Genomic DNA, 243,793 nt, shown 5'->3' on the forward strand with positions numbered 1-243,793 from the left:
GGGATCACTTATATGTTTGGGGAAGGAGGTAAATACATAGGAAGAGGGTGAGGAATGTGTCTTGAAACTTTGTGGGCGGTGGGGTGCAGTCTGTGGTCTTTGAAACAATCTGGAGGTATGCATTCTTCCAGATTGTTAAATATCGCCAGGACCTGGTAGGTTAGATCATTTTAAGACCAATGTTATCATCTGTTTCCCATCAGATTCTTATAATCAATGTGCAACCAAGGGGTAGAGTCAAAGGGCAACGTTAACAGGGCTTAATTAACATAAAAAACATAATTAAGTCGGGAACAAAACAGAACTTGGAACTAAGTTAATAATGTAACTAATACACTATAGTGCTGCTTATGCTTTCAAAAGAGGTCCCAGTGGTGGGGTTTGGGGATGCTGGTGGGGGTTCAGAACCCACAGGCGGGAAAGAATTCTTGAAGACATCTTTGGTGCAAAAAAGGTGGGATTTTATTAAAGCACAGGGACAGGACCCATGGGCAAAAAGAGCTGCACTGGGGTTGTGAAGAGTGACTGATTATATACCTTCAGGGTGGGAGGGTGGGAGGGACAGTGTAAGTCTCTAAGGAATTTTGGAAGCAAGGTTTCCAGGACCTTGAGGTGCTAGGTGTTGTTAGGAAAATGCCATTTATTACTATTCAATAAAACCTCAGTCTTGAGACCCTTCAGAGGTATATCAGAGGCCATATACTTGGAGTATATAATTGCCAACATATACTTGGGGGTTAAAGATGAAGGAGGTTTACAAAGGAATTTTTATGTGTTAAGGAGACTCACAGGATACTGGGGAGGGTCAGGATAATGTTAAGGCAAGATTCCCTTTTGCCCCTGGCAAGGTGTCATCACTGAGGCAGCTGAACTCCGAGAGGAAGGTCACTCTGACCGTTTCAAGGATTTGTCAATGGACTGTAGGCAGTATGGGAATTTAATTTTTCATTTGCCTTTGTTTCCCACATCACCATGGCAAGCACTTAAACTTCCTTACATCTATCTTGATGAGGGTGATATTAGGGCTCCAGGAAATGGAGTCTATAGATTTCTGTAGATTAGTCTATGGATAAGATTGCCTTTTTCTTGCAGTTTCCTAAGTTATCTGTAAACTGAAGGAGACTCCTGTCTTGGATGACTGTGATCTCCGTCAGTCAACAGTTTGTTTTCTTTCCTTTCCCCTGTTCTTGGGTAGCCAAGAGTGTCCGAGGAATATCACACATATCCCACCTTGAAGGGGGAGGGGGCGGTTGCTGTTAGCCTGTGCTTTGCTCTCAGCTTGACCCATGCTCCTTCATCACCAGGAACCAAGCATACAGCCTCAGTTTCTCAAAATAATCCTTATTCCAGAAAGTGTATTTTGGGGTGTCCTATTCTGCTCCCTTTCAGCTCAAAGGCCAGAATATTGAGACAGCTAAGGACGTCAACCAACACATTGAGGCACCCCGATTGGGTGGAAGGGTGGAGGCCAGCAGCTCGGGGTGGGGTGAAAGAATTCACCAAGGCAGAACAAAGGAGACACAAGTCTATGGAATACACTGGAAGGGAGCAGCAGGCAGTACAGCAAAAGACTGTCTGCCAGGAGGCAGTGGTGGAGAACTTTGGTTAAAGCCAGGAATCAGGAGGTATGGGAACATATGGAATTTTCCTGTTTTGGTACCTGTACCCAGTTTTGTTTTGTTTTGTTTTAAATGTCTATTTTTGAGAAAGAGAGACAGAGCACAAGTGAGGGATGGGCAGAGAGAGGGAGACACAGGCAGGCTGAAACAGGCTCCAGGTTCTAAGCTGTCAGCACAGAACCCAACATGGGGCTCGAACTCATAGACCTTGAGATCGTGACCTGAGCCAAAGTCAGACACTTAACCAACCGAGCCACCCAGGTATCCCAGTACCTGTGCCTAGTTGTAAGCAGCTCATTGATCAGCTAGGGCCTACGGATACTTTGAGGTGGGTCACTTGATGAGCCTGTTTGCATTCAGATCACTGTGGGCCCTTTTACTTTATTCAGGTTTCCATTGCTCAAGCCCGTTGCCTAAAACTGGCCTCTACAATATAGTTAAAGTGGCAATATTGGGAAAGACATAAGAACATAAATACAATAAATAAACTTAAATCAATAAACTTAAAGAGATAATAAATAAATTTAAAGAGATAAGGTGATAGATAATACCAAACAAGAACAACAAGTTATTTTTTAAAAAGAACTACATCAATACCTTAAAAGTGAACACTAGAGGGGCGCCTGGGTGGCGCAGTCGGTTAAGCGTCCGACTTCAGCCAGGTCACGATCTCGCGGTCTGTGAGTTCGAGCCCCGCGTCAGGCTCTGGGCTGATGGCTCGGAGCCTGGAGCCTGTTTCCGATTCTGTGTCTCCCTCTCTCTCTGACCCTCCCCCGTTCATGCTCTGTCTCTCTCTGTCCCAAAAATAAATAAAAAACGTTGAAAAAAAAAAAAAAAAAATTAAAAAAAAAAAAAAAAACAAGTTATTTTTTAAAAAGAACTACATCAATACCTTAAAAGTGAACACTAGAGGGGCGCCTGGGTGGCTCAGTCGGTTAAGCGTCCGACTTCAGCTCAGGTCACGATCTCGTGGTCCGTGGGTTCGAGCCCCGCGTCGGGCTCTGTGCTGACAGCTCAGAGCCTGGAGCCTGCTTCGGATTCTGTGTCTCCCTCTCTCTCTGATCCTCCCCATTCATGCTCTGTCTCTCTCTGTCTCAAAAATAAATAAAACGTTAAAAAAAAAAAAAAAAAAGTGAACACTTTTACCAAAAGTATGACCAACATTAGCTCCTTAACAGTCAATTCCATCAGAGGGGGAATAACAGATGTAAGCACATTATTTTATTCTCATCCAGTCACAGTGTGGTGTTAAGGATAATCGAGTTGGGAACTAAAATTTTGAAACAATTAGAATTGTGGGTCACAAACAGGATTGAGAGATTCTGTTTAGATCCTTTCTATTTCCCACTCCCTGTGTACCTTTAAAAAAAAAAGAAAAGAAAGGAAAAGGAAAGGAAAGGAAAGGAAAGAAAAGAAAAAGAAAGAAAGAAAACCCAAAAGCCTCACTGATGTGATGGGGAGGGGGCAGGGATTTTCTTCTAGTCTTCAAAGGTTGTTGCAGCTACTCTATAATTAAATTGGTATGAGACAGATTAACAGGAAAAAACTCAAATTTAATCTCATATGCATGGGAACCCCATAGTCAAGAGAGATTTAAAGACAAAAAAGTAGAACGAGATACATATGCCATCATGACCTAAGGAACGGGTTAAGGGTCTGGGGTTGCAAAGGGCAAGAGTGCAATACACAGGGCAAAAAGAAGAGTAGAAATTTGGTAATTGGATGTTTGCCCTGCCATACAGATAGGTCAGTCCGATTATCTCTGGTAATAACTCTTACTCTGGGTAACACCCCCAATTTAGATTCTTCAAGGTAGCTAAGAGAGGGGCAAAAGTTTCTCTTCAGGCTCCAGGGTCTCAAATGCTTTCTGCTCAAAATTGTCCACATGCTAAAGTGGAACATTTTGGGGAGACTTGTTCTAAACCTCTCAACTGACATCTATCTGGCGGGGTGGGGGGGGAAGACTCTAGAATAGAAACTTTTGTTTTCCATATTTTCTACATTGAAAGCATAACGCTTTTGTAAGAAAAGAAAATTTTAGAAAAACAATCAGGGTTTCTTCTCCTCTCTTGGAAATGAGAGAAACCATTTAGTTGTAACAGTCTATTGATCACAGATTTTATCTAAACCTGCTGTCGCTACAAATCAATGCCAAGTGAGCAATAAGTAATATTTCCCCATGCCCATATTTGATTTCTACAATTACATCCATCCAAACCAATATTCACACATTACAATGCACTAATGTTAAGAAAGCCTTTGCTTTTTTTGTATTATTTTTTTTTAATTTTTTTTAACGTTTATTTATTTTTGAGACAGAGAGAGACAGAGGATGAATGGGGGAGGGTCAGAGAGAGGGAGACACAGAATCTGAAACAGGCTCCAGGCTCTGAGCTGTCAGCACAGAGCCCGACGCGGGGCTCGAACTCACGGACCGCGAGATCATGACCTGAGCCGAAGTCGGCTGCTTAACGGACTGAGCCACCCAGGCGCCCATTTGTTTTATTTTTTGAATTGAACTCTCAGTATGTGCTCCACTCTACATAAATGATCCGTAACAAAACCACACAATGCCTCTATATATAACTTCCTTTAAGATATGGTTTGAAATGACTATGGTTGTTATTAGTGGAAAACACCAATAAGATTGCCCAAGGAAAATCTAGAGAGATATATAACAAATAAATCAAGAGTATTACATAGGAAAAACTGTAGGTCTAATGACTCTGAACCACAATATACATGATGTTCAGGATTCTTTCTTTCTTTTTTAATGTTTATTTATTTATTTTTGAGAGAGAGAGAGAGAGAGCAAGCTGGGGAGGAGCAGAGAGAAAGGGAGAAAGGATCCCAAGCAGGCTCTGCTCTGTCAGCACAGAGCCTGACACAGGGCCTGAACCCATGTATCATGAGATCATGACCCAGACCAAAATCAAGAGTCAGATGCTCACCTGACTGAGCCACCCAGGCGCTCTTCAGGATTCTTTCTTTAAAAAGCTTCTGATTCCCATGCAAATAATATGGATGTTGATAAACAGCTAAACAGCAATATTGAACTACACCTTCTCTTTTCACCCTCCAATCTGGACATCTTTCAGTGTTCCCTATCTTAGTGACTGACATCACCATCCCTTCAAGACTAGAAGTCATCTATGACCCTTCTTGCCACCCCCATATCTAACCCATCCCCAAGTCTTGCAGGTTTGTCTCCCGCATATTTCTCACATCTACCCATTACTGTCTCCACGGCCACCATTCTAGATCAGGCTGTTACTGCCTCTGACCTGGACTACTGCAACCGTCTAATTTGGCTCAAGGAATCCACTGATTCATTCTTCAACCCATCCTCCAAACTGCAACCAGAGAGGATTTTTTAAAACTTTTTTTAATGTTTATTTTTGAGAGAGAGACAGAGTGCTAGTGGGGGAGGGGCAGACAGAGAGAGACACAGAATCCAAAGCAGGCTCCAGGCTCCGAGCTGTCAGCACAGAGCCTGATGGAGGGCTCAAACTCATGAACCTTGAGATCATAACGTGAGCCGAAGTCAGACGCTGAACAGTCTGAGCCACCCAGGAGCCCCGAGGATTTTTTATCTGATTCAAATATGATATGGCCCATCTCCTCCACATCTTACTGTCAAAACAAACAAAAAACACTTAAGCTAAAAACTTAAAAACCAGGGGCGCCTGGGTGGCTCAGTCGGTTAAGCAGCCGACTTCAGCTCAGGTCATGATCTCACGGTCCGTGAGTTCGAGCCCCGCATTGGGCTCTGTGCTGACAGCTCAGAGCCTGGAGCCTGTTTCAGATTCTGTGTCTCCCTCTCTCTGACCCTCCCCCATTCATGCTCTGTTTCTCTCTGTCTCAAAAATAAATAAACGTTAAAAAAAAATTTTTTTTTTTTTTTTAAATAAAAACTTAAAAACCAAATATTTTCTTGCCGGGCAAGGAAACAAGAAATTCTGGCCGGGGCCAGGCACTCAAAAGTACCAGAAAGAACACACAGTGTTCCTACTAATTAGGCATCAAAAGCTAGCACTGTGGATTGGATAAAATGAGTCAATAGGTCTTTACATAATTGGTTAAAACAAGTAGACCCATTCTTTGTTCATCATTAATCAGAAAAGAGTCTTCAGTTAGATCCAGTAAGGGTCTTATGTCCTGGGGTGGTGGGGAGTGGGTGTCACTCAAATTCATGGTCCTTTATCAGCTTCACCTGCTTAGAATAGCTGTGACGAGGGGCGCCTGGGTGGCTGAGTCTGTTAAGCCGCCGACTTCGGCTCAGGTCATGACCTCGCGGTCCGTGAGTTCAAGCCCCGCGTCGGGCTCTATGCTGACAGCTCAGAGCCTGGAGCCTGTTTCAGATTCTGTGTCTCCCTCTCTCTCTGCCACTCCCCCGTTCATGCTCTGTCTCTCTCTGTCTCAAAAATAAATAAACGTTAAAAAAAAAAATTAAAAAAAAAGAATAGCTGTGACGAAACATAAAAGTCAATTTTAATATCTCCTATGCAAGTACTGCTATTTGAAGAAAATTTTCCTTTCACATTACTCCTTCATTCCCACTCCTAGTATTGCAGGCTTCTCATTATTCTATGATCTCATCATTTTACTTCCCCAGCCCCGTCATTGTGCTCTTTAAGCCCTGCCCACACTGGGCTTGTCTTCTCTCTCAGATGCCTTGTACTCTTCCCTCTTACTGTGCTGGTAAATACTGTTCTCATCACGCCACTACCCCTTTAGCTTAGTGAAGCTGGCATTCTTAAAATCTCAGCCCAACTGTCATTTCCTTCCAGTTTTCCCTGGCTCTCTACTGCAGGTAAGACTCTTCCATTATACACCTGCCAACAAAACTTGTTTTTTGTTCCTCAGGATACTTACCTCAGCTTATTTGATTCTTGGGTTTAGTTAATTAACATCTGTCTCCTCTCCTTGACTGACAACAGGGATTGGTTGCATTTTCTTTTGCTCACCATTGTGTCCACCAGTATCTTCTAAAATGCCAAACAGAATTGGTGTTTTAAAAAGTGATGCTCATTATTTCTTGAATGAGTGAATGAATGAATGAATGAATTGACAGAGGGATGAATGAATCTATACTAGCTGGAGTTTGGGACCACAAGCTAACAGAAGTAAGAAAAATTTTATGAAAGCCTTAGCTTGTTCTTATTGTCATAAGGTTTAATTATGAAGATATGAAGAAATTAAATCTGTAGTTTATTTTTTTATTTTTTTATTTTATTTTTATTTTTTTTTTTTTTTAACGTTTATTTATTTTTGAGGCAGAGAGAGACAGAGCATGAACGGGGGAGGGTCAGAGAGAGGGAGACACAGAATGTGAAACAGGCTCCAGGCTCTGAGTGGTCAGCACAGAGCCCGACGCGGGGCTCGAACTCACGGACCGCGAGATCATGACCTGAGCCGAAGTCAGCCGCTTAACCGACTGAGCCACCCAGGCACCCCTTTATTTTTTTATAAAATTTTTTAAAATGTTTTATTTATTTTTAAGACAGAGAGACAGAGCATGAGTGGGGAGGGGCAGAGAGAGAGGGAGACACAGAATCTGAAGCAGGCTCCAGGCTCTGAGCTGTCAGCACAGAGCCCAACATAGGGCTGAAACTCACGAACTGTGAGATCATGACCTGAGCCAAAGTTGGATGCTTAACCAACTGAACCACTCAGGCGCCCCTTAAATCTGTAGTTTAAATAAAGTATTTGGTAAGATAGGAAAGGAAATGAGGAGAAAAAAAAGAAAAGACACACAGTCTTCAATTATTTCCTTAAAGCAGCCATTAACTTAGACTCTTGATAAATCACTCTTGGACCATCCTACCACCTATATTACCTTATGCCATCATTCTAAGTCACACCCTCAGTCACACAATGATTATACTTCAGTCTATAGCACCAGCCTAAATTCCCAACTTAATTATTTGTTGTCAGTTGATGTCACAATTTAGTGTTAATTAAATGTAGCTCTTTTTGTCCTTGTGCCTTTTGTTTCTAATAGCTGTAGAACCAAAGCCTATTCTCTAAAAACAGTTTCATGTAAATATGCTTTCATGAATTTAGTGATTATCTGATGCAAATAGACTTAAGAGAGAAAAGGGATGCCTGAAGGCATGTGTAAGAACTAATGAGTGACGCTAAACCAACTGTAAAATAATTGAAGCTCAAAATGCTGTCCAAGTTTATAAAATATTTCCTTTGGAGAAGTATGTTATTATAGGAGGAAGTTAGAATATATACTTTATTAATCTATCATCTTCTAATACTATTGTTATACTTGGACACATTTTAGAAATTGCATTACTATTACACATGACAGATTAAACCCAAGTTTATTCCAACTCTCTTGTGAATGGCAGTGTTTTAGTCCTTTTGGGCTGCTGTAATAATGTATCACACTGAGTAGCTTCTAAGCAACACAACTTTATTTCTCACAGTTATGGAGAATGGAACTCCTGAGATCAGGGTGCCAGCCTGGTCAGGTGAAGGTCCTCATCCTCTTGCAGACCTCTCTTTGTGTCCTCGCATGGCTGAAGGGGCTAGGGAGCTCTGTGGGGTATCTTTTGTAAAATCACAAATCCCATTCATGAAGGCTCTACCCTCATGACCTAACCATCTCCCAAAAGCCCACCTCCAAATACCATCATATTGGGCATTATGATTTCAACATATAAATTTGGGGGAGAGGGGGACACAAACATTCAGACCACAGCAAACAGTGAAGGAAGACAGCACACAAAGGCAAAGAGAACAGAAGAGCTAGACAAAAGTCTGGAAGCTGGAAAGAGATTACCAGCTGGCAGAGATTACCGTTTAGGGAAGTTAAACCTAGAGAACTCTGGTCTTGGGTCATCCATCAGATGCTGCTAAGGGCAGAGGTGCCATAAATAAAACAGAGAAACTAACTAAAACTATATATGACATGATAATACCCAGAACTCCCTTCCCCCATTTGACTTCCAGAACACTGGCAGCCAACTTTATAACCTCCAAGGCAAAAAACTGAAAGAAAGCGATCCACCCAAAAGAGATAATCTATAGAAACTGTCACTTGAGGACCCTTCAAAGAAAGGATCTACATACTCCCTACCATTCTACACCAGGCAGTAAACTAACTCAAAATTTAGAACATCCTGTCAGCATTAAAGGGCATCATTCTCAAATGTGGACAACCAAGGTTTATTTGTCAAAATGCTGTCTCTCTTTCAAGGTCCTCTCAATGTCACTTTTTCCATAAAGATTCTCCCTGAGTCATCAGTTTATATGGCATTAACTATAACCTATCTTGGGTGCCTGGGTGGATCAGTCGGTTAAGTGTCCGACTCATCATTTTGGCTCAGGTCATGATCTCACAGTTCGTGAGTTTGAGCCCCATATCGGGTTGAGCCCCATCTCGGGTTCTGGGCTGACAGCTTGGATCCTGGACCCTGCTTTCAATTATATGTGTCTCTCTCTCTGTCCCTCTCCCACTTGTTCTCTGTGTCTCTCAAAAATAAACATTAAGAATAAAACCTCGTCATGCAGTTATCCTACATGCTTTAACACTTGTTAGATGTATGCTCTCCTTGACTGCAGGTACATATCCACATATCCAGTTATTTCCTAAACAGATACTTAGATACCCCTATTTTCCTCACACTTCACATTTCCAAAACTGAGCTCGTCATCCTGCCTTCCAAACCAGTGTTTCCTGTCTCACCAAATGGCACTTCAACTACCCAATTACCTCAGTCAGAAATCTAGCCTCTTATCTACTACTTCCTATACAATCTTTCAACAAATTCTGCTCTTTCAACTTTTCATATGTATCTCAAATCTCTATCTTTACTCCCTTACTGAAAACACTTCAGTGGTTTCCCAACTACCTTAGAATAGAATCCAAACTCCTTAGAAAAACTGTTGATACCCTGCACAGTCTGACTTCTGCTTTTCTTTCCAGTTTCAAACACCCTACACTCTCTAGAAAAAGAAACTTTGCAAGACTTTTCCCCTCCGCTTGCAGTGCCTTTCCTTCCAGTCCTCTGACTAACTCCTCATCCCTTAGGTCTCAGAGAGGACTTCCCTAACAAAGTAGGTCAGGTACCCCTGTTATCCTTTTGCATGATAACCCATACATTCCCTTCATAGCATTTATAGTTAGTAGATAATATGTATACTATAAGGTTATTTGTTTAATATATACTCTATCTATGACTCTGTAAACTCCATGAAAGCAAGACAATAGATGTTTTGCCTGCTATTGTATCCCTAGCACAAAGCCTGGTCTATAATGGGCACTTAAATATTTTTTCAATAAACAACTGAATATTTATTGGATGAAAAATATTGATTTTTAACTTACTTGAAAGCCCAATGCTGGTGGATACAGGAATGGAAAACATAATCACACAGGAGAGCCATTATCAAAATTGAATCTTTAACACATGGCAACAGAATGGCTGTGAAAGACACATTGCAAGAAAGAATGAAAGATGGATCTTAGGTCTGCTGATGATTCAGACCTAAGTGACTGGGGAAAGGAGAGGGCTACTCTAATAAGTAGGAAAGTTAGAAAGAGGGTTATTTGGATAAAGAGATGGTGAATTTGAGTTTAGAAATGTGGAGTTGGAAGAGCTAATTCCATTAAGGTTGAAATTGCAAGTGTGTAATTGGGAACGTAGGTCCATAACTCTGAAAAGAGGATGTGATTAGAGTTAAAACCATTTTGGAGTCTTTTTAGTGGAGACGATATTCCATCTACAGCTCTTTCAGGCAGGTGTATACTCTCAGTGCATCCTGCACTTAGCTTTTGTAAATCTTCTCACACTTGTAAAGCTTGTTCAATGCTGGTCTTTCTCTACTTGATTGTAAGTTTCATGAGGACAGTATTGCTCTATCCTTAGGAAGGGAAACACAAGATTCCCTACAGTGTAGGGATTCTGGGAACAGGTAGTCAGGAAAACCAACCTTCAGGTTGCTGAATGAAAAAATGTTCCTTTTTCCAATGGCAGTAATGGCAGCCACACTAGAGGAATTTCCATAACACAGTGGCCCAGCATTTTTCCACCAAAGAAATGAACAAATTCTTTTAAATCACACAGTTGGCTAGTAGCACAGTTGTAATTAAGATTTATGGTTCTCTCGGGGCGCCTGGGTGGCTCAGTCGATTAAGCATCTGACTTTGGCACAGGTCATGGTTTTTGAGTTCAAGCCCCGCATTGGGCTCTGTGCTAACAGCTCAGAGCCTGCAGCCTGCTTCAGATTCTGTGTCTCCCTCTCTCTCTCCCCCTCCCCTGCTCATGCTCTGTTTCTCTCTGTCTCTCAATAATAAATAAACGTTAGAAAAAGATTTATGGTTCTCAAGCCAATAGCCTATCTCTCGTGTACAATTGCAACATGCATTTCTACTAAATATCTACCTCAATCTACCATAATGTGAAACAGATTATCCCACTATCTCAGGTATATTATGGATATAAATTTGTCAATTTTAGTGTTGTTTTAAAGCTTTGAGATACAATTTGATATTTAGAATCCTAGACAGGCTTAAACTTTGAAAGTATCCACCCATCCAGTGATTTGCTGATTTCTTCTTTCTCTATACTTATTCACAAAGATTTATGTCTTGCCAACATCATTAAAATTAGTTCTGAATCCAAGTTGCAGACTATTTGATTATGTTATGTAAATACCACTCAAAGAACTTTCCCAGAAGTTTTAAACACCAGGGGCAATAGATAATCTTATGACTATTACAGCTGCTATTTACAGATAATATGGCAATGCTGTAAACTTATTTCTATATAATTTAATCTGATGAAACCGTATCAATAGTATCTCCTTTTATTAATGATTTTACTCCTTGATTTCAATTAAACTCACCTAAACATGCACTTGAAGCATACAGGCACGTAACAATTATTTCCTAAAATGAACTGATAAGTACTGTGTTACATGCTTCCCCGTTAATGAAAAATAAAACGATATGGAGCCCGCCTTTAAACAAAACTCTGAGATTCCTACCATTAACATTAATCCAAAGCTGAGCTACTTCTCATTCTGTTTTACTTTTTGTGAAGTGTGCTATATCGTGAAACCTAAAAATCAATGTTGAAAAAACTAAATTATACACCCACATGTATATAAATTATATAATTATTCACATGGTGGATTATTATAGAATATTACCAATTCATTAGCTACAATAAACTTTTTTTTCCAAAGAGTTATATAAAACACACATGGAATTACTTCATTTTTAGTGTTTCCCCCATAGTATAAATCATTTTTCTCTGCCTAAGATATCACTATCTCTCCAGCAGGCTAATCCCAGGAGGTTTAGCAACCACAATTACTACATTTAAATATTCCACATATCTGTCAAGACTTAAAAGAATTCTGTGGTGTCAGTTTAAATATAAATATATATAATTCTAGTTAATCATCACTTAAGGCGGTTTTGAAAACCACATTACTTGCTGCTGCAAATGTCAGTGTTAGATTGTCTATGTTGTGTAATGTGCTATAGTCCCACTCTCTTTATTGATTTATTGGTTAAGAAAATGTCCATACTGATTCTGCCAGACATAAGTGTTCTCTTTATCCAGAAAATACATAGTTTCTCACTGAGGTAAACTTGTCAAGATCATTTCATCTAATCGTCAAAGAGAAAAGAACACCAGAAAAATCACTCTTGTGCTTTACATAGAGCTCAAAGTGAGGTTGGAAATCTCACATAAATATAGTATTTCAAGAAAATGCTAGCAAAACATATTACAAGCTTTTCATTTGTTTCCTCTGCTTCTGAAGGAAACCTTTATATTTACCAGTGACCGTACTAACGGTCAATAGCTTTCATTCTTCTTTTGCCTTTTAATGTAAGTGCAGATTTTGTGCATTTTGTAATTTCATCTTATAAACAGCTTCAATGACCCAGCAATGAAAATCAAGCATTTTGATGGTATGGTAACTACAGCTACATAATTTTACACTGGGATGGGTCAGAGGGTTGCTATATTTACCTTCAAGTTAGGTCTGTTCCTGTGTCTGTATTTATTTATCCTACTTGAATAGCGCTTACAGTGAAGATAAAAGTGTAATTATTTTTACAACAATGAAAGATTCAGGGTGCCAGAACCTAATATCCTAGTGCCCAGCAACCATAACTAGCACCAGTGAATAGCACTTCAAGGCTTTTAATCTCCATGACAACCTACCTTGCGTTATTCAATAAAATACCACTTTGCATGCATACAAACATATTCTTTATGCACACAGTCTACTTGTTAATAAATATCACCTGCACTGAACACCAAAAAAAAAAAAAAAAAAAAAAAACCCACCTTCCTTTTAAATAACTCTGAGTTCTCCCTGTAAAACTAATTAACTGAACTGAGAAAGAACCTAATTTATATCTTTACATCTATAGCACACCTACGTAATAAGCCAACCAAAAGACTTTCTGTAATAGATGTTGAAACTGATCCCTTCTTCAGTGTGAAATGCTATGAAGGCACTACCCCCAAAACCCACTTGGGTGCTGTATCAGTAATACTTTCTTGTGGTGAGTAGGTCATTTCACTTGAGACCTAGCTGTTGCTAATGTTCTTCTATGGGAAAAATATTCTGCTACAGGCTCAGCATTTTCTGTTTATTCTCTTCATCGTTAAGGACAATTCTCTAATTTCTAGGGTAAGACTGACAGGTTTGTTGATTGTTCAGTTTCTTGACATCTCCTTTGAGCTTTTGTTTATTTTGCTCCTTATAATTTTTTTGCAATCAAGAATAGATCAGGAAGGGCACCTGGGTGGCTCGGCTGGTTGAGCATTGGACTCAATTTCAGCTCAGGTCACGATCCCAGGGTCATGGGATCTAGCCCTGTGTCAGTCTCCTCACAGAGCATGGAGCATGTTTAAGATTCTCTCTCTCTCGCCCTCTCCCCAACTCACACACACACACTCTCTCTTTCTCTCTCTCTCTCTTTCTAAAAAAAAAAAAAAAAAGAATAGATCAGGAAATATTGGAAGAGAAAACTTGAAACTTGCAGGGGGTGGTTTTCTCTGACCCCTTTACTTTCAGGTGAGGAGGTGGAAGATAAAAGTAGTATCTAAAATGAGATGTGAAAGTTTCTGTTGATTTAGTTTATCCATATTTCATTTTTTGAGAGGAACAGAATGGGTTTATTGCACAGAACCTTACTTTCTTTTTAACTTGTCAATCTAAGGTGACTTCTATGTAAATCTGAGGAGCATTAGAAGAGAAAGATCTTGGAAATCAGAGAACTTGATACATTGAATGTTCTGTCCAAGATAGATCACAATTTAATTTTTTTAAATTTTTTTAATGTTTATTTTTGAGAGAGAGAGAGCGCGCGCGCACAAATGGGGGAGGGACAGAGAGAGACACACACACACACAGAATCTGAAGCAGGCTCCAGGCTCTGAGATGTCAGCACAGAGCCTGACACGGGACTCGAACTCACAAACTGTGAGATCATGACTTGAGCCAAAGTCAGACACTTAACCGACTGAGCCACCCAGGCACCCCACAATTTACTTTTTAGATGCTGCTTTGTTTTCTTATGAAAATTACTTCTTCTTTCATCTCTCTGGTTCCTTTTCAAAATGGTTTCTTTACTCTCTTCCCTACTCACTTAGCAGATTAAGATATTGTTAACTGTTGTACAGAATACATAAAACTCTTCGCATATTTGGGGCACCTGACTGGCTCAGTCAGATGAGCATGCAACTCTTGATCTTGAGGTTGTGAGTTCAAGCCCCATGTGGGGTATAGAGATTACTTAAATAAATAAAACTTAAACTTTCATATTTGGAAAAAATATTTTGAATATAATAACCCCATCTAAGAAAACAACTTACAAAAAAAGACACTTTAGTCCCAGTTTTCCTAAACTAAACTAATGTGGAAGCAAAACTTGGTACTTCTGTCTAGATAACTTCAAATAGGTTGTGCTCATAACATCCACAAGCCACTCATTTTGCCTTTGCCAGCAGCGGATGGCAAGTATGTCTATTTTGCTGTCTTCTCTGTCACAATGGCACTATTTTCAGGATCCTGAAGTTCACTCCACTCCTTATGTCAAGCAGTCAGTACAGAATCAGAAAAGCAATTATGTGAATAATCTAACAAACATTTTATTAAAATAAATCAATTTATTTTCTTTGAATTTTATAAAACAACCAATTTCAGTAACATTTTTATTGTACGGTAAAACTGGATTGTTTTTCCTTAATGGACTGGTTACTTTGGCATATAAAAAGACTTTCAAGTGTCATAATTATTATATGACAATGGGAGACAACCAGGCAACCTGTTTTTCAGGGCTCTGAGGGCTGAGGCAAATAGACAGATTTTATCAAATGTCATGAATCTAGCATTATTGGGATTTGAGTAGGTCTGTAGCAATGGTGGCTTCTTTTTTGTTTTGTTTTGTTTTGTTTTTTACATGACAGCCCCTGCCATTAGTCTTTGAGCTCCTTGAGAGCCAGCACTGTGTGTCCCTCCAATGTTCTCTGATTTCCAAAAGAGTGGCCACCACATAAAAAATACTCCCAAATGTCTGTTTAATCTAACCAAATTAAATTCCAAGTAAAGTCATTTTCAAGCACAACATTCTAATCATTAGGTTCTAGCACATTTCTTTCTTGATATTGGGTTAGGAAGTCTTATGCATTTAGAAAATTTAAAATTGGTCCACTTAAGCAATTTCCAATCGCTTTGATTAGTGCATTAAAGCTGAATATCAACATTTCTATTTTTGTGTCTTTAAATATTGCTATGAGTAGTAATAATGCATCCTCAGCAGTAGCCCCTCTCCCTGACACTACCATGGTGAGAAAAGCACTATACTAAGATCCAGTAACTCTGACTGAGAAGAAAATAGCATTTCTTCCACTATTTTTAAGTGAATATAAATTTTACAAAATATGTCCAACAAAATAATTTTTATAAGCACAAAAGTCCAAAGGAAACGAAAATGTCATGTAATTTCCCTTGTCTTCAGGACCCCCCCCCAAATAACAGCATTCTATTATCTGAAAAGTCACCAAAAAAGAGACTTTAGGTGATTAATTTTGTCACTTGTTTTAGTGGTTCACAACACTTGTGTATAATCCAAACCGCACATATGGTTAAATGTCAACTTACCTTTTCTGACTTAACCCTCAATAAGGCTAATAGATTTTTTATGTAAAGAATAAAATAATTCTCAGGCCTTTTGTGGCTTTGTTTACAGTGAGTCAAAGAATTGTGAGCTGCACTTGCTTTTCTGATTCCAGAATTCACTACCCAACTAGCCAGCAGTTTAATGTTTTAATTTCTAGTGAGCCCTTCACCAAGGTTGCCTGGGTCGGGTTTTACCAAACTTAGTGATGTATAAGGGCAGGACTGCTCCAACTCTTGTGTGTCTGTGGACTTTCTAGTTGTTTAGAGAGCCAACTAACTACTCCTGCAGTTCATATAAAGATCCTAGTCATATAAAGATATGGTGTACCGGTAAGCAGATTTTCTAAAATTAAAGCCCCATGTTTAATGTTGCCAATTTTCATGGTGTAAATTAAATGCTCCCACCATGTCTGATTTCAAGCTGCCAACATGAGATCACTGAGCAGGAAGTTGGGAAGAGATCTACGTACCTGCCTGCCTGACCCAGTAAGAGTCCATTCCAGCACTCCACAACTAGTTGCTGACTCTGTCTTAGGGATTTTTTTTTTCTGATTATAAAAGTAATTGGCACACAAAATTGGAGATCATTAATACTAAAAAGAAGAGAAGAAAGTACCCTACACTTCTAAAAGCCAAAGATAGTCATTGTTAATATGGTATATGGTACTAGTGTCTATAGTGACATGATAGTGATAGTTACATAAGTAACTATCATAACAAACTATCATAACTAAATTACGAGGAATTTTGAAATATCTATGTTCATTCCAGTGTACCTTTCTGGAAGCCATAGAAGTTTCAATATATGTCCAAACTGGAGTCACTCCTAATGGGAATATCAAGAAAAAAAGACCTGGAACTCAAAAGGAAAAGGAACAAAACTGGCTAAGAATTAGTGGAAAACTTAGCAATGAACTCTAAGATAGCTAAAGCTGGAAGAAAAGAAGACTCAGAAATTACAACTGTATTTGTGCATTTGTTAGCTCAAGGGAACTAAAGATGAAGGAGGAGCTGAAATCATGTGCTTTGGCAAGATACCAGTAAGCAAAATATCAGATAACCTCATATATTGAGAAGTAGGCTTGAAAAACATGAGTCCAGCTAGGCTGAGTTAATTAAATAATGATAATTCAAAGATTTTTCTGTCTCAACCATCCAAGTAACTACAGATCTCTGACACCAAAAACATGACCCTAGGAGTGAGAATTGGCAGTTCTGAGTCATAATACCACAAAGAAAAATATGCTCTTAATATTGTCTGCAACATTGCAAAACAAATTTACAAGTATTTTGTAAAAGAATGCAGAAGGAAAGAAATCTTGAAGAGCAAAATGGTAATAAAAAGATGATAGATTTAAGGTATGCAAAATAGCATCGATATTCTCCTTCTTAGTGGTGGTTTTTTTTGTTTTTGTTTTTTAGTGAACCTCAAAAACATTTACAAAGGATTCTATAGAGTCACCCATAATTAAGTTTCACTACCCATAGCTGTGAAGTATGGAAATTTTTTAAAATTTAATTTTTATACTTGAACACTGCTTTTACTCATTTCACTTAAAATATACTCTTCCTTGAGGCACCTGGGTGGCTCAGTCACTTGAGCACCTGACTCTTGATTTCAGCTCAGATCATGATCCCAGGATTGTGGGATCAAGCCCCATATAGGTCTCCACACTGAGCATGTGGAACCTACTTAAGTTTCTCTCTCTCTGCCCCTCTCCCCTGCTCATACTTGTGTTCTCTTTCATATATATATATATATATATATATATATATATATACATATATATATATAATATATATATATATTATATATGTATATATATATATACACATAATATATATATTATGTATATATGTATATATATTATGTATATATGTATATATATATATACATTCTTTTTTCACTAATATGCTTTTATTAGTGAAATTATTAATTAATTGTATAATATCTTTCTAAATTTTCACAGCCTGATACTAGCCCATTTTTGTAAATAAACATTTAAGTATAATGCACATAGAAAAGAGTACACAAAAAGTTAAGTGTTTAGTTCCATGAATTATCACAAAGCATATGTATCCTTATAAACAGCACCCAGATCAAGAAATGAAGATTTTAGGGGCACCTGGGTGGCTCAGTCAGTTAAACATCAGACTATTGGTTTTGGCTCAGATCATGATCTCACAGTTCATGGGTTTGAGCCTCGCATTGGGCCCTGCATTGGGCTCAATGGCAGTGCAGAGCCTACTAGAGATTCTCTCTCTTCCTCTCTGTTTTCCCTTCCCCTGCTCATGTGCGTGCTCTCTCTCTCTCTAAAAGTTAACTAATTAATTTAATTTAATTTAATTTAAAAAAAGAAATAAGAATTTTATTCAGTGATTAAATGGTACTGGAAAAACTGAATAGCTACATGCAAAAGAATGAATCTGGACCACTTTATTACACCATACACAAACATAAGCTAAAAATGAATTGAAAACCTAAGTGTAACACCTACAACCATAAAACCTATATGTAAAACCTACAACTTCTAAAAGTACACAAACAATTGGGACTACATCAAACTAAAAAGTTTTGCATAGCAAAGGAAACCATCAACACAATGAAAAAGCAACCTACTGAATGGGAGAAGATATTTGCAAATGACATATCCAATAAGGGGTTAGTATCCAAAATAGATAGAATCCCAATTGTTTATTTTTGCTTTTGTTTCTCTTTCCTAGGGAGATATATCCAGAAAAATATCGCTAAGGCCAATGTCCAGAGTTCACTGCCTATGTTTTCTTTTAGGAATTTTATGGTTTCAAGTCTTACATTTAGGTTTTTTATCCATTTTTAGTTTATTTTTGTGTATGGTGTAAGAAAGTGGTCCAGTTCCATTCTTTTGCATGTAGCTGTCCAGTTTTCCAATGCCATTTATTGAACAGGCTATTTTTTCTCCATTATATACTCTTGCCTTCTTTGTTATAGATTAATTGACCATATGAGCATAGTATTATTCATGGGTTCTCTATTTTGGTTTCATTGATCTATGTTTCTATTTTGTGCCAGAATCATATTGTTTTGATTATTGCAGCTTTGTAATATAGTTTGAAATCTTAGATTGTGATAACTCCAGCTATGTGCTTTTTTCTCAAAATTGCTATTGGCTTTATGGGACTGGATTTTACTAACTGCTTTTTCTCCTGACTATGGATCACATTTTCCTGTATTTTTGTATATCTGGTGTCCTTTTATCATATCCTGGACATTATGAAATTCTGGATTCAGTTATGTTTCTTTGAAGAGTATTGATTTTTGTTCCTGCAGGTAGTTAACTTGGCTACACTTAGAATCTCTCCCCAAATCTTTCCTCTTCCAGGGGCTACTTTTTCACCAGGCATACTAGAGTATCTCTGGGACGTGTACAGTTTAGTGGTCAATCAAGGATTTGAGTGGAATTTATATACAGATCCTGAGTTTCACTCCTTTTGCAGCTCACTCTCTTCCAGGATTTCCCCCCTGATCTTTTGAGCTTCTCTGCCAGCCGAGAACTCTGTCTTCTTTTACCTTACGCCAGTAAGGTTGCAATTTACTGTTACCCACAGCCTGATACAGATTGGGATGTACCCTCAGTCAAAAGTACACATTCCCAAATCTCACTAGTTACAGTTCTGTCTTTCAAGGGTATGCTCCCTCCAGTATCTGAGTTCTTTCGTGTTCTTCAATATTTTTAAATGGTTGGGGGGTGGGAAGGAGTGTTAAATATATTTTGTTCATGTATATTATAATTGTTATCTGCAAGATTATTCTGGCTAAGTTACTCTGCTGTTTCTAAAAGCCTAAATCTAATATATATTTTCATATTCTTTTTCTTCCAATTATTATTATATCATCTGGCTTTTTACATGGATATTTACTATGTGATGTGTTTTATGTGCTCTGATAGGTGTATTCATTATATCTGTTGGTTATCTGGATTCAGAGCCTTTAGTTTGATCTTCACACAAGAAATGTAAATGCTTTCAAGTCGTAACATTAGTCTATACAATCAGCTCAGTCTATAAAACCTGGCAAAGCATTATTAGAAGGTAAAAAATCATTTGTGTTATGAATCCAAATGGAATCTCTTAATGAATTCAACTTAGAACAACATAATTTAATTTAAATAATAGTTTATAGTCACAATCAATAACAAAAACATTTTCTTGTTTTTCTCATTAACATTTTTTTATTCCTCTGATTTTATTTATTTTTATTTTTTTAATGCTTATTTATTTTTGAGAGAGAGAGACAGAGCACAAGCGGGGACAGGCAGAGAGAGAAGAAGACACAGAATCCAAAGCAGGCTCCAAGGCTCCAACGTATCAGAACAGATTTTGATGCAGGGCTTGAACTCACAAGTTGCGAGATCATGACCTGAGCCAAAATTGGATGCTTAACCGACTATGCCACCCAAGCGCCCCTCATTCCTCTGATTGTAAAACATTGATTTTTGTTCTACTTCATAAATTTATGGAGAAGTGTTGTTTCTCTGTTTTACTTTTACAATCCTCAGTAAATTTTGGTATAAAAGCATTCAGTAGTGTTTCATAGTCTTTGAGGCAAAGAGTTCACTTTCCCACAGATCACATTAAGGTTTATGCAAGAAAGATTCAGCTAAAGTTCCTTCATTCATTTATTCAGCAAATGTTTCATAAGTGTTTATTACATATAAAGCACTTTGTTAGGCACAAGGGATACTAGAAATAATAAGACACCATCCGGATCCTCCAAAGGCTCATAATCTATTAGGAAGGTCAGAGAAGTAATTAAAAATGACAACAAGTTAAAATGAGTACTACTGGTGATAAGTATTTTAAATATGATAAATTCACAGGAAGAATTTAATTCTGCATGGAGAAAACTAGAAAGTCTAGTTAAGGGTCAACAGTGTGCATGAACTTAAAGAAATGACTGTGTTTGCCAGAAGGAAGAACTTGAGGAAAAAGCATTGCAAATCCAGGGCACTGCAAATATTTTTCACAATTGAATACAGTAACCAAGTGGAGAAATAGTAGAAGGTGAGACTAGAAAGGTAGGCAGGAGTCTAATAATAATAATAATAATAATAATCATGGGTTTGAATTTTCTTCTATGGATTATGGGAAGTTGTGTGAGATTTCAAGCGGGAGTAATGATCAGATTTGAGTTTTTGAAATACCACTCTGGCTGCAGACTGGAGAATGGATTGTATCAGAAGTTAGCAAACTATCTATAAAGGGCCAGATAGTAAATATTTGGGGTTTTGTGGGCCATGAGGTCTCTGTCACAACTAGTCTCCTGTTGTAGCATGAAAACACCCATAGACAATACGTAAATGAATAGATATGGCTGTGTTCCAACAAAAACTTTATTTCCAAAAAACAAAACAAAACAAGAAACAGGCTGGATTTGACCCATGAGCTATATAGTTTGCCAACCCCTGGATTAGATGATGGGTCCCAAAGCAACAAGATCAATTAGGAAACAACTACAATAATCCAAGTGAGTTATAATGAGAGTTTGAACTACAGCAGTGGACATGAAATTACAGAGGAGACAATTCCAGAAACATTAAGAAGATAGAAATGGCAGGACTTGGTGACCAATTGGATATTGTAACTGAGGGGGGAGAAATTTGGGAGGACTCCAAAGTTTATGATTTAAATGACTGGAGAGATCATGTTTCCACCAATAAAAATGGGGGAAAAAAATAGAGAATCAGGAGTCAGTGATGCAAATATTTCACCAGTTCCTGAATTACAGTTTTTTAATTATTGCAATACATTAAGTATTTTTAATCACAAAGTATATAATAAACATTTTAATAGAAAATTGTATCTTTCAAAAAAAAGAAAATTGTATTTTTCCACTTATTCTGTAGAATCGTTATGAGAAATTAAATCTGTCCATTTAAACTATGCATGTACTAACTCAGCAGTCCTGTATTACTTAGGTTCCCTTGATAAACAGAATACTTTAAACTCTCTTGGTCTAACTTTTCCTTACAGTCTGCTTGAAATAGAGAATACTTATAGCAGTTTCAAATTTACATGAACTCAGTTTGAAAACACTTTCTCCCACGTCTTGGAGGCCCCATTTAAACAAAATGCTGAGTTGATGGACCATAAATCTCACCCAAATGTAGCAATTCTTATATAAGTGCTTGATCTCTAGCACTTTATTTTTTTTTTTAATTTCTTTAATGTTTATTTCATTTTTGAGAGACAGTGTGAGTGGGGGAGGGGCAGGGAGAGAGAGGGAGACACAGAATCTGAAACAGGCTCCAGGCTCTGAGCTGTCAGCACAGAGCCTGACTCGGTGCTCAAACTCATGAACCAGGAGATCATGATCTAAGCTGAAGTCAGATGCTTAACCAACTGAGCCACCCAGGTGCTCTGTCTCTAGCACTTTAGTATGAATGAGCATCAGACCATGTGGGAGGGGAGTGTGTATGGTGTAAAACACAGAGAATGATACTCAGGAAGAAATAAAGCCCTAGAAAAGTAATCATTACACTATGTGTCCCACTCACAGAGATCGTAGTTTATGGAAGTCAGCTATAATTTATGGAACTATTTTATAAAGCCAGTTAGTATTTTATCCAACCTCTCTTCTTCTTTTGCCTTTTTTTCCCCCTGTTCTCTAATTCTTTTATTTCTCTTCTGCCTTACCTATCTTCTCCTTATCAAATTTCACTGTCCCTCTTTTCATCTTTCCCTCATCTTCTTTATTCCTAGTCTTATTTTGAGCTCCTCTTCTTCGCCCACTCAAAACATATGTCTTTTTGAGGAGCTACCCCAGTTTTTTTTTTTAATTAACTTCCATAAACTAAGCATTTCCTTCTTAATTGGAAAGAGACAGAGACAAAGGAGGAGAGAGAAATTGTTTTCATATTTTTTTGACCTAGAGCATGCTAGCTCAATAGAATAGTAACATTTAGGGGCGCCTGGGTGGCTCAGCTGGTTAAGCGCTGACTTTGGCTCAGTTAATGATCTCACAGTTCCTGGGTTTGAGCGCCACATCCAGCTCTGTGCTAGCAGCTTGGACCTTGGAGCCTGCTTTGGATTCTGTGTCTCCCTCTCTCTCTGCCCCTCCCCTACTCATGCTCTGTCTCTCTCTCTCTCAAAAATAAATAAATGTTAAATAAAATTTAATAAGAACATATAAAAGAATACTACTTGAATTCATTTTATGATCAGTATATGAGGGAGAGATCCAGATTTTCTTGTGCCTAAAGCTAAACAGTACAAAATTAAATATGAAAGCAAATATTTGTTTTTAAGGAGAGTAATCAAAACAATTTAAAAATATTAAAAGTTTACAAATGCCATGTGTATCTCAAATGACAGAAAAATAATATATTTTTGTGACTCAAAATTACCTGACAGACATCTATGACACTTTTCACCCACATCTTTTGGCTTCATGTTCTTTGAATCTTCTTCATAAGCAATGATTTTACAATATTCTCTGTAGAAAGAATAATAGTATTGCTACAAGTTTGTTCCCCACAAATAGGAACAGGAAATAAGTTCCATCTTATGCAATTCCTATTAACAAAGAAAAATGAGTGGCACATTTGTAATTGTAATTCTCTCTGCTCCATTATCAAACATATGTCTGACAGGAGAAAAATTGATTGGAGTCAGTGAGAATAAAATCCTGTAATTTCCCACATATGATGATTGAAAGAATTTTCCACAGATAGTCCTACTCAACACAATTTCTCATTACAATTTCTCCTCTACTACCCGTATGTTACTGGTGGTAGCCTGCCATGCCAATCCCAAGCAGAGGAGGACTGTAGGCTTAACAAGAAAGGGCACTGAAGGACTCTGAACAGTACTTTCCTCATCTAACATTTCGAAGAAAATTGATAACAAGAAATTGAACTGTCCTGATGATTTACTGAGAATAGTTTACCTGTAGCAACACACTGCTGAGAATCTACTAAACTTCTCAGAGAGAAAACCATTTTCATTCCGAGGAAGGTTTTTATTTATTTATTTTTTAACAATGTTTTGATGCCAGCAGAATTGTGGAAAAACGGGTAGTCCCCCAGTAATTCCAGGTAATACATTTTGCCTGTTTCTCCCCTTTCCTTTGAAAATTCTGCTGTCAGGTATCAATTATCAGTTGTGCACACCAAACTCTAAATGAGTGAGAAGAGCATCTGTCAATCTGTGGTCCTTGGAACACAAGTTTCCAGCAATGTTAATAGGTGTTATATGTTTTAATTATGGAGTTCTTAATCTCTGATTGGTTCATTTTTATGTTTTTTTAATGTTTGTTTATTTATTTTGTGGGAGAGAGTGAGAGAGCAAGAAAGCATGTTGAGTGGGGGAGGGGCAGAGAAGGGGAAAGGAATCCCAGCCAAGCTCCACAATCAGTGTGGAGCTTAAGGTGGGGCGCGAACTCATGACTGTGAGATCATGACCTGAACTGAAATCAAGAGTCAGGTGCTTAACTGACTGAGCCACACAGGTGCCCCTCCTTTTTTATGTTGCTGGGGTTTTTTTGTTGTTGTTGTTTTGTTTTGTTTTGTTTTTTCGAGAGAGAGAGAGAGAGAGAGCGAGCATTGGAGAAGAAGACAATCCTAAGCAGGCTCCACACTGTCAGCACAAAGCCCAGATGTGGAGCTCCATCTCAGGAACCATAAGATCATGACTGAAATCAAGAGTCAGACGCTTAGCTGACTAAGCCACCCAGATGCCCTTTTTTTTTTTAATATATTTTTTTTTCTAATGTTCTCTATCTCTTTGTTGAGGGTCTCATTTAGGTCCTCCTCTTTTTCAAGTCCAGTGAGTATCTTTTTGACCATTACTTTAAATTCTCTACCAGGCATATACTTATCTCTGTATGTTTAGCTCTCTTGCTTTGATTTTGTCCTATTCTTTCATTTGAGATACATTCCTCTGTCTCCTCATTTTATCTAATTCTCTATGTCTGTTTCTATGTGTTAAGAAAGTGAGCTACATCTCTTGCTCTTGAAAGCAGTGGCCTTTTGAAGAGGAGTTCCTCTAGTGTCCTACAGTGCGATGTCCCCTGTTCACCAGAACCTTGTGCTTCAGAGGTGTCTCCTATGTGGGTTGCATGCTCCCTGCCATTGTGGCTAAGCTGAATTTGCCTTCAGTCCAGTCGTCTGCAATGGTTCTCTCTGCCTGTTGTGGGCAGGGCTTGGTCCCTGTGTTATTAATGGGGCCCCATCAGGGGCCGCCTTGGGCTTGAGTTGAATGAGATATATTATATGAAATGCTGCATACTCTCTCTTCTTTGAGCGTCAAAAGATGTATTTGTATGTTAAAGTCTTTGTAAACTTTGCATAAATAAACCTATTTAACTAAGTTTTTCCTGAATTTAAATGACCACAGAATCACATATGCACACACATACATGCACACCCCATTTCTAGTGAGTGTGCACATCTGTGATGGGGAGGGAGGGAGGAAGTTAGTGGAAAAGCTATAGAACTAGTAGTGTTCGTTCTGTGGACTGTGGAAAATGACCTCTCCCCAAGACATCAAAACCGAAGCTAAAAGAATGACACTTCAGGTCTGGAATTTTAGGCATATGGAAACAGTAGGCATTCTCATAACTGCTAAAATCATATCAACAGGCAGTCATTTGTCATTTTTCAGTATGAAGGCCCTGATCAAGCCTACTGCTATGTCATTAATTCTAAAAGGATATGGCCAGTAATTCAGTCCATCTGATTTTCCAGGCCTTGGGAATATCTGCTTCAATGTAGCACACAGAAAAGCTATAGCAGATTGGGCATATTTTGAGCCACAGGCAAAATATTCTAAGTTCAAGTACTTACTGGATTTTACTTGCCAGTTTTCATGGCATGTGTGATATTTTTAGCTGACTACTGATAGTCACTAAACCCAACAATAGTGCACATTTTGCATGAGAAACACACTAGTATTTTGACAAAGACTCTCTCCTTGACCAAACTTTAGTCAGGCTTCTTTGAACTGTCTTTTCAACTAGGCCTCAACCTTCAGACTTCCCTGTCTAACTTTATATACTCATTTTTAGCAAAAACACTTTTAAGTCAGTTTAGCAAGAATCCCACCCTCCCCCCCCCACAATGTTTGATCACCCTTGATATCTGATCAAATTCCTCATCCCCCATGTGATATCTGATCACCCACACCAGCTTTCCACAAGAATCCTATCAAGTTGGTTTAGCCAGAATCCTTCCTAACTGCTAATGTTTCCTCTTAGCAATTTTCTATCCACTGACCCCTATCCTGCTCCTTGGCTATAGATCCTCACTTGCCCATGCTGTATATAGAATCGAGTCCAGTTCTATAGTGAGGTCCTCTTGCCATATTGCAACAGTTCCTGAATAAAAATCTGTTTCTGCTGCTTTAAATACTGTCCAACTCTGGCTTTTCTTTAACAACATGCAAGCTTGCAATATTACTTTGCAGCAGAAAGTAATGAACACTTGCTTCAACTTGGGGGACACTTATTAAAAGTATTTGAGCTTATTGAAAAATTTGACAGCTTTGAAACATGAAGTTGTCTGTTCAGCCGTAAAACATATATCTGATTGCCACCAGCATTTCTAAGTTTCCTTTATGAATGAAACTCTGCCCCTCTAGAGAGTGAGAAAAGGGTTCAGATTCCAGGCCTGTCTGTGTTCAATTCTTGGCTCCTCCACTAAGACTGCCAATTAGAGCATTTTGTGATATGGACATCTGTCCACTGGACTGAGACCAGCTCATTTCACAAAATAGTTGTCAAATGGTATCAACTTTCTGTGACAACCTTCATTGGATTCAAAGGCATGCCCTTGGAAATTACATGGCTTCCTCTCCTATCATGAAATCCTTTCATTGCTCAGAACTTAGGCACCCTAATTTTCAAAGCTAACTCATTATAAATCAGAAAGCCATCCTTATTTCCTTTAATTCATGGAAATTTTATTAATGCTTGCATTTATTATAGAAAAATGATCCCCTAACTACATTTTTATTCTTGGAAATCTTGGCATGTTTCAAGTCACTTTGAAAGAAATCTATGTATTTAACATTGTTTTGTTGATTGCTTTTTGAGCACCTACTACCTGTTAGGCAGTGTGAAAATGCTACCAGTTTCCGTTATTTTTTTTCTGACTCTATCTGCTGAATAGCTGAAAAATTCATTTTATCTATTCACCATAACTAGTTTTTTTTTTTTTAATTCAGTATAGTGCAAGATAAGAAGAGCAAGAAGTTTTATAAGGGGAAAGGTAATGTTTGAAGTTACATTAGTTTGAAGGCAGTTTAGTTTTTCAACTATATATAATTACTTTGAAGGGGAAAAATCATAAGAATAGCTTTATTGTTATATTTTTGCCAGTGGGTGTGTGAAGTGATTTAACTTACAGGTAATGATTATGTAATTGTATTGATACAGGGCATGCAGCCTACCAAGCTTAGTGAATCATCCAGACTGACAAGAGGAGGTCTAAAAATTCTACCTGCTTCTTTTCTGTTTCATATCCCTGCCTTTACAAAGGAAAGAAGTCTTTCTCACAAGTTGGAGAGGGCTGTGGTAAAGTGAGGCGTCAAAGCTTCAAGATCACAGATATCAAGACAATGTGTCAATTCCTTGGTATAACTTAAAAATGAATTGGGTGGTGGTGCAACTACCCAGCCCAAATGATGACTATGCCATAAAGGATACAATGCAAATGGCTGTCAGGTAGAAGCTACCTACCATTCAGAAATTAAGTTTGAAACTTGACAAAGCTGAACTAAGATACAAACTAATCTCACTGAACTGTTCCACGTTGTCTGTCCCTATTTTACCTCTTTAGGACACATTTGTTGCATAAACCTAACCATTTATTTGGACAGGAAGAAGCAACCCAAAATATAAAGGTCTAGTGGAAGCTCTGTATCCTGAGGTAATGAAAATTTCTATTTTTGCAGCCAATGGCCCCTGCAACCATAGATGATTAAAAGAACAAAAATTTAGATCTGAAGATTAATTGTGCCAAGGACAATGCTTGACCAAATGTAATTAGCTGAATTTAGATAAATTCGCAATCTGGCTTTCTTTAACTTGAATAGAAAAATCACACACTTCATCGAGCATGAATGGATTTGAAAATGAACATTTGGATTATATGTGAGGATATTTTCCCAGAATAATAGGCTCAAGATTTTTCAATGTGCTAGGTAGAAGCTCTTTGTTGGCCCAAAGACTATATCAGCCTTCTGTTTTTACTCTCTAGTTCTATTTGCTGATTTTTGTTAATATTTATAATAACAGAAATAGTAGGTGAGGGAAAGCAAGAGAATAACAGATCCATTTAAATCTTTACTCTTTGTTTTTTCAGTGCTTCTTGTTCTTTTTCTTAGGGATAATTAGAGATAAATGGTATGGTATTATATTTGCTCAGATAGCAATACAAAAATGCCTATTTCCATCATTTTCAGTAATAGACTTTCAAGCTATATTTTCCTCAAACTTGATCCTCATTATTCCAGTAATATTTAAGCTATTAATTTCTCCAGAGAGTGCTTTTTGAAAATGGTAAATTATAAGACAAATCCCAAAATTACATTTTCTTTAATTTAGAGTATTGTTCAAGCTCTACTGTTAGCATAAATGAATAGTCTGAGCTTCAATCTGAAATAAAGCCTTGAGCATTAAACAGTTGGCTTGGAAACAGAAACATTAAGAATATGATTGAAATTTTTTACAGAAGATGAAATAACAGCATGCGCAAAAGCTCATTTATGATAATTCTAACATTTCTGCTAGAGTTATAGAAAAGTAACAACATTTACAAAAAAAAAAAGGAAAAGAGAAAGAAAGGTGAAGGGTTTCACTTTCTAACCAATTGCAATGATACCAATTTTGCTCTTAGTGAAAAGTGATTTTCACAGTTATATAGATTTCATTTTTTTCTAAGTTGCAAGTTTACCTTTTTGAAGGAACACAAAGGGCTTTTCAAAACAGAAGTAAATTGAAGCAAAAGTTGGCGTGTTTGATGTCTAAAATGCAACACTAGCAATAAATACAGTCAAACAGCATGTTACCCTGAAAGACACCGAAGTCTGGAAATGTCTATACACATCAGCACGTTTATTTTATCTTATTACAAAGAGACATTAATTATGTTAACACATGATGAGATCATAACGAAATTTTTCCCAGAGTGTAAAGGTATATTTTAAATCACTTACTGAGTCGGTTTCATTTCACACAAATTATATCTGTTTGCCTTTTTTTGTTTGGCCTTTGTTACCAGTGGGCATTTGAGAAAGAAAGATAGAAAATACTCTTTATAAAACTATGAAGAAAACTAGTTTTCTGAAAGATATTGATAACCTGACAAATTCCTATCCATTACCTTCTGAGGCCTAAGCATGTGTTTTCAATTCTTCATACGAAAAACTTCTAATTTGGACTAAGAAAATCACTTCCTCCATCTAGTGGTAAATTATTGTAATTCTCCCAAATTCTAAAATACATTTCAGCTTTTTAAAAATGCCATTTCGTCTTCATATTCCTGCTTGTATCAGATAAATTGTATTTATGTGAAGAATTAGGCTAAATTTTGTTAGTTTTGTGAAAGATTTTATTACAGTCTGAAGAAACATGGCATTGCTATCTCTAGTATTTCACCCTGAATCCAAATGAATGAAACAGTCCCTGGGGTCAAGTCACAGAGACTTGAGACATTTGTATAAAAAGGAAGATAAAAGAGAATATTAATTATCAAATGCTAAAGGCAGATACTATAAGAACTCTGAGAAAGGTATGGTTTTCAATAGTCACCTTTGCTTAAAAATGGCTTCAAGGAATTAAAATGGAATTCAAAGAATTACATGGAATTAAAATGGTCTTTAAAGAGAGAGTGAGAATTACGTAACCAGAGAAGACTGAGAACAGTATTTCAGGCTAGAGGGATGGTTACAAACACGATTGGGAGACAAGAATTTTCTGGCTCTGGCATTTTTGAAAGACAGCAGCTAAATCCTTTCGCTGCGAAAATGAGTCTCTGTATGTGTGGTCAACAGAGGTGGGGAAGGATAGAAAATAAAGTAATTATAGATTTGTTGTACAGGATCTTCATGTAAAGATTAAAATGCTAGACCACATCTCATTAGATTCAATCCCAGAAATTATGATTGTGGCATCCATGGTTCATAGTGGGCTTCAGGCGTGTCCAAGAATTTCTTAGAATAGGGTAGTTATTCTGTGTGTGAACATATATTCATTTCTCTAGGGAGACTTTCCATAATTATCACTAGATTCTTAGTGGGGTTCATTGTTCTGTTAATAGGCAAATATTAAAGGTTTTGAGCAGCAACCTGATATACTGAGATTTGAGGATTCCTCTGGCATTGGTGTGTAGGATGGTTTGATATGAGAAAAGAACTTATTATTCACATTTGGGGGCATATATTTCCCTAGCATAAGCAATGATGAGACGTCAGCTGCCCTGGTTACATGGTGCATTGTTCCCCCCCACCCCGAATCTGGGAACTTAATACCTCCTCATGATATGTTATAAGTCTAGATTTAGCTCTATGATAACTTAGACCCATATATGAGCCCTTCAAAAAATATCCATAAGTATGTCTAAAATTAGGTTTAGTAAACATACCTTTTTCAACACTGATGTCCATTCTGACTGCATGTATATTTGAGATTCAGACCTCATAATGATAGTAGTAATTATAAAAATTTCTATTTGTTGAGGATTATATGCCAGAAACTAAACCAGGCACACTTGTTGAATAAATACTTATTGAATTCTTACTACATGCCAGGTAGGTTCTTAGTAATTCCTACACCAATTCAATGAGTGAGTTATATTCCCCCAACTTTATAGACAAGGAAACTGAAGTTTAAAAGGTTAAGTAACATTCCCTTAGTTGCCTTGTTGATAGCTAGTATAGCTTTGATTTCAACCCAGATCTCTCTGATTCAGTAAGACATATCAAAGGTGGAAGTGAAACAATATCTGGCTAGTATGCAAGATTTCTGAATGCCTATAGTTTGTCCAGCCATAACCATACCTCTTTTCTCCCCTCCCTTCCCTCTGTCCAAACTACCCATACCTTCCCAGCCCCCTAGCCCAGGCACAGAGCCCATCAAGTAAATGTGCCCTCTTTATTACTACGGAGCTTTTGTCCAAAGCCCCAGAGTATGAACTAAGCAGATACCAGTAGCCAAGTCCCTTTCCACAGCTTGATGGTTCTCAAACTCTTTTCCTAAGAACTATTTAAGAGATATTAATTGGTATGCCATATTAAAGTATTCTATGACAAAAAAAATCATGGAAATACTGCATTTTATATTTCCCTCTTGGCATTTAAAAATGCACGTTAACAGGGGTGCCTGTTAAGCTCAATCAGTTAAGCATGAGACTCTTGATTTTGGCTCAGGTCACGATCTCACATTTTGTGAATTTGAGCCCTACATCAACTCTGCTGTCAGTGTGTAGTCTACTTGGGATCCTCTGTCTCCCTATCTCTGCCTCTCCCCACCTCTCTCTCTCAAAATTAAATAAACAGAGGCACCTGGGTGGCTCGGTCACTGGAGCATCCAACTTTGGCTCAGGTCATGATCTCACAGTTGGTGAGTTTGAGCCCCACATTGGGCTCTCTGCTGTCAGCGCAGAGCCCACTTGGGATCTTCTGTCCCGCTCTTTCTATCCCTCCCCAGCTTGCACTCTCTCAAAAATAAATAAACATTTTAAATAATAAATAAACATCAAAAATAACAAAAAATAGAAATGTATATTAAAAACTGAGAAGTTCTGTAGGAAAAGAAAAATGGGGTAAGTCAGCTCAAGAGAATTTTTCTCAAACTTGTTTGACCAAGAATTCCCTTACTGTAACACTCCTGCTAAAGGCACCACAGAACAGTGTCCTGTGTTGGGGAAAAACTGGTTATCACAATGGTAGGCTTAAGCAAGCTACAATGCTAAAAATAAACTCCCTCCAATCTGCCATTGGAATTAATTAATGTAGCTCCTTCAGTACCTACAAAATTGAGTTTCTCTGACCACAAACATTTCATGTCTATTTTTTTTAATGCCGGAGGTACAGCATGGTGCAATAAAGAACATGATTGCAAACCTCTCACTAACAAAAAAATCGCAAAACACAATTAACTTCCAGAACAAATGTGACCACTGCTTCAGCAATTTATAGCACAAGTATCAATTACCTGTTAAATATAATTTCCCAAACTAAAGAGGAAATACTGAAATCAGGGTCCACATAATTCTTACCAGCCATAAACTATAGCAAAAAGAAAAAGAGAGAGAGAAGAAAGGGAAAAAAAAAAAAACTTTCAGTTTCACTAGGATGCTAGTCAATCCATGCCAGTTGTCACAAGTCCCCCATCTGTGAACTTAAATTTCACCCAGGAGAAAGAGCCCATGAGGAGGTAGGACGCTAGAACTCCTCATCCAGAAGGGAAGGAGGAAGCCAATGGGAAATCCATCATTTATGCATATTGGCACACTGCCTCTCTCAGAGAATACATCCTTGAAACACTCCTGGTTTCTTTCACATTTTAGAAATTGCATTTGGGATACCTCTATTCAAAAAGTGTTTTTCTGAAGCCCCATTCTCCACCTACCATCTATCCCGTATGTTTAAAACCTCAAATTTTCTCTTTCCATCTCTCTTTGGTCCCTACATTCCTGGCGCCCAAGTCTGAATTGACAGTGGTCTCTCCTGAAAACAGTTTCCATGCCTCCTTATGAACAAAGAACACCACATTTCTATCAGGCGATTCACACACTCCTAATCTCCTGCACTTCCTTCTGTGTTTCCTCCATCCGCAACTAGATCCCCAGATGTTGAGGGCATAGGGCTATAAGAGGCTGCTGCTCCTGCCTTCTCTGAAATTCCTCAAGCCATTCCTTCCAACTTCATAGCAGAAGAAGTCCCTGGTCCCACATATGCCACAGCTGAAAGGAATGAACAGTTTTATGAACTGGACCTGCTAGTGGTGATTTAGCTTAAGTGTCTAAAGATGTATGATATCCATGTGCTCATAATACAATCTAGGCCTGCATTACTGTTTTCAGCAGAAGTCCATAACAGAAGTCATCTGGAGAAAGAAGATAGATCCAACAGACGGAAGAGAGAAACATAAGCAAATACTCATACTTTCAAGCTTACCAAAGTATTTGTCAAATGAGCCTGGAAAAATAAGCATCTTTGTGGTGAGAAACTCTAGAAGGAATTTATCATGAGAGTATTTTTATCTACCATTATTCAGTAACATAATGGACAGTGCTTTAATTCTTGTTTTGTAGAAAATACAAAAAGAGCTGATGAGGCTTTTAGCTTTAAAGACATATTCTCCCACCTTCCATAATTTGTTTTGATACTTATATGTGTTCCACAGTATTTGCTGCTAACACTACATAGTGAGTGGCAAGCTCAAAGTTACAATAAATTATGCATAATTTAGTCTCTTGGAATGTCTATAAATACAGTGTGAAGTGTTCAGCTTGTTATTTGATGCAACATCTGAAATCAAATTGCTTTGATGCAAATGTTTATCTCAATGTTATAATTGTGGTATGAATTTTTCTGAATTTATTTTGTTTGCAAAGAGCATTTTATTAATTAGGTACACCAGTCTCAAGGGTATTGGATTTTTTTAAGACATCAGTGTCAAAACTTCTGCAAATGTAAGATGATAACTCATTTTTTAAAAGAAGAGAAGTTTTATTAAGCAATTGTAAAAATACCATTTGGAGAGCAAAAGTACTCCTAGGGGGTATATTTTCCAAACATTTCTAGGCATTGAAGAATTTACTAATTTTATTATTTATTGCTTCCTGTTATCCCATGTTCTTTCTTTTGACAAAATCAGAGTTCAAGAATCCTATCTTTGTGTTCAGTTGTTATGAACTAAAATATCTAGTTTACTTTATGATAAAATTGTCTAATTCTTGCTTTTATTACATTTATATGTATTATTAAACTATCAATTGTGATAAATCTTTGCATATGACAATATTACTCCATTTGTTCCCATTTACAGGTATGAGTTTTATTCTTGAAAGGTATATATTTCATGTGTTTTGTGATTTTTTTTTTATTGCGAACTCACAGTTATTGGGACTTCAATATGAAATTTATTTGAGGACTGAATTTAAAGTGAGTTTCTTCATGGGGAAAAACTGAGAGCTTTCCCCCTAACATCAGGAACAAGACAGGGATGTCCACTCTCGCCACTATTATTCAACATAGTATTGGAAGTCTTAGCCTCAGCAATCAGACAGCACAAACAAATAAAAGCATCCAAATCAGCCAGGAGGAAGTCAAACTTTCACTCTTTGCAGATGACATGATACTCTATATGCAAAACCCAAAAGATTCCACCAAAAAACTGCTAGAACTGATTCATGAATTCAGCAAAGTTGCAGGATATAAAATCAATGCACAGAAATGAGTTGTGTTCTATACACCAACAATGAAGCAACAGAAAGAGAAATCAAGGAATGGATCCCATTTACAATTGCACTAGAAACCATAAAATACCTAGGAATAAATCTAACCAAAGAGGTGAAATATCTATACACTGAAAACTATAGAAAGCTTATGAAAGAAATTGAAGAAGACACCAAAAAATGGAAAAAGATTCCATGCTCCTGGATAGGAAGAACAAATATTGTTAAAATATCACTACTACCCAAAGCAATCTACATACTCAATGCAATCCCTATCAAAGTAACACCAGCATTCTTCACAGAGCTAGAACAAATAATCCTAAAATTTGTATGGAACCAGAAAAGATCCCGAATAGCCAAAGCACTCTTGAAAAAGAAAACCAAAGCAGGAGGCATCACATTCCCAGGCTTCAAGTTATACTACAAAGCTGTAATCGTCCAGACAGTATGGTACTGGCACAAGAGCAGACACTCAGATCAATGGAACAGAGGAGAGAACTCAGAAATGGACCCACAAATGTATGGCCAACTTATCTTTGACAAAGCAGGAAAGAATATCCAATGGCATAAAGACAGTCTCTTCAGCAAGTGGTGCTGGGAAAACTGGACAGTGACATGTCACTGGACCACTTTCTTGCACCATACACAAAAATAAACTCAAAATGAATGCAAGACCTAAATGTAAGATAGGAAGCCACCAAAATCCTCAAGGAGAAGGCAGGCAAAAACCTCTTAGAGCTTGGCTGCAGCAACTTCTTACTCAACACGTCTCCAGAGGCAAGGGAAATGAAAGCAAAAATGAACTATTGGGATCTCATCAAAATAAAAGAGCTTCTGCACAGCAAAGGAAACAATCAGCAAAACAAAAAGGCAATCGACGGAATGGGGAAAGATATTTGCAAATGACATATCAGATAAAGGATTAGTATCCAAAATCTATAAAGAACTTACCAAACTCAACACCCAGAAAACAAATAATCCAGTGAAGAAATGGGCAAAAGACATAGACACTTCTTCAAAGAAATCCAGATGGCCAACTAACACATGAAAAAATGTTCAACATCACTCCTCATCAAGGAAATACAAATCAAAACCACAATGAGATACCACCTCACACCTGTCAGAATGGCTAATATTAACAACTCAGGCAACAACAGATGTTGGCAAGGATGTGGAGAGAGAGGATCTCTTTTGCACTGCTGGTGGGAATGCAAACTGGTGCAGCCACTCTGGAAAACAGTAGGGAGTTTCCTCAAAAAGTTAAAAAGAGAACTACCCTATGATCCAGCAATTGCACTATTAGGTATTTATCCAAGGGACACAGGTATGCTGTTTCAAAGGGGCACATGCACCCCAACGTTTATAGCAGCACTATCAACAATAACCAAAGTATGGAAAGAGCCCAGATGTCCATTGATGGATGAATGGATGAAGAATATGTGGTATGTATACACACACACACACACACACACACACACAATGGAGTATTACTTGGCAATCAAAAAGAATGAAATCTTGCCATTTGCAACTATGTGGATGGAACTGGAGGGTATTATGCTAAGCGAAATTAGAGAAAGAGAAATATCATATGACTTCACTCATATGAGGATTTTAAGACACGGAACAGATGAACATAAGGGAAGGGAAGCAAAAATAATATAAACACAGGGAGGGGGACTCTTAAATATGGAGAACAGAGGGTTACTGGAGGACTTGTTGGAGGGGGGATGGGCTAAATGGGTAAAGGGTGTTAAGGAATCTACTCCTGAACTCATGGTTGCACTATATGCTAACTAACTTGGATATAAATTTAAAAAATAAAATAATAAAAAAAAATAAGTGAGTTTCTTCAGAAAGATTTGGGTTTACATCTTAAAAGTGCCTATTGGAATTACTTACTTAACCCCTTTTAAAAAAAACTCACCTTTGCAATACCTGGGTGGCTCAGTCAGTTAGGCAGCCAACTTCAGCTCCTGTCATGATCTCACAGTTTGTGAGTTCAAGCCCTGCATCGGGCCTTTGCTGACAGCACAGAGCCTGCTTCAGATATTCTGTCTCCCTTGCTCTCTGCCCTGCCCAGGCTCTCTCTCACGCTCAAAAATAAACATTAAAAAAAAATTTTTTTTTTTAATCTCACCTTTGATTTGAGGGTACATAGGCAGTAGTAATTCCTGCCCCACAACCCCACTCTCAGGACCACTCATGTCAGTTCAGATCCTCCAAAAATCAAATGCCCAAACAGAACTAGATGTATAAGAAATTCCTGGGAGGGGCACCTGGGTGGCTCAGTCGTTAAGCCTCTGATATCAGCCCAGGTCATGATCTCACAGTGGCTCGTGAGTTTGAGCCCTGCATTGGGCTCTGTGCTGACAGCTCAGATCCCGGAGCCTGCCTCGGATTCTGTGTCTCCGTCTTTCTCTGCCCCTCTCCTACTCATGCTCTATCTCTCAGTTTCTCAAAAATAAATAAACATTAATTTTTTTTTTTTTAAAGAAACTTCCTGGGAAAAAATGCCTGTGAACAATAAAGGGGGAGAGAACAGGAATAGATGGGAAGAGACTTCAGAACACAAGGCAGGAAGATTTTCAAACTGTAGTGTCTTTCTGAGAAAGCCTTGGCCAAACCAGTGGGGTGTCGCAGAACAAAGGATGCTATTAGAGGAGTCCCATATTGGGCCGAGATAGGTCAGCTCTAGTACCTCAGCCATGCTCAGTCACTGAGTGGGAGCAGCCCTTAGGAAGCATCACCTCAGCATCAATGCCACAGCAGATCCAAAGGTGAGGCAGCTGGAGGCTGTCGGTCAGAAAGCACACAACAGCAGATTCTCTTGAGGGGAGATGTAAGAGACACGCCTCCATGGCCACCACACAAGTGCTGGGGAGAGCATTTTTTCTTATTTCATCATGATGGTGTCTCCAGAATTGGAATGGAAGACAGCTTCGGGTTCTGTGTCACCTCCCTCTCTCTCTGCCCCACTCACTGCTTGCACTGTCTCTCTGTCTGTCAAAAATAAATAAGCATTAAAAATTTTTTTAAAGGGGTGGGCGCCTGGTTGGGTGAGTAAGTTGAGGCTCCAACTTCAGCTCATGTCATGATCTCATGGTCCATGAGTTCGAGCCCCATGTCAGGCTCTGTGCTGACAGCTCAGAGCCTGGAGCCAGTTTCAGATTCTGTGTCTCCCTCTCTCTGTGTCCCCCTCCCTGCTTGCTCTCTGTCTCTGTCTCCATCTCAAGAATAAATAAACATTAAAAAATTTTTTTTTTAAGTATGGGAAAACAGACACACCACCTTCAGAAATTTTAGAGGTGTCATGTTAGCACTATTATGGGAGCTCCATGAGTTCCCATGATGCATGTGAAAAATCAAGAAATGAAACAGAAACAAGAACTGTCTTCAAGAATCAGTGATGGGATGCCTAGATGGCTCAGTCAGTGGAGCGTGCGACACTTGATCTCAGGTTCATGAGTGAGTTTGAGCCCCACATTGGGTGTAGAGATTGCTTAAAAATAAAATACTTAAAAAAAAAAAAAAAAGAGTCAATGCTTAACCAGGGGACCAGTTCCCAATATTGATGGCAACAGCAGGGGAAGACCGAAAAAATACTTCAGAGCAGTAAGACGTAGGTTATTACCACTGCCTGCTAGGACACATTAAACAGATCAAAAGTATCGTTGAACCAGGAAGAAAAAATACGGGGCTAGATTTCTGGCTAGTTAGATGAGATCCAATTTTAAGTCTCTTGTTTGAATATTATTTTATGTCCCAGCCTGTGGACCCTAGAAAAACCAAGGTTACATATATCACTCTAAATGTAAAACAGTCATTTTCTTTGTATGTCCCACTTGAGGATCTAGTAAAAAAATACATAGAACTGAACAGATTATATCACACAGCCACACAAAACAAAATATGCAAAGCGTATCCTGACCCCTGTATTTTGTACCTCATGTGATGGCATAATCATCCTGTAGTCACCCAGCTAGAAAACCAAGAAGTATCCTCGCCTTCACTTTGCTCCCCATGATTCGTTCAATCAAGTTATCAAATCCTATCAATTCCACCACCCAAACTACCTCTTTTATCTGTTCTCTCCTCCTCTTACTTTACTATCTTACTTTACTCTTACAGTAGCTTCCAAACTAGTCTTGCCTACCAGGGTTTAATCTCTCCCCATCTCAGCCCATTCTTGTTGTTACAAGAGTTCTCACTCTTAAACACATCTCTAATTACAGCACTTTTCCTGTGTAAAAACATTGTATCGCTCCATATTGCATGTAGGATACATTCCAGCATTCTTTACATGGCATAAAGATTCACAACCCAGCCAAAACCTCACTTTTCTAGGCTGACCATCCAATACTCTTCATCCATGTATTTATTCAGCAAATATTTTCTGACTACTCTATGTCAAGAATATATTTTAGCAACACCGTCATCTGAACTTGCTCTTCTCTTAGGCTCTTTCATGCTTCTACATCTTTGCACATATTTCTGATGTCCCTGACTTCACAGTTATCATTCAGGACCTAATTTAGATGCCACATACTCTGAAAAATCTTCCATGTTCCTCTTCTGGGAAGTTTCCCCCTCCTCTGTACTCCCTTAAATATTTGTATGTAACACTTATTACAATAGAATGTTCAACTATGCAACATTTAAGTGTCTATTATGTTGCACGAACAATACTAGGCACTAAGGATACATGAGTGAGAAATGGGCCCTTCTACTGAAGACTTCACAATCTGTGTGTTTTTTCTTCATTAGATCATGAGCTCTTCAAGGACTTGCATTTTAGGGCTCCTAAACTGTGACAAGGATTCAGCTGTTTGTTGGGGAAATAAACTAGCAAGGGTGGTTTTGATGCTTTCCCTCTTTTTTTTTTTAACCTTATATTTCACATGTTTTTCTCCCAAAATCCTGTGTCCTCTTAGAGCTAGGCAAAGAAAGTTTGTTTTATCAAGGCCTAGAGATATTACTAAGGCCATCCAGTCTATCAACTCAACTTGCCTCAGAGTGGGACTTGATGTTCTTTATATCAATAGGTGGCAACTAATTTCCTGCCTCCTGAATATGGGCTGGCCTTACAAACTTGCTTCTAATGAATCAAAGTCAGTGGAAGGGTTGTTGCCTGACTTTCAAGACTATGTTAGAAAAGGTGGTATCACTTCATGTGGCTCACGTTTGGACCCCAGCCACCATTGGGATACTGGCTCTTAGGACTAAGCTACCATGCTGTGAGGACGCCATGGGAGCTACATGGAAAAATTGTATGTAAGTGTTCTGAACACAACCACAGCCAAGGACCCAGCTGATAGCATCAAATGCCAGATGTGAGTGACCCAGCCTTCAGATGATTCCAGCTCTCTCAGCTGTTGCCAAGTGGAGCAGAGATCTGGATTGACAAGCCCTGCCAAAATGACAGATTTGTGAGCAAAACAAATGTCATTATATTAAGCCACTAAGTTTTAAGGATATTTATTAGGTAGCAGTAGATAACTGGAACAACACCAAAATGAATTCCAACCCAAATGCTAAGAACAGTTCCTTAGAGAAGCTGCCAAACAGACACAAAGGTCATTTTGCAGAGCCCTAAAGCCAGAAAGCTCCAAAGTAGCAACAGGCTCAGTTGCTCCTTAAATTTACACTTGGATGATATTGTTAGCAGAGCACAAAGAACTTAGAGTTGACCTAAAGTTTTGCTATGTCATGTTATTTATCTTTGTAACATGTCTCCCTTCCTCTTCTCTTGACACTCATGCTCTCCATTCTCAACAACATGGCTAAAGTTAGACATTTAAAACATTAGATAGTGTCCCTTTCCTCCCCCAAACCCTTTGGTAGCTTTCCATCTCACGCAGAATAAAATGTGAGTCATTACTATGGCCCACAGGCATGCATAACCTGGCCCCTGGCTACCTCATCTCCTCCAACTCTGTCTCATTCACTCTATTGCAGGCAGTTGACACCCTTCCTATTCCTAGAACATTTCAAGCACATTTCTGTGTCAGTGTCTCATTCCCTGACTTTACTCATAGTTATTCAAATGTTGCTTTATCAGAAAGGACTTCCATGACCTCTCACTTTAAAACCTCCCTCCCCACTATTACTTTGCTCTGTTGTATTTTTCTTCACAGCCCTTACCATCATCTGCCATATTATATATGTATTGTTTACTTGTTTTATGTTTCTTTCCACTAGAATAGGAGCTGCATGAGAATAAGGGTTTTGTTTACTGTTCTGTCTTCAGGGCTTAGAATAGTACATGGCCCTCAATAATCACTGTTGATAGTATGAATAAATAGATTAATTTTTTTTAATGTGTATTTATTTTTGACAGAGAGAGAGACAGACAGAGCATGAGTGGGGGAGGGGCAGAAAGAGAGGGAGACACAGAATCTAAAACAGGCACCAAGCTCCAAGCCGTCAGCACAGAGCCCAATGCGAGGCTCGAACTCACAGACTGCGAGATCATGACCTGAGCTGAAGTCAGACGCTCAACCGACTGAGCCACCCAGGCGCCCCTAGATTTTTTAAACAAATGAATATTTTAAAAGAGGAGAGCCAAGACATAAATGGTTTTAAACCATGTGTTTCTGGGTTTTACTCAGCCAAGATGTCATGTATACTCATTCTGATTTTCATTCAAAGTGTTAGTAAATTATATTAGCTCTATGACTTACATTTCTGTTTACAGAAACACAAGGCTTGTAAAGTGATTTTAATATGAAACATTGGCCATGAATTGCATATATGAGATGAAAAATATTACATACTTGAAAGATACAGCCTGAAAATCCTGAGATGTAGGAAAACAAATTGGTAATATTTCAGAGGGTAAGAAATGTTTTTCCCTTTATTTCATCTATCATAAATTTGCTCAAATATATTTAAATTTTTATGCTATGATCAAGGCTGGTGAGGCATGAGTAATGGACAATTCCTGGAAACAAGTTATAATGCTCTACTCATTCTTGACACTGTTTTATGCATTTCCAGAACACTTCATCTCTTTGCATAGATCCAAATTCTCATCTGGTATCATGTATATATTCTCTCTGTCTGAAGAAATTCCTTTAACATTTCTTATAATGCAGGTCTTCTGGCAATAAAAGTGTGAAAAAGTTTGGAAATACTTTTATTTCTCTTTCATTTTTGAAAGAGATTTTCATGAGGCATGGAACTCTGGTTTGACAGTGGTTCTTCTTGTTTTTCAATATACAATAAAAGCTTGGATTGCGAGTAACTTGTCCTGCAAGACGGGCAAACATTCCTGATCAATTTTAACTTGATAAACGAGTGATATCTTGCAATACGAGTAGTATATGACACCAAGTGTCACATGATCACAACTGAGCCAATATGAAGATGTATACTGTGTTCTGTATTCAAGTCAGAAGACCCAATGTTGTTAATATCTATTCTCCCCAATTTGATTGATAGAGGCAACGCGATCTCAACCAAAATTCCAAGAGTTTTGTAGATATTAACAAGCTTATTCTAAAATTCAGATGGAAATGAAAAAAATCAAGAATAGCCAAAACAAATTTGTGAAAGAAGAATGTTCCTGTTTAGGTGTGTTTTCTTGTTAGGTGCTGTCTGAGGGGCAGGGAGGGGACTGAGCTACAGGCCAGGGGCAGCTCATGAGAGCCTGGCACTACCCAAGGACAGCCAGAGGCTGGAGGCCCAGTGCTGCCACTTTAGCCCCTAGTCTGGCTGTGGAGTTGGCATGCCTGGAATAGACCAAGTGGGGGCTCCCAGCAACTACAGATGTCCAAGGCAGGAAAACAAGGCTGCCAGCCCCCAGCAGCCCTCACAACGATCCTCAAGGACTGATGTTGGCCTCCAGCCCTGGTTGAGGAGAAAAGGGACCCCTCACAGCCCCATGGGAGAGAGGCCCTTATAATAACTAATATTAAAAAAGCCTAATCAAACCAAATATTGTCAAGGGTACAGAAGAGCTTTAACCGTCATGCACTGCTGCTGATGGAATGTATAAGGATACAACATTTTGAAAAACCTAAAAAGTTTATATACACCTGCAATGTCCTAGGGGTTTATCCTAGAGAAATGCAATCTTATATCCATACTTGTGACTTACATATAAATGTTGTAGCAGCTTTATATGTAATAGCCTGAAAATGGAAACAACCAAAAGTCTATCAGTAGGGTAAACAGATTGTATATCCATACAGGAAATATATAAACACACACACACACACACACACACACACACACTAGATGCATCTCCAAATAATTATGCTGAGTGAAAGAAACTTTATAAAAAAGAGTACATACTCTATGATTCCATTCTTATAAAATTCTGGAAAATGTAAACAAACCTATAGTGACAGAAAGCAAATCAGTGGTTGCCTTAAGACAGGATAGGGCAGGGGTGCCTGGGTGGCTTAGTCAGTTATGCAGCAGACTTTGGCTCATGAGTTCAAGCCCTGCGTGGAGCTCTGTGCTGACAGCTTGGAGCTTGGAGCCGGCTTCAGATGAGAGCCCTCTCTCTCTGCCCCTTCCCCTGCTTGTACTCTCTCTCTCTCTCTCTCTCTCTCTCTCTCTCTCTCAAATATAAATATAAACATTTTAAAAATTAAAAAAAAAAAAGACAGAATAGGGCAGTGGGAAAGGAAAGAATGGAGGGAGGGACTACAAAAGGGTCCAAGAGGAAACTTTTGGGGAAGATGGATATGTTAATGCTAAGTTAATATCTTGATTGTGGTGATGGTCTCACAGGTGTATACATAAAATGTATACAGTTTATTGTATGTCAATGATACCTCAGTGAGGCTGTTAAAAATGGATTTAACAAGACTAATAGCTTGGATTTTTTTTCCAGTTTTATTAAAATACAATTGAGATATAATGCTTGGATATTAAAGAAATATTCTTAAAAAAAAAAAAAAAGTCTTAAATAAGCTCTATGTGGGACTTAGACTCATGACCCCAGGATCAAGAGTCCCATGCTCTACTGACTGAACCAGCTAGGTGCCCCAAGAAATAGTCTTTTAAAGGATTTTGAAGTGATTGGAGAAGGGAATTTCTGAAAGTAAGGTAAGAAAATGCACTTTATAAAATAGATAGATATAAATGTTTATTGTTATTTATTCTTTATTATAGAATTTATGATTTTTGTACTTTTTATTACCTTGCTAGCCCATCAAGAAAAAACTCAGTTGTGAACATTAATAATTATCTTTATAATAATTTTATCTTTGATATTTTCCTTTTAGTCATATCAAAATCACAGCTTTACACATTTAAACGTTTTTGTTGTAGGGCTCCTGGGTAGCTCAGTCATTTGAGCAACCGACTCTTGATTTCAGCTCAGGTCATGTTCCCAGGGTCATGGGATCAAGGCCTGCATTGGGCTCTGCACTGAACATGGAGCCTATTTAAGATTCTCTCTCTCAGGGCTCCTGGGTGGCTCAGTGGGTTGGGTGTCTGACTTTGGCTCAGGTCATGATCATACGTGCGGCTCTCTGCTGTCAGCACAGAGCCCACTTCAGATCCTCTGTTCTCCTCTCTCTCTGCCCCTCCCACACACACTGTCTCTCTTACTTAGTCAAAAATAATTAAACATTAAAAAAAAGTTAAAAGAAAAGATTCTCTCTCTCCCTCTGCCCCTTTCCCCCTGCTCACATGGTCTCTCTCTCTCCCTCCCTCTCTCTCTCTCTCTCTCTTTCTCTGTTGAAAAAGATAATATATGAAGTACACTAAGGTAAAAAATAAATGACTTTTTCTGGCATATATTTGGCTATAAATTCTTATGGACAATCTAATGTATTAGCTATCTAGAAAAATCTGCCTTAAAAATTCATTTAAAATTAGGAGCTGGGGTAAAGCACCATGTATTTGGCCTCTAATCAGAATTTTTATTGTAATAAGCCTATTATTTCTTCTTCAATGAAAATTTTTATTTATATCTTCTCTCTACAAACAAAATGTTAGCAAGTGTTGATTGGAAGCAAGAGAGGGATAGCAGGAGGGAACCTGAATAAACTCCTCTCCTGCTGACTTTACTATTCTCAAAAGGCAAATGAGGAAGTGTGGAATTTAGTTAGTGGATAGTTAATCGTTTTTTAAAAGCTTAGTTTCATTGTAAAAACATTGACAAGGGCTATTGACATTAATTTACTTGAATAGATGGAAACATAGTGAAACTTTTATTCCAGAATGTTATAAACAATAAATTTCATGAATATTTATTGCAAAATGTACCAAATTATAATTCTTTACAGTGCATTGTTCACCTACAATTTCACTGTCAGAAAGTCAGAGCACAGTCAGAGTCTGAAACGCCTAGTATAAATATTTACTAAATGAATTAGAATCAGGAAGCTTTCCCCACTATTCTGACTCCCTCTGGTCCCACCAGGGCATTCCCTTCTATGCCACCGCCACCCATGGGGACGTGTAGAAGATTAAGGACCTCATTCTCCAATAGGGGAAGAAGCTTACTAGTACTCTGTTAAGAAAAAGAAAATGTTCATGCAGTGCATTCAATTGTATCCTCAACAAAGTCTCATGGCAGAACTAGGTGTCTGGAGGAAGTGGCAAGGGGCCTTGGAGGAGATTAGGTATACATGCATGTATTTTAGTCTTTCATCTTTGTTTTGGCACTGATTTTATATTTCCATCCTTTCAGAACCCTAATATTTTATTCTTAAGAGACTTAGCTGAAGTCTTAATAACAGTAAAACTTGCATTGATTTCTGCTATAAAATTTTAATTTTCCCAGAGGTAATGAAGATAATGCCATTGGTGGGAGCAAGAATTCCTGTCCCCATCAAGGATTCTTCTAGCTGAAGTAAGAATCAAATTGACATGGCTTAGATTTAATAGCATATATATGGGGAATCCACACAGACATGGAAATTCCAAAGACAGTCAGGCAAAATGAGGTATATATGTCATCCTGAACTAAAGAGAAGAGGGGAGGGGGTGGGACTTCAGAGAAAAGAAATGCACTTCACACAGCAATAAGAAGAGTAAATGTTTGGTGATTAGATATTTGCCCTGCCATACAGAGGGGTCACTCAGGTAGAATTTATCTTTGCTAATAATCCTTTTTCTGGAAAAGACCCCTAATTTAGATCCTTCTATATAGTTAAGGACGGAGCAAAAGTTTCTCTTAAGGATATTAGGTTTCTTTTTTTTTTTTTTTTTTTTTTTTTTATAATACATTTTTTTTTTTTAATATATGAAATTTACTGTCAAATTGGTTTCCATACAACACCGAGTGCTCATCCCAAAAGGTGCCCTCCTCAATACCCATCACCCACCCTGTCCTCCCTCCCACCCTGCCCTCCCTCCCACCCCCCATCAACTGATGAATGGATAAAGAAACTGTGGTTTATATACACAAAGGATATTAGGTTTCAATTGCTTTCAGCTCAGAATGATCTTCTTGCCAAAGTGCCCATCTTGGGGCAAGCCTACCCTTGGCGCCTACTCTGTCAACTAGAAAATAAGTTAGGAAGTTCAGGAAAGAAAGAAAAGCACAATGAAAGAATGGGTAAGTTAGAGAATCACAAAGTTTTAGTGTTGGAAAATGCTGTAAAATAGTGGTTCCTAACAACTGGTCAGTGGGCCAATGCAGAAGAGTGAAAAAGTTTTCAACAACCTTTGGTTGATGAGAGATGGAAAGGAAAAAAAGGAGAGAAGTATGAGGAGGAGTCACATTATTTACAAGATTTCTTTTTGAGCTCATCAAAATTGGATTGTGGTGATTTTTGAGCAAATCTGTAAATACACTATCATTACATCGTATACCTAACATGGGTGAGTTTTATGGTGTTCATATTATAATTCAATAAAGATGTTTTTTAAAAGTTAAAGGAAGATCAATACATTCAAGAGTTTGCTGAGCACTGACAGGAACTAGAGAAATGCACTGTTTGGGTGTCTGGAGAGATGGATATTAAAGAGTTAATGTAGGGCCTTAGAGAAATATTAACTAAGAAATAGCCCCAGTTGCACTAGCTATTTCCTTTTCTGAAATGCTCTTCCCAAACTTCTACCCACACCCACCGCCATATTCACAAAACTGGCTCCTCTTTATCATTCATATCTCTCATTTAGCAAATAAAATAAAATAAATAGAAGTTGTTTTCATAAAAGTCCTCTCTGAATGCTTCATCTAGAACGCATTCATTCTATCACACACTATATTTTAATTCTTGCCTTACATTTTTAAGTATCTGATGTGTTTATGATTTAAAAAGGTATGTATTGCTTTTAAATCTGAAACCATAAATGCCATAAGTTACTGTCTATATAAATATGACTTTACTATTCTGTCTTCATTAAAAAAACTTTATTATTCCTTTGTCTTTATTGACATGACTTGTTTTTTCAGAAAACACTTATCCAAAACCACAAAAGTTATAATTATTTTTAAGTAGCTTTACTGAGATGTAATTTACATACCATAAAAGTTGCTCATGATAGGTCTACAATGCAATGGCAGTTATTATACTTATAGACTTGTACAAAAATCAGTACAATCTAATTTTAGGATATTTTGATTCAGTTGATCACTGAAACAAAGAAAACTTGTGCCCATTAGAGGTCAATCCCCAACAACTCTTGATAGCTCTAGGCAATCACTGATCCCTTTCTGTCTCTATAGATTGGCCTATTCTGAACATTTCACATAAATGGAATCATAAAATATATGATCTTCTATATCTTATTTTTTCACTGAATATAATCCTTTTGAGACTCATCCATATTATAGCATGTATCAACACTTCATTCCTTTTAATTCCTAAGTAGCATTATTTGTGTAGATACACTAAATTTTGTTTATCCATTCAACAGTTGATGTGTCTACTTTTTGGCGATTATAATACTGCTATGAACATTTGTGTACAAGTCTCTTTGTGAGCATTCATACTTCATTTTTTTTATGTTTATTTTTTTCTGAGACAGAGAGAGACAGAGCATGAGAGGGGGAGGGGCAGAGAGAGAGGGAGACCCAGAATCGGAAGCAAGCTCCAGGCCCCGAGCTGTCAGCACAGAGCCTGACGTGGGGCTCGAACTCACAAACTGTGAGATCATGACCTGAGCTGAAGTCGGTCACTCAACCGACTGAGCCACCCAGACTCCCCTATACTTCATTTTTTAATGTTTATTTATTTATTTTGAGAGAAGGAGAGAGAGAGAGAGGGAGAGAGAGCAGGGGAAGGGCATAGAGAGAGAGGGAGAGAGACAATCCCAAGCAGACTCTGCAGTGTCAGCACAGAGCCCGATGTGGGACTCAAACTCACAAACTGTGAGATCATTACCTGAGCTGAAACCAAGAGTTGGACCCTTAACCCAGAGCCACCCAGGTGCCCCCATACTTCATTTTTATTATGGAGATTCCCAGGAGTAATATTGTTGGGTCATATGATAACTCTGTTTAACCCTATAGGAAACTGCCAAACTGTTTTCTGAAGAGGCTGCACCATTTTGCATTCTCACAAGCAACGCATAAGGGTTCTTATTACCGAAACTGAAGTTCAGCAGCTTGTGCCTGAACAGCCAATACTCCAGAGACAAGTGTTGGTTGGAAAGGAAAGGTTGCTCCTTTTTTCAGGAGGCCAGAAACCTGGGGAGGTGGCACACTAATGTCCAAAGACCATCTCCAAAGTTCCAGATCAAGCAGGGAAGTTGTTTTTTTTTGGGGGGTGGAGGGGGACACAGAGAAGTAGTGACGTTCCACAAGCAGGGGAAGTGGTGGTATAGCGGTTAATCATTCTCAGTATGGTCTCAAGCAGACTTGCTGGCACGAAGGAAGGCTATTTTTTAGCATGGTCAACCTTAATCTCCAAGGAACCTCTGCTTTCTTGTTTCCCAGAGTCAGTGTTCTATTGAAATCTCAAAGAATTTATCATAGTCAAGCTATAAGATAGAGGCCACAGGTCAGTGAGTTAGAGATATGTAATCTTTAGGCTGCCTGGGACACAGTTACAAATCCCGATTGTCATTCCTTCATTCCATTTCTATGGAATATGGGGAATATGGGTCTGTCTTCCATAGCTACTTCAAGCTGAATCAGGGTGTAGAAGGGATTTTGGAATGGAAGGTCTTGACATGGTGTAGGATGGAAGTCTTGGTCCCTTGTTTTAAGTGAGGGGGGCTGGATATCAGAAGCGGTTCTTTATCTACAACTTTGGACACCATTTTGCATAATCTAGTGACACATAACATTATTGTTTTTCCCCTAACTACATTCCAGTAAGTATCAGTTATTTCTTCTAAAATAGATCTGATACTAGAGGGATCAAAAAAAAAAAAAAAAAAAAAAAAAAAAAAAAAAAGGCTGGTAAACCAATCAACCCTTTTGAAGCAGAGGGGTGTAATGTAAGGTCTCCTTCAACCAAATGGCCTGCTGTCTAATTTTGTCTATACTGGTTTCAACCTGCTTATAGCTGTTATTTTAAGTACAGCAAGAAGAGTTGACTACTATACATACACCTCCTTCTTCTGCTAAAAATAGTCTAGAGCTATTCTGTTGTCTAATACCACTTTAGCCAAGGAGTCCAAAGATTTTTGCAGAATGGCAAGAGAGTTACTGTTTTGTTAGCAATAAGAATTAACATTTTAGACACATTTTCTAACACATGTTTATGAATTGCAACTCCCTACCAGAGAGCAGAGTATATCCAAAGAAATATTCATCTCCACCTGGTATTTCTCCAGGGAGATACCCAGTAGCCCAGGTAAATAATTTGAGCTAGTCCAGGGGGCCACTTTCGACTTATTGTGTACTAAGAAGGGAGTGATAAATGCTAACAAGCACATGCCTCCCATTGTCCCACTGTTCAAACAATCATAAACCCATGAGGTCCTCTTATTATCCTCACAGCCAAAAACACATCCAGGGAGTGTGCAGACAGTACCTGCCCAAAGATTTATAGAGGTATTTTTAGGCATAATAGGTGTTAAATTTCTGAACCGGGAGTTTGTCTGAGGGAGCTGACTTCTTCCTCCTGACTTGGCAGACAGTTAATTTTCCCAAACCCCAAGAAACATTTTTTATATTGACATACTGTGTTACAAATGGGGGTCTGATAATCTCCATCTGAGGAGTTGAAGCATTTCTCAATAAAATAGCTTAGAGGTGGTGATTCTGCAAAGGCCATAATAGAACTTTTACAGTAAGTAGTTAATTTAGGGATTCCATTTGGCCAATAGAAAGTACATTTGTAAGCTTGTGGGTCTTTACTACTATTCTGAATATAATGTTTGATGAGGGATTGAGTAAGAAAGAAACATGGGACTTCTGAATAGGGGATTACTAGACGGACCTGATAAGTGACAGGGGAAACAGGTTTCTGTAAATCTGTTGTGCGAGGGGGTACATGAGTGAAATTATACACAAGAGTAACTCTAGGATTAGAATGACCGTACTGATAGAAGCTTTGGATGATGGATCCAACAATTGGTCACATTGGCAACAGTGGTTAGTGTTCCTTGTCTCTCCAGAGTCAGTGTTTTGTTGAAATCTCAAAGAATTTATAGTTAATCAAGCTATGAGCTGAAGGCCACAGGTCAGTGAGTTAGAAATATGTAGTCTTCAGGTTGCATGGGACACAGTAACACTCTGTTTTCTCCACATCTTTGCCAGCACTAGTTATTTTCTGTTTTGTTTGTTTGTTTGTTTGTTTTATCACTATTCTAGTGGCTATATTTCTTGTAATTATCTTTTGTTGTTTTTGATTGGCACTTCCCTACTGTTTAATGACAGCATTCTCTCGTGTGCTTAGTGATTTGTGAATTTTTCTTTGAGAACTGTTCTTTTAAATCTTTTGTCCATCTTTTAATTGGGTTATCTTCTTATTATTGAGTTGTAAGTTCTTACTATATTATGAATATAAGTTCCTTGTCAAATTATATGATTTGCAAATGTTTTCTTCAAGCCTATGGGTTTGTCTTTTACCTTTGTTAGTGGTATTCTTTGAAGTGCAAATGTTTTTAAAAATGGTGACGTTCAGGGGCCCCTGGGTGGCTCAGTCAGTTAAGCTCTGACTTAGGCTCAGGTCATGTTCTCACAGTTCATAACTTCGTAAATTCAGTAAATTCGAGCCCCGCATGGGGCTCTGGGCTGATAGCTCAGAACCTGAAGCCTACTTCAGATTTCATCTCCCTCCCTCTCTCTCTGCCTCTCCCCTGCTCACCCTCTTTCTCTTTCTCTCAAAAATAAATAAATGTTAAAAAGATTTTTTTTTAATAATGAAGTTCAGTTTATCAAATTTTTCTTTTATCACTTGTGCTTTGGTATTGAGTCTCGGAAATTATTACCTAATCCAGATAATTTTATAAATTTTCAATTTCCAATTATTCATTGCTAGTATATAAAAATACAGCTCATTTTTGTGTATTGATTGTATATCCGAAAACCTGTTAAACTCATGTAAAACTCTAGTTGCTTATTTGTAAATTCTTTCAGAATTTTACATAGACAATCTTGTTGTCTGCAAATAAAGAATGCGATTTATTTATTTATTTATTTATTTATTTATTTATTTTTAAAGCCCTTGTTCTTAATATTAGTTTTTGTGTTTTTAGTCACTTGCTGGTATGAATCTAACACCTGGCTGTAATTTACTTGTGATTGACTAAATCATACAATCTTACTGACTCATGGGTTTGTATACATTTTCCTTTGAGAGACACTCAGCATTCCTTGGCAACAGTTTCTTGTAATGAATCAAGGAAACCCAAGGTTTCCTGGGTAACTGAACTCAATCATTAGGTGAATATTTAGATGGTAAACAACATAACAGGCCAGACAGCCATAAATCTAAACTCCCCTATCAAATCATCTCTATGATAGAAATGGAGTTTTCCATCTTTGCTGAAATAATAATTAAGGTGCTTTCATAGGAACTAGCTTTTGAAACCAATTATTTACAGGAATACAACTTTAAAGAGCTCTAAGGAGCAGATAATGTACATTTGGAGATTGTCTCGCTGCCACAGATTTTACAAATGAGTTACACTACCTCTCTCTTTGGCTTTAAATCTATCTAAGCATCTCAATACTACAGATAGCCTTTCCTTGTGCCAGTGATGGCAAAATGTTACCACGCTATTTGACAACTCCTGGGAGTATGTTAGTAGAGAATATATCATCAAGTGGTCTTCAACGAACATGTGGTATGGGATTTGCACTACAAAAGCATACTGGCCACTACCTGAAATGCGGCAGGGATTGCACCTTGGTAAAATGAGGCCAGACATCAATCAGGGCTCAATTTAGACATGAATGCCCCTCTTAGAAAAAGAAATCTTTAGATAACTTCATTAAATGGGCAGAAAACTTGAGCTTGATTTGAGATCCGAACTTTTTCTACTCAAGGGGAATTCTGGACTGCTTTCTTTTCTCCTCAGTTCTCTTGAATACATGTTTTACAAAAGGCCTAGAAAGTTGGGAGGATTTTACATGCTATGGGTTAGAGAATAGATGATATCTAAGGTCTTTTACCAAATTAACATCCACAATTTTGCAGATAAGAAAACAACTTTCCCATAAAAGGCAAACTATAATATTCACTGATTGTTTTAGGTTAATGTCAGGCTTTTTTATAGCTGCTCATATCTCTCATGGGGTGTGTGAATTAAAATGCTGTGATGGATAAAGAACAGCCTGTGTATGCAAATGAGCTGTGTTTAAATACCAGTGTTTACTGTGTCTGTAAACAGTTCTGTCTACTGTGACCTTCGGCAAATTACTTAATTGCATTAAGTTTCATTACCTATTTTATTAGTCAGGATTAGGTAAATCAACTTTTGAATAGTTTTAGCCCAGTGTTTGGAATGTGGAAAGTACTGAATAAATGTTAGTGTCCTTTCTCCTTTCCTATCATATATCCCCTTCATTAATCTCGTTTCTGAGAAATCTGATTGAGCATTATAATCACTGCCCACGTGCTGAGGTTTAAATCTATTACCGTACAAACACCAGAAAAGAGGTGAACTGCTTCTTGAGATACCAGACTTGTAAACCCAAATTATTGAAAAAAGGAGGAGGGAGAGTTACATACCAAAAACATCATATTTGACTACCCACAAATTCTCACTATCCTTTTGAGCAACAGATAGAGTTTATTAAAACTAATGCATTCACTCTTTATATTAACCAGGATAAACTTTTCCTGTTAGCTGCCAAGGTGGAAAGTAGAGAGCAAGTCACTGAGGAATTTATCACAGGCTCTAAGGGAAGAGGTAAGGAGTATGGTGAAGATCCACTTGGGAGGCAAGTCTGGGTGATTCTAAGTGGACCGCCAGACTCAAGAAACTGGACGTGGAATGCTTCATGCTACTGAGAGAAGGAAGATTATGTTGGCTATATGTTGTGCCCATTTTGCCTAATTGTAATTACCTTTAAAATAGCCTCTCATTTAAAGTTTACAACATACCTGTGCAGTAGTTACTATGATTTACATTTTATAAACCAACAGTAATGCTCAGAGGATTGGGTCCTTCATATGCAGCTTGTAAGTAATGGTGCTGGTATTTAAATCCCAGCCTGTCTAGATGTAAAGGCCACTTAGTTATCGTGTTAGTTAGTGTTAGTTCTTACCACTATACCATTGGTCTCCTTGAAGAATTTTCCCTAAAGAGCAGTCATAAAGTCTAAGCTAGGCTTTAAGCAAGTGTCTGCCTCCTAAATGGCAATTCTGTGCTCCGGACTTTTGAAATTTTCTTCCATCCCCATCAAAACATGCAGGTGAGGACCAGGCTGATTATAACTGACTCACTTTATCAACTCACTTGAGAAGTCATTTCCCTCAACTATTCTGGGAGGGATTAAAAAATCAAAGTACACAATATAAACTGAAAACAGTTTTGATTGCCCGCAATTGTATCCAAGAATTTTTAAGATTCAGTTCAAACATGTTGTTCATTACTTGATTTATTCTGGGTGGCATTACCAGTGCGTGGAGTTACTCTTAACTGGAAAAAGGCTCTGATTTCTATGTAAACACTTCAGGCCAAAGGACAGCAATTAAAAAAAAAGCAATCCAGACAACCATTTGAATCACCAACATGGAGAGGAGGAATGCTAACATAAACACATCATAACTTTAACCCATATAAAAAACCATGTCTCATAATGGCTGCAAGCAAACTTTGAGCCCTTCTTGCTGAAATCATGCAGTTACCCAGCGGGAATGGTATCATTCCAAATCACTGTTGTTAATAAACCTACTTATTATCCAAACAACCCTGAAACAAGAAACCTGAAATTGCTGTTTTGGGTGGTACTTCCTGCTGCCAGGAGGTGGTGTGTTTGACTTAAAAGACAGCAAACCACAGTTAGATTAAAAATTTAGATCAAAACATTTATGTGAGTGAGACATTGAGGGAAAGAATTCTGTTTGGTAGCAAACAGCCTACTTGTCCTAAAATGCATTCTGATTCAAGTTCAAAAATTGATGTAAAAAGACTGGCCAGGCAACCTAATATAAGGAGTATTTTGGTTACATAGTGAAAACTCCACACAGAAATTTATTAGTACTGCTGACATATGTATATATGTCATATACTTATTGTCATATACTTATTTGTTACAGTGTTCTCATTATGACTTGCACACAAGAGGTGATCAATTAAATGAACTAATTTGTTTTGCAAATAAGTATATTCTAAAGTATTTGAAAATTACTGAGAATCATAGAAGAAAGCCTATGGAACAGACAAGCCTATGGAAAGCCTCTTACACAGAGGGTAAGAACAAAAACGTCCATTAAAAAAGAAAGTGGAAACAACAAATCTGAGGTAAATACAGAAGAGCAGGAATAGTTAAGATACGGAGTTAGTTGGGGAGATAATTATTTCTATTTCATACTTTCAAATGCTTGTCAGATGTTAGAGAAATAGAATTTTGGGAATAGTCTCATGATAGCCTGTATTCTTCAGAAGGACTAATTGTGACGTATTTTAAACTGTGCTGGCTGATAGCCACTAGTCACATGTGACTAATGAACACTTGAAATATGGTTAGTACAGTTGAGATGTGATGTAAGTATAAAATGTAGAGTTGACCCTTGAATATCGCGGGGGTTAAGGGCAGTGACCTCTCCCCTCTCCCCACCACAGTCAAAAGTCTATGTACAACTTTTTTTTCTTTTAAGTAGGCTTCATGCCCAGCACAGAACCCAAATAGGGCTTGAACTCGTGACCCTGAGATCAAGACCTGAGCTTCAATCAAGAGTCAGACGCTTCACTGACCAAGCCACCCAGGCACCCCAAAAATCCACATGTAACTTTTGATTCACCAAAACTTAACTACTAATAACCTCCTATTGACCAGAAGCCCTGCTGAGAACATAAACAGTCAATTAACACATTTTTTATATTTTATGTATTATACACTATATTCTTACAATAAAGTAAACTAGAAAAAAGAAAATGTTAAGAAAATCTTCAGGAAGAGAAAAGACATTTAGAGTATTATACTGTATTTATTGAAAAAAAATCCACATACAAATGGACCTGCACAGTTCAAACCCATGTTGTTCAAAGGTCAAGTGTCTACCAATTTTGAAGACTTAGCACAAAAAAAGAAAGAAAAAAAGAAAGAAAATTATTAGTTTTCTAATTAAATAATACCAGTCTTCATTTTCGTGTGTGTGTCTTTGAGACTTCAATAGCCCTAACTTTGGAGGCAATGGTTTGGGGGCAAAGCAATATACACCTTTGTGAAGATTCTTGATAACATAGATGTATCCTAACTTATATAATCACCTCCCTCTTGATGAACAGTTCTTTCCAATTAGCAGTGCATGTTTACTTCTATAGGAGAATCCCAAAGTTGAGAAAATTTGGTCAAAGAGTTACTTTTCAAAAGAGTTGTAGTAGTGCATGCAACCAGTAGATGGGAATACATATTTTACCACCACATCTTCCAGGTGTTGGATGTTATGATTTGTTTTAACTTTTGCCAGTCCAAGAAAATTTTGGTTGGGTGGTAGTAAGGTTGAGTATTGTTTTGTTTATTGTCCTTTTTCATTTCTTCTTCAGTGAATTACTTGGTCACTTCTTTTGCCCATTGTGATTACTTTTTTGAAAAAAATCAAATTATAAAAATTGTTTAAATTAGAGTTGTTAACCTGTATCGTATATATTATAAATATTATCACAGTCTTTCATTTATCTCTTGAGGTTTTATGGTGAATCTTGCCAACTAAATACGTTAAACTGTAACATAGTCATTTGTATTTGCAGGAGAGGAAAGATTTTTTCCCAACCCTCTTATATTCAGAACTTGGAGTCCTGCAGATTAAACTGGCAAAGACAGACTAACAGGAGGAAAGGTATTTACTTTTTCTTTTTAATTTTACATGCACAGGGGGTCCACAAGAAAAAAAAAAAAAAAGTAAAAACCCAAAGAAGTGGTTAGGCTTGAGAGCTTATATACTGTTTTAACGAAGGGCAGTAGGTTGTGAAATGACTAGGCAAAGGAAGAGGAGTGTGGGCTTCTAGGAGTGGTATATTGTAGGGAGGTAAATATATAAGGGAAACTAATGGTAGATAAAAGTTATTTAGTAAGTCTTTTAATGTAATTTATTTATTTTTAATTTTTAAAAATGCTTATTTTTTTATTTTTTAAAAATTTATTTATTTTTGAGAGACAGAGAGAGACAGAACATGAGTTGGGGAGGGGCAGAGAGAGAAGGAGACACAGAATCCAAAGCAGGCTCCAGGCTCTGAACTGTCAGCACAGAGCCAGCACAGATCCTGATGCAGGGCTTGAATCCACCCACCGTGAGATCATGACTTGAGCTGAAGTCAGATGCCCAACCGACTGAGCCACCCAGGCACCCCATAAAAATGTTTACTTTTGAGAGAGAGACAGAACGCAAGCAGAGGAGGGGCAGAAAGAGGAAACACAGAATCAAAAGCAAGATGCAGGCTCAGAGCCTGATGTAGGCTTGAACCCACAAATCATGAGATCATGATCTGAGCCAAAGTCGGCCACTTAACCGACTGAGCCATCCAGGCACCCCTAATGAGGCTTTTTTTTTTTTAATTTTTTTTAATGTTTATTTATTTTTGAGACAGAGAGAGACAGAGCATGAATCGGGGAGGGTCAGAGAAAGAGGGAGACACAGAATCTGAAGCAGGCTCCAGGCTCTGAGCCATCAGCCCAGGGCCTGACGTGGGGCTCGAACTCACGAACCGTGAGATCGTGACCTGAGCTGAAGTCGGACGCTCAACCGACTGAGCCACCCAGGCGCCCCCCTAATGAGGCTTTTTAATGCGGACTCATCAATGCCATCTCCACCTCCACTGCTAAGGGATGTTCTTCTTTTGGTACAGGGAAGAGGGGAACATCTTCACAAAGGGAAATTTATGCCCTGCTTTTGTTAGATGACAGAAGACAGAGAATTCTTCCCATGTCTGCTTCTCAGTTACCTTCAGTTCAAAATAATCTTTATGCCAAAGTGGCACATTTTGGCATGGCACATTCATCTTTTATTTTATGGCTTCTAAGTTTCCTTCTTTCTTTAGGAAATCTCTTTAACCTAAAGTAACAGTTTCTTCTAACTTTTCTCCCAACACATTTTTGTTATATTTTTTATATTTCAATCTATAATTCTTGTAGAATTTTTCTACCGAGGTTGAGATCTAACTTTTTATCTTCCAGATAGCCAGTTACTGCCATTTCTTGTTAATTTGTGAGTGAAAATATTCCTTGCCCACTAAACTGAAATGCCACCTTTATATTCATATTCTATGTACAGTTGAATTTTTCTGGATTCTCTATGTATTTATCTTTTTTATACTAATAATTTTTTTCCCTACTACTCCTTGATCAAAGTAACTTTGTGTTAGGTTTTACTACCTGGTAACACACATTGACTACTCTCGGCCTCTGCTACTCTTCTTTTTCTAAACTATTCTTAAACATTCATCTTCCATTTGCAAATATTGAAATCACTTATGGTCTCCAACTTTTTACATATCCTATACTTAAAAAAAATATTTCTAGGCATTTTATTGTTCTTGTCAGTAACATTGCTTATGATAAGAATCTTTCAAAGGAAGCTCTAGGAGCTCTTCTGCCACACTTTGTATTGGCTCTTGTGTGTGAGCTGATGACTATTGGTCCCAGAAGTGTTTTTGTCCTGTTTTCTGTGGCATATGGAGTGAATACGAGGAGGAAAGCAGGGAAGAGAGAAGGTTATATTAGCTGTGGTTCACAATTTCTAAGGATTCCGTTCTTAGCTAGTTCAGATTACTGAGCAGTTACCAGAAACTAAGTAAGACTCTCTTGCGTGTGTGTTTTTTTTCTCTCCAGTTTTTGCAGCTTTTAGTAAGTGGAATACTCATATCAATGTATTTTACTTAATTTAAGAATTTTATTAGCTATCTGAATGCCCAGTTTGATGGCCAGATTTATTAGTTTAAATATATCCTGCAGTGAATATATTCTTTAAAATGTTTTTAAGTCTGAGGTTACTCAGACTCCTCGATTTAGTCAGTGAGTATTTATTGTAGATCTTCTGCGATAATGAAATGCTGTAGCAGTACTTGAATACTGATTTTATTCAAATTCACCTATAGTTATTCTGAAGTGGGGAGGGGAAGGAGTAACAGTTTAAAAAGTGCAAACAAGCCTGATATTCCACTTAATAGACACCAGCCCTAGAAAATTTATACAATTAAGCCTAAAAAAATGTCAGTGACTTTAAGGGACCCTCCACTGCAAATGAGAAATTAATATCATTGGTCTGACTGATGACAGGGCTGCTGGTGATATTTTGTCAACATCTTGACAAGAAATTAAAGAATTTATTGAGAGTCCAAGAAGAACTGAGTAAGGAAAACTCAGATGACAAACATTTAAATAAAACATTAAAACAAAGCAAAACTTGCCTATATAGTTGTATTAAGAAATAATGTTTTTTATTGTATTTTATAATTGTCTTGGGAGCTTCCCCTCCCCCATTTGAGTATTTAACTTTTGCTTGTGAATAAGTTGAGGATGTAATTCATGTGAGGAATAAAACTTAATGGTGGGAAGGTGCCAAGACATATGAAAGAAATAGGAAAATATATGACATAGTTTCTGCTTTCAAAGAACTTGAAGGAGCAATATATTTATTCAGTGGGGCCACGTTAGAAATGTGGTGGCATTAAATAATACAACAAATTATAAATGACAAAATGTGTGGTCAAACCATTACCATATAATTTGTTGAATAAATCTATGAATGAATGGACACAGACTATTCAAACATTTTACTTTTATACATTTATTAACTTGATTCTATATCTAGAATATATTAAATTTCTAATATATTCAATTTCTAACAATCTTCACTTAAAAAAAGAATTCAAATTACAAGAGTAAAACATGCTATTAGTTTAAAAATTCAACTGGTTATAAAGCAAAAGGTAAAAAGTCTCTTTACATCCTCATTCATCATCTGACTCACAGAGATAACTTTTTTGTTTACTATCCATCCAGAAACTTTGTGTGCGAGGCACGTTCACATACTTTAAAAGAAGGATACTATGTACATAGTCCTTTTACAGCTGATTTTTTTTTCATTATTTCATTTGAGTATCTACCGATCTACTTCATTATTTTTAGTGCCTGCACAATATCAGATCCTAAAGTATCATAGCTTATTTAATCATTCCCTTACTGATAGACATTTAGGTTATTTCCTATTTCCCACTATTAAAAACAGTACACCAGTTAATAGGTTTACACTCCCTTCTGTCAGATTATCTGTAAAATAAATTTGTAGAACTCTAATCTTTCAAATTGTAGTTTTGACAGAGGCTGGGGGTGTTCTGTCATGGATGGATTGGTTTGAAATGATCTGTTTACGTAAATCAATAATATTAGGTGTGAGGATGATCTGGTGGCAACGCCAAAATCAGAGTTTAGTTCCCTTTTTTTTGAGGAGGATTGGGGCTAAGATATGTTCGGTCCTTCTTTTCCTTATAGCTCCTACATATATCCCTTCAGAAGCGGTCCTTGGTAAACACTATTGTCCCAAGAATTTCACAGGACAACTGCGTAATAATCATGTAAAATAGTCTCGTTATAGGCGAAGAAAAAAGATTTGTCGCCTTCTAACATGTATCCTCAAGTATTTTATTTGGAACCAGCAACTAGTCCGATCACTAATTTTTAATTTGTGGCTTGAATAAGTGTGATTGGTGCACTTGGCTTTTTGTCTTCCTTAAACAGGGGAGGGAAAGAGGTTAAATGTCCTACTGTGCCGGGATTGAGGAGGGCCAGGGAAAGCAGGTTTGTGTAGGGTTTGTTTTTTCCTCTGGGCTGCAGCTGTTGCTTACGGGAGGGCGATGGGAGGGGTAAAAACGTCAGGGCTCCATTAGTGCTTTTATTCTCTCCAGTCCTTGAAGGACGCGTCTCTGTCCATTTTAGAAACGAGAGCATCCCCTCAAGAATCACCGGGCAGAACACCAACGCTGCGTCCGGACTTTTCTGTGAACATATGTAACGAGTCAGACAAAAGACTCTGAAGCGAAGGTAGCACACCAGACCCAACATGCCACCAGAAAAGAGCCGGGGTCTCCTCGTCCCTCCCCGCAACGTCCCACGTTGCCGGGGGCCCCGCCCCTTGTGGGGGTGGAGCTTAACTCTATTTCCGGATTGCAGGCGGAAGTGGACGAATTTGAATCCTGTGAGCCGTTGGATGGGGCTGCTCGAGGTCAGCTTTGCGGCTCTGCGAAAGAAGGGAAAACTGATACGACCGCTCTGGAACTTCTGCCCAGCGTGCCTTGGTGAGTGAATGGGGAAAGGGAAGAAACTGAGTATTCCAGGGAGAGAATGCGGACCGTCGGATGGCACAGGGGTCGAGAGGCGGGACAGTGTAGCGGAAATCGGAGGGCCTTGGGGAGTGTCGGGTGGTAGGGCCGGGCGTGGAGACTTTGGGAAGTCGAGGTGCTGGGAAGCGTCTCGCGGGCCAGCGCTCACAAGCCAACTCTAAGTATTGAGGATTCGGAGGCCCCCCCGTCCCTGAGATTAAGCCTTGTTCAATCTCTGACTTTCTGGTAAATACAGTTTAGTATTTCCGCCAATTGGACTCGAATGCTGAAGCTGTAACAGTAGTTAAATCTAATTGCGAAAGCGTTACCACAGGTAAAAGAATCTTCCTTTATTAAAGATGGAAGGTTAGGGGCAGGTTTAGAATGAGATGCTCTACGTGGCTCTGCGTTTCTCCTAAGAGGGATATTCGGAGTAGTCTTTATGACTTTGGACTGCATGGAAGTGACAGCCTTTGAAATGCCCGGTGGGGATTTAAACTGAAATCTGAGTATCCTTTGTATTTAAAACCCGGATATTTTTCTTTCACGAGTGACATTTTTCGTGAACCGCAAAAATTCGAGACTCTTGCTGATTTAAACTGACGACGGTAACAGTGATAATTTACAAAGGTCTTAGTTTGCTAACAATAGGGTTAAGGTTTAGTTAGCTCCCCAGATCTGCCTTTTCACCTCCTTCATTCATTGGCCAACTGGGTTATTGTGGAGTCATAATGGAAACGCTCTACTAATGTTTCCAGCATTGGTCTTTGTTTGGTTTTGTTTTGTTTTTGCTGTTTTATTATTAGTGATGAACTACCTCAGATATCAAACTATTTAACCCCATAGCAAAGCCATGCCTTCTGGAATAGTTTGAATGCGTACCCTACGTCTAAAATATAAATGAGTTTAAATGTAGAGAAATTTTATGTTATTGAAGACTGTCACACTAATTTTGTGTTGCTTTATAGGAACTGATATTTTGTGTTTCTTTTAAACATAAAGGTGATATTTTGTGTTTCTTTTATGGTATCATACCATAAAAATGTATAAATATCTTTTTTGAAGTATTCTTTCATCTATTACTGGCTAATCCTGCTTTCCCATCCTACTAGTAAACTTTTGTTTCACTGTTAACCAGGTAAAATAGATTCAAATGTTGAGTAGTTACGAATGTTGAAATTTAAACATTTGGGTGAGACTTCAGCAGACTTGAGCTTTACTTTTAAGAATTGCAGACAGCTGTTCTCATTTTATAGAAGCTAGGGGCAAATAGTAATTTGAAAAAAAATTAGTCTCTCCATTTTATTCATTTTTTAAAGTTTTTTTTTTAATGTTTATTTATTTATTTATTTATTTTTGAGAGAGAGAGAGAGAGAGAGAGAGAGAGAACAAAGAGGGGAGAGACAGAGAGGGGGAGACACAGAATCCGAAGTAGCTCCAGGCTCGGAGCTGTCAGCACAGAGCGCGACGCAAGGCTCAAACCCTGAATTGTGTGATCTTGACTTGAGCTGGAGTCAGAGGCTTAACTGACTGAGCCACCCAGGCGCCCCATCTCTACATTTTAATCTGTTACTTGTCCTTACCTAGACTTTTTTTTTTTTTTTTTTTTACTGAGTTTTTGCTCTCTCTACCTAAACCATTGTGAATTTCAAATTTTATTGTGTACACATTACCTTGAAGGGCTTACATTCTGATTCCTACACTTCAAATCTCATAGATTGGTGATCCAGTAAGTCTGGAGGATGGTGTTGAGGAATCTGTAAATTTAATTGGAAGGTTAGAACATTTGACAAGGGTTTTAAGAGCACTGACTTGATCTCTTCTAGCGAGGCATTATACTGGTTAAGGGCATGGAACTGGAGTCAGATTGCCTCAGTTTGAATTTTATCTGTACCGTTTTGTACTTGTATGACCCAAACAAGCTGTATTACCTCTCTGTGCTTCAAATCCCTGAACTGTATAATGGGGATAATAACAATACCTTCCTTGCAGGATTATTGTGAGAGTCAAATGACTCAACACATACAAAAATCTTAGAATAGTGTGTGGCACATAGTACATGATATATGTATCTCCTCTTGAATTACTAAGCATGTACAGACCACATTACACACATTATCTCAATCTTCACAGATAACACTGCAGTATGTACTATTTTCAGAGTCCAGAGTGCTAACCATTACACGATGGAACCCCACAGTATGTACTATTTTCAGATAAAACTAGAGGCTGAGAGGAGTTCATTTCTCACACAACTACCAAAATATTTGACCAGGTTCAGAATCTAGATTTGATTAGATTATGCCTCTTTAAAAATATTATCCTTATTATTACTTAAAATTTTTTAATGTTTTATTTATTTTTGAGAGAGAGAGAGATAGAGTGTGAGCAGGGGAGGGGCAGAGGAAGAGAGGCTGACATAGAATCTGAAGCAGACTCCAGTTTCTGAGCTGTCAGCACAGATCCCGGTGTAGGGTTCAAACCCAAGGACCATGAGATCATGAGATCCTGACCTGAGCCGAAGTCGGACACTTAACCGACTGAGCCATCCAGGTGCTCCATTATTATTAATTATTATTATTATAATTATTATTATTATTATCATTTTAAATAATGCTTCCTGCCTTTCTCTGCAGTCTATCCTTCCAAATATTGCTTCTTAAAAATCTCTGATAATGCTTTGTCTACCAAATATAATTCTCAGCTTGCTTGCTTGCTTTCTTTCTTTCTTTCTTTCTTTCTTTCTTTCTTTCCAAAGCCCTTGTCAATCTGGTTCCAATCTCTGTTTACAAGCATCAACTTCGTAATATTCTACCACTCTTTTCCAACCTGTGATGTTCTAGTCATACTACTACCATTGCCCAGATCCGTTCTTTATTGTTTTTATGTGTACTTAACATCAACTTTTTTATGTTCCTCTAAGATTTTACCCAATGGGTTTCAAATAATTTGGCGGACTTCCCCAGGCAGAGTGCTTCTTCCTCAGTGCAATTTAGTTGTAAACATAGCACTAGACTGAGAGATCTTATCCTCTTTGTCTTTATATCTGCAGTTTCTTGGTTCGGAACAGTGAGTGTCCTTGTACTCTGAAACTGTGTTATGTTCAATGAGTGCTTATTATTTTAACAATTTAATACATTGTGTCACATCATTGCTGAAGAAGTTTTTAAATGTATTCTGAGGTGATAGTATGTAATTCTGGGTAGTTTAGTAGAGATTTTAGTGATACCATATGGTTTGTATATTTCACAAGTATGGAAAAGTAAGTATAGAAATTGTAGGCTCAGAAGACATTTCAAGTGGGAAAAAATTAAAAGCAGTATTTGCTAACATTCATGGAACTCCACATGCTTTGTATATATTTTCTCACTTAATCCTTCTAGTCATTTTATTCTTATCCCCCAGGCACCAAAAGATGTAGTTACTTAAAAAAAACCTTTTTGCATTTAACTTCCTCCTGGTGGAATTTTTTTATTAGTATAAGAATAATATATGTTAAGTGTAATTACATAATTATAATAGAGATGTAGTACCACTTGTACATACATGAATATTCATTTCTACGTTAATTCAATTCTAAATTAAGAAAATATTGGGGAGTTAAAAAACAGCAAAATTTGCCTTTCCTTTTGAGTGTGAATAGCTGTTATTTTACCTCTTTGCCCATTACCTTTTCTTTTAAAAGCTGCCCCATAATATAAGGACATTATTCTAAAGACCATTGGGTAGGGTTTGGTGTAAGAAGCTTGTGATCCTAATATAGACTCCCATTCTACACACCTTCTCCAGCCAAAGTAGTACCAGGTATTTGAATCAGAGCTGAATATCCGATGCAGGCTAGACCATTCATATTTCTTCTTGAATTTTGGAGTTGAGATGGCAAAAACTATTAGAGCCAAGCCAAAAAGGTCTTTATATTGCTGAGATCACAGTGGAATTGTGACTATGAAAAATGTTGCATATGGAACCAATGAACAGTGGGGGAGAGGAACGTGTCTTCCAGAGACTAGTTGTAAAAGTCAGTATAAATGTATAACTTTATTCCTTTTCCTTTTTTTGTTAAGACTGTATTTTTTTAGAGCAGCTTTAGGTTCATAGTAAAACTGAGGGAAAGATAATATTGATTTCCTGTGTATCCCTTCTCTCCCACCCCATGTATAGCCTTTCCCATTATCTACGTATCCCACTACAATGGTACATTTGTGAAAATTGTTGAACCTACACTGACACATGATAAGCACTCAAAATTCATAGTTGAAGTTACAGTTCATTCTTGATTTTGTGCATTGTTTGGATTTGGGCAAATGTATAATGACAGGTATCCATCATTATGGTATCATATAGAGTATTTTCACTGTTCTAAAGATATGCTCCTCTGCGTTTTCCCAACCACTGATCTTTTTACTGTCTTCAGAGTTCTGCCTTTTCCAGAATATCATATAATTAGAATCATACAGTATGTAGCCTTTTCAGATTGGTTTCTTTCACTTTGTAATATGCATTTAAGTTTTCTCCATGTCTTTTCATGGCTTGATAGATAGTTCATTTCTTTTTATCACTGAATAATATTCCATTGTCTGGATGATCCATAATATACCTATCCATTCACTTACTGAAGGACATTTTAGTTGCTTCCAAGGTTTGGCAATGGTAAATAAAGATGCTGTAAACATACATATGAACATTTTGGTGTGGACACAAGTTTTGACCTCTTTTGGGTAAATATCAGGGAGCATCCTTTCATAACTGAGGTAAATCTTACTTAGTTGTGGTATATAATTTTTTAAATACATTGTTAGATTTGGGGCCCCTGAGTGGCTCAGTCAATTGAGCAACCAATTCATTTGGCTCAGGTCATGATCCCAGAGTTATGGGAGCCTAGCATCAGGCTCCGTTGCTGAGCATGGAACCTGCTTAAGATTCTCTCCTTCCCTCTGCCCCTCTCCCCAGGTTGCACTCTCTCCATCTTTCTCTAAAATAAATACATAAACAAACAAACAGATTTGATTTGCTAATATTTGGTTGAAGATTTTGGTATCTGTGAGAGATACTGGTCTGTAGTTCTCTGGTCATGTCCTTGGTGTTGGTATGATGAGGGTAATGATGGCATAACACAGTAAGCTAGGAAGCATTCCTTCTGCTTTAATCTTCTGAAGGAAGTTGTAGAGAATTGGTATAGTTTCTTCCTTAAATGTATGGTAGGATTCACCAGGAAACCCATCTGGGCTTGGTGCTTTCTGTTTTGGATGGTTATTAATTACTGAGTCAGCTTTTCTGATGCAGTTGAGTTTATTTTTCCTTGTGTGAATTTTGGCAAAATGTGTCTTTGAAGGAATTGGCCCTTTTCATCTAGATTATCAAATTTGTGGACATGAGTTCATGGTATTCCTTTATTATATTTTTAATGTCCATAGAATCTGTAATGGTATCTCTTCTTTAATTTCTGATATTAGTAATTTGTGTCCTTTCTCTTTTTTTTTTTTTTTTTTTGTTGTCCTGGCTGGAAGCTTACTGACTTTATTGATCTTTCCAAAGAACCAGCTTTGGTTTTATTGATTTTTCTCTATTGATTTCTTATTTTCAATTTTGATTTCTGCTCTAATTCTTACTACTTTTTTTCTTGTTTAATTTGGATTTAATTTACTGTTTTTATAGTTTCCTAGGGTAGAAACTTAGATGATTGATTTTAGATCTTTTCTTAAAAAAAAATTTTTTTTTAAGTTTATTTATCTTTGAGAGAGAGAGAGAGAGACAGAACATGAGCAGGGGATGGGCAGAGAGAGAGGGAGACAGAATTCCGAAGCAGGCTCCAGGCTTTGAGCTGTCAGCACAAAGCCTGGCTTGGGGCCTGAACTCAGAGACCGTGAGAGATCATGACCTGAGCTGAAGTCGGATGCCCAAACGACTGAGCCACCCAGTCGCCCCAGATCTTTTCTAATATATTCATTTAGTGCTACAAATTTCCCTCTAAGCCTGCTTTCACAGTACCTGTCAAATTTTGATGAATTATGTTTTCATTTTCATTTAGTTCATAATATTTTGTATTTTCTCATGAGATTTCTTCTTTGACCCTTAGGTAATTTAAAAATGTTGTGTAGGGGTGCCTGGGTGGTGCAGTCGGCTGAACGTCCAACTTCAGCTCAGGTCATGATCTCACGGTCTGTGGGTTGCAGCTGCGCGTCGGGCTCTTTGCTGACAGCTCAGAGCCTGGAGCCTGCTTTGGATTCTGTGTCTCCTTCTCTCTCTGCTCCTCCCCTGCTCGTGCTCTGTCTCTCTCTCTCTTTCAAAAATAAATAAAATAAGGGGCGCCTGGGTGGCTCAGTCGGTTAAGCGTCCGACTTCGGCCCAGGTCATGATCTTGCGGTCCGTGAGTTCGAGCCCCGCGTCGGGCTCTGTGCTGACAGCTCAGAGCTTGGAGCCTGTTTTGGATTCTGTGTCTCTCTCTCTCTGACCCTCCCCCATTCATGCTCTGTCTCTCTCTGTCTCAAAAATAAATAAACGTTAAAAATTTTTTTAAAAATAAATAAACATTAAAAAAATTTAAAAATGTGTTGTGTAATCTCCACATATTTTGGGATTTCCCACTATCTTTTTGTTAGTGATTTCTAGTTTAATTCCATTGTGGCCTGAGAACAGACCTTGTATCATTTTGATTTTAAGTTTGTTAAGGACTGTTTTATGCCCTAGTATGTGTATATGGTCTTGGTGACTATGTAAGCTTGAGAACAATCTGCTTTCTGCAGTTCTTGGATAAAGTATTTCATTATATCTAGTTGTTTGATGATGATGTTGAGTTCAATTATCAAATCAAGTTCCTTACTGATTTTCTGCCTGCTGGATCTGTCCATTTCTAATAGAGAGGTTTTAATTATTATTATTTAACTAGCCATTAGGCAGTTAGTTAGTATATAGTGCAATAATGATTTCAAGAGTAGATTCCAGTGATTCATCTCCAACACATAACACCCAGTGCTCATCTCAACAAGTGTCTTCCTTAATGCCCCTTGCCCATTTAGCCCATCTCCCCCCAACCCCTCCAACAATCTGTTCATTCTCTGTATTTAAGAGTCTCTTATGTTTTGTCCCCCTCTCTGTTTTTATATTATTTTTGCTCCCCTTCCCTATGTTCATCTGTTTTGTATCTTAAATTCCACAGGTGAGTGAAGTCATATGATACTTGTCTTTCTCTAATTTCACTTAGCCTAATACCCTCTAGTCCCACCCACATTGTTGCGAATGGCAAGATTTCATTCTTTCTGATTGCCAAGTAATACTCCATTGTGTATATATATACTACATCTTCTTTATCCATTCATCTGTCAATGGACATTTGGGCTCTTTCCATACTTTGGCTATTGTCAGTAGCGCTGCTATAAACATTGGGGTGTGTGTGCCCCTTGAAAACAGCACATCTGTATCCCTTGGATAAATACCTAGCAGTGCAGTTGCTGGATCATAGGGTAGTTCTATTTTTAACTTTGGAGGAACCTCCATGCTGTTTTCCAGAGTGGTTGCACCAGTTTGCATTCCCACCAGCAGTGCAAAAGGTTTCTTCTTTCTTCACATTCTCACCAACATCTGTTGTTGCCTGAGTTGTTGATTTTAGTCATTCTGACTAGTTTGAGGTGGTATGCAGTTTCGTTTTAATAAATGTACTTCATTATATGAATGTACCACAATTTATCTCATCCATTATCTGTTGGTGGACAATTAGGTTACAGGTTTTGACTATAAAACTAGGAAAAATTTTTAGCCACTGTGGATATTTGTGTATAATGCAGCAAATGATAGGTTGCACATTTAGCTTTTTATTGAAGTAAAATTCAGTTTTATAAAATTAGCCGTTTTAACCATTCAGTGACATTTAGTACATTCACAGTGTTGTACAACCATCACCATTACCTCCATCTAGTTTCAAAACATTTTTATCGCCCCTAAGGGGAAACTGATAGCCATTAGGCAGTAATTCTGTATATTCTATTCCCCCAGTTCATGGAAACAACAAATTTGCTTTCTGTCTCTATGGATGTACCTATTCTGGATATTTCATATAAATGGGATTATATATTATGTGACCTTTTGTGTCTAGCCTCTTTCACTTAGCTTGGTTCTAAGGTTCATCCAGGTTGTAGCATATATCAATGCTTCTTTCTTTTTTATAGCTAAATAATATTCTATTCTATGGATGGACCACATTTTGTATAACATCATTTTAATGGACAAATGAGTCATTTCTATTTTTTAGCTATTGTGAATAGTACTGCTATGAACATATTCAAGTACACGAACCAGTACAAGTTTTTGTTTGAAAATGTTATCAATTCTTTTGGATAAGTCCTTAGTGTAATTGCTGGGTGATATGGTAGTTCTACATGTGATTTGTCGAGCAACCGCCAAACTTCTTTCCACAGTAGCTGTTCCAGTTTGCATTCCCATTAGCCCCATATGAAGTATCCAATTTCTCTGTATTCTTGTTTTTTTAATTATAATCATTTGAGTGGACATTAAGTGGTATCTCATTGTTGTTTTAATTTGAATATTCTAATGACTAATGATGAGCATCTGTTCATGTGCTTGTTGACCATTTAAATATTTTCTTTGGAGAAATGTCCGTTCAGACCGCTTGGCCTGTTTTTAAATTTTGTTGCTTTTGTTGTTGAGTCCTAAGAGTTTCTTATATATTCTGGATACTTGCTCTTTATCAGGTATATGATTTCCAAATATTTTCCCCCATTTTGAAGATTGTCTTTTTCTCTTGATTGTGTAGTCCAAATTAATTTTTGTTTTTTTGTTTCTTTTTCATTTTTTTATTGGCTTGTGGTTTTGGTGCCCTGTCTAAGAAACCATTGCCAAATCCAAGGTCATGAATTATCCTTCAAGATTTTTATAGTTTTTGCTCTTTCGTATTAAGTCTTTTATCCACTTTGAGTTTTGTTTTTTGTTTTTAATTTTTTTTTAATGTTTATTTCTTTTTGAGAGAGAGACACACACAGAGAATGAGCAGAGAAGGGGCAGAGACAAAGGGAGACACAGAATCCGAAGCAGGCTCCAGGCTCTGAGCCATCAGCACAGAGCCCGACGCAGGGCTCAAACTCAGGAGCCGTGAGACCATGACCCGAGCTGAGGTTGGATGCTTAATTGACTGAGCCACCCAGGCACCCCTGAATTAATTTTTGTATATAGTGCAAGTTAGGGAGCCAACTTCATTGCTTTGCATGTGGCTACCAAGTTGTCCCAGAATTATTTGTTGAACAGATTGTTCTTTCCCTATTGAATAGTCATGGCACACTTGTTAAAAATTAATTGATCATAGATGTGTGACTTTATTTCTGGACTCTTCGATTTAATCTATATGTTTATCCTTATGCCAGTATTACCCTATTTCAATTACTACAGCTTTATGGTAAGTTTCCAAATTGGAAAGTATGAATCGTTCACCTTTTCTTTTTTGGTTTTGACTATTCAGGGTCCTTTGCAATTCATATGATTAGGATCAGGTTTTCCATTTCTACAAACAAGAATATTGGATTTTAATAGGGGTCGCATCAGAACTATAGATAGATTGCTTTGGAGAGCATTGCCATGTTAATATTAAATCTTACAAACATGAACACAGTGTCTTGTCCTCTATTTGGACTCTTTAATTTCTTTTAGCAATGCTTAGTGACTTCTAGTGCACAGAGCTTGCACTCATTGGTAGTAGTTGGTTCTTTTTGATGCTATTATAAAGGGAATTCATTTCTTATTTCCTTTATGAATTGTTCTTTGCTATTGTATAGAAATACAACTGATTTTTACATGTTCATTTGCATCCTGCAACATTGCAGAATTTATTAGATAACGTTTTTTTTGTGAATTCATTGTGATATCTGCATGTAAGATTATGTCTTCTGCAAATAGAGCTACCTCTTGCTTTAATGTGGATGCCTTTTATTTTTTTTCTTACCAAATTATTCTGGTTGGAATGTCCAGTACAGTTTTGAATAGAAGTGGTGAGAGTGGCATCGTTCTGCTCCAGATCCTTTGTGAAAAGCTTTCAGTCTTTCACCATTGAATATGATATTGGCTGTAGGTTTTCCACAGATGCCTTTTCATGCTGAGGAAGTTTTCTATTCCTAGATTGATGAGAGTTTTTATCATGAAAAATGAATGAGTTTTGTTAAATGCTTTTCCTACATCAGTCAAGATGATCATGTGACCTTTTTCTCTTATTTTGTTAATGTGGTGTATTACATTAATTTTCCCTATGTTGAATTACCCTTGCATTACTGGGATAAATCCCACTTTGTTGTGGTATATAATTCTCTTAACAAGGATTCAGTGTGCTAGCTTTTTGTTGAGTAGTAATGTGTTTAGCATTGGTATCAAGGTAATCCTGGCTTCATAGATTGAATTAGAGAGTGTTCCCTCTTGTTTTTTTTTGGATGGTTTTGAGAAACTTTGCCAGATTTTCTTTAAATATTTGATAGAATTCACCAGTGAAGTTATAGGCTTGGACTTTGTTGGAAGAGTCTCAGTTACTGATTTCAATCTCTTGATATAGGTCTGTGAAATATTCTATTTCTGCTTGAGTCTGATTTGTAAGATTATATAATTTGTTTAGCCTAGTTAATTATCTAAATGGTTGGCATACAGTTCACATAATCCTTTTTATTTCTGTAAGATCTGTGGCATGTCTCCTTTTTGTTTCTAATTTTAGTAATTTGAGTCTTTCCCCCCACACCTTGGTAAGTCTGACTAAAGGTTTGTTATGAAGAAGCAACTTGTAATTTTATTCTGTTTTTCTATTTTTTATATTTACTCTAATCTTTTTGAATTACTTCCTTTTATCTTCCATTTCAGTTTGCTGTTCTTTTTTTAGTCCCTTCAGGTATAAAGTTATGATACTATTTTGAGGTCTTTAAATTTTTAATGTCTGTATTTATAGTTGTAAATTTTCCACTGATTACTTTTTGCTATATGCTTTAGGTTTTAGCGTATTTTGTTTTCGTTTATATCTTTTCTAATTCCCTTGTGATTTCCTGTCTTTTGTTTGTTTAAGATGTGTTGCTTAATCTCCACATTTTTGTGTTTTTTTCCAGCTTTTCTTCTTTGATGTGTTTGTTGGCCTTATATTTCTTCTAAAGTATGTGTTCAACTCCCAAGCTTGTTTTATAAGGCCAACATTACCCTGACACCAAAGCCAGATCAGGACACTACAAGAAAAGAACTACAGGTCAATATTCCTGGTGAGTGTAGATGAAAAAATTCTCCAAAAGATACTATCAAACCAAAGTCAGTAGCACATTAAAAGGATCATAATACCACATGATTTAGTAATTCCACATCCGGATACTTATCTGAAGAAAATGAAAACACGTGATTCAAAAAGATACCTGCATCTCTGTTTATTGCATTATTTAAAAGATGTGAAAGCAACCTAACTTTCTCTCTATAAATCAATAGGTAGAGAAGATATTGTGTGTTTATATACACATTGGAATGCTTAACCATAAAAAATAATGAAATCTTGCTATTTATGACAACATGGATGGATATAGAGGGTATCATGCTAAGTGAACTAAGTTAGACTGAGAAAGACAAATACCATATGATTTCACTTATGTGTAGAATTCCAAAAAACAAAACAAATAAATAAAACTAAAAAACCAGAAACAGACTCATAAATACAAAGAACAAGCTGATGGTAGCTAGAGCAGAAGGGGTGTGGGAGGGAATGGGCAAAATAGGTGAAGAGGATTGAGATACAAACTTAGAACTGTCAAATAAATAAGTCAAGGGATGAGAAGTACAGCATAGGGAATATACTTAATATTGTAACAACTTTGTATGGTGAGAGATGCTAACTAGACTTATTGTGATGAGCATTTTGTAATGTGAATGTTGAATCACTATGCTGTACATGTGAAACTAATGTAATACTGTATGTCAACTGTACATTAATTTAAAAAAATGATTATACATCACGATCAAGTGGAATACATTCCCAGATACAAAGATGGTTCTATCTATGAAAATCAATCAGTGTGACACATCAAATTAATAGAATGAGAAGTAAACATCAAATGGTCATACCAATAGATGTAGAAAAAGCATTTAAGAAAATTCAGCATCCTTTTACGATAAAAATTCCCAACAAATTGGGTACAGAAGGAACATACCTCAACATAAAAGGTCAAACATAACAAGCCCACAGCTAACACCATACTCTGTGGTGAAAAGTTGAGAGCTTTTCCTCCGGGATCAGGAATAAAACAAAGGTGCCCATTATCACCATTCGTATGTAACATAGCCGGAATTCCTAGCCCAAGCAGTTAGGCAAGGGAAAGAAATAAAAGACATCCAAATTGGAAAGGAAAAAGTAAAATTGCCTATTTGCAAGATGACACGATCTTCTATTTTGAAAATCCTAAAAATCTTACCAAAAAACTTTTAGAATAGCTATCCACCTGGAATTAAGAGGGGATTTGGCTTACTTTATTCTATTAATTACCTATTACTATACAATAAATCACCCCAAAACATGGTGACTTAGGACAGCAAACCTTATCTGACAGTTTCTGTGGGTCAGAAATTTGAGAGCAGCTTAGCTGTGTGGTTCTAACTTAGGGTTTCCTGTGACGTTGCTCTCAGATTGTTAGCTAGTCTTCAGTCATATGAAGACTTAATTGAGGCTGGAGAATTTGCTTCTTTTTTTTTTTTTTTTTTTTAATTTTTTTTTTAAGCCTTTATTTATTATTGAGAGACAGAGACAGACTGTGAGCAGGAGAGGGGCAGAGAGAGAGGTAGTCACAGAATCTGAAGCAGGCTCCAGGCTCTGAGCCTTCAGCACAGAGCCTGACACGGGGCTCGAACTCACGAACCACAGGCGAGATCATGACCTGAGCCAAAGTCGGATGCTTAACCAACTGAGCCACCCAGGCGACCCTGGGGAATTTGCTTCTAAAATGGCTCACTCAGCATGGCTGTGGATAAATGCCTTATTTCCTTGCCAAGTGGGCCTTTTGTAAGGAGCATCTTCAAGTCCTTATGACTTGGCAGCTAGCTTCCTCCAGCACAGGTGATCCATGATAGAGAGTAAGGGGTGAGTCACAATGCCTTTTATGACGTAGTAGTCATAATATGACCTAATATGACCTAATAGTCATACATTGCCATTTCTTCCAGGCGTCTTGGTAGAAGCAAGTTACTAAGTATGGCCACAGTAAAGGAAAGGGAGGGAAGTCAGGCTGTAACTTTTGAAGGGAGGAGTATCAAAATGTGAATATCCCTGACTGACCAAGTAGAGGTAAGCAGTGGAAGAGACTCAGAATACCTCTTGACAGTGGTTTCTTGGAACTCTTCATTAAATTGTTGATGTCTCAAGGAAGGAGAGAATTGTTTGATATTATTTTGAAGACTAAGTTTGTTAAGACTTGGGCTGTTATTGAGACATATTTACATATCATTGTTTTCCTCCTCCCATTTAGGAAGTCTCAAAGTTCATGCACTGGAAGGAAAACAAATGATAAAATCAATCAAAAATATGTGAATAGTCCTCCCCACCCCCGAAGTTTTGTTTTGGAGACTGTTTGAAATAAAGCAGTCATTAATCAGGAATCAGCAAAAATTTTAATTTCAGGTACTGGGGATTAGAAAGAAGGCTAATGTCAACTGGTCAAAAGTATGAAATAAGTGCTGTCTTTAGAACATCCAATTCGGGGGTAGCTTTTAATTTTGATATAATTTTAAACTTATAGAAAAGTTACAGGAATATATACAGAATTCCTGAAGAACAGCCTTTTTTCAGATTCAGCAGTTGTTTGTTTTGTGACATTTGCCTTGTTAATTTTTCTCCTAAAACCTAAAAATCATCCTAAAACCTCCAGGCATAAAACTGTAGTGTGATACAGTTAGGTTTATTAACTCATTGTAGTGAGAGAGATTGAAGATCAGAGGAACCATTGACTTCTCACTGTAGGGTAAAACAGATTTATTAAAGGATTTTGGAGAAGAGTGGCATCTAGGTGACATTTAAATGAAGTAGTGTTCCGATAGTGTTAAAGCAAAGCCACAGCTAAGCTGTATGTAAAGGAGTCAGCATCAGATCTGGACTGCACAGTGGACCTATGGTGTTGTTTCCTTGAAAACTACAAAATTAAGAGAAAGGAGGAAAGTTGTGTTTGGTACCTTGTTGGCAATTGAGATTTTTTTCTCTGTTATCAGTTATTTACTTAGATCCTCTTTGCGAAAGTTTCCTTATGTCCTTTTCTAGTCATTTCCCTGTCTGAGAGACAAGCACTGTTCTGATATTTTTCATGGTGGATTAATTTTGTCAGCCTCAGAGCTTCATATAAATGGAATAATGTAGGTATGAATGGTATGTAGTTTCTTTCACTCAGCATAATATCTGTAAGGTTCATCTGTTTTGTTGCATCTTGCAACACTTCTTACCTTTTTATTGCTATGTAGTATTGCATTTCATCAACAAACTGCAATTTGTTTATCCATTTTCTTAGTAATGGACAGGTGGGTTTCCAGCTTTGGAGCAGGAAGAAGGCTGGGATGAACATTCATGCATAAGGTTTCTGTCTATATATGTTTTTATTTCTCTTGGATAGATAAATAGATGTGAAATTCCTGCATCAAAGGCTAGTGTCTGGGTATATGTTTAAGAAAGTGCAAAAACTTTTCAGAATGAAAAGTTCCTTTGTACATTTCCACCAACAATTTGTGTGAATTTCTGAGTTGATTTATATCCTTTCCAGTGTTTGGTGTTGATAGTCTTTCTAATCTTAGCCATTACTATGGGTATGAAGTGGTCTGTCATAGTGGTTTTAAATTTTTTTTTAAGATTTTGTTTTTAGGTAATATCTACACCCAATGTGGGGCTCTAACTTACAACCCTGAGATCAAGAGTTGCATGCTCTACAGACTGAGCCAGCCAGGCACCCTGTTTTTAATCTTTATTAACCTAATTACAAATGATGTTGAACATCTTTTCATGTTTATTGACCATTCATATATCTTCCTTCAGGAAGTGTCCATTTATGTCTTTTGCCCATTTTTTCAAATTGGATTATTTTCTTTATATTTGTTGAGTTGTAGTTCTTTATGTATTCTAGGTGTTAAGTCTTTGTCAGACACAACTTTTACAAATACTTCCTCCTCGGGGCGCCTGGGTGGCTCAGTCGGTTAAGCGTCCGACTTCGGCTCAGGTCATGATCTTGCGGTCCGTGAGTTCGAGCCCCGCGTCAGGCTCTGGTCACAAGCATGGCAGAAACAACAGGATAAAGTTTGACCATAAACTAAATCCAAGTCCACAAAATCATAATATAAAAAAAGGTCAGCAGTACGGGCTAGGTTTAAAAATAAGAATCCTATCACCATTCTCTTTATAAGTCACAGGAAGCACAACATGGTGCAAAGAGAACACTTTGGAGTCATTCACTCTCAAGAAATATCTCTATTGAGTACCTACTCTGTTCTAAGAACTGTGATAGGCACCAGATATACCTAGTTGTGAACAAAACAGACCTGGTCCGAGCCCCCATGGAACTTATAGGGGAGAGAGACATTTAAAACACAAACAAATGAATATATAAATAGGAACTGGGGTGCCTGGGCAGTACAGTCGGTTAAGTGTCCAACTCTGGCTCAGGTCATGATCTCGCCATCTGTGAGTTCAAGCCCCATGTCAGGCTCTGTGCTGACAGCTCAGAGCCTGGAGCCTGTTTCAGATTCTGTGTCTCCCTCTCTCTGACCCTCCCCCATTCATGCTCTGTCTCTCTCTGTCTCAAAAATAAATAAACGTTAAAAAAAAAATAAAAAAAAAACCAAACAAATACTTCCTCCTCGTCTGTGGCATGCATATTTACTTTCTTAATTGTATCTTTTGATGAGTGAAAGCTTTTAATTTTGATGAAGCATAATTTCTTTTTTTAAACGTTTACTTATTTATTTTAAGAGACAGGGAAAGAGAGCAGGGGGGTGCAGAGAGAGAGAGGGGGTGGAGAGAATCCCAAGCAGGCTTTGCACTGTCAGCACAGAGCCTGATGTGGGGCTTGAACTTATGAACCATGAGATCATGACCTGAGCCAAGATCAAGAGTCAGATGCTTAACCAACTGAGCCACCAAGCACTCCATAATTACTACTGTTCTTGTTAAATTTTTTTGGTTGTAGCTTGTAAAGTTAGTTCTATGATCTACTTGAAATTAATATTTCTGTGGTACAAAGTATGGATCCACTTTCATTTGTTCATTTATTTTCCATATGGATATTTAGTTTTTCCAGCACCATTTTTTGAAAAGACTTTTTGCCATTGATTGCTTTGTTACCTTTGTTGAAAATTGAATGACTGGAAAAATATCTATTTCTGGGCTTTTTAGTTTTGTTCCATAGGTCTATATGGAATAGTGTGTGTGTATTAAATTTTTTTTATCTTCTTACTCATTTTTGAGACAGAAAGCACAAGCTGGGGAAGGTAAGAAAAAGAGGGAGACAGGAACCGAAGCAGGCTCCACGCTGACAGCAGAGAGCCTGATGCCAGGCTGAAACCCATGAGTTACGAAATCATGACCTGAGCTGAAGTTGGATGCCCAGCCGACTGAGCCACCCTGGCACCCATGGAATAGTATATATTACTACACTTTGAAAAACTACATAAAGTGCTTATTAGATATTGGCATATGTAGGGAAAAGTCTTTACCATACATGTTTTGGTAGCATTGAAAAAAAATTTTAATGTTTATTTTTGAGAAAGAGAGAGTGTGAGCAGGGGAGGGGCAGAGAGAGAGGGAGAGACAGAATCTGAACCAGGCCCCAGGCTCTGAGCTGTTAGCACAGAGCCCAGCAATGGAGCTCAAACCCATGAACTGTGAGATCATGATCTGAGCTGAAGTCAGATGCTTAACCGACTAAGCCACCCAAGTGGTCTGGGTGGCTACCCAGCCACCCTGATAGCATTTTAAAAAATGTTTATTTATTTTGGGAGATTGAGGAGAGTGCGTACCACATGTGTGAGCAGGGGAGGGGCAAAGGAAGAGAGGGAGATAGAATCTTAACCAAGGTCCACGCCCAGCACAGAGCCCAACACAGATCATGACCTGAGCCAAAATCAGAGCTGGATGCTTAACAGACTGAGCTACCCAGGAATTCCAGGAGATCTTTCTTAAGATCAGTTTATAGCCAATGACTGTTGGAGGCTTTTCAGCATGGTTTTGTACATACTTCTATGATACTTTTTTATGTCTTGTGATACTGATGTTCACTTTTAATTCTTATATTTATTTGTAAGTGTGAGAAAGTTCTTGTTTAGTGCAGAGTTCTGAGACTAGTAATTAACCAAAAAGTTCAGATACCTTTTTTTTTTTTTAAGGTAACATAGTTATCTTTAAGTGTGTTATAAAGATCTAGGTAGAACTTCCATCACACTGTCCATCAAGAGATGCTCTGGGTCTTTGTAGTGGGAAAGGGAAAAGGAGGAGAAGATGTAGCCACTTAGAAAGCTTAGTCTAGAACCTTGCCCATCATGTCAGTATCAAATATGTATCAGTTGCGTTCAAATATTTATTAGCACTGTGCTGAATGATGTGGGAATTTTACCCTCAGGGCATTTGCCAGTATAGCTGAAGAATTAAAAAAAAAATTGAAATAAACATAATACAGAGTAATATGTGATTAATATTTGCATTAAGGTCATTGAGAGAATTTAAAATATCTTTATTATAGGTGTCTGTATTGTGGACCTCAGTCATTATTCTGAATTACAATAAATCTAAAAGTAAAAAATAGATTCAGTTTACCCACAGAGGGTAGAGGGTAAGGAATTATAAACTGTAGAGAGTGACTCTCAAATGTAAACCTGTGGTGCTGGATACTGACTAAATATCATTTATAAATTAAAATTTTTATGTTTATTCTAACTGAACTGTTATGTGTTTATGGACTTTTCTGCAATAGATTCTTATGTATGAATGGATTTATGATAAGTAGAATTCATCATCAGAGGTTGAATTATAAAGAAGTCCTAATAAAAGAGGCATTTTATCTTCCTATTGTATTTCATTAGTTTTAAGATGAACCCCTACCCCCATGCACTTTTTAACATGTTTCAAAATTAGGTTATGGTCCTCTTTCAGTTTTGGCCACTGGGGCAGTCTGCAGTCATTGCATGAACATGTATAAACATCAAAAGCATTGGGACACCTGGGTGGCTCAGTCAGTTAAGCGTCTGGCTCTTGGTTTCTGCTCAGGTCATGATCTCACAGTTCATGGGATTGAGACCTGCATCGGGCTCTATGCTGCCAGTTCGGAGCCTTCTTGGGATTCTCTCTCCCCCTCTCTTTCTACCCCTACCCCATGTTCCTCTCTCACAAAATAAATAAACAATAAAAAGAAGTGTTGGGGTGCCTGGGTGGTTCAGTCAGTTAAGCGTCCGACTTTGGCTTAGGTCATGATCTCATGGCTTATGACTTCAAGCCCCGTATCTGGCTAGGTGCTGACAGCTCAGAATCTGGAGCCTGCTTTGGATCCTGTGTCTCCCTCTCTTTCTGCCCCTCCCTTGCTCATGCTCTGTCTTTCTCTTTGTGAAAAATAAATAAACATTAAAAAAATAATTTAAAAAAAAGTATTGTCATATGCATATAGAGTATGATCTGTGCCTCTAAAAAAGAAAAAGCCTAAAAAACACTAAAATACTCCTTTAACATTGCATTAATGGTGTGGAGAGGAGATGGGAAAGGTAGGCTGGACCTACTTAATTGGCAAAGCTTGCTCAATGTGGGGCTCTTTTGTTTTATAGATTCTTTTAAGAAATACCAATATTGATAGCACAGATGGTTTTGTAAGGAAGAACCAGGAAATAATGAAGGCTTGAAGACAAAATAATGTAAAAGATTTGGCCTATGACTTTTTATAAAAACACAAAAGTGACTTTTTATATAAGAAATCAGTTCTTACAATCAGTATGAAATCTAAGTTCTAAATTGTAAAAAAGCATTGATGGAATTTGATAGCCATCTTTGTGGGTATTTTTGTCCTTCCTTTGATATTTAATATTCTGTTATTTATTGTGTCCTTTTATTATTTTCATGTGAAGTGGCATAGTCACTCAGTTATGGGTTAGTCTATTCCCACTTACGAGCTCTGTGACCTTGGACAACTATTTAACCTCTGTGAGCATTGGTTTGAAAATTGTAAAATGAGATTACATTTACTGAGTAGCATTTTAAGTTAATTCTTTTCTACTTAAATTCCAAGAGCTTACACATACATTATCTACTTGAATCTCATAACATTTCAAGTAGGCTATTTATATATTTTTGGTAAAGTGAAATTTTGATGTTAAGATAATGTCCTTCCTCAGGGGCGCCTGGGTGGCTCAGTCGGTTAAGCATCCAACTTCAACTCAGGTCATGATCTCAGTTTATGGGTTCATGCCCTGTGTCAGGCTCTGTGCTGACAGCTCGGAGCCTGGAGCCTGCTTCAGATTCTGTGTCTCCCTCTCTCTCTGTCTGCCCCTCCCCACTCATGCTCTGTCTCTCTCCATTTCTCAAAAAAAAAATGAATAAACGTTAAAAAAAAAAAAAAAGATAATGTCCTTCCTCTATTTGATCTTTTGGAACTAGAGAAAAGTTAGAGAAGGTATATTTCAGTAATGAATATAAGTAACTTTGTTAATTAGTAAGGAGTGAGGAGACAGAGGCAGAACAGTGTCTTTCAGTATGTACGTGGTTGAATGTTGTACTAGAAGAAGTGATATGGCAGTCAGATGCTTAAAGCTCTGTATAGAATCCCTGCAAATGCAAGTCACAAATGTAGTCTGATAAAGGTTTGTAGGCTACTTAAATGTGAATGGCATTGCTATTGATGCTGTGACTTTTTTTCCCCTACACAATGAACAAATTCTTGGTAAAGTTATAAACAAAAGTAAAATACAAATTTTCTTGATTTAATAGGAGTTCTAGTTTGGAAATAATTCATTTTATTCTAAAATAGCAAGGAAAAAAAGACTGTATTTATGTGTCAAATAGGCTTCAGTTCTAGGTTAATGTAATTATAGTTTTGGGGTTTTTTTTGTTTTTTGCTTTTTGTTTTTTCTTTTTTGTTTTTTACCTGTTCAGAGCTCCAGCTGGAAATTTGAAAGTCTGTACTGTTATGTAGGTCTTTTTGGTACATTACAGGATATCCTGCAATCCTCACCTCTTTCCACCAAAAGCCAGTAGTCATCTTAATGTTTTTGACAACTAAAAAAACATTTCCTCCAACTTTAATAATGTTCCCAAACTTTGCCATACTTGTTAAAACTATTGGGTTTAGATGTATGAAAGGTAAGGAAATCAAATTCTAGAGAAAGAAATGATTATGCAACTTATTTGTAATCGTGGAGTGACTAAATTTTATTAAAGTGGGTAATTTGAAACTTTAAAAATTAAGATGGCTTATAGTATGTACTTATTTTTCCTAGTAAAATGAATGAAAATAAACCCGGTGCTTCACAGAATCTTGGTAAGTAAAATATTTAAAACATTTTCAGATATAATTATTTGAAATATATTGTTTATATATAATATAAACAAATATAATATTAAGATATTCTACTCTTGCCTTTTTATTATATTAAAACTTTGTAGAGTGCTGACTCAAAATAGGAATGAGTTCCTTGGTCCATGCTTTGTTCATACACCCATATACTAAAATAATAATATCGTGTGTATTCATTTCAAGAAAAATCCACTGTAAGATAACAGTTTGTCAAATTTTATTCATATTCTCTATATGTATTTATCAGGTATGCGTTTCATCTGAATAAAACAGCATTATTTAATAAACACAATTTTTTTCATCTTTTTTGTATGACTTTTTCTTAGAAAAGGAAAAATGCAGGTAAGACCATTTTAAACAATACACAAAACCTAACATGAAAAGGAAGACTTATCTGTAGGTGCTCGTAACAGTCTCAAATAGATGCATACCTTTGCTTTTACTTGTTCTTCATTTGTTAGTTTAAACAATAATATATTGATTTGCTACCATGGAAAATGAGAAATTTAAGTTATGCTCTTCTGCCATTACTCCACTCATTTACCCTTTGTAAGATTTAATTTTTGATGTTCTCTCAAATTAAAAGTATTGTACTTAAAACTCTGTCTTGACCATCACTAATAAAGAGTGTCTGTTAACTCCACCTTCATGGTTGATAAAGAAATTTGTGCTCTTACTCCTCCCTGTACTTTGCTTTTCTGCTTTTACCTACAGACTTCTACCAACTATGTTAATTGTTCAGAAACTTCGTAATTCATAGACTACCTTCATGTATTTGTTAACTGCAAATACTGCCTTTACTGTTATTACTTAATATTTTCCCTAAGATTGACTCAGTTTTTTACTTATCTGAATGTGTTTATTTCATTATTTTAATACAGCTAATATCATTTGCTATAGTTATAAGGTGATCTTAATATAGTGAAGTCAGAAAGAACACTGTTACTGCATTTTAAATATTAAAAGTAAAAGACAACAAAGTACAAATACAAACGAAAGCAATCTACATATAAAAATGGATGCCTGAAAACTAGTGTGTTCTACATCCAGTGTTTCCATCTACTGGGTGAAGGTAGGAAGGGGACAAATGGAAAGCTGCAGGTTCATGGCATCATAGCATATGCAGCTCCATCCGGTGCTCATCATGAGGACTCCCATTCTTTAGTCTTAGCTAATTCCTTGTATTTTTCTTCCTCTTGATAGCTGCATGCACAGTTGCAGCTAAAATTACAGGCACTGGGGATGAAAGAATTTAAGATGAGAGCAGATGAGAGCTGCTGGTGTAAGATGTCCTGTAAACAAATGGCAATTTGCTGGAGTTGATGTGGTCAGTTACTCTGTATGGGGACAGAAGGGGAGTTGACATATTTTGAAAGATTGCGGAAAGGGCTTTCAGTTATGGCTAACCTTTAGTGACAGAGGGCAGATATAGGGGGGGATATTTCATAATATTAAATAATAGCTCATGATGTTTTTTTTCCAGTCCTGGAATCTATTTTGTGAGTACACTGTTAAATGCAGTACCATTTCTTTTTCTTTTCTTTTTTTTTTAATGTTTATTTTTGAGGGAGAGAGAGACAGTGTTAGTAGGGGAGGGGCAGAGAGAGAGGGAGTCACAGAATCTGAAGCAGGCTCTAGGCTCTGTGCTATTAGTATAGAGCCCGACACGGGGCTTAAACTCACAAACCGTGAGATCATGACTTTATCTGAAGATACTTAACCGACTGAGCCACCCAGGCGCCCCAGATGTTGTACCGTTTCAATGCATAACATCCATTCTTGATTACATGTATTAACTAAAGGTAAATAAGACTGGCTGCTGTAATAGGTAAATGCTGAAGTCTTAGTGGTTTAACACAACGAAAGTTTATTATTTGGTTAAGTTACAGTCCAGTGTGAATTGGTTAGGGGAATTGGAGCAGATAGGGGGTTTCTGCTCCATGCAATCACTTAAGAGATTCAAGCTCCTTTCATCTTGTATTGGTCAGCTACCTTGAGATTCTCAGAGTCTTTTTTCTTCAGCTGGTAAGATTTTCTCATAGTTTTATTAGTATGTTATTAGAAATTTTCTTTACAAGTAAATATAAGGTAGAAAAGTTTGATAATTATAATACTAATGTTTATTCAGCTCTATCTAGCTGCCACACCCTTTTAATTATATTACGGTATACCATCTCATTTAATCCTTATTAAGGCATAGTTTGAGGTAAGTACTCTTGTCCTCATTTTTAAGATGAAGAAACAGAGCCATAAAGTGTTTATGTGACTTGTCCAAGATTACACAGCAGGAGTGTGGTGCTGAAATTTAACTCAGATCTCCTTGACTCTACAGTTTGCCTTTATGAAATTATTATTGTTATGGTAAAATACATATAACACAAAGTACACGTAACTATTTTAAAGTATACAGTTTGGTGGCATTTAGTACATTCACAGTGTTGTACAACCATCACCACTATCTAGTTCCAGAACATTTTCATCATCCCCAAAGGAGACTGTACCCGTTAGGCAGTTACTTTTCATTTCCCTCTCCTTAGCCCCTGGAAACCACCAATCTGCTTTTTGGGCTGTCTGTGGATTTACCTATTCTAGATAATGTAATCTATTGTATTAATGGGGTCATATAGTATGTGACCTCTTGTGCTTGGCTTCTTTTATTTAGCATGATGTTTCTAGGCTCATCCAGGTTGTAGTATGTATTAGAGCATCATTCCTTTTTATAGCTGAATAATATTCCGTGGTACAGATATAATGTATTAATTTATTCATTCATCCATTCATTGATGCACATTTGGTTTGTTTTCCTTTTTTAGCTCTTGAGAATAGTGCTGCCATAAATCTTAGTATTCAAGTATTTAGTTTGAACATCCATTTTCAGTTCTTTGGCGTATATACCCAGGAGTGGAATTGTTGTGTCATATAGTAACTATGTTTAAAATTTTAAGCAACAAAAAATATTTTTCCTAAGTCGCTGTACCATTTTACATTTCCACCAGCAGCGTATGAGGGTTCCTATTTTTCCAGATCCTTGCCAACATTTGTTATTTTTGGACATTTTGGTTGTAGCCATCCTAGTAGACGTGAAGTGGTATCTCATTGTGGCTTTGATTTGCATTTCCCTGATGACAGATGATATTAAACATCTTTTAATGTGCTTACTGGCTATATATCTTCTTTGGAAAATGTTTATTCAAATCATTTGCTCCATTTTTAAATTGGTTGTATTTTTGTTGTTGAGTTATAAGAATTTCTTATGATGCATTGTGGACACTAGACCCTTAACAGATATATGTTTCCAAATATATTCTCCTATTCTGTAGATGGTCTTTCCACTCTCTTGAGTGTTCTTTGATGCACAGAAGTTTAAAACTTAGGTGAAGTCCAATTTATCTATTTTTTCTTTTTTACTTTTGCTTTTGGTATCATGTGATTCCTAAGAAACCACTGCCAATCCAAGGTTATAAAGATTTACCCTATATTTTTTTCTCAGAGTTTAGTTTTGGTGCTTACATTTAGGTCTTTGATCTGTTTTGATTTAATTTTTGTATGTGGTGTCAGTTAGGGGTTCAGTTGTATTACCTTGCATGTGGCTATCATGTTGTGCTAGTAACATCTGTTGAAGAGACTGTTCTTTCCTTCAGTGAATGATCTTGGCATCCTTGTTCAAAATTAATTGACCATAGATAACATGTATAGGTTTATTTCTAGACTCTTTTTCCCCACTTGATCTATATCATTGTCCTTAGGCCACTACAACACTGTTTTGATTTCTGTGGCTTTTCCTAAGTTTTGAGTTTCCTTTCTTTTTTTTTCCGGATCCGTCTAACTAAAGTTTTGTCAGTTTTGTTGACCTTTTCAAAGAATAAACTGTAGTTTTTATTCTCTATAGTTTTTCTGTTTTCTATTTTATCTATCTGTGCTGTAATCTTTATTTTTTTCTTCCTTCTGCCAGCTTTTGGTTTAATATGTTTTTATTTTTCTAGTTCTTTAAGGTTAAAATTGTTATTGATTTGGGGTCTTTGTTTTTTCATATTGGCTTACATAGAGATCAGCCAGAGGTGAAAGCTTAGGGTTTCTGGGGTCTTTTTCTGAGCATGTATCTAGTCCTGAGCATGTGTGTGTCTTTCTAGATTCCCAGGTATCTGTGGGAGCTTTTCAAAGCCTTTATTTATCCTTGTGTCCCCTTTTCCCAGCCTCTTCTTTCCTGGGTGTTTTGGTCTGTTACCTGCTTGTCCTGTCTGTTACCCTTTGGTGCAAGCTGCTTCAGCTAGTATATTTGTCTAAGCGCTTTTGACAAACGGTGAGACTCCAGCCCTGGGAAAGTTCTGAGGCAAGCAAAACAAGGGCATGCATCTGAGCTAATCCCTCAGGGATCCACCACACAGATCAAAACACATAATCACATTTCTTTAAGAACAAGGTTCATTTCACCTCCTCTTGGACAAGCCAAACCTGGAACATGGGCCATCGTACCTAAGGCCATTGCTCAGCTGGAGAGTGGGGGATGGTAGGCAGGTAAGTTAAAATGCCACAAAGTGCTCATCAGAATTTACCAGCTTGTTTCTTTATTGAGCATTCTCCTAAGTGTTGTAAGTTTTAAAACTAGATTTCAGAGTTTCTAAAAAATTGATTCTGACAGTTTTTGGCAGCTTAAATGTTGTCTTAGTGGGGAGATAGTGTTTTGGGGTTTCCTAATCTATTTTCAGTGATTACCCTACTAGTTGCCATTTTGACGACACACTGGAATTCATCATTAAAGATAAATTAAAAAAAGTGCAAAGTCTAAAACACTGTTTATTGTTTAGAAATAGGTGTTAGAAATTTTAAGTTACTGATAATAGTATAATGTGATTTGCTCTCTCAGAAAGAATTGAACACCTCACTTGAGAGAAGCTCCAGTTCCATAGGTTTTATTTTAAAAATTTAAAAATATTTTTTATATCTATTTACTTTTTTCACTGTTAGCTTGTGTTTTTTGTCGAAAAAATGATGACTGTCCTAATAAATATGGAGAAAAGAAAACTAATGAGAAATGGAATCTCACTGTACATTACTATTGTTTGGTGAGTATAATTTATAATTAAATCCTGGAAATTTGATATTCTTCTAAAGAAGACAATTAGATCTTGATGGCTGGTTTCTGAGAATTGGATAAGTCATTTAACTTCTTTTTGGATCTCATTTTGCCTATATCTAAAATAAGGTTTTTCATTTATCAAATTCTAAGATCCTGAAATTAGTTGGTATGTATGAAGGAAGACCTGTCATCATTATCTGTATTTTTGTCTAACCCTTTAGGGCCTAAGTGAATAAAGGAGAAAATGGTTAGGGCTTTAAGGTGGTATCTTTTTTTTCACTTTTTTGTTTCCGTTGTTGCAAGTGGTAAATCTCAGAAAAGAGTTGTTGAAGGTTCAGGGAATAGAAGGAAAGTATTTTACTTCACAGAGAACCTGCAAAAAAAAGTTTTGAATGAAGGTAATAAATTCTTGTGGAAGAGGAAATAGGTGAGTTTATGGGTCACTTGGAAGAAAGAAAAACTGATTTCATACTGAGAATTGGTCTCTCATTTGTTTCCCCTTTCCTTTACCAACTTCTCACCTCACTCAGTCTGTGCCTTATATTAATAGCACCTTCACTACCTTAGCATGCCAAGGTTGCATCAGTAGACACAATATTTCTTGATAGTATGTAAGTTATATATTGCTTCTTAACAAATTATCCTGAAATTTAGCAGTTTAAACAGTTATTATCTCAAACACTTTTTGAGGGTCAGGAATCTGGTATTGGCTGAGTTTGGTAGTTCTGTCTCAGGGGCTCTAATGAGGTTGCAATTCATTTTGCATATAAATTGCAATATGGGTTCAGTCATATAAAGGTGAGAGAGGGCACAGGATCCATCTCTGATGGCTCACTTTACATGGCTTTTGGCCTTAGTACTTTCTACGTATTGGCAGGAAGCCTCAGTTCCTTACTTCCTGGGTACCTCTGTAGGGTACTCACAGCATGGCATCTGGCTTCTTTTAGAAGAAGTGGTAAAAGAGAGAGAAAGAGAAAAAAATGGAGAGATAGATAGACACCAAGATAGAACCATATGACCTAGTCTTCACTGTCCCATACCACTGTCACTTTTAATTTATTCTCTTTGTTAGAAGTGAGTCATTAAGTTGAGCCCACATTCAAGGCAAAGGGAAATAGGCCCCATCTCTTAAAGGATGAAGTATCAATAAATATGTACATCTATTTTCATACCCACCCCAGCATCCCTGTTAAAACTCTAGATACTTCTTGAGAAACCATTTAACATATTTCTTGGTGATTCTCTAAGACTATAGTGTTGTGTCTCAGGTACCCTATGGATTAAATAGACTTCTGGACTGGCCTAGGAACCTAATTACTTTGTACCAAGATTTAAGGGAACTTGAATTTGGCATTCCAAGCTTATTTGTAAGTTGGAAGTCTTAAATTTTGTATCACCAAAGAAAACCTTTTCATTTTTCTAAGAGTTTATTTTACTTTTTATGCAGAAGAATCAGGGGAGCTATTTTATTAGTAATTGGGTTATGTTTTCATAGCCAATTCTTTTTTTTTTTTCCTTCAAGTTTATTTTGAGAGAGAGAGAGCACGTGAGTGGGGTAGGGGCAAAGAGAGAGGGAGAGAGAGAATCCCAGGCAAGCTCCATGCTTGCCCAAGCACAGAGCCCAGTGCGGGGCTCAATCTCACAACCATGAGATCATGACCTGAGATGAAACCAAGAGTCCAAAGGTTAACCTACTGAGCCACCCAGGCGCCCCCATAACCAATTCTTAAGTAATGTGTATTTTTTAGGTTTAGGATGTATTATATTGATTAAAATAATCCTCTAATCACAAATTTAAAGTATTTTTAAATTATTAAATATATTTAATTTTATGAAAATGTCCTTTATATTGTTTGTCTTTAATGAGTATGATAATTCAAAACATACCCAAGGCTCAACACGTCAAAGATTCCATTTCATTGTGAACAGGAAAGTACAGTAATGTTATAAATGGTAATGGAATGTTAGAGTTGAAAGAGACTTATAGGGGCGCCTGTGTGGCTCAGTTGGTTGGGCCTCTGACTTCGGCTCAGGTCGTGATCTTGCAGTTCACGGTTTGAGCCCCGCATTGGGCTCTGTGCTGACAGCTCAGAGCCTGGAGCCTGCTTCGGATTCTGTTGTCTCCTTCTCTCTCTCTCTGTTCCTTCCCTGCATGTGTTCTATCTCTCTCTCTCAAAAATAAATATTTAAAAAATTAAAAAAAAAGAGAGACTTAGAGACAATCTAGTCCAGTGTTTTTATTTTTGTGTGTAAGGTCAGAGATACTAAATTACTTGCCTAGAGTTCCAGAAAGTTCCAGGACACAGAGCCTGGTTTGCAAGCCAGGATTTATTCATAGTCCCATGTGTTTTCTTGATTCATGTTTCCTTAACGTATTTAAACTGAAGTTAAAAGATTTTTAAAAATTCAAACATTTATGTTAACCATGATTCAGTAGGTTTCCCTGTAAATACTCCTTTTATGATTCAGAATCCAGCTAGATTTCAAGTTGGCCTGAAATATCACTGATAAACTGAATTACCTCCATAACATTTACTGATACTACATTTACACCTTACAGTATTTACCACTATTTTTTCTAAAACAGGTGTTTTCTGCCTTCCTTTCTTTCTCTCTTTTTCTATTATTTTCTGGAATGCTTTTAGAAACCAGTTTGGTTATAAGAACTGTTAATATACAGTGTCTTCCAAATCAAAGAATTTGAGTAGCCTCTTACTTTGACCATGAAAAATAACTGTTATAGATAAGAGGCGCTTGAAATTGGAGTTATGTCCATTTTTCATTGGAACATTATTGATCTTCTCTATATATACAGACATACACATGTTTTATATATATGTATATATATTTATACATTTTATATACATGTATATATACATATATGTATATGTGTACACACATATATTTCATATATATACACACACACACACACACACATACATATATTTCTAAACTAGTTTGTTAGAGTCTGTTTTCTAATTGAGAATATATTTATAGTTGATGTCAAGTGGAATTTGGCAGAGAGGTAAAGAAGAAGAAGGAGTTTACGGTTTTCTAATAGAAGACATCAGGAAAGAAGTGAACAGAGCTTCTAAACTGGTAAGTAAATTGTTTTACTCTTTACACTAAATACTATAAGTATGTCATATTAGGGAGGTTTTTTCCCATCAGTTTCCCAACTGGAAATTTACAAGACTTTGATTTTATGTTCAAATGCTTATTTTTGTCAAATACAGTAAATTTAAAAGAACACTTTGTATATTTGCAATGAGAGTGAGGTTAACCAACCCTCAATAATACATGTGACAATGCTGGTTTCATATCCTTATTTTATTCCAACCTATCCATCATTTCACCTACTCTTACCATCAGAATTGTGAACATACTTTTACTCTGCTCTTCTTCAAATCTTTAATCCTGAGTCAACCCAGTCATTCACTTTTCATTCCTATACCTCAGTTACTGAGTTGGCATGATGGGTTGAGGTGGAAATTATGCAGCTGGGCAGACCAGTAATTTATGATCTCTATACCTCTTGTGGCCATTCTGTGACATTGTGTACCTTTGTTCACTTCCTTCTCATGTTCTCCAAGATAAGTACAGTAAAACCTTGGATTGTAAGTAACTTGTTTTGCGAGTGTTCTCCAAGACGAGCAAACATTTCTAATAAATTTTAATTTGATAAATGAGCGATGTCTTGCTATACAAGTAGTATGTGACACTGAATGTCACATGATCACAACTGAACCAGTGGTTCTTCTCTTGCTCTCACTGTGAGATTGTAGGTGATCATCTCCCATGCTCAGATGCTCTGTCTCAGCTCGTGGTGTTTGGCAGAAATCAGTGATTTTTCAGAACGTTGAAAGGTGCCCACAACTGGCACTCATGGTTTTTTTTTGTCACTTCAGAACACTATTTACAGTCCTTTGCCTTTCCATACGAGAGTTAGGTTAGGAATGCTTTGTTTCATTCTAGGTCAGGGTGCCTGCAGATAACAGACCCTTTCCTCCTCTGCCTTATTGCCAGTTATATTAAATACGGTATATGACAAGTGTTTATTAATACTGTACTATAGTCAACATCTGTGCGAGTGTATACAGTGGCCCCCGTGCAGAAAAAGTTTCCATTGAGCCAAGAGCAGTGATTCTGTTAGAGATAGTGGAAGTTGTCCTACACATAAACCTCCTCTCTCTTGTCTCCCTCACTTCAGCCATGAAGGTCTTCAAAGGTTAATTTGTTTATTTTTCTTCATATTTTGTGTTTTCTTTATTATTTTGTATTATATTACAATCCTGTAATCATTTTTATATGAATTTTTTTGGGTCATGGAATGAATAATCTGAGTTTCCATTATTATGGGGAAATTCGCTTTGATATACAAGTGCTTTGGATTACAAGCATGTTTCTGGAATGAATTATGCTCGCAAATCAAGGTTTTACTGTATTCTAAACTTTAACCCCTTGTTCATCTAATTAGTTTGTGAGTCTTCTGTGTGATATCTACTGTATTAAACACAAGGAAAGAATTACAGGTTTCCATGTGGTGTGAGTAGAAATAAGGAGAATTAGAAAATGAGAAGGTTAAAAAAAATGAGAAAAAAAAAATGAGAAGGTTGGAAGTATAGGGAATTCTGTCCAGAGGAAATGATAACTGGAACTGATGATTTTTATGGAGTAGAGATGAAGAGCATTGACACATCATAGTTGAAGAAGTCGAAGAAAGGTTGTCTCATCAATGTAGGAGTTGTTTACAATGATAGCAAGAATTAGATACAGAGAAAGGCACCAAAGTCTCAAGGTGGGAGAAGTTAGTAGGTAACAGAGGATAGATGTCATTAGGCTCAAAGGACCAGAGTTTTTAAAGTATGAAGGTAGAGTTGTGGACTATAGTCTGTAATAGAGAACTAAAATAATATTTTGATATCCCCCTTGCTTTTTTCCATACCCTCCTCCCAACCCTTGCCAAGTCTGAATGAAAATGAAAGACGATGGGAAAATAAGAAATTTCATCCAAGAAATTCTGAAAGGGAAGCAAGACCTTTATTTTAGTTGAGGCAAAAAAAAAAGGGGGGGGGGAAACAGTTATTTTTAAATATGTTGAGGAGGCATGGGACTAGATGGTGGGATATAACTGTAGGGCATAAAAGGAAACCTTGGGCGAAAGGTTAGCAGTGGCATTTATCTAAGGACTATGTGAGAATATTAGTATCAGAATTCCTCAACCTTCTGATGATTAGTGAACTTGTGGTGAAATATGACCTGAAAGGGTCTCCTTGCAGTTTGGAAATACCTGTTTTCTAAAAACATCTTAATCCTCTGTGAACATATTGTGAACCTTTAAAAATATCCTCATCCTTGAGTTGTCTCCATTTGTGACCTGAAGCTAGAGTTCCATATGTCAGTTTATGGGAGGAGCCTCAGGTTGGCAAGGTATTCTCCAGTGACCTAATGGTACTTCAGGGTCAGCAATAAGAGTACATACTCCCTTCATCAGTGACCATTTTATAACGGCTGTCTCAAGGGTTCCAAAATGTTTTAGATACTGCTCTGTATTTTAGTAATGATTGAATTATCTAATATTAGTCTTTGTGTTCATATACCAGTGTTATATTTTAGTTAGTGTCATTGGTATTGTGTTTGTTCCTTAGGGCTACCATAATAAATTACCACAGACTAGGTCGCTTAAAACAGAAATTTGTCCTCACAGTTCTGGAGACCAGAAATTCCTAATGAAACTGTCAGAAGGATTGATTGTTTCTGGGAGCTCTGAGGGAGAATCCCTTCCATGCTTCTCTCCCACCTATTGGTGCCTACTGGCAACCTTTGGCATTCCTTGGTTTGTGGCACCATAACTTCTGTCTCTGCTTCCAGCTTCACATGTTCACATGGCTTTCCCCTCTGTGTGTCTGTGTCTTAAATGTCCCTCTCCTTTCACTTATAAGAACGCTAGTCATTTGATTTAGGGACCACCCTAAATCTAGGATGGTTTCATTTTAAGATCTTTAACTAACTTACATCTACAAAGACCCTATATCCAAATAAGATCACATTCATAGTACCAGGAATTAGGACTTGAACATACCTTGTTGGGGGGAGGTCACTATGTAACCTATTTTGAGTATCTAACACTTTTTTCATTTAGTTAGGATAGAGTGATTGATCCTAGCAGATTTTTTTTTTTTTTTTTTTTTTTTTTTACAGATTGGTTTCTAGTATTGTTCGACTGTTCTCCTTGATGAGTATTTCCTAGTTATGTGTTTTTTTATTAGATTTGAGACCTTTTTTTTAATGTTTATATATATTTATTTTGACAGAGTGGGGGAGGGGCAGAGGTGAGGGCAGAGAGAGAGAATCCCAAGCAGACTCTATGCTGTCAGCACAGAGCCCGACATGGGGCATGACTCCATGTACTGTGAGGTCATGACCTGAGCCAAAACAAGAGTTGGATCCTTAACCAACTAAGCTACCCAGGCGCCCTGAGATTTGAGATTTTAATGTATAGCCGTTATGTTTACAAATCCTTTAGTTGAAAGTATTTTAGCCAGGTAGAAAGGAAAAGAAGCATCTCTGTCTCATCCACATGTTAGATGGGAGATGAATCCTTTATGAAAAATTGTTACAGTAGTGAATCTTTAGTGTCTTTAGATGTTTCTGGGTTGGACAGTTTTTTTCAGAAAATTGCTTTAATATACCATCATCATAGCTGTTGTAAGATGAAAATAATTTCAGACTCCCCACAAAGAATATTCATTTATACCTGGGTCATATTATAGTACTCAGCTTTTGTATGTTATGATCTCTGTTTTCATATTTTCTTCTAGAAATGCTGTATTTGCAAGAAAACTGGTGCTTCAATTGGATGTGTTGCACCCCGATGTAAACGAAGTTATCATTTTCCATGTGGACTTCAGAGAGAATGCATTTTCCAATTTACTGGCAATTTTGCGTAAGTTAATTAACTATTGAATATGAACGATGAATGTTAGGGAAAAGTAGAAAATGGATATGGATATCCCAATGATAATTCCTTTGTAAAATTTCTTTTCAGAGCTACACTGAGTTTACACATATATGTACATTTATGTTTTAAATACTCCCCTCTTTTATGGAGTCATCACTGTCTTCAAAGTCTTTGAAATTGCCAGTGTAGAATGGGCTTAACAATTAATATTCACTTTCAGCTTTCAACTCTAGACTATGATACGGAACCCTTAAATTATTCATATTTAATAAAAATTTCCACCTTTCATAAGTCTAGATTTTTATGTCATGTTTTTAGATTTATGATCCACTTTTCTTCCACAGGGCCAGATATATTTCTCATTGAGTAAATTGAAGGCATTTAAATTTGGTGGAGTCCAAAAATAAATATTATGCCCTGGAGTGCCCCAGACAATGTTTACTTCCTGAATCAAGCTTTAAACATCAAAATTTATGAATTTTTGTATTTGATATTATTAGTGTCCTATTTCTTGTGGTCTTTGTGTTCTTGAACTATTTAATGGATTGTTACCATGTATAAAACTGCAGTTTAGAAAATACAAGAGGAAATAAATTTAGTGACTTAAAATAAGTTTTTACTTACATTTTATGTGTTACTTGATTAAAATATTTTTTAAGTTTAAATTCCTTCTTTTGTGCATTGTTGAGTATAATGGTGTTGCTAACAATATTATTACATAGGATTCTCAACATAATACTAGTTACTGAAATTCTGTGAGTTAAGTCTTAACCAACAAAAGGTACACATTCTGAATGTCCAGCTCTCCTTGCTCATAGATTGTGAAATGGATTTTTTTAAATATCAAATTTATTGTCAAATTGGTTTCCATACAACACCCAGTGCTCATCCCAAAAGGTGCCCTCCTCAATACCCATCATCCACCCTCCCCTCCCTCCCACCCCCCATCTACCCTCACTTTGTTCTCAGTTTTTAAGAGTCTCTTATGCTTTGGCTCTCTCCCTCTCTTACCTCTTTTTTTTTTTTTTTCTTCCCCTCCCCCATGGACTTCTGTTAAGTTTCTCAGGATCCACATAAGAGTGAAAACATATGGTATCTGTCTTTTTCTGTATGACTTATTTCACTTAGCATAACACTCTCCAGTTTTTTTTTAAAAGTTAGTAATAGTCAAGCTTTATTAGGTAAAGAGGTAGAGACAGAACAACTTCAAATTCTCATTATCTTACAATAGTATTTCTCAACTTTTTATTCATTATCACTCCTTTAGAGAGAAATATGAAGTTAAATTTAAATGATACCCATTCATATGAATGTCTTACAACCACGAATTTATTTTTCCTTTACTTTTTCTTTTTTTTTTTTTTAATTTACATCCAAATTAGTTAGCACATAGTGCAACAGTCATTTCAGGAGTAGATTCCTTAGTGCCCCTTACCCATTTAGCCCATCCCCCCTCCCTGTGAGATGGATTTATAGTGCCAAGGTTCCTGTCTATTGTAGGTTAATTATGATACAAATGAGTTTTCTTTTATTAAATGCAAATTACAATGCTAGCCTGATTGTGCTTTGCAATTAATTAGATGTTATTTTTAAATAATTTATATTTTTAGGTCATTTTGTTGGAACCATCGACCTGTTCAAATAATTACATCTAATAATTATAGAGACTCCTTACCATGTACCATTTGCTTGGAATTTATTGAGCCTATTCCAACTTACAGCATATTACGAAGTCCTTGTTGTAAGAATGCTTGGTTTCATAGAGACTGTTTACAGGTAAGATATCTTGTAAACTTTTTCTGATATAAAATTTGTTGCTTGCTGATTTGAATTTCATTTATTTTATTTTTTTTAAGTTTATGTACTTACTTATTTAAGTAATCTCTACACCCAACATGAGGCTTGAACTCACAACCCTGGGATCAAGAGTCATATGCTCCTCCAACTGAAGATGGCAAGGTGCCCTGATTTGAATTTTAAATTGGAAGGAGTTGACATGTGTATTTTACCTGTACTTGTAACTTAAAAACAGCTTAATTAAAGCATATTTTACATATGAAATATACTGTACTGAAGAATTACTCTATTGAAATTTACTCTTTTGAAGTGAATATCAAACTAATATTTTAATAAATAGTTTAGAATACTACCTTTTAGTTTTTATTATGCTTGAACATTTTTGTTGTTTTTACCTAAGGCTTTTGTTTGTATTTCACAGTGAATAAAACACAGATTTAATTCCCAAGTTCATTTACATATTTAAGCTTAGAAGACCAAGATATGTGAAATGATAATTTAACTGTAAGCTAAGATACTTAAATGTTAAGAGGCCTTTAAAACAAAAAAACAGAAACAACTGTGGTCAACACTATATGACAGCTTCTTGATAGGGACTGATTACTATTTAATGAATTAAAAGCATTAGTTCTTTTTGAAAGCCACCTTGTATGTTAAACTTGATGACAAGTTATTAAGTAAATACCATACAACACATAACATTAAGTAATTGAACAGTTATTTGATTCAGATGATTCTTGAAGATTTTAAAAAGATCTCACTTATTGATAACATCATATACAATAATGTACATGTGTGAACCGGCCAACTGATAGCTATAGTTAATAGAATGCCAAATAATAAAGGATTTAAGTTTAATGCTTTTATTAAAGTTTGGCTTTTATTATTGTTTAGTAAAATATAATGTTATTGTTGATTATAGGTTATCCACAAAAGTACTTTTTAAAGTTAAAAGATGTTATAAATTCTCATATTTCAAGACAGTCTTAAAAGTATTAATAATAGTAAAGTACTTGAATGAATCAAACAATAGGCAATAACTTCAGTTTCTTCTCAAGTAGTGGTCACTCAGCCCAGTAAAAAATATACTTTCAAAATTACAGTTTCTCGTAATAAACCCTCTGCAGTTTCACCAGGGTTTGTGTCCCCTACCTTTGAACTTACAAATCTTTTAAGCCATCCTGATCATTATGTAGAAATAGAGAATATTCAAATGCACCTATTGGACCCTATTTTGTAGCACATGTGAATAGAATGAGTGAAGCACAGAAGTTGAGTGTGGGATCTGATGATGGTGTCTACACTCAAGCTCTTTTGGTACACCAGAAGGCCAGAATAGAACAACTTAAAAAGAACTCGAAATTCAAAAGAAAAAGCTGGTTAAACTAAAATCTGAGGTCATTGAAATGGAAAATATTCTAACTCAGGGGCACCCGAAAAGATTAAATTCCACATCCCCAAATATCTTCTCTCAAAGAAATGTAGCAGTTTAGAATTGTAGTAGACCATTCCAGATTGACCTTGACATTAACCAAAGAAATTGATCTTTTTTAAACCTGAAGACCACATTTTAATCTCAGCACTATTCATAACTTCTATGACAATATGGGATTTGTAGATCCTGTGCCACCAATACCCAAAGATCAAAGGTCCACTATCAAAACACCAAGGACTCAAGACACAGAAGATGGTGAGGGGTCTCAGTGGAATTGTACTGCCTGTATTTTTTTGAACTATCCAGCCTTAATCTGCTGCAAACAATGTGAGATGCCAAGGCATCTGAGCCAAAAAGCCCTATGTCTCTAAAGTCACATTCAAGAAACTGGTCTGTCATCCAAGTTTCATTGCTACATAGGATTTTGTCGGAGTGACGGTGTGACAAGATGCTGTTACTCTAATGTTAAATGTCAGCCCACAGAGCTAATAATACCTCAATCTAATGTCATGGGCAGTTGAAATTCATCTTGGTTGCCCACTGTCTAACCATATACAGTGTTACCAGTAGCCCATTATGGATATTTCTTGTTATATTAATGCCTAGGTGTTCCCAGTTACCTTTTTACCCTCATGTCACTACTGAGTTTTGATGGGAGGAAAGAGTAGAATGATGGCTTCTTTCTTTCTTTCTTTCTTTCTTTCTTTCTTTCTTTCTTTCTTTCTTTCTTTCTTTCTTTCTTTAAAGCTTTCAGTGAGGGGGTGCCTGGGTGGCTCAGTTGGTTAAGTGTCGGACTCTTAATTTTGGCTCAGGTCATGATCTCCTGGTTTGTGAGACTGAGTCCCACGCTGGGCTCTGTGCTGACACAGAACCTGCTTGGGATTTTCTCTCTTCTCTCTTCTCTCTTTCTCCCTCCCTCCCTCCTTCCCTCCCTCTTCTGCTCCTCTTCAATTCACATGTGCTCTCTCTCTCTCAAAATAAAATAAAATAAAATTTAAAAAGTTTTCAGTGAAACACTACAAACATGAAGAAAAAGAACAAGGTTTAATTATTTAAAAACTGTTGCTGCCTCATAGTGCCAGTGGATAGGGGAAGAACTTCATGAATTCGTGGAACTCTTGGCCTTGTCTTTGTTGTCCCGAAAACATCTCCACTAGGTAAAGCCAGCTTCTGGGATCTAAGGATGAAAAGGAAAGCAGCGTGTGTTGTTTGTACAAACATGCAGTGAAATATCCCAAAGCTTTTCCAACTGTACCAATCTTGAGTCTGCTTTAAAGGATTTCTTTATTATTTTCTTTATTTCTATGTGTATAGTGTGGTAATCTTTTGTTAACTTATTTTCTTGTTTTGTCTTAGTGATTAAGCATATTGATGTCCCTTTTTAGCTTTACCTGAGAAAAGCAGTGCCTTAAAATTAAAAAGCATTAATAAAATGAAACCGTGCACAACTTTTCTGTACTTTGTCCTCATGAGTGCCAGTGTTCTGTGAAGACATACAGACAGATGCTGGCCAGTGTATTGCAGGAAATACTACAGAACTTATGTCTTTAAGTCACACTGTATACTGAGTTTAGCAGTGGGTGGCACAACACAGCGGTTAGTCTTCCACAGGGAAGCTTAAAACAAAAGGTTTTTAACCCACTGAAAGAACAACAACCTTAAGCAGAACTTTCATAAGAGATTACTGTTGGGAAAGTACAGTTTTCAAAACCTGCAAGAGCAGCAGTACCTACAGCTCTTTTTGGGGAGAAGCTTAAATGCTTTACTGTCGGGACAATCAGTATCAAACCTGACTTGGTAGCAATATCATGTATATTTGTAAAATAAAGCTAGTCATGTTTAGGACAATTAAAAGCTGAGAAAAAGAAAAGCACACGCAAACTTGAACACTGAAGCAACCTCAAACATATCTTTATTTTGATGATATATTTTGATAAAGTAAATCAGATGATCAGGAATGTATATAACTAAATGAAATAAAGAAACAACAGTATGCATTTTAAAAAACAGAATTATGAAATTATATATTCATATTCACTTAACAGTGGGGTAAAGGGATGTGACAAAAATGTAACAAAAGGTAGGAGATAATGTTAACTGTCACCCACTGTAAATGTCTGCAAAAGAGATTTTTTATGTGAGTTAGGATTATTACAGGTAATCTTAGATGAATGTCAAAACCTTGACTTCTAGGTTGTATCTGGGAAGAAATATGACAGTCCTAGTTATACCATAGACCCAAAAGCCCTTAATATGGTACATTATGTTTTAAAATGAGGCCTTGTTTTTTAGCTTCATCTGATAAATCAGTTTTTATTTGTATTATTAATAAAATGCAATTTAGATAAAGAAAAATACTTGAGTGTTTTTTTGGGTTTTTTTTGTTTTTTGTTTTTTGTTTTTTGCATGAGCCTTGAACTTTTTTATATTTAGGATTATTCAGTTAAAAATGGCAGGGCGGAGCCTAATTTTGTTGGGTAAATTTCATAAATTCTGTCAATTCTTACAAAGAAGTGTTTGTAAAAAAGGATCCAGAGAGTGCAATTCATAAATATCAGGAAGAGTTATCTTTGCCTAATGAGGAACAATTCACATTTTATGACAATTTTACAAAAACAGTTTTTTCTTCATTAAGAATTTGTATTTGAAAGAATGTAATTATTACCAAATGTATCCTCTTGTTGATTTGTAAGAGTATATTATTTTTCAAAACAATTAAGATTTGTTTCAATTATTTGTTGATAATGAAACAGGTTCTCAGACTTGACCCTAGTATTCATATGGCTTTGTGTGAACACTGAAAATACCAAATTTCTAATCCCGTCATTAAAAAGTTAAAATAATATTCTTACAACAGTGTAGGCCTACTTTATGCAATATAATATAAAATCACAGCCACACGGACACCTATGACAAATACTAACATGCCGTTATTACTTGATTAGAGCCCAGTAAAAGCTAATTCTTGAGTCATGTTCAATAAAGGAGCTGACAGTGCCTTTGCCATTCTGTCACAAGTCTTAACTGAAATAGTAAATGGAGTTTTTCCCATTATATATCAATACCCAAAGAAAAAAATTTCTTTTAATTAAAAAAAAATTTTTTTTAATGTTTTTATTTATTTTTGAGACAGAGAGCATGAGCAGGGGAAGGGCAGAGAGAGAGGGAGACACAGAATCCGAAGCAGGCTCCAGGCTCTGAGCTGTCAGCACAGAGGCTGATGCTGGGCTCAAACTCATGGACTGTGAGATTATGACCTGAGCTGAAGTCGGACACTTAACCGACTGAGCCACCCAGGCGCCCCTCAAAGAAAAAAATTTTTTAATTCCTGAACTTCATTAACATAAAAAAGTCGAAGGAAAAACAGACTGAAGAAATAGAATGAGAATTGTATTTGGTTAAGCATATTTCATCATTTGTGACCACTACATTGGGATTTTGTGAGGAGAGCATGCAGATTAATATTTTAAAAATTGGGGGTGCCTGGGTGACTCAGTTATGTGTCCAATTTGATTTCGGCTCAGGTCATGATCTCACCATTCGTGAGTTTGGACCCCACATTGGGCTGTGTGCTGACAGCACAGGCCCTGTTTGGGATTCTGTCTCTGCCCCTCCCCTGCTTGTGTGCACACATGCTGTCTCTCTCTCTCAAAATAAGCATTTAAAAATTGATGGAAACTTTTCACTCTGTGTATGTAGAGAATTGCCACTATTCTTGTTCAGTTTGGATTCCTCCATCATTGCATTGGTCTTGTTGGTATCTTCCATATGCCCCATGTTGTTTTTTCCTCCATACTAGACACTTTCATGTATTATATACTCTATTTACTAAGATCTTGGTATCTGTGTATAGTTGCTTAAAAACCCTTTAGTTCACAGATTTTAGTAACTTGTTGCTTCCCTCGCACATTTTTAAAGTTTATTTATTTATTTTGAGAGAAAGGGAGGGGTAGAGAGAGAGGGGGAAAATCCCAAGCAGGCTCCAGCTGTCATCACGGAACCTGACCATTGGGGCTCCATGTGTCTATCTCTAGAACCTTGAGATCATGACCTGAGCTTTTGTTTATATTTTATTTATTTAAGTAATTTCTACACCAAATGTGGGACTTGAACCCATGAGCCTGAGACCAACAGTTGCTCACTCTTCTGACATAGCAGTTAGGTGCCTCACTACTAATGTTTTTTGAACCTCAAGTATAATTTGTTTTCATTATCATTCATAAATTCCCCATCTGTCAGCTCAACCTGGTAGATATTTTTGTGTATCTTTATTTGTTGCTAGCCTCTGCCTTAACCCTCTGTGATATAACTTTAGACACTTTTTTTTTAAGCTAGACTTTCAAAGGAGCCTACTAACTGTCCTTTTCTCCTGCATGCTTTATTCCTTACCAGTTTTTCACATACATTACTGGCTTTGATTTACCTGTCTAACCTCATTACTGAGTTCAGTATTGCCAGCATGTAATCCCGAAGTATATTATTAATTAGTTCCCTGATCACATTGTGCTCTCTCTTGCCATGGAAACTTGATATGTGCAATTCCATTTCCTTATAATGTCTTTTGTCCTATTTTCCTGGTAAACCTTTGTTTCCTCTTCCAAATTTTGCTTTGACCTCGCAATTCCTGTGACATTTTTGTCAGGCTCTTACATAGACTTAGGTATTTCTTCCTCTCTCTTCCATGTATATACTTAAAGACACACTCTTTAACAGATTATAATTGTACCTCACAAAAATTCCTTGATATAGGATCTAAGTTATTTTATGTTTCTATTTTTGGTACATAGCATAGTGTTCAGCACCTACACAATGGGGGGTAGATAGTTATTAAATGAATATGTGCTGCTAGTTTTTTTTAATAGAGATTGGCTACTCTTTCTAATAGGTTTATAGTTTTCTGTTTCCTTGTACTCTCTGCCTGAGGGCTCTATTTCTATGTGCTGAAAGTGAGAATAGGTTTTATAATTCTCCCCTCTTAGGAAAAAAGTAACTTCGAGATTGAGCTAAAAACAGAACCAAGAATGATTTATAGTAATACTTATTTAAACACCCTTCCAGATGAAGTAAGTCAATATTTTTACTGTTTTATTCACAGAGAGTGATGGATAACACAATATTTGAGGACAATAATGACATTAGGGGCACCTGGGTGGCTCAGTCAGTTGAGTGTCTCTTGATTTCGGTTCAGGTCTTGGCCTCATGATAGTGGGTTTGGGTCCCATGTTGAGTTTTGTGCTGACAGCATGGAGCCTGCTTGGGATTCATTCTCTCCCTCTCCCTCTCCCTCTCCCTCTCCCTCTCCCTCTCCCTCTCCCTCTCCCTCTCCCTCTCCCCCCTCCCTCTCCTCTCTCTCTTTCTCTCTCCCTCCCTCCCTCTCTCCCCCTCTCCTTGCTCTCTCATATAAGTAAACAGTAAAAAAAGAAAATGACCTAAGAAAGAAAAAATAACAAAGGTTGAGAAAAATATGTGAGTGATAGATGTAAAGCTAAGAATAGCCGATTCATTAACAATTATTTTTGATCATTGGGGGAAAATTTTCAAAATTTTAGCAATAGAATAACTTCATTTATCAAAGCTTGAGAACTAGCATAGAAAATTTGTTTTCATAGTATATTAAGTAAAAAATAGCACATGTTCTGTTAGCTGTTATAATTTATAACCTGATACCTTATTAAATTGTTAACAATGGATTTCTATTTTCTATTACAGGTTCAAGCAATAAATGCAGGAGTGTTTTTCTTTAGATGCACAATATGCAATAATAGTGATATATTTCAGAAAGAGATGTTGAGAATGGGAATTCATATTCCTGAAAAGTGAGTACCATTTAGCCTTTGACAAAAAAGATAATTTAAATGTAGTATTTAATAACAGTGGAAATAATCAAAATAATCATTTATGAATGATTAAAATTATAAATAAGCAGCCATCTTAAATGGGGAAATGTAAAGCTGCCCCCCCCCCCCCCCAAAAAAAAAACTGCCTCCTTCCCAGATTGCTAGTTCTTGAGGGCAGGGGCTGTGACTTAAATGTCTCATTAATTGACTTACAGTCTCTTAATAAATACCTCAGTGTGTACAATATTAATTGGTTGACTTATACCCAAGTAACAGACTTCACAATGGTATGTATAAATTATCTAAGAGAATCAGGATGTGGTTTAAAGTGTATAAGAAGGATTTTCTTAATACTTAAAGAGGAGGAATCCAGAAATAATGGCACTAAACTTGACGTTTAAAAATTAGAAGTGAAATATTAGGAAAAATGTAAATTTTAGAAAATTTCTAATTTTTCATTTAACATTTGAAAATTCACTGTAAGAATAATTAACTGTAGGATAAAATGACACTGATAGATATATATCTTGAAGAGAATGATTAATCCTAAAAAACAAAAGTTTTATCCTTATTCCCAAGTATGTGAAAAGTTTTTTTTATATTCATTACCAATCCTTTTATGTAAAATTTTAGTTCAAAGTGTATTTTATATCTTTCTTCATTTACAGAGATGCATCTTGGGAATTAGAGGAAAATGCTTATCAAGAACTTCTGCAGCACTATGAGCATTGTGATGTCCGGAGATGTCGTTGCAAAGAAGGGCGAGACTATAATGCACCTGATAGGTATGTTGGGAAGTCCCATGTATTTAGTGTCCTTATTTAAACCGTCGGTTGAGGAAGTAGTTTTCTAGTTTGTGAAATGTAGTTTGGCTCTTAGAATGTTTGAAGTTTTAACTTGCAGGTATATTTATTAAATGCACTTTTACAGAGAAATTATTGTTGTCCGCATAGTTGTAACTTATTTCTGTGGTGTATTTACTGAGCCTTCATTTTCTAAAGCTACACTGTCCTATATGGTAGCTACTAGCCACATTGACTGTTGAACACTTGAAATGTGCCTACTCCAAATTGAGATGTGTTTTAAGTGTCTTCATTTGCTAAGCCTGCCTTAACAACAGAAATTTATTTTCTTACCATCCTAGAGATTAGAAGTTCCAGATAGAGGTACCGGCAGGTTTTATTTCTGCTGAAGCCTCTCTGCTTGTCATGCACATGGTTCCCTTCTAACTTTGTCTTCGCATGATTGTCCCTCTGCCTGTTTCCTAATGTTCTTTTCCTGTAAGAACACCAGTCATATTAAATTGGGGCCCATCTATATGACCTCATTTTATCTTAATTATGTCTTTAAAGGCCCTATCTTCAAATACAGATACATAGTGAGGTGTACTAGGTTTGGGGACTCCAACTTATGAATTTGGAGGGGACACAATTCAGCCCATAACAGTAAGACAAAAATAACTTAAAGTATCTTGTTAATAAGTTTTATCTTGTTAATAAGTTTTAAAGTATCTTGTTAATATAATTTTTTATATTTGTTTTTATATTGATTACATGTCAAGCAAAATCATATTTTGGAAATGTTGAAATTCGTTTCGTCTGTTTCTTTTACCTTTTTCAATCATGTACTAGGAAAGTTTAAATTAAATGACTCGCATTGTGTTTCTTTTGGATGGCACTATTCCATAGCTTAATTTAACTAAAATAATCTAGCAGTATTCTTTTGGATCACTATAAAAAGGGTTTGGCATTTGAAATTTATTGATTATTCTTAAGTACTGTCAGTGGATATTGGCTCTAATCTGAATCAATAATCATTATGTGCCCTCTGTGTACACTATACTGTGTTGGATACTAGAAATCAAGAGTATCTTCATTTTTTAAGATGTAGAATAAACAGTAACCAATCTAGTTTTGTTGAAATTTATGGAGGATATTTCAATAAATTTTTAATCCCTGTTATGCAATCTTAACATGGCAAGCTGAAACTTAAAGTGCAAAGCAGAATATTAGGAGCCTTGTTTCTCATGGAAAGTGATTTGGCTGGGTAAGATACCTCTTATTTGCAAAGACTCAGCTGATGTCTTGCCAGCTTTGAAAAATTTCCCTAAGCAGCTCTTACCACTCCTGATTTCCCATTCTGGGCTGGGTTTTTTTCTTTTGTGTGCATGTTACAATATGATTGACATTATTCAAGTTTGTTTTTTTCATTAGACTAAAAATTCTTTAAGGGCAGAGATCTTATCAAAGATGGCAAGTGTTGTATATTCTTATGTGACTGGTGATCCTGATTATTCATTTGTAAACACCAATAATCCCCCTCTAAAGAGTTGTGCTGACACACAGATAAGATGATGTATATAGATGTGCTTTGTAAACAATAAGGTATTTTAGATTTCTTTTTTTTTTAAGCTTATTTATTTATTTATTCTTTGAGGGCAGGTTCGGGGGCAAGCACGAGTGGAATCCCAAGTAGGCCCCACACTGTTAGTGTAGAGCCTGATGTAAGGCTCAAACCCATGAATGGTGAGATCATGACCTGAGCTGAAATCAAGAGTCAGACGCTTAACCAGTCAAGCCACCCAGACGCCCCAGCACTTTAGATTTCTAAGAAGCAAATACATTCATTAATGCTGATATTTTCTAAATTTATTCACCCAGTCAGTAGTTACCAAGCTCCGTTTTCTTTCTAGCAGTTATTCGAGATTGCTATCCCTTCTCATTTCTCCTGGGGCACAATACCTGCCATTTGAATGCTTTTTCTGGTAATCTCACTCCCTCATCCTAGTGATAGAAAAGCAGTTTTGCTGAAAGGCACCATGGTGTAGTGGTTAGGAGCATGGGCCTGAATGAAGCCGGGTAAACTAGGTTGGAAGCCTCACTGAGACTTACTAGCAGTGTAAATTTAATTGGGCAAGTTATTTACCCGTCTATGCTATGGTTTCCGCTTCTTTAAAATGAAGGGTAACAGTGGTTTTCCCTACGTTTTAAAATTACAAGGATTAAACTTTTCGTATAAGAGTGAGAACTGGTCCTAGTGTATATTAAGCGCTGTGCTCCTCTTTCTCTTCATCATCATTTGGCAGAACTATCGGGGGAAGCTGGGGAGACACACAGCTGTAGACCCATATCCCATATCCACACAGAGAGAGATTCACCTATACCTACTGGACAGGAGGGTTTCCAGTTGCCTCTCTCATCACCTACACATCCATGCACTCGGAATGTATATCCATTTTGATTCATTGAGGGTCTACTCATAATCAAACGAAAAGTAGGCACCACACCACAACCCATACCCACACCTATACAGAAAACACACATACCACACAGCCTAGTGGGAAACATGGGGGTGGGGGTGGGGGTGGAGGGGAACAAATAAGAGAATATGAATATGGGCAAGATAGTAAGATCTGGATCCTGTTGAGCTGCCCAGTATCGGTGTCTGAACAATCTTTTGTAGGAAGTAATTCCTCACATTGAATTGGAAAGATATTTTAGGTAAATAATATATTTACTGAATGCTTCTTCCATGTTGGACACATTCACATAGCAATCTCCCTTTGGCTGTAGTAATTTCCAAATGTAAAAGAAATTTTTCTTTCTTAATCATATTCTTTCTAGTGTTTATATTTTTGTGTATGTGCATGTACATGTTGATATTTAGTTTAGGTCTTTTAAATTAGCGAATATTTAGAGGAGGAGGTTATAAACATAATAAATGAAATAGGAAAAAATACTTGAAGAAAAAGTAATATAGTATCAAAGCAGATAATCTATTTTTCCTCCTTTTGTAGAAGAGCTGGTTATATGTGGTTATATGTGCTGGCCTATGGTAGTGCTAGTGGTTGGAATTAGACCAAGTTAATACCAAAATGTAAACATCTGCTTCTCTTTATATCCTCAGCAAATGGGAAATAAAGCGCTGTCAGTGTTGTGGTTCTAGCGGAACACATTTAGCTTGTTCCTCATTACGATCATGGGAGCAAAATTGGGAGTGTTTGGAATGTAGAGGTATTCTCTACAATTCAGGTAATATTTTGCAATTTTGAATAAAGATGTTTTTTTTCAAATGTATATTATTGAAAAGTTTCTTCCTATATTTCTATAATGCTAACATAGGGTTTTAAATCTGCAGAGGATTTCCAAAAAGCCAAAAAGCATACATTACCCAACACTAATAATGTGGGAATAACTGATTGTTTGTTGGAAGAATCATCACCTAAATTACCCAGACAGTCACCTGGAGCCCAGCATAAAGATCTTCTGAGGTATGTATTTTGAATTGGAGAAAAATATAAACTTTTTTTTTTTTTTTTTTTAAAGTAAGCTCTATACCCAATGTGCAGCTTGAACTCATGACCCCAAGATCAAGAGTCACTTGCACTAACAACTGAGCCAGCCAGGCAATCCCTATAAAACTCTATTTTGAAAAAAATTACAATAGGAAGTAGCTTTATACACTTAGCATATTAGCTGATCTTAGTATTCTGGAAGAGTGTGTTTTTTCTTTTTCTTTTCCTTTCCTTTTTTTTTAATGTTTATTTTTGAGTGAGAGACTGTGAGCAGGTGAGGGGCAGAGAGGAAGGGGGACAAAGTATCCAAAGCGGGCTCCGTGCTGACAGCAGAGAGAGATCATGACCTGAGCCACAGTCGGACACTTGACCAGCTTAGCCACCAAGCATCCCTGAAAGGCTTTTTTTGTTTTGTTTTTATTTTTGTTGTAATGTTTATTTATTTTGAGAGAGAGAGAGCAGGGGAGTGGCAGAGAGCAAGGGAGAGAGAGAATCCCAAGCAGGCTCCAGGCTGTCAGTGCACAGCCTGATGTGGGGCTTGAACTCACAAAACATGAGATCATGACCTCAGCCAAAATCAGGAGCTTAACCAACTAAGCTACCCAGGTGCCCCTGGAAGAGTGTTTTTTAAACTATAGGACCAACATATCATCATGAAGTCAGTGTAACCGACATGAAAAAAAGAAAAACAGGCTAAAATAGAATGTAAAATACCAGATTGCACTGCACATAGAAAGAATGTGTATGAAATTTATTGTGTACTAAATCATGATGTAAAATACATATTATAGATCATTTTAAAGGTAGTTTAAAATATCAAGTATACCGTGTTACTTTATTAAAAGGAAGGAATCATTTAATATAGATACTATTTTTTTACTTTATAATCATTTGCTTAATATATTTGCTGTCAATGTCAGAGGTCTAAATGTCACCTCTTTAGAAAGTTTAAGACATACTTAAAAGTATTATTGTATTGTATTAATGCCTAAATATTTTCCTACCTGGTCCGGTTCACCCCTTCCTTTAGGCAACCTGGTGGTCCCCGGCTCCCAGGAGGTCACCATATTGATGCCGAACTTAGCACAGACACCCGATTGGCATAACGCACTGCAGCCCAGAACTCCTGTGCTCAAGCTATCCTCCTGGCTCAGCCTCCCTAATGGCTGGGACTACAGGCGCGCACCACCGCGCTCAGCGATGCTTAAATATTTTCATAAAAGCAAAATAAGTAACTTTAAAATCATTCATAAACATTTAAATAAGACTAGAATTACAACCTTATTCTGTGTCAGGTATTTATTCAGCCGAAGTTAAGATTTTTAAGTATATATAACTTTACAAAGGAGCTTATGAAAAAAAACAGACAAGTAACATTATAGTAGCTAAACATGTTGAAATATTTTTTGTTAACAATAGTATCGAGTTTAAACTGAGAAAGTAAAGAATTTCTGTGAAAATATTTGATAACTAGATTTATGGATAGAAATGGAATATGGAATATTCCAAAAGTGTTTGAATATGAAGTTATTTCAAAAAGTAAAGAATTGCTGTTGTAAGATACCACTTGTGTTAACTGAAAATCTGTTAAAAATGTTTTTATATTACTTTTAGTATCAAAAAAGATGTTCACCTTAGTTTTAAAAATTTTAATATGTAGGTTTCCAAAGATGTTATACCAGGGAAGTTTGATTCCTTGTTCCATGCTTTAACATCATATTCTAAAAGAATAGCATTGGCATTTCCATTCCAGGCAGGAGCAAGAAATCAACCTGCTACATGAAGGCATACTTCTGAAGGATAGTCTTAATTTCCAAAAGACTGGTTTTCCTGCAACTTGGGTTAATGAATAGTGAGAGGGTTGTGTGAAGAAAAAAAGCAAAGGCTGACCCACATTGGCGCATTATAATGTTTTAGGATGAGAAAAAATTATACTTGATGTAGAAAGATGATCCATGGGCATTGCTCCAAACAGAATTATTTTGAGTACATTAATTCCACGTACAGATGGAGAAATTGAGGCGGGGACAATTGAGTCAGTCCATACAATTGCCTGGAGGTCTTATCAAGACACAGATTGCTAGGCCTCACGCTCAGAGGTTCTGGTTCTGTTTACCTGTTGTGTGGCTCAAGAATTTGCATCTCTGGGGCACCTGGCTGGCTCAGTCAGTGGAGTATGCAACTTTTGATTTCAGGATTGTGGGTTTGAGCCCCACATTGGGTGTCAAGATAACTTAAAATAAAATCTTGAAAGAAAAAAAAAAGAATTTGCATTTCTAATAAGTTTCCAGATGATGTTGCTGCCGTTGGTTTGGAACCACACTCTGAGAACTACTGGTCTATACTAAAAAGTACAATTTAAAGGGTTGTGAATTGTGTTTCTAATATTAGCTCTGCTGTTAACTAACTCTATGATTAAAAATACATTGTGTAATCTCTTACAACTGTGGTTTTCTCATAGAGTAAGCAAAGATTATATTTGTTCTATTTTTAAAGGATCTCGTGAACTTGAAATACACTTAAGCAACTGCTTATTATAGCCATTGGCCAAGATGGTGAGATTCTGAGCTTCTGACTCTTATATCTGAATCTACTAAAATGATCAAATTTGATATAAAGATCTATCAACGTTCTCATAAATCATTTATGACATTACATTTTAATTTGGTAGGAAATTGGGAAGAAGTCAAGAATTTAGAATCAAATCAAATAATAGGGGACCTATTGTGTGCTTTTGGGTGGGAGTTGGTGAAGAACTTCCTTTTAATGTAATTTTCTATTTTTTTATTGGCTATATAACTGCTGTGTCACATGAAGTACTTTAGAGTACTTAACTTTTATGTTTAAATTCATGTTTTATAGGCAAGGCAGCAAATTTAGAAGAGATATATCAACAATAATAATGGAATTAGGATTTCAAATTAAAAAAAAAGCTAAAAGATTATGGATTAATAAAGCCAATATCTGGAATAGTGCCTTAGATGGATTCAGAAATCAAAACTTTAATCCTTCATACACAATTGAAGTAGCATATGTTAATGAAAATGATAATTTTGGAAGAGAACATCCTGGATCAAAGCAAGAATTCCTAAGTCTCTTAATGCAGCATCTTGAGAATTCACCAATATTTGAAGGGTCCTTGTCTAAGAACTTGTCTCTAAATTCTCAAGGTAATTGTTTTATTTATTATTGTACCTACTGAAGATACCATGTATAAAGAAGGAGATAGTTGGTTAGAATTACTATTCAGTCCTGTGGTCAAAATGTATAGTTCACTTTGTTCATAAAATACCGATTGAATCACAGAAAAGAGAAGGGGGAGTGATACTTTTACAAGTAAATTTTATAGTGAAACGTTTTTTAAGAATATGCTTAATTTCTTTATAACAAATATCCTCCTTGGAGTGAATTCATAATTAAGTGTAGCTTCTTAAAAATGTACTTTATATTCATTGTAATTTCATTTGAATAATGTAGCCAAATGGAATGGATGATTATTTGAGCCCTTCTTGTTCACATATTTGGAGTTTGCTGATAGGATGTTTCTTTACAACCTAGGATTTTTATCAGATACTATTCTGGTCCATATGTAATGGATTTTTTTTTAATTTTTTTAATCTTCATTTTTGAGAGAGACAGAGACAGAGCAGGGGAGGAACAGAGAGAGAAGGATACACAGAATCTGAAGCAGGCTCCAGGCTCTGAGCTGTCAGCACAGAGCTCGATGCGGGGCTCAAACTCACGAACTGTGAGATCATGACCTGAGCCGAAGTCGGACACTTAACCGACTGAGCCACCCAGGCGCCCCTGTAATGGATTTTTTAATGTACTTTTGCTTTCAAGAATTTTTTGTGTGAAATTATGTATATGATACTTCTCTGGTAAGGAATTAAAACATGCATCTCAGAAGATGGTTAAAAAAACTTTTTTAATTAAAAAAAAAAGCATGGTTAATTCTAGCACTCTTTAGGAGCTTTTATACCACTTTTGCTGTAATAGGAAATTTGAAAGAAGTCTCATTTTATTCCATTTGAATTTCCTTCTATGTATGTCATAGAACTTCCTCACTTTTGCCTGAATCATTAAAATAATTGAGAACTATCAAGATTTATTTGTATTATATGCACTACACTGAGTTTAATTCTAAACTCCTTTTAAAAAACAAAAAACAGGGGCGCCTGGGTGGCTCAGTCGGTTGGGTGTCCGACTTCGGCTCGGGTCATGATCTTGCAGTCCATGAGTTCGAGCCCCGCGTTGGGCTTTGTGCTGACAACTCAGAGCCTGGAGCCTGTTTCGGATTCTGTGTCTCCGTCTCTCTCTGACCCTCCCCCATTCATGCTCTGTCTCTCTCTGTCTCAAAAATAAATAAACGTTAAAAAAAAAAAAATTTAAAGAAAACAAAACAAAACAAAAAACAACAACAAAACACACTCCAAATAATCAGCAGTGTTAACTCAAGATAGTTTTGGTGCAGTGAATGAGTGCATGAATTCACAAAATCTGAATTCAGTTTCGTACACATCTGCTTCAGTAGTTTTACATCCTTAGGTTAATTATGTAGCCCTCTCTGGAACTCAGGGTGTTCAACTGTAAAATGTGACTGCTAATACATTGCATATAAAGTTATTATTGTTGAGGAGATTTCATTTAGTTCATGTATTGATAATGTTACTTATTAATAATTTGCTCAGAACAATTTTAAGGAAAATTTACATGATATCTTTTTGATTTATCAAAGTACCTAAAACATTTTATTTATTTTTAAGTTTTTATTTTAATTTAAGGTAGCTAACATACAGTGTTATATTACTTTCAGGTGTACAATATAGTAACTTGACACTTCATATATCACCCTCTGCTCATCATGACAAGTGCACTCCTTAGTTCCCATTACCTATTTAACACATCCCCCCACCTCTGTCCCCTCTGGTAATCATCTGTTTGTTCTCTATTCTTAAGAGTCTGTTTCTTGATTTGTGTGTGTATCTCTCTCTGTCATATTTTTCCCTTCGCTGGTTTGTTTTGTTTCTTAAATTCCACATATGAGTGAAATCATAGGATATTAGTCTTTTTCTGACTTACTTCACTTAGCTAAAACATTTTAAATGATAATTTTAAAAATATTGAAATCTGTGATTACATGGTAAGATAGCATATACTGTTGGGAGTAAATTTGTGCCATTTGGAAGATAATTTAGCGCTATGTATCAACAACCTTAAAAATGTTTATGTCTTTTGAACTACTAGCATATGTAGGAATTTATAGTAATCAAGTAACCAAAGATATATAAACAAGAATATGGAAATAGGTGTTAATATTGTGTCTCATATAATTGAAAATGTAACTTAGCTAACATAGCCATTATAAGATGGTTTACATTGTAGCACATTTGTAAATTAGTCTTAATACATTTATTAACTGTAAATTTGAATAATTTTGAATAACAGAAAAAGTTTACAATATAATAAGTGAAAAAATGCAGAAGTCAAACTATTTGTGTATATAGTAATATACATATGAGAAATTTACATCAAAATGTGCACACTGGTTATTCTGGTGATAGGATTATAGGTGATTTTTGTATTAAAAGATTTTCTGTATTTACATTTTTCTATTATGGGTCATTTTCTATTCAGAAAAATATATTTAGGTGAGATCTATATTTTATACATGATTCTAATTTCTGTGAATTAAGTTATTTTACATTTATTTAAGTCTAAGTTTTGGGGTATTTAATTTTACTGTATATGTATTCATCACATATGATGGTTATCTTATAATAATAAAATAATTATATTTGATGTATTTTTATCTGTATTTACAGCTCTGAAAGAGAATCTTTACTATGAAGCTGGCAAAATCCTTGCCATTTCCTTGGTTCATGGTGGTCCTTCACCTGGTTTCTTTTCTAAAACCTTGTTTAACTGCCTTGTTTATGGACCAGAAAATACCCAACCAATTTTAGACGATGTTTCAGACTTTGACGTGGCACAAATGATAATCAGGGTAAGAAATGTACTTGTTTATTAAAATAAAGACTATATTCTAGTTATATTTGAATATAAATGATGGACCTATGATAGAATAATACTTCTCTTTTTGTGGTAGTTAAGGTGTAACATCAGTAGTTCTGTTTACCAGCAGAGTTCACAACCAATTAAGAGATAGATGTTAAGTAAGGTCAGACAACTAGAGATCAAAGGGCCAGGCTTAATGTTGATACAACCAATTGGATAATGTGACTTTGGTCTTTGGTCAAAATGGCTTGTTAACACTCCTCAGAATTAGATGGATTTATCTACCCTGCTAGAAACAACATAAGGCAGGCTCCTTGTTGCCTGCTAGAGAGCAGATGAAAGTGTACTTTCCTATAGGCACATGGATATGAAGAGAGCAAGGACTTGGCTTATCAGTCAAAAAACTTACTCTAACTCCTACAGGGAGGTAAGAGTGCTAGGTGGAGAGAAGGACAAGGCTGAATTTCTTCTTTATGGAAACAGTGGGGAGACTCAGTGTTTCCACCTAAAAATAGTTACGATTTTTTGAGCCCTGTACTACATATGACCTTACAAACAAAATTTAACTATCATAATGCCCTATAAGTATCCCTGTCTACATACGTGTTACTGATTTGGAAACTAATGGAGACACTGAAATCCATTCAACTTTTTTTCCTTTAACCTCCTTCCTGTTTAAGCCTACTCTGTTGTCTCAATTGATAGGTAGTATAGTTTAATGTTTAAAAGCACATGCTCAGAAGTCAGATTTTAATTTAAAATAAGTGCTATAAACTGTGTAACCTTGGGCATATCAATTAATCTTGTTAAGCCTCAGTTTTAAAACTACAAAGTAAGAAAGATGGAAGTCTGTCTTTTTTATTTGGCCCAAAACACTTCATCCTAAAATGGTAGTTTAAATTAACCCTTTAACTCTTCAACTCATTTTTCCTTTTTTCCTCTTTACTAAAACATGTACTTTATTATAACTTCATTGTTTCAGCTTTCTCTTTCATATTCATTTCTTCTTATAGTCAGGCTTCTGTTCCCACCACCATTATCCCAAGTTCCCTAGTTTGTAGCTGATCTCCAGGGATCTAAATCACCATATGCAAAGGCCTTTCTTTCCTCATCTCCTTTTGTAATCACTACTGTCTTGGAATTCATCTCTACAGTTTTTTGTTTTTTTGTTTTTGTGGGTTTTTTGGTTTTTTTTGTTTTTTTTTTAATATTTACTTCTTCCTACTCCTGAAACTTGGCATAGTTTTTAGGTTTGTCTTAACAGTCCTCACTCTGTACTATTTGGAAACCTTCTCCTCGCCCATAACCTTCTAAATGATTCCCAGACTTGTGTTGTTGAGCCCCTAGACTTTTATATCAAATAGGATCTGAATCTTGCTGACACACTAAGCCAAATATATTTAAGACAGAACTATTTTTTCCCCAGAATTTGTGGGGGTTTTTTGCCTGATTTTTGTTTTCAAGAGATTTCTTATTTCCATGCCTTTCTGGAGAATGGGTCATTTTCATTCCTCCGTATTCTATTTATCAGTGTGTGTCAAGTCATCTGTCTCTAAAAGTGGCTTATCTTCAGCCCTTCCTTCTTATTTCAAATGCACTTACTGTACCAAACTCAAATTATGTCTAGGCTTAAATAATTAGGATATTATTCTAATATTCTTATTCAGGATGATTCTTTGAAAGGTAGTTATGACCACATTGCTTTCTTCCTCAGGAATCTTCAGTGACTTCTCAGTACCTATTGAACAAAGTTAGGCTCTTCATTAGGGCATTTAAGACTTCCAGCCCTCCTCATGGCTTTATCTACTCCTATTTCTGTGCTTCTATCCATGTTTGTTCATTCATTTAGTTAACAAGTAACTAGGTACCCTGTACTGGTTCATCACTGAAGATAGGGTAGTGAACCAAAGTCCCTGCTTCCTTGAAATTTACATTTTAGAGGGAGGACAGAAGATAAATAAATATACTGTCATGTAGTAAAATGTATTATAAAAATAAGTAAAACAGGGGGCACCTGGGTGTCTCGGTCAGTTAAGCATCTGACTTCGGCTCAGGTCACAATCTCACAGTTTGTGAGTTCAAGCCCCACATTGGGCTCTGTGCTGACAGCTCAGAGCCAGGAACCTGCTTCAGATTCTGTGTCTCTTCCTCTCTCTGCCCCTCTCCCACTCATATTCTGTTTCTTTCTCTCTCTCTCTCTCTCTCTGTCTCAAAAATAAACAAACATTTAAAAAAATAAGTAAAACAGAATAAGAGAGGAGATAATGTTTGGGGTATAATAAGTTGGAGCTTAGTCTTAGCTTCCCTAACAGAGACCCCAACAGATACTCATATCTCCAAAACTTGTTATCTAGATTTTAGTGTAGAGTCTGACAAATTATGGCTGTAGGCCAAGTCTGGCCTGCTGCCTCTTTTGTTATAAATAAAAGTTTTATTGGAACACAACCCTACCCATTTCCCATTTGTTTTGTGTCTGTGACAACTTTCACACTATAGTGGCAGAATTGAGTAGTTGCAATAGACGCCCTATGGTTCACAAAGTGTAAAATGGTCTCTGACCTTTCAGAGGGCTTCTATTTTAGCAGTATAGTTATGATACACCAAGTCATCTAGGGAATTGGATTCCCTCATCTCTTGTGTAATCATGACATCGTCTTCATCTACATGAAGGTTGTTCTTAAAGGAGGAAATAGAAGTAGAGTTCAGAGAAGTTTGACACTCACATTCCATTAGACAGCTCTTAATCACATATAGCCACATTGAGCTGTAAGGAAAGTTTGGCTGTGTGCCTAACTAAAACTCAGGTTGGGTTTGGGGGCATAAGGTAATATTACCCAACTGTTAGTCTCTGAGTGTGAAGGTAGTATTTTGATGAGGGTAGTCAGGAAAAACTTCTGGGATTTCAGCAGAGATCTGAAATGAATGAGGAAAATCATGTAAATCTCTGAAAAAAAGTCTTTTGGAAGGAAGAAATAAAAAGGAAGTTTTCTATTCAAATAGACTATTGACTGCTTTCTATTTTTTTTTTTTTTTTAAGTTTGTTTATAGCGAGGGAGGGGCAGAGAGAGAGAATACCAAGCCCCTGTACCATCAGTGTGGAGCCTGATGCGGGGCTCCATCTCAAACCATGAGACCATGACCTGAGCCAAAGGCCAGAGCCAGACGATTAACTGACTGAGCCACTCAGGCACCCTGAATGCTTCCTATATTTAATCTTTCTTTCCCTGTGTAATTTTGTTAAAGAGCTAACCTATATGGAAGTGTCTGGCATATAAATGGTCAAGAATTTCTTTGTTTTATGTTTTTCCCTCAACTATTCTTTTGATTCTATCCCTCTTTTAAGTCTTAGCTGATACTCTCATGAAATCTCAGGTTATCTCATTTGCCTCTCTCATGCTATGTAACTGTTCTGTGTCAATTGTTGCCTCAGATGTAAATAAATTTCTATATTAAAGTGGCATTATACTCTTATGTTTCTTGAAGGCAGAAATTTACACTTTATTAAACTGGATTGCCATACATTTATTATAGAAAAATAATTCTTGATATACTTTCACTCCACTCTGGTGTTCTCTAGAATTAAAGTTAAAGTAGTAAGTGTCATTTGAATGTAAATATCATTCACACGTAAATGGGTAAACTGGGTATATTTTCTTCATTATAGGTAAATACTGCAACAACTGTGGCTGACTTAAACTCAATAGTAAATGAATGCTATAACTATCTTGAGCTTATTGGATGTCTAAGACTTATAACATCAATAAGTGACAAATACATGTTGGCAAAAGATATACTAGTTTACCATGTAATTAAGAGAGTCCAAGCACCCTTTGAAAGGTAAGTTGTTTATATGATTCTCTCAAATTAGATGTTTAAAGTGATTGTCTTATAATGGTAGATACATTTGATAAAAATTTAAGCTATTTTAAATAGTGCTTTAAAACTAATGTCTTAAGGATAGTTACTGTTCTAACCCTTTTATATGGACTTGTGTAAATGTCTCATACTTGGGTAGGAAAAGTAATCATTGTCTCAACTTATAATTATTTTTCTAAATAAAAAATATTTTAAATTTCTTAGCATATAAGCCAACTATTCGACTTCTGCTCATTCACTTAATAACTATTTATTGAGCACCTGTTGTCTGCTGGGTAATAAGTACTAAGCATTCTTTGATTAAGAAGGTAGGTGTGAGCTTTGCTCTTTGTTAGCTTAGAACACCGGTCTTCAAACTTTTTGTTCTAGTCACCCTTAAAAGAAGTTTGGAAATTTATGGTTCTCACATTTTTTCTATTCTCATAATATAAAATACATATGAAAGTAAGCATACTGGGACACCGTGTAATCACCACACAAATCTAATAATTACTAGTCAGCCTGTGGCCAGTCTTGTTCATTTACCTTTGTTAATCCATAGATTTAAATACATTTGATGCGTTCGAAACCATTACACTTAAGTTCTAATTGTCTCCATATTTTGCCATTGTAAATCTTCTTTTGTTTCTTTTGAGTTTTTTTTTTTTTTTAATGTCTCTTTATTTTTGAGAGAGAGAGTGCAAGCATGAGCGGGAAAGGGGCAGAAAGAGGGACAGAGGATCTAAAGTGGGCTTGGAGCTGACAGCAGTGACACGATGTGGGGCTTGAACTCATGAAACCATGAGATCATGACCTGAGTTGAAGTCGGACACTCAACTGACTACACCATCCAGGCGCCTCTTTTTTGAGTTCTTCTGATGTTAACCTTAATGATCTATGATAGCTTTCTTGCTGTATGGTATGATGAGGTCTTTCAGGTTCTGTTTTGCATTTTGAACTAAGGAACCTTTGTTTCTTTGAAAGGGGAATAGTATTTGAAAAACACAATCTGGATGCTAGGAATGCTTATTTTTGCCAGATCAGTCACTGTTTTTAGGCCTTTTCAGTGGAGCCAAACTAGGAAATACAGGGCTGTTTTGGTTTGGTTTCAGGTTTTTAAGGTAAAAAATATATTGGCTTTTAGTGATAACTTCAAATTCACTACTACAAGATTTTTAACTTTTTCTTTGCTCCATGTTGAGAATCTTAGTTGTCAACAACACAGGAGAATTAAAGTATGAAATAATTACTCACTTGATTTATTCCACATTTCATTAATAACAGTCTCAAATAACATTACCAACATTATCACCAATACCATATTAGTATTGAAAACAGATTAACATTTTTCTAGCGCTGTGTAAATTATTGTATTTTAAAAACATTTGGAATATTCTGTTTTTATACTACTAACTGAATATACATTTTATTTTCATTTTTTATTTTTAATAACTTTTACTTATTTTTCTTCTTTTTTCTTTCTTTCTTTTTTTTTTTTTTTAACATTTATTTATTATTGAGAGAGAGAGACAGAGCATGAGCATGGGAGGGGCAGAGAGAGGAGGAGACACAGAATCCGAAGTAGGCTCCAAGCTCTGAGCTGTCAGCACAGAGCCCTATGTGAGGCTCGAAGTCACAAACCATGAAATCATGACCTGAGCCAAAGTCAGACGCTCAACCTACTGAGCCACCCAGGAGCCCCTACTTATTATTTTTATTAATGTTTATTTCCTTTGAGAAAGAGAGGGTGAGAATGGACGTAAGTTGGGGGGGGGGGGGCAGAGAGAGAAAAGTGGGGAAGGAGAGAATCCCAAGCAGGCTCCATTCCATACTCAGTGCAGAGCCCAACGTGATGCTGATCTCACCACTGTGAGATCGTGACCTCACATCAAGAGTCAGATGCTTAATGGATTGAGCCACCCAGGCACCTCTATTTTTTGTTATTTTTAAAAATTTTGTTTTATTTTTAAATAATGTCAAATATTTGCATGGTTCCAAAGTCTAATCTATAATGAAAGTATATTGGAAGAACTCAGGGGCACCTGGGTGGCTTAGTTGGTTAAGTGTCCGATTTTTGATTTTGGCTCAGGTCACCATCTCACAGTTTGTGAATTCAAGCCCTGCATCGGGCTCTGCACTGACAGCACAGACTCTGCTTGGGATTCTCTCTTTCCCCACTTTTCTCTGTCTGCCCCTCCCCAACTTGTGTCCATTCTCACCCTCTCTTTCTCAAAAAAAAAAAAACAAAAAAACCTCAGCTCTATGATACCAGTTGTATTCAGGGGGGTATAGCTTTCATCTTTATCACATTCACCTTTCATTCCCTGATGAAGTAATCATTTTAGTGATTTTCATTGTTTATCTTTCTATTATTTATGGGTTTAAAAAATTTTTTTTAATGTTTATTTATTTTTGAGAAACAGAAAGAGACTGAGTGGGGAGGGGCAGAGAGAGAGAGGGAGAGAGTATCCGAAGCAGACTTCAGGCTCTGAGCTGTCAGCACAGAGCCTGATGCGAGGCTCAAACTCATGAGTCATGAGATACGACCTGAGGGAAATTAGGCACTTAACCGACTGAGCCACCCAGGCACCTCTACTTGGGGTTTTTTTTAATGATAGCAGATAAATATTGGTGTGAATGTGTACTAATTTCTTTTATTAGATAAATAGTAACATACCATCCACTCTTTTTTCTGGTCTTTTTTTTTTTTTTAATTGGCAATATATTCTGGAGATCACTCCGCAGTAGAAAATACTTGTAGTTTAGAATCTCTATCACATGGCCTTTTCCTCTCTGTGTCTCTTATAAAGAGACACTTTATAATCCACTTGTCATTGTATTTAGACAGCCCAAGTAATCTAGATTGGATGATCTCAAGATCTTTAATTATATTTATTTAGACCTTTTTTCCAAAGGAAAAAGTCTACGTCTTTTCAGTCTACGTCAGGATGACTGACAGTATTAGGGTTTGTTTCTGGCACATCTCTAGAGCTAGAGCATGGAAACAAACTTGGGAATTTGCATGCCTGATACAATTCCTCTGCAAGTGGTTTGTAATAGGGTGGTAGAGGGGTATACAGAGAAATGAGTAGATAAAAGGGATTTCAGAAAAGGAAATTCATAGGACTAGGTAATAAGGGATGGAAGAGGAAATAGTTAAGGATGACTTTTAGATTTAGCTATCCTAATTTGAGGGATAATGGAGTCATATACTGTCAATTATGGTTCAGATTCTGGTAGCAAGCTAATTAACTTTCTTTTGGACTTGATAATTGTTTGGTTGCTTGGAATATATGGTAACAATTAGCCTGTTGGGTATATTTCTGGGCTGGAGGTAATAGATTTTATAGTGATGAGTGAGTGTATACCTGCTAAATACAGCCATGGGAGAGGGTAAGGGAGAAGAGAAATTGGCCTTGTTACAGATCAGTGAGGGAGAAACAGCAACATTTAAGGCAAAATAAAGAAAGACGATGCTTTGTAAGAGCCTGAAATGATCTGGCCAGAGAAATAAGAGAAACCAGAAGACTGATGCTGTAGAAGGAGATCATTCATGAACTTAGGGCAGTTTTTCCTCAGATACAGACAGGAATGGAATAAAAGTGAATAGGAAATAAGCAAATGAAGATAGTGAATGTACATGAATCTTTCAAGTGGGTGGTCTCCTACTTGACCATCTACTTAGAAAGGAAAACAGATGGGATTGAAAGAATTTTTTTTTTCTATTTAAAGATGGGAAAGATAAGCACATTTCTGTGCTCTGGAGGAAAAGCCAATAGAAAAGGAGATGAATCTGTAGCAGGTACCTAAGAAGGTGGGTAGGGGATCTAGAGCCACAGGTAGGGCTCAGTCAGTCTAATAGGCAAAAATAAACCTCCATTCTTCCTTACTAGTAAGAATGTGCATTTTTAAAAGTTTACTTGTATTTTGTTAATTATCCATTCATATTTAGCTCATTTCCTATTAGATTGTTCTCTCAGAAAAATGACTTCAATTTTTTGTATATTAGAGAAATTAGTTTTCTGTCATGTATATAACAAACATATTCCCACTTTTTTTTGTCTTCTTAATTTCTTTTTAGCAGTACATATTTTAATTTTTTTATGTGGCTAAGATTTATTACTACTATTTTTCTTTGCATTCTCCAGGCATCTTCATTCTTCTACCAACTAACTTTGTAGTGTAAAATACTTCACATGTCTGCTTTTTTCCTCTTAAAAAGTTGTTAGCTTAATTTATAACTAGTTTATAAACTCAAATAATGTGAGCAGATAAAATATTAATTTTATATTAGTATACCTGTTTGTTATTGATTTAAAAGTATCATATCATGTATATCTATATTATTATATATTTTTCCTCATATGTAAGTATATGTGGTAGTAAATTAGCTAGAAATGTTAATTTGTAATTGTAATACCAAACACATGTATAAATGTTGGCTTATTGTTTATTTCTCTTAAGTTTTAAGCAGGGTCTGAAAACTCTTGGTGTTTTGGAGAAAATTCAGACTTACCCAGAAGCATTTTATAGCATCTTCTGTCATAAACCCGAGAATCTTTCTGCAGAAATCCTTAGTGATCTTTTTACAGTCCGCACATTATCCAATGTACAGTCTTTGGGGTTTTGGAACAGTTATTTACAGGCTGTTGAGGGTATGTGGATGTTTTATTTTTTTTTTTTAATTGTCTTAGAAAATTTGTTATAGTATATTAGTTTATTTCTTTGAGTTTTGCTTTTTGGTAATAAGACTTTTCATCTAACTCCATATTTACAGAATGTATTTCAAGACAAGTTTATATGACTGAGTTAAAAGTGATCAGGAAAGATTACAGAGTAAAGTTAAATTTTGCAATATATTGTCCTCTTGATAATTTGAGGTGAAAGGCATTCTTATGTGTAATTTTAAGAAACAGAACAGATGAACATAGGCAAAGGAGAAAAAATAAGAGAGGGAGGCAAACCATAAGACTCAATTATAGAGAACAAACTGAGAGTTGCTGGAAGGGAGGTGGGCAGCAGGATGGTTTAAATGAGTGATGGGCATTAAGGAGGGCACTTGCTGTGATGAGCATTGGGTGCTGTATGTAAGTGGTGAATCACTAAATTCTACTCCTGAAACTGATATTACACCGTATGTTAATTAACTGTTATTTAAATAAAAACTTGAAAAATAAATAAATAGGGGATTGCCACAGCATAGAGTAATCCTAAAACTAGTCATCGATTTCATCTTTTGCAATGTTAAGTTAAATTAAATTATTCTTCATCCATTGCTTAGGGCTATGGAAATGGTAAATATCATTGAGCATTAGCTATGTAAAATCATTCCATTTAAATTGAGCAGGAAGGATTTAAATTTTAGTTAAAATTCTTTTTAGGTGGGCTGTTTAGTTGTTTTACACCATTTATTTTTCCTCTCTGCATTTGATGAACTAGTTTCTTAAATAGGGATGATCCGGAAATGGTTTAAAATTATTTTTATTATCATGCCCACTGAACCTCTTTAATTATATGATAATTTTATATTAGAGAAGGCATTCGAATGTATAATGAGTAGTTCTACTAAATGATTTTCTGAGTTCTACTTTGAGGTTCAAATAAACATTTATTGGATGTACAGTTTTCCTCTTATTATATTTGATCTGGTGATTTAGTTTGTCTAAGATAGATGTTAGATTCTCTGCCTTTAAATATTCATTCACTGTCTAGTTGGGAAAGAGTCTATGATGATAGCAATATATATAACATGGATTTATTTTTTGGTAAACTTTTCAGATGGTAAATCTGCAGTAACAATGGAAGACATTCTTACTTTTGCAACTGGTTGCAATTCCATTCCACCTGCTGGATTTAAACCCACTCCTTCAATTGAGTGTCTTCATATGGATTTTCCTGTTGGAAACAAGTGTAATAACTGTTTAGCTCTTCCAATCACCAATACATATCAAGAATTTCAAGAAAATATGGATTTTGCCATAAAAAACACTCTAAGACTAGAAAAGGAAGAAAGTACTCACTACATTGGACATTAAATGTTTTGAACAAAGACATGCTTCTTTAAAAGCTGCTATTGATACTTTTTTGTTTCAGAAATCTGTCCATCATCATTTTTGAACAAACTTGCCAGCTTCTTGGCCCAATAAAATTTATGATATGAACATAAAGGGATGTTTTGGCCATTTAAGCTAAAAACTTTTTGTGTTAAAGTATACCAGTCAAAGTTGATATTTTTCTATTTTCTTAAAATACATGCTTCATAAACTTTAATATAAATAGTTTTAAAATAGCTGTACAGACTTTTTTCAAGTATAATAGCATGATATATATATATATATATATATATATATATATATATATATATATATGGGGGAAAAAACTTGTATTCACTATTTCTGCAAATTAGTATTAGCTATAGGATGCCACAATGTTTTTTCTAGTTTTACAAAATTTTCAAATTATTTCTTATTTTATTTTAAAGCATTAAATAGAAAAGCTAATTGATAAATCCTGTTATATAAATCAAAGGCATATATTCCAGGGAACGTGTTATAAGTGTTTTTTTTGTTTTGTTTTGTTTTTTTTCTAGGATGGCACTAAATTGATTAAAAATGCTTTTAGATTACTGATTTATATTAAAACAGACCTTCACTGCAATTAGATTATGCCTAATGGGAAGTATTATATGAAAAGCAGAATTGCACAAATATTCTAAAATCTATGGACATTCCGTATGGTCTTAAAAACACTTCTGAGGTGGATAAAATATAGTTGAAAATACCTAAGAAAGTGTCTTCTTTAAAGCCTTGTCTTTAATCATAGGATTTTTTTACCCTCTCTGTATCCCGTGTTGTATTAAATCACATTATGTCTGATCCGGAATCATTTTTGGTGTCTCAGTTATCTCTGCATCGCCATGTGGTAGGTTTGACTATTTGACAGTTATTTATTACCAAGATGGTTGTATGATAGGTAAACTGGTACCACTGTGTTATACAGTTATCTTCTTTGCTCTTGAAAGATATTGTTATTATAAAAGCAACCTAGAAACATGAGAAAGAAATGCAAATAGAATGAAAAACCCACTCTGATGTCACCATGCAGAATTAACTATAGTGTTTCATTGTATCTTACTATAAACTCTTTACCTTTCCTTGCCTTTTAAACTTTATTAATGTTACTAAAAATTAAAGAACACCTAAAAGTAACAAAAAAATCATATAATAACAATTTGAAGATACATAGTCCCATGGTCACGTCCCCATGTGTATGTTCTTACAAAAGAAGAAAGTGGAAAAGTCTTATGTCCCTAATCTGTTATCAAATATTAAATGGGTTTTCCACCAAGGTAAATTGGATAAGAGGTAAATCTTTATGAGAGGTTGGTTTTAATCACATTTTTTAAATATACATAGCAGATAATCAACTATTATCATATTCTCCCCAAGACATCCTTTAATTATTGATACTTTTTTAAAGGAAAACAACATATCTCTTAATACCAAAGGAAAACTAAAACATAATCCTAATACAATTTCCTTTGTTACACTTACTGACAGATCCAGCAAATTACAGTTTCATTTTAACTTGAAGTTTTTAAGAACTTGACACAAGGCATGTCTTTGTCTTGAATTGTTAAATTATCAAAAGTAATTAAAGGATTAATAAAAGTTTGAATACCTAATATAAACTTCAAATTTTCCATATAGCTTTTATTCTAAATGTGATGATAAATTGGATATTTCTCAACCCTAACTAGATTTTATGAAATTAAAAACCAGTATAAACCAAAAAACCTAATTAAAGCTATTTTCTGGTCATTTGTAGTTTTAATTTCTCCTGAAGTGGTAATTAAAACTGATGAAATTTCACACAGTTTTTGGGTAGGGTAGGGTTTGTATGGAAGCAATATGCTTGGTTGGCGATAACTAGAAACAGTATTTCAGTTCCTCATTTCACTATGTTATGTGTAGACAGGGACTTAGGGATAAGGTATGATGTAAATAATAATTTAGGATATTCACATTTTAAAGTGAAGCATACTTATTGCAAAGCATCTTCTGGGTTTAAGGATGTTCCATTAATTTGATATTTAGGTTAATCTGTATAGTTAAGGCATAGTAGAGAATCCTATATTTATTTTCTGCAGTGTTACTATGTCAAATGGTTAATATTGTGATTGTTCTTTTTCTTTTTTCTATTCATTGTTATAGCCAGTGCACAACTCTTACTGACATTGAATTTCTAAAGTCATTATGCTATGAAACCTTATCAATGTGTATTTGTATTTCCTAACTGTTTGAGTTGTTAAAATGCCATATATTTCAAGTTTGTTTTCCATTGGTCTCAATATTGAAGAAAACCATAAAGTCACCTATTACACATCTGCTAATGGTCTTTGGTTAGTTTTAAATTCTTTGTTTTTAGACATCTTTTAAGCCTTTTGTTATGGGAACTTCGTCTGAAGACCTTTTATACAATTCTTTGTATTCTTGTACTTAGTCACTTTAGTGTTTTAGTATTTAAGGTTAAAGTTTCTTTAAAATACTTCATCAAACTGGGTTATGATTTTATACTTTGTAATATTTAATTTCCATATTATGAATAAGCCATTGTTTGGGTCAAGTAAAAAGCTTTCATTTGATTACTAACCAGAGAATTCACTTTGGCTTCTACTTTATGCTAAAACTTTCAGTAATTTTTTCCCTAAATTTATGTAATCTATTGTTACTTTTATACTCAATACTGAATGCTAAGTAAAGGAGATTATAATAGGTAAGTTTTCTCCATGACTTTGCCTTTAGTATTTAGTCATTATAAGAAAATGATTAGAACAAGATTCTATTTATGATAATGTAATTCTTTTTTATATAGGGATTATCACATGCTTCATTGTTAGTTTTAGAATAAGCTATTAAACTGTTCATGCTGTAAGTAATGCAATACAAAGTTTTATGCTTTAAGTAATGCAATACAGAGTATAAGAACACATTGAATAATGGATTACTTGAATGTGTATGTAGTTTAGAAAATTTTGGATTGTTTTGAAAAGACCCAATTTTCAAGTTCTCATTTTGACTCTTATCTTTTCCAGTTGCCCAACATATGCCAGGTATTATACTAGGTGATAGTTGATGTGTCAGCCTATTTTTCCATTTTTTTTTTTTTTAAGACTTCAGATGTAACCAGAAAACATGATAATTACAATGAAGTTTGTTAAATAAATATGTTCATGCTACTAAATGTGAAGTGCTTATATGAGCTAAATTAAATAACTTGTTAGGATTTATTGAGGTTAAGATTCTGACAATACTAGATCCAAGATCCTTTTCACATTTGAGAGATCCTGAATCCTCTGACTGACACCTGAGAACCTCTTCAGTAAGCCATTCTGTGACATTCTGTGTTAAACTTAAAACTATTCCCTAATGTAAAATAATAGTTTTTTTGTCAGGATAAATTATTTAAGCCAAAAATCTGGATAGGTAGAGCCAGGCTACAGTAAATAAGGGGTTAACACTCTGAAGCCATAGTTTGATTCTTTCTGATTTTAAAAATGGGTAACAAATTCCTTTCTCAATCTCAGCCTCACAGGGTCTATTTTATATTTGTCTACTGTAATCATTCTTCTGTGGAGTATAATATTTTATACGTTTTTGCCACCCTAAGTGCATTCCTTAGTCAGGACACTATATTATTCCATATGTATATATTGTATAGAACTGTTAAACATTGTTTTAATGTTTTATATTACTGTGACTCAGAGTCCTGGGAAGAAGTCTGTGATAGAACTGAAATGGTTAACAGGTTTGCGTTTGAAAGTAAAAGTACACAAATCAAGATTGTGCTTTCAGGTACTGGAAGATGGGAAAGTCTATATATTCTACATTTCATGAAGACAAACAATGAAGTACAACTTTCCCCTAGGGTAGGGATTGTTATTTCTGTTTAATTACAGTACATCTAGATCACTGGCAATTCCTTCAAAATAACACTGAATAAAATAGTAAATGTTCCAGTTAAGTTTTTAGTGAATATGCCAGTTAGCTGTGAAAACTAGAGGATGCAGTTCTTAAAGGTAAAGAATGTAGGTTCATAACCTTTGATCAACCTCTTCCTATTTTCCCCAGTCACTTGTCCCTGGTAACCACTCTTTGTTTCCCATGAATTTGACTTTTTTTTTTTTTTTTTTAAGATTATACATGTAGGTCATTTGATGCAGTAACAACTTTTCAGCTAGAAGATGAATAAGGTCTGAGACCTAATATATAACATGGTGACTACAGTTGATTATTGTATAATTGAAATTTACTGAGTAGATTTTAAATCTCACCAAAACAAAGATAAATATGTGAAGCAATGGAGGTGATAACTAGATGGGGGGAACCCTTCACAATATATAACTATATCAGATCATCACAGTGTAAACTTTATCTTTTGAATTTGTCAATTACACCTTGATAAAGACAAAAAATTACACAATAACCAAAATTAGTTATCAATATCGGATATGTTTTGTCATCACGCAGTTTCAAGTGTATATTAAAAACCAGCTGTCCATTAACCAAGCAACCCTCCCCCACATGTGATTTTTGCAGTTACTAAAATCAAAGGAGGAGGATATTCAGTTTGCTATTTTGAATCTTCCTAGCTCCTGTGTTCATGTACGCAAAACACCATAAAACTAGACCATTTTGCCTAAAAGATAAGATTGAGAAATCTGCCAAATTAGAGCAATGCTCCAAAGCTGCCTGTTTCCTTGGGAAAGGGGCAAAGGGGAGACCTCTCCTGCTGCACTGGGAAGGAGAATGGAGGCAGCTTTTAAAAGCCTACTTTGTTCCTGGAGCTTCACTTACTTTAGTCCAGTGATCGTTAGATCCCCTAGAGCCTTCTCACCACTTAAGAGATCTGTAAACGACCAATTTAGTATTTAATTAGGTTCTTAGCATTACACCACGCTCCTACCCTAACAACTCTATTCAACGCAGCTACCATCTGAGAAGCTGTGGCTTGATTAGATAGGATAAAAATTTCTACTATTACGCAGCTGGAAAGTAAGCACTACCAGGTGTTCAGGTACTAACTAAGCTCACTGCGTCTCCAAGCTCTGAAGAGAGCTGAAGGAGGCGGGATCCGGCCACCAGGAACCTCCCTTGACCCCGCCCCTCTGGGCTTTGCTTCCGGGGCAGTCCGGGCAGCCACGTAATCCTCGGGTTCTTCACTAACCGGGCAGTGGATGGTGGGAGTCAAGATGGCGACGGCTGCAGCAGCCAGTATTCGAGAGAGACAAACAGGTACGTCTTACTCCCTTCTCCCTGCGGTTTTGTGCCTGTGGTGGCGATTTCTTCTTCTCCTGCTTGTCGCCCTCCCTCGGTCGTGGTGTGTGCAGCTCTGAGATGGACCTCCTGAAGCTCAATCCAGTTCCCAGAGCATCGAGAGCCCCTCCCCTTTTGAGTTTTTAGGCAAGAGATGTAATAGCTCGAGAACGCGGCCTCATTTGTGGTTCAGGAAAAGGGGCTTAAGGGTTGCTATGGCCCTGCTCTTGTCCCTTTTCTGCTGGGCCTCAAAAGGCCATCACAAGAATATCTGGCAGCTGGCAGATAACAACATAGATATTCCCCTGTGTTGCCACCTATGAAGTCTCCGGGTTTGTTTCTGTGCCTGGTCCAGGTCTTCCCTAGATTTTAATGTTGAAAGAGTTTAGTTTGGGGGCATTTCCTCCACAATTACAAAATTTAAGTATTCTTTCAGAGCAGCTTACCTTCTGCCATTTCTCTTCTTTGGACCAGTCTTTTGGGGGTACCTGAAGAGAAATGCCCAGTGATAAAGATTTCCTTCTTTAGCTTACTGGAATGGAATTCAAGAATGGCAAAAAACAAATGAATTAGTAGCTTTGTCATTTTAACCGTTTGACAAATTAGTATTATAAAACTATTAGTTTCATCCTCGATAGAGCAGTCATACAGCTTCTGTTTGTACCGTTAAATGTGTTTTTTTTAAAGTACATACTTCTTCCCTTTAGCTTTCATATTTTTACATGTTAGATATTTTGTATTTACTTATTTTTTGTAAACTTCTGATGACAACAGAGTTTATACCTGTTAGCTACAGACTAATGGTTTGTTCCTGTTAGCGAATTGTCCTGAAAGTTGGCAGGCTGTGAATTCTGAGGAGCTGATAGAAACAAACCATCAAGAGTATGCACAATTGGAAATTCTTTCCCTTGTAATTAAGTTCTTTTGCATGTTAATTCGAACTGGAAAATAAATGGTTAAAATTAATATGGCTTACCAGAAGGGATTTCAGCTGTGCTTGATTCCTTAGGAATTCAAAGAAAAAATGATTAGACTATCTTGTGATAACACAGTGCATATGGAATTGTGTTCTGCTTTTTCCATTAGATAAATTTAGTATAAGCTATCAGGTGAAGTTAGGCATAATTTAAGTAAGTAAGGTTTGGGGAATACCTGCCATACGTTTTACCAGTAAGCAAATAGAAGCCCCAGTTGTCTTGCAGTATGGTTCTGACAGCTTAATGAAGCTCAATGAATTAGGTCATGTTACATATTAAAGTAAAATAACATATCAAGGAAGACTTAGAAAGCAGCGTTTTGCTTAGAAACCAATAGAAAGCAGCGTTTTGAAAAATAAAATTTTTATGGTAGTAATTTTTATATGCAGAAACTTTGTAGAATGTCGAATCCTAATATAATTTCAATTTCTGTGGAAATACACTTCATTGTAGTAAGATTTCACATTACAACTAGATAGGTTATGCCATAATAATCATTTATCAGATTAGTACTCTAGTTGAGTTCTGTCTTATTTTCGGACAAAGGTAAACCCCTATATGTGTGCTAGAGTACCAGAAGTAAACCTTTCCCTCATGACTATTGAGAATGTTTTTGGAAGTAACTCAGAATCACTTCTCAAATATTCTAGATGAAGACACCATGGTACACAGGAATTTGCGATCTATTTGGGTAGATAATAGCTGATACTGAATAGTATTCCTAAGCATTGTTTTAAGTGATTTTATGTGTATTGTCTCCATTTTATAGATGAGAAAACTAAGGTATAGAGAGGATAACTGACTAGCATGGTTATTTTTTGTTTTCCTGCTTGAAGAATATTTATCTTTTAAAGGTCATCTTAAAAGTCATCTGATTTGTGAAAGTTTCTTGGATCACTCACCCTCTTTATTCTTACCTTTAGTGCAACAGACAACATCCTGTGTTACCTATCGTTGCCCTTCATGCATGCCTCTCTGTTGAAGGTTCTTGCTCAACACTCCCGCTTCTCAACCTTGGCAAGCCGCAGATCCACTGCTTTCTTTCTTGCAGTGACCTAATGTAGCCTCTTGGCTTTAGATATCATCTATATGTTAATGATCCCCAAGTTTATATCTCAGGCCTGGACCTTTTCCTCTGAATTCCATTTACCCCATTTCAATTAATAGCAACTCCACCCTTGTAGTTAGTTGCACAGGTCAGAAACCTTTAAGGTTTCTTGACTTCTGTTTTTCATATCCCACATCAGATCTGTGAGTAAATGTTACTAGCTCTACTCTGAAAATACATTCACAATTTGACTGTTGGCATTGCTTTCACGCAGGTCCAGAACGCCAAGAATTTCTGCAGTAACCTCTTATTTAGTTGTTTTGCTGTTATATTCCTGTTCCCCTTCATTTTTTTTCCCCACAAAGTAACAAAGTGATCTTGTCACATATTTGCGCAGAACTCTCCAACAGCTTTCCATTTCAATCCTGGTAAAAACCAAAATAATAATATAGTGGTCTACAAGGCCTTATGTGATATATTTCCTGCTTAACTTTCTGACCTGACTCCCTATTGCTCTCCCCATTGCTCTCCCCTTTGCTTGAACACGTTGGAATGCTCCCACTTGAAAGCCGTTTTATTTGTTACCCCTTTCTGGATATTCTTTCAGAGACATCTGCATGGCTCACTCTCTCATCTTTACTCATATGTTACCCTCTCAGGAGGCCTTTCTTGTCTACTGTATTTAAAATTACACTGCAAGGGGACACCTGGGTGGCTCAGTCAGTTAAGCATCTGACTTCGGCTCAGGTCATGATCTCGCAGTTTGTGAGTTCAAGCCCCACGTCAGGCTCTGTGCTGATAGCTCAGGGCCTGGAGCCTGCTTTGGATTCTGTGTCTCCTCCTTTCTCTGCCCCTCCCATGCTCATGCTCTGTCTCTCAATAATAAATAAACGTTAAAAAATTTTTTTTAATTACACTGCAGGGGCTCCTGGATGGGTCAGTTGGTTAAGCATCTGACTCTTGATCTTGGCTCAGGTCATGATCTCACGGTTATAAGTTTGAGCCCCACATCAGGCTCTGCGCTGACAGCATGGAGCCTCCTTGGGATTCTCGCTCTGTCCCCCTCTCTCTCTCTCTCTCTCTCTCTCTCTCTCACTCTCTCAAAATTAATAAACACTAAAAAAATTTTTTTAATAAAAATAAGTAAAACTAAAATTACACTGCAGCTCTCCCCCCTTCCCTTTGTTTTACTCCATAGCACTTAATATAATCTTATATGCCATATGTTTAACTTAATCTGTTGTGTTTTTACCCCAACTAAAATGAAAGTTCCTTGAGGATAGGTAATTTTTATTCAGTCTGTTGTGTTTAGTGCCATCGGCTGGAGCAGTGCCCAGCATATGGTAAACAATAACTAAACATTTGTTGAATGAATAGTAAATGTGGTTGAATATATAGCAGATGAGTAAAGAAAATATTTCAGGTTAGGGTGAAACTATATTAACCAAGTCTAGAAATGATATGTTTAGGGCCAATTAAGAAAACTAGTTTGCCATTTCATTTAAAAGCAATGATTTAAGCCTATAGGAGAGTTACTCTGATGAAACTAAAAATACATTCTTACATATTCTTTGAACACAGGCCCTGTACTTTATTAACGAATCCACTGTGTCAAAATCTGTTAACAAGTTAGCCAAGGATCACAGTTGAAGAAACTCACCTAGATGGGACTAGGAAGGCAGATGTGGGAATATCTGCTGATACTGGCCTTTTTCAGTAAAGTAAGGCCTAGCTCTAGAGAAACTATACACCTGGGACTCTGATGCAGCCTGGGCTGTGGTTTTTCCTAGTTGTCCCAAGAATGTGAACAGTTCCTAGAAACAAGATTTTCTTTTTGTTGGGCCATGGGTGCCAGGGTGATGATGGCTATATTGCCTGGAAGTGGAAGAACTTGCTAAAAGCTCAGTGGGAGAGTTCATTCTGCAGCACCTTGTATGCCTCCTATGTTACTTCAGTTTTAAGTACCAAAGTGTTTTTTTGCTTGTTTATGTATTTTTTTGTATAATATCATAGTATCTGTAAGCTTAGCATTTAATAGAGGTTTTTCTAGTGTGTGAATCAATATACCAAAAATTAATACACTGGTGATTTGAATATTATATGGTCAATTATATATACTATATATATAATATATAGTATAACGTATTAAGTAGGGAAGAGTATGACCTGTAGATTATTTTGTATTAATAAAGTCTAATCCAAATGCTTTTATTTTTTATTTTTTAATTTTTTTAAATGTTTGTTTATTTTTGTGAGAGAGACAGAGCATGAGCAGGGGAGTAGCAGAGAAAGAGGGAGATACAGAATTCGAAGCAGGTTCCAGGCCCTGAGCCATCAGCACAGAACCCGATGTGGACCTTGAACACAGGAACCATGAGATCATGACCTGAGCCAAAGTTGGAAGCTTACCCAGGAACCCCCAAATGCTTTTAAAGATCAACCAAATAGATTTCAGGGTTGCCAGTCTTAAAAATTAAATTACCCAACTAATACCCTTCCTTGAATATTTGGCCTTTCCTTTTTTTTTTTTTTAATTATTATTTTTTTATGTTTATTTATTTTTGAGACAGAGAGAGACAGAGCATGAATGGGGGAGGGTCAGAGAAAGAGGGAGACACAGAATCTGAAGCAGGCTTCAGGCTCTAGGCTCTGAGCTGTTGGCACAGAGCCCGATGCGGGGCTGGAACTCATGAACCGTGAGATCATGACCTGTGCAGAAGTCGACGCTTAACCGACTGAGCCATCCAGGCACCCCAAGGACTTTTCAACTTCACACAGAAGTATAGAGAGATTTTAATTTTCCTTAGAAAATATTTCTGAATCTGCAATACACATGAACAGATGAGCACTAAAAATCTCAAAATTCAATAACACATAGAGCATAACTGCTTTGATTTTAGAAATTGTATATTTTCTTATCATGAGTTATCTACCATATCTGTGGGAAAGTCTCACTTTTTCCATGGAGCATATAATATTGAACAGTATAACTTTTCATTGAATCTGATGAGACAAATTGGTCATAAAATGTATTACAAGATAACTAAAACATAGACCTACTCTATGAAGGTTTTGTATATGAACCCCTTAAATATATCCTATGTAGTTTTTGTTTTTCAAAAGAGTGATGCTGATCTGTGCTTTCAGGCAGACAGTAGTAAATAGACAACAACACCAGTTATCTATTGAGACCACTGCAAATTTGTAGTTGATAAAATTTCTTTTTGCATCTGTATAAAACGTATGAGGAAATGTCTATTGATGTCTTCTGCCCATTTTTAATTGGATTATTTGTTTTTTGGTTGTTAAGTTGTATAAGTTCTTTATATATTTTAGGTGCTACCCCTTTATCATTTGCAACAACGTGGATGGAGCTAGACAGTATAATGCTAAGTGAAATAAATCGGAGAAAGACAAATAACATATGATTTTACTCATGTGGAATTTAAGAAATAAGCAAAGGAGAAAGAAAAAGAATAAACCAAGAACAGACTCCTAACTATAGAGAACAAATTGATGGTTATCAGAGGGGAGGTGGGTGGGGAGATGAGTAAAATAGGTGATGGGGATTAAAGAGTACACATCATGATGAGCACTGAGTAATGTACAGAATTATTGAATTACTCTATCATATATCTACAACTAGTATAACACTGTATGTTAACTATACTGGAATTAAAATATTTTTAAACTAAAAAAGAGTAGTGTGGGGCTTGTCAGGAGGAATGGAAAAGGCTTCTTTCAGAACATTTTCCACATTGTCATCTGGGGACAGAAAATCTCCCCAAACACTTGCCCAATTAGCTGTTGATGGAATGGTCTTACACAGTCTGACCTGCTTTTACATATCCATTCATTTGATTTATCAGTTTTACTAGAGTGATTTGTGCATTTTGTTTTGAGGTGGTAAGTAATAGATGAGGGGGGTGGGGAATGAAATCATGAAAAACAATAATTTTTTTTAAATTCTTTTAATGTTTTTTATTTATTTTTGAGAGAGACACAGAGTGTGAGCAGGGAGCAGGTAGAGAGAGAGAGAGAGGGAGACACAGAATCTGAAGCAGGCTTCAGGCTCTGAGTTGTCAGCACAGAGCCTGACATGGGGCTCGAACTCACAAATCGTGAGAATGTGACCTGAGCTGAAGTCGGTTGCTTAACTGACTGAGCCACCCAGGCGTTCCACAATGATAATATTTAAAAAAATTTTTTATAATGTTTTTTATTTATTTTTGAGACAGACAGAGACAGAGCATGAGCAGGGGAGGGGCAGAGAGAGAGGGAGACACAGAACCTGAAGCAGGCCCCAGGCTCTGAGCTGTCGCACAGAGCCCTACACGGGGCTCGAACTCACGGACTGTGAGATCGTGACCTGAGCTGAAGTTGGATGCTTAACCAACTGAGCCACCCACGCGCCCCCCACAATGATAATATTTAATAAGACTGTTTTCATTTCCAGTGGCTTTGAAGCGTATGCTGAATTTCAATGTGCCTCATGTTAAAAACAGCACTGGAGAACCAGTATGGAAGGTAAGAGACTTTATTTTAATTTTATTTTAACTTTATTTAACTAATATTTTAACTTTAATTTATTTTAATTATTTTTGCTTGGTCTTTATTGGTGGTGATTGGAGGGAATTTCTCGTTAATGCTGAACAGTAGCACATTTTAGTTATGCATGGAGAGTTTATTTTTATTTAACGTGGTTTCTTAATGTGAATCTTTTTAATAAACATTTTATGGTGGGAGACAGGCAAGGATAATAATATGCATCTAGGGAATCCAGCTGATCTCTTGAATGGCCCCTCACTAGTAGGTCTTTCATCTGGTTGATGTTTTGTTCCTTAGCTTTGCAGGTCCAGAATTTGGATCTCGCAGGCTTGTTCAAGGTTAGTCAGACTTGGGTAGAGAGTGATCTGTAAACCAGAATGCCAGTTTTAACCGACTCATGAGACAGTGATTTGTAAACCATAATTCTGGTTAATTTATGATATATAAAACTGTCAGTAAAATTGTTAATTGGACCAGAAAGCAATCTATAATATTTCTCCCTTGAGAAATGATGAAGTACCTTTAAAAATTCCTGTTCTTTAAGCTTGTTCATTTTAAACTTTATACTTTCTTTCTTCAGACAAACTAGAATTCAGCTGCTTAGGTTTACACTTGTTAGTTTATAGTCACTTTATATTTCTTTTTTGCTAATGATTGAGAACAACTCAACCTGGTAACTATTGGGGTGTTTTGAAAACTTTGATGATCCTTATAAGTCCTTTGGTTAACTCTAAAGATGGTTAAGGTCATCTATATGAATTCCTAGGTTAAGCTTCAAAATATCCCCTAATTTTTGCCTTCTTTCATGTTTATTTGTGGGCATCCTGTTATTGCTCCTTGAATAAACAATGCTCGATTATTGTTTCTAAAGCCTTTATTAAGCTTTTGAATTAAATAGCTCGAGAATTTCTTGGGTACAATCTGATTTGTGTCAAATTCTTTCCCTATCCATTACTTATGTATCACAAGATTAATAATACCCAGCCTCTTAGAACTAGAGCAGAAGAGTTTTAGCTTTTATTTTTTAATTTTTTTTATGTTTTTATTTTATTTTTGAGAGAGACAGAGCGTGAGTGGGGAAGGGGCAGAAAGAGAGGGAGACACAGAATCAGAAACAGGCTTGAGGCTCTGAGCCATCGGCACAGAGCCCGACGCAGGGTTCATGGATGGTAAGATCATGACCTGAGCCGAAGCCGGACACTTAACTGACTGAGCTACCCAGGCACCCAAGAGTTTTAGCTTTTCTAAAGGAAATGCTGTCATATAGGAAACACATTTTTTTATGACAGCACGTTTCATCCCTCATTAGCAATTTCTTACTCTGTAAAGAATTACTGATGTAGTTGTAAAGAAACACTAGTTGAAATTTCTCTTTTATTAGCCTTAACTCTAAAACTAATTTTAAGTTAGAAGATTCAGAGTTCTTTCTACCCCTCAAAGATGTCAGTTATAATATTTTAGAATGTGAAGAAATGTATGTGACAGAATAAGGCTAGCATGTACTCTTTAGGGACTTAATTTTTTAAAATTGTTTATTTATGTTTATTCATTTCCTGAGAGAGAGAGTCACACGGGGGAGGAGCAGAGAGAGAGGAAGACACAGAATCTGAAGCCTGCTTCAGAGCTCTGAGCTGTCAGCACAGAGCCCAATTCAGGGCTTGAACCCAAGAACCACAAGATCATGACATGAACCGAAGTCAGATGCTTAACTGGCTGAGTCACCCAGCCAACCCAGTCACTCACTCATTTTTTAAGTGAGCATCTTATTAACCTGAGATGCTTAAATTACCAAATTTTCTTTACAGTCTTAGAACTTGTTACCCATTAGTTTTGAGAGGGACTATTTTTACTTCTCTCTTTTTAGAAAGGATTGATGTAAACTTGGTGGGGGAAGTGTATGTGAGTTTGCTGAATATTAAAGATCCTTTATTATAGCTTAAGATAAGTATTTTGTAGTATGTTGCTAGTATGTTTATCCTAGCAAAAATATTCTATGAGAATAAATTTATGTAATGAATTCAGCATACATGATTTATTAAAATAGAATATACTTCAACATTGTCTTAATATGAGCTCTCTATCAACTGTTTACTGATAGTTTCAAAAACACGTTTTTTTTTAAACCAGGTGCTCATTTATGACAGATTTGGCCAAGATATCATCTCTCCACTGCTATCAGTAAAAGAGCTGAGAGACATGGGAATCACTCTGCATCTGTGAGTTTTAACATGTTTCTAATAATGACATTTGTTTTCAGGTATATTGCTAAAGGATATCTTTGGCCACCTTGAAATCCAGTTATTAAAGGACATCATTAATACATAAAATGTTAGGTTACAGTACTTGTATAAAACAACATTTAACTATTTACTTTGAAGTTAGAAATAATTCTCAGTCTGAAGTTTCATAATTTCAGAATTTAAATTTTCTCTCTCATGTCTTTTCGTAAAGACTAATTTACCCTCTTATATGAAAGAACAGACTGGTTGTCTTAAGTTCTCTTCCATCTCTGAAAATTTTTTATTCCTTCAGTTTGAATATGCTTTTTATTTATTTTTTTTAATTTTTTTTTTTTTTTACATTTATTTATTTTTGATAGAGACAGCACAAGTCAGGGAGGGGCAGAGAGAGAGGGAGACACAGAATCTGAAGCAGGCTCCAGGCTCCGAGCTGTCAGCACAGAGCCCAACGTGGGGCCCGAACTCACCAACTGTGAGATCATGACCTGAGCTGAAATTGGACGCTCAACTGACTGAGCCACCCAGGCACCCCTGAATATACTTTTTAAAGAATGTCTAAATTAGTTTATCGTTAATATGAAAAATTTAAGTATCTATGGGATAATGATTGTTAACCACTATAGGAGCTATCTATGTTGTCTTCTTAACTACTGAATGTATTTTATTATATTATTTCTGGTATGTTTGATAAATATAACAAATCTGTCTCCCTCTGTCTCTGCCCCTCCCCTGCTCTCTTTCTCTCTCAAAAATAAACATTAAAGTGTGTGTGTGTGTGTGTGTGTGTGTGTGTATACACATAGATACATATATATGTGTATATATATATATTTGATTTTACTTATGGTTAAATTTTTTTATTGTTTTTAAAGACTCCTCCAGCTTCCTGTTTTCCCTCTCTTGGAGAACTGAATTTTTCCTCTGCTCACCCTCCCCCAAACATATTTCTATGAAAAATGGGAATAAAATTGCTATTGAATGTGCTTTAGTTCTTATTCAGGAGGAATATTGGTATTAGAAATAAAGGTGATTGTAATAGAAGAGATGAAGACTGACATTAGGATCTTACTAACAAATAACGTTAGCACTGATAAAAGGAGAAGCCTGGGTTAAACGATTAATTGCAGCAAGAGCTTTTAGTGTACTGGTCATTGTCTGTAAAATGATTCATCCTTGGTTTGAGAAGTACTGTTTTAAACGATCTTTTTAGATAAATGACTAAGAAAAAGATGAATTTTATGTTTTTTAGGCTTTTACACTCTGATCGAGATCCTATTCCAGATGTTCCTGCAGTGTACTTTGTAATGCCAACTGAAGAAAATATTGACAGAATGTGCCAGGTAATATGAGTTCTTATATGTAGGGACAGGTTTTTTTATTTTTTATTTATATTGTTAATCAAAAAATTTTTTTTCAGGAATAGAATTTAGTGATTCATCACTTACATTTAATAGCCAGTGCTCATCCCAACCATTATCCTCCTTAATGCCCCTCTCCCCTTTAGCCCTTGCCCCCATCCGACACCCCTCCAGCAACCCTCCATTTGTTCTCTAGTTTTAAGAGTGTCTTATGGGTTGTCTCCCTTCCTATTTTTATATTATTTTTGCTTCCCTTCCCTTATATTCTCCTGTTTGGTATCTTAAATCCCACGTATGAGTGAAGTCATGTATTTGTCTCTGACTGAACTAATTTCACTTAGCATAATACATTCTAGTTCGATCCATAGAGTTGTAAATGGCAAGATTTCATTCTTTTTGGTTGCCAAGTAACATTTCATTGAATATATATACCACATCTTCTTTATCCATTCAGCAGTTGGTGGACATTTGGGCCCTTTCCAAACGTTGGCTATTGTCAGTAGCCAAACGTTGGGGTACATGTGTCTCTTAGAATCAGCATTGTTATATCTGTATTTAACTCTAGCAATTTTCTTCCTTATCTCTGTAGACATATATAATATCCAAAACAGTTTCATTTCAGAAATACAAGATTTATCCTAGCTCTTTTTCCCTTTACAAATTTGTAACTCCTTTTTCTGACAGTCACAAACATGACCCCCAATATCCTCAACATACTTATTTTCTCAGTCCTCATAATTATTAGTCCTTTATCCTTTAACCAATGTCCCAACCTTTGTTAAACCACTGCCCTGCTTGCTACCTTCTTCACACAGCCTCCAAATCCTCCGTTTTTCACACTTAAACATCTCCAATACCAGATGCATCTTAAAATTGATGGTGTGTTATAGAATTTTATTGGCAGCATTAATTCTTTCTTGGTGTTACATAACATAATGGTGCCTCTTTCAATTGACATTTTCTTAGATTAAAAGAAATGCAGGCATACCTTGTTTTATTAGGTTTCACAAATAATTCACTTTTTTAGAAAGAGAAGGTTTGTCACAACCCTGCATCAAGCAGGTCTGTTGATGCCATTTTTGCAATAACATTAACTCACTTTCTGCCTGTCACGTTTCGGTAATAATCAGACTATTTCAAACTTTTTTATTATTATATTTGCTATAGTGATCTGTGATCAGTGATAATTCGCTGAAAGCTTAAATTTTTTAGCAATGAAGTATTTTTTTTTTTTAACGTTTATTTTTGAGACAGAGAGAGACAAAGCATGAACGGGGGAGGGTCAGAGAGAGGGAGACACAGAATCTGAAACAGGCTTCAGGCTCTGAGCAGTCAGCACAGAGCCCGACGCGGGGCTCGAACTCACGGACTGCGAGATCATGACCTGAGCCGAAGTCGGACGCCTAACTGACTGAGCCACCCAGTCGCCCCTGAAGTATTTTTTAATCAAGGTATATACTCTTTTTTTAGACATAAGACTCTTGCACACATAATAGACCACAGTATAGTGTGAACATAATTTTCATAGACACTGGGAAACCAGAAAATTATTTTGACTCATTTTATTACAATGTTCACTTTATTGTGGTGGTCTGGAACTGAACCTGCAATATATCCAAGGTATGCCTGTATGGTTATTTAGATATCTATTTTTCCTAGAGTTTAAGAAGATAAGTAAATTTGATTTAAGAATTTGCCTGACTTAAATTATGGTACTTTTGGATGATTAAGAAGTAATACTTCTGGAATTGGTCATTGGAATTATGTCTGAACAGTGAAGGAAGTGTGTTGTTTTATTAAATGACCAGAGCAATAGAAGGTATTAGCTGCAAAATATAATAAGCATTTTACTTTACAAGAGAGCCATTTCTGGAGATTTTTAAGAAAAAGGCAAATAAACTATTTCAGAGCAGTTTTGTGTGATACTATAATTAGTAGAATTTTATTGATAATAGAATTATAACTTTAATTATTAATATATGGGTCCATTATATCTGGCAACCAAGTAACTAGTACTTCTACATAACTTTCTTCTCTTGGGTTTTTTTAATTGTCACTTAAATCTGTGTATTATCCTCCAAAATCTTACTCTTACAGTATCTAAATGATTTCTGTCTGTGGTCCTCTTTTATATGTGCGCATAGGAATGAAGTATTCATTGTATTTATAGGATCTGCGAAATCAACTCTATGAATCATATTACTTAAATTTTATTTCTGCTATTTCAAGAAGTAAACTGGAAGATATTGCAAATGCAGCATTAGCTGCTAGTGCAGTAACACAAGTAGCCAAGGTAAGAGATTTTGATTAGCTGATGACATTTTGTTAATGTAAAATTTAGTGTATTTTAAAACCTGTTAATTGACTTAAGTTTCTCATTTACAAAAGACGAGGTCAACCTAAGAAATATTTAGACTCAATACTTTTTTTGATAATGTAAATTACCTATAATTTGAACTAGGCAGAATACACCAACCTAATGGTACCTGTTATTTGATGAATTTGAAAGATAAAAATAAAATGCTTAATCAGTCTTTTAGTCTAGGATTTGTATCATCTTTTTAGCTCAACTTAGAAATGGTTTGACAGTTGGGTTGTTACAAATTATACTAAAAATATGTTGACATTATTTTATTTATAGTCACGGTATTATCTTCAGGTCTTACTTAGGAGAGAAGATCCAACGAAGTTACATTACATATTATAAGAGGGAAGGAATTTACAACAGGCCAGCAGTTCTACATCATAGTTACCATTTAGATAGGTTCAGCTTAGTTATAAATAAATCTGTCAAATCTTTTCTTGGTTACAGCAGTACTGTGCCTTGTGCTTTTTGACATTGGACAAGACATGAAATTCTAGGGAATCATATAGGGCAAATAAAAGACAAAACAACCATACATTTGCTTCCCATTTTTTCCCACTGAGTTTTCATTCTAAGATTTAGATAGTCTACTACTACTTCTGATTAGTTTTTGAGGCTTATGTTTTAATGTTCTTTCTTTTCAAAGTTTATTATTTTACATAAAATAATAGGAATGGTTTTCAATTTGCTTAACTAAATTCAGTGTACTTCTAAGAATTTTCTTAATTTTTCTCCTGATTTGCCCTTCTAAAGAACTAGTATAACTTTTTTCCCACTTATAAGTGTTCATGGTGGAAAAATTGTTACTATGACTTACTTAGGAAAGTGTGATTAAAGTGAACATAAAAATTAAATTGCAATTTTTTTCTTCAAAACTGATATACATTCCCATCCCAAGCACAGTTTTTGAAAAAATCTTTTTATCTTCATAAATGTTGTTATCTGAAGATAGTACTTTCCTCCTTGATAATTTATTGACCAAAGTCTTGTTTATATTCCTTTTTAATATCAACTCCTCATTCTTACCCAATGAGGCAATCTGCCACATGGTATAATTTTTGGTTATTAAATATAATGGTAATTTTTTCCATTATTTTCCATTGGTTGATTAAGTCAAGCTAAATGTGCTTTCAGTATTGCAAAATTGGGGTGCCTGGCTGGCTCAGTCAGGGTAGCATGCAACCCTTGGTCTCACAGTTAGTGAGTTTGAGGCCCACATTTGGCTCTCTCCTGTCAGCTGGAGCCTGCTTTGAATCCTCTGTCCCCACCCCGCTCATTCTTTCTCTTTCAAAATAAATAAAATTTTCAAAAATACTGTAAAATTGATATATAAACCTTTTCTTTTATTTCCAGGTTTTTGATCAGTATCTCAATTTTATTACTTTGGAAGATGATATGTTTGTATTATGTAATCAAAATAAGGAGCTTGTTTCATATCGTGGTATGTAAAAACAGGAATATTGTAATTCGTTAAAATGAGTGATGTACTGTAAAAAAAAATAGCACATTTAGTACTCTCAAAAACCAGCTTTGTTTACAGTAGTACAACTGTAAAAGATTTTTTAAAGCACACAAAGAAAACAAGTCTTAGACTGAATTTTGTCACATATAACAACATGTACTAGACGTGTTTTGCAAGCCCAATGAAGCACCAAACCTCTGACTTTTTAGGTACCTACCCCACAGCAGCTTACATGAATGGTTTATTCATGACAAGTAAGACAGTATTTTAGTAGTAGGATTCAATGAGTCTTCTACTGCTTTGACTCTTGGACAAGAACAAGTTACTCTGCTTCTCTGTGCTTTAGTTTTCCTCATCTGTAAAGTGGGAATAATAATACTATCTACCTCACAGAGTTTTTGTGGGAATTAAATGGATTAGTGTGTGTAAAATGCCTAGAAAAGTTTCTGGCACATAATAAGTATTCACAAAAGGTTGGCTAAGGCGTCAACAGCTACTATAGCACTATTAAGGAATGAAGTATAGGTGCCATTTTCAAATACAGGTTGTTAGACTCCCTTGATTTTTATACCTTGTTTATTCACCAGTAGATTGAATATTTGTATTTGATCAAATGCTATCTAACCATCTCTGGAGTTTGCATTCCCACTTTTGGTAAACAGACCATTCCTGGATGTAGATTAAAACTAACAGGCCACACATGCATAGAAACACACAACCACACAACACCCATACCACATTTTATTGTCTGTGTTGCTTTTTCTGTGTGTGGAACACTTAACATGAGTTCTACTTCTTTAACCTTTTTAAGTATACAATACAGTATTGTTTACTATAGATAGTGTTGTATAGCAGATCTCTAAAACTTACTCATCTTGCCTACCTAAAACTTATATTTCCATTGATTATTTACATGGAATATTTTAAAGGAAACTCAGACTATAGGAGATAATGATTAGCCAGTTTATTGAAATAACCAATAATTTTGCTCCTTTAGGATTGAGATGTTTGTGGCTAAAATTTCAGCGGTTCTTAAGTGGAGAGTATGTCCATCTAACAGGACATTTGGAAACATATAAGGGTGTTTTTGATTGTCACATTTAGCTGGACTCTACTAGCATTCATTGAGCAGGGACTAAGGATGCTAGATGTTCTGCAGTGTGTAAATGATGCTCATAACTGAAAACTATCTGCTCAAAATGTCAGTGGTACCCTATTATGAAATACTGGACCAGATGTTAAGTTCCCTGAGAGAAGAGAACATCAATTTTTTATTTTTACTGAGCTCTGTAGCATGCTTTCTTGGTGAAATTAAACAACATCCCTGAAAGGTATAAGTGTTTGGTGAATTACCCACGTCATAGATTTTTGACAGTAGTTGTTACTTATATAAATCTATTTACAATTAACTGAGTTGTAAATTAATTAGCTGTTTAAGAGGCACCAGGGTGGCTCAGTTGGTTAAGTGACCGACTTCATCTCAGGTCATGATCTCACGGTTGGTGAATTTGAGCCCTGCGTCGGGCTCTGTGCTGACAGCTCAGAGCCTGGAGCCTGCTTCAGATTCTGTGTCTCCCCTGTCTCTACCCCTCCCCTGCTCACACTCTGTGTCTCTCTGTCTTTCATGTTGAAAGCCCAGTTTTCCTTCAGCTAACTTTAAGCTAAACTTACCAATTTTTAGATTATTTGTAAATCTGGTTATATAAAAACAAAGCACCTTGTGCTTACTTCAGCAACACATAGACTAACATTAGAACCATACAGAGATTGATGTGGCCCCTGTGCAAGGATAATATGCACATTCATGAAGTGTTCCATTAAAACAAAGCAAAACAAACAAAAAAACTAACCAAGCACCTTAACTTTTTTGATCAGTTAACTCAGATTAAACAGACTAGATTCTAATCAGTCCCAATGAACAAGCTTAGTCCGCATACTTGGTTTGCTGAATTCCCTTAAACAGTTTAAATTGCATTTATAAATTTAGTATTTTCTTTAAATACTTTAAAAATGAGACCAGGCAAATTTATAAATCTAATATTTAAAGAATTTGTAAAAATAATTAAATTTATAGTGAGCCTAAATTCATTACACCTTCACATACTTATAAATGTAATTAATTTTTTTTATATCTTAAAGAATCATAAGTCTGAAATTATTAAGAATTAACTTAAGAATTAAATTTAAAGTACAAGTTTAATTTTAAAGCATAATTACATGGTTAATTGTCTAGATTCTCAATAGTATATTTATAATATTAATAGATAGTTCTATAAGCACTTTACAGTACAGGTTCATTTACTTCTCAGAGTAACTTTGTGAAGTAGGTATTATTCCCATTTTCTGAATGAAGTAACCAAGGCACTGATATTCAGTAACTTGATAAGAAAATGGCAGAACCAGGTTACTAAACCGAGGCACTCAATCCAGAGACAGTGCTCTTAACCATTTGGTAATTATGTGCCAAATCCTCTCAGACATTGCAAGTGCTTTAAGTGATCATGTTAAACAGATTATCCCAAACAAATATGTTGATATCATGGCTTTTATTAATATCATCTACTTTTCATGAATTGGGAATTTATCCAATAAAGGAAGCAGATTTATCTTCTCAAAGTCAGCTACTATCTCAAACCAGGTTGTTACCATGAATGAGTTGAGGTCATTGATGGGCATTTTTTTTTTGACTCTTCGAGTCAGTTCTCATTTAGAGGTGTGAGACCAGGTCATAGGACCTAAGGGCTGAAGGCTTCCATTTGGATTTTACCTGTACCAGTGATTGACAGAATGAGTTGAGTATTTCTCCGGATTGGTGTAGCTTGAATTTACATAATTTACATTGTATCTTTTGTCCATTTCTGTCATATGATTGAATGAATGAATGGCAGTCTGCAACATTAGCACATTCCCTCATCCAGATTCTGTATTGCCTGGTTGAATTCTTTATTATTTTTATGTTCTCTGCATGGTTCATATTTTCTTTAAATATTTCAGTATATCCAGTTGGATTCTGCTTTCCTCTCATGATAATCATAAGTTGTATTGAGTTTTATATTTGTTTTCACATTTGGGATGTTGGGAAATTAAAAATATTTTATAGATAATATTTTTAGTCCAGTCTCTCTCTTAAAAATATTTACTGAGCATCTACTTGTCAGATAATGGGCGAAGGTATTGTGTGAGATGGAAGATGAATAAGGTAAGGTCTTTGTCTAGCATAGTCTTCACAGCAGTGTGTTTTTTTTTTGTTTTGTTTTTTTAATGTAGCCCTAAGAATCTTCTGAGGTGCTTGTCAAAATTGGAGATTTCGGGTGCTTGGGTGGCTCAGTTGGTTAAGCATCTGACTTCAGCTCAGGTCATGATCTCACAGGGTTCATGAGTTTGATTCCATGTCAGGCTCTCTGCTCTCAGCACAGAGCCTGCTTCAGATCCTCTGTCCCCCTCTCTCTCTGTGCCTCCCCGTCCCTCCCACTGTCCCCACCCCCATCTCTCTCTCTCTCAAAAATAAGTAAACATTAAAAAAAAATGGCAGATTTCTTAGAATTATCAGAATCTATTGAATTGAATCCCTGAGGAAAAGGGCTGAGAAACTTGAATTTTTAATAGCTTCCAGAGAAACTTTCTCTTCTTTCATATTTCTAGAGTGATTCTTAAACCCACTGAAGTTAAGAAACCACTTAGGTACAGTGTAATGTGTCAGAAAAGAAATTCATGTAACTTAATATAATACAAAGAAAATTATATGTGACACTGGTCTTGCAATAATTGATTTGCATTGTCCTTTTCTGGCAGTAGTTGGGTAATGAGATCAATAGTTTCTGGAAGCCATCTAATGTTTGTGAATAAAATTATGGAATATGATTTTTTTTATTTTCTGGCAAAAATTTTGTATACTTTATGTGGTAGATTTTTTTCTTAATACTACTCTGATATTGAGGTATTGTGTTTTTTTTGAGATAGTATAATTTTTAATGGATACTCATTCACTTAAAAGTTTAATACATAAAAAGTTTTACTTGTTTAAGTATTACCAATGTTATCAAGGCATAAATTTTGGTACTTTTTTCCCCATTTGTTACTTTAGCCATTAATAGGCCAGATATCACAGATACAGAAATGGAAACTGTTATGGACACTATTGTTGACAGCCTCTTCTGCTTTTTTGTTACACTGGGTAAGTTTTCAAATCTTTCTGGTTATTTCTTCAAAATAAATTACTTGACAACTCATTTTCATCTGTTACAAGATCCTCTTGTCTGGATCTCTGTAGGCTCTCTCTCCAGAATTGGGATAAAACATACATACTGTACTATACAGAACCATAATTTTTCTAATAATTTGATGTACTTAATTCCTCTTGAGTTAGCATTTCATAGCTCTATTGGGTTGTTTCCTTAGATGTCTTTGGTAATTATAATTTTCTACATTTGAATGGTTTGATGGTGACTTAAACTATGTGCCTGCTAATTTTCTTTTAATATTCCATTAGGAAAAATTTCAGATATACTTTTAAGTAGAAAGATAAGTGTAACTATTAAGGTACACTCAGAAGGTTCCAGAAAACACTAAATTTACATATAATATTAATCTACTATACTCTCAGAATTTTAAACATTTCTTTGGTATGTCTAAATTTACTTAACAGCTATTTTGCATTCAGTACCTAATGTGTCATTTTATGCTTTAATATTACTAATAGATGTGTTTAGAAACCTTCAAATTGTGGGGCACCTGGCTCAGTCGGTTGAATGACCAACTCGGTTTCAGCTCAGGTCATGATCCCAGGGTTGTGGGATCCAGCCCCATGTTGGGCTCCATGCTGAGTGTGGAGCCTGCTTAAGATTCATTTCCTCTCTCTCTCTCTCTCTCTCTTCCCCCCCCCCTTCGCCTCCTTCCTTCCTCCTCTCCTCCTTCCTTCCTCCTCTCCCTCCCCCCCTGCTCCTCTCCCCTGCTCGAATTCTCTCCCTCTAAAAATAAAGTTTTTTTTAAAAATAAATAAGTATCTAAAAAAAGAAACCTTCTAATTGCAATTTTAATTTTGTAGATGCTGAAAACCTTAACAGTTAAAATGATCACACTGGAAAGTTTCTCCATTTCACAAATGAGAAAATTAAGCAAAAAACAGATACTGTGAATAGTTAAAGATATAGACAAGTTTGAGGAGAATTTGCATGCAAATTTTGGGGTCCCTCCTTTTAGGGATTTTCTCCTATAATTTCCAGCCCTGAACTCCAGTCTTTGATTCCTTAGCTCATTAAGTCTTCTGTTTTCTGCCGAGCTCTTTCTCTTCTGTGCCTTGCAAACTGGAAAGTAACTTCAGAAGGAAAGCTGGTTAACAGCGTATCTCATTTTTCAAATCTAGCTGTTCTTTCAAGAGTTTTACATTCCTCCACTTTCTGCCTGCTTTTGAGTACCTTCAGTACCTTCAAGTGGAGTTGTTACTGTTGTAAACAAAGCACATGTATATATAACTTTCAGTCATTAAACAGACATAATTAACCTTCCTATTTGCCATCCTACACATTGTCCATAATTGTGCTGAATGCTAAGGTTTTCGTGGATGTAAGATTGTTTTACCTTGATGATCGTTGTATTTTCATGATAAAGGTAGATTGAAAAAGAGCAGTATAAAGACCACTGAAGTATTAGAGCTACCTTTATTATATACAGTGTTAGAAAGTGATTTTTGCAAAAGAGAAATTGAAATTCCTGCCAGTCTGATATAGGAGGATGTCAATAAGAAGCTGTTAAATGAAAAAAAGCAAATTTAAGAACAGGATGTATAATACCTATTTTTGTTTTTTGTACTCTTCATAAATGCACTTAATAAGACTATATGGGGCACCTGGGTGACTTAGTCGGTTAAGCGTCCAACTTCAGCTCAGGTCACGATCTCGTTGTCCATGAGTTCGAGCCCCGCGTCGGGCTCTGGGCTGATGGCTTAGAGCCTGGAGCCTGCTTCGATTCTGTGTCTCCCTCTCTCTCTGCCCCTTCCCCGTTCATGCTCTGTCTCTCTCTGTCTCAAAAATAAATAAACGTTAAAAAAAAAAAAATTAAAAATAAAAGACTATATGTAGAAAATAACCTGAAGACATCCATGTCTAATTCTTAGTGGGGATTCTTTATGGTGCTGGAGTGAAGAGGGTTAACTTTATATATTTCTAATATTATTTGAATTTTTTATAACAGGCATATATAATTTGCCCTTAGAAGAAAAGAGCTTTAAAAATTTTGCTAATATTCTACATTTTTACTTTTCCAGTTGACTGAACGTGCTTTGTATAGAATCTAAAATGCAGCAATTTCAGCATATAAAGATTACGGTGTTATCAGTTTTCTGAGATTTTCAGTGCAATTGGATTATTTTTTTATTTTTTTTATAACTTTAGGATTTCAACCTTTGATAAAACTTGGAGTAATAAAGAGAGAAGTTAAGAGGTCTAATAGAGTTGATTCAATAATGAACTGAGGCCTTTGAGGAGCTTTTCATGTTACGTGAAGAATATGTTATCTTTAATTTTTTTTTTTTAGACTGTAATACTTCATTGTTAAATTGTAAAATAAAGAATAATAATAACAAACCACTAAATTAACTAAGCTCTTTTCACTCTTTTCCTTTAAGTCAAATTAAAGTGAATCCTGTGAACAAACTCTTTGAACCTGTCTGTAGGAAGTCATATATTGATTTAGTTAATTCATTGAAAAAAATCTCTGATTGCACCGATTGGCCAATGCTATATAAAAAAAATAGTCTTTTTTTTTGACTCCCTGATGTTTCTTTTTTTTTAAACCTTGCTTTTACTCTTGAGATAATAAATCTTCTTATTTTTGTAGCCTGAAATTGTATATACTTCTATTTTTGATGCTTAGGTGTTTTATAAGTATCCATTTTAATTATTAAGAGCTGAAATCATTGCTAACTGTTGTTACAATAGGTGCTGTTCCTATAATCAGATGTTCAAGAGGAACAGCAGCGGAAATGGTAGCAGTGGTGAGTTCATGCAGATATCCATTGGCAATAAATAATAATGTATCAGTTGTTTTCCATAAGTACCTCAAGTGTTTTTGTTAATATTATATGATTACTATGGGTTATATACTAAATACCAAAAGCAAGTATTTTTATTTTTTAACATTGGAATTCCACAAAAAATAAAAAGTAATCATTGTGTACTTGACATGGATAAAAATGATTTTCTCTGATGTGCTGTTCCAGCTTTTTCTTGTTTACTAAAACGTATATTCGTCTTTCCACTTTGTGTCTACAAGTAGTATTTTACACAAATTTGATCCCCCAAATCATTTTATATTTAACTTCATTTAGCAAATGTATATTGACATAACCATTTTTAAAATGAAGTTCATTTTGCTATTTTACTATATTGTAGTAAATTGAGCATTCAAAAATTTGCTTTAAAAATTAAAAAATAAGATTTAGAGAAGTTACAAAACGAATGAAAAGGAAACAAGGTAAGTGGTATTGAAAGATGGAAGATACACTAACCTTTTTTAGTTTTCTTAGCCAAAGTGAATCATTGATTGATGGAGGGCTGCTTTCTTTCACATATCCCGTCTCTATTCTGGAACCTCTTGTGGCATCACTCTGTGGACACATTCCTTATACAAAGAGTCATGACTGGGGAAAGACGGTGGCTCATTGCAAATTGTTGCTGTACCTAAAGTAAAAATAGTGAATGAATAGTGATTGGAAGTCAAATCAGGCCTGAGTCACAGTAGAAAAGGCATTGTTCTTTTTAAGTTCAAGTTATGATAATATTGAATAAAGAAGCTAAAATATTTAGATTTTAGAATTGCTGTTTTGTAAAGAAATTCCAAGTTTCTTAATTATGAAACTAAGAACATATTATGATTTTCCTGAACAAAATTCTGTGAAATTGTTTTTTAAAAGTTATTATCAAATTTGATTTTTCAGAAACTAGATAAGAAACTTCGAGAAAATCTCAGAGATGCAAGAAACAGTCTTTTTACAGGTGACACACTTGGAGCTGGCCAATTCAGGTATTATGTTAGTTAATATAGGACTTGAAAAGAAATTTATAGATTTATAGCATTTTTTGGGTTGTTTTCTTATGTTATAAAATACCCTTTTACTTGTAATTGAAATTTGTTTCTTTTTAATGAGGTAATCACTGTCACGGTTTTGACTCAGATTGTTCTTGTAATACAAGTGGAATATTTTATTCAGTTTATGTTCTATTGTTAGCATTTTGTCTTTTGCATTTTTGTCATCTGTAGGGGAAATTTTTCTGTTTATATGGCTTTGAAGGTCAGAAGCCATTTTATACCGATTATCATTAAGCCTGTTGGTAATAACATTAAAAATAAGTGAAAAACTTGTGATGCTTTTGTATGTTTTGAGCTATCAACTGGTTTCTGTTTTTACCTTGAAATATTTGTTTATTAAAATCAATGGGCAATATTGGTGTAAAGAAGTAGATAAACCCACACAGATGGCTGAGAATTATTTCAAGGGGAATAGACAATATTTTGGAAAATTAATTCCTACCCCCACTTTTAGGTGAATTAATAAATAAAGCCTGTGAAAATAAACTGATACTTAGTATAATACCTTCTAGGAATGATAATTCTATGGTAAATTTCCATAGACTTCAAGTTAATTTAGATGGATCCTACGGTCTTATGTACTATTTCTATAATTTGCAGTTTATACTAGCATTGTGTTTCAATTGTTTGTTCACCTGTCTTGGCTCCTACATTATTTTAAAATCTTCTGTGATTTCATTGTTGGGTTTAAATATTCTTCAAAATGTTTTTCATTAAAGAGAGCAGAAATGTGAAATTCTCAGCTAATTTTTTTTTTCAACAGAAGGAACTACTATAGCATATTTTACTTAACAGTTCCCTTCTTACAGTGCTCTCATAAAAGCCTTAGAAACCAATATAAAGGCACTTTTTTATTTGGATAATTTCTAAAAACTTATTTATAATAATATTAATAATAAATAATTTATAACATAGTGGTCATTTTTAATTTGTTGGATGCATTTCTAAATTATTTTAATTAGGAGTCAGTAGCCTTACTGACTGTTGTTAAATACATTTGAATCCAGTTGTAGGTTAATGATTCTCCATAAGAATTTGGCAATGTCTGGAGACCTGTTTGGCTTTGACACCTGGGTAAATGCTACTGGAATCTAGTGGGCTACATTATAGGATGCCGCTGAACATCCTACAGTGCACAGAATAAGCCCCAAATCTCACTAGTGCTGAATTAAGAAACTGCCACAGGCAGTCCTTCCTTGCCTTTCACCTAGCTCTGGAGTAATAAATGATAGTAGGTGGTAACTTTGCCACTCCTACTTATTTATTGCAGAGTTTTATGATCAGTGCAGTACATTTATAATCAGTACAGTGTAATGAGTTACTCAAATGGTCAAAGGTCTCTAGCAGAAAAAAACGTGCATAATTAATATAATCAGATAACAGTATCTTGTAAAATTGATGTATACTCTTGATACAGTAGTGCCAAATTGGCAACCAGATGACTTTGTGCCTCACTTTGCTTTAAGTCTGCTTCACATCAATAATATATGAAGTATCTGGTAGGTGAATATAATATAATTAGGTACCATTGTGGCTTAATGCTTTTAGTTTTATATCTTATAATGGGATAGGGTTTCATAAGGTTCTTCTCTAGAGTCTGCTGTTTTGAATTTGTGTTTACAGAAAAAAAGTTGTAATTTGTTATTTGAAACTGTCGAACATTAGTGTACATTTATAAGATCCTACTCTGTCTTCTAATTTTCCCAGAAACTGACAATAGCTTTTCCTTTTTTCCAGAAATGTGAAATATAAATCTGAGTAGAAGCAACTTATTCTTACTTTGATAACTATACAATTATTCTGTAAAAGTACTTGTATAGTTTTTATCCTTTAAGACAATTCCCTGAGACTTAATAATCTAGCATTATACACAGGTTCTAAGTAGTCCAAAGCATAGAGCAAACTATTATGGAATGCTAGTATTAGCATACTTATTGTTCATATCAGAATGGTATATACTGAAAGGTATTAGAAAAATGGAGATGTATATACTGTTACCAGGAGTTATATAATTTTTTAAATATATTTACAGCTTCCAAAGGCCTTTATTAGTCCTTGTTGACAGAAACATAGATTTGGCAACTCCTTTACACCATACTTGGACATATCAAGCCTTGGTGCATGATGTACTGGTAAGAGGCTAAATATACTACTTTTTACTAAAATGTAGTAACATTCATTGGTCCTTTTAATTTAAAATTAACGTCATGGCTACCAAAACACAGATGAGAAGGATGGAGGTGAGAAATATGAAAGAAAAAGTGATGGGATTTGGTATCACTGGATGTGGATGATGGAGAATAGTGAAGCATTGAATTTATGATCTTTAAAGTGTAAGATTAATCATTTATATTGTTGCCAGTGATGGAAAGAAAAGGAATGGAGAAAATGAGTGACTTTTAAAAAAGTTTTCATACAAGTTTTTTCATTTTTTTTTCCCATACTGAGAAAGTAAATAAATAATATGTTTCTCTCTGGGGAGGAAAGCCATAATTTCTCCCTTTTTCCTGGGAATCAGGTAGCCTCATTTTATGGTAAAAAGAAATAGTAATTTTTATATTACACCACATGTTTTCTGAAGTAATTCCATATATTTAAAATCATGTTTGAAACAAAAATCTGTATTTATATGCATACATATATTCATGTATTAAATAGTGTGTATGGCATGTAATATACACAGATAAATAAAAGAGCCCCAGCCTTCAAAGGCACTGGGCAGAAAATATGTACACAAATAATTTCTGTACAAGGCATAATGTAATAAAGCCAGAATAGTCCCCATTTGATAGAAAAATTTAGACCCAAAGTTAAAGAATTTGAACCTAAATCATTTGCTCTGCAAAGACTAGCACTCTAATTTACTAATTTCTGGCCCAGGCCTCTAGGGATTATAGTATATAATAATATCGTTATTGCAAAGAGTTCCTGAAATGTCATATAGAAAAGAAATGAAAAACATGACAATAGATGGTTTTTTGTTTGGTTTGTTTCTTTAAAACCCATATTCTAGCTATAAGGTTTATTTAAATAAAGTTTTTATTTATTTTGAGGGAGAGAAGGAGAGGGAATCCCAAGCAGGCTCCGCACTATCAGTGCAGAGCCCTACACAGAGCTTGATCTCTAGGACCATGAGATCATGACCTGAGCTGAGATCAAGAGTCAGACACTTAACCAACTGAGCAACCCAGGTGCCCCTCCTGGGGTCTTGTGTTGTTTTAGACTCTAGGATGAGTGTTGATGTAATAGTAGGCAACTCTGATTCAGTATAGAGGGCAAGAAGAATCAAAGGGACTACTGAATTAAACCCTGAGTAAGGGAACATGGAAGCTAGTTTTAGGAGGTCATGTAAGAGGCTGAAGAAGAATTCAACCACTACTGGAGGGCCTACTCTCTGACAAAATATTTGGGAAAAGATCTAAAGGAGGTAAGGTAGTGAATTAATATCTATATGGGAGAATAGCATTCTAGGCAGAATGATGCCTAGCATGTTTAAAAGATAACAAGGGGGGCGCCTGGGTGGCTCAGTCGGTTGGGCGTCCGACTTCGGCTCAGGTCACGATCTCGCAGTCTGTGAGTTCGAGCCCCGCGTTGGGCTCTGTGCTGACAGCTCAGAGCCTGGAGCCTGTTTCAGATTCTATGTCTCCCTCTTCCTATGACCCTCCCCTGTTCATGCTCTCTCTCTCTCTGTCTCAAAAATAAATAAATGTTAAAAAAAAAAAATTTTTAAAGATAACAAGGTAGCCAAGATGACCAGAGCAAAGTAAGGCAGGGGGAAAATAGCAAGAGATGAAGTTAAATAGGATATGGGAAACCATGTAGCATAGGACATTATAGGCTATTGTAGGGATACTGACTTTCAATTTGAGGGAAATGGGGAGCCACATGCAGTTTTGAGTAAAGGGTGACATCTGATAAACATTTTAAGAGTATCACTCTAGCTGCTGTGTTGAAAACACTTTCTTTGGGGGGCATACGAAGAGTCAAGAGACCAGTAGGAAGCTATTGCAGTTATCTTAGCAAGAGATAATGATGGCCTACAACAGGATGGAAATGGTAAGGGTTATGACAATCTTTGGAATGTAGAGCATAGGATTTGCTGATGAATTGGATGTGGGATCTAAGAGAAAGAGAGAAGTCAAAGATAAGTCCAGAGTATTGCTTTTGCAAATGGACAGATGTTATTTATTGAGATAGGAGAGACATGGCAGGAGAAATTTTGGGGCGAAGATCACATGTTGAGTTTTAGACATGTTAAATGTGAGATGCCTGTTAAAGTATTCAAGCATAGATATCAAATAAATGTATGAGTGTGGAGTTCAAGAAGAACATCTGGTCTAGAGAAATAAATTTTGGAATAGTCCATATATAGATTTAAAGCCAAGAGATAAAAGGAGATAACTAAGGGGGTGAATATAGATAGAAGAATCCAAGAACTGAACTCTGAGGTGTTTTTCAACATTTAGAGGTCAAGGTGAAGAATAGGAACTAACAGTATAATGTAGCAAGAACCAACCAGAAGTGAGAGATGAAAACTAGATTTGTGGTGTTTTGGAAGGCAGTGAATTCACTGTTTTCAGAGAGGAGGCAGGAATCAACTTAGACAAATGCTCAGGACTAAGAAGTCACCAATGTGTGTGGTAACATCAAGGTTATTACTAACTGTGGTAAAAGCAGCTTCCATAGTGTAGGGGCAGAACACTGAAGTAGGTTTAAGAGAGATTGAAAGAAGAGACAGAATGAATAGAGACAAACTGAAAGAGTTTTTGCTGTTTAGGAGAATTGAGAAAAGTGGTGGTTGCTGCAAGGGTGAGGTAAAAAACAATTTTTAAATGAGAAAAATTATAATTTTTTAAAATTATATTAAATATTATACATTAAAATTTATAAAATTATAAATTAAAATTTTTTAATGAGAAAAATGCCTCTGTAGGTGGCATTAATGGTCAGCATGAGTATAGACCAGGATTTTTCAACCTTGGCATTGACATTTTGGACCCAATAATTTTTTGTTGTGGAGGGCTGCCCTGTGCATTGTGGGATGTTGAGCAGCATCCTTGGCCTTTACTGTCTAGATGTCAGTAGCACTTTCTCAGTTGTGACAACCAAAATGTCTACACACAGTGCCATACCCAGACTATGAAGAGGTGCAAAACTGCCTCTGAGTGAGAACTGCTGTTATAGACTAATAGCAGGAATTTCAGAGGTGGAGTTGTTTTAGGGAAGAGAACAAGTGAAGAATCTGGGAGTAGCAAGGAAGACCACTGTCTCAGTCCTGGGTCCAACCAGTTGGAGTTCAGTGAGAGCAAGAAAGTACAGTGGAAGTTTCGAGTAGATGTTCAGAAAAGGAGATTTGGCTGTTGAATGAGTAGGAGTTCCAGAGGGTATGAGAGAATGGTTTCAGGAATTGGTTAAAAGTGAGAGATGGGATCTGAGGGAGGTAGTATAGGGAGCCATACAGAGATGGGCATGATGAGATAGTTTTGATTATCTTAGATTTGGTTGGTGGGTTCCTGGCTTTTGGGTGGGAGCTAAGGGTGGTATAGGTTAGGAGTCATGTCTTCATTCTTGCTGGTTGTATGTGGAGGCTGTATAGAACATTAAGATACTGCTATTTTTTCTAATGAAAGTAATTGATGCTTTGAGCACAGGAGTTAAGGTATATATACAAGTAATTGCACTGTGAAGAAATATGCTTTTATTCCCCTTTGTTGGAAGAGAAAGTTGGGAAACATAACTTAGAGCAGAGCTTTCCTCAAGCCAGATAATGCTTATACTGGTCTTTGAGGTTTTCAGTGTTGTTGAGTGAAATGAGAATAGAAAGGGCTGTGAATATTAATTTTTTTGTGTGTGCATTACCTTTTATTACCCTTGTATTTTTGTGAGGTATATAATGCAGTAATATTTATTTCCTGTTCTTTGGAGTTAAAATAATCCTTTTAAAAATACAAGGTGCTAAAAATAGATGGTAGAGGGTTTGTTTGGTTGGTTGGTTTTGCTCTCATCTTCAGTTCACACAATTAAAAGTTGGCAATCTTGTGTCCGTAAAAATTCAGTTCAAAAAAATATTTTTTAAAATGTTTATTTTTGAGAGAGAACACGAGCCTGAGGAGAGGAGGGGCAGAGAGAGGGGACAGAGGATCTGAAGTGGGCTCTCTGCTCACAGCAAAAAGCCTGATGTGGGACTTGAACTTATGAACGGTGAGATCATGAGCTGAGCCAAAGTCAGATGCTCAGTCGACCACGCGACCCAGGTGTCCCTCAAAAAAATATTTGTAAGTGCCTGTTCCATGCTAGTCACTGGGATATGTGGTAAACAAAGCAGATGTTACCCCCTGATTGCATGGAGGTTGGAGTAATGGATTCCTGTGGACATTTGGGTTATTGTTGGTTTTAGTTTTTGTTACAAATAATAGAACACATCTCTAGTTAACTTCCTTAGGCTAGGTTCTCAGATTCCATATTACCTTTAAACAGTCTTTTCTCAGCATTATTATCAGAACATTTAGGTCTTACGAAAATAGTTTCCTTAAAGAGATTGGTTAAGATAAACTATGCAAATTACACTGACTTAATCCTGTTCATTAATTTTATTTTTTAACTTAATATTTTTTTAATTAAAAAAAAATTTAATTCCAGTACAGTTAACATACAGTGTTAGGGTTTCAGGTGTATAAAGTGATTCAGCAATTCTGTATATAACTCACTGCTTGTTAAGATAAGTGTACCCTTAATCCCCTTCACTTATTTAACCCATCCCCCCTCACCTACCTCTGTTCTGGTTACCGTCTCTTTGTTCGCTATAGTCCAGAGTCTCTTTGGTTTGTCTCTTTTATTTCCTTAGTTCATTTGTTTTGTTTCTTAAATTCCACAGATGAGTGAAATCATATGAAATCATATGTGTTTGAATGCATTCTATCTCTGACATATTTCACTTAGCATTATGCTCCCTAGATCCATCCATATTGTTGGAGATGCAAGATTTCATTGTTTTTTTATGTTTGTATAATGCTCCATTGTGTGTATATACCATATCTTCTTTATCTGTTCATCTTTTGGCAGACAGCAGGTTCTTTCCATAACTTGACTATTGTAAATAATGCTGCAGTAAACATAGCATTGCATATATCCTTTCGAATTAGTGTTTTCATATTCTTTGGTTAAGTACCCATTTGTCCAATTACTGGATCATATGGTAGTTCCTGTTCATTAATTTTAATGCAGTTTCTAAATGTGAAAAAACTATAACTGTGATATCATAAATTATGTCATTTTTTTTTAGTTAAAACTACTGCTTTTGAGGTGTCCTTGAAATTTTTAACATTCTTAATAATTATTCCCTTTACCTCCACAAGATGGAGTAAAAGTTCTAGATAGGAAGGGTAACCTAAAATTGGAGCTTGCTTTTTATATTAAAAATCTTTGCCTGAAAATCTGGAACACTGATAGTATTTATATATCTAGACCTTGGAAACAACTGAAAAATTCACACAGCTTCCTTGTGTGCCAGAAAGAGTGTGGTCATTTACCATGGGAAATACACTCTTCTAGTGAAAACCTTACAGTGCCCCTTTCCTTTTACTGGGATATAAGAAGTACGATTAATAATTAGTCATGATTCCTTTTTATTATACCCTGGTTGTGGGAAGGGTAGATTTGATTATTCATCTGCAATGAATAGTTACCATTGGGCAAAGGGGGATGGGCATTATTTCATCTTAGTATCTTGTTCTTTACTTGGGCTTTGTTTTTTCATATCTCAGGTGCCCTTTTTGTGTCTTTGGCCCTCTGCTACTGACTTTTATTATTTGAAACATTAAACCACAATTTATGCTAATATGTAAAGGGTTTTTTTTTCCAATTGAAGAAAGGAAGTGGTTTCTAAATAAGTACTTTTAAAAGATTATTAGAAAAGCATTTTAGAAGCACTCCTTTTTTATTTTTATTTTTTTATTATTTTTTACTGTATTTTTATTTTTTATTTTTTTAATATGAAATTTATTGTCAAATTGGTTTCCACACAACACCCAGTGCTGATCCCAACAGGTGCCCTCCTTAATGCCCATCACCCACTTTCCCCTCCCTCCCACCCCCCATCAACCCTCAGTTGATTCTCAGTTTTTAAGAGTCTCTTATGGTTTGCCTCCTTCCCTTTCTGTAACTTTTTTTTTTTTTCCTTTCCCCTCCGCCATGGTCTTCTGTTAAGTTTCTCAGGATCCATATAAGAGTGAAAACATATGATATCTGTCTTTCTCTGTATGACTTATTTCACTTTGCATAACACTCTCCAGTTCCATCCATGTTGCTACAAAAGGCCATATTTCATTCTTTCTCATTGCCAAGTAGTATTCCATTGCATATATAAACCACATCTTCTTTGTATTCGTCAGTTGATGGACATTTAGGCTCTTTCCATAATTTGGCTCTTGTTGAAAGTGCTGCTATAAACATTGGGGTACAAGGGCCCCTATGCATCAGCACTCCTGTATCCCTTGGGTAAATTCCTAGCAGTGCTATTGCTGGGTCATCAGGTAGATCTATTTTTAATTTTTTGAGGAACCTCCACACTGTTTTCCAGAGCGGCTGCACCAGTGTGCATTCCCACCAACAGTGCAAGAGGGTTCCCATTTCTTGACACCCTCGCCAGCATCTGTAGTCTCCTGATTTGTTCATTTTAGCCACTCTGACTGGCATGAGGTGATATCTGAGTGTGGTTTTGATTTGTATTTCCCTGATGACGTTGAACATCTTTTCATGTGCCTGTTGGCCCTCTGAGTGCCTTCTTTAGAAAAGTGTCTATTCATGTCTTCTGCCCATTTCTTCACTGGATTATTTGTTTTTTGGGTGTGGAGTTTGGTGAGTTCTTTATAGATTTTGGATACTAGCCCTTTGTCCAGTATGTCATTTGCAAATATCTTTTCCCATTCCGTTGGTTGCCTTTAGTTCTGTTGATTGTTTCCTTTACAGTACAGAAGCTTTTTACCTTCCTGAGGTCCCAATAGTTCATTTTTGCTTTTAAGTCCCTTGCCTTTGGAGATGTGTCAAATTGCTGCGGCTGAGGTCAGAGAGGTTTTTTTCCTGCTTTCTTCTGTAGGTTTTGATGCTTTCCTGTGTCACATTCAGGTCCTTCATCCATTTTGAGTTTATTTTTGTGAATGGTGTAAGAAAGTGGTCTAGTTTAATTTTTCTGCATGTTGCTGCCCATTCTCCCAGCACCATTTGTTAAAGTGATTGTCTTTTTTTCCATTGGATACTCTTTCCTGCTTTGTCAAAGGTTAGTTGGCCCTACATTTGTGGCTCCAATTCTGGAGTCTCTATTCCATTGGTCTATGTGTCTGTTTCTGTGCCAATACCATGCTGTCTTGATGAATACAGCTTTGTAGTAGAGGCTAAAGTCTGGGATTGTGATGCCTCCCACTTCGGTCTTCTTCAATATTACTTTGGCTATTCTGAGTCTTCTATGATTCCATACAAATTTTAGGATTGCTTGTTCTAGCTTCGAGAAGAATGCTGGTGCAATTTTGATTGGGATTGCATTGAATGTGTAGATTGCTTTGGGTAGTACTGACATTTTAACAATATTTATTCTTCCAATCCACGAGCACGGAATGTTTTTTCATTTCTTTGTATCTTCTTCAATTTCCTTCATAAGCTTTCTATAGTTTTCAGCATACAGATCTTTTACATCTTTTGGTTAGGTTTATTCCTAGGTGTTTTATGCGTCTTGGTGCAGTTGTGAATGGGATCAGTTTCTTTATTTGTCTTTCTTTTGCTTCATTGTTAGCGTATAAGAATGCAACTGATTTCTGTACATTAATTTTGTATCCTGCGATTTTGCTGAATTCATGTATCAGTTCTAGCAGATTTTTGGTGGTCTATCGGGTTTTCCATGTGTAGTATCATGTCATCTCCAAAAAGTGAAAGCTTGACTTCATCTTTGCCAATTTTAATGCCTTTGATTTCCTTTTGTTGTCTGATTGCTGATGCTAGAACTTCCAATACTGTGTTAAACAACAGCGGTGAGAGTGGACATCCCTGTCGTGTTCCTGATCTCAGGGGGAAAGCTCTCAGGTTTTCCCCATTGAGGATGATATTAGCTGTGGGCTTTTCATAAATGGATTTATGGTGTTTAAGTATGTTCTTTCTGTCCCAACTTTCTTGAAGGTTTTTATTTCAGCTCTGGGAAATGAAAAAGTGGGGAACACATCCTTCTACCCAACATTCTAATTTAGCTGACATTAGTTTCAAAAAGGTAAAGCAAATATGTATGTGTATCTATGTAAATATTTTTGTGCCCACATACATATTTGCTCAGATTTTAGTCTCATCATTGTTTATATGTTTAGTCTATTTTTGGTTTTTTTTATAAACACCGCTAAAAATCATTAAATGCATCCCAGTACTTCCAATTCTGCCTCTTCGTCAGTCATTTAATATTGTTTGAATTGAATTCAGTTTGTGTTTTAATGACTTTTGTGATTAGTCAAACTGTACATTACATTAGAAGATGTAAGGGAAAAACTTGGTTTAGGTTATATTCTATGTATCACAGTTACCCTTTACATGATTTTTTCATCATTATTTTCAACTTCACACATCTTGTAGTTCTCTATGCAAACTATTTCAGCTTCTAGTACTGTACATATCTATGTCTTCTGGATGGGACTGCCCATGATCCATGAGCTTGGGGTCAGGCATAAACTGTGTAGCACCTGAGGTAGATTCTGATTTTGTCTTTGTTTCAAAGATGAGTTCTGTTGGCAAAGGCACTGAAAGTTTCAGGTTGTGAGTTTTTGCGGATATTTCTATTTCACCAGAGTTTTCTTAGTTTTTTCTTTAGGTTTAGGGAGTGATTCTTTTTTGTTGTTTTTTGTCCACAATGATTTAACTGCTTCATAAATTTGCTGGTTTGTAGTGTATGCCTTTTTCCCAGTTACCTTGGCAGTTATTACTGACTGAACTGGGTAGCAAACAGTTGCTACAGTGGCCAGTCCCAGAGGATAAGCAATTTTCTTAAACCTAGAACCTTTTCTTCCTGAAAACAAGCCTGCTAATCCTGAAACTGTAATCACTCCAGTTTTTGGAAGAAAATCTCTAGGTGGATTCTTCAAATAGACATAAGCATCTTTTCCAAATTGTACTGTATCCATTATCCCATTTTTCACAAAGACATAAACACCCTTGCACCAGCCAATATAATGACCAGTTGTTTTGCAGATGGATGCAAAGCCTATTTGTAAATGACAAGGCTGCTCTTTGACATATTTAGACTGCAGAGGTGGGGTGGCATATATGGAGAGCTGCTCTGGTTTTACTAGCTGCTTTTTCAATTCTTCTTCTTTGGCTGCATGTACACTTACAGATGCACATATCAGACCTGCAGGTATGGTTGTCAGTTTTCCCATCGTAACAGCCGCCATATCTGTGACCTTCTCCATGTAAGTTTTCATATGGTGGGCAGAGAGGGACCAAACAGTTCGACTGTCTCTCGAGGGTTTTTATTAAGAAAAGATGCTGAATTTTGTCAAATGCTTTTCTGCATGAGTTGACAGGATTATATGGTTCTTATCTTTTCTTTTATTAATGTGATGTATCACATTGATTGATTTACAAATATTGAACCAGCCCTGCAGCCCAGGAATGAATCCCACTTGATCATGGTGATTAATTCATTTTATATGCTGTTGAATTAGATTTGTTAGTATCTTGTTGAGAATTTTTGCATCCATATTCATCATGGATATTGGCCTGTAGTTCCCTTTTTTTGCTGGGTCTCTGTCTGGGTTGGGAATCAAAGGAATGCTGGCTTCATAGAATGAGTCTGGAAGTTTTCCTTCCCTTTCTATTTTTTGGAACAGCTTAAGAAGGAAAGATTTTATCTCTGCTTTAAATGTCTGGTAGAATTCCCCAGGGAAGCCATCTGGTCCTAGACTCTTATTTGTTGGGAGATTTTTGATAACTGATTGAATTTCTTCGCTGGTTATGGGTCTGTTCAAGTTTTCTATTTCTCCCGGTTTGAGTTTTGGAAGTGTGTGGGTGCTTCTTCCAGGTTGTCCAGTTTGTTGGCGTATAAGTTTTTATAGTATTCCCTGGTAATTGCTTGTATTTCTGAGGGATTGGTTGCAATAATTCCATTTTTATTCATGATTTTATCTATTTGGGTTCTCTCCCTTTTCTTTTTTGAGAAGCCTGGCTACAGGTTTATCCATTTTGTTTATTTTTTCAAAATTAACTCTTGGTTTCATTGATCTGCTGTACTATTTTTTTAGATTCTATATTATTTATTTCTGCTCTGATCTTTATTATTTCTCTTCTTCTCCTGGGTTTGGAGTGTCTTTGCTGTTCTGCTTCTGTTTCCTTTAGGTGTGCTATTAGATTTTGTATTTGGTATTTTTATTGTTTCTTGAGATAGGCCTGGATTGCAATGTATTTTCCTCTCAGGACTGCCTTTGCTGCATCCCAAAGCGTTTGGATTGTTGTATTTTCATTTTCATTTGTTTCCATGTATTTTTTAATTTCTTCTCTAATTGCCTGGTTGACCCATTCATTCTTTAGTAGGGTGTTCTTTAACCTCCATGCTTTTGGAGGTTTTCCAGACTTTTTCCTGTGGTTGATTTCAAGTTTCATAGCATTGTGGTCTGAAAGTGTGCATGGTATGATCTCAATTCTTTTATACTTATGAAGGGCTGTTTTGTGACCCAGTATGTGATCTATCTTGGAGAATGTTCCATGTGCACTCGAGAAGAACGTATATTCTGTTGCTTTGGGATGCAGAGTTCTAATATATCTGTCAAGTCCATCTGATCCAATATATCATTCAGGGTTCTTGTTTCTTTATTGATCCTGTGTCTAGATGATCTATGCATTGTTGTAAGTGGAGTATTAAAGTCCCCTGCAATTACCACATTCTTATCAGTAAGGTTGCTTATGTTTGTGATTGTTTTATATATTTGGTGGCTCCCATATTTGGTGCATAGACATTTATAATTGTTAGTTCTTCCTGATGGATAGACCCTGTAATTATTATATAATACCCTTCTTCATCTCTTGTTACAGCCTTTAATTTAAAGTCTAGTTTGTCTGATATAAGTATGGCTACTCCAGTTTTCTTTTGAGTTCCAGTAACATGATAGATAGTTCTCCATCCCCTCACGTTCAATCTGAAGGTGTCCTCAGGTCTAAAATGAGTCTCTTGTAGACAGCAAATAGATGGGTCTTGTTTTTTTATCCATTCTGATACCCTGTGTCTTTTGGTTGGAGCATTTAGTCCATTTACAAAAATAGGTTTTAGAGTCATTGGGATATCTGTAAGCTTTTATACTTGTAGTAGTGTCTCTGGTACTTTGTGGTCCTTGCAGCATTTCACTCACAAAGTCCCCCTTAGCATCTCTTATAGGGCTGATTTAGTGGTGATGAATTCCTTCAGTTTTTGCTTGTTTGGGAAGACCTTTATCTCTCCTTCTATTCTAAATGACAGACTTGCTGGATAAAGGATTCTCAGCTGCATATTTTTTCTGTTCATCACATTGAAGATTTCTGCCATTCCTTTCTGGCCTGCCAAGTTTCAGTAGATAGGTCTATGGCTACTGTTATGGGTCTACCTGCTATGGCTGCCTCCATTTTATTTTGCACCTTATAGCATTTTTTAATTCATCATGACTATTTTTTAGTCCCTTGATCTCTGTAGCAATAGATTCTATGCTGTCCTCTATGCTTTTTTCAAGCCCAGCAATTAATTTTATGACTATTATTCTAAATCCTTGTTCTGTTATATTGCTTAAATTGGTTTTGATCAATTCATTAGCTGTCACTACTTCCTGGAGTTTCTTTTGAGGAGAATTCTTCCGTTTCGTCATTTTGGCTAGTTTTCTGTCTCTTACGTGTTTTAAAAGCTTGTGTGCTCTGCTCCTGTGAGCACCGCTGTATTAAAGGAGGGTCATATGCTGTCCAGGGCCTGGCCCTTCAGGACGTGTTTTTTGGGGGATTGTTACTTGCTCTCTGTTTTTGTGACTTTGGTTATTTTATTATCCTACTCGTAGTAATATTTTGTACCCTCCACGAGGTGTGGTTTGATTTGTTCCTTGGAGTAGCCCTGTAAAGGAAAACAGGTAGACAAACAGGAGACAAAAACACACAAACACACAAATTACACAAACAAATAAACAAAAACCTAAAGACTAAAAACAAAAAACCCAAAAACAACAACTACAAGTTAAGAAGAGGGTGGAGGCGGTGCTGATGGAAGAGCATACACAAAGAAAGAAATGACAGTAGTGGGGGGAAGGGGGGGTAGGGGGCGGGGAGAAAAAATAAACATTGATTAGGCAGAGAGACTAAAAGGCTTAATCCAGAGAGAGAAAGGAAAATAAAGAAGGAGGTGGGGAAAACGAAATGAAAATCAAATTACCCAGAGAAACTATATGACTTGATTATTCCAGAGAGAGAGAGAGAGAGGAGTGTAAAGAAGGAGGTGTAGAACATGAATCAAGACAATGGATTAAATATGCCTGTTGAGACAGACCAATAACCAGAGTAACCAGCCTAGGGGAGGGAAGAGATAAGAAGGAGAAATGGGAGGTGGGGGGTGGAGAATATATTTATATATCCAGAACTGACCTAGAGTTAATCTGGGTCAGTGCTGCAGTGCTTGTAGGTAGTAGCTGTCCACAGGGTCTGTGCCACTCTGGTGGATGTAAAGTTACCCAGTACCAGGGGGCGTGGTTTGGCGTTTTCTGGACCCACCTCCATTATGGGCCAAGGGAGTGATCCCTGAGGCCCTGCCTTGGAGTAGTGGTGGGTGGGAATGGTGATCTCCCAGTGTCTTCTCCACGGAGCCAGACCTGGTGGACTCCGTTGGAGTCGTCCGCACTGTGCTGCGGGTGCAGACGGGGGCGGTCCTTCTGGCTCCACCAACTCCCATGACCCTGCACTTGGCTGGGATTCAGAGTCCTGCTCCATGAGCTCTGGCGTTGGGGAAGCGCATCTCAATGTGGCGTTACGTGGTCCGGCTGGCTTTGTCTGTGCTGCCACACTACAGGGAGGACCGACTTCTCCTATTGAGGATTGAGAGCCGATGCCCTTACTGTGAGCCCCTGGGTGGCGGACGCAGGCAGGCCTTGTCTTTTCCCACAGCACTCCAGGGAAACGGCCACCTTATTCTCCTGCAGACTGCACCCTCGGCCCTGCCACCATGCCTGGGGGTAGTGGACGCAGGCAGGTTCTGTGCTATCACGCAGCCTTCCAGGGAGGGAACCACTTTCGCCAGCTGTGGACTGAGCCTCTGACCTACAACCGCACCTAGGCCTGGCTCCCTCCTCCCCAGGGAGGAGCACAAACAGGGAGCCGGCCCCAGTCTGAAGAAAGCCCTGCAGTTAGAGATCAGATCCCTCTCAGTCTCAGTGCAAGGTCTTTCTCCTGTCCAGCTCTGGTCCTGCACTTCCAGAGCCACTCTTTCTCTTCCCTTTGTCTTTCCACAGAAGAGGGTTCCTCCCCTCCGTGTCCACGCGGCCTTTTTTTATCTCCCCCAGTTCGAAATTACCCACCTATCTTTTTTCCAGCTTTCCCATTTTCTTCCTAGTAGATTCAGTCTCTTTTCCTCCCAGGCTCTGGTGTTCAAGGTCCTTTGGCTTCTACACTTGTTTGTTTGAGAGACACAGGACGTATGGATCCCCCTACTTGGCCATGTTGGCCCCCTCAATTCAAAGCACTCCTGTTTTTTAAAGATGTGTGATTACAGTATATTGGATCCTAAGTGTAGTTCAAAGTTTTATGCTTTGAAGATTGATGCTCTGTTGATCCTGTAGTCTTTATTAACACAAAACCCCTTGGACAACACTGTATTGGACTAGTTTGAGGCGTTTGCCCAGAAGTCAAGTATGATGTAAACTTCTACTCCCTTAATCTAAGCTGTTCATAGGAAGCTCCTAATAAAAGTGTGTAGACTACATAAAAGCCAAGAAAACATCCTTGACTTCATTTTTTAAAATGGTATTGTTTCATTGTATTTCCATATTCATTGCTATTTCTGAGCTTGAATTAAAATTTTATTTAAGGGAGGGGCTCCTGGGTGGCTCAGTTGGTTAAGCGTCTCATTCTTTTTTTAGTGCTCTGACTTTATTTATTTATTTTGAAAGAGGGAAAGCGCATGTGCTAGCAGGGGAGGGGCAGAGACAGAGGGAGAGAGAGAATCCCAAGCAGCCTCCATGCTGTCAGTGCAGAACTCAACATGGGGCTTGATCTCACAAACAATGAGATCATGACCTGAGCCAAAGCCAAGAGTTAGATGCTTAACTGACTGAGTCACCCAGATGCACCCCAAACATCTAAGTCTTGATTTCAGCTCAGGTTATGATCTCACAGTTGGTGAATTCAGGTCCCACATTGAGCTCCGTGCCATCAGTGTGGAGCCTGCTTAGGATTCTTTCTCTAGCCCTCCCTCTCTGCCCCTTCCATGCTCTCTCTTCTCTCTCAAAATAAATAAATAAACTTAAAAAATGTTTATTTAAGGGAAAGAAGAGTATATGTTACTTGCCATATACTAATCTAGCATTAGGTTGCTACCATTTTTTCCCCCTTATATCCCACTTGCTTAGTATGTAGGATTTTGAGATTTTTATCTATGTTTATGATGCAGCATTGTATAGAGATTTTCTTTTTAAATTAAATGATTCTTAGAAGTATTCCAAGTTAGATTTTTCCTTCCTTTTTTCTTAATGTCTTCACATATTTTTCTTTTCTCTTCCTCCTTTTATCATTGACCAAAGTTCAGGGTTTCTAAAACAGTGCTTTCTCAAAGAAATAAAGTGTGCACTACAGATGTAATTTTAGATTTTCCCATAGCCACATTAAAAACATAAAAAGGAACAGATGAAATTTAATATATTTTATATAACTCTATAAATCAAATTATTAGCATTTTAACACATCACTTTAAAACTAATTCTTTTATATTCTCTTTATATATTAAGTCTTAAAAATTTGGTGTATGTTGTACTTACATCACATCTCAATTCTGACTAGTCACTTTCCAGATAATCAGTGGCCACATGTGACCAGTATCAACTGTATTGGACATCCTGTTTCTAAATCATTACGTCTCAAGTTCTTTGCTAGTTTAGAGAATGAATAAATTGGAAATGTTTGCATATAGTCAGCAGTGTATCTGTAGGGGCTTTTTTAGCCCATGATTCCTAGAGTAATAAGGAATTTTGCTTTAATAAGAATGAACTAGCTTATCAGAGTGTCACTGACATTGCTGAATCTGTACAGAATACCTTGGCATCTGAATTAGGATATGTTAGGTAGTGCTGTTCAATATAAAAGAACCCTTGAACCTCCATGTATTAAAATAACATATCTATATTCACAGTATTCTTTGTTTCTTGTCCAGTGTGGATGGGCAAGGAGGAACTCTTGTTTTTCATAATCACTCCCAAATTAAGGGTGATGAGGCCCCATCTCAACACGTATTTTCACAATCACTGTGGCAAGGGGCAAAAAATTGCAGGTTGTATTCATCGTTACAGATAAAATTTTAAGATTTTTTTTTTACGCAATATTTCATATAAAAAGACAAAGTTACAGAATGCTGTAATGAACCTCCATTTGCATCACTCAGTTTCCCAGGCAATATGCATCTTATCTCAGGCATTATATAATCTATGCATAAATACTACAGCATTTATCTTTAAAGAAGGACCATAATTTTATTATAATACCTAACAAAATTAACAATTATTCTTTGGTAGTATCTCATATTATCTCTGTATTCAGCATTTCCTAATTGTTTCAAAGACGCATCTTTACAATTGGTTTGTTCAAACAGGGATCCAAACAGTATCTGTACATTGCATTGGTTGATATATCTTTAAGTTTCTCAATTTATAGTAATTCCTCTGTTTCCATTCCTTTTTTATTGCTGTTTTTTGGTTGAAGGAATAGGAATTGTTTTCTAAAGAATTTCCTACATTTCTGTGTTTGGTTGATTGTATTCTTGTGGGACACAATTTGACATGGTTCTCTATCCCCAGTATTTTCTGTAAAATGATCTAGACACTTGATTAGATTTGTCTCAATTCTTTGACAAAATAAAAGTTACTTTTATTTTACTTTGCTGTTTTCTCATGTGAATATAAATCTTAGCTCTGCATAAATGGGTGTCACCTATTTCATCAAAATGTAATTTTGTTAACATTAGCTCTTTTTGGGTCTACTGGTCTACTTTAACTTGTAAAAGGAAACCAATACTGCTGAAGACTTACCCATGTTTTTAGCACTTCTCAATGTTATTTTTTTATAACCCGTGATTGGGGACACCATTGTCCAGTCTTCTAAGTCAAGAAAGTATGAATATTAGAGGGAACAGTTTCTACTCTGCCTGTTAAAACTAATTCTGTTGTCTTGTATTTGTGTATAAATATTCAGTTTCTTTAATATGACTAAGTACAGCACTGAATGTTCTAATTTCCCAATTTTCAAGACCAAAATTTTTCTTATTTGCCTGGCTGTTAATGCAAACAATGGAAGTGTTCTTGCCATTATTATGTTATTTCTCAAAACACAGTTGCAGGGTATGGTCTAATGTACTAGACTCTGTATTGTTGACCTACTTTTATCAAGAGGAAATTAAGTTAGAGTGACTAAAATTAACAACTCAGGAAGCAACAGATGTTGGTGAAGATGAGGAGAAAGGGGGACCCTTTTGTACTGCTGGTGGGAATGCTAACTGTTGCAGCCACTCTAGAAAACAGTATGGAGATTCCCCTAAAAATTAAAAATAGAACCACCCTATGACCTGGCAGTTGCACTACTAGGTATTTATCCAAAGGATGCAAAAATGCTAATTCAAAGGGGCACATGCATCACGATGTTTATAGCAGCACTATTGACAACACCCAAATTATACACACATACACACACACAATGGAATATTTCTCAGCAGTCAAAAAGAATGAAATCTTGCCATTTGCAGCAACATGGATGGAACTAGAGTGTATTATGCTCAGTGAAAGAAGTCAGTCACAGAGAGACAAACATGATTTCACTCATACGTGGAATTTAAGATGCAAAACAGACGAACATAAGGGAAGGGAAACAAAAATAATACAAAAACAGAGGGAGACAAACCAGAAGAGACTCTTAAATACAGAGAACAATCTGAAGGTTTCTAGAGGGGTGTTCAGTGGGGGGATGGGCCAAATGGGTGATGGGCGTTAAGGAACTCACTTGGGATGAACACTGGGTGCTGTATGTAAGTGATGAATCACTAAATTCTACTCTTAAAATCATTATTACACTGTTACCTAACTTGGATTTAAATTTAGAAAAATAATAAAAGAGGAGATTAAGTTACAATCAGTATTTAATCTGCTAAGACCTAGAAGTTTAATTATTAATTAAAAACTTCTAGGGGTGCCTGGGTGGTTCAGCAGTTAAGCATCTGACTTGGGCTCAGGTCACGATATCACAGTTCCCAGGTTCAAGCCCCATGTCAGGCTCTGTGCTAACAGCCCAGAGCCTGGATCCTGCTTTGGATTCTGTATCTCTCTCTCTCTCTCTCTCTCTCTCTCTCTCTCTCTGCCCCTCCCCTGCTGGGCAGGGGTGCTCTGTCTCTGGGGGGCTCTGGTGTGCGCACGCTCGCTCGCTCTCTCTCTCTCTCTCAAAAATAAATAAATATTAAAAAACCCTTCTATCTTAGAACTAAGATGATTAATGTAGTCATATTAGATAATTTCTCCATATAATTTCTTTTTTTGCTTGTCATTCATTTACTCATTTACTGATGGCCATATTTTGTCTTTGGCTCACTATTCAGAGTAGAGTTGAACCATAAAATACTGTTATTACACGAAGGAATTCCCTGGGTCTAAAGCAAGAAGGAAGAGAAAGGGTAGAAAAAATACTCACTTTCTAAAAGTTTAAAAATTATATTTAAGATTATGTTTGTTACTAGAAACAAGCATTAGGAGGCCTGTTTAAATAAATGGATTATGTCCAAATGTTGGACTCCTATACAACCATGATAAAGATGAGGTAGATGTAAATACAGAGGTAGAGAAAAAACTCTAAAATACATTATTGGGGTGCATGGGTGGCTCAGTTGGTTAAGCATCTGACACTTGATTTCGGCTCAGATTATTAACTCACAGCTCATGAGACTGAGTCCCATGTTGGGCTGTATATTGGCAGCACAAAGCCTGCTTGGGATTCTCTTTCTCCCCCTCTCTCTGCGCTTCCCCCATGTGTGCTCACACACGCTATCTCTTTCAAAGTAAATAAACTTAAAAAAAAGAATATGTTATTTAAAAAAAAAAAATAAAATACTTTGTTAAGTGAGAAAAGCAAGGTACAAAATATGCATAATGTAATCTAACTCTTTAAAATTAAAAGGATATGTCTGTGCTGCCATGTGCAAAAATATTTTTCTAGGAGGATACACAACCTTAACATGATTTTTATATATTTTTTAAGTTTTAATCATTTGCATCTACTATTTTAATTAAAATACATAAAGATTTGAAAGTACATCTTGTGTAACAAAACATTAGAAAGAGGTCTTTAAATTTCAGATGTGTATTTTGTCCTTATTAGAAATATTAGAAAAGACAGCAAGAATCTGTTGATTATGTTCCTCGTTGTAGGAAATGTTATGGTTCTTAAATTGTTACTTAAAAAAAGATCACTTTTTCCTAGGATTTCCATTTAAACAGAGTTAATTTGGAAGAATCTTCAGGAGTAGAAAATTCTCCAGCTGGTGCTCGACCAAAGAGAAAAAACAAGAAGTCTTATGATTTAACTCCAGTTGATAAATTTTGGCAGAAACATAAAGGAAGGTAAGTAAGAAAAGTATCAGTAAGTGAAAGATTCACCCCTTAAAAAGAAATGAAGATGTCATATGATAATGAATTTGATTAAAAAAATCAAAAAGATCATGGTGGTTCATCTACACAAGAGGTAGCCATAACTAAATAGTCTGTAGAGATGTCTTTATTGCTTGATTTCTTCCTGATTCCTAGGTTGTTTTTGGTTGTTTTTTAGGGGCCACTTGCCTGTTGATTAAAACCATACTATATGATTTGGTAGATTTTATAGATAGTTTTTTTAAATTTTGTTGCTATCCATTGACCCTCTACAAGACCATTTCTGTCTTTCATTAAAATAGGTTTTTGTGACAGGAAAACATTGAAGTGCAATTTTCCCTCTTTGTTCCATATCTGCCTTCATACAAACACAGTTTTAGATAAATGTGGAGAGAGAATAGCTAAGCCTGAAAATCAGATTTGTTTAAAGCACATTAGAAATAATAATTTGCTTTGTGATTTATTGTAGGCAGATATATAGATTCCATGTGTTGCTATGTCCCTTTAAAGTTTAGGGTATTTAATGGCCTCATTAATTGTTATAAAAGTTATCTAGTGGTCCTTATGGCTAGGGAAGTCATTCTAAACAAACAAACCAAAAATATCCTTTTTCTCTGAGAAAAAGAATGCTGCTCATCAACAATTACAGAATTATAATGTTATTTATTATTACTATTATTTTGAGTATTTCAAGCATTACTGTACCTATATATGTGTCCATGCTCGTGGTATGTCTATTCCTTTTGGCCTCATTTATGTTTAAAGAGAAGTAAAATAATAGGATTGATTCAATCAGCTGGATTTTTTGTGTGTTTTATCTGTTTATAACTTTTTTTTTTTTTTTTTTTTTAACACTGGGAAGTCACATTGCTTATAACAAGGAATTTTATTTTCTCTGCAAAGAAAAGTCACTGTTTTCCTCTTTCTGCTGTGGCAGTTTAGGTACTATTATGATTGATTTTATTTATTTTTATTTTTTATTTTTTAATATAATTTATTGTCAAATGGCCTTCCTTCCATACAACATCCAGTGCTCATCCCAACAAGTGCCTTCCTCATTGCCCATCACCCACTTTCCCCGCTCCCCCAACCCTCTCAACCCTCAGTTTGTTCTGTGTATTTATGAGTCTCTTATGGTTTGCCTCCCTCCCTCTCTATTTGTAACTTTTTTTCCCTCTTCACCTCCCCCAGGGTCTCCTGTTAAGTGTCTTAAGATCCACATATGAGTGAAAACATATGGTATCTGTCTTTCTCTGACTTATTTCACTTAGCATAATACTATTATAATTGATTTTAAATGATTTTCTTCTCTTTAGAATTCCGTAGTCTGTATTTTTTTCCATAGTGGCAAAGAACAAGAAATTACATTTACGTTATTTATAGAGTATGCAGAGTATTTTAAAGTTAACTTGAAGATTCACATTTTTGGGGGGCGACTGGGTGGCTCAGTCAGTTGAGCATCTGACTCCTGATTTCTGCTCAGGTCATGATCTCACAGTTTGTGAGATAGAGCCCCGTGTCAGCTCTTTGCTGACAGCTTGGAGCCTGCTTGGGATTCTTTCTCTCCCTCTCTCTGCCCTTTCCACGCTGTATCTCACTCTCTCTCTCTCTCTAAATAAATAAATAAACTTTAAAAAAAAGATTCACATTTTCTAATAGAAAAAAAGCTTAAGAAAAAAATGTCTTCCTTCAAATATGGAAGATTTGACTATTTTCTTTAGACTATATATTTAGGAACAATCTAAGAAGTCAGTTGAATAGTAAGGTATTTAATTCTTTGTAAGTAATTGTAGCCCTGAATAACTCTCACTCTAATGATTGTACTACAATATTAGAGAAATACAGTAATAGTAATGTATGTGCAAAGATACTGGGAGATTGTATAGAATAAAAGAAGTAACTTAAATCTTTCTGAGCTTCATTTTCCTCATCAGTAAAATGTAGGGATGATAATTCTACCTATTGCCCTATTTCAGAGGGTTGTTATGAAGACAAAGTGAAAAATACAAAGAAGTAACTTGCCCAGAGTCATCTAGTTATCATTGGTAAAAACAAGAATAAAGGCCAGTCCTGGCAGATCCCAAAGGTCCTGGTCTTAATTATTAATAGTATGTACCTCACCAAGACCGTGGTTAGATTAGATGAGAAATTGAGACAGATTTTTAGCATTGTGTTTGGCATACAGTGAGCACTCTGTAAATGTAAGCAGTTATTGTTTGTTAGTCCTAAGACTAGAAGATACTGGAGATTTCAGGATTATCTAATTCAGCCAGCACATTTAAACATGCTCAGTGCTATATTCTGCCAGCATAGTCTGCTGAAGCTGAGGTTTATGCCTACAGTTGTCATGTCAAACTGGACTGTTTTCCTCAAAACAGGGAGTTCTGCCATTTCTCTCAGTCTCCATTGGGTGAAATGTGCTGATTGTGAATGGAGTGTTACCAGGTGTCAGGGCAAAGTGCTTTTGTTTTATTGTCTTTTCTTTTTTGAAGGAAGCAAAGCTTCTGGCCTCTGCTAAAGCTGTAGATGAAAATTATTTACATTAGGGACTATTTCATGGTCAACCACACATTCGTTTAGAATTATTCAAGATTAGTGCCACGTGAAACTGTTCCAACCAAAGCTGCTCAATGATTGCAGATCACTTGTGTCCTAAGTCTACGGATATTACTGCTAAACCCCATTTGCCTGGAAGATGACATCACACATTAGAACAGCAAAACTGTGGCCTGTATTCTGTTTTTACTAATAGTGTTCTAAGATATTAAGCTTACAGAATTAAAAGACCTTTTTTCACAATTACCTGCATGTAATATTTTTTAAATGCCGTGTTTGTAGTTATATGAACCCTTTGATAATCTGTGTTAATTTGGTTAGTAATATTTAATTGATGTTTGGTATACCATGTCTCCTCTTCTTTTTCAGTCACTTAAATATTTTACTTTTTTTCCTAACAGCATATAGGTGAAGAAAAATATGATATGGCTAATGAAAATAATAGGAAAAAATTTAAATGTCCTTAAATGCAGAAGTATTATGATATGCATTTTAAAGAAATAATATTTATAATATAGATACTAGAAGGATATATAGTTGGATTTATGCTAAGTGTTTTCTGCCTATGTTATATATAAAAAATACTCAAATCCAAATAGGTACATTTAAAATAAAAATAAATCCTCATGGTATATATTTCAGAATTTATACAAAAAGGACTATTTTAATGTCATATTCATAGTTCATCTTGTTCATTACTGTTTCAGTCCATTCCCAGAAGTTGCAGAATCAGTTCAGCAAGAACTAGAATCTTACCGAGCACAGGAAGATGAGGTTAAACGACTTAAAAGCATTATGGTAAGATTCTGTTTGCTGTCTTAGAATTATACAAAAGTAGAAGGACATCTGGAGGGAGGAAGAGGTTAACTTTTTTGTTCCTTATGAAAATTTGAGCCATTCATTGTTTTAATAACAAAAAAAAAAGTATTGTCAATTTACATAAATTATCTCTTAAAAAAGAAATGTAAATACTGAGAAGAGCAAAATTTTTTCAAAGAATAATCTGAATTTATAATCTGAAAAAATATATAATGTGGCTTCATGTTAGAGGTCTGTGTTCCAGCGCTGCACACTCTAACTGTACTGTGATACACTCAGCATGTGGCCATACTGTTTATTACTGTGTGACCAGTGCCAAGCTTCTGCGCCTATTTCCTTATCTGAAAATACTAGGTGCTGCTCGGTGGTCATCCCACCATTTATATTAGACTGGTGGTACCTAGAACTCTAATGTAACTATTAGAGATGGGTGTTTGTTCCTTAAAGGAGAAGAATCGTCACTCTGGGTGACTCAGATCTTAGTGTTTATCCGTAATCTGAGGAATATATTGATTTTTATGTTTCTGGGATCTTTTTTTTTTCCTTCTCAGGGACTAGAGGGGGAAGATGAAGGAGCCATAAGTATGCTTTCTGACAATACTGCTAAGCTAACATCAGCTGTTAGGTAAGTAGGCAATATACGCCCTTTAAGTCTGTCTGTTGATAAGATTTATCTTGAAGGCTAAAAGTTTGGCTAATATTTTTAATAATAGGAAACAGTAGGTAATGGCATAGACCTTTAAATTTAAAAAACTAAATTGTCTCTTTAAGCTGATTTAAGTTCCTTTTATATAGCAGATCATTTGCTTCTTTCACTAGTTAGAATTGTATAATGGGGATAATTTTACTAGGAAGATAGTATTGGTGATAAAATAATACAGCTTACTATTTTATCATTGCTGCTGTTATTATGTTAACTAAAGGTTAAGCATGTTCTTTCTGGTACTTGAAATACCATCAAGGAGAGAAGAAATGTGTTTTAAATGTATATGTAAAATCATTTTTCCACTAATCTGATTTTACTCTAAACCTCCAGATTTTGGAATCAGAAAGTGAAATGGTGGAATAATGATGTTTGGGAGGGAGATTACTTTAAACTAAGAAGTATTTCACTTGTATTAAAGTAGTGAATATTGTTATGTGTTAAAGCCTAGAGATTAACTTTGGTTGATATCAGTTTAATTTGTCATTTTATCACTACTTGTTTCCTCAGAGGAAACACCCAGGTGTGTATTTTATTAAGATCTATGTCATTTTCTTAGAAAATTGAATGGTTAATTTTTAATTTTTTGGTACTTGTAGTTCTTTGCCAGAACTCCTTGAAAAAAAAAGACTTATTGATCTCCATACAAATGTTGCCACTGCTGTTTTAGAACATATAAAGGTAAATTTAACCTACTCCCCAATATTTATGTGTTCCATTTATGTAGAGTTTTATACTTTTTAAGATGGTTTCGTATTCATTATCTCATTGAGGCCTCACTGTAATAATATGAGATAAAATTATCAAAGGCAACATTAGTGCCTTCATTTTTTGCAAATGAGGAAGCTTAAGAATCCAGAAAGATTAGTGATTTGCCAAGGTCACACGTTTAGTAAATAAAAGTTACATCTGTGATATTTGTATTATGTTGTCTCAATATTGCTTCAGTACTACCTCTCCACTTACTCTGTTAACAGTAGATCTGTGTCTAACTGTCAGTAATAGAGATTTAGACACCCTTCTTACTATAGTACTATCTAAAATATCCATTAACTTTAGTCTTAGATGAGTATTTTAGTATTAAGGGTTCTTACTGTCTCCTGTTGTACTGTGATTTTGAGATAAATGGTTTGTATCTTCTATATGTTGTTATCATAGTTCTTTTATCTCATTACTTTGTTCATGATTACCCCATATCAGTCCTTCAGTATTCTGCTGTCCCTTATTCTCTGGACATGTAGCTGAATTTCAGTGACACATTGGCCATACACTAGGATGTGGTTATTACTGACCCTTGCTTTCCATCTGATATGATATATTTGAAAAAGCAGTGTAAAATAGCTAAATATGTTTATTGCTTTTCAAAGATAGTGATAACACCTTGAATTTATGGGAAAGGGACTTAAACATTTTTCTTTATTAATGATTTAAAAAGTCATAGAGATAGGAAGGAACTAATATAGATAGATAATGGACATTGTGCATCATGGAATTTAAGCCTGCATAATTTCTTTTGTTCCACATCTCAATATTGGTACTGGCGATTTTCATATACCTACAGGGATAGAAACATAATTGTTCAGTTTATAGATGACTCTACTGATATTTTCCCTTCCATATTTAGCATCTCTGTAAAATGGGTAAAGACTGCACAGATCTGTTTGCCTGAGGTCATTGTCTCCTGTGGAGATAATATATATCATCAGGTGAAATACAACAGAGAGCTATATTGAGAATATCCTTCAGTAGGAGAGAAAAGACTTTGCTTACAAGGTGAAGACTGAATCTAATGTAAAAAGTTTATTGCATCAAAACAAAATATAAGTTCTGGTTTATATCTGTTAACCTGTAATTTTATAGTAAGGATCTTATGATCCATTAAACTAATATTTTTTGAGTACTTGCTTTGTGCCAAGCAGTGTTGCTAGGTGCTAAGCGCAAGTAAGCGGACAAGTAAAAATAAATTCTAAGAAGTTACAACAGTTGTTAGTAGTCCTGTGTGGTCTTTAAGATTTAAACTCTTCTGTGGATTTACTTTGACTTTAGTTTTTGTTTGTTTATTTTTTCATTAGTAAAGTTTATTGATTCTTACATTTTACTTTGTGACCTCAGTTCTCATAGCTGTAAAACCAATAAAATTACCAAACGGAGTTGTGTAACCCAAAGTAACTAATTATTATACTATGGAAAGCGTAGTTTTATCCTATTCATAAAACTTGACAAACATTATCCTGCTACAAATTTATATGAATTACTCCAGGTCAGAGACTAGAGCTTATGGTTTAAGAAAATTCTAGCTAACGTAATTGATTTATTCAGTCATGTTTATGGAGTAACTGTGTGTTGTGCTAGGCCTTGGAAATTCTGTGGTAAATAAGACGAGTTATATATTCTCATGGAGCTTCTATTATAGTAACAATAAACAAAGTACCCAAATTAGAAAACAAGATAACTTCATTCATTTAGGTGATAAGAAAACAAAAACAGGGTGATATGAGGTGATAGAGAACATCAGAGAGGGCTACTGTAAGTGGTTAGGAGTAAGTGGTTAGGGAAATGACCTTTGATGAGGTGATGTTTGAGTTGAGACCTGAACCACAAGGAGCCGGTTAGTGAAAATTCCAGGGCCAGGCATTCCAGGCAGAAGGACTAAAAAAGTGCAAAGGCCTTAAGACAAGGAACGAAGTTAGTGTGTTTAAGGACACAAAGGAAGATTTCTATTATTTTTTTTAATCTTTATTTTTGAGAGAGAGAGAAACAGAGCACGAGCAGGGGAGGGGCAGGGAGAGAGAGAGAGAAACAGGTTCCAAAGCAGGCTCCAGGTTCTGAGCTATCAGCACAGAGCCCGACTTGGGGGCTTGAACTCAGGAAAACGAGTTTATGACCTGAGCCGAAGTTGGACTCTTAACCGACTGAGCCACCCAGGCGCCCCAGGACATAAAGGAAGAATGTGCTTATAGTAAGGAGTGAAAAAGTGATAGACTGTGGGATCAAGAGAAATTGGAATTTAAGTGTGACGGGAAGTCTTTGGAGATTAATGACATGATGTGATTTGTGTTTTAAATAGAAAAATGAGTCTGAGTGCTGGGTGAGTTCTGGAAATAAGTATGGAATTGGAAGACAGCTATTATAGCTGTCTAGGTGAAGAACTGTGTTTTTTTTAAGGCACAATTTACTATAAATTCTTTATGATGTTTATTTATAATTTTATACTCATGATTTTATATGAGTTTTTCAAAATCAATGTGTGCTAATAGAGGCCATCTGTCTCAGGTATTTTAACATGCCACTGTGCATAACCCACATAATTCTTCTTTAAGACCTGGCAATTTGGCTTTCTTTATAAAAGAAGTTGTTTTTTCCAGGGCTGCTGATTGGCAGAACATTTTATGCTAACTAATTTGTCATTCACTGTGTTGTTAAGTGATTTTATATAAAAGCTACACATTTTGGGATGATTGTTTTGCTGTAACTCAAGGAAGACACCCTTTTGACAGGATCTGATTTAAAGAAACGGTGCTATACAGGACATTTCATTTGCAGAAGGAAAATAATGTCCCCTATAGGACACGCTGTTCCTTCTTGGGTCATTCTAAGAAACCCAGTCACTCAGAACATTTTTAAATATCATTGATAAAGGAGTATATTTATCTTAAATATTTATATGTAAATTATAGTTGTATTTAATAAGCTGCATACTCTAAGAAATATTTTGATGTAAAAAATTCTTTTAGTATAAAAAAATTAGAATGTTTTCTGTGAAGAGTCTTTGTAATATTGACAGTCTCTTTTATTCTTCCCTGTCAAAATTAGGAAGGTATTCTTCCTTGTCAAAATTAGCACATAAATTCTAGTCCCATTATTTCTCATTACTCCTAGTTATAAAATTTCTTCTTAAGGTTTTCCATAATTATTAAATTTCCAACTTTGTAATGTTTACTTTTAAATGGCATGTTTATTTGTACTTTTACTGAGCTACACCATCTACCTCTAGCTATAATGTTGATATAAACTTAATAAGTATTGTTCTCCATGATCTCTTGCTCTCATAACTAGAATTTATTGACGATTTGAGCTTCACTTACTTGCCAACTTTTACTCACCTAAGCAGTAGATATTTTTTATTACTATTGGCAAGAATATTATGACTTTTTATGCAGAGATCTCAGAACATTTCTTTTGCGATTTGTCTTCATTGCAGTTTTGCATATCTTTGGGGATGTTTAGATAATAGCTGCTTCTTACATTTCCTTAGATCATTTTCTGAAGCAGAATACTAGAAGAAAATAATTTGTTTAGAAGCTGTGGCAGTTATCTGGCAATCAGTGTTTTGGTGGAAAGCAGAAACAGCATACCAGTTTGCAACAACGTTGGCAATTATTATTACCTATGCTTATTGATACTCTAAGGATTTTAGTGGGTTGGGTGGTTAGCTTTGGTCTAATAGATGAAAGAGTAAATTGTTGAATTCTCATTTGTTTTGAGTAATCCATACCTTTTAAATCTCTTTTTTTAGCATTTCTTTCATTTCTAATACAATTTCATTTCTAATACAAAACCACTTGCTGGTTGTTGGGGAATGGCTCCTGGGATTACTTAAATTTTTTAAGTAATTTATGGACAAATTTTAGTTTATTTCAATTTTTGTCCCACGTGCATAGTCAAACTTAATTAAGTACTCTTTAGCAAGTCCCTAATAAAAGGAAAAGACACCTATGTGTAAGTCATAGTAGATGAGAAATAGAAATGGCATTATGTGCTCTTTCCCCCAATGCCCCCACCTGAAGGAAGAGCTCTAACATCTGAACACTCCATCCCGATACAGTTGACAAAAAACAGCTGTTAAGAAGCTATTATGCATTGAGGCGTCATTGGTGCTGAATTCTCATTTTTGTTTTCCTGCTTCTTGTAGAGAAAGTTAAGAGGTACTGAATTAGATCTGCAGACTTAATCTGGTCAAGCAAACATGTACTACCTTAGGTTTATACTCTGAAAAGACTTAGCCCTTGCTAGCAATGCTAGCTTTTAACTACAGGGGGAAGGAGGCTCCTCCCTTTCTTGGGCTCAATTTCTTTATCTTTTCTAGGGGAAGATAAGCTTTAAAAATAAAGTAGGAGCTCCCTTAATTGATCTCTACTAGTCAACACACCAAATTAACTGATGGCCTTTATTCCTATAAAACATAGTGCCTGCCGGCCACATTATGACATGCTGACAACTGGCCACTAGTATGCTTCACAAGTTGCATTTTTTGCTTACCTAAGAGTTACTTGTATTTGATTCCAATCTACGTATGTCAGTTGTTTGAGTAAGAAGAGGTTGTTTCTTTAAAACTAAGTTGTATACCTTAGAAAAACTTACTGAAGGTAGTGATTTAACTGTTTAAGTTAGTAGTAAAAAGGGGTGCCTGGGTGGCTCAGTCACTTGAGCATCTGACTTCAGTTCAGGTTATGACATCATGACTCATGAGTTCGAGCCCGGCATCAGACTGTCTGCTGTCAACACAGAGACCACTTCATTTCCTCTGTCCCCCTCTGTCTTGGCCCCTCTCCCACTCTCTTGCTCACTCTGTCTCTCAAAAATAAAATAAACATTAAAATAAAATTAGTAAAAAAAAAAAAAAACATTAAAAGATTAGAAAATTTTGAAAAATACTAAACTCGCTTTGCAAGTATCTGTAAGGTTTTTGGTTCCACTTCAAAGAAACTGAAACTGGACATTATACGTGATCGTTATAGTTGTGCTTTATGCAAGAAAGAAAAAAATTCAGTGAAACCACTGTACTTAAAGAAACCACTGTACTAAAAGAAAACCACTGTACTAAGTACAGTCACAACAAGACTGACAGACAGTTGTGTGTTTTAGGTCTTAAGTTAAAAGGCGGTGTTTAAAATGTATATTTATACACAACACAGATTTTTTTGTTGTTGTTATTCTTTACATTAATGGACTTTGATTAACTCATCACTACTCCCCTGATCACAGTAGGAAAGAAATTTTACTATACTAGAAATCAGAACATTTCTTTAGCTATTTTAACTGATCGCTTTAGAGTGATGTCTTGCTCAGTATACATACCAAATGAATGTTCATGTGACCTTGGTGTCTTTTCAAGGCACAGGGGGCAATATATTCTGTAGGAGGAAGTCCCCAAATGACACTTCATTGTCTTCTACCTCTTCTTACCCAGATGAGATTAGTTACTTTCAGAACTTGACATTTTTTTCAATTACAACCAAAGGTAGCTCTCAAATGAGAGCTTCTCACTTCTCACTCACTGTAAATTTTGGGAGACTACTTCCACATCTCCAAAAAAAAAAAGTGAAAATACCTTTCTCTAGCTCTTTGCTCTCACTTCTCTGCCATCTGCTTTTGTGAAGCTGAAGCCTTGTCATTGAGACCCAATTATAAAGGTTAAGTGAGAAGAAATAAAGACTTCTCAGAAGTCTTTAATATGACTTCAATAATAAGAACATAAGAACATAAACACCCTAATTTAAAAATGGTCAAAAGATTTAAATTTTTTTTTTTTTAATGTTTATTTTTGACAGAGAGAGAGACAGAGCATGAGCAGGGGAGGGGCAGAGAGAGAGGGAGACACAGAATCGAAAGCAGGCTCCAGGCTCTGAGCTGCCAGCACAGAGCCCGATGCAGAGCTCGAACTCACAGACCGCGAGATCATGACCTGAGCTGAAGTCGGACGCTCAACCGACTGAGCCAACCAGGTGCCCTGGTCAAAAGATTTAAACAGAGATTTGGCCATAAAAGATACACAGATGACAAGTAAGTTCAACATAAATAATCACTAGAAAAATGGAAACAAAAACCACCATGAGACCTCACTACACATCTGTTTAAAACATCTAAAATTAAAAAAGATCATGCCAACCTTTAGCAAAGATACAGAGAAACTAAAACTTTCATACACTTCTGGTAGAAATGCAAAATGGTATATCCACTTTGGGAGATAGTTTATTAGTTTCTTAAAATGTTAAACAGAAACCTGTCACATGGTCCAGCCATTCCACTCATAGGTATTTACCCAAAACAAATGAAAGCCTGTGTTTAATGTACACAGCAGCTTCATTGTAATACCAAAAACCAGAAACACCCCAATGTCCACCAACAGCTGAATTGGATAAATAAATTATAGTATATCCATACAATGGAATACTATTCAGAAATAGAAAGGAAAGTACTATTGTCACATATAGCAATATGGATGAATCTCAAATACACTGAGTGAAGCCACATTAAAGAAGAGTACATAGGGGCGCCCGGGTGGCTCGGTTCCGACTTTGGCTCAGGTCATGATCTCACGGCTTGTGGGTTCAGGCCTGGTGTTGGGCTGTGTGCTGACAGCTCAGAGCCTGGAGCCTGCTTCGGATTCTGTGTCTTTCTCTCTCTCTGCCCCTCCTGCATTCACGCCCTGCCCCTCTCTCTCTCTCTCTCTCTCTCTCTCTCTCTCTCTCTCAAAAATAAATATAAAAAAAATTTTTTTTAAAAAAGAGTATATAATCTGTGATTGCATTTACATGAAATTTGTAAAAATGCAAGCTAATATGTAGTGATAAAATGCATATCACTGCTTGCCTAGGCACCTGGAAAGGAGTGGGAGGGCCAGAAGGGAGGCATTACAATAGGGAAACTTCTGGGCAATGAATGGTAGGTTGATTATGTGGATAGTGTTCATGATTTCATGGGCATATGCATATGTTAAAACTTAACAAATTTTGTATTATATGTCAGTTATATTTCAATAGAAGTGAAAAATTTGAACAAAGCTTAGTGATCATTTATTTCAAATCTTTTAAAAAAAAAAACAACTTTTTTGGTGTGTGTAGTCCTGTTAGTTTAATTTTGCTTTTGTTTCCCTTACCTGAAGAGACATATAAAAATAAAAATCTTTTGCGCCACAAAGGAAACCATCAACAAAACAACAAGGCAACCTATTGAATGGGAGAAGATACTTGCAAATGACGTATCTAGTAAAGGGTTAGTATCCAAAATATATAAAGACCTTACACAACTCAACACCAAAAAACCCAAATAATCTGATTTAAAAATGGGCAGGAGACCTGAACAGACATTTTTCCTAAGAAGATATACAAATGGCCAATAGACTCATGAAAAGATACTCAGCATCACTCATTATCAGGGAAATGCATTGAGAGAGCATCTGTCAGAATGACTAAAATCAAAACCACAAAAACAGCTAGTGTTGATGAAAATGTAGAGAAAAGGGAACTGTTTTGTGCACTGTTGGTGGGAATACAAATTTGTGTAGCCACTGAGGAAAACAGTATGGAGGTTCCTCAAAAAATTAAAAATAGAATTACACTATGATCCAGTAATTCCACTGCTGGGTATTTACCCAAAGAAAACAAAAACACTAATTTGGAAAGATAATTTCATCCCAACATCTATTGCAGCATTATTTACAATTGTGAAGATACAGAAACAACCCAACTGTCCATCAGTAGATGAATAGATAAGATACTAGGTACACACACACACACACACACACGCACACACACGCGCAATGGAATATTACTCTACCAAAAAAAAAAAAAAAAAAAGAATTAAATCTTGCCATTTGCAACAATACGGGTGAACCTAGAGGGTATAATGCTAGTTGAAACAAGTCCGTCAAAGAAAGACAAATACCATAATTTCCACTCATGTAGATTTTAAGAAACACAAAAAAGAGACAAAACAAACTGTTCAATACAGAGAATAAACTGGTCGTTGCCAGAGGAGAAGTTTGTGGGGGGATGGGTGAAATAAATAAAGGGTAGTAAATGTACACTTAACCAAGATGAGCACTGAGTAATGTGTAGAATTGTTGAATCATCATATTGTATACCTGAAAATAATATAACACTGTATGTTAATTATACTTTGATAAAATAAAAAATAGCAAAACAAAAACTTGTGTAAATCATAGAGAAAGCCAATGACTAATTTTGGTAATGCGAATTTTTTGGCTTTAGATTTAAAGTGACCTAGAAAAGCAAGAAATAGGATATGCTACATAATATGTGGCTAGAAAGCCTAGTAGATCTTTACAGATTTTTTTCCCCTTATGGAAGTATGCAGCAGAATAAATACAGAGAGAAGTGAATTGACATGAGGAGTAAAATGTTTAAAAGGACATGCATTCCTTATTTTTTCTCATAAATTTCTCATATTTATTTATACCTCAACTCGTTCCACAGAATTTGAGGTAGCTTACAATAAAAGCACATAGAATAGTCAAAGAGAGAATAATTAATCAAAGTCAAAATCAAACATAGCCCTTAAAATTTTTTTCTGGCCCCTGTCTTCCGTAGTCCTTCATGAGGCTTCTATGGAACATGAAATAAACTAGAAGGAACATTGGGACAGAGTTATACATAGATTCCACAAATTAATGGTGAGGTTTCTTCCTTGGTCACATTAAGTTAGAAATAAAATTTACTGTATCCTCTGGTCTTTTATTTCCATGAATGCTTAAATAGGAAATGGAAATTTAATGGTCAACTTTTAAGTTAGTTGTTTCTTAAAACAAATACACTTTTTAAAGCAATGGATTTTTTTAAAGGTCAGTTATGTTGAAGTACTGATAAGTACCTCAAGAATCAAATTCCATGCTCGAGTTACGTACTGACTGTGATAGTAAATGTTAATACACACGCGCAATTTTATTAGGTACTCTTTGTATTCACTACAAAAGTAAGTATATCTTTTTTTTATTTTATTTTAAATTTATATCCAAATTAGTTAGCATATAGTGCAACAATGATTTCATTAGATTCCTTAATGCCCCTTACCCATTTAGCCCATCCACCCTCCCACAACCCCTCCAGTAACCCTCTGTTTGTTCTCTGTTTGTATTTAAGAGTCTCTTATGTTTTGTCCCCCTCCCTGTTTTTATATTATTTTTGTTTCCCTTCCCTTATGTTCATCTGTGTTGTCTCTTAAAGTCTTCATATGAGTGAAGTGATACGATACTTCTTTCTCTGACTAATTTCACTTAGCATAATACCCTCCAGTTCCATTCACGTAGTTGCAAATGGCAAGATTTCATTCTTTTTGATTGCCGAGTAATACTCCATTGTATATATATACCACATCTTCTTTATCCATTCATCCATCAATGGACATTTGGGCTCTTTCCATACTTTGGCTATTGTTGATAGTGCTGCTATAAACAATGGGGTGCATGTGTCCCTTCGAAACAGCACACCTGTATCCCTTGGATAAATACCTAGTAGTGCAATTGCTGGGTCGTAGGGTAGTTTTATTTTTAGTTTTTTGAGGAACTTCCATACTGTTTTCCAGAGTGGCTACACCAGTTTGCATTCCCACAAGCAGTGCAAAAGAGATCCTCTTTCTCCACATCCTCACCAACATCTGTTGTTGCCTGAGTTGATAATGTTAGCCATCCTGACAGGTGTGAGGTGGTATCTCATTTGTGGTTTTGATTTGTATTTCCCTGATGATGAGTGATGTTTAGCATCTTTTCATGTGTCGGTTGGCCATCTGGATGTCTTCTTGCAGAAGTGTCCATTCATGTCTTTTGCCCATTTATTCACTGGATTATTTGTTTTTTGGGTGTTGAGTTTGATAAGTTCTTTATAGATTTTGGAAGTATATCTTTGTTTTAAGTACATGTAAAATCCTTTATATTCTTTTGAGTCATTTTATTTAACACCTATGAAAAAGTAAAAGTGAAAGGTGTTATTATTCAAAGCTACACAAATTTTCCCAAATTTTGTAACACTGTTAAATGTGACCCTTATGTTCATTTGTTTACCACTGTATGCATGTGTTTTGGATTTTATTTTTTAACTAATAGACTGTTTTTTGGAGTAGTTTTACATCTGTAGAAAAAAATGAGTGAAAAGTACAGAGAATTTCCATATTCCTCTTTATCACCTACCCCCCCAGTTTTCCCTATTATTAACATTTTGCATTAGTGTGTGGTACATTTGAAACAATTCATAAGTGAATATTAATACGTTGTTATTAACTAAAGCCCATAGTTTTCATTAGGGTTCACTCTTGTACATTCTCTGGGTTTTGACAGATGTATAATGACATGTATCCATATTACAGGATCATGCAGAAATAGTTTCACTGCCCTAAAAATCATCTGTGCTCTGCCTACTCATCCCTATTTCCCTTCCCCTGAGTTCCTGTCACCCATGTCTTTCTACTGTCTTCACAGTATTGTCTTTTTCAGAATGCCTCGTAGTTAGAATCATGAAGTATTTCAGTGTCTTAGTGATGTGAGTCTAAGACTTCTCCATGTCTTTTCATCACTAACACTTCATTGTCTGGATGTACCAGTTTGTTTATCCAATCAGTCATTGAAGGACATCTTGATTGCTTTCAACTTGTGGCATTTGTAAATAAAGTTGCTGTAAATGTCCCTGTGAAGATTTTTGGGTGGATGTGTTTAACCCACGAGGTTGGTTGCTGGATCATATGGTAAGAGTATGTTTAGATTGGTAACAAAACTACCCACTGCCAAACTGCCTTCCAAAGTGGCTCTCCTCTCCACCAGCAGTGAATGAGAGTTCATGTTGCTTCACATCCTTACCAGCATTTGGTGTTGTCCATGTTGGATTTCAGCCATTCAAATATATGTGTAGTGGTGTCGCATTGCTTTAATTTGCAATTCCCTAATAACATACAATGTGGATCATCTTTTCATATGCTTACTTGCCATCTGGGTCTTTGGTGTGGTGTCTGTTTGGGCTGTTTATTTTCTCATTGTTTAGTCTTAAGCATTCTTGGTATTATTTGAGGAAAAAGTCCTTTAAAAGATGTATCTTTTGCAAATATTTTCTCTGGTTGTGTGGCTTGTCTTCTCATTCTCTTGGCAGTGTCTTTCACAGAATAGAAGCTTTTAATTAAGTACAGCTTACTGGTTTTTTTCTTTCATGGATCATGCTTTTGTGTTGTACCTAAAGAGTCTTCACTATATCCAAGATCATCTAAATTTTCTTCTATGTTTCTCCTATCTTCTAGGAGTTTTATAGTTTTGCATATTACATTTAAGTCTATGATTCATTTTTATTTAATTTTTGTGAAAGGTAAGGTCTGTGTCTAGATTGTTTTCTTTTACATTAGATGTCTGATTGTTCCATCACCATTTGTTGAAAAGACTATCCTTTGTCCATTCAGTTACTTTTGTTTTTCTGTCAAAGATGGGTTGACTATATTTGTGTAGGTCTACTTCTGTACTCTCTTTTCTGTTCCATTGATATATTTGTCCTGCTTTTCGGCTAGTAGCACATGGCTAAGTATTGTAGCTTTATTTTAAGTCATAAAATCAGGTATTGTCAGTCCTCCATCTTTTTTCTTCTTCTTCAGTATTGTGTTGGCTATTCTGGATCTTTCTTGTCTCCATATAAACCTTAAAATCACTTTGTTGATATCTACAAAATAACTTGCTGGTAGTTTAATGGAGATTGTGTTGAATCTATAGGTCACATTGAGAAGAGCATGGAATATCTCTCCATTTATTTAGTTGTTCCTTGATTTCTTTAATCAGATTAAAGATTCCTCATACAGATCTTGTATGTAGTTTGTTAGATTTATAGATATTTCATTTCCTTATTTTTAGTACTAATGAAAATAGTATTTTTGCTTTAATTTCAGATTTCAATTGTTCATTGCTAGTTTATCAGAAAGCATTTAGCTTTTGTGTATTAACCTTGTATCCTGCAACCTTTGTATAATCACTTACTAGTTTCTAGAGTTTTTGTTGTTTTTTCTTTGGATTTTCTACATAGATAAGCATGTTATCTGTAAACAAAGATGGACTTATTTTTTTCCTTCCCAGTCTTTAAATTCCTTCTCTTTCTTTTCTTTTTTAATTGTATTAGCTAGACCTCCATTATGATGTTGAAAGAGTGCAAGAGGGGACATCCTTACCTTTTTCCTACTATAGCCATTGACTTTTGTGTACTAACCTTGTATCCTGCAACTGTGCTATAGTTGCTTATTAGTTCCAGAAATTTTTTATTGTTTTTTGAAATTTTCTACATTGACAATTGTATCATCTGCAAATGAAGAGGTTTTTTTTTTCTTTATTCCAATCTGTGTACCTTTGATTTCCTTCTCTTATTTATTACATTAGCTAGGGTTTCCAGTACAGTGTTAAAGGAAAGTTGAGAGGGAGTATCCTTGCCTTGTTCCTGATTTTAGCTGGAAAGCATCTAGTTTCTCATTATTTGCATTGTTTTTTTTTTTTTGAGAGAGAGAGAGAGAGAGAGGTAGACAGAGTGTGAGCCGGGGAGGGGCATAGAGAGAGGGAGAAAGAATCCGGACCAGGCTCCGGGCTCTGAGCTGTCAGCACAGAGCCTGATCCAGGGCTCGAACCCACAAACCACAAGATCATGACCTGAGCCGAAGTTGGACACTCAACAAACTGAGCCACCCAGGCACCCCAATTGCATTCTGTTTTCTGAAAGAGATTGTAGAAAATTGTTTTAATTTCTGACTTAAATAGTTGATGGAATTCATTAGTGAACCTACCTAGATATTATGCTTTCTGTTTGGGAAGATTACTCATTATTGATAAAATTCTGTAATCAATTCTATTGATCTTTTTGAAGAGCCAGCTTTTGGTTCCAGTGATTGTCTCTGTTGATTTCTTGTTTATAATTTCATTGATTTCTGCTCTAATTTTTATTATTTCTTTTCTTCTGTTTGCTTAAATTTGTTTTTTCTTTTTCTGGGTATATATTTTAAGAGTTCAACACACTGTTGGTATAAATTAAAACTAAATGCTTCTGAGAGTCATAGTAAAATAAGACTTAATATAGTTTACAAGTGCCCTGTAAATATTTTTTCTAGAAATATTAATCAATTTTTAGATTTCATTATATTGCTAATATTTTTGTTTTTAATACTTCTCATATAAACATGTAAACATCACTTCATGTACATTTAAAATTTTTTATTACATAGATCACTTTAGTCAGAATTTATTTTTAGGAGTCAGTATACAATATAATTTGTAGATTAAAGTTGCATGTATATTCTAAAACAGATTTAAAGTAGCTTTCACAAATAGCACATAGAACAAAAATAATGAAATAAAAACTCGGTAGTTATAATGATAATTCTCAAATTTGGCTTTGAATTTTCAGGCAGCCAAGATAAAAAAAAAAGAGAGAGAGGTGTAATTAAGTTAAAAAAACAACAACAACAAAAACCTTCTTACCAGAAAGGAGAATTTGTTTTTTATTCTTTTTTCCTTTTAATTTTTATTTATTTATTTATTTTAAGTACACTTGACTCCCAGTGTGGGGCTTAAACCCAGAAATCAAGAGACACATGCTCTACTGACTGAGCCAGCCAGGCACCCTTTTTTATTCTAAACGAAGTGTTGCTTAGCATCATATTACAAAATACATTGTTCATGTTGGGCATTATCTGGAAAAAATTGAGTGATACAATGATATTTTTACACTCACATTTTCTATAGCAACTTTAATGAAAGTCCAAGGTGTAATACTAATATATAATTCAGTGAGGGTGTTTTGTGAGTTTCCAATGTAGTAATGTCTAAGTTTATAGGGTCTAGAGTGGAAAGATTGCATACTCTTTAAATATTATGTTACTACTTTATTTAGTTGGTCTTTTGGTAGGAATTAGAGAAGTTGAAGTTACGTATTCCGATTTGGGCCTAAAATGCTAGAAATTCATCGTGCTTGGTTGAGAGAAAAATGCATCTATTTAGAAATAAGATAATCAAGTATTAAAACTGATAGGCTGTTGTAAAAAATTGAAGATCCTAACCAGATTCCTCACCCTGACAGTGCAGTGTCCATCACTGCATAGAAATGAGGTAGAGGTATAAGGATGAATTTTATTCAAGATTTCTAATTCACTCTATCATATGAACAAGTACTCTAGAGTAAATATATTCATCTACCTTTGTTGTAGAACACCTTCAAATACAATTTAATGTATCATCTGGTTTTTGCACCACATCATTTCTTAACATGGCAGACCCATTCAAACCCACCAGTATAAAATGCAACAGAATACACACCTAGATAATGGAAAATACATTAACTTGCTATTTTGTTGTATTATAAAAAGCACTTGAGATTTGGAGAATTCCAGTTATCTTGCAGGGAGGGCACAAGGCACACAATAATAAGTAAATAGTAACAAGGAGTTCGTATTCTAGTAACCTACACCAACTGCAGACTATTATAATACAGTGTTCAAGTGCTGCCACCTGGAGGATGGGATATGTAAATACAGCACTAAAAAAATGATGCGGATTAAACATGGGAAAAAAGAACAGGAAAGGAAAGGCTAGGGTATAGATGATCTTCAACTTAGGTATAGGTTATATCCTAAAAATATGGTTCTAAGTTTATTTTAGCTTAGGCTATGCTTTACTATAAGTAAAATGTGATGCACAGACCCCTGTCCTACAAACCATATTTAATTCATTATGTAAAATGTTGCTAATACTGTCTTTCAACAGAGAAGAGTTTATCATCCCATCTGTCTCCTGTGAGAAGTAGCAGAGGAATATTGAGATTCTTAATAGTAAAAGGAAGTATAACTCTAATCCCTTTTTGCCTTTACTTTCACTGCTGACTTGTGCTAGGTTATAGAATTAGGGCTTGGAAAAGAGGGAAGGTCAAGAAATACCACTCTATGTCATCAACCAGTCGTAGACTGAGGTGAGAAATGAGAATTGTAACTAGCAGTGAGTAGGGAGTACCAGAATGGTGGTGTTTGTAGCTGGAATGTAAAGAATGGTTAAGAGAAGGAAAAATCCCCTGCAGTTGTAGGAAAGAAAAAGAAATTCATTTCATGCCCTGTATAGGTCATCTGACAAATGTGCTTCGGTAATAGATTTTCAAAAGAGAAAGTAAGAATACCACTTGTTCATCCCAGATGACTCTTAAGAGTTCTCCATTATTGTGAGTGAAGGGACAAGCTAGTTTTTTAAAGGATTCCCTTCTGTCCTTTTCAAACCTGGTGGGCTTTTGCAGTCAAAAAAGTTGTGTGTGGGGGTTATGTTAATTTAATATAAATGTTGAGGTAGTGTACTGAAACATGAAAAACATCAGCCTGATTTTCCAATGGTAACTCTGAAATTGGGAGAAAAACACTAGAATTTTTTAAAAATCACATTCCTCCCTTAGCCCTTTTAAAGAGATTTTTAAGAAATTCATGGCTTTCAGAGTGTATATTCACTGGATATAAGTTGTATTCCATGCATAGTCCTCTGGGTCTCTATAATAATCCTTTTACTGTTTATTCTTGATATTTATTGAAGTTCCAAAAATCTGTTTATTATCTTGACCTTGTTATTTTGTTTTATATTTTTAATTTGTTTATTTTTTATGTGACTATTGTTATCCAAATTGTATTCTTCTTTGAACTCATATTGTATAAGAATAATTAATCTTTGGGATTACAGAAGTTGTTTCTCTTAGTATTTCCTTTACTTCAAGAAATTGAGAAAGAACTTCTATATATTATCTATCCGGCCAAAATAACCTTTTGCCACATATAAATTACGTGTATTACCAAAAAAAAAAACCCCAAATATGTACTAATTGACAAATATACTTTCTTTCATAAAGCATAAACAAAAGAAGCAATAAATTGTACTTGAGGAAAATATAATTTTCCCTACTCTTTATCTGTGGTGTACATTGGAGTCTGACCTGGATTTGAATCTCAACTCTCTACTACTTCTACTCTGGTAACCTTGAATAAATATATGTTTCTGTGTGTCTGTTTCTTCATCTTTAAAATGGGACTAATAATTCTTAGTTCATAGTGTTACTTGGAGAATTAAATGAGATTAAGTTAGTAGTTTTCAACCACTGTTCTCTGGTACCCTAGATCACTATAGAGACATTTAATGGGTCGCTTGTATCTATTTTATGTTTAGGGTTCTGCAGAAGATTTGATTTGAGAAAGAGGGTCCTGAGTTCTCTGTTTAAAAACATTTGAAAGCCATAGCTGTAAGTAAAGTGCCTTGCACAAATAGATCCTGAACATATACTAGTTCTCATATTCAGGCTAGAAAATCTCCACTCCACTCTTCTCTCCTTCATGGGAATCACTATATTGAAATGCTAAGTTAATTTTCTTTAATGCTTTATCGAGGTATAGTTCACATAGCATACAGTTAGTTAACTTATCTAAAGTGTACAGTTCAATGGTTTTTATAGTATTGTCACAGAGTTGTGCATTCACAACCAAAATGTACTTTTATAACATTTTCATCACCTCCAAAAGAAACTCCCTACCCACTAGCAATTAAACTAACTTACTTTTAGATTCTATTTGCATTGCTTGTTAGAAATTTCAGTGTAAGTTAATACATGAAGACTTAGCAAAATAAATCTAATGTCTGTAGCTACAAAAATCAGTGAACCATGTTTCTTTTCTTCATTCGTTTGCAGGTACAGACATTATACTCCATTATGGCATTGAACCTACTTAATTTTACATATTAAATCACTAAACACTTGGTTCTTTACATTTTTCACTCCTAGAAGTTCATCCGTCTACTTTTGTGTCTTCTAAAGATGACTACTTGATCTGTGTATGTCCTGCTTTTAGTTGAGGAATTCAACAAAGACCTTGTCAAGTACTTGTTATGAGCCAGGTGCTATGTTAAATTCCCAGGGTTAAACAATTAATTAAACACAGTCTAGGGAATTTACCGTTTTAGAAGGGTAGCATGTAAACAAAGGAGAGTAATATAGTATGAAGATTGTTATTATGGAGAGGTATGTAAAATGCTGATGGTACACACTTAAGGGGGTAATAAATTCCTCCAAGCAAAAAGGAGATTGATGGAGAGGCAACAAAGGGGAACGAATAGAGATTGAAGAGAGTTGCAAAGAAGCTGGTCCCTGAAGAATGAGTAGAATTCACTGCACAGGTAATAGAAGAGGAATGTATTCTTAAAAACTAAGAGAATAACCCAAGCCTATGCCTAGAGGACTACAGGTGTACACAATGTTTAATCAGAAGTCATTGAGGTATTTGATGTGACTAAGTGAAAAGTGGTGGGTGAAACAGAAAAGGTTGGCTAGAGCAGATCATGAGGGCCTGAAAGTCAGCTTAACACCTTATTTTATATGCTTCCCCCCACCCCCTTTCCAGTCTTCACTCTAGAGATAATTAGCCTTTACCAGTCTCATATTCAGTTCACATTAACATAGTTCCTACTACCATCATTTTAGTTCCCCCTGGAGTTATCTTTGACTTTTTTCACTACTTTGATTCCCATATCCATTCACATGTTAATTATTAAATGTGTCTCTTCCTTTCCGTTCCCACAGCCACTACCATGGTCTCTTTCCTAGGATCTCTTTTCCATTTCTTTTGTCCTTTTTCAAAATTAAAATTTTCCATTCCTAAGACTTCACCTCTTAATCTGTAGTATTCAAAGTAACATTATACAGTAGTGAAAATAGTTCCTATTTCAGGGAGTCTGAAGAATATGAAGGACCCAAGGGTTTATAAAAAGGAAGACCCTTATAGGGTTTATTATACTCTTCCAAGAGTTGACTGGCAAGAGAATTCTCTGTGTACTGATGTAGAATATATTGTTGAGTTAAAGCAAGGAACAGAAGAGTATAGTATATTCCTTTTGTGTCAGAAAGCTGACAGGTATTAGGATATAGACCCTGTTTGCTTACATTTTGCATAAAGGAACTGGACAACTGTAGAAGAAATAGTTGTAGTAAATATCCATAGGAGTAGGGGTAGAAGAGAACAAGGGTGAGGACTGGTCTCAAAATACCTTTTTATGTTGTATTGATTTTTAAACTGAGTATTTCAACTATTTAAAACTGGCCTTGTGTGCCACTGTGGGAGAGTGGGATTGAGGGACTCTGATTTTCTGTTGCTTTATATATGAAACTCCTTATAATGAAACTATCATTCAGACTTCTCCACTCTGACTATGCCATGGTGCAATTCGTTTCACTGAAATGAACTCTATTCCTGTCCCCAGTCACTTTGAAATCTCAAGTCAAAATTCATCACTTTCTTCTCTACAATGGGTTAACTGTTTATTTCGTTCTATCATCTTAGCTCAGTAGATTTATGTTCTGTGTTTATATTTTGGTTCTTCATTGGTATCTCTGAGTATTCTAATTTATTTCATGAATGGTTTCTACTCATTTAAATTGTTAACACTTTCAATAGAAATCATATTCTTTTCTCTTTTGTATTATTGAAGCATAATTTAGTAGATACTTGATAATGATAATCTGTATTTACTTTGGAGAATCCTAATATTTTAACTTCATTTGGATAGTTTTAATAAACAAATTTTAAATTGGAAAAGGGATCATATAGGAGAGCTAAGTTTGACTACTTTTCCATTACCTAAAACTTCAAAATATTAAGTAGGAAAATTAATGAGGAAGTTAGCTTTGTTTAAAAACCACTAAAAATAATTAGGGTAATTTTCTGTCCAGTTTAAGTTGAAAATGTGTGGATTTGTGCACTAAAAAAGTAAACATAACATGACCACCTGACATTAATTTGCATGGAATACAATTATTTATTTATATGCTAATTACTAATAAATACAGTAATTGAGATTGGTGTGATTTTTATCTTTGCTAATATATGACATGCAGAATTAATTCTGAGTTTATAAGTCAGATATGGTAAAATAGTCAATCTGTAATTTTTTAAACTAAGTGTATGATCAAAAGTAAGAAACTTGAAAGTAAATTCTATTAGTAAATGAACACTTATTTTTAAAAATTGATCATAGAAAATAGAAACTTGTAAGCTGAGAGGCCCTTAGTATGTCTTTATTACTTCATATAGTCTAATCTAATATTTATTTTGAAACAGGCAAGAAAACTAGATGTATATTTTGAATATGAAGAAAAAATAATGAGCAAAACTACTCTGGATAAATCTCTTCTAGATATAATATCAGACCCTGATGGTATGTACCATAAATTTGAGGTTAATGTTAAGTTTCAGAGCTTTTGAATCCAGCATGTTCAGTATAAGTAAAATCTGAATAGAATTATTATTTTTCCAATCCATGCCAATAATGAGATAATTAAATGAGCTAGTTTCTGTTGAGAAGTTCGTAGCATAGCAATTCCTGAAGTGGAAAAATGATTTGCATTTTATTTCACTGAACTTCTCTTTGATGGTATTGAAGAACTTGTTGCATTCATTTATTTAAAGTGATATATCTGGGGAAAAAAAATAAAGTGATATATCTGAAGTTCAAATTCTGCTGGTTTTAGGAAGACTTGGAAGTATAACATTCAAAGCAGGTGTCTCTAAATGATACACTTCTAATTACTTTAGTTTAACCCTAAAGCATTTCCCAAAAGGATATATCTAAAACTGAATTCTGTTTTAAATATTTAGGGACTTTACTTTTAAAGAAACTCCTTAATCAGTCCCTTTCATATTTACGTTTAACTAAATATTTGTATGTTAGATTTTCTTAAAACAAGATATGACTCTTTGTACTTAGAAAATGTTATAATTTTTACTTTCAGTTATAATGATCATGGGGATCCACATAGGTTTTAGCCTCCAAAACTATCCAAACTTTAGAGACTTGTTGATCATTTCAGAATAGTTTTCAATTCAAATCTCAGTAAACTGCTTTTCCAAAATGAATAAAAAGTATATAAGCTATTCAGCTTATATTTTGCATACAAGTCACTTAGCTGAATGATGATGGTTTTTGAGTTAGACTTTGGTATGACTTTTAGACTTTATTCCAAACTGAAAAGTAATAAATTCCAAATTGTTTGTAATTAAAGATTCTTTTCGCAGAAACTTCTCTAAGAAGCTTTAGGTTATTGCTCACACTTTTAAGAAGCTGGATTTGTAGTGAGAACATACTATTTTGGAGTTATTTGCACTTTACAATGAAAAAATGCAAAATATATAAGCCCATCATTTCAGAGCTATTCCTTATTATTTATAATAAGTTTTGACTAAAGTTGAAGCAAATGAATGTGTTAATAAAAAACTATCAGAACCTTTCTCTATTCTTTCCCCTTTCTCAGTTTAGTTTTAAAGACATTAACTACAAGAGAACAAGGTAGGCATTCATGCAAAGTGGAAGTCTGGTGCCCTTTTAGCCCAAAACAAGATGTTGCAACCTAAGCAGGATGAGAAAGGCATCCACATGTGGCACAGAGGGTGACTGTACACAGTAGCAACCCAGCGTCAGTCCAAGTGGGGTGAGAAGTGTGGCCAGGCATGTGAGCAAGTGTATTGCAGAGAATCAGAGCCCACATGGAGTGAGAAGACGTCCATACAGGCAAGGGGATGGCTGCAGAGATGGGATATTTGTTATATACAGTGGACTGGTTAAAGAAGTGTATATGTCAGGTGCTACAAATGGTGCCAGGTTTCCTCTTGTCAGAGAAGGAAGAGAAAACAAGTAGGGAAAGGGAGAAAACTATACAAGTAGAGAAGGGGAGAAAACTATAATGAGCTCTATAATGTTGGATTGGAATTGGAAGTATTATAGTCTTGGTGTTTTCACTATATATTTGTCAGACAGAAATAAATATAGATAACATGTGCGTGCATATATATATATATATATATATATATATATATATATATGTGTGTGTGTGTGTATATGTATTCAGTCAACTGAGCAGGGCTGGGAGCAACAATGCCCTAGTGTAAAGATTGTAGCTTATAAATACATTTTCTACTAGGACTCGTTGGAGAAGTAGTTGATGCTGAGGATATTAAAAACAGTAACAGGCATCTACAGGCCCCTAAAACTCAGAGAGAGGGGAGCCTTTCTCTCCTGCTTTAGGAATGGTGGTCCCAAGAGCATACAGCAAGCCTGGTTGCTTTTTTCTCTTTGTCCTTTAGCTGCTTAGTCATAGTTGCAGGAAATGCACAATAGAACAGGGTAACTAAAGCCAAAGCTTTCTGACCGAAGCACCAGAAAGGGAAAGCCAAGGGAATTGGAAAGTACCAGGGAGATTGCAGAGAGGAAGGAGCTCAGGAAAGCAAGCTCATAAAGTTGTTTGTGAATTCCTGGGCTCACTCCTGAGCTGCACATACGTGAATCTGATCCTAAATAGCATTCCTAAGACTAAGAGTTGAAGGGCTATATGATTTTCCAGTTCCCACAGTGGCCACTAGATGGTTGGACAGATCCCAGTAGCACTGCAGAAGGTTTTGAAAATAGAAATGAATGATGGAACCACAACCCACAGATAGCTGGTGGGAACTTTGGCCTGAACCCAGCCAGGCTAATTCCCTGCTAAAGCAAAAATAGCAGCTTTCTCCTGGGATTTAAACAAGACCCTGAATTTCATAACATAATATTCAGTGTCCAAGATACAATATTTATCTGTAAACATCAGAACTTTGGAGAACCCATCATTGATCTTTATTACCATTCTTTGCCATATTTAGGGAGTAAGGATAATTTGAGAATGGTTATCTGGATTCTAAACCATATAAAAAACTGATGGTTCATTAGTCACGTTTTAAAAAAATTTTCCTAGTTTTTATTCTATAAGAAAGTATAACACTGCCAAGTTCTTGAGTATTAGGACTTTGAAGTGAGAGTACATATTGTTATTGGTTGGTGGTAAAACTGAGTTACCAGTGACCAGTGCTTCATCACTTTGTACCAAAGTACACCCAGTAACAGGGTGAAGAATAAATGAATTTCTCCGTAGTTTGGGGCTCTGGGTAGTAAGAGTAGCAGATCAAACTCAATGTGAGCAAGAAATTTCGATATCTTATGTTTTGTCTTAGAATTTCTAGCAAATATATTTTGCATAATACAACAGTGTTTATTTTAATATATAAATGTATTCTTTTCTCAAATCTTATATAGTGGTAGAATACCCTCAAGAAAGAGGAGACCTGTATATTTTGTGACCCCACTTTTGAGAAGTATTTCATACTTAGGTTTCATAACCTAACACCTAGAAGGACCATACAGCTGTTTTCCCAGGATAGTCTGATTTTTATATTTATTGTCTTTACATAATTAGTACTGACATCCTTTTTCCATCTCAGAAGTATACTGTTTTAGATGTGTGTGATTATCCTACCTATTCCATTCTTTCTGAGTTTCAATCTAAAAGGTTCATCTCTTGGGGCACCTGGGTGGCTCAGTCAGTTAAGCATCCAACTTCAGCTCAGGTCATGATCTCTCGGTTCACAAGTTCTAGCCCCACGTCAGGCTCTGTGCTGACAGCTCAGAGCCTGGATCCTGCCTCAGATTCTGTGTCTCCCTCTCTCTCTGACGCTCCCCACTCATGCTCGCTCTCGCTCTCTCTCTCTCTCTGAAAAAAAAAAATAAACATTAAAAAAATTTTTTAAAAGTACATCTCTTATAGACACTTAGGAAGAGAGAATGAAGATACTCCCATATCCCATTCCTTTACTCCCACAACATTTAATCATTTTCCATATCTGTGTGTTACATAGTCATAATTAGAGTGCCTATAACCTTAAATCACTTCAAAGAACCACATTTTATCTTGTCATATTTATATATGCCTTAAATTTTTATATACTTGTGTTGACTATAACACTTAACCAGAATTCTGAAAGTTTTTTCCCCCCTATGTAGCAGGAACTCCAGAAGATAAAATGAGGCTGTTTCTTATTTATTATATAAGTGCGCAGCAAGCACCCTCTGAGGTATGTCCTCTTTGTTTAGTTATTGGATAGAAGGGGAGATATTTGTTTGTTTCAAAAATAGAAGACATATCACTGTGACCAAATAACTACCTCATTCCTTTCTTTAAAAAAAAAAAACAATTTGTTAAGGCTGGTTCTATTTACTGCTGAGTTTTATAGCAGTATTTATTGTCACCAAGAGAACTGTCCACTCATGAAATGTCTGATCACTTTTAAGTTGTTGGAATATGAATTGAATTCAAGTGCCCAAATTCTTATTTCTGGGAAAATAGCTATTATAAATGAAGTTAACCAAGTTTGCTATGCTTTTTGTAAGTTTGGCCTTATTTCTCATTGTGTAATGATCTTAAAAGCTCCATTTCATTAAGCTGTAGCCACTAATGCTTTCCACTGAATTTATCTTTAACCTAAAGTAAAAATGTAATATTTTAAGGTTATTTAAAAACTAATGTCAATTATAGAACATAAGGAGTCAATTGGAAGAAAATACCCAAACTTCCAAATTGCTATGTAAATATCGCAGTTCAATTAGATTACACTTCAGATTTATATATGTTGTATGATTCATATAAAAAAATGAAATTGAGATTTTTTTAATATTGCAATCAAATAACTTTTATATCAATAAATGCCTCACAATTATTGGGAAATGACATATTTCCCTTTCTAGATTTTTTTTTTCCCCTGGAAAAGAGGATTATGGATAATTTTGTTGTTTTCTTTTTCTGTGACGGGCCATCACTTGCTTTAGAAGAAAGAAAAGTTTATAGGTAATTAATTGACTTTGAAGGCAAATGGTAATTTTGGTGTCAGTGTTGTTGCCAGGTTAGAGACCTGCTAACTCTCCTGTTAACTCAGTAAAATTTTACTGGTGAGCAGCAAGTGTTAGAACTTTGGAGATGACACCTAGGATGATACAGTAGCTATAAACGTCTTTCCTTTGCCAATACCATGTATTTTTATACGTCTGATAGATCATAACGCATTTTTTTGGTCAAAAATCTTGGTGTTAAATCAGTAAGCTAAACCCAATATTTGCTTTAGGCCAGTTCTGCTTTGTTCTGGGAATACGTCTTTTATTTTAATTTAGTAAGAAAGTGTAGTTTTCTTTTTAGAAGCATCTCATACCTATATCTTAGAGGATTTATATATATATATATATATATATATATATATATATATATATATATATATATATATTTGGCTTATATATAAAAAGGCTTATAGCCTATTTATAATATTTTCTTCAGAATTTTTTATTTTGAAACTTAATTCAGAATTCCCTTAATTTGACCACATTATTTTCATTTATTTTTGGTAAGGACTATCTTTTCATAAGTTTTAAGTGATCATTAAGAGGCTTAAAGCAAATTATGATTACTGATGTCAGCTGATAGCCCCAAAAATGCAAAATAGTGAACATCTCTGGTTGAAGGTGAGCTTTAAATTTCTGACCTGTAAGGAGCACCTGGGTGGCTCAGTCAGTTAAGCATCCGACTTCGGCTCGGGTCATGATCTCATGGCTCCTGAGTTCAAGCCCCGTGTCAGGCTTGGTGGTGACAGCTCAGAGCCTGGAGCCTATTGCAGATTTTGTGTCTCCCTGTCTCTCTGCCCCTCCCCTGCTCATGTTCTGTCTCTCTCCTTCAAAAAAAAGTAAACATTAAAAAAAATTAAATTTCTGTCTTCTAAAATTTTTATAATGGAATCACTATGATGATAGGCTCCTATAAATTACAGGAATTCAACTGGACTTACTCATCAGGAAACAAAAAGAACAAGAAAGAGAAAACAACAGTTTAAAAAGTGTAAGACACCTGATACTCCATTAATGCATTTGGACCACTAGAGTGTATATGACAGGGGAAAACCTGAATCTGCATTTCCCCTCAGTCAGTGTCATGCCCCTTGTGTTTCTGGTTCTGAAATATTCTTGGTCAAGCCAGTTGGTTCATATAGTGATTATCCTGAGGAAAGGCAAGTTCAAAAGTGGAGGAAAAATTGACTGACTCACTGAGGGATGACAAAGTACTGGATAGGTGATTTGGAGTCTGTCAAAGGTAATTTTCATTAGATGTGATTTTTGTCTCGGGTGCTCACTCATATACTCAAAATATGACTCCGTTCTACTTGGGTGCCTGGAATTTAAACTCGTGCCTTTGGTCTGACTTTTTAATGAATAAAATAATAACAAAATGGTCTTCTCTTTCATGAAAGTAAAAATTTTTATATCGTTCTTTGCTTATTTCAGGCTGATTTGGAGCAATACAAAAAAGCATTAACTGATGCAGGATGCAACCTTAATCCCTTACAATATATCAAACAGTGGAAGTAAGTTTTATTTTCTTCTTATATAAAAGAGTACAGTGGAAGTCCCAAGAAGATAAGAATGTTACTAAGAAAATTGAACAGTGCCTTAGTATTTTTTTTGTTAATTTGGTGACATAAATATTTCCCTATCTGGCCCTCTCTATCCACAGCTTAAAATTACAAAAAATGGTCATGCCTTTCTTTCCTAGAGAAGTTGATGTTTTCTTCGCTGATTAGATACGAGTGACAAAGACTGAAATGTTTTGGGTCAGCCATCTCAAAAACATCAGAAGAAAATTTTAATTTCACTAGTAGAGAAATGCAGATTAACATAGCACACAGATACAGTAAAGTGCTGTGCTAAGGATACAGAAAATTAATTGGTGCATTTATATTCTGCTATTAAAAAATATAAATTGTCACCATTTTGCCAGATGGTATAAAAATTTTTTTTTAAAAATCTTTGTGGGATGCCTAGGTGACTCAGTTGAGTGCCGACTTTGGCTCAGGTCATCCATCATCTCACAGTTCATGAGTTCGAGTGCCATGTCGGGCTCTGTGCTGATAGCTCAGAGCCTGGAGCCTGCTTCGGATCCTGTATCTCCCTCTCTCACTGCCCCTCCCCCACTCATGCTGTGTCTCTCTCTCTCTCAAAAATAAAATAAAAACATTAAAAAAAATTTTTTTTAAATCTTTGCATACTTCTAAGGTTTCATTCCAAAGAAGTAATTGGAATTGTAAAATCTTAGAAGCAACCAATCTCAATGTTCAACAGTAAGCATTTCCATAAGATAGAATACAATTGAAAATTAAAATTCATGTCGTATAAGACTGACACTGGAAAATGTGTATAGGATAGTGAAAAAATAGTTTACAACAAGTGACTTCTCTCTTTGTGTCTAGAGACTCTTCTAGACTTTGGAAATATAATAGTGACCATGTGGAAGGCTCCTTCAGTCATTGAATTTACATTTGAGTGGAGGGAAGATGAATCAACAAATAAGCAAACAAATGAACAGAATACTGTTAAATGATACTAAGTGATATAAAGAAAATAACACCGAGTGATAAGATCTTAACTTGGGGGTAAAAGTTAAATTTGTTGAGAAGATCAGGGAACGTGTCTGAGTAGGGATATTTCAGCCAAAACTTAGATGACAGTTTTTACATTATGATCTCTATTATCCATCCATCTATTTCTGTGTGTATTTGTATATATGAACATAAATCTATATACATACAATTGCATACCTTGACATATATTAAAATGTTAACAGTGGATAACTCCAGGTGGTAGAATTTCTTCCCTTTCATGTGCTTATCTTTATCTTCCAAATTTTTTACAACAAACCTTACTGTCAAAATATTTTTCTTTTTTTTTTTTTTTAACGTTTATTTATTTTTGAGACAGAGAGAGACAGAGCATGAACAGGGGAGGGGCAGAGAAAGAGGGAGACACAGAATCGGAAACAGGCTCCAGGCTCTGAGCTGTCAGCACAGAGCCCGACGCGGGGCTCGAACTCACGGACCGTGAGATCATGACCTGAGCCAAAGTCGGACGCTTAACTGACCAAGCCACCCAGGCGCCCCTCAAAATATTTCTTAAAATGGGGTGCCTGGGTGGCTCAGTTGATTAAGCATCCAAATATTGATTTCGACTCTGGTCATGATCTCACAGTTTCGAGTTAAAGCCCCATGTTAGGCTCTGTGCTGATAGCATAAAGCCTCCTTGGGGTTCGTTCTCTCTCTCTCTCTCTCTCTCTCTCTCTCTCTCTCTGTCTCTCATCTCTCCCACAGTTAATAAATACACTTAAAAATATTTCTTTTTTTTTAATATTTCTTAAAATGATTGTTTTAAGACTATAAGATTGAATATGCTTTCCAAGCTCAACAGTATGCCAAGTTGTTAACAGTGGTTATCTCTGAGTTTTTGAGTTTGAGTGCTTTTTCAAATTTTTTTTTTATGATTTCATTTATTTTTTTAATTATTTATTATGAGTAAACGAGTGGGGGAGGCAGAGAGGGGGGAGAGAGAAGCCCAAGCGGGCTCCATGCTGTTAGCACACAGAGCCTGATGCAGGGCTTAATCCCACGAACAGTGAGATCATGACCTGAGCTGAAATCAGGAGTCAGGCACTTAACCAACTGAGCCACTGAGGCACCCCTAATATTTTATTTTTAAGTAATCTTCTACACCCAACATGAAGTTCAAACTTACAACCCAGAAATCAAGAGCCATGCACACCGACAGAGCTAGTCAGGAGCCTCATTTTTTTTTTTTTTTTTTTTTTTTTTTTAAGTCATCTCTACCCTCAACATGGGTCTCGAACTCATTACTCCAAAGTCAAGAGTTATATGCTCTACTGACTGAGCCAGCCAGGTGCCCCTGCTTTTTCAAATTTCTTTTTATTTCACTATGTTCTTGTAATAAGAAGAAAATATACAATAGACCTCTGTTTAAAAAGAGAAACTGAAAACTGCTTTTTCCAATTTTTATAATATATGCCTTTACACATTGGCTTTGTGGCATATGTCATTGTTCTTTACATTATGATTTGTGGAGAACTCCTTAATCAAACATTTATTGTTGGAAGAGGAAAGCCAGTCTTGGACATCATTTTATATGGTTATAAAATACGTAATTCCTAGCATTTTTCTTTATAAGAGTAATACAAGTTTTTTGAAGAAAATTGTATAAAACTCTGTTAGAAAGGAGGTAAAAATTTACCTGTAATATCATCATCCAAAGTCTACAGCTAAACACTGTATATCTTTTTATATGTACATTACATGTATTTTTTAAAATTTGGAAATTATTAGTATAGATACAGTTTTGTATTCTAGTTTTCCATTAACTCATTTTAGCAGTCCATTTTCTTAAATAATTATAGTGTTTCTTGGAGCACCTGGGTGGCTCATTCGGTTGAATGTCCAGCTTTGGCTCAGGTCATGATCTCACGGCTGGTGAGCTCGAGCCACAGGCCAGGCTTTGCACTGGTGGAGCCTGCTTGGGATTCTCTGTCTTCCTTTGTCTCTGCTCCAACCCCACTTTCCCACCCTCCCTCCCCGCCCCTCAAAAAGAAACATTTTTAAAAAGTTTTTTTTAATAGTGTTTCTTAAATTTTCTTCAGTGGTACTATTTAGTGTGTGAATATTGTTTAGCCATAAAAATGTGCCATGATTTATTGAATCCTTCCATATTGTTTAGATATAGTTCATTCTAGTGAAAAATAAGTATTTGTTGAAGGCAGAAATTCTAGTCTACTTCTGAAAACATTTGATTCACATCCTCCTTCCTGAACAAGGTTGTGATTTTTGTGTTTGGGATTTCTCTAATGGTATTTTCAGTGAGTTCTGTCCCAGTTGAAATAGAGTGTTTTTAACATTTCAATTATCACATCTTAGTGATTTCCATTCCGTTTTTTACTCTCATATGATTTTCTCGTATTTATGTAAACTTTTTTTTCTTTTACAAAAACAATTGAAATAGTTAGGAATCATTATAAAAGAGTATTGAGTCACATAAAGTGTTTATGGTATGCTATTAAAATGTTACAAAACAGTTTTACAGTATATTAATTTTGTTTTTAAAGTATATATGTTATATATATGTGTGTCCAGGGATTAGAGGAATATACACAAAAATCATGATTGTGAGCCTCAAAGTGTTAGGGTTCTTTTGGGAGCATTTTGTGTCCTCAATTCTCTATGGTAAACATACTCCCAGAAGGAAAATATTTTTAAAAGCACATCTAAGTGCCATCTTTTTGCCAGACTTCAGAAATTGTATAGTTTAGTTAAAGAGAATTCTGGACACTTAAAAGATTTGAAAATAAATGACTACATGCAATTAGGTATAAAAGTGTGTGTTGTAGAAAATAACTCTTAAAAGGAAAAATCATTGGGTGATAGAATAGTTTAATGAAAAAATTGGTTTTGGGGCACCTGGGTGGCTCAGTTGGTTAACCGTCCGACTTCGGCTTAGGTCATGATCTCACAGTTTGTGGGTTCAAGCCCTGCATCATACTCTGTGCTGACAGCTCAGAGCTTGGAGCCTACTTCGGATTCTGTGTCTCCCTCTGTCTCTCTGCCCCTTCCTGGCTCGTGCTCCCTGTTTCTCTTTCAAAAATAAATAATCATTAAAAAAAATTTTTTTTTAATAAAAGAAAAAAGTAGTTTTGAGCAGAGTCTTAAAAGGAAATGCACAATTTCTGTTGGAGAAGAAGGCAGTCCATTTATCCCCCTCAAAGGACAGCATGAACAAAGGCATATGTCTGGGAATGAGGGAGTATGGAATGTGGGGACTGATAAAGAGACTAAACTTAGTTCATGATTGTTCGTTCAAGGCAGCAAGTCTGTTTCATGTTAATGACCAGATATAATAAAAGGAAAAAGTCTTGATGTTTGGGAAATGAATGCATTTGTATTTTTTAAAGAATTTCAAGGGCACCTGGGTGGCTCATTCAGTTGAACATCCAACTTCAGCTTGGGTCATGATCTTGCAGTTCGTGGGTTTGAGCCCTGCATTGGGCTCTGTGTTGGTAGACCAGAGCCTGCTTGGGATTCCCTCCCTCTCTCTCCCTCTCTTCCTCTCTCTCCCCCTCTCTCCCTCTCCCCCTCTCCCCCTCTTCCCTCTCCACCCTGCTTGTGCTTTCTCTCTCTCAAAATACATAAACTGCAAAACAAAACAAAACAAAATCTCAGTGTTGCAGTACTAATTGTACTGTACTTGGACAACATTTTACATGATTACCAATCATATAGTCAACATTTATATAGTTGTTTCAGTGCTCATTATACTGAAACATTGTATTATATTCGTTGAAAGATGATTCTCTTTTCAGAAATGTCTGCATAGTAAGAGTCAGTGGAGTTTTTAATACTGTGATGCTGAATGTTTGCTCTGATAATCAGTTTTTCAATATAGTTTTTTTTATTTCATAGGGCTTTTGCCAAGATGGCCTCAGCTCCTGCCAGCTATGGTAACACTACTACTAAGCCAATGGGGTAAGTATTTTTAATAATTCTGATGGAATAAGTCTGGTACTCCAGACCATAATTAGACTCTCAAGCCCTAAAAGCACACTGACACTTTGGGGCACCTGAGTGGCTCATTTGGTAAGCACCCAAGTCCTGGTTTCGGCTCACGTCATGATCTCACAGTTTGGGAGTTTGAACCCTACATCGGGCTCTGCACTGATAGCATGGAGCATGCTTGGGATTTCTCTCTCCCTCTTTTTCTGCCCTTCCTCAGCCTTGCTCTCTCTCTCTCTCTCAAAAAATAAACATAAAAAAAAAATAATTAAAAACATAATGTTTTTCAAAATAAACATTTTTTAAAATAAAATGTAAGTTAATATATTTTACATGGTATGAGCTATTGGCTTCTTTTGCTTCCTTGTTCTTAAAACATTACATTTTTTTTATTTTCAGAAGTTATATGAAGGTTAAAGCTACTTTTATATCACTGTTGATAAGTAATACAGATTTGGAGCTAGGCACTCAAGACTTAGCTTCAAGAGAGATGTAGGCATACTATTAAATGACAGGGAGGAAATCATTTAATAGTAGGAGGAGGTCTAGGTCTAGGTCTGACTCCTGACTCCACAGAATCCTATAGTGTGCATGATTTTCAAAGTAACTGAACAAGGTAATTCTAACTACTCTTTTTCATACCATACTTGTTTCAAATTCTTTAAGTTTTAGGATAAAAGTGTACAATCCAGAGGAAAGCAGTTTTATTCTAGCTTTACCTCAAGCTTCCAGTTTTAATGGAACAGTTTGCAAAAAGTGAAAACACTCAGCTAGGCAAGTGTTTTAAATGCTTGACAGAATGAATCCAGCTAGCCTCACCTTCATACAGTGCTGTGTAGGTTAGCAGTGCCTCGAGTTGCCTGGTACCAGGGAATTGCCTCTGAACTCTTCATTCCAACAAAGATTACTTTCTCTTGTTTCTGTTAAAGCATTTCCACCTTGTCCATCCTTTGATTTCACAGAGGAGTAAAGGCAAGATAGGGAAAAGGAAATTTATTTGGAAATTACTCTCATGTATTTAGTAGACTTTCCAGTTCCATATCTTAAAATCTTAACTGAATATTAAAAGCCTAAAGATTTCTTGTGGATTTCGTAGTTGAGGATTTTAATAAAATGTGTTGTAAGAAAATCTTGATGATTTGAAGGCTATCCCTAGCCTTCTGATATCATAATACAGGAATACCATTCTGTCCCACAAAACATCCCTTGATCCCAAATGAGAGATTGACTGAGCCACAAATATATGCCCAATATGGCAGGTCATTTGTTGATGTTACTTTTGTTGTTAAATACTCAAACATTTCTTCAGAATTGAGGTAAAATTCACCAGGTATGTTATGCTTCACATTTTTATGTGATAGAGGTTATGTATTGTGGGGAGATTGTATAAACACAGGACTGGATCTAGCTGCTGTGATGTAGAGAATATAGTAACTTTTTGACTTACTTGTAATACTTACACCCATATATATTTTCAATATGTTGATGTGTTTTGAATTCCTAAAACAAGTTATCCTGATTTACTATCATTAATTTTATTGTTTTAATAGTAAGGCAATCAGGAAAGCAGGGAGTTCTCTCCAAATTGTAATTTGCCTAAAACCTATAGACATCGCTCAAAGGTATTGGGGGTTCAGTTCCAGACCACTGCAATAAAGCAAATAATACAATAAAACAACTCCAAATTAATTTTTTGGTTTCCTGTGCATGTTAGTTACATTTGTACTGTGCTATAGTCTATTAAGGGTATAATAGCATTTTGTCTTTAAAAAATGTACATATCTTGGGGCGCCTGGGTGGCTCAGTCGGTTGAGCGTCCGACTTCGGCTCAGGTCACGATCTCGCGGTCTGTGAGTTCAAGCCCCGCGTCAGGCTCTGGGCTGATGGCTCAGAGCCTGGAGCCTGCTTCCGATTCTGTGTCTCCCTCTCTCTCTGCCCCTCTCCCGTTCATGCTCTGTCTCTCTCTGTCTCAAAAATAAATAAATGTTAAAAAAAAAATGTACATATCTTAATTTAAAAATAGTTATTGCTGGGGTGCCTGGGTCACTCAGTCGATTGAGCATCCAGCTCTCTTGATTTGGGCTCAGGTAATGGTATCACCTGATCATGGGTTCATGGGATCAAACCCTGCTTCAGGCTCAATGCTGATAGTGTGGAGCCTGCTTGGGATTCTCTCTCCTGTCTTTCTGCCCTCACCCACCCTCTCTCCTCCCCGTGTGCATGCGCCCTCTCCCTAAATAAATAAATAAACATTTTTTTAAATGAGGCTTTTTAATAGTTTGTTGCTAAAAAATGATAACCATCATCTGAACTTTCAGTAATCTTTTTGTTGGTCAAGAGTCTTGCCATGATATTGATGGTTGCTCACTGCTCAGGATGGTGGTTCGTGAAGGTTGGGGTGGCTGCATCCTGTTAAAATAAGACAATGGTGAGGTTTATTGCATCAATGGACTGTTCCTTTACAAACGATTTCTCTGTAACCACGCATGCAGCTTGATCGCATTTACTTGTAGTAGAACTTCTTTCAAAATTGGAGTCAGTCCCTCAAACCCTGCAACTGTTTTGTCAACAAAATTTATGGAATATTCTAAATCCTTTGTTGTCATTTCAGCAGTCTTCACCGGGAGTAGATTCATTCCCAAGAAACTACTTTCTTTGCCCTTCTACAAGCAACAACTCCTCATTCACTAAAGTTGTATCATGAGATTACAGCAATTCAGTCCTATCCTCAGGCTCTTCTAATTCTAGTTCTCTGTATCCACCACATCTGCAGTTACTTCTTCCCTTGAAGTCCTGAACCCCTTAAAGTCATCTATGAGGGTTTTAGTCAACTTACTCCAAACTTTTTTTCATGATGATAGTTTGACCTCTTACCATGAATTGTGAATGTTCTTACTGGCATCTAGAATGGTAAATCCTTTGTAGAAGATTTTCAGTTTAGTTTGCCCAGATCCATCAGAGCAATCACTATCTGTAACAGTTACATAGCCTTACAAAATGTATTTCTTTAATCAGAAGGCTTGAAAGTCAGGATTATTCCTTGATCCATGGGCTGCAGAATGGATAAGTTTTTAGCAGGCATGAAAACAACATTAACTTCAGCGTACATCTCCATCAGAGCTCTTGAGTAACCAGGTGTGTTGGCAGTGGGCAGTAATATTTGAAAAGGTGTCTTTTTTTCTGAGCAGTAGGTTTCAACACTGGGCTTAAAATATTCAGTAAATCATGCAAACAGATGTGCTGTCATCCAGGCTTTGTTCTATTTCTAGAACACAGCAAAGGAGATGTAACATAATTCTTAAGGGGTAATTCTTAGGGATTTTCAGAATGGTAAATTAGCATTGGCTTCAATTTAAAGTCCTCAGCTGCAATAGCCCTTAATAAGAGTCCTTGAAGTTTTGAAGCCAAGTCTTGACTTCTTCTAGCTATGTAAGTGCTGGATGGCATCTTCTTCCAGTAGAAGTTTCTTTGTCTGTATTGAAAAACTGTTTAGTGTAGCCGCCTTCATTCATTACCTTAGCTATATCTGGATAACTTGCTGCAACTCCTCCATCAGCTCTTGTGTCACCCTGCACTTACCTTACAGAGATGGCTTCCTTCCTTTTTTTTTTTTTTATTTTTTTATTTTTTTTAAATATGAAATTTATTGTCAGATTGGTTTCCATACAACACCCAGTGCTCCTCCCAACAGGTGCCCTCCTCAATGCCCATCCCCCCCCCTCCCCTCCCCCCCCCCCCCCCCCCCCATCAACCCTCAGTTTGTTCTCAGTTTTTAACAGTCTCTTATGTTTTGGCTCCCTCCCTCTCTAACCTTTTTTTTTTTTTTCCTTCCCCTCCCCCATGGCCTTCTGTTAAGTTTCTCAGTGGCTTCCTTCCTTAAATCTTATGAGCCAACCTCTGCCAGCTTCAAATTTTTCTTTTTTCTCTCTCAGCCTTCGTAAAATTGGAGAGAGTTAGGGCCTTGCTCTGGATTAGGCTTTAGCTGAAGGGAATTTTGTGGCTGGCTTGATCTATCCATAGTACTCTAACTTTTTCCTTATCAGCATTTCACTTTCTTATTTGTGAGCTCACTAGAGTAGCACTTTTAATTTCCTTCAAGAACTTTTTCTTTGCATTCACAACTTGGCTAACTGGCACAAGAGGCTTAGCTTTCAGCCTGTCTCAGCTTTTGACATGCCTTCTTCCTCACTAAACTTAATTATTTCTAACTTTTGATTTAAAGTAAGAGACATGTGCTCTTTTTCATGCGCCTCAGAGGTGGTAGGTAGACTGCTTTAGGATGAAGTTGAACATCTCTTTCTCAGCTGCTGGCTTCCAGAAACTCATTGACGTGGACAGCAGACAGAATTTTTACCTTTTATGGAGGCATATGGCCACAGAAATTGCTGCTGATGCTCTGGGTGAAGAAGGATTATGTAGTCTGAATCAGTGGTGGCAATGACAAACAAGGATTCCCAGTGAAGCAGAGTGTTTTGACCCATGGCTGTGTCTGCCTTCTGAGTAAAGGTCATTTCCGCTACAGACCAAGGATGCAAATCTGTTCAAGGTTGCATTGTGGGTGTCAGTCTTATTGTTCTCAACTTGTTCTCATTGTGAAAAAAAAAAAGGAGGGGAAGGATATTCCTGGACTCATTGATAATACTGTGCCTCATCACCTGGGACCCAAAAGAGCTAGCAGAATCCACAGACTTCTCACTCTCTCTAAAGAAGATGATATCCACAAGTATGCTGTGAGAAAGTCCCTGAACAGAGAAGGTAAGAAACCAGGACCCAAAGCGCTCAGTATTCAGCAATCTTGTTATTCCACGTGTCCTCCAACACAGATGTCGGCATATTGCACTGAAGAAACAGCATACTAAGAAGAAAGAAGGAAGAGGCTGCAGAAAATGCTCAACTTTTGGCCAAGAGAATAAAGGAGGCCAAAAAAACTGCCAGGAACAGATTGCCAAGAGACAGAAGCTGTCCTCTGAGAACCTCTATCTCTTAGTCTGAGTCCAATCAAAAGGAGATTTTCTAAGAAGAACAAAGAAGATCAGACATCAAAAAATAAATAAATAAAAGTGAGAGACATGTAACTCTTCCTTTCGCCTGAACACATACAGGCCATTATAGGGCTATTAATTGGCCTAATTTCAATATTGTTGTATCTTAGGGAATAGGGAGGCACCAGGAGAGGGTGAGAGAGTGGGAAACAGGCAGTTGATGGAGCATTCAAAACACACCACTATATTTATCAGTTAAGTTTGCTAGCTTACATGAGCAAGGATTGTGGCACCCCGAAATAATTACAATAAGAACAGCAAGGATCACTGATCACAGGTCACCAAAGCCAATACGCTAATAATGAAAAGGTTTGGAATACCGTGACACAGGGACATGAAGTAAGCAAATGCTAATGGAAAAATGTTTAATTTGAGGGGCACCTGGGTGGGTCAGTTGGTCCAACTTTTGATTTTGGCTCAGGTCATGATCTCACAGTTCATAAGACGGAGCCCTGTGTTGTGCTCTGTACTAACAGTACAGAGCCTGCTTGGGATTCTCGCTCTCCATCTCTCCATCCTTCTACACCTGCCCCCCACTCATGTTCGTTCTCTCTCTCTCTGTCTCTCAAAATAAATAAATAAACTTTAAAAAATAAAATAAGATGCTTAATTTGAGGGCAGCTTTTATTTTTACATTTTATTAATAATTATTGATAGACAATTTTATCACTGTTTTATTGTTAGATAAAATTGCAGCCAGGATATCTGGAAGCAAAACTTCTCGGGTCACTGTTTAGTGAGAATACAAGTGGTAGGTACAGTGAGCCTCAGCAGGTCATGTGTAATAGGCAAATGATTTATCTGTAACAAATTGGAAAGATAATTTATACTTAGGGTAATCCTCTTCTTTTGTCCCTAGTCTCTTATCACGAGTCATGAATACTGGGTCACAGTTTGTGATGGAAGGAGTGAAGAACCTGGTATTGAAACAGCAAGTGAGTATACTTGTTAGAAAACATTCTGGTAATTTTTGAACATAAATGTTGACAGGTTGATTGCTTAGCTAGAATACCTTCTAGATATATTCAAGTTATAAATATTTGGAATAAAGTAAAATCAAGGGGCCTCTTTCTGGCATATTTAAAAATATGATATTTTCACACGTGTAGTTCAGGGCTCTGTTATTTTAGGCTTTTTTTTTTTTTTTTAATTCATTTGGACTTTATTGACACTTTGATTTTCCTTTACTGTCAGGTTTGTAAAAGTACATTGATTGGAAAAATGAACTTACCCTACTTAGAATAATAAACTGTTACCTAATGCATATAAGTTTTAACATATATTAAGAGAATAAGCAAATGAACTTAAAGGTCTAAAGGTCTGTGTAAGAATAAAATATTTTAAGTAGAATGTATGTTTTGGGGTAATGAAACTATCCCAAAAGTAGTATAGCCTGATTTTACACTTCATTTTGGAATAATAGTTTTGTACAGAAAACATTTTTTAGTGACTTTTGTTTTTCTTTTTTTCTGCTATCTAATATATAAGTATTCTGCTTCAGAAAGTCATCATTAATTTTGTTTGTTTTCAAATAGGATTTGTTTTTTACTTTATGGAAATTTTCAAATAAACATTAGTATAGGAATCTTCCCTGAACTCTTCACCAAGCTTCAGTACAGAACATCCTGTCATTCTTGTTTCATTATTCCTATTATATTTTTTTATTTTACTTATTTTTACTGAGATAGTTGAAGGAAAGGCTAAAACATAATATTTCACACATAAATATTTCAATTTATAATGAGAAAGATTTTAAAGCCCAAATTTTTAAGAGAGTTGATTATCAGTTATTCAGATGTGAATAGTCAATGTTTACTTGTTTTCAGAAGAAGGTTGATCTTTTCTTTCTCTGGGCTTTCTTCATACTTTCATCTTCCTTACAGTATTTACATGGAGTATTTTGTATTGATGTTATTTTTTACTCTGCCCCCCCCCCCAGTTTTATTGAGATATAATTGACATAGAATGTTTTACTTCTTGATAAGGATCTTGATAAGATCCTTGAGAGCAAGGAATTTTTTTTACCAATCTTTGAATTTTCCATAGCACTTTATATATAGTAAGTATTCAGTTCTTTATTTGAGTGATGTTTTATTATAAAAAACATGTAGTATAAGTAAAGAACAGTGAAAAAAACTAATACGCTTTATTTAATTAAAGGGCTCTTGACTTTCCAAACTTAGGATACATTCCAGATTGCATTATTTCCTAATTATTTGGGAACACTTTTTAGCTTCATTATCCCTCTTAGGAATTCTTTTCATTCCCTCACAGTCTACCTCTCTCCTGGTAAAGAGCCACTAGTAAGTACTTAATCCACTCTTTTACTGGTTTACATTACTTCCCTGAGTCTGTTCATCTTTCTTCTGCAGAAGGTGAAAAGGTGAAAAGGTGGAAAGGGGCGCCTGGGTGGCTCAGTCAGTTAAGCGTCCAGCTTCAGCTCAGGTCATGATCTCACAGTTCGTGGGTTCGGGCTCCACGTCAGGCTCTGTGCTGACAGCTCAGAGCCTGGAGCCTGCTTCAGATTCTGTGTCTCCCTCTATCTCCGCCCCTGCTATGCTCATACTCTGTCTCTGTCTCTCAATAATAAATAAAAGTTAAAAAAAAAAAATACAAAATAGGAAGTTGGGCACATTAGACATTAATGTATTGTACTTTACAGTTTAACCTAGCACTTGTTAAAGAGAAAATTACTCATGACACTTGGGAAAGAATAGGAAGACAGACATTCGGGGGGGGGTCACTGTGAAAGGAATTGGGACCACCACAGTAAGGTTTTGTACCTGGGGGGAAAGATTGGGCTCAATTCCAAATACATCAAGGGGAAGTGGGAATTTATAGCCAAGGACCAGGGTAGGAATCAGTGGATGTAAAATTACTAAAAGGAAACATCAGGGATGGAAGAGGATTCTGGCTAAACCACCCTAACAGGATTCTTGCTGAAGGCAGGCCAATGAGATCAGACATCACCTGGGAGATGAGAGGATGAGGAACCTGACCAGATAAGAAGGGTAATCAGGTATAGAAAATGAGAGATTCTTGCTAAACTAACTTAGCAGGATGCTTTTTAAAGTGGGCTGTGCAAATATGGACACAGAAGTTCAGAAGTCAAGTCCTCATTGAAAGAGAGGTCAGAGGAGCCTGAGTAAAGTTTTGTCAAGAGAGAATCTCTGTCACACCACCAATAATGATAGTTATTTAGCATTAACTATGGACAAGATGATTTTGTTATGTGAGACAAAAAGGGAACCACCAGTTCCTAAGATAATGTCTGCCTTTCGGTAGATAGAGTGGGTGTTGTGTAGCCACATGTAGTTAAATTTATGTTTAAGGAGAATTACATATTTTTCTTAATGGGTTACTCTTACAAGGAAATTGCAATAGTGGAATAGCTCATAGTATGGACAAATTACAGACTTTAATTTTTGGAGTGTTCTTGCTTTCTGAGCTTATTATTCACATAAATGTCACTAGTGATGTTTGTAATAGGTGTCTAAACTGATCTAGTTAAATATTTTATTGTACTAACACAAAAGTTTGTTTAAAGTTCATAAAGTATAAAAACTATCATCTGTAACCTCAAATCCCTTTGCTTTTCTTAACATTGCAAGTAACAAACTGCTTTGAAATAAGCAGTTTCTCACTTACAGAAGTAAATTTTGGAATGATTGGTAGTTATCTCTATCTGTAGGATATTTCTGCCGCTACTACTAGAAGAGCCATGCATTTTTTTAAAAGTGTAAGTTAATGAGACATTTAGGCTCAACATAGAGGAAATAAATGTGATTTTTTTGTTGTGGGAGGATGGTTCATTTTATATTTTGAAGTAAAAAGAAAAGTCATACTAAAAAATATTTAGGGGTGTCTGGGTGGCTCATTTGGTTAAGTGTCCAACTCTTGGTCTAAGCTCCGGTCTTGATCTCAAAAGTTGTGAGCCTAAGCCCCACGATGGGCTCCACACTAGGTGTGGAACCTACTTTAAAAAAAAAAAAAAAAATGGCACTTGCATGGCTCAGTTGGTTAAGTGCACATTACTCTTGATTTCAGCTCAGGTCATGATCTCACAGTTCATGAGTTCGAGTCCCACGCTGGGCTCTGTGCTGACAGTGCAGAGCTTGCTTGGGATTTTCTCTCTCCCTCTCTCTGCACTTCCCCTGTTCTCTCTCGCTCACTTTCTCTCTCAAAATAAATAAACATTTTTGAAAATAAGAAAAAAACAGTCTAATACAATCATTTGTTATTGTTTCAAAAAAAAAAAAAAAAGAGTATTCTGATGGATATATACCTAATATTTAAATGTTAGTTTTTTTCTGGGTATTTGTCTCTGATTACTTCTATCTGATAAATTCCTATAGTTGAATTATAGAATCAAAAGGGTGAACATTTCTAATTGTTTTTAGTAAATAATACCAAGTGGCCCTCCAGAAAAGGTACACCGACTAGCATTGACTTACAGTGCTAGTTTCTCTACATCCTTCCCAGACCTTGGTGCATACATGTATGTGTGTATATGTGTGCAGTCTTTTTCAGTTGAATAATTAAAAAAGAGTCTATTGTTCTAGAAATGTTTAAACTAATAGAAATCCATTTTAAAAGTTACATTGCCCTAATGTTCTAAAATTTAGCAGTACTGCAATGGGAGATCTGGGGCAGTTTGGGAACTAAGAGGAAAGATGACCAGAGAAGAGACTGCTAGAGATGAATTCTGCCACTTTGATACTTGCAAAGTTTTGAGTACTTTATGACTCTTAAAATCTCTATTATTTTACATTTTTTAATCTGAGTAAATGTTTTAAGTTATAAATAAAAAGAATACGATGTCTCATGTGCAGTTTTCTATGTTGCCTTTAAGAGCTTTTTATGCTTCGTTTCTTGGGCAACATAAGTTTTCTGCATCAAATGGTTTTATACCATTTGAATGATATTCACAGATTTGGAATTTATTTGTGCGAGGATAATTGTACAAGAATGTGATGAATAATATAGCACAAAGTTGCATAATTTAGAAGTTTTCTATTTCACTTTGGATTGTTTGCTAAAATAATCACTCTTTTCAAATGAATTAACAAATAAATTGCAAGCAGTGGAAACCAGTAGGTTAAAAAAAGTTAAAAGGTGTATCATCTAACTCCAGTGTGTGGCCCTTAAGTTTGTGATTTGAATGAGAAAACTCAACAATAAATGTTTGAAATAGGGAAATTTTAACATTAACTGGATATTACTGTATTAAGAAATTATTATTTTAGTTGTGCTAGTAGTGTTATAGTTTTTTATGAGTTGTTATATTTTGAAAATATATACTGAAATATTGATGACTGAAATGATTTTTTATTGAGGACTTATTTTAAAACAACCTAGGAAAGTGGGGAATAGGTGAGAGTAGACAGGATTTGCCATGAGTTGATCATTGTTGAAACTGAGTGATAGAGGACTGGATGTGTTTTATTGGGTCCATGTGATCTTATTTTCTTGATTTCATTGCCATTAGCATACTGTGATTATGGAAAAAACACCCCTTTATATTTTATTATTTCCTCATCTGTAAGATGTGGATGTTGGATTCATCCATAGATCCCTTTCTGGTATATAATTTTAAAATTTTGGAAATAGATGATCCATCTTATACCCCCTCCCTTTTCCTATCTTTACTTCACTGACAACTTTCCATCCCTATATCGTTGATAATTCCTCATTTCCAATGTGTTTCTGGTATCCACACATTTCATCTTATTAGTTACCTGGCTAACATAGTCTTCAAGATAAGCATTCTTGGGGCACCTGGGTGGCTTAGTCAGTTAGGTGTTATGACTCTTGATCTCACCTTAGGTCTTGATCCCAGGGTCATGATTTCAAGCCCTGTGTTGGGCTCGTGTTGGGTGTGAAGCTTACTTGGGGGGGAAAAAAAAAAAGCATGCAAGGAAGTCCACAAACTGGTTTTCATTCACCAGGGTTTTGATAATCAAGACAGGAGCAATTCTTGTCACAATCTCAATGCTGACTTCAGCATCAGATTATCATCCCAAGCCCAAGGCTGTAAAGGGCAAATTAGAAATAGTCACTATAGACCAGCTGGCAGTATAGAGTAAGTGGCTAATTCTAGGAGAACTAAAGGGAAAAAAAAATTTTTATAGCTGTTTTAGGTGTAAAGCTGTATTACTTTGCTTGGATTGTTTTTTAACTTCTGTGCACATTCTGTTTCAGTTTGTTTTTAAGCAATTACATCATCAGAGATAAGATTAACATTGTTTTTATTCAGCCTTTTCCAGTGACTAAAATCATAGAACATAACTATGGTCATAAAACCAGTAAGGGTTTTTAGAATCCTTTTTTTTTAATTTATTTTTTATTTTTTTCTCCAAATAAAATTTCTAGTTCATGTATCTAAATTTGAGGATTTTAGAAATAGTGATACTTACTGTAGGATATTCATGTTTATGAGACTTTTATCTCTCAAATCTATGTCTATAGTAAGGCTTGCTGCTAATAAAGATTTAATGCTAACCCACATGATAATGTTTTACATTTTATTTCTAAAACAGTTCCCAAAAACACTGAAAAATGTTTGGGAATATTTTGTTTGCTTTTGTTTGTTTGTTTTTAATGTTTATTTTGAGACAAAGAGAGCATGAGCGGGGAAGGGGCAGAGAGCGAGGGAGACACAGAATCCGAAGCAGGCTCCAGGCTCTGAGCTGTCAGCACAGAGCCTGATGTGGGGCTCGAACTCAGGAGCTGTGAGATCATGACCTGAGCTGAAGTCGGACGCTTAACTGACTAAGCCACACAGGCTCCCCTATGCTTGGGAATTTTTTAAACAGTTAATGAGTTTTTTATTTGATTATATTTCATTTATATCTTTTATTGAGCTACAGAAAATTTTTGTGTTTCTAAAGATGAGTAAGGTAACATTTGTTGAACAAAGAAAATTGTATGGTTTCCTTCTGATGTTTATTCTTTGCTGTAAGCTGCCACAGGTCAGTTTGTTTTCAGTCAGTAAAAGTTGGTTAGTCTTGTATATAAATTATTAGTAATATAAAATTGATTTTTTAAATGATTAACTCAATTCAAGCCTTCACTTAGGCAAAGAACAAAACCTGGATATCTCATAGTTGGTGACAAAGAACTCAGAAGTTTTACTGTTTCTTATGCCTTTCCTTTATCATTCTCTACACTTGAAGTTTTCCTTAATCACTGACAGTATGTGAATATCCTATGGTGCAGCAGTGGTAAATGATTCTTTGGGTGTTATGTGGTTGTAAAGACCAGACAAAAACAACTGTCCCTGGGCTCATGAACTTCTAAAGTATTCTGCTAGAAAGAAATTTTTCTTACGTTATTTAATGACCTGTTGACTGGCAGGTTTGTAGGTATTGCAGAGCTATAAAATACAAACCAAAATTTAGTTGTACCTTTTAGAAAAATCTCATTTTTATACTGCAGGAGGATTTATCATGAGATACTGATAGAAATACTCAAAAATTTCCAAGTATTTTCAAAAATATAGTAGTATGACTCTTATGACTTTAGTCATTACATAACATCTTTCCTGAATTTGTCTCCATTGTACAGATCTAGTAATGCAATTCAGGGAGCTCAGTGGAGAGTTGTATGCAAGTTAAGAAGTTGGTATAAAATTAATTTAGTAAAATCTTAAAATTTTAATGTATTCTTGCTCCAGGTGTTTTTAAAAAATTATTCCCTCCTGTTATTTTGCAAAGCACTTCATCATCTTTTGTTATTGTTAACTGTAGTTAAATATATAAGGGTAGTTTTTTCTTTTGGATAAAGCGTTTTTATAGATTTAAATCTGCTCCCAGTCATTCTTCAGAGATTGTCATGGCTTAGACTTATTCCTGCATGAATAAGCTCAATTGTATTTGAAACAAAACTTAAAAGGTAAAATTTTGAGCTGCCTTGTTTTTTTTTTAATTCTAAATTATAGAATTCAGGAAGTACATTTAGTTAGATTGAACCTTTGGTGTTTTGTTTATATTAAAAAGTTTCTGGCCAACACAAATAGGGAATAATGAAATAGCTTTAATTTTACTTGGTAAAATCATCTTAAAAGGTTTTTACTTGCTAATATAGAGAAAGAAAAAAGAAATGCAAATTTTCTGTCTGGGCAAAGCAGCATTTTCCATAGTGATAATCCATTTTAGCAACAAAATATTTTATGTCCTAAAGAAAGCAAAACTTTTGTAAAATAGTAATGTGTTTGTTATCTACATTTAAATAATCAGATTTAATGTTGCCTTTGTTGTATGAAGTCTCTAAGATACAAAATATTCTTTACAGAACATCCTGTACAGTTCACAAAGGAAATGGGTTCAAAGTGGGCAGAATATCATCCCAGTGGGAATGCAGTTTGAACAGACATAATAGTCACTTAGTAAATTTTCTGTATTCCATGTGTTGTTATGTTAAAATAATGATAAAAATCATCAGATTGAAATGGAACAATACTATTTCGTATCCCAAGGCATGTAAGCATGTCAAGAGGCAATCTTCTGCCAATATCAGTGTTAAACATTCATGTTCAACGTGAAATTTACTCTGTAAGAAGACAATGAAGTATGTCATTGGAAATTTGGAGTTTATCCTAGGCAAAACAAAAATGGTCAATAAAATTTGTGTGTATCCATTTCCCCATTTTTGGAAGAGCACAAGTATTTTTTTGGCTTAGAAGAATATAAATTTTTTTCTAATGTTTATTTTTGAGAGAGAGTGAGTATGAATCAGGGAGGGGCAGAGAGAGGGAGACACAGAATCTGAAGCAGGCTCCAGGCTCTGAGCTGTCAGCACAGAGTGTGACGTGGGGCTCGAACTCGTGAACCACAAGATCATGACCTGAGCCGGAGTCGGATGCTCATCCAACTGGGCCACCCAGGCGCCCCACTGGCTTAAAAGAATATACATTAGAAATGAGAGACTCTGAGTTTCTTCAAACTTTGTTACTCTTCTTATTCTTTTTTTTTTTTAATGTTTATTTTGAGAAAAAGAGAGCGTGAGTGGGGGAAGGGGCAGAGAGAGAGGGAGACGGAGGATCCAAAGTGGGCTCTGTGCTGACAACAGAGAGCTAGATGTGGGGCTCAAACTCATGTACCAAGAGATCATGACCTGAGCCAAAGTAAACCGCTCAACCAGTTGAGCCACCCAGATGCTCCTAAGTTACTCTGTTGAAAGAAACTCTTACTTACTATCTGCAGAAAAGAAATGGGGGGGAAAATGGGATTCTTACTTTATCAGAAGATTGCAATTACTAGTATTAAAAAACAAACATCCAACAAAGTGAAAAGCCCAAACGTGTTTATACTGAAACCTGGTTACACTTTCACATTAAAAGGACCTTTTGATTTAGAATTACATATTTTTTTTCCTAGAAACTTCAGTAGTGCCAAGGATATTTACATCTATGACACCATTCACTGAATTCTTAATTTTAGAATATGTTTAATCAAAAAGTAAGCATAGTTAAATGTGAAATGGTTTGGTTGTTTTGTTAATAGAGAACAATTTTGATTATTTTTCTAATATTTAACAAAATATTTATGTTTTCTACAGAATCTACCTGTTACTCGTATTTTAGACAATCTCATGGAGATGAAGTCAAATCCTGTGAGTAGCGTATAATATTGTACTTGTAAATTCGTGAATGTATCAAACTCAGTTTATGAAAGATAATAAAATCTGAGTTCGTTGTGCACTTAATCACAGCAGACTACATGAGGGAAAAAAAGAGTCCATGTTCTCCAAGAGCCTGTTTTTAGTCATTATCACAGGTAATGAGAATTGGTTTTCTCAGCTGCTGTAACTATTCTGGCCAGCTCTCATCCAAATTAAATGTAGATTATATTCTTCATGTATAATTAAATGTAGATAAAATATATCCTAAGGAGCAAGTTTCTGTAAATGACAACTAGTGAGCATCAATTGATGTAGTATAAAGAGTACCCGAGCAATTTAACTTTATAAAATTAAATTAGGAGAGAAGTGAAATTTTTAAGTGCATGTGTTCAGATAGCACTAAATTCTTTTGGGCTGAAAAGTAAATTGAGAGAGATAAATTGTTGGATAGATAGACCGATAAATATTCTTAGCATTTACTGGGTTTCCAAGCTAAAAGAATGTGAAAATCATCACAATCTGTTTCATAAAACAGCCCATCCTGTTTCTATGGCAGCTAGAATGCAGTTGTCACAAGAGTCTAGAATCAAGAAAGGCAGCATCAAAACCCTAGTTTGGATTGATCTGGATCTCTGTATAGACTTGGCAGCAAGGCTTAGGATCCCGTGCTAAGAATGAGCAGAATCTTCAGATCAATGTGTCACTTTTTGTAATTGTTAAAACATGGTTATAATATCAAAGGGAATTAACAAAAACTTACTTAAAAATCTGCCCATGTGGAAACAAAGAGTGTAATAAAAACATCCCCCAAAGGGGTAACTACAATTATGAAAGTAATGAGAGAATAATTGTCTATAATGTTAAGATATAAGGGATTGGATTCTTCCATCTAGGAGTTGATACAGAGAAAATGGTATACAATGTAGTAACAATAGACTTTGTTAAAACATCCTAGAATATATGAAGTAATAACAATTCTTGAAAAGCCTGAAAGCCTGAAAGAAGTATATACTTAAAACTAGTTATCTTAGAGAACAGTAAGTCATAATAAGCTATAAATATGTGAGAGATATTATCCCAAACACTAAAGATTAAAAATACGAATAAATGCAGAATTTTAGGCAGATGCCAAATCTATAAGGGGTTAAGGAAGTTAAGTTTAAGATACTTTGTTGCATGACCCTAATCTTGAAGTTGAGATGATAAATAATGATGATAATAAAGATAATAGCTAATATTGCACCCTTTTATGTGCCAGGAACCATTCAAAACATTTTTCACATTTCATTGAATTCTTAATAGAACCTTCTAAGAAAATACTATTATTTTCATTTTATAGATGAAACTGGCACAATAAAATTAATTAACTTGCCCAAGGACACAAAGTTAATAAATGGCAGAGCTAAGCAGGCCACATTTTTCACCACTATGATATATTGATTAGGGCAAAGAAACATGCCTTTGATGGAATCACAGAGGTTTAGAGTTTAAGGAAACATTAGAAGTAATTTGAACAATTAGAAGTAATTAGTAATTTGAACAATTAAGGGAGAGGAAACCTTTAGAGATGTTAAGTGACTTATCCCAAGTCACACCATTTTTAATAGCAGAATTGGAACCAAAAGCCCGCTATTCCTGTATTTCTGCCTGCTACTCTTTCTCATATACACATGCTTTCCACAATATTCTGTCATAGATACACGGATAGCTAAATTTGGGGTCTTATTCTAATGTTCCTCTACGTTGCGTAAGTTCCTTTATTAGTTCTTTTGACTTTCACTGTATAACTGAAGGCACATTACTACAGACACATTTTTTAATTAGAAAAAGTAGATTTTTTTCTGCTTTGAACGCATCTGTTCATCCATCTGCTAGATGAGACAGCTGCCTGTACTTTCTCTTCTCCTTTTCCTGTTCCCAGATAGACAACTTGATTTGGAGCATTGAAGATAGTTTAGCAAAATACCAAAGAGATTAGCAAAGTGTACTGTGTTAGACTTAGCTAGTAGTAATCTTGAATGTATCTTATCTCAAAGGCTTGAAAATGCTATAACCTAATTCTAGATGAATTCTTTTTTTTTCTTCAAGTTTTTATTTAAATTCAAGTTAGTTAATACAGTGTAGTATTGGTTTCAGGAGTAGAATTTAGTGATTCATCACTTACATATAACATCCAGGGCTCATCACAAGTGCCCTTCTTTTTTTTTACTTAAAAAAAATTTTTTTTTAATGTTTATTTCTTTTTGAGAGACAGAGACAGTGTGAGCAGGGGAGGGGCAGAGAGAGGGAGGCACAGAATCTGAAGAAGTCTCCAGGCTCTGAGCTGTTAGCACAGAGCCTGAGGCAGGGCCTGAACTCTCGAACCATGAGATCATGACCTGAGCCAAAGTCAGACACTTAACTGAGCCACTCAGGAACCCCCACAAGTGCCCTTCTTAATGCCCATCACCCATTCAGCCTATCCCCCGCCCACCTCCCCCCCCCACCATCAACCCTCAGTTTGTTCTCCATAGTTAAGAGTCTCTTATGGTTTGCCTCCCTCTCTGGTTTTATATTATTTAATTTTTCCTTCCCTTCCCCTGTGTTCATCTGTTTTGTTTCTTACATTCCACATATAAGTAGAGTCATATGGTAGATGCATTCTAATCCCTTACTAAGTGTTCTCCTTTGATTGTTTTGACTGGATAAATTGAAAAAAGGGATTAAGACAGTATCACATAGTTTTCATCTTGTAAATCTGGCTGGCAGTGGCTTTCTGGAGCTAAGTGTTAAAGAATTCTGATGCAGTTTTTGAGTTCACTGGAAGTTCTGTAATTGGTTAAACCCTGTCCACCACTGAGTACAGGAATAGGTGGTGGCAATACATGCAGAGTTTATCACTGATCAGGTTGGGGTAGGGCCATCCACACTCCAGAAAAGAACAAATTCCTCTGGCTGACTGTGCTATGGAAGGAGAGAGAGGCAGAGATTAGGAAGTGATTACAGTGGCATCTGGGTAGCTCAGTCATTTGAGCATTCCACCCCTGCTTTCAGCTCAGATCATCATCCTGGGGTCGTGGGATCAAGCACCACACTGGGCTCAGCACTGAGTATGCAGCCTTCTTACGATTCTCTCTCTCTCTCTCTCTCTCTCTCTCTCCCTCTCTCCCTCTCCCTCCCTCCCTCCCTCCCTCCCTCCCTCCCTCCTTCTCTCTCCCCCTCCCTCTCCCCCTCTCTCTCCCTCCCTCTCTCTCCCTCCCTCCCTCCCTCTGCTCCTTTCCCAGGCTCTCTCACTCTGTCTCTAAAATAAAATTTGAAAAAAGGAAATGATAGTTACAAGCAGTAAAACAATACTTCTCAGCTCCTTTAATATCAAGAAGCTAGTTTCTCCACAGTCCTTTATCTACAACTTCTGAAATCTACAAAGTGCTGAAAATTGGAAAGATGTTGTATAACTCACTTGGTGGCAAAACCTAATTTTAATTCAAGTTGAGGCTTGAATTTATCCTACTTTATGTTAATATTCATATACTTAGCTATAGAATATCAATGTGGTAGATGATGGGGTGGTACCCGCTGGGAATGTTACATACACAGTTTATGCATTATATTAGCTATCTAAAACTTTTTAAATTCAAAATTCCAGAATACATCTAACTTTAAATGTTTCAAATAAGATTATGAACCTGTTTTGGCTCATCTGTATATTCAGTAAAATCAGGGCTAAATAATAAAACTCTAAAATAGAAAACAAGACAAAATAATTACTTGGTTTATAAAATGGTAAATTTTCAAGAAATAGTATAGTAGTATAGTATAGTAGTTAGAAGCTTGGGAATTGAAGCTAGACTTCCTGGGTTCAGAGTCTGGAGTTCCCTTACTTACTAGTCGTATGATCTTAGGAAAGTTCTATAATTTCTCTGTACCCCATGTTGCCCATCTGAAAAAAAAGAGATAAGAGTAACTACCTCACAGATGTTGTGGGGTTTAAGTGAGTAATTTCATCTAAAGCACTTAGAATAATGTTGGGGCACCTGGGTGGCTCAGTTGGTTAAGCGTCCGACTTTGGCTCAGGTCATGATCTCATGGCTCACAGATTCGAGCCTCACATTGGGCTTTGTGCTGACAGCTTGGAGCCTGGAGCCTACTTTGGATTCTATGTCTCCCTCTCTCTCTCTCTGCCCCTCCAACCCCCCCTCAAAAATAAAAATAAACATTTAAAAAATAATAAAGCATTTAGGATAATGTTTAACATGTAGTAAGTGTTCAGTTGGTGGTGGTGGCATACATTTAATTAATCTACCATATTAAAAGCTTAATGAAATAAAATACTCAAAGCCAAACCGTAACTCTAAAGAGAAATCAAGTTCTGTTTGCTTTTTTTAATAGGAAACTGATGACTATAGATATTTTGATCCCAAAATGCTACGGGGCAATGACAGGTAAGCAGCTCTTGACTTGTGTAATTTGTTTATAGGTTTCCCCACCCCACCGAGAATGGAAAAATTGATTTTTTGTTACAAATCAATAATTGCTTATTAAATATTCAAACTATATAGAAAACTGGTAAGTGAACAGTATGTATAATCTCATTACCTAGAGATAATCATTGCTAATTGTACTTAACATTTTGGTTCTTTTCCTTTCAAGTATATACACTCACACACCAAAAACATACATTATATTTTAGTTGTTTTGGTTTTTCTTAATGACGAGATGGCAGTATTACAAAGTGTGTGGGAAGGGGAATATGAATAGTATGTTTTTAAATGAATATTCTTACTGAACCGAAGCAAAGGTGGGAACTTTATGTTGAATACCCAGTTGTTGGATTTTTTTGTTTTGTTTTTTATATGGTCCATAAAATCCAGGCCCTATGGATTGTTATAAATATTTTATGGCAATGAAATACTCCACAAGTAATTTCTCTTATTTTGTAACAAACTTGGTATGGAAAGTACTTGTTTACTTCATTATGGATATTATTTTTCAAGGTTTAATTCATGGTAGTTTGAAAAATAGCCTACAAGACATAGAGAAAGAATAGAATTAGGAGAAGAAAAAACCTTCTTAGAATGATCTTTAACACCAAAATTTGGGTGAAACTGGTTTCTTGCCTACATCTTATGTTTGGGATCTTTAGAACTATGTTTCTGCTTTATCCCAAGCTTTTGCATCTTTGTAAGATAGAATTGATAATCTAATCACTAGATAGATGATGATTAGATTGTTTTGGTAACTTAAAAGGTTCTTTCCAGAAATATTCCCAGAGTTGCAAAAGCAGCAGCTAATAACACTGGCAAAAGAATTTAACAAAATAAATTACCAGAGAGAGAGAGAATGAGAAGTGACAGCTAATAGGTATGGGGCTTCTTTTGGAGGTGATAAAAATGTTCTGAAATTAGACAATGGCGAAGATTGTACAATTCTGTAAATAGACTAAAAACCACTGATTTGTACACTTTGAAACGGTAGATTTACAACTCTTTTCCTATCTTGATACTCTCCAGTTCACAGCTTACATTTTAGTCTTCCTTGTATTTGCATATGGCTAACAGGTAGATATGTTTTGCTTCTTAAAAAATTACTGAGAAATACCTTAATTCTCCCTGTAGTTTATGCATAATAATGAGTATTAGCATTGATAAGACAGAGGAATTCAGTTTCATTTTTAATAGATTCAGCCTTCGGAGCTATTCTGTCACAATTAATCTTGGTTATTAATAACTAGTAATACTCTGCTATTTAGGTCTCACCTCCTTATTCCATCCATGTCTACTCTCAGAGGAACTTAAAACACTCCAGAAGGAAGTTAAACACTGATGAGGTGTTTCAATCAGGTGGACTTCTGGCCCTTTTTATGGAATATTCAGACAGGCCATAGAAATGAGGAAAAGATGATAGAGCTGTGGAATCAGCCTTTAAATAATTAAGGAAGGGATAATAGCTCTCTCCTCTTGGTTGACATTTTCAAAAATCTAAGCTCTTTTTATAGCCTGTTTTAGCACTGAAAACGTATATCTGACTCACAAAAGCTTTGAAAAATACCTTTATTATAAGATATCTTAGCACCAAATAAGTTTTTTTAAAACATAAATACAGAAATAGTGCTTAATATATATAATGATACATAGTGGTATACATAAATACAAAGAAATGAGCTACAGCAAAATGGAAATACCTCCTCCCATATCCCCTCTAAATTGTTATCCTTCCCCCACATGTGTTGACATAGTTTTTTCACAAATGTAGATACTGACAAACTATGAAATTATGTTGAGTATCGTAAAATTTTATGTAATTTACCACTAAAATAGGTACTTTATCAACTTACCTTTTACCCAGATTTTATTCCTTATGAGAGCTGCTGCTCAGTGTTGACTTCTCCCTTTCAGTTTTCTCCTAGAATTTTTTTTTTTTATTTATTTTGAGATGGACAGAGAGAATCCCAAATGGGCTGTGCACTGACAGTGGGAATCCCAATGTGAGGCTCAAACTGACGAACCATGAGATCATGACCTGAACCAAAACCAAGAGTCGGTCACTTTACCGACTGAGGCTCCCAGGTGCCCCTAGAATTTTATTTTAAAGCTAACAGATTGCCCTACTCCCTTTTAGATACTGACACATACACTTCTTCTAGCATATTCTTCTGCATTCATTTTAAAGTTAACAGATTGCCCTACCCCCTTTTAGATACTGACACATAGACTTCCAGCATATTCTTCCTCATTCACTATTTGGATACACAAAACTAAGGACAAGCCTCAAAGAAAGCGAAGGAGGAAGGATTGTAAATACATTTGTATATTTAGTGTGTGTGTACATGCATGTATTTCCATATGTCTTTCATCTGTAATGAAAACCTCAGGTGAAATTTTCAGTATCATTTTTCTTTGTTACAGCTCAGTTCCAAGGAACAAAAATCCATTCCAAGAGGTAAGTTCTATATAAAAATTCTCTGCCTCTAAAAAGGAAGGAAGATGACCAGTTTGAACCATTATCTTCATCTTAAACATGGCTTTATTACAGTTACTTTCCGGTAATCTTGATACATCCAATTCTGTGTACCCAAGATTCTTTTTAAAAAATTATTAGTAACTATGTTTTTCTGATGCATAAAACTACTTAAAAGAGTTTAAGCTTAGTAATAACTGACACAGTCAGTGGACATTTGGGCTGTTTCCCATAGTTTGGCTATTGTAGATAATGCTGCTGTAAACATTGGGGTTCATGTATCCCTCTGAATTAGTGTTTTTGTATTCTGTGGGTAAACTCTTAGTGGTGTAATTGCTCAGGGATCATAAGGTAGTTATTTTTTTAACTTTTTGAAGAACCTTTTCCAGACTGGCTGTACCAGTTTACATTCCCACCATGTATGAGGGTTCCCTTTTCTCCACATCCTCACCAATACTTGTTGTTTGTGTCGTTGATTTTAGCCACTCTGACAGGTGTAAAGTGATAGCTCATTGTAGTTTTGATTTGTATTTCCCTGATGATGAGTGATGTGGAACATCTTTCATGTAAGTGTCCATTGACTGATGAATGGATAAAAAAGATGTGAGATAAAGATACATGTGTACACACACACACACTGAAATATTAGCCATTAAAAAGAATGAGATCTTGCCATTTGCAATGACATGGATGGAGCTAGAGATTATTATGCGAGGTGAAATAAGTCAGTCTGAAAAAGACAAATATGATCTGATTTCACTCATATGTGGAATTTAACAAACAAAACAGATGAACACAGGGAAAAGAGGCACAGAGAGGCAAACCAAGCAACAGACTCTAACTATAAAGAACAAACAGATGATTACCAGAGGGGAGGAAGGTGGGGGGATCGGTGAAATAGGTGATGGGGATTAAGGAGAGCACTTGCTGTGATGACCACTGGGTGATGTTTGGAAGTGTTGAATCTCTGTATTGTACACCTGAACTTAATATTACACTGTATGTTAACTGGAATTTAAATAAAAAGTAAAAAAGCTGATACAAAATTAACAATTCACAGAAAAAGGAGTCTAAGACTGTGGTAAAAGTTTTATATGCATAGAACTTGCTTCTAAAATTGAATTCCAAATTTGTGAAGACACTGTGACTGTGCTTTCATTTGAAATACAATAAGCTTCTCAATAAAAATACAGTGAAGAACATATATTGGAGATTATATAAATGCTAATTTTGTTTTTCCTACCTACAGTAAATAACCTCAAATTCTAAAAAGCCTTCTAGAGAAAGCCCTTTAGATTTATTTGCTATTACTTAATTGTATGAAGAATGAAGTCAGTTTTTTTCTATACTTTTTGGAAACACATTTTTTTTTTTAATTGAAGTAGCATCAGGTACTTAGGATGTGACCTTTTGCTAGCTTCTATTTTTTTTACCTAAGTTGTGGAATATGCTCCACACTAAAAGCCATGTTGCTTGAAAGTTAAAATACTGATTTTTTCAACTTACCTGTTTCTTTTTCTGTTTGCATTTTAGGCAATTGTTTTTGTGGTGGGAGGAGGCAACTACATTGAATATCAAAATCTTGTTGACTATATAAAGGTACGTGTTGGCCTTTTAATTCCTTAAGCATTTGGTATTTCACAGTTCCGTGTCTTTAAAATACTAGCATTGTCTGGTGGCTCTTTTGATTCTCAACCCTTTTTCTAGAGGTAGTTTAAAAGTCCTTATATATATGGGAAAATGCCCATATGCTCATTGTTTTCCTATTCCTATCATGTTTCTGGCCTAAAATTGTACTTGATCTGGAAAATAATGTATCTTACTGATGTACTTGGCATCTCTCTATCCTAATTTGACTTTACATGTTTAGAGACTTTAAGTAAGCTCCTCTCCCAAAAAGTCTACCTTAGTGAAATGATTTAGCAAACCCACTTCCCCGAATAGTAAGCACTTTGCCCCCATCCTGTTGACTTAAATCAGCAACACACTTGGAATGTCTGCTTTTTCAGCAAACAGGAGGTAGCAAATTAGCAGAAGAGTGCTAGTCAAAGCCGACAGGAGCAGCAGGGACTAACAGACAACTAAGCAAAAGGATATGAAGAGCAAAAATGCCATTTAAAATGTAGGGGCAATAGAATTATCAGTTGTTGGAATGACATTTTGTAATCTTCATTTATTTGCTTAACATTAAGTAATGATCATTCCTTATGTTCTATGTTATGTAAGACTTTAAAAAGGTGGAGATTTTGGTACAAGAGGAAAAAAAAAGTCACAGATCTTTAAAACTATCAGGCACAATTCCTGGGATCCTATTTCAGTTGCAGAGTACATACTTCAGAGTGTGAACCACCAAGATCTACGTAAGATGCTGTGGTCTCGGGGGAACATCCATCTTGTACAAGGAGAGGTCTTTGATACCCTCCTCTGGTCATATAGTCAAAACCAGGCTGCATGAGCAGGCTCAAAAGCAGTAAACCAAGGAAACATAACAGGAACCAGGTGCAAACCATTAATCTGTACTATTTCTATAAACAGTGCTGACAAACTAGTTCAAGTTGTCCCCTAATCTATCTGTGACCCTTGCAAGGGACTATATTAATCACTAGTTGATCTATTTCATTTAGGTTTGGTAAAGGGTTAGCAATATGAGTGTTCCAGGTGTTCCCAGGGATAAACAAAGGGCTGCAACAGACCAGCTGAAATTAATCCGTACTTCTATATTCCACACACCCCAGTCCTGGTTAAGCTTTCTTAATTAGACTTGTCAGCATTCTTCTTTCTGCATCTTTTTTTTAACATTTATAGAACAGAAAAACAAGAAGGATAAACATCAAAATATTAATCATTAGTGGAGTAGAGTGGCAGAAATGCAGGTATAACTTTAAAGAAACATTACAGTCTGCCAAATACCGCAGACTTGTTTTTATTCATGTATAAGCTTCACAACTTACCTCTTTCTACTATAGAAATTTTAATTTTGTGAAATGTATTAATAAGTTGATGCTGTGTAACAGTTATCAACTAAGTGTAGTTTTTTGATCAGTTGCTTTCATCAGAAGAACATCAGACTGTCAGTGATAGGTATGTAAGCCCTTTATCTTTTACTTGGTCTCAGTTTCCTAAGTATTTTTCCTTGATTATTATTCCGCACCCACAAAAACGTGGTGTGGAGGCAGTAGGACACAGGCTACTATGACTAGTCAGGCATGCAGAAGACATTTTAAGTTCCTGTATCCAAGCACTTTTCTTAACAGATCATCACTTAGGTTAATAGTTATACACTGGTCTTTGGCTCTGCTGTTGAACGAATTATTTTGTATGCATTTTAGTGGAAATAGTATCCTAATTTTGCCTCCCCAGAGGGATCTTCTAGAATATACAGAACCTGTAAAAGAAAAAGGAGGATTAGAATTATTCAGAGGATTTATCCCCTAGATGTTATTGGCGTCATCACGACATGAGTACCTGCAGATTAAATCATTCTTTAAACTCCTGGAAACCGTCTTGGACCTTCAGCTTCAAATGAAGGAGGCAATTTCTGCAGGCCTTGTGGGCATGTGTAAATATAGCTCAGAGTGTTATTCTCTTGCTCTTGGCCTCTTACAAGGTACAGAGATAATGTTAGCTTTCTTCTTTTGTATTATTCATTTATTGGCTCCTTTTTTTACCCAGAATTTGGCCCCTGATTTAGAAGACTGTCAGATTCAGCAAAGATGACTGATCACTAGAGCTGGCAGCAGTATGAGACTGGCCAGTGCTCTCCCCTTTGTCCATTCCCAGTGATGTCCCTTCCCAGTGAAGTAGGGGTGGATAAGTGCACGCTTATAGGACTCTCTGGTCCTCCCATTAATCCCAGTTTAGACAGGTGGAAATAGAAACAGCCCTTTACATCACTCCTCAAATTAGAGGTATTGTTTTGGTGTCATGTTTGCAATTGATCCATGTCCCTGAACTACAGGATCAGGTAGAGAAAAAAATTTTTTAGAAATGCAGAATAAATTTTTGTCAGTTCCTGTGTTATTACCTCTCTTCATCTCTCCCTTACTTCCCCTGCAGTATCTCAACAATCTATCCACTGTTGATTTCCCCCTTTAATTACATGCCTGTCATATTTTAACACACATTCCATCATACAAGCCACAGAAAGAGATGTGCCCAATTTAGAAAATAAGTTTTTCCAAATGTTCCAATTTTCAGTCCATCTACTTTGTGTTTGGTAAAGTACATAAGTCAGTCTATTGTATATGAGGCTTCTTAGCACACTTGTTGAACTGCACCTGCAGCAACATGGGTTTCTTTATCAAATGATATATAAAAAGGGACTCTAAATTGGAACAGTTTCTGCTGAGGACTCTAATAGAGTGTTAAAGGTGTTTGCTTCAGTAACCAGATGTATAGATCCAAAATCAGTGTCTATTCTGGATGAAACCTGCTACTGTCCACCTGGAACCATAGGTCATAGTCCAGTGTTATTCTGTGTAAATAGTATGTTTTCATTTCATATCTTAGGTATATACCTAGGAGTGGAATATCATGGGTCATCATAACTTTAATGATTAACTATTTAAGGAATTGCTAGACTGTTTACCAAACTGATTGGACCATCCTGCATTCGCACCATTGGTATATGAGGGTTCTGATATCTCCACATTATCGCCAGCACTTGTTATCTGACTTTTTGATTCTGACTATGCTAGTGGAGTGGGATAGTAACTCATTGTGGTTTTGATTTGTATTTCTCTGATGACTTAAGACATCAAGTTTATTTTCATGTGCTCATTGGCCATTTGTGTATCTTTGGAGAAAGATACATTCAAATCCTTTGCTCTCATTTTTAAAATTTGAGTTATTTTGCCTTTGTATTATTGAGGGGTTTGGGTTTTGTTTTTCTTTTTAGGGAGAGAGAGAGTACAAGCAGCAAAGAGGGAGAGAGACCGAAGAGAATCTCAGGCAGGCTTCATGCTCATTGCGGAGCCCTAAATGGGGCTTGATCCCATGACCCTGGGATCATGACCTGAGCTGAAATCAAGAGTCAGACACTTAACCGTCTGAGCCACCCCAGTGCCCCTTATTACTGAGTGTTAAGAGTACTTTATATAATGGTCTGTGATCAATTCTGAGTTAATTTTGCATATATTATGAAGTAAGGCCCAGCTTTCTTCTTTTGTATGTGGCAGTCCAGGTTGTCCCAGCACCATTTATTGAAAAGACTTTTTTGTTTTTCCCTATTGAATAGACTTGGCAGCCTTGTTGAAAATAAGCTGACCATATATGTATGGGTTGATTTCTGGACTTTCAGTTCTGTTTCATTGATCCATAGATCTATCCTTGAGCCGGTACTATGCTCTGTAGATTACCATTGCACTGTAGTAAATTTCATACTCCAGACATGTGAGTCTTTATACTTTATCCTACTTTTTCAAGATTGTTTTTGATTTCCTGGATGCCTTACACTTTGTAGGAATTTTAGAATCAACTTGTCAGTGTTAGGATTCTGACAGGAATTGCATTGAATCTGTACATCAGTTTGCAAAGTCTTTTCATCTTAACAGTGTTAATTAAGTCTTCTGATCCATGACATGGGATTTTGTTCTCTTTGTGTGGATCTTCTTCATTTTTATAATTTTTTGTTTGTTTTTGTTGGTTTCAGAACATAAGCTTTTCAGTTTTCATTAAATTTATTTCTATGTATTTTTATGCTATTATGAACAGAATTTTTTTTTTTTAAGTTTATTTATTTTGGGAGTGAGCGAGTGAGCACACACTGAGTAGGGGACGGGGAGAGAGAGAATCCCAAGCAGGCTTCTTACTGTCAGCACAGAGCCCAACATGGGCCCCAAACCCAATGAACCTTGAGATCATGACCTGCGCCTAAATCAAGAGTCAGATGCTTAATCAACTGAGCCATCCAGGCGCTCCTGAAGTTTTTTTCTTAATTTCATTTTTGGATTACTCATTGCAATCCAATAAAAATGAGTTTTTGTGAATTGATCTTGTGTCCTACAACCCCAGTAAACTCATTTCTTAACTGTTACAGGTTTTTTTTTTTAGTATTTTTAGAACTTTCTGTGTAGGAGATCATGTTATCTGTGAATAGACTTAGTTGAACTTCTTCCTTAGCCTATCTGGAATGGTTTTTCCTTTTTCTTGCCTAACCACTCTGTCTAGAATCTCCAATACAATGTTGAATTGAATAGATAAGTAGCAGACCTCCTTATCTTCTTCCTGATCTTAGGGTCAAAGCATCTAGTCTTTCATCATTAAGGATAATGTTAACTATGAGGTTTTCATGGCTTCCCTTTAAAGCCATTACATTTTAGTAGCTACTAAGCCACCCAGTGTAATTATTCTCAAAGTTCTTTTTTTTTTTTTTTTTTTTTTAAATCTTATTTAGTGTTAATGTTTCCTTTGTTGTGAATTCAGGAAGAACTGGGCTAGGTCTAGGTCTAGGTCTTTGACATTAGAAACCCATATCAGTACAACTGTGTAGTATGAAACAAAACTTATGGCTATGGCTACAAGAGTGGAGAATTATCTGACTTGGCCTTTGAGTCATACCGGTTCACACTGGGCCAGTTTTGTTGGGAAGGCAAAGAAAATACTACAGTAATTCAAACTGATCAAGTTAGCAATGATGTTAATCTAGCTTATAATGTAACTGCTATTTGGTATAACAGTGATGTATTTGATAAAATTAATTTTAAAACGCTCAGTAATATTAATGAGGATGCCTGATCATGCCAGTTTTATTCAAAATAGTATTAGAAGTTCTAGCCATAACAATTAGGCAAGAATAAGAAAAGGCATCCAAATTAGAAAACTATTTGCAGATGACCTATAGAGAAAACTCTAAAGATTATCAAAAACTGTCAGAACTAATAAATTCAGTCAAGTTTCAGGACACAAAAATAATACCCAAAAATCTGTTGTGTTTCTATACACTAATAAACTAACAAAGAAGTAAAAAAAAAAAAAAAAAAAAAATCATTTACAATCACGTTAAAAAAATAAAACCTGGGAGTAAGTTTAATGAAGAAGCTGAAAGACCTGTGCAGTGAAAACTACAAGCCATTGGTGAAAGAAATTGAAGACACAAATAGGTGTTCTGTGTTTCATGGATTGAAAGAGTCAATATTGTTGAAATACCCATATTCCTCATAGCAATCTACAGGTTCATTACAATCCCTGTCAAAATTCCAAGGGCATTTTCACAGAAATAGAACAAACAATCTTGAACTTGTATAGAGCCACAAAAGACCCTTAATAGCCAAAACAATCTTGAGAAAGAACAAAGCTGGAGGAATTACACTGCCTAATTTCAAACTATAGTACAAAGCTACGGTAATTAAAACAGTGGAAGAGAATTGACAGACCAGAAATAAACCCATGCGGTATATGGTTCATTAACTTAAAACAAAGATGTCAAGAATATACAATGGGGAAAGGACAGTCTCTTCATTAAATGGTGCTGGGCAAACTAGACAGCCATATGCAAAAGAATAAAATTCAACCACTATTTTACACTAGATACAAAAGTTAACGCAAAATGGATTAAAGAATTAAACCTAAGACCCCAAATCTTAAAACTCCTAGAAGAAAACAAGCCATAAACTCCTTGACTGACATAGGTATGGGCAGCGATTTTTTTTTTTTTAATCTCACACCAAAAGCCAAAGCAACAAAAACAAAAATAAATGAGACTACATCATAGTAAAAGCTTCTGCACAGCAACAGGAACCATCAACAAAATGAAAAGGCAATATACTGAGTGAGAAATATATTTGTAAATAATGTATCTGGCAGGGGGTTAATATCCAAAATATACAAAGAACTTACACAATTCAACACCAAAAAAATTAATAATCCAATTTAAAAATAGGCAGAGGACCTAAATAGACATTTTCCCCAAAGAGACACAGATGGCCAACAGACACGTGAAAAGATGCTCATCATCATTAATCATCAGGGAAATGCAAATCAAAACCACAGTAAGACTCACCTCACACCTGCTAGAATGGCCATTATCAAAAAGAACAAGAAATAACAAGTGTTGGCAATGATGTGGAGAAAAGGGAATACTCATGCACTGTTGGTGGTAATGTAAATTGGTGCAGCTACTGTGGAAAAGAGTATGCAGATTCCTCAAAGAAGTAAAAATAGAATTACCATATAATCCAGCAATTCCACTTCTAAGTATTTTTGTGACGAAAAAAAACACTAACTGGAAAAGATATCTGCACCCTCAGTCATTGCAGCATTGTTTACAATAGCCAAGATATAGAAGCAACCTAAGTATCCACTGACAGATGAATGGTAAAGAAATTATGCACACAGGCATGCATGCACACTGAAGTATTCAGCCATAGAAAAGAATGAAGTCTTGGTATCTGTGACAAACATGGATGGACCGTGAGGGCATTATTCTAAGTGAAATAAGAGAAAGACAAATCCTGTATGGTTTCTCTTTTATGTGGACTCATTTAAAAAAAAAAAAAAAAAAACCCTCTCAGATATAAAGAACAGACTGGTGGTTGCCAAGAAGTAAGTGGGAGAAATGGATGAAGGGGATGAAAAGGTTAAGAAAAAAAAAAAAAAATGAAATATACTCTTAAGCAAAGACTACACTTTGAAAAATACAAGAAAATTGAGGCACCTCGGTGGCTCAGTCAGTTAAGTGTCCCAACTCTTCAGCTCAGGTCATGATCTCACGGTTCATGAGATTGTCAGTGACAGCACAGAGCCTGCTGAGGATTCTCTCTCTACCTGTCTCTCACATTAAATAAATAAACTTAAAAAAAAATGAAAATCGTTTGTGATTGAAATATAGAACATACTGGCTATACCACAACAGTGTGTATCTAAAAGATGCAATAGATAAATGACACTCTAGTGGTCTGCCAAGAATGAACGTGTTTGACAAAGGCATTTACATCTCTCAAGAGAAGATGTACTAGGAAAAAACTCCATAGACATTGGCCTTTTGAACGTACTAGTAGAGCCAGCTGCAAAATGAAACCAGTAGCCAGTCCTTTGTCATAGAAATAACTATCTTCTTAATTTCTTCACTTTTGAGAGCAGACGTTTATGTGTGGAAACATATTTATTAAAGCATAAGTATAGTTTAGAAATTTATAATATCTGGAGTGCCTGGGTGGCTCAGTCAGTTAAGCATCTGATTCTGCATTTTGGCTCTGGTCACGATCTCACAGGTTCTTGAGTTCAAGCCCCCATCAGACTCTGCACTGTCTGTGTGGAGCCTGCTTAGGATCCTCTCTCATTCTGTCTCTGCTCCTGCCCTGCTCATGCTCTATCTCAAAATATATAATAAGCTTAAAAAGAAATTTATAATACCCAATTGTGCAATAACCTCTTATCAGATATTTTGAAGTTAAAAGGTACATCTCCAAAAGAAATCAAAGTTCAAACTCGAAGGTATCTGGGAACTCAGTCATTTGCATAGGTTTTCTGGAACAAATATATAAAGCACACAAAAGACTTTGAATATGTGTTCCAGTAGAGAAACCTTTTGCTTCTCTTTATAGTTACAGAAATAATATGCACTAATATTCAAAGGCAATTTGCTAATAAAACTGTGTTGACCCTAAAAATTTGGTAATAAGTAACCAAATGTATAGGTAATTTAACTTTAAGCCACCATAAGTTCTTTTGATGGAAGGTGATTGGCTAGAGAATGAAATAGATTTAGTTAATAATTGTTACATTGGATCCAGGTATTGGTACATTTCATAAAGTTCAGTTTTTAATGGAAGGAGGAAGTATCAGGTTTATGCATAATTAAGAATAAGTTTGCACTGAAATATTGGCTGCAGTGTTTAACCCTATTCCTCATTGGATGATACAGAAAATTAGTGTTTTGGTGTTAATGTTAATCTGTAAATGCTGTAGAAGATACAAAAAGAAAAATTATGATGAGTGATTATTAAAGCTTGATGAAGGGTGCGGATGGGATGGTGCAGGGAGTGTGGACTAAGTACACGATTAATCTCCTTTGCTAGTTTATTTCTCTGTGAACCTTGGAAGCCATGGTGCTAACATTTCGCCAACCACGAATGAAATGTCCTAACTAGTGATTAATGTAGTCCGATGCTAGGGTCCAAGATAGACTGGGGGCAACTAACACTAGCTTGTCAGCACTGCTTAATAGAAAACATAAATATGAAAGAAATGAGGTGCAAATCACCAATGTTTTCTTGCTTCCGTTCTTTGAGCCTGGTCATGGATATGTGATCAGAGGGGTATGAAGACCCCTCCTTGGACAAGACCGAGCTTCCCTGCAACCAGAGTATCTGCACTGTAACTTGAGATTCACAAATGAAAATAAAATGTGTTCTGTGCTACTGAGATGGGATCCTAGGGCCTGTGCCTAGAATATTTAGACTCTTCTAATGTTTCCCTTTGCTTTCTTTATCCTACTATGCTATGACCTCTACTTTTATTAATGTCTTGAGTAGATCCTGACATTATATGACCCAGTTATATGACCAATCCTGTGTAATTGTTATATGTAACAGTGAGGTATGACTGTTTTTGTTGTTGTTCTCAGAGATGGCCATCTAGAACATTTATTCAGCCAACCGTGTTTATTCAGCTGATATATCACAGAGAACTTTCTCTTGTATTACAAAAACATAATTATGTTTCTTGATGAATTATTATATTTGCTTTGTTATGGAATAAACTTTTCAAATTACAGAAATGAATTTTCTTTCAAGTACACAATACATATAATAATTACAGCATCAAGGACTTACAGAATTCAGTAGAAGTTTTGACTGCTGTAATTGGGTTACAGTATTCTGCCAAAATTATGAATGAAATTATTGTAAATCCTATATTGCACAAATGAGACTGTAGTGACCATTCATGCCATAGTTGTACCATATACTACTGTCAGCATAACAAAACTAGCGATGTTTTCTTCAGGTAGTACAGATCTTCTGTTGGAAGAATGTTGACCTAAGATTTTATAGATAATCGTTTGTGTGAAACGTGGCAGTCACTTTATTCCATGCGATTTTAGAATAGATATGTGTATACTAAAATTCAACAACCTCTTCCCTCGCCCCCCAAAAAGATTTTGAGGGGTAACAAAAAGTCTTAATTAGGCTTAATCATTCTTCTTGGTAGTATTGAAAGTATAACTTGTTACCTGTATCTGAGTTCTCTTATTTTTACAGGGGAAACAAGGCAAACACATTTTATATGGCTGCAGTGAACTTTTTAATGCTACACAGTTCATAAAACAGGTAAAGTGTATGTTGGTAGTTTGTTTCTTGTAACATACCATAACTTGGTGATGATATTTTTCAAAAGAGCAAGAGAATCATCATACTCATTTGAACCAACTGAAGCCAAAACCATAGGAGCTATAAAAATGTAAGGTTTTAACATGGACTACTATAAAGAAAATTCTGATAAATAATTATTTCAATTGTCCCAAATCTTTGAGCGGATAAATTCAGAAAATTTAAAATTTACAACAGTGAAGTATATACCTCCTAGGTGTACATTCCTGGGTTGTGAGATGTGTTCACCTGAATAACCCAGATTCCTGTTCAAGATACAGAACCATCATACCACAAAGTTCCCCAGTCAATCCTTGCCCTTATTCAATCCCCAAGCAGGTCTTGATATTTTTCCACCATAGATTATGTAATGTATTAGAATAGGCAAAACTAAATGGATTGTTTTTTCCTTGGGTGAACTAGAGGATTCTCAATTTAGTTAATTTTTTTAATGAAGCAGATGTTTATGCTGATTTTTGTTTTGATTACTTTGGGATATTAAATTCTTTAGTTTTTCTTTTTTAAAATAAGCATTTAAAGCCATAAAATTAAAAACTCTTGCCAAACACTGCTTTAGCTGCATTTCACAAATGTTAATATATTTTCATCACCATGTTTTATATATATATATATTGGGGGGGGGGGTTGGTTGTATATTTTTAATATACTTGGTGGGTTTTTTTTAATCTTGTGTGATTTAGAGATGTTGTTTTCAAGTGTTCAGGGGTTTCCTAAATATCTTATTGATTTCTAATTGAATTCCCTGTGGTTAAAGAACATTCTGCATATGATTTCATTGTTTCAGAATTTATTTAAATATCTTTTATTGTTTCTCTTACTGAGCACTTCGTGTGCACTTCAAAAAGAACCTGCATTATGCAGAAGTGGTAAGAAGGTTCTGTAAATTTCATTTTGGTCATGGTAGTTGACAGCATTACTTAAATCCTCTGTGTCTTTATTGATGTGTGGTTTTGTGGGGTTTTTTTGGTCTAGTTCTGTCAGGTATTGAAAGACCAGTATTAAAATCTCCAGTTATGTTTGTGGAACTGTTTCTCCCTTCAGTTCTGTCACTCTCCTTTTAGTTGTAGGTCAACTTATTGTTAAGCTCTGTTATTAGGTACAAACAGATTGAGGATTGCTGTGTCTTCGTGATGAATGCACCCTTTCATTATGCAGTGTCCCTCTACATATCTGGTAATACTCTTTATCTTGAAGTCTACTTTATCTGACATTAATATAGCCACTCTAGTCTTAAGGTTTGCAGGTTATAACTTTTCCATCTGGTTGCTTCAGCTTGCCTATGAATTCATATTTAAGGTGTTTATCTTGCAGATGGGATATAGTTGGAACCTGTTTTTTTTTTTCAAAACCATTCTGACCATCTCTGCCTTTTAATTGGTGTCTGTTGGTCTGTTAACATCGAAGGTAATTATTGATATGATTGGGTTTAGGTTTACCATTGTACTGTTTGTATTCTACTAGTCTTCTGTTAGGCCTTCCTCCTTTCCTACCTTCCTTTGTATTACTTGAATGCTTTTTTATTTTAGCTGTATCTCTATATTATTAATTTAGCATTTGCTCTAGAGATCACAATATATACATCTTTAACTTCTCATAAACTAGAGTTAATATTGTACCACTTGCATTCAATATAGCATATAGACCCATTCCCTCAGCCTGTATTCTGTGATTGTCACATATTTTACATCTACATATATATCATTAACCTCACAAGACAGTACACAGTGTTACCATTTGTATCACTTCACTCATCTGTATCATAAAGAAGCCTTTCCCTTTACACAGATACGATTTTCAGTGTTCTTCATCCCTACCTTTAGTAGATTTTGATTTCCATCTGTTGACTGCAAAACTTCTTTTAACATTTACTGTAGCTCAGGTATGCTAGCAGTGAATTCACTTAATTTTCTTTTATATGAAAATGTATTTCACCTTTATTCTTAAATATTTGTGCTGAATATAGAATTCTGGATTGACAGTTTTTCAGAATTTTAAAGATACTATTCCACAGTCTTCATTGTTTCTGATAGGAAGTCAATAGTATTCAGATCGATACAATTTTATATGTAATAGGTTATTTTTCTCTGGCTGCTTTCAAGATTTCCTTGTCATCTTTGGTTTTCAGCAGTTATGATGTATTTATGTATAACTTCTTGTGTATTTATCTTGGGGATCACTGAGCTTCTTGAATCTGTATGTTTATATCTTCACCAGATTTAGAGAATTTTCTGCGCTTTTTGTCAAATATTCTGTGTTCAATTTTGTCCTCTCTTTTTGGGACTCCATTCACCTGTATGTACAACATTTTATATTCTGCCACAGCTCTCTGAGGATTTGGGGTGGGGGGGTTGTTTTGTTTTTAATTAATTTTTTTAGTAGTCTCTACACCTAATGTTGGGCTTAAATATAATTTAAGTTGTACTATCTCCAGATTCACTCTTTGCTTTCTTATCTCTTTTCTTCCATTTGAATAATGTTGTATTTACACCATCTCAAATTTTCATTTGGGTTTTTTTTTTTTAATATAGTTTGTGTTTTTCTGGTTGGATTTTATGTCATTTCATTGTGAGCATATTTTCTATTGTTTCATTGAGGATAGTTGTTATAGCTTCTTTTAAACCCTTGTCTATTAATTACAATACATGGATTATCTATCTCAGTCTCTCCCCTTTCCCCCTAGAGAATGGGTCCAATTTTTCTGTTCTTTCATGTATTAGTTTTAGATTGTATCCTTAACATTGCTGTTTTGGAAACTGAATTCCATTTCCCTAAAGAGTGTTATTTGGGCCTTTAGCCGGCAATTAATTTGGTAAAATTCACATGTCAAACTCTGTCTCTTGGGCAGCAGCTCACATCTTGCTTGTTAGTCCCTCTCATTTGTGCCTGGTTCAAGGTTTTTCACCATAGATATCAGAAAAGTTCATGTGCAAAATTTAGGGCTCCCACACTCTGGACCTCTCCTTTCCTGGATTTCCTCCTCACCTTCAGCGGCTTTAGTTGTCCCCATACTCTGGGTCGTTCTTGAGGTTAAGAGCCACAGAACTCAGCCAGTGCGGGTCTTTCCTTCCAAGTGTCACCTCTGTTCCCGAACCTGCCAGCTTGCAGTTGTTCTCCACTGCCTTCAGGTAGTTGGTTTTTGCATGTTGTTTAAAGTTTTAATTGCTATCCCTGGGAGAATTAGTCCAGTAGGAGTTTACCCAGCCTTCCGGAATTTGAATGCCTTTTTTCTTTTTAATGATGTTTTAGAAATATCAAATTAATTAAAATATGTGGAGAAGTAAACTGTCAGCAGTGAAGTTGTACATGAAAGTTTTATTTACATTTTCATTCTGAGTTAATATTGATTTTATTCTCAGTGTTTTTGTTTTCCATTAGTTGAATTTGTACCTATAATGTTGATCCATTTTTTTTTTATTGTGACAGCATTTATTATTACTATTCAGTTTTAAATGAATTTCAGTTGGTGGTGAATCTTGAGGAAAACTTATTCTAGATACAAATGCAATGAATGAAATAATGGAGCTTAGATGTTACCATGATTGAAGAGTACATTTTTAAGGTGTATTTCTTTTGTGACTAAAGTAAAGCTATTTTTATGTTTTGTTTTAGCTGTCACAACTTGGACAGAAATAACATAAAAGAACCTTAATGTGAGAAACGACTTGGATAAATGTAAAGACAAAAGTCAAAAGAGCCAGATGTTTTCTTCTTCGTATCAGTGTCCTAACATTGAAACTTAGAGTTAATTTTTAAGGAAATTCTATACTTAATATAATGTATACTAATTAAAAGAATAAAGCATTTCAGAAATAAATTTTTAACATTGTACATTTTCTTTCCTGTTACGTTTGACAAAAGAGAAAGTACTTAGGAAAAGTTCTGCCTGAATATTAAAATATTATTATAATGGATTTGTTATGACTGAAACCAGTGAAAATTTAAGAATTATGCAAATATTATTAAAAAAATAAAAAGAGTACCTGGGTGGCTCAGGTGCTTAAGCATCTGACGTTAGCTCAGGTGGTGATTTCACGGTTCATGAGTTTGTGTCCTGCCTCAAGTGATCACAAGACCCGCTTCTCTCTCTCTGCCCCTCAAAAAAAAAAAAAAAAAAAATGCAAATGTTACTTGACTGGTTAATGAATCTCCTACTGGTATTTTTTTTTTTTTTTTCTTGTATGCACTTTAATAGTAAAATCACCTCCCCGTGGTTTTCTGGTCTGCCATGTTGCCTCTAGACTTTACAGTACTTACTTAAAGTCTCTTCTTCCTCTAGCACACCCAAATACATCTTATCACATAAAATCCCTTCATTATATAATGACAACAACTAACATCTAGAATGGACAAATACAAAACATTTGTCCCATGAAGATCTAAAAAATATGGAAAATTGTTAAATTTGGTTCAAACCTTCCTGGTATGCAGCACCAAGAAGGAATGTTGATCAATCATGAAACTCAGCTCTAAGAAAAAAGCAAACCAGTTGCTCCAGAGGAAAACCTCTTACTCCTCTCAAGGCCAGGGAGTTTTGCTCCTAATGAGCCTCATCAAGAGGAATCTCTAATGTTACAGATAAACATCCAGATAATAGATAAAACAGCCAGATTCACGAGACCGACTTTCTCTATTCCTACCCCTCAGGAGTCAGTGCCATCATACAAAGCACAGGTCAAGAAAAAGAGGTCTCTGTGGGTAGTGACCTGCTAACCTGACTTGGTCCTGGGCTATAACTTAAAATCTGTTTGGGCTGCTGTAACAAACAACCACAGACCAGTGGCTTGAACAGATTTCACATAACTTGGGAGGTTAGGAAATCCAAGATGAAGGTGCCAAAAGCTCAGTGTCTGGTGAGGACCCTCTTTCTGGTTTGCAGACAGACATCTTGATTTATCTTCATTTGGTAGAGAGTCCTAGTCCCTTTGTCCCCTGTAAGAGCACTAATCATATCACGGGGGCTCCACCCCTGTGACCTCATGAAAACCTAATTACCCCTCAAAGGCACCACCTCTAAATACTATTATATTGGGAGTTAGAACTTCAACCAAAGAGTCTGTAGGTAACACATTCAGTCCGTAGCACCACATCTGCCAAAGTGATCAAAGTGGTTCATGTTCGGGGCTTGAGACAACAATGTTCATCAAGGTGATAAGCTCCAGAGAAGATAAAGCAATGTCCCAGTTTCCTTAGTAACAGAGAAGTTAGACTTTAACCTATGTTCCGAAAATATTTTTTAGGTTAAAACTTCACGAAAGACACAGGAGGTGGTCTCTTTTCATGTTGTGTTTGCAGCCAAATATAAGTTAGAAATAGTGTGCTCAATGAATGAACAATTTTTTTCAAGTTTGCCTCAACTCAAAAGAAGACCATTGCAAAGTTTCCGAGAAATGTTTCTATGGGGCCTGTAAAGATTTGGGGGCCCTTAAAAAAAAAAAAATCTCTGGGGAAACCTTGGCTTTTCTCAAACTGTCCACAGCCTAGCCCCATCTGTCCTGGTGTGAGTTCCCCAGCAGGCCATCCACAATAGGGCCAGGGTCACTGTTGATGCTGTCTTGGGCTGGCAGCTCAGCAGGTCCATCCCCTCAAGCCCCCAGCGTGGCTGATTCAGAAACCAATTTTATCTGCCCCCAAAAATGATTCTTAGAAGAATTGATTACTGCCATGGTAAAGCACAGATCAAGGGTAGAGG

General features: G+C 36.0%; 3 protein-coding genes, 1 long non-coding RNA gene and 1 other non-coding gene across 15 annotated transcripts; 2 read left to right on the top strand and 3 right to left on the bottom strand.

Moving 5' to 3' along the window:
• Window positions 1-41,990: 41,990 nt before the first annotated feature.
• LOC122223474 lies at window positions 41,991-42,121 on the bottom strand. The gene has a single exon (XR_006204344.1).
• Window positions 42,122-59,652: 17,531 nt separating this feature from the next.
• On the top strand, window positions 59,653-121,985 carry G2E3 (G2/M-phase specific E3 ubiquitin protein ligase). Of its 8 annotated transcripts, XM_042942895.1 has the most exons (17): window positions 59,653-59,741; window positions 59,871-59,995; window positions 71,101-71,247; window positions 80,468-80,508; window positions 85,510-85,607; window positions 88,619-88,720; window positions 92,443-92,567; window positions 94,193-94,358; window positions 101,524-101,630; window positions 102,320-102,436; window positions 105,558-105,682; window positions 105,789-105,921; window positions 108,808-109,115; window positions 111,771-111,952; window positions 115,628-115,800; window positions 120,283-120,473; window positions 121,597-121,985. In XM_042942895.1, exons 4-17 carry the CDS (start codon window positions 80,472-80,474, stop codon window positions 121,851-121,853), a joined length of 2,121 nt encoding a protein of 706 aa, XP_042798829.1. In that variant the 5' UTR covers window positions 59,653-59,741; window positions 59,871-59,995; window positions 71,101-71,247; window positions 80,468-80,471; the 3' UTR covers window positions 121,854-121,985. The 8 variants fall into 8 exon arrangements, with proteins under 8 accessions (XP_042798829.1, XP_042798828.1, XP_042798835.1 ...); XM_042942894.1 differs by lacking the exon at window positions 71,101-71,247; XM_042942897.1 differs by lacking the exons at window positions 59,653-59,741; window positions 59,871-59,995 and adding an exon at window positions 60,434-60,504.
• On the bottom strand, window positions 96,840-126,970 carry LOC122222426. Of its 4 annotated transcripts, none has more exons than XR_006203752.1 (6): window positions 126,903-126,970; window positions 126,675-126,726; window positions 122,772-122,861; window positions 121,634-121,713; window positions 102,788-102,929; window positions 96,840-96,991 (listed from the first exon to the last, which is right to left on the bottom strand). It is a non-coding gene; the product is annotated as an uncharacterized LOC122222426 (long non-coding RNA). The 4 variants fall into 4 exon arrangements; XR_006203751.1 differs by lacking the exon at window positions 126,903-126,970 and adding an exon at window positions 114,803-114,876 and having other exon boundaries at window positions 126,675-126,872; XR_006203749.1 differs by lacking the exon at window positions 126,903-126,970 and having other exon boundaries at window positions 126,675-126,872.
• On the top strand, window positions 126,970-241,918 carry SCFD1 (sec1 family domain containing 1). The gene is made up of 25 exons (XM_042942902.1): window positions 126,970-127,112; window positions 133,615-133,685; window positions 135,834-135,922; window positions 137,196-137,286; window positions 139,475-139,597; window positions 141,023-141,110; window positions 145,216-145,305; window positions 148,067-148,122; window positions 149,065-149,150; window positions 151,249-151,348; window positions 169,908-170,047; window positions 173,338-173,428; window positions 174,001-174,074; window positions 174,752-174,833; window positions 194,022-194,118; window positions 197,767-197,837; window positions 200,086-200,165; window positions 205,089-205,151; window positions 211,080-211,155; window positions 219,779-219,832; window positions 224,210-224,262; window positions 226,726-226,759; window positions 228,311-228,376; window positions 237,976-238,044; window positions 241,714-241,918. The coding sequence occupies exons 1-25, from the start codon at window positions 127,055-127,057 to the stop codon at window positions 241,735-241,737; spliced, it is 1,926 nt and encodes a 641-aa protein (XP_042798836.1). The 5' UTR covers window positions 126,970-127,054; the 3' UTR covers window positions 241,738-241,918.
• Window positions 159,564-160,663, bottom strand: APOOL (apolipoprotein O like). The gene is given in 2 exon segments (XM_042942903.1): window positions 159,564-160,039; window positions 160,042-160,663. Coding segments are annotated over 2 exon segments (813 nt in total). The 5' UTR covers window positions 160,655-160,663; the 3' UTR covers window positions 159,564-159,839.
• Window positions 241,919-243,793: the final 1,875 nt, after the last annotated feature.

This window comes from Panthera leo, chromosome B3, assembly GCF_018350215.1.
Source record: "Panthera leo isolate Ple1 chromosome B3, P.leo_Ple1_pat1.1, whole genome shotgun sequence".
NCBI lineage: Eukaryota > Metazoa > Chordata > Mammalia > Carnivora > Felidae > Panthera > Panthera leo.

Excerpts from the sequence above, each read along its gene's own strand:
- G2E3 (XM_042942895.1), top strand. The coding sequence starts at position 80,472 with ATGAATGAAAATAAACCCGGTGCTTCACAGAATCTTG. Across the intron at positions 101,631-102,319 it reads GGAATTCATATTCCTGAAAA|AGATGCATCTTGGGAATTAG; the intron begins GTGAGTACCATT and ends CTTCATTTACAG. Across the intron at positions 109,116-111,770 it reads CTTGTCTCTAAATTCTCAAG|CTCTGAAAGAGAATCTTTAC; the intron begins GTAATTGTTTTA and ends CTGTATTTACAG.
- SCFD1 (XM_042942902.1), top strand. The coding sequence starts at position 127,055 with ATGGTGGGAGTCAAGATGGCGACGGCTGCAGCAGCCAGTATTCGAGAG. Across the intron at positions 137,287-139,474 it reads ATATTGACAGAATGTGCCAG|GATCTGCGAAATCAACTCTA; the intron begins GTAATATGAGTT and ends TTGTATTTATAG. Across the intron at positions 211,156-219,778 it reads ACCTGGTATTGAAACAGCAA|AATCTACCTGTTACTCGTAT; the intron begins GTGAGTATACTT and ends TGTTTTCTACAG.